Raw genomic sequence first — 257086 nt, forward strand, 5'->3', positions numbered from 1 at the left:
ACAAACCAGCAAATCGATGAACTGTGCATATACAGACTATTAAAATCTAGCATGGCAAGGGATCTTAAGGTATCATTCAACACAGTACTCTGCAGTGAGTCATTTTTGGCAAAAGTTTGCTGAGAGGTTGTGAAATCTCCTCCGTTGTAAGTTTTAAGAACAAAGCCTAAGCAAGCTATGCCAATGCTTACTCACCCAAATCATGAGAATTTTTTCCTAACATCTAATTTAAATCTTCCTTCCTCAAATTTAGGCTCCTCGCCTCTTCTGCTAGCCTCAGCCAACATGAAGAACAGGTTGTTTTATTTTCCGCTGCAGCCTTTCACAGGCTTGACACAGCAGCAGAGGTTGCGTAGGGTCCAGTGAGGGCTGCGCCCTTCCCGCACACCGTGCTCTGCAAGCCGAGGGTCTCACGGCCCCTGTACTGAGCAGCAGCAGGTCTGAACGGGGAGGGGGGGGGGCTGCACCACGGCCAGGGGTGTAAACAGCTCGTTCAACCCTGAGGGCCAGCCTATCATTGCATCTACTATCTCTGCTAGGTAAGCCAGGACGGGTGGGCTCTCATTTGTCTCATAGAAGAGGGCACTAAAATGCAGGGTTCCTGTCACTGAGTCTTGATAAGGTATCGGCCTTATATATAATTTCTTTAAGTTGGAAATATATACTTAATTCTCTCCTTACTTCTAAGCACAAATAACTAACTCTTGCTTTAGCCAGTGCTTGGACACAGTCTTCAATTGCATACTGTGAGAATATTCTGTTTCTTCTTCACCATTTTTTTTTTGTTTGACCTATTTAAATCATATAATTAGAAAAAAAAAAAAAAAAAAAACAACACATAAGCAGCACTGATATGTTATTCAAATTTGGGAAAAAAATTTAAATGGGACAAAAAAGCCCCAAGCTGGACTTTTAAAGTTTGGGATATTGTCCCAACAGTAGAAAAATTAGAGAGGCTGTTGGAAGAGGGAAGTTTATGAAGGTTTCCTGCTTGCTTCCTTTTCTAGTTTAGAGTCCTGAAACTGAAGTAATTGCTGACCTCTAACTGTGATATTGCAAAGTGAAAATGAGGACATTCTGATAAGAAAATGGAGCTGTGTGTTTCACTGTGTGCAAATCATCAATACCAATGCCCTCGGATAATTGACTGGTCATGAAATTTTCAGAGATGTAAAACAATGAGAAAACCAACTATTTAATTTCACTGCTTCTCTGCCAAATATAAGTTATTACATTTTTTAAATGAAAGTTCAATTGACTGAGGAATCTCAACCTGGCAATTCAGCTGTGCCCTCAGCAATAGCTGTAGCAGGCTGAACGTAGCCCCAGCGCTTCCATTACATGGCACACAGCAGGAGATGAGGAGGATGATAAGAGCGGCAGGGTTACAACAGCCTCCTGCTCTGTGTACACATCTCCCCATCTATACCATGTATTAGCAGACCTCACATGGGAACTGGAAACTAAACTAAAGCTCCTTAGGTGATTTCAGGGCTGTTTCCATAAAGCAAACAGAAGATAGCACACAAACATGTGACACTGAACAGCTAAAAAACAAGGTGCCAAAAAAATTTGGAGTAAAAGAAATGATTGTGTGAGGTAGGGTACAGATCTGGAGTATTTTGAAGGGCAGTAATGATGGTGGCAGATGTCTCTCAGGAACTCATCGGCAAGGTACAGGATGAGTATGTTTGAAGAATGAAACAAAACAAACAGCACTAAAGCCTGTCCTCAGTGAAAGGGCTTTCTCAGGGCTCATACCTGAGAATAGTGATGCTGGCATCTCACTTTAATGGCCTCACTGATCCCGTTTGGCAATAGAAGGAATCAGTGGGTAAGATCCTCAGACAACCTACCCGCAGCTCACTGAAGGTACCTGCGGAGGGCTGGTGCTTCTTCCCCTGCGAGAGGTCCCAGACCGGGCTGGGGCCCTCCCCTGCCCCCTTCCTTCTGCAAGGTGTTTAAAGGCAAACCTCAAAGCTCCTGCTCTGAAAACAAATTTTTCCACATCAAATTCACTTGATGAATGTTTATTTGGAACACTATATTTATTACCTCAAAGCCTGTATTCCTGGTGATTTCACATGAACAATAGTGGAAGTCACTTGAATGATATCCAAGGAGACAACTTTACTGAACTAAACTAGTTTTGACTTATTGCTGTTTACAGTTGTTTCTAAATAGACAGTAACTGATCCCATAGAGCCCATTATAGCTCCTCTGTACAGAACACTTTATAAAGATATGCAATCATTTATCAGAGCTGGTTTCGCTTCTTAAAATAATGTTGTTAGGCTTCTCCATTTCATTCATAACATATTATTTCCCCCTTGCTGTCAGCCTCTAGTTCAGATTCTGCTCCTCCTGGCTCTCATTTACCTTTAGTTTCAACAACATTGATTTCACCCATATGTGCCTTCTATTTCTGGCGCATTATTCCAATTTTGCCACTAGGTGTCATCGCAACGCACACCAGCACCGCGGCTCCCCACTTGCTGAGAGATTTGGGAATTCCGGTGGGGGAGGAAAAGAAGAAATTCTCATGAGGTGGCAATAAAATGACCCAGTAGTAAGGGGGAGCACAGTTCTGATTTCTCCATGTCTTTCTCTGTTTACCTATACTTTTGCACTACAGCAACAAGATGCAAACAGCACACTCCAAACATTTGCACCGTGGGTGGTTGATATCAGTTTACCTTTTGTTTCATTAAGAGTTATTCTAAAGTTTGGCTGGATTTACAGCGCCCATCAGCATGGCTGGAAAGAGCCTTTCTCCTTGCATCAGGCCTTTATGGCTTTTCAACAAGCCATCAGAGCTCCCAGTTACACAACATCTACAAGATGAAAAAGAAAGCACAAATTGAGGCATCAGAGAGAACATTCTCATTTATTCCATGGTTTCACTTAAAAAGCATTTACCACACACACATGCACCCTACCCAGTAGAATGTAAAGCAATTTTTTTTTTTCCAAAACAAATGTAACTCTCCATCTTTGTCCTCCATCTCTCCCTCTCCAAATTTTTACTTTTTCAACAAAGATGTTAAATGCTGTTTCTACCTATCACAGCCTGACTGCACATTTCCGTATGCTGTCACTTGTCCAGCTTTTCATTTCTGCATTCGTTTACTGCACAGGGGAATTCTTTTTCTTTTAAGCCATCTGGACCAAAAGCTAGACTAGATGACAGGCGTTCGCCAGGGCTGTTAATCAGATCCCTGGTACGAAAAAATTATCTGTCAAGTGCAGAAATAAACCTGCCCTGAACTCACACAGACGGCCAGGCACTGTGGGACTTGCTGTGTGCATGGGGGAAGAGCGAAGGCAGCCAAAAGTGTGCGGAGGCGGCGCGGGCACGGGACGCCGGGCATGGCCGGGCAGCGCCTGCGGGTCAGCAACCCCACGGGCAGCGCCGAGCTGGCTTCGGCGTGCCTGGCACCAGCCACGGGATTTGCAATGCCCAACGCATGGGAGAGAGCCACCCCTTCATTCGCTTAAATATCACCTATTAGCAAACCACAGAGAGCACACTACAGTAAAAAATAAATAAATTAAAAAAAAAAAAAAAAGGCATCACCAAAGCTTCTAGTATCTTTCAGAAAACCAAATCAGCTCCAATACACAAATAAATCACGTATTTTCAAGTTTGTTATTTTGCTTCAGCTCTCACAAGCCAAAACATTTTCATTCCTTTATCATTCCTACAAGGCCTATTTTTTAACCTTTTGAGGTGGTTTAGCTGGACTGGATGCTACTCAGCACTTTTTAGCTCAGCTGGCTCCTGGCTGGGTCAGTGCAGGATGCTGCTTCCTTCTGGGATCTGAGGGAAACTACCCTATATCTTTATTTTCAGTTATTCTTATGTGAGGCAGATAGCAGAGCCTCCTTCACTTACTTTCTTTGAGGGTAGAAAGAAAACTGATTAAACAAGGATAAGGAGAATCTCAATCTAGAAACCCTATACTTCTTTCTGTGCCTGTGATGCCCAGAATTGGGACAGAGGAGGGAAGCGTGGCAGGGAGTAAGAGCCCTGGGTCAGTTTTGAGTATGTACAGAAGTCTGGAGAACTCTGGCCTATGCCTTTGTCTCCTGTGAGATGGCTACTTGTATGAAACTCAGGCTTCACGGGATTCTGCAAACTGAATGTACTGTTAAATATAACCCCTAGATTTCGCACAGGATGGGTTATTATTAATATCCCATCAACTTGACCTAGATTCGGTATACTGCAAAGTGCCATGTTTAAATTTAACTTCTAAAGAAAAAATAATTAAATTGAAAAATCAGTCACTGGGCAATTTCACATTCAGTTCATTTAAGGTCAGATTGTTGCTGTCTCAGAGAACATAAGTTATACTAGTTTAAGTTTTCTTAATGGACCAAGTTCGGACATGATGTGAAATTAGCCATAATTACATACTGGCTAATGAGTCTAAATTGTCATACAGCATACATGTCAAGAGGTATGTATCCATTTATATCTTCTTTGACTCACTTACTAGTTGGACCCAAGAAGACCCAGGGATTGTCACCAGGGGTTCTGGGTGGGTCAAAAGGTCGTAGCTGAAGTGGACAAGGACCTGCTTCCTTCCTGCACAGGCAGGCACTCCAGGACAGGATTTGGAAGAGGGATCATAGTTGCTTCCCAAGAGTATTTCTGCTGCTAAGCAGGAGTTGTTGTTAGATGTGATCTGCTGTGGGTGACTGACCTTTGCAATCCATGTGGTACCATTTCAGCCATTCATCCATGTGGTACCTTTTCAACCCTAATCCAGGGTGAAAAGTGTTCAACTTGCTTCAAATTTTAGTCCTGTTTAATCATCAACTCCACGTTATGTTTTGGAATTCTGTAGAAAATCTATAATAATCCAGTTAGAGAAGTTCTTCGGCCTTACATCTAATCGGTTCTCCATCTGGAGGTGCTTTGGGCTTCCATCTATTTTTTCAAACTGTAATAATTTCTTTCAGCGGAACATTTTCAACAGAAATTCACAGTACTATGATGTATAAAGATTTTCTAACTGCATCATGGTATATGCATCTCCATTGTATATGGTATATGCATATATACCATATTGTATGCATGCATACAATATATATATATGCATATATATCATATTGTATATGGTATATGCATCAGATCTTAGCTGAGTGTAGTTTGGTTCTAGATTAAGATATATAATTACAGATTTAAGGTTTTGCATCTTTGGATTTGAGGCTTGTTTTTCTTTTCAGTTTATGGGCTGTGACTAATTAAGCATGGAAGTTTTTTTCCTATAAAAAAGGATCAGTAGTATTTTTATTATAGCATGATAAATGTCGGTTAATGTTAAATTTTTAATGTGCCTTTACAAGAAGTAAAATTTTATTGTATACTATATTTTTTAAATGTTTTCTTAGGTTCTGTGGCAAACAATTTTATTGACTTGCAACAGTAAACTCCAAAGTAATCTAATTACTTTAGGAAAGTAATTTGCAAAGTACTTTAGAAAAGTACCTTTTTCTTTTAATGATATATTTCTGATTAATCTGTGCATTCCGGGAAACAATGTTGGTACAGCTGGTTCTAATAAAATCATTCTTTGAGGGTGAAGCACATGTGACATACTTTAAACAGGGCCTTGGTAGACTCAGTTTTACAGACATGCAGAACTTGTGCAACCTAAAACTGTAGTTCCAAAAAGAAAAAAGAAAGCTATTTCCAAGTTTAACTGCATTCATCTTAGAATAACAGCAGATGACAGTAAGAAAATCCACCTATCTGCATTGCTTCCTTTACTCTGAGATGCAGTGTAAACCAAATATCCCTAGTGCTGGCTTGACTGATAGCCAAGTTACACTTATTCCTGAAGTTTTGCATTTCAAGGTAACATGAAGCATCACAGATTGTTAGTCCTTATCTGCATGTCAAGTCAGTATTTCTAATATAAAGGTCCTTGTTTTTCTTTTCAACAGGCATGCCTATGGAAGGAGCCAGCTGGTGAGAGGGCTGCAGAGGGGTTGGCATCAAGGAGGTTCCTGCACAGAATCTGCTCAACAGAGACTTACAGATTTTAGGGGTGCAGTTCTTTCCTGTTTCCTTCATTCCTGGGTTAGTGAAGAAAAGGAAATTCCTTAGATGAAACTCCTTTGTGCAAAAGTTTTGTGACGCTTTTGTCCACTGTATTTTTCCTTCAATGGGACCAAGCAAAAAGGCCTTGTCAGAACACAGAACTCAGTGAGCAGTGTACTTTAGTCACTAGCATTCTTGTTACAGCCGAGGCTGTATCTCCAAGTGCAGGCATTGTGCAGATAATAAAAGTATGGGAGGAATCTTTGAAAATACAATTAGATAAAAAATCAAATTCTAGCTAATTAAAAAGCTTGAAGAGTTATTCTAACTTAGCTGTATCTTGAGAATATTAAAGATTATTTTCATTACATTAAAATACATTTAAAAAAAGGAAAACCAATAAGCATGATCAATGTGAAGTTCTCAGGCAACAGTAAACCCTTCCCTTCCCTTCTCTTCCCTTCCTTTTCAAAAACAACCAACCTGAAAGCTTCTTAGCAGACTGAACTATTTCTATTATAAACCTACTATCAGCTGTTCCAGGTGTAACAAGTCTTACTGAGCTTTCCTTGGGGTCTGTTGTCCTCCTGGTATGAAGTCTCAGTGGGAACTTCAGAAATACTTTGCATCATCTCTCAATTCCTTTATGATGCCTACAGAGAGCTTGCTTTGGAGGTACATATTTACCCTCTATACTTTCAATCAGTGCCAAAAAGAAATGCATTTCTGCTGGGGAGTGGTGGTATTAATTTTTGGGCTTCTTTATCCTCTAAAGAGACTCTGGTCAGAGTCTGCTCATTCCAAGATTTAACTTTGAAATTACAGAGTTCCAATAAAGCAGAAGTGTTTTGTTTGTTTGCTTGCTTTAATGCTACTAGTAGTAAGAATATCTTTCCCAGCAAATAGGAAAAAAAAAAAAAAAAAAAATCCCACTACCAGTAGTATATGCAGACCAAATATCATGCCTTCTTAACAGTACACAGAAATAAGAAAATAAGTCAGTCTGGTCTACTGTTATGTGTCAGATACAATTAACTTTGAAAATTGGATTTTTCTCTTTACAATACCTGTACATACTTCTTAGAGATGTTATAAATGGCTCCAGGTTCTCTATCATGACAAGGCAGCCCTGTCCGTGGGCTGGCTGCAGAGTCACAAGCTGCAGGATTAGTGCCAGAGATCAGAGAAGCCAAGCATTCAAGATTTCCAAAAGTTATGGCCAGGGCACTCAGCTGGTTGAAGAGAATGGCGTCACCCCTTCCTCCTTGCCATTATAAGACAAAGAAAAGAACTGTGATGTGATCTCCATTTTACTTTCTTAGCTCTTCCTTTTAATAATAAATAATGGGTGAGAGGCTAATTTCCCATCAGCACAGGGGCCTGGCAGCCTGTTTCACAGACTGCTTTGATTCAGCCCTGGTATAACTGCCTGTGTTTTCCCCTTTTCAAAGATTCTTCAGCTTTTTTAAGGTTCTGGTGTTTCTTTTTATCAGCAGGCAATATAAACAACTCCCATTGTCTCAATCGCATGTGAAAGAGACACTCACAGAATTGAAAATGTTCTTATTTTAAATGAAACTAGAAAGCACGTGGGTGATCTGTTGAAACGAATAGTTGTGTGAACTGCTTGTTGAAAGCATGCAGCCAAGCTTTGAGAAAAGGTGGGAACAATCACTACTGTCAGCCTTCCAAATACCAAGCAAAAAGTTTGATGATTTTTTATCTTTTCTATCTGTCATGATAAGAAAAGACAATTCCTTTGACAATGTGGTGAAATATATTTCTAAAATGAAAGAGGATGACTGTAATTTTTTTAACTGATTCTTCTTAAAATAAATTTTATTTGTTGTCTGGAGTCCATTTCTATTGACCTTACTCTCTGAAAACCTCTGTGTGTGTTTTGGAAGAATCACATACTTTAAGATGTGATTGAGGCAAGAATAAATTTTCCACATATGATGTTTTAAAGGATGTCTGGTCATGTCAATGCAGTCTTAAGAGGATTGCTGTTTGTAAAGCAGATATGCTGTATTTAAATTCTGTATTGTAGCCACTTCAATGTTATTCCTATTTGATATGTTGAGGAATATGAGCAGTTACCCCATTCAAACACTGTCATCATTTCACTTGGTATCTGTATTAGCAGACGAAGACAGCATCCAAACAACATAATATAATTTAAGCCTCATGAAAAGGTTTCAGATCAGACTAAGAACATGAGGCAAAAAAGCAAAGGTATTTCTTCTTTATAGCCATACTAATATGTTGAGAAACCAACGTTTTGTCAGTAATCTCAAGTTCTCTATCACTGCCTCCTGAGGAACAACATGTAATAGTATTTTCTGTTTCTTCCTTATGCCAAGGTCAAATAATGCCAATGAATCAGGATGAAAGACTTCCTTTCTCTCTCATGCCAAGCAGAAAATTTATTTTGGTGCTCACCAACATTTTTACTGGAATACTGGAAATATCTGACAAGTTCTATTAAAGTTCTACCTTCATTATCAATGTTCTACATTATTACAGAAGGAGTTGAATGTCTTCTTTAGAGTAGACACGTGCAACGAGCATATGAACAGAAAGAAATAACCATCACCATCCAAGTTTCTTCATTGCTTTCTAGTAGCTCCTTGATTTGGAACATTTGCCAACTCTGGAGATGTTGACAATAAATGTAAAAGTGTCTTGTGGAAAATTAATACAACTTCTGAATTTACTGCATGTCGGATCTTTTTCAAGTCAGAAAATCAAATTTGATGATTAAGATTGCAGTCCCAGGAAAGAAAAACTGAAAAAAATTTTAAGGGTTTTACTTTGCAAATATATTTTATAGGTGATCGAGCCATGCTGCACAGAGAGAGAGATGCTAGTAGAATAGATTAGAGTGGCCAGGTGAAATTTCTGGCACTGAGTAGACTCCTCTCCTCAATGGCCCACTTCATAAGATCTATCAAGCAGCATTTTAGTTTAATCCTTATTTACATATTCTTTAAATGGTGACACAGAAGTACATTTAAAATCACAACTGAATTCTTGCTCACTCACAATGTGGAACGAAAACTGACAGTCTGAAAACACATGTTCCTAAGCACATTTTCCTCCTTAAGTGCCTGTGAGTGCATTGTACTTCTTAGTAGCTTACACACCATCGTGGTGCAGCAAGAGCTACCTCGCCTCTTGCAGCCCACCTTGCCGCTTCCTCTCTGTACTGGTGGAGCATCATCCTGGCACACGGCAAGCAATCACTACAGCATGCAAATTTATATATAAAATATCTCAAATTTATGTTATTTCTCTTTAAAAACTGATGTAAATAATGGCAGGTGTTGGGATTTAACCCCCGCCAGCAACTAAACACCACGCAGACACTTGCTCACTCCCCCCTCCCCGGGTGAGATGGGAGGAGACAATTGAAAGGGTGAAAATGAGAAAACTCATGGACTGAGATAAAGACAGTTTAAGAGGTGAAGAAAAAGCTGTGCATACAAATAAAGCAAAACAAGGAATTAATTCACCACCTCCCATCGACAGGCAGGTGCTCAGCCATTGCCAGGACAGCCGGGCTCCATCACGTGTGACGGTTACTTGGGAAGACAAACACCATCACCCCTAATGTCCCCTTGTTCCTTCTTCTTCCCCCAGATTTTTATGCTGAGCACAACAGCGTATGGTGTGGAATATCCCTTGGGTCAGTTGGGGTCAGCTGTCCCAGCTGTGCCCCCTCACAACTCCTTGCGCACCCCCCATCTGCTCACTGGTGGGCTGGGGTGAGGAGCAGAAAAGGCCTTGGCTCTGTGTAAGCACTGCCCAGCAACAGTGAAAACATCCCTGTGATATCAGCACTGTTTTCAGCACAAATGGTTCCAAACATGGTCCCATAGTAGCTACTGTAAAGAAAATTAACAGTATCCCAGCCAAAACCAGCACAGCAGGCAACATATGTAAAGAGTTAAGTATTTTCAGGAAGAGGCTAAAACTGTTCTGTGCTTTTATTTCCCATGACAGGGAACTGCAGAAAAGACCAGCTCCAATGATTTAAAAGGCACCAGAGCGTTCCCAGCATTCAGTCCCAGAGAGAGAACAGCAAGTCATAACTTTTAAAATTAACTTTTGCATTTAAAAATGTGGACGTAATTCTTATCACCACCTACATTTGAACAGTTCTGGTGCCCTTGCTACCACTAATCAGTATCTCCTGCACTAAATCATTTACAGAGAGCAACCACTGAAGCTGATTTACAAGCTTGGTGCCGGGTCTGGCACCACAAAGGGCTCAGGTGGTAGAAAGTATCTGTGCCTGCATGGTCCCCCACCCCTTATGTATTCCAAAGATGGGTAGCAGAGAAGGGGGAGGATGTAACCAGAGTCTGTTTAGAATCAGCAAGGAGCTGAATTCTGGGATTTATGGTTTGGTAGCTGTCACGGGTGAAAAGCATTCACTAATGAAGTCCAAACTGGTGTCAGAGAGACACTGTGTTCCTGTTCCCATGTCCCGTTTCCTGGGGGCTGAATAATTCATCAGCGCTCACCTGTGAAAGTCACAGGTAAATCTCACACTGGAGAGATTTTCTTACCTGAACTCTCATTCCCTCTCTGATGAGGGAGGCAGGCAGGAAGCCAAGATGCAGGAAACGCATCTCTGCCCCAGGGAAAGAGCAAGGCATAGACACAAGGCACTCCAGAGGATTAATTTTTAGAGATATGGAAGGGGATTACTGTAGCCCTGGACTCAGGAGCAGATAGAGAACAGGAGACAGATCTCTTGTCCCTCTGATGCATGTCAGAGACTCACCAAGAAAGGAAGTTAAAACCCAGCACACATTACAGGGCATGCGTGTGCCCTCTCGTACTGTGGCTCCACTGCAAACAAGTACAGTTCTGCGGCGTGGGTGGACTGTGTTCATAACAGGAGCACACCTCTGTGTGATCCCATCAGGAGTTACACAGACAAGAAAAAAGCAAGGATGGAGCCAGTGTATTTGCTCTTATATAAATCAAACACCCACTATTTCCTTTGTCCTGTTTGGCAATGGGTAGGCTCACACTATTTGACTGTGAGAGCCTCAGAGCAGATCCAGTGAAGTCAGGCAGAGAAGATTCGTTTTTTCATTCAGCCTTTGCAGAAAATGTTAGAGAAGATTTTAAAATTCGAATTGCATGTGAAAACCTGATTTGGCACAGTTGATCATGAAAATTAGCTTTGAATGAAGCTACCACCTGCCTTCCTGAGGAGAAAATATATCCCAAAAAGGAAGTGTTTGCAGGCATCACTGACCCTTTAAGGCAAGCATCGAATCTGCCAGAAAATGTGCTTAGCACAGTCAAGGCTGACAGAGCTTAAGCAGATAAAATGAGAAGGGTCATGGTTATGTTGTTCCCTATTCTTAGGCTTTCTTATGTGCTAAAATCTGACATAAAAAAAAATCTCCTGCCAGTTTTACTCTCCCTGCAGATGTTGTGGTGGTGGTTCCTTTTTTTGGGGGGAGGGGTGGGAGGTGGGTTTTTGCAGCTATAAATGAGCTGTAGGGAAGATATTGAAGGTGGATTGTTTGGTGACTTTATAGTTTAGGTAGCTGCTTTCAAGTTAAAGGGCAGAATGGGAAAATGAAGACAGACTTCTCTCAGAAAATGGAGGAGGGAGCTGACATCTTGAAAAGGCTATGAGAACTGATACTTAAGAGGCTGATAGAGGGTTGGAGAAACAAGTGGCATGGTTTGATGTGGTCAAGGAAGGAGCTAGAGAGAGGATTAGAGTCAGTTGATATAATTAGAAGGCAATAGGTTCAGGCAAGGGATGGCAAGAACTTGGCTGGCAGAAATTGGTCCTTGAACAGTGGGAAAAACCTCCCTCTTACAGCTGGAGGAGAGGAAGTGTCTAAATGGAAAAGTAACTTGGGTGGATGGCTCTGGGGAGAAGCCTTAACCAAAAGTGACATCTTTATGAACAAGAGACCTCCTGAAGGAAAAACAAAATCCTGGGAAAATGAAATGAAAATTTCCCTTGCTGGACAAGAGCTGAGCTTGGGTCTGGAGTGCCACAGAGGGTGCTCATTGCCTGAAGTATCTTGAAAGCCGTGGCTCAGATTTAGTGCTCTGACAGCACCAACAAGCTGCTGTGCGTGTTAAGCATTTAAATCTGCTGAAATTACATCACATATCTAAAGTGTAAACTGCAGTCTCTGAAAAAGAAGCCTGTGTGCCATGGCTGTTCCTAGCCTAGTAAAATAGCTCACAGTAGCTAACACCTAATGAATGTGTTTTTCATCACCACTACAGTCAAATGCTTTCATTTAAGACTGACCTAAATGCGTCAGTCCCTTTCCTGATGCAACCTGCTTCATGGGGCTGGACACGGCCATCCTGGCACTTGTGCTGCTGCATTTCATGGTTGCAAGTCTGGCTCTGCTTGTTCATTTCTTCAGCCTGTCTGATGGGGAAGGCATCCCTTTCTTCAGAGCACGTTAGGTCTGTGCAAGAGGAAGCCTTCTGCTGTTTCTGATCAGTTCCTGAACTAACAAAACCACTGCAGACACCTACACCTACCCAATCTCCTGTGCAGGGACTGGACTGATTCTATCGCTTCACAGAACACATGAAAATTATTTAGGCTGATGGAATGTTTTACTACTGTTTTCTTCAGCTCCACCTAAGTCCTTTACATCCCTTTCTTTTTACATCTCATGGAATTGAGACAAATATCAAAGGTACTCAAATACTTTTTAAGTCAGTGAAAAATTGTTGCCAAGGCATGAACTTCACCTTTTAGTTTTGTTCCATTTTCATTTGGCTTGCACAATAAAATCATAATATTTTGCCTACCTTTATTTCAGGGGGGAGAAAGAAGTTGTTTTTTTTTTTGCTTGTAAGGTTGTATAGATTCAAATTTTTTTTCAGAGAGAAAAAATTTGTGCAGTGAATTTATGTCTGACAGCATATCTATGTTCTGTGGATTTTGCTGGCCAGCTCTCCAGATACAGAAATCTGTCTCCACCCTGCTTCTAATATAGCAGGTGCCCTTTCTTCAGTCAGAATATTACCTGTATAAACTAGTGGATGTTCATCAGATTCAGCCAGCAGTAGCCTTGCTGTCTGTTGCACAGAGTATTTTTTTCCTATTATAATCCACTCTCTTGATGCTGCTTTACTGTATTGCCAACAGGTCCCTTAAAGAGTCCATGACACTTGTCTAAAAAATATGAACAATTTTTGTATTGATTTTTCCTTTTTAGGTCTGATAGGGTGCAAAAGAAATATGGAATTTAAAACCCAACCGGTCCATTGCTCTAAAACACATGTACCCAGAGATGAATGCAGAACAGGTGTCAGCTGTGGTCCTTGATGCTCTATTAAAAGTTGCTTGGCTGTGAATGCAGGATATGAGCAGGATTGGTGAGAAGTTTTTCAGCCATTAAATTGGTTAAATGGTTTCAGATAATCTAAACAAATAACTTTGGGAAAATTTATTTGTTTTAGCAAAACTCATCAAGGCCTGAAACACATCACATTCCAATTACTTCAAAGTCTCTTTTTGGCCTGAAAAATACCACCTCAGCACCTCCAAAATTCAGTCACAATATTGTAGTACCAATAATTTCCCCTCCCCGTCACTTTGACTCTCTCACCTTTCCAGGTACATCCTCCTTTCTGTTCCCCTTCTTCAAGCTATTACAGGTAAGGTGCTTGTCTTCATTTTTTCAGGCTTTCATAGCAGGTGCCCACCATGTTGTGAATGTCAGTCAGTATTTAGTGCTTCAAAGTTTCCTTGAGCTTCTAATTGCCCTGTAACACAATGATTACTTTTGATTTTTCAGATCTTTCTATTTTTTAGAATTATTGACTTAAACAGAATTATTTAAGATGACAGGTCTTCTGGAGGTAACCCAGTCCATCTTTCCTGAGGGTAGATACTGCAATAACCTTCCCGAGTAACCTGTACTAGGGCTTACCTACTTTTACTGTGAAACCTTTTTTTTTTCTTATGTGCAGTCAGAATGTTCTTTCCTGCAGCTTCCGGCTATCTCCTCTCATGGAGCTTCTTCAAGAAATGTCCATCTCTCTTCCCTGTGACACTTGAGGACAGCTGCCAAAACTGCCACAGCCTTCTCTAGGCTTAACAAACCCATCTCACTTTCCTGAACAGAATGTGCTTGTTTCCTAACCACCTTTGTGGCCTTCTCCCAAACTTGCTCCAATTTGCCAACATCTCTGTCATATTGAAGGCCCCAGACTGGACACGCTACTCCATGTGCAGCCTCAAAAGTGCTGAACATGAGTTTTGCCACATCCCTTAACCTTCTGGCCCTGTTTTTGCTGATGCAGCACAGCATTCAGTTAAGCTCTGCTGCCACAAGGGCGCACTGCTGACTTGTGTTCAATTTGTCCACCACAAAATTTGGGTGTCCCCCCACACCCCACACCCCACCCGCGTCCTTTCCTGCAAAGCTGCTTTCTGGTGAGCAGGCCTGGTCTGCAATATTGCATGGGGTGGCTCCTTCCCTGACGCAGGACTTGGCCTTTGTCTGAACCCCGTGAGGTTCCTGTCAAACCACATCTCCAGCTTGCTGGGGTCCCTCAGGACATCAGCCTTACCCTCCAGCATACTGCCTGGAAAAGGAGGGCCCCTGATCTGGTGCTAAAACTTGCACACTTGCCAAGTGCTATCCGCCCCACCTTACAGGTCACCAGTGAGATTATTACATGCTACTGACCCAAGGGATTGCCCAATGCTTCGAGCTTGGTGGCCCAGCCGCTCGTCCAGCCACCTTGTAGCCACCCACCCCGTCCATGCTGCCCCCATCTGCCTGCCAGGATTCTAGGAGAGACCGTGTCAGAAGCCTTACAGAAGCCAACAGAAGGGCACCCCCTGCTCCCCCCTCTCTGCACTGACAGGCACCTCCTCACAGAAAGCGCTCGGGCTGCTCAGCCACAATTTTGCCTTTTATAAACCCATGTTGGCCAATTCCAACCACCTACTTCTTTTCATGTGCCTGGATCCTCTTTCTTGCCATTTTTGAAGACAGGCATAAAATTGTCCTTTTCCAGTCACTAGGGACCTGCCTCAGCTGCAGCCTTCCAAAGGCAACGGGCTCGATTTGGCCTCCTCCACTACTGGTGCTTGGCAGGAGTTGCCTCTTGGCATTCAGCATGTAGCACAGTACTCTATCAATACAAATAAATATGAACAGGAAACTAAACCAAATAGAAACATTTCTAAATCAATGTTACTTTAATCCAAAACCATTATAATATCTAAGAATTCTAGATACTGAAAAAAATATATATAGCTTTACCTGAAATGATGGTCCTTCCAATAAGTACTTGAAGATGCTTAGGTTGTCACTTGAAACAAGAATGTTAAAAAAATAAAGGTTTAAAAAAATATACTAGCCATAGCAAGAAAATCATCATGACCACTGTGACCAGAAGGTGACAGCTGTGGAGGTTTACTGTCTAACCAAACATGAAGAAGTAGTACAGTACCCCACTTATTCAAAGTGAAATGTTCAAAAGATATACAGTGAGGCTCAGTGGATTATTGCCAGATGCATAAGGGTAGTGAAGTACTTCCTGCAGAGCTTAAGACATCCATATTCTCTTTTTTTCAGACAAACGTGACAAATTATTTTGCAAAACTTTTCTAAGCATAAAATTTACAGTTCAAAATTACAGAGTAAGGGAGTAAAATAAGGTAATTTATTTTTTAACGAAATAATCTTTTTTTACAGGGAACATTTATTAACTTATTGTAGAGGGACTTTAATTCCCAGTGTAACATTATCATAGGAGTTCAAGTGCTGATACAGACAGGGCAATGTGTGTGCCAGATTCTGTCTTCTTCCTTCTGCTATCTTACCAAAATCAGAGGGAAAGATTTTATTATCATTTTGATCTGAAGAAAGGAGAGGCACACATACTGGTATCCTGCAGTAGTCATAGATGATCCTACTTCTATTCTTTTTCTAAAATGTACGTATCTGTATAGACTACTGGACTACCTCCCCTGTTTGATACCCTTTATAGAAATCTTCTGCAGTGCGGGGACAATGATCCAGACACATGCACCAGCAGAAAGTTCCTGCTGATGTGTCTGGATCCTTTTTCTTCTGTTACAGAGAGATGGCAGTACCAGGTGACAACCCCTGCCCCTTACAACTTCTGACTTCTTCTTGTACAGGAAAAACCTGCAGCTCAGAGCACAATGAACAGACCTAGAGTGACAGACATGTGAGAGGATGTGATCCCATTACTTTAACCTTATTACCCTAGTGGTTTGTACATTCAATATATTTATTCAAAATAGTAACTGCATTGCAAATATTATATTTCAGTACTAGCCCTTTTTTATAAAAAATCCATTAATTTCATAGCCAGCTGTCTGTAATGCTATTACACCTCAGGAGAAAACAATCTAACATATCAAAAAAGCAGCTGATAGCCTTTGTGCAAGTATGATACAAATATTCCTTCTCATGTAGAGCTCATTTCTAAAATGTGATATCCCAGCAGGTGTATGAGAAGGTTTTCCATTTGTCATGTAATTATCATCTCAAATGCTCAGTCCTTCGTATCATGGATAAAACTTTGGTGGCAAGTGGAGTTACAGTACACAAAATGTAAGCTAACACAACAAAGAGTACAAAGGGTGTTGTTTATGAATCTGAACATGAGTCCTCCTTGGCTTACACTCATAGTCCTTTAGCTCCTTGTGTTTCACAGGTTAAGTAATTCCTCTCATTGCTGAATGACATGACACATTCTTTCATTCTTAGTGACCTAAATATTTCTCCATTTTAAGATGCTGAAATAATCAGCTGTCCAACAAACTTACACACCCCTGACAACTCCTTAGTACAGGTTTTCTGCATTTTATACGGGAACGTTTTCAATTGTAGAAACTTGTAATTGCTTTAAGTTTCTTATCACCAACAGTAGGCTACAAAAAGCAGGTAAAACAGTGTTTTAATACATAGACAACTCTTGTTTTCTGAAGAACCATTTAAAATACACAGTTCTGTAAACCTGTCTCATATTGGACAGAAACAGGCTCCTCAGGCAAGTAACTCCCTGTAGCTGAGCAGTTAAACCTGAGTCCCTACAAGCATGAGTTACAAAATCAAACACAAACAGATGCACCTACCTGTTATTACCTTTTAATTCTCAGAGTCCACAGGATTAATACAACTGTACCTGTTTGCCCAGAGGATGGTAAAAGCCTGGACTCCCTTACCTACCCCTCTGTAGGTGATTCTCCAGTGAATTATCCTCTCACAACACAGCCAACTGCTCCACTGAATAGTGGAAGTTGGGCAGACACACTTGCAGGAAATGGTGTCTAATATGTTGCATCTATGAGGTGTATGTTGGACTGTAAATTCTCTAATACTAAGTTCCTGAAATTTGTATTCCTTGGTCTTTGTAATGGTCCTGTCGGCTTTCTATTAACCCTAACAGCCTTACAGTTGAGTCTTTTTACTCTTGTACTCTTTACTTTTCACTTTATATTAACAAATAAAAGATTTTTACAGAACAGATCAAGATTTTCATCAGGGAAAAATATAACTTCAAAGCTTCCCCAAACACCTGCCTTCAAAAGCCTACTGCATCAAGCAGCTGCCTCCTTTGCCCATGCTTCAAAGCAAGTCTTGGATCCAAAGTGACCTGTTTCCAGTCCCAGGTATGCCCAAATTAGTTTTAAAGTTAATCCTTAATCTCCATGGCATAACCATGTTGCAGCATTTTGGTGGTGCAATAGTAAAACCCTAGTCACCCACCTGGCTCTACTGCTTCTTCCTCTGAATCTCCGATGTTTACAGTCTTACTGCAAAAAAGCCCCAGTAAAGGCTGTAACGATGTAGCGAGAAAAAGATGTTAAAACACAAGGGAAGTAAACACAGGTTCTGTAATTATACTTTATTGCAACCCTAGTGCTTTGTTTGCTCCTGAAGACTCCTTTAGCTCAATTTGTTTGTTCCAGACTTCTTTTTTTTTTCTGTACCAATTAATAAACACAAGAAGCAGGTATATTTTTCTTATTGTTTTATTGAAAAGGTACATTTAAAAAAATACACAGACATTTTACTATTATGGATTGCAGATAAAGATGCTCTAAAAGTTAATTCTGTTTTTTTTTTTTTTTCTCCTTTCTTCCACCTGTTGTCCTCATTATCACACAATGACTTCAGTCTGAGTGCTGCATATTGATATCACCTTTATAAAAGGGTTGGGGAGGTAAGAAGATAGGTGGGGAATTACTGCAATATATTCAGTAAACAGAGAATACGGTCAATTATAAATATTTTATGTTCTGTACATTATTGCATTAGGGAGCCACAACGTTATGCAGCATCATTACAAAGGAAGCTAGTTAGAAATTAAGAAAAAATTATATTTACGTACAAATACATGGAAACATTGTCTTCTTGAACAATGCATGTGAGCTGTGGTAATGTGCAATTGAAAAGCTTTTTTTCTCTTTAAATATTGCTTAGCAACACCAGTGAGTAAACAACAAAAATAAGTTAAATGAAAGTAGCAAACAAGTAGTATTCTTAACTATATGTTATATGGCTTTCTATTTGTAATTTCTCTAAATAAAGTGTGACACAGAAGAAATAATTAAAAGCTTCAGCACTGCATTGCTTTCAAACATTTGCACAGAAACTAAAAATATTAAAATCAGACATGTGATACATCTTTAGTACTACACAAGATACACCAGTACTGGGGCCTAGGACAGTACACAATCCCTGTCAACAAGAGCACATGGAAAAAAGAAAGACGCAATTAATTTTTGAGATGTGATCCACAATCAAGCATTTGGTTCATCTACCTTTTTTCCCACATTTAGGAGTATACCCCATTGGTTTTCAGAGAAGTATTTACATAAGCGTGAGTGAGGAAGACCCTAGTTTTCAAGTCTGTCAGGAAAGTACTTTACGTTCCTTGATTCCAAGGTGCATCATAGACATTGAGGAAAAAAAAAAAAAAAAGGTATGAATCTTTAATGGTATAAATTTTATGAGCAATTAAGTTTTTACTAAATCACTCTGTATTTGGGTTAAAAAAGAAGAGACAGAGAGAGACTGAGAGAGTTGTCTAGACTCCAAAATGCAGTACTGTCAATGATGAATTTTATGGTGTGGGTGGTTGAGGTGTCAACGCTGGATGGCATTTCGAAAGAGAAAGACATTTTAAAATCTCGACCCTTTTCCTGTTTTTGTTGTACTCTTTCTACTGGCCGTAAGTATCTCTTTTTTACATCAATAAGTTAGTATGGTGCAAAAAGTATGGAGGCAGGTGTTGCCCGGATGGGACCATGGCCCGGCCTGAGGAGAGCCGGGGGTATTGCAGGGGCCTGGAAGAGGGAGGCAGCGGGCCGGGGCGGGAGGGACAGAGCCGATGACACAGCTGCGGCCGCAGCCAGGGGAGACGAAAGGAAAGCAGGTGCCAGCGGCTTAATCATGTCCTTCTGGAATGCGAGTTTTGCCTGGAATAAAGCACACACACAAAGCAATGTAAACACAGTTCTCCCCGTGCCCACTTTTACATGAGGGAAAAAATGAACCCTGAGAAAGGGCATGCCATGGCTTCTCACAGAAAACTCATGTCAGTTGCTTAGGAATTTTACCCACATTATCTTTTTACTCCCAAGGCGATTAAACCAACCAAATCGTGTATTTAAAGATACATAAATCTCTTGAGCGTAGGGGCAGTCACACTGACATTTAGAAGGGAGCATAACTTGGAGGTGAACAACATTAAATTATGTAAGTCTTAACTGTGCAAGAAAGATTAAAAAAACATGATTAAGACTTCAGTGTCAAAAGTAAAATTTTCCACTTGCAAAAATGAATTGTAGAAAAGTAGAGTGGTCAAGATGGGAAACTAATATTGGTCCAGTCAGCTCTTAACCTGCCAATTCAGAGCTGCTCTTTCCAAAATAGAAATACTTTTTAAGATCAGTACCATAAAGAATTCTTTCCGAAAGAATTATTACTCAGTTTATGATCTACAATCATTGCTGATGCTTGTGTTGAAAAAGCGAATCAGAAATATACACACTACAGTCTCACTGAAAATGGTCTGTACCACAATCACACATTTGTGGGGGCAAAGATACTCATGTCCTTCCTTTATTAGTGGAGGGCTCTCCTTATGCAACAGATTATAAAATGGTGTATTACACAAGTGAAGGAGATTAGTTTATGCAGAACCTACAGAATGGGGAGACTTAGAGAAAGCCTGCAGCATTTTCATTTGCCTCTATACAACTAAAAAAGACATATTAATATTTCAGCTTTTAAAGGCTTTTCACATGCTTGCTCTTGTGCACACACCTTTGCATCTTTCTCTTTCCAACCTATAAATCATTTTTGTGCCATAGGTGGCATGCACTTTTCCCTAATGAATAAAATACAGGCTGAGTCATGAGCAAATAAACATACAATCTGTGCTGTGCTAGAGCCAGCCTGAATTCCGGCTGCAGCTGACTGGCAGAACCAGCTTGGGGAATTCCTGGAAATGCAGGTGGGTGTGAAAGGGGACACGCTGGGGGCACAAAACCAGGAGAGGTGTTTTGATAGCCCAAGCATGCAGATAGGCAGTCTGTTCTCCCAAACACCTGATAACTCTTGCGCCAACATAATACATCCACACAGCACTCTGTTTTGTTGTATGCAGAGAATCAGCATTCCTATTTTTATATCTTAACATCTTATGTCCTCTTCCCTGACTGCATCCATCATAACTGAGAGTGGCATCAGGTGCACAGAAAGACAGAGTGTATACATCACAGCCTTCAAGAAGTGCACTAGACCAGCAGAGCCGATACCTTTCCATGGGGCGCACGGTTCATTCCCATTCCACTGATTATTCCCTTCTTCCTAGCAGTAAATAACACTCGCAGTGCTGTCTGCATGCCTTCGACTGGGCAGACAGAATGCATAACTATTTTCAAATCTGATCCCCATGTAGGCTCAGCCTTCAGGGGAGAAATGCTGTGGAAGCATCAGGTCTGTCATGTTCCTGTCTCTGTGTGGTGGGAGTCCCCAAGGTCATAAATTCACAGACAGTGATGAGAAATAAAAATACTTACTGCTAAAATACTTGGGCTGCGCTGCAGTTTGTTGTAAGGACTATATTTAGGTTTCATAGGCTTTCCTGCAACTCTGTCCTTATGCCTTCGGCTGGAAATGTGCTGAAACAAATATCCTCACATTTAATTAGCTGTTTAAACATTTCTCAGTTTTGAGTTTGAAATTGATTTATCAGCAGGATATGCCTAAGCCCCTGGTTTGTAAGATAAAGTAGGTTCTTTAGAGAGAGAAAAGATGAGTTTTGCTAAATTAAACATAACAATTTGGAGCACATCAAACAGAGAATCAGAAACTAATCAAACACTGCGAATTCTGTGATCCGAGACAGGCTCTGCAAATTATTGATATTTTGGTTAGTCTTTCCTTTTTCCACTTGAAGAGCTTTGAACCAGGCAGAGCTGTAATCACTAGGTCATAGGGATATTCAGAAGTAGGAGGCGAATTTTTAGTTTTGCTGATGATGTTCAGTTGCATAAATAATTCAATATTCGTTTAAGGAAGAACCAGTACCCAGGGATATGTCTACACGATGCAATTTAATACTCTCTTAGAGAGAACTGAAATAACAGGGAATGAGATGACACAGAGCACAGCACCGTCCAGTTAGAGATTCCCATTTGGGTATCAGAAACAACATATCTGTATTGGCACAGCTCTGAACCCAGGGTTAATTGGCTCGGACAGAGCAGAGCTGCACGTTTATACAGCTATGCTGTTAATGATAGCGTTGCTCAACACAATTCAGATATATCTACAGTATTACCCTCCTGCCAGTTGTCCTAAACCAATAGATTCGAGTCACATTCTTATTCTCACACAGTATTAAAAAGTATCCCAGAAGTCTGAAACAGCACCGAAAGAGGAATTCAGGGAACCTCAACCCAGAATTTCTTCCATTTGGAAGATCAAAGTTCAAATGTCTCTCCTGAGCCACAGCAAACTTTTAAACTAGACCTGCTATGTTATTCATTGATACTGACACCTTGTCTGTGACTCTCAAGACCGTGTTTTCCCAGCGGAAACAGTTAGATGAACTTGACTTATGATGAACTATTTAGAAATAGTTGTGGGATGACACGAAATACTAAGTTCACTTTTTGCCAAAATATCTTCACACAGACCTACATCGCACTTAAAATGCAATGCAACTAAAACCAACAAAGGAGCCCCAGATGCATGCAAGCTACCTGTTTAAGTTGAATTTCTGAGTTAACATGGACATCACAGATTTCACAATGAAACGTCTTGTTCTGCAGTCCTGAGCCTTTACTGCCATTCTGCATCTTCAGGCGGGATCCAGGTCTAGGGTAAGACTTGATGGGACCAGCACCATTCCGAGCCTCGACCATGGTCTTGTGCTTGGAACCTAATGGGCAAGCAGACATGGGTGAGTTAATGATCAGCAACACACAACCACACCCATTAGTCTTGGGACATTATGAAACACATTTATCTTCAAGACAGAATGGTTAGAATCACCACAGGTCTGGGTTAATGACGACTCTGGTTTTGGTCAGTGTAGTTCCCACTTCCTCAATCTAAAAGGAAGCCAGACAATGGAAGAAAGGTTTGTATAAAAAGGGAACAACAGGCACGCTGGACCACTGCCTCTCTGTGTGGGGGCAGTGCGTGACTGTATGGCCAAAGTATTTATTGCTTATTCTTCTGCCAAAATCCATATAGCTGGTGAATCATGAAAAAGGGCATTAGCCAAGAATGACACAGGAACCACAGCAATCACTCAAAACCGGCCTAGGAACAGGAATACTTCAGTAAGTATCCTCTAATTTGGAAGAAACGGCTGCTTTGGCCATTTCAAGAATGGATTACAGTTGTCAAACCAGTTTCAATGATTTGTTAACAAGCTTTACATCACCAGCACATCACAGAGCAGCCAGAGCACATTAGGGATTGTTGCTTGTGGCCTTTAAAGGGCAAATATCTAACCTGCAATAATCAAAATATTCTAGGACATCTAGGAAACCTAAGGAGCCCACCATAAATTATCAAAAATATCAAATCACAAAAATTACTATAAATTGCACCAGCAAAATAATCAGACACCATAGATAGTGAGATGAAATATGAAAGAGAGAGTGAACTGACAATTTAGAAACCTTATTGTTACAGGCCACTATGATCCTCACTATGGAGGTACGATGAAATTTGATTAGGTAACATGAACTGTAGGGATTTTGTCAACTAAAAGCTTACAGAGAACATGAAGGACAGTTCAAAAAAATTTAGAGAGAGCTTCAATAAAGTATCAAACACCACACATGAAACCGTCATTAACACAAAAGTTTTTGTAACTTGCCGTTGTAAATTTTAACTAAAAGACTCTTCAGTGAAGTGTGATTACCACAGTGTCAGAAAACCAGCTTGTTACACTGAATTTTAAAAATAATAACACACAATTCACTTGCGCTGTATGCATACTCACCTGTATTGTGGGCTTCTAGTTGTGACAGGGAATTCACAGCCACTTTGCATAATGAACAGTAAAGTAGTTTTTTGGCTTTTTCCTCTTCTGACTCAGAAACTGTGTTAGGAGCTCCATTTGTGCTCTTGGAAGATGATGCAGGTGTTACAGGTGCCACTGCTGCCACTCCAGGTTTGGGAAGAAAAGGACTCACTTCAGTACTGGACTGCTGACTTGCACTACTGGGTTTTGCTTTCCCTTTGTCTTCTAAAAGAAGCAAAATATGTATGTCATAATATGCTGCACACACACACAAAAAATAATCACACAGTAATAGTCCTGTGGTTTCAGTGAACCTAACACAACAAGGGCCTAATTCATCCCATTTTATACAGGACAGCAGCATCCTTGAAATCTTGTTAAAACCATACCATGAAATGTGTGTAAGTAGACAAAAGGGGTGATTTTCCTGTTTTGAAGGCTACCAGTGAATACCGATGACTTCAACAAATTCATGCCAGGTGTTGTTGCTGTCATGCTGCAGGTTTGGCCCACTGAAAGAAGCCAATAAATCCCAAAGGCAGACAGGGTTAAGGGCTGGAGAGCACTCAGAAACATGTGAGACTTTGCACTGGGGATCACAAAAATATTTTTGGAAAGCAATATATTTGCCTTTAGAATGGCTCAAGTTTCTCAAAGTCACCAGGAGGACTCTGAAAGACTCCAGCAACATCTTGACATATGATATCCCTAATTTCAGTTACAGGAGTTGATTATGGTACCACACTGCACACATGAACACAGCTCCTAATATTTTTAGTTTTTTCCAAGAACAATTCTCCATATATCTGGAGATCAGATAGCTCCGTTGGGCATTCAATGCATTCATCTATCACTTCACAAGCATGAGTCAATCACCTGTGCTCCTACAAGACAGGTAGGCAGGTATTACTTCATTTTACAGATGGCAATCGCAAGGTGAGAGATTAAATGTCCCATCTGTGCCTAAAGAGGAACTTTGTGCCAGAGCCAGTATTCAAATGCTCCTTGCCTACGTGTTGTCTACAAGAGCTCATCGCATTTTAAGCTATTTAACTGCAGTCCTTGTGGCCATGAGCCGTATTAGTTGCCAGCAGTAAAACAAGCTCAGCTATAAAGAACATGGGATGGGAGTGGGCTGGTACAGTGGGGTTCTGGTATGAGCAACACTGACAAAATGGACGTAAGAAATGATTGGCATAAGTGACCTATTGTCACTCTGAACAAAAGGAATCAAATTTTATCATCAAAGCAAGTACAACATCTACATAACAGCAACCTCTTAAAAACTACTTACATCCCATTTGAAACCTATGGCATAAGTTGTGTTGAACTGATTTGAAAAACCAGGTTATATTTTGGGCACGTTCACTTACTTCTCACAGTTACCAGACTCTGTCTTAACATCACTCTGTGTATCAGGCCAATGCTGTGCTACCAAGAATTCTGAAAACAGGACTCTACTCCCTACAACAAACACCTGAGAGTGTGTATGAACTATGAACAGGCATCCTGAAACTAAAATCCACAACTGTTAGCATATTTCCCTGAAGTGCATTGCAGTACAGCAATTTTAGATTGTTAAAAAACAGAAGAAAGAAAATTCTGATAAAAGAATGACTATTTTTTAAAATAGTGATAGAAATACTTAGAAATTTTATGATATGAACTGTATTAAACATTGAAAATGTTCAAGTACAAAGACTATTAGGACCGAATTAATGAAAAAAAAAACAGATTCTGATGGTATTTTGATAAAGTATGACAAAAGAAAGTGATATTAAATCATAGTTCATAGACTATTTAATTTTAATGTCTCTATAGTAATGAGTTACATCTGCAAAAGTCCAGAACACGTTATACAACTTGTGAGCCTTCATAAAATACACCGTTTTAATAAATAGCATTTACTAACATTCTAAATTACAGAGTTTTCAATATGGAAAGTTCTCAGAGGTGCCAACATCTACAAAGGAAACACACTGAACTGCTGCCATTTGTGAATTCCCATTACAGGAAAACAGACTTCTTGTTGTTCTATGAAATATTATGCCAGACTGCAAAAGGACCAGGATACATGTCAACCTGAGTGCAATAAAGGAAGGTTCCTCAGTATTTTGCATTTCAGGCATTAAAAGAATAATACACCTGCAGAACGGCAAGCTGTATGTTAACACATAGAGATTAAACTTCTAGTTTGGGGTTTTTTATGTTGTTTCCCATGTATTTTTTTTAACGTAAGCATAAAGATTCTGTGCTTTTGAAACACTTAGTGGAGATAGAAAACAATTCTTGTGAGAGAGAGAGCAGGAGGGGGCCAGCAATGACACCAGCAGATGTGCGCTGGGGTGGACCCCTGGCCTGAGAAACTGCCTTGTGCAGCCAGTGCACCCTGCACCCTCCTGCCCGCCCGCAGCACCCTCCTGCCCGCCCGCAGCACCCTCCTGCCCGCCCGCAGCACGTGGCCTCACTGTTCAGACTGTCTGCGAGAAGAGGGAACAGATTTTTATTTCTTTGTTTTTGCCACCAAGCGTCTGTGGAGTGAGATCCTGAGTGATGGAGTAAGATCCACTTTATACAGGCCACCAACTACCATCACAAAGTGATGGTTCTCCATCGCTGAATTTAACAAACAGATGATTGAAAAATGACAGGTTTCATTTCCCACTTCTCCTCACCTAGCTGGCCACCAGCTGATGTAGTATGTCAATTTTAAAAATATTCCCTAGATTTACAGTGTTTTCAGTATTCGTAATACAAAACAATTCTAGAGTATATAATGCATAACAAGCTAACAAGAAAACTTCTAGAAAATGAGAGAGAAGTTACTAGCATCCAGCTGGGCTCAATTCTGCCAGTATCGCAGCTTTTGGAAAGAACCTCAGTTCACATAATTCCATCATTTGGAAAGCTTCCTGACACAAATAAGCTCTTCATCCATGGGGATGTATAAGGAGACACATACATCCCCCTATGAATTAATGTTTCCTGCCACCATTCTAAATGCTTAATGCAGAACATCTTCAAAGATCATAATTGTAAGGTTATTATACAGTTTAACTCCCACAGAAAGTACATGGAGCTAAGTGCATATTTGTCACTGCAGTGGGGCCAGAATTGGGTTTTCCTGGCTTCTAAAATCAGAAAATTGCACTTCTCCAAATGGGCTTTTGATATCAGCTTATTGTTTTCAATCCACAGAATTCAAAACACCGTTACTTACAGTTTTATGTTTGAGACAGAAATGCCAAGTATTCAACTGTGCAAAGCACAGGAAATGCAAATTGCGTGTATATACAAAGCACAAAGAAGACTACTCTTTTATTTGTACTTACAGCACAGAACTAACAAATAATATCTCCATGCAGAAATCAGAAATGTAACTGTTAATGCCTGAATGCATCTATATACTTCCAAACTGTAATCACTGTATAAAATACATGTGGATGGTTAGATGCAGCTGTGGGATTATAGTCCTCTTGCTATTTCTGGAGGCAAGTATTATTGAGAATAGGCTCACAGTTGCTCTGATTTCCACTTGGGCCAAGCCCACGGAGTACAACAGAGCCAAGCAGAGGCCAAACAAGTGCATGAGTGAGTCCATCCTGCCCAGGACCAGGGACACACCGGCTTCTGCTGCGCAGCTCAGCAGAGCACAGCTGGAAGCAGGAGACCATGGTGGTATCAACCTCCTCCCAGAAAACTGTAGCTGTGATTCAACCTGAGTCAGGGTCAGGTTGAAATGCTCACATTGTAACTCACGTGCAAGAGGTTAATTTATTATTATTTATTAATACCGTACTGTTGTACTGTATCTGTCTGTTATTTTTCCACACAGAAAGTCCTTATTTCATCTCTGTTAAATTCCTGTCTTTAAGTCTCCCTTTTCCTCAAGACTCCACAGAAGTAAATAAATGGTTCATTTCAAGTTCCTACTGAAGCCTGAATTTATTTTGAAATAGAGCCCAAGGAAAAAATAAAGCAAGCTAATTAAGTATTGCTTTGGGCTCTGTAATATCAATGCTCTTGTCGCCTCCTTACATTGTTTCAATTCTGCTTTGAAGTTGTTTTCACATATTTCTGGTTGTTTGCCTTATGTTTGTGTCAGCAGCATGTTAAAATTCAAGACTTATTTATCTAATTAGTACTGCCTCATTTCAGCTTTGTGTACCAAAATCAAGGCACAGCTCAGGATGACATCACACAAGTTCAAATCTAACAGGTTCTAGCTTCCAAAGCAAGGCCAGCTGAAGTGATTTACTGACCTTTGCAGGTCATGAGACTCTCACTGCAGTTGCTATGGCATAATCTGTAGGACCTACCCATTAACGCTGAAAACCTTGTCCAGCTAAGCGGGTGGGTTTTGCCCTAGCTCAGAAAGGGGCAAAGATGTTTCCATAAAACTTCTCCCCTCTGACACTCAACCTGCGTCTCTTCAGTTATTTTGTTTCCTGGTGAACAACTGAATGTGAACTCTCTGCTCCAGCTCTCAGCTCACTGCTCAATGAAGTCCATGAAGAAAACAAAAATAATATACTTTTTTTAATTCCCCTAACTATTCCATTAGGCAGTTTGGTTTATAAGGTAGCTTTAAGAGAGTTCACTTGGTTTGCTTTGCAATTTGTGTGAAGTGTTTACAATTTTATAACATATACATATGTCACATTTTAAATTTGTATTTTAAAATGATCCCTTACCATACACAAATATGCCTATAGGTATTGTTTTCTACAGGTAGGAAATACCTTTTTTATCTTTTTGAGTGAGAGTGATGACTTTTGTGCATGTTAGAAGTTCAAATTTGGACTTCATGACAAAAATATACATTCTATTTCCAATAGAAAAATAACTTAAACGTCAGATCCTTAATTCAGAATTGAAATTCTTAATAAAAATAAAAAACAAGGCGAATTCTAAAACTCATGCATAAATCTAGCAATTCAAATGATAAAGGTTTTCTGTATCAGTAATACTCATTGCTACTTATATCCCACAACATTACTTTCTGCACAGTTTTTATCACTGAAGATGCACAAACCACAACTTTGCAATAAACTTCCATTTTGCAACAGCTTGTTCAAACAACAGTTGAAATGAAAACATTATCCAAAGATGACACATGTGATACACTTTCAGGAGCCCTTTCCAACACATATGCTTTTAGATACGGAGTTCTGCTACGATCCTAATAACCCTTACAAAACTGGCATGTACATTTTCTGCCTGTATGTAATAAATAAATAAACAAATCTGCTCTTACTTTGACAGTAACAGAATAAATAATATTTCAATAATGAAAATATATGTATTTTGTGTGTGTGTGTGTGTGTGTGTGATAAAAAGTATAGCTTTACACCTGCCTGCCTCTCTCCTCTGCCAGAAGCTGGGACTCTTATCCACAACTTGTGCCGAAGGCTGAGCACATGAACAGACAAGGATCCTGGGACAGAGAAGAGCCTCCCAGAGCGGTGCTGGCTGCGATGGAGGCAGCTTTCCCCCGGGAAGAGACCATGCCATGCTTACAGCCGCCCACTGCCAGGCTTCAGCTCCGCACCTTTCCTTGTGCCAGGTCCTTCACTGCATGCCCCAGCTGCAGGCATGGAGCAGCCCATGCACAAAGCACCTGCAACTTAAGGGCAGCACAGGCATTGCAAAGTGGCCACCACTGATCTAGACTCCTACACCAAAGCTCTTTTGAGAGATTTGCTCATTTCTCATCCTAGAAATGGAGATTTGGGTTTATTTTAATTCTTCCACCTGCTCGCACAACAGAAAATATTGCCAACTTAGAAAAGAGCACAATGGAAAAACAATTTCTGGCAGCCTAGATATTTATTATTCTCCTTCATAAAGGTAAGAAAGTAGTAAATACTTGTGCTCTTTCTCTTCTTAAAAAACCTGGAGAAGAGAACCGTTCATTTTCCAATGTCATTTCCAGCCTAAAACAGCTACATTAGGAGAAACACAGCAACAAAATAATTTACTGTGTAACTCGATCACTGCATGGTTATCAAGTCTATGCAACTGGTGATTAGAACTTAGGCATGGTTAGGTGCATATCCTCTGGTGCAATCAGCCTTGTTTGCAGTGGTATGTTACAATACCACACCACTACTGAAAGAACAATTTTTTAAAGCATGGATTTCTTGATGGCCCTGAACACCTTCAATTAATTTCTGACTATGCCACTTCCTATGGTAACTAAACCCAAAAGTGATTTCTGAAAGGGAAGGTTTATGGCTTATTTATGGGTTACTAGAAATGTGGTGCAAAAATTGTCTTATGATAGCCTTGAGTTCACATAAGTTGTGTTACAGGCAACTGGTATTAGATTGAAGTGTTGATTTTGGAGGGTAACCGAGACTTTGAGGTAAAGCAAGCATATCTCCCAAACCAGCAGAGCTCTACTGAGTGAAAGACATTTTCAGAGTCTCCCTGTAATTTCAACAGCTCCAAATATTCCTATGAATATTGGGCTGCATTAAACAACCTTTGAAACATACAGTGATTACAGAATGAGGAGGAGAAATCAATCAGATTGTCAGACTGTTGTATCAACTCTCTTTCCCTCATCAACTGTGTAGCAAAGGTAAAATCAGTTGCATTAATTACAGCCGTATACAATCCAAGCGATTTTGCAGAAAAGCTTATCACTGTAGCTAAATTGACATCAACAAACATAAAATAAGAAGGTGTTTATTGAAAAATAAAATTCTCAGTTAAAAAATTTGACATGTTAGATGCCTGGCATAACTGACATAAAACTAAAAAGTGAGACATTTCCCACTACATTATTTCTTCCTACACTTCTTTATTAAACATGCCTATTGACAATGCTGAAGAGAGGCAAGTTAGTTGATATTACTAAAATCTATGATTTGACCTTGCTGTTATAAGCTTTCTGCACACAGAACAATAAGGTGCTACCCAGACAAAGCACTTTTCAGTTTAAGAGTAGAGATCACAGCCGCAGACACAGGTATGAAATCACAAAAGAGACAGAACAACCAGTCATCAACACAGGCACCACCATGGCAGCAAAATTTTGCATGATTTTTTTTCTGTTTTTCAATCCATCACAGAGAAAGAGAAATTTGCAGAGGTGAGAGTAACAGAAGTTTGGCAGCTGTTTGCAGGGAGCATTTCACAAATAGGACCAGGAGAAGTGGCAAGGTAGTTTCAATGGCTGATAGGTGCAAGTCAGCATCTTGAAAGTACGTTACTAAAGGCATATAAAGTTATAAAGGGCTTTGAAAGTGAAGGACTTGAAGAATTTGGAGAGAGAAATATCAGTAGCTTTAGCTGTACCACAGAAATGCCGTAACAAAATTTGCAGCATTTAAAACAAAAACATGAAAGTAGAGAGCTCACAGTCAAAGAGGTTACAAGCCTAACTAAAGCAATTAAGGGAGATGTTAAGAAACCATGACAAAATAAAATCAAGGTGGGGAAAATCTATTTAACCACACTGTACTTGAAGGACTGCCTAAATAAACCCTAGGATCTGTCCTAGGACACAGGTCTGGGGCAGAGAGAGAACACCCAAAACTATTGGAAACAACAGATGCCGTACACCCCTTTGTCCTGAAATAAGATATGGAGGGAGAAGAAGATCAATGACTGAATTAATAGAAGGACAAGAAGGGCTTCCTTCAATATATTAGCAGAAAAGCTACTGAATAGAAAGGCAGACAATAGCTCTAGTAGGAAAAGCAACTTTCAAAATGTTCTTCACAGAAAGTCTTATCTTCAGCTGGCTCACACTGCTATAAAGGAATAAAGCATGCACTTACACAATTAATTATCCTTTTTATGAAGGAAAAGATGAACACTATGAGTAATATACGCCATAAAGACAATATCAGGAAAGCAATTAAGTCATTAGTGGTCACAACCGATACAGCATTTGTAAGCACTCTGTCCTGCATCTCAGCATCACTCAAAAAAAAACCAACAAAGAGAATTAGATTATTTTTTGACACTCATTAAGACAGAGTTAGCTAACTTTGATAAGGGATTTCAAAATCTTTTTTGTTTTATCTCCACATTTGCTGAATAATAAGGCTCTAATGGCTGTCAGACAAAATACCTACTTTCTCACCAGTTGTGCAGTCTACTGAGAAATGAGGCTAAAAAACCCGTAGGGCTCTGTTCTAGAAAAATTCCACTGCAAACCTACATGCAAATCAGCCAGTAGAGTGTAGATATTAACCCTCTGATTACCTTTAGCTTTTGCAAACTGTTTTTTTTTATACGTTAGGCCTGTCTGAAAAACATCCAGGTTTTATACAATGAAACGTTGTTACATGAAATAAATCTGTTTGACACATTCTAAAGAAAACCAATTTTGTTTCTATACAAAGATGAAAAACAAATGAAAGCTATAAATACAAAGCTTTTCATCTCAAACACAAATGTGCACTGAAATAAGCTACAACATATTTTCTCGAGATACTGAGGCTACATCGGGAAATGTCTGGATGGCTCTGCAATATTGAGTGAACTCTGTAGCTACATTGATTATTCGATTAACTGCATCACTACTCTCCAATGGGCTAAGACAAAGTATCTCTCATTTCAGAAGTATAGCTTGTTTGGCTACAGTACAACAGTGATGTTGATACTTAATTTCTTAGATATATTATTTCTCATTTGGCATACCAAAGAGTCATGGAAATTTTCTTACAAAGGAACCTGTAATTTTTTCAGAGTATAAAATTATTTGCAACTAATCAAACTAAAGATGCAATGTTACGAAGGTTTAGTTTTGATGGGTTTAATTTTTATGAAAGCAGATAGATGAGAATTAGAAAATATTCAGAAGTACACACAGCTCTGCAACTGTAAAATCTTGTCCTGCAAAATCTATTTCCGTACTTATTTGTACACCTTCCTGAACAGAGAGTTTCTGCTGCTCCAATTACTGGGGTGTCTGAGATGATCTCACTATATCACATATGATTTTTAGTCAATTCCTTGCATAGTTGGAGATTCTCGGGGAATTGCTTTTAGTTGTTTGGCTGGTGGTTTTGAACTGTTTTACTGACCAAGACCAAGAAAAACGTGGGTACACTCACCGGGGGAAAGAAACACAAAAAAAAATGGGACACACCCACAGTCGCATTTCAAAAATCTCTTATTTAATATTTCAACACAATGCAATTTCTCTGTGCAAAAGCAAGAGGAACAACAAGGGTTGATTCTGCACTGTTAGCCAAAATGTAGGTGTATATGTACTACGTCTAGAGCAAACCAACTGCTAACACTCACTTGAAGCAATTTGTGTTGCATCTCCATTTCACCTGCTTGTCTTCAGTTCTGCTTTTTCACAGCATGATGGTTATATTGGACTTCTCTTTTCCTCATTTGAGAAGAGATTAATACAATTCCCCACCCTCACCCCCCTTCTTTTACAGTTTTAGACTGAATAGAGTGAACAGTTAACTAATGGCAGATGCAGTGTGTTAGTTCTAGAGAAAACCAGCTCACTTACAAACACAAATACAGAGCAATTTCCTACTGTACATTGCCGATACCTAATTTCTCAGTGACACATTGCATCTCTGTTTAGAGTAGGTTGGGAAAATTTTCAGTAGAAGTTTGTTAATAAAACTCAGCACAATCGGCAGAACTATGCTGCCAGCAGCTGAAAACAAGGTGGATCTAACCGGGGGACACACAACAACACACAGCTAGCAAGGGTGGACGTTGATTTAACAAGTATCCATAAAATAAGACTATCCAACAGCTTAGTCTTCCTGGCTCCTGTTGCTGTATGTCTAGACAAACTTACTTTAAATCTACCTTAAACTTTTATCTTTTCTGAGCTTTGCCAGTCTGCATTGGCTGGAATGGAAAAATTTACTAATTAGAAAATTAAAATACAGTTTGAGGAAAGTTTGAAATATAGTGTAAGTTCTGCTATTACAAAATGCGACTCTCATCTGGGTGAAATGTTTTTGCTGGTTAGACTTATCTTTTTCTGACAACAGATACCTCTTCTTTTGTGAATATTTTATACTCCCATTACAGACTCAGCCACATTTATTTTAAAGGTCCTGGAATGCAAAGTTTCTGTAGTACAGCATTGTCTTTTTAACATTTTAATAACATAGGAATGCTTAGAAAAAAAAATTCAAAGATTACAACAAATGTACTGTATTCTGCCCAGACATCCTTCGCTTCTGCTTAAAAATGTTTTGGTTGATCTCCCCAACTATAAAGATAACATTGCCTGCTCCATCTATGAATCTGAAATAGATTACTAGAAACACATTTCACTTTGTTGGAAAAAAAAAATCTTAAAATTCTACTCACAGATGCTAAAGTGCTTTGGAACTCAATACAAAATTTATGGTTGTCTAAATAAATGAGTCAAGAAGAACTGACAATCTGCATGGAAGTACATTCTTGTGGGCCTGTGTCTGAACTACTTACTCGGTACTTTCCCAGGCAGAACTGCCATTGAAGTAAACTATGAAACACTCATCTTCATTTCAACTAAATGACAACTAAAATTGTGCATTCTCACCAATTTCTGTGGCAGGTTTGCCACAGGACTCACAGGACTGTGAGTATTTAGTCATGACCACAGGACTCACAGGACTCTGAGTATTTAGTCATGACCTCAAGATTTGACCAATAAATTGCATTTCAAATATACCTTGTCTAACAGACACCAAAATATTTTCACTCTCCTTAAAAACAAGCAATAAGGGAATAATATGTAGCCTATTGATTGTATGTATAATTTTTATGTTATAGGAAATGTAACATATTTCTCATACCAAGTCAATAACACAGCAGCTGTAGAGTTGAGGTGGAAGGATGATAAAGGAAGATTTTTCAAAAGACCTACTTAAATGTCTGATGTGCCAGCAATGGATGTTGTTGCTTTTGGTTTTGATTCAGGGTCTCTGAACTATTCTGTATCTAAACCAACTTACCAAATTCCTGGTCTCACAATTGCCTGCCATCCCTTAGCAACATATATTTTCCCTTGTGTTCTAAATGCTGCTTGCATTTATGGTGTAAAATGAAGATAAGTATGAGTAAAAATAATATTTATCAAAAAACCCCAAATCAAGCCACATTATTGATTGTATGGAAGTTACCGCTAGACCAGCTTGTACTCTCATAGTCTTTTCCTTTTCTTAAATAGTTGCTGAGAAATACAGAAAAAGAGACACCAGCAAGACTGTTTTCCCCAATCATGAATACATATTTTCCAGAAAAAAAAGGTTAAAATTTAGAATATTTATCTCATTTAGGGGCAAATCTAAAGCATCCTGAAGTAACAGCACTGGGCCTGACTCATACATCTGGACACTAAATTCACTTCACTGAGAGAAAATGAGGAAATTTAACTAAAATTTTACAGACTCAACACAACCTTTAACTTTGACACAACTGGACACAGACAAAACTACATTCAACTACCAATAGTATGAGCAATCGTCAGCATTCTGTCATTTCTTCTCTGATTATGTGAGAAAACTAAATGTCAGGCATCAAAAAAATGACCTTGCTTCTTTAGCAATATATCTCGTTCATAAGCTTTGTGAAAGTATTAAGTACAGATAAAGCTACTCCTCCCAGGCTTGTTAAAAAAAATCAACAAAACCAGCAGCTGTATTTTTGGGGAGTTTTCCATTCTAATGGATTTAAAGGACTAATTTCAGTCCTACGTAAATATAGAGAACTTCCACTGATTTGAATTTCTTAGTCATCTAATAACAAACCTATGGCTTGGTTCACAAATTAATTTTTTCTTAGGCAAATAATGCTGTCATTCACCATCAAAATAATAACCATCTTAAGGTGACAGAAGGGGATATTTTATTTCTCTCATTTGCAATTTTTACAAAAACTCATTACATAACCCTGATTTTTTGTTTCCTAATAGAAAATTGCAAAGCAGATGAATGACACTGGTAGCTCAGTCTCAATTTTCTTTTTGCCAGCTACTTGTTTTTTGTCCCACTTTCTCCTCTTCTTCATTTCCTTACCTGAAGACTCAAGAACTCTTGTAATAGTATGTTGTAAATACAATAATGAGTAAAAAATGTTGTGATATGTAATAGTTCTGGTAGTGCCACTTCTCTGGTATTATGTCCTATATATAAATATACATATATACATTTGCTAGTAAGTTTTGTTATTTGATATTGTTCTTATTATCATTCCATTATCATCATCATCTTATAAAAAAAAAATCTTTGGATATTCAATAGGCACATCATTAGCAGAACAAACATGAAAAATAGATGCTCTGTTTCACAATATAAAAGGGTTGCTGAAAGATTCGATGTATATAAGTGGATTATTTAAATGACCACATTCATCTAGCTAAAAAAACCCCAGTAGCTGAGAGCATCTGTAGCTCTGCTCCCACTGTCCAGCAACATTAGCAGAGTCATTCTTGCTTGGCCCAATGCCTATCTTTACCTCTCTTCAAAATAAGAAAAATTTTGTATAATTTTAAGGATGCAAATGAAAAAATATGCAATGAAATTCCAGTTTTTACAACAGGAATAAGTAAAAGTAATAGTAGTATACAGTTTTAATGATACAGGGCACATGAATCACAGAGCAGAGAACCCAAAAAGAGTCATATTTCATCTTATGATATATTTTTGATGCAGAGCTTCTGCTTAAATTACTGCAGGAGAAAAAGCTTATCATTTCTTCTAAACAAAATCCTTCTTGCATGTATTTCTGATTGGTATAATAACTGCAGAAAGAAAAGATTGACCTTTTTCAATTTGAACAGGAATTGCAACAGCTCATCAATGTAATTGTGTCAGCTGCAGAGCTTATTTTTCAGTTAATGGCACCTATAATCAGTTTTCAGTAGAGATACAGAATTTAATATATGCTACTAAGCATTATTATAGAAGGACTGAAGAAACACCTGAAGACTTTAAGTTGCTCCCAGGAGTTTATCAACACCACAACATGCAAAATGACTGCTCTTCCATTCAGGCTGTAAGACACACATGGAAAGATGAGGCCCGAATATCTACTTTTGAAAAGTATGAACAGTAACAGTGACAGGGAAGAAAGTGTTTAAAGATCCAACCGATTCTAACGATTTCCTGTTAAGTGACTTTGATTTGCTAATTACCCTTTTGGCTAACCTTTCATCCTAAGAGCATAAACCAAACAGCAACTTCCTGAAACAGCTGCTGAAATAACCCAACAGAAAATTCCCAGGAGCTATTTACTACTAAATCCAGTAGAGGTATTAAATATGCCACTGACAGTGTACTTTACACATGCATGATACTTGCAACTGGGTATCTGTGATGAATTTATGAGCATTTATTAATTATATTTTATATTATCAACTATAAAAGCACTGTGGTCAAGCAGTAAATTCTATACTGTCCATTTACCTCTGTTTTAGGGACAGAGTTTCAACAGGTAGCAATACAGAGTGATCTTCAGATGGCTGTGAAACATTGAATGAAAACTGAACAAAACCTACCATCCTCAGAGGGTTTAATGAAAAAATGCCCTTGAAATGACTCTTGTTGGTGGCTTAATCTGATTGAATTTACTATTTAGTTGACCATAAACTAATGCCTTTACCTAACAGAAATATGCCTGTGCTTAGCAGGCACTATCTGAATACACATAAACACAGATGCATGATTATTTTATAGCATATAACTTCAGCAGAATTCTTTATGTAAGCATAAATGTGAAGAACAGATGAGGGTCATCAGTAGCTTTTGATGGAGGCTAGACATAATGACAATCATCTTTGAGGGGCATAAGACAGAACTTCTAAATATGGCTCACTGACATTGGGGGACAGCAAGCCAAACACATCCTTGTCATGCTCCTTTCCTAGAGCCTCTCTCTCTCTGCCCCACCCTCAAAATTCAACTTTGTCAAAACATGTTTTGATATCTAGAGGACTTCGTCGCATTATAAATAATTAAAAGATTAAATAATAAATGCCCTACAAACACCCTAAACATTGAGATTCTTATAATGATATCTGTATGACAAATAACCTAAAATTCCCCAGAAAAGATATACCACAGTTCAGCTGTGGAGGCTGCGTGTCTCTATCTCCTAGCTATTTCTGAAGGATTATCTAAAAAAAGTTTATTGGAGCTATGTAAACAAGCCATTCATTTAAAATGAGTGGAAAACAAGGTGATAAATGGAAATAACAAAATCCCTTTTCACCTTAACATTTAAGAGAACTGGTATAATTTTTAGGATTACTCCAAGTACAGAAATGCACATGGAAAAGCTTAGATTTTAAGTATTGGCAGAAAGACTTTTAAAATAAGTGATGAAAGCAACATGACTAAGTCCCAGTGGTAGACTTGCGAAATAGGAACTGAGCCCTCTCTTGAGACATTACAGCTCATTGGTAGTTGATGAATAAACAGCACTGGTAATTGGGACACTGGAGAAATCCAACCCATCGTAGTTTTCCTGAGTAAATGTGATTCAACATGTTGCACTCTACTTCAGGAATAAAAGGAAAAAACACTCAGTTTTGTTGTCAAAGCACCCATAAAAAGCCTTTAATGAACTAAAACCCACAGGCAAGACCTCAAGGTCAGATTTTCTAAGTCTGATAAAGCTTAGAATTGCCAGTCCTGCCTAATGGGCCAACTAATTACCATATGTCTACATGACATCAAGTGGCATTTATTAGGTCCATCAACGTGTCTAGGCTGTTTTCAAAATGTGAGCTAGCCCATTTGGTGTCAGACACTGTGCTGCACTCTAGCATGACAACGTTCCTGAGAACAACCTCCAGCTGGTTTTAGTTATACAGCTGTAATGACGAGTAATTCTTAGAGGGCCTTTTTAGTATTAAGAACCTGACAAACAACTTCCCAGCTGCATTCCTTTCCTACCGTCCTTGCTGTACACAGCAGATCAGCATAGGACTGCCCATATGCTGGAATATCACCACCATGACCCTGTCAACTGCTTGTTGAGCTGCCCTGAAACACGGCTACAGAATAAAGCAGTAGTAAGAGCGGTCAGGATTTGAAATAGGGTCTAGCATTTGGCCTAGGTAGGTGTATAGTGTTGCCTATTCCTGTACCAGCTGAAGAGAAAGGAGAAAGGATTCTTCACAGAGCACACTAAAGTTTTGTCTGTACCTACTAAGACCCAAGTAGCAGAGCCTTCTGCTCTTATCTGAATGAGGACTGAACTTGAAATGCTCATACATATAGTTTCATAAACAGCCCTCACTGACACAAAGGAAATAGAGCATATACTGAATGGATCAAAGACAGAAAAAAAAATGACCTTACTTTTATAATCTGAAACCTGGTTTTGACACTTTTGAGTAGTTTAGAACAGTTGCATTTACTTCCTGATTTTTATATCAAAGCAAAATGCAAAGAAGGTGGAACCACATCATCTGTCTGCTTCATTTTGAACTATCTATTTTGATTTTGAAGTATGATCAAAGAATTACTCTTTGCTTGATAAGTAAGCAGTGACATTTTAATCCAATTATTATTATATGCATTCCTAAAGGACTCATCACTGTAAGCATCTAGACTGTGCTAACCTCAGATCACAGTCACTGTCTTCTATTGCATTCTCAGAGCTATATTTAAAACACACTCTTAATATTATAAACTGTGTTATGTACTGGTTGCTACCGCTGCCCTTTTCTAAAGCAATGCCGTACATATATGCATACTCCTGCGTGAAGCCATCCTGAAAATCCTGAGCTTCCACAGGGAGGAAAGGGAATCTCTGCCCCTGCACTGGGTTTGCATGGCAAGGTTTTGGTTGCCGGGGGGCTACAGGGTGGTTTCTGTGAGAAGCTGCTGGAAGCTTCCCCCATGTCCAATGGAGCCAACACCAGCCGGGTCCAAGACAAACTCGCCAGTGGCCAAGGCTGAGCCCACCAGTGACGGTGGTAGTGCCTCTGGGATAAGATATTTAAGAAGGGGAAAAAAAAAAAAAAGCTGAACAGCAACTTCAGCCATAGAGAAGAATAAGAGTATGTGAGAAAAACAACCCTGCAGACACCAAGGTCAGTGAAGAAGGAGGGGGAGGAGGTGCTCCAGGCACCAGAGCAGAGATTCCCCTGCAGCCCCTGGTGAAGACCATGGTGAGGCAGGCTGTGCCCCTGCAGCCCATGGTGGAGCAGATCTCCACCTGCAGCCTGTGGAGGACCCCACACCAGAGCAGGTGGATGCTTGAAGGAAGCTGTGACCCCATGGGAAACTTGTGCTGGAGCAGACTCCTGACAGGATATGTGGTCCCATGGAGAGTAGAGCCCACGCTGGAGCAGGTTTGCTGGCAGGACTTGTGACCCCATGGGGAACCCACGCTGGAACAGTCTGTTCCTGAAGGACTGCACCCCGTGGGAGGGACCCACGCTGGAGCAGTTCGTGAAGAGCTGCACCCTGTGGGAAGGACCCATGTTGGAGCAGTTCATGTAGGACTGTCACCCATGGGGGGGACCCCACACTGGAGCAGGGGAAGAGTGTGAGGAATCCTTCTCTTGAGGAGGAAGAAACAGCAGAGGCAATGTGTGATGAACTGACTGCAACCCCCACTCCCTCTCCTTCTGCACTGCTGGGGAGGAGGAGGTAATCAGGAGTAAAGTTAAGCCTGGGAAGAAGGGAGGTGTGGGGGGAAGGTGTTTTAAGATTTGGGTTTATTCCTTATTATCCTACTCTGATTGGTAATAAACTAAATTACTTTTTCCCCAAGCCGAGTCTGTTTTGCTCGTGAGGGTAACTGGGGAGTGATCTCTCCCTGTCCTTATCTTGACACATGAGCCTTTTGTTATATTTTCTCTCCCCTGTCCAGCCGAGTAGGGAAGTGATAGAGCAGCTTTGGTGGGCACCTGCCGTCTATTCAGGGTCAGCTCACCACAGCCTCACATGAAAGAGCAGCTCCCAGTCCTGTTAACACTGCTGTTCTGTAACCATGTCTCAAAGCAGCTACAAAAAAGCTCGCAGTGTCACAGTAGTGATTTTTTAGCATATGAAACTGTTCCAGAGCCATTAGTAGTCTTTTCCTGGGTGCTTAGAGAAACCATGTGGGAGACAGGTTATGAAACGGTCTGCTATGGACACTTCCAATCTGCAAATACCCATCAGGACAAGGAGACACGACCCAACAAGAGGTAGGGGAACAACAGCCTTGTCACACATCATTTGTGGCATTTTCTTCCCATCTGCAGACATAGTGAACAGGATAGGATGGTGGTACTTACAAGTACCAGTAAACAAGTATTTTCTAAATGGTGGAGAGTTGTGTGCTTAGAAAATAAGATCACACAGTAGTCTAATCATGTTAGGATGTAAAACTTGTGCAATCCAACCCATCAATAACCACTTACCTGAGGTTGCAGCCAACTCAGCATTAAAGTATTATGGCTTTATCGTTACGTGCTGCTGATGATCAATTTACCAAAATAATTTCTGAATCATGATGTATTATTAACATCAGCAGGGAAGACCACTCTCTCAGAACTTGGGCATCATCATGCTCAGAATGAGTTCCAGAGTCACCCCTTTCCATTCAGTTGAGATCACTTTTCTATGCAGGAGCCCACATTCTCCTGGAAACTTCCCAAAAGACTTTACATTAATTTAACTTTTGTAGCTCTACCAGCATCCACACTTCTCAAGTTGAAAGGAACAGCTATGGAAAGACCACTGCATCATAAGTTTTGAAAAATAAGGACTGGATAAATTTGGATTTTGCCTTTGATAGATTCATCACACAAGATGAGCTAACAGTGAACACATTTTTCCTGTTACAACTACAATAGTGACTTCTGACAAATAAGTGTTTTGGATCTCATGCTGTCTGACCCACAGAAGACATGGCTCTCTAGAAAACTTAACTTGACGTTTTAGTTTAATATATAGCAACTGTTCAGTCTGGAGAGCTCCAAATCATTCATCATTATGTCACTCAAAATGACAGTGCATCAAAACGGCTGCTAGACATGTCTGTTGTGTCCTTTTGTCAGCAGACCTACATAAAAGAATAGTAAATTCAGTTTATCAGCTTACTATAATACTCCTTACCCATTCTGCACTAATACCAGGGGAAGTACAGCAGATAACAAATGAACACAAGAACTTAAAACTGTCTTCTCTGTTTAACTTCCCATTCTCCTTTTCCATACTCGAAAGGACACGAGGAATGACTTATTTCTTGATGAAAATTACTCAGGAATTTAGAAATTCTCCAAAGTACAATGGTTAAGTAGCTCCACAAACACCGCAATTTAATTCCCTTCCTTGGTTCAATTTAGACCCTACCTTATGTCCTTCTGACACATTTTTTTTCAGACCTACATCACACAAACACACTCTCAAATCCCCTCTCCTGAAGGTAAAGATACTGCTTGGCCAGTCAGCAGGCCAAGCAAAACAGAGCTCATATGGCCGCATCTCTCAGGATGGACCTTAAGGTTTCTCTTCTATCCAGGTGCCAACTTTCATCAAATTTATGGGAACGTCATTAAAACCTCTAGATGCCATGATTTTTCACACTAGGCAATAGTGACGAAGTTGTGAAGACAGGGCCAGAGAATAACAGAGATAAGGACAGATGATGTGACCTTAAGTCTCATTTCCTCTGGAAATCAGGATTAAAAAACCCAAGACCACAAACACACACACAAACTGAAAATCTTAGTATTAGAAATCTTTTAAGGAAAACTAAAATATATCTATCCAGTTAATATATAGCAATAATCCATTTCTCAGAGAATGAAAGCTGTGTTAAAATATTCAGAAAAAAAGGTGTCAGTTAATTTGCTCCAAAGCAAAAAATCCCTGCCACTGATTCCCAGAAGTAACGTAATGACTGTTCTAGCTGCAGTAAGCATTATGTTGAAGAGCTAAACATATATTAAAGAACAGATGAACAACAGCCTCTGTAACGGAAAGCACAGCTGAACAAAATTATGGCTTGGTTTCAAGTCCATAGCCTGGTAAAAACCCCAATCTCCAAGCTGTTCCCCACCTCTGTGACCAGCACTCCCTGCGTACATGGAGCATTTGCCATTCCAGGTTCAGGTTTTTGTCCTCCCAAACATCCCATCTGCAATCTCCTGTAGAGAACTAACAGGCTCTGAGGAGCATCCCCTCCACAGAGAATCCCACTGTTCTCCTAATGGGAAGAAAGTGGTTAACTAAATTTCCACTGTGATTTATTTTTAATGTAGAAACACTTGCAGTGGTATAATCCAACAGACACAGATGGTAATCTGTCTAATGTGTGTGGAGTAATTAATAACATAAAACAACACAGTGTCAAAACAGGGCAATATAGAAGTATCAAGAGCAGGTTTCCCTTGTAATTGGTTAGATTATTTTATCAAAAACTGAATGTAAAGGTGTGAATGATTTTAGGCACATTGCACAGAGAAGAAGAAAATTAAGTCAGGGACAGATCTAATAGTCTGGTGAAGAAAACATAAGACCCATCCAGACTTATGGAAGAGATGATGGAGTTTGTAAAAGATGCTGAAACTTTTGTTATTTGGCCCTCAGCCTTTGGCATAGGCAGGGGAGGGCACTGTACAATTACATTATCACAGAATGCATTCTTAACATGTTAAAGTCTCTAAAGTTTTAACTGATATCTTAAGCAGTCATCTGAGTTCTTACAGTGTATACCTGGAGCAGTAAGCTATTTTTACCAAAGCTATTTTTGGTATTTCAAAGAGTGAAATATTTATCAATTTATCAAACACTGTAAAACTTTTTCCATTCAATAGTCCATATTTTATTAATATCAATATTAGTTTGCTGCTGTTTTATAATAACATGGCTTGTTTACCTGAGGATGCTACTTGGATTCATGTTATCTCTCTCAAACCTAAAATGTGGTTTGCTAGGTGAATCTACCCAAAATTTGGGATGCACTGTCATTGCTAAGGACCCAGACAAAGACAGTTTTGGTGCTGCTGTAAAGAGAGCAGGATGACAAGTAGACACTGATAGGAAATTATAATTTTTTTTTTCTTTTCTTTTGCTGTGTGTATGTCAGAAAACCATCTGTGTCATTCACCTTACAGCATCTGAGTGGAGCTCAGCTCTGGCGAAGACAGTAATAAATGGCTACCAGGGCAGAAACAAACTTCTCAGAAGCAGTGTATTAGACCAACAGTTGGGTAACCCACAGTTGGTGCTTTCTCCTGGATAACAAGTACAGTATTTCACTGTCAGTGCATTCAGGAAATTCTCCTGTTTCATTCAGTAACACAACACTGACAGAGCAGAAAGAGACTCAGGCAACTCCACTGCAATTAGTGTTACTGATCCTCCTCAGATTACCAACATGGAAAAAAAAAAAAAAAAAAAAAAAAAGTGATGTTGAAGCACTAACAAGCTGTGGAAGTCAAGAAATATCTGTGCCATGAGGCTTCACTATATATATGAAGGTGTGTTTTCCTGTTTTAGCAGTATTATCCTACTCAAAAAAGAAAAAATTCTTACAAAAGTTTCTTGAGCTTCAGCTAAATACATACACATCAGACTTGTCCCTCCCTGCCCCCCCCCATCCATCCATTATTATTGTTGTATGAACGACATTCATACTTTATAAGAGTAAATTTCACAGGTTTAAATAAAAATAAACTTTAGCATTCAGGGACACCAGGTGTTTCACAGATGTGAAAAAGCACTTTGACAATAACAAAACCAAGAAAGCATAGTAGTTTAGAAAACACAAGTCATGGATCACTGTCATGCAACCAGATTCTCTTGTACAAACACTAAAAAAAGGGAGAAAATAAAGAATGTATAGAACAAAAAGTTTTCATTGACCTGATTTGTCAGAGATGTTGGCTGTGACTGGCGTGGTGGAGCAGCTTGTGTTAGCCTTTGCGCTGTCCTTGGAAGAACCAACTTTGGGTTTATTTTTCGTTGCCTCTAGTGCTTTGACCTTCTTGGCATGTTTACTTCCTTTGTAGTGGGCCTCGGCCTGGCTCTACAAAGGAGAACAAATCAGGCTCACTTTTTTCTGTACTTCTATATAACACAATGGATGACAAGGCAGAAAAGTGACACTTTCAATAGTAGGCACCATATTATTCCACCTAGAAAATTTTAGTAGCTTTTTACTAACAGTTTTCCTAGATATAAATTCTTATATATTCAAACGATGGGATTTTAATGAATAGTACATGTTTTCAGTAACTCCAAAAAAGAGGCTTCAAGATTACATAAAGCTCTGTCACTCCTAATGTAATTCTTTACTTCCATGGTTCTTAAAGATTTAAAGCACTATACAAATGTAAACACATCCAACTGAGAAAGATGCTACTCAATTTTCATGTACTGTTCCCTAGTCTTTATTGCTTGTAGTTAGAAAGATGAACCATGTTGTAACATGATTAAATAATCAATTTTTCCTTCTGCTTGATCTAGTACAGAAGTCAAAGTATTTTCATCATTACACTAACAGCAATTGAAACAGGCATTAATGACATTATGACTTCACTATTAGATTAAGCAAGAAGGGTTAAAATGGAGAAACAACATACCTATAATCTTCAGTAGACCCAAGTAAAACACAGAAAGATAAATACTTATCAGTCTTGATTGTTTTATAAATCGCCTTGAATATTTTTCCAAAAACTAAGAAAACTGGAACCTGACAGACATGAAGGAGAGGAGCTTATATATATAATCTTCTCTTTTTTTTGGCTAAAGTGTTTTATACGTAAGGTACTCTTCTTGGTCTCCCCAAACAGAACAGTAGGAATACATAGGCATGTAATGTTTATTTCACCTTTGCCTTAAAACTATGTTCAGAAACTAGGTCAGTGGTTTCGAAGTTGCACAGCTAAAGCTAAAAACATAAATAAATGCCTATTTTTTCAGTGTTCCTGAGTCCCCATAATTGTTCCTGACTCTACATAACCAGCCGCCTTGACAAATCAGGCCACTTTGTTAGGTGCAAAATTAAGGAACTACATGCTCAATAGAAACTCCAAAGCTTGGAAATTTCAGCTAATGAATTTAAACAATTTTTCTTGACTAATTTACCAAAAATGGGTAAGAAACATAATTTTATACAAAACACAGTCTATTTGCATAACATTATGCTATTCAGCAATAGCTGAATTAGTATTATTAGTATTTCCAAACATAAATTTAAAAAATTATTTCAGACATACTACTAGGCGCCTCTATTGAAGGTTACATATTAACTAAAAAAGTTAATATTGTAGTATATTTCAAACTAAAACACTCAGAGAAAGCATGCTTCATGTAACCAGATGACTACACCTTGGCACCTGGCATATATAAATATCAGTGAAAGTAAACTTCTGCTATGTTAATGCAAAACCACATTCTCTCTCTTTAATTGATTAGGAATATTTTATTTCGTTCACTGTGTTAAATGAAGCGAGCCATGAAACAAGTTGCATGCTTTTTATAAAAAGCAACTATAACATTTAAGATGTTTGAATTCCATAAGGAGTGATGTCATAACAAGGAAAATAATTTTAAGATCAGCAGAAGGCATTACAATACAGTCACCTTGGGACAGCATGTAATAACAGTTTTATCATATGGTAGAGTGTAAGTGAAGAGTAGAAACAGTCGGACCAGACAAGAGAATAGACAGTGTGTTGGAGTCCTCACAAAAATTACATGCACCATTAAAACTGATGGAGAACTGCTGCTAAAGTAGAGCAGTGAAGTTCATACACACCAAAGCTTCTGAAGTGATTATACACCCTGTGAAACACAATGCTTTCCACCTTGAAAGGACAGTGTGTGTGACACGTTGTGGCTGCATATTTTCTTTTATAGATTTCAGCAAGCACGCATTTAGTAAGAAAGGCTGCTAGATAAGTTTTACTTTGAATTCCTCTGAAATTGAGATTTTTTTTTAAAAAAAGTTATTATAAAACCAGTAAAGAGTTTATTCATCAATTGCTGTTAAGCTACTTCTTGATTTTAAAACCTTTGAAATATTAACATGTGTACAAACTCAATTTAACGATTATAAAGAAACAACTAACAGCTACACCACTACTACTATGTGCACTACTTAAAGGGACAATTGTCAACTTCTGGGTTGGACCTCTCCAGTTCTAAATGCGGGTAGAGGAGCACAGATCTGTTTTCACCCTGTTACATTGATGGGCCTGGGCCTTACCCAGGCACAGGAGTCTCATCCTGTCTCTCTCTACCCTTGCTGGGCTTTGGCTGTTTCTCTTAAGCTTTGCTGTCGTTACATGATGCACTAGAAGGAGTGTTCACCATCAACAAAATTAAATAAACTATTGACATATTACAGTGTGCAAAAAGTGAAGCTAGAAATTGAGGTATATATATATATATATATAGCCTTTCCTTTCCAATACTTTTAACTTTAAATAATAGCAAGTACAAGATTTTCCATTCAAGCATTCTCAAGTTGATGATGTCCCTTTAAATATTTGAACTCTATGGTCTGCGCATATGTGTGCTGTTGATAGGATCATATGCTACCTGAGATATACATAAGAGACATAAGTGCACTCAAGAGAAAGACTTAGTAAGTCAATTCCTTGATAATAAGCCTTTCTGCTGATATTTGCAATAATAATGCCTGCAATATCAGTAATAACCTACTACAATCTTTGATTCCTTTCATTCAATCCTCACATAGTGTACATGAGACCTGTTGAGAACAAACAAGCCCAGGCAGAATTAAAATTAAGATTTCCAGAAACACAAGCAAAGCCTCATGGAAACACAGTGAATGGACTCACTTTTGATTTAAGTTTTGTAATTATTATTATCTTTTTATTATGAAATTCATAGTTGTACATTATAAGGCCAGAAAGTATTGCTATGGCCATCTAAGCAGGGCTTCTGAAAACATCAGCCTTTTCCAAAACTGTTTGAACTAGTCCGTATTCCTTTGGGGAAAAAAACTGTCCAGCCTTGATTTTACAATAGCTAGGGATAGAAAATGTACCTTTGGTAAATTGTTTCAGTGCTTCACTTTGTCAGTTAAGTACATTATATTTCCTTCTACACTGAATTTGTCTAGTTTCAACTTCCAGTGGCTACATTTTGTTAAACTTTTGGTTTTTAGGCTCTTTCAACTCATCACTGTTCCGTGAGCAGAAACATACTCTTTCCAAACATGAAGTCAGAGGAGCACTCCTTGAGATACTGAAGCAACGTTTCCTAGCCACATAAACACTATTTTCTAACCCTGTCAGATACACCTGAAGTTCAGAGTTTGCTTATGTGGAATAAATAATTTGATTCTGTTGGGTTTTGGTAACTGAAATGAAGTATCAACATGGAACTGTGTTCTCTGTAACTGTGTTACAAAAACCATTGGAGTTTGCTGGAGTCATAGCAAGAGAAAGAAAAAAGGATGGCTATGGGAATCTGAAATTGGAATGCAGTTCTGATGATTATTACTGGTACCAATTATTCTGATTATTAATGTCCTGCTCATTACTAACCCTAGTTTTATAAAATAGTTGCACAAGTATCACATTAAAGGCAAACATATTTGCTTCAAGTCCCATTTAAAACTTGCTTCTGGCATAAATATGGCAATACAATACAGGTTATGAGCTTTGTAACATACATCATTGAAATAATAAACATATATTTGAAATAAGCCATGACATATAAAAATTTCATTTTTAGTTAAGACATGAAGCTGAACTTTTATTTTCATTCACTCTGATAATCCAAAGGAAATTCTGTACACACAAGGTTTAAAAGCCAAATGTTTAAAAGAAAGATATTTACCAGTTGCAATATAAAACCCCAATAAAATAAAAAATGAAGAGTAAATATCTTAGGGATGAAATATTTTAAGTGGATACTGAATGTACTTCTTGATCATCACTAACATTAACTAAATTAAGTTCAATTAATTAATGCAAATTCTGTATCATGAAAACAGTACTTGAGAAAATAAAATAAGTTAGAAAAAGCCAAAATAAAGATATGTAACCTTAACAAATCTCTCTATACTCTTGTACTGTGATGCTTTTTAATTGCATAATAATTTACTCCAGTGTATAGGGCTGCATTTACTGTAGGGATGAAATAATTCTACAGTAAAATAATTCAATATTACTGGAATACTTAATTTTTTATTTCAAAAAGATTAAGTTAAATTTATTGCTTATATAATCAAAATTAAATGTCATCACTGAACTTCTATTATTGTTATGGTTTTTAAATGAAATGCTTACTATGTTGAGGACGACACTTTGAAAGAGTAAGAAAATATTTCATATGAAAGAACTCCCTACATAACAGGAAAATCGAATTTCCACTTGGTTTTAAAACTGATTGTGGTCTACTAGCTTGATATATACACATTATGACATTTTAAAATGGAATCTCCCTACTTATTACAATGTATAGAAAGTCATCAAGTACTGGCTAGTAAGACTTAATGAACAGGAAAAGCTTTACGCTGAAACAAATGTGATATTAAATACCAGAATGCAAAAAACACCTTTGTACTGACAGGTCAAATTCCACAAAAGTATGTGCACATTTGCCTGGCATTACTTTTTGATCAACAGAATGCATATTTTAAGACATTAAACATATGTCTAAATCTTTAGAAGATCATGGCTTAGTGAAAAGCTGTTTTTTTAATTCAGTTGCAAATAATTAAGGACATAATTGACAGACAAATATGCAATTTTCTCCTGACGTTTTTCAAATTTCTACACCTTAAAATGGTGGAAGGATGCATGTCCTCTCTTTAAGCAATCTAGATTTTCAGCTCCATTCACAGTCTTTAAGTAGTAATTAAAAAAACTCAACTAATGAAATCTTATGTTTTGGTGTTTTTTTTAGAAAGCATTCTATGCTATGAAGATTAATGACTTTGATGTAAAAAAGGACAAGTTTTTTCTCACTTAAAAAAATTATTTAATTAAGACATACAGATGATCCAAATGTTAAATTTTATTTAAAATCTCAAGTTAATCGCTACTTTCATCTCCAAATTATGAAGTTTGAAATCAGGATTACATCAGGATGTTAAACTGTGAAACTACATACAATACGTTAGCCTTATATACTGGATTGCATGCAATAAAACATCAACAGTGCAAGTCTTCTACATGTAAACATGCTTTCTAAAATAAATGTGAATATCATTACCATATTATAGTGCTTAAAATAACCTGAGTAACTTTACTTTGCATAAATTTAGATATGTGTATATGTACCTATATATATATATATATATATATATATATATATATAAAGAGATAGATAACCTGGAAACTTACAGATCATATATACTCATTGATAGTAGTATTACCTTGAAGGAAACTTTGAAATTTGGGTAAGCAGTACAAAAGATTACAGGAAATTATCCCTGTCAGGAACAATGACTGGCAGTATATTTGAAATCAGCACTATTCATTTTGACAGTTCACAAGTGACTGAGTTTTAGAATCTATTTGGTGTGTGAATGACTAATTAACTGAATTTATTACTACACAAAGAGATGAAATATTGACCTACTAGATCTCTTCAATGACAACCCAATGCAAGGTTTGACTAAGTCTAATGGTTTAGTGTGTAGGTATGCAAGATCGGGTTTCTTCGGGATCAGCTGAAGTGTCCCTTCAATAAGTCTTGATGGAAATAAGACCATTGGACCACTAACAGGTAAGCTGAATGCTGGAATATGCTACCACATTATCCAGTCTGGCAATTAACATAAAATTAGATATATGCAGAGCAGCATGACATTAGGAAGGAGAAATACAGAAATAAAGGGAGACTGAAGCATCCACATGGGAAGTCTGGATTCATGCCTTAAGCTCTGCAGTACTAGGTGAGTGCCAGAACTAAATGGAACTGAACGTAGTGGCTGGTGGCTCCTATTTCTTCTCCCCTGCTAGTGCATCTTTTTAAAGCAGGAATTCCACCCTGGATGGAAAGTCTTCTCAATAGCAATTTTATCTAAAATGCTGTATTCATCTGGTGTCAATCTCCAGTGAAAAATATTTTGTTAAAAATACCACAAAAGCATCTGCCAATAACAGTTCAACCACATAGACAATTTACAACTGGAAGACTTAACAGATATGCAATAATCCTTAAAATGTCTGTTCTGCTCTGGAGTATCTATAAAGATAAATTCTTCCTGCACACCATAAAAAGGTTTTACATTATTTTAAGCTAAAAAAAAAAAATTCATCTAACACGTCCTAAATATAGTCAAAACATACACTGTCGAAAGACAATCTCTCAACACCTGTGTATCTGTCCACTTTTATACATCACACTGATCCAAATCAGAGAGCATATAGTTAATACAGAATTTCCTTATTTTATAATTATTTCAGGATACTTAAAACAACCTCATAATATTCAGGTCTTTATCCTAAATTATCAATAGCTTGAATTACTCAAGCCTATTTTGAAATCAATAGAATTTGTGTCTAAAAGATATAAATAAAGTCTAAGTAATGCTCGAATAGTATTCTTGTAAAAGCATGGATCTAAGCAAGGCTGTGACTTCCAGAATTCCTGGTAAGTACCGAATTCCATTGTAATGACATAGTCTCAAATAAAAAAAAAAAAAAAAAAAAATATCCTTGTTTTTGCCGGTAAAGCTCTTAGTGTGGAAGTAGCTAGGCTGACCCTAATTGCATTACATTAGGCAATAAGGAGCAGCATCTTAATGAAGTGTGTGCAGCATCCCTGTGAGGGATCTCCCAACAAGGCTGCAGTGGCAGTGGTCCTATTAGAGAAGGCACCTAACTGCAAGATTGGAGGAGCACAGAATTATTTATATCCATAACATATTGTCATTTTAATTCACAACAGGTCCTAAACTATAAAGCTCCTTTTCTTAAAATAATAAGACATCTACCAAATGTTTGATCATGTAGTTTACCTGATAGAACCATATTGTAGAAGTATGTATATTTATGTGAGGAGTGTATAAATTAAGAAGAATTTAGACTAGAACAATATCTTTAATAAAAAATACATGAAGTGATAAATTAGGAAGTGGTGTTGAAAAATTTAGTTTTATCTCATTTGATATTAATAATAGATGTAATTGAAGAAATCTGCAAAACCAAAGTGTTCATACATTTGTTATATCAAAGCTAGGCATTATTTTTTCAATTGTGTTCTCAATGAATTTCTAAAAGCTAATTGCTCCAAATAGTGAGGTAGATTACTATTCAAAAGGATACAGGGAAATCAAGAAGTGGTGAACATCAGCCATGTCAGAAGTCAACTCATACTTGAAATATCTAACAAAACTTAGTTAAAAGCTCTGTTAAATAGCTGTTATTTGAACTGAACTTTCAGCACGTTATAACCCTGCACCCTATAATCATGCAGTATTTCTGTCATGTTGCAGCTAACAACTTTCATCATTTTGTCAGTTCTGTCTATAAAACAGAAAATTACCTTCACAAGTTCCTGAGAGTTATGCTTTTAATTACCTCCTATCCACTTCACTACCCTCCATACCCAAAGAATCAATATATATAGTCTTATTTATAGGGAAAACGTAAAACATTTGACAAAAGATGATGACAGTTCTGTAGATTTTTCTTTGATGCTATTGATTATTTTGTGTTATCTTTTTGACAGCATGAGTGATTCATTTAAATTTGCAAAGTTAACATTTGGTAATACTTGCCAAAACTTCAAAACTCTGTCTTCTGGCTTTTTAGAAAGATGATCACTATCATCACTTTATTTTTATTAGCTATAAATGCATTAAACGATCAGATGACCTTCAGCATCTCCTAATGGCCAACTGTTACATCTGTTTTTTCTGATCAACCTACAAGGTGTTTTTGCTTGGTTTTCAAGTCTTGACATGTGACATCAAACAGCAGTACCAACTTAGAGTCATTATTCACAGAGCAACACATTGCACAAGTTTATTTAAATCAAATTATATCCTATCAACAAGATGGTACCTACCAGCCTGTATCACAGCCAAAGACCATTCTACAGGAAACAGAAAGTGCACAGAGGGAAGAGGATATTTCTTTTAGATGTGATCAACAGATGACGAACTCCATTTTCAAAAAAAAACAAACAAAACAAAACACTAAAAAAGCATGTGGCTGGCATAATGTATTTGTGAGTCTGGAGTACAGAGAGGTCTGGCTGCTGAGGAAAGGGACTGGCTTAACACTGACATTATTGTACAGTGCCCAAGCTCCAAAAACTCTGTGGACTATCAGTACAAATAAGGAGGGAGAAGAGCAGAGAGAAGTTACTTGAACATAAGGTGATGATTCATAGATATGGAGAAAAAAAGCAATTGTCCAGAAACCCACTTTCCCTCATGACTGCAAGGTACAGTGTCAGATGCCATAACAGAACATAACAGACATCACCGGGGCAGTCTGGCCAAAGCTCCACAGCTGCTGGGGGGACTTACTGCCACACAGCAGCTGCAAGAGATGCTGCAGATTCATCTGGTGGCCAGAAGGAATGAGGAAGAATGAGCCAAGAGTAGGCAGAGAAGGAACCTACACGGGATAGAAAACAACCGCTTTTCCCCTTGCCCTGTTGCCACTGGACCCTCTTATGGGTATCGTAAGGATTCAGCAAACTCACTCAAGCTGCTTTTTGTTTCTGCTAGAATGTCTGTAATATAAATAATTAATATCAACAAGCCAGACCTATGTAATTAATATGAAAACTTATTTAGCAAAGCTTATATATAGTCCACATGGATATATCATGGGTTTGGAAGGAATCCCAGAATTCTTAATAGGAAAAAAAAAAAAAAATCTTTCCAAAGGCTAAGCTAGATCTTTCTCACCATGTCTTGCTTCCTCTTGGTGGAATACAGTTATGTCCCTTGCTCTGGTGGCCTTTAAGCAAGCGTAAAATCTGACTCACTATCACAATCTGTTCCATGAAGAGGATTCTTCCTCTTCTGCTGCTTAGTCTCTGGTGGTAGTAAACATAACTGAGATATTTCTTATCTTTTATGAGCTGGATAACAACACAAGACCATAGCTTGAACTTTACTGACACACTATTCATTGCTGCACTGGAATACATACTGTTTCATCATCATGTAGAAATTTAAAGATAAAATGGTGTTAACAGGTATTTTGATGCAAAGATAGAAACTCCTGTGTTTATTCTAATATACTGGCGCAAATCCAACTGTAACTATTAATGGATGTTGTTGCTTTTTTTTTAAAAAAAAGTTTTCCCAAAAAAAGTATGTTCCTCTGCATAACAGAACAAATTTTAAGCATGCTGAAATAAGTATCTCATTGAATATTCTGACTAATAAATCTCTTCATCCACCAATCCTCATAATGCTATCCTCCCTAAATTGAGATTTCCAACTTAATTCAACATGAGTTGACTTCTGGTATCTACCATCATTAACAACTGGTTTAGGAAAAAGCCTTTTCGTTATTCACTCCTCACTTTTTTGCCATTTCACTTTGAGTTGTTGAGACCTCTACTAACTTTCCAGTTTTATGCTATCATGATCTTGAGGTGAATTAACTTTCTCCTATTTATTTCAATGCTTTTTTCCCCCTCACTAAATCCTGCTTTGACCCTCGCTTAAAAAAAAAAAAAAAAAAAAAGAAATTAAAAAGAAAATAGAAGGCAAACTTAGTAAGTAAGTAAGTAAGGATTCAGTTCTAGAAACAGGTATTCAGTGTAATTTGGGATGTTGTCAGGTGTCCTGCCTGACCTCCAACTGCAGTTCCTCTGTCAGGTCTACCAGTCTCGTATGGATGTCCCAGACACCTCAGATATCAAAAGACAAGACAGTTTGGTTTAGGCACCCAATCCCACTCTAAGTACCAGCTAAAGCATCTTAACTAGATCATGTGAAAAATATTGTTGAAGCAACCTGTTACCACTGTTGTCAGGTCAATACTACTATTACAAGTAATATTCCCATTCAAGGACCTCAAAGTTCAGACTATTAAAACAACTTCAGTTTGGTGTTACTTCACAGAAATAGCATTTTATTTTTCTGTTTCTCAAGACTTTGGATCACCTCTTCTGTAATACAGTTTCTCCTGGATTTGACAGCGCTTGGAAGGGGTATTCAAACTGCTTGTGCCAAAAATTATGAGAAAAACGTAACTCCCCAGTTGACCAAACTGCAGTTAATGAATTCTAGAAAAGGACAGATAAAGTATGATGGCAAATGTCTGTGAGTACGAGTCAAAACCCATAATTTCTTTTCTAGAAGAGGATAAACAGATCAGTCTAAAACTAGACCAAATTTAGAATTTGTACACAGATGTTTTCTTCAGGTTGTACTTTTAAAAACGGTTTTAAAAGTACAGGAGACTGGGAGATCCTGAAGAACTCAGTTAGGAAACACTGTTCAAATTATAATATGATAGAATAAAAATAGCATGCTCTTAGCAATTTTTACTTTTCAAAATACTGAAGTCAACACTTCAACATTAGATATGTTTAATCCCATGTTGGAGATAACCTTTTAAAAACTTCCTTTTTACCTTCCATCCCTGGTCTCAGACTTCCTCTTCCTGCAGATAGCTGCAGATCCCTGCCTCTGAATCTGATGCCAGAACACTCTCACCAAAGCTAAACCTACAGACACACTAGCAGAATAAACCTGAAACCTTTACAGTTTATTTAATTAATTTAGTGGGAGGTTTGACAACCATAAATTGACTAGTCTGAAGTTTTAGGCCTATTGATCCAGACCAGTGGGTGTCCACAGTGTGAGGGAAAGACTGCAGGCAAGGAAACCAATTTTGTTCTTCTCATAGTTGAATATTCACTGGTCTGTAGATTGCTCATGCAATAGATAAAGAACTACTAGAATCAGGGCAGAATCTTTGAACACCGTGCAACTGAAATTAATTTTGGACAACAAAAGTAAGAAAACTACTTAATAGCTTCCTTCTGTCATTTTTACTTCATTTGCTTGCATAATTTAGGTCAAAGGAAGTTCAAAGGAACAAAATACCCATCAGCAACAAGGAGCATGTCAACTTTATAGAGCTAGAAGAAACTGCAAGTGTGAAGTGGCTGTACTACAAATCTCATTCTGCAGTGTGCCACGCTCAAGGTTTTAATGCAGGTTATCACAGTTTGATGCTACTTGAAAGGCTCTCAATACATTCTTAGGATGTTACATGGCAGAACCGATTCACTGAGAGATTCAGCGGTTACAAGGTTCAGAAATATCTGACTCCATTTTCCCCAGTCCACAAGCAGAGGATGGATTGTAAAGACCATTCCACCCCTGAAGCATAATTTCACATTATAAAGGGGCCAAAAAGAAAAAATACAAGCAGAGTCCAGATTTTTATTTCTGTGAAGCAGCTTCTAATAAGATAGAAAAGAACTCTAAGAGTCTGCAAAACTTAGCTGAAAGGCCATTAATATTACCTTGGTAAATTATAACAATGCAGATTATTGAGGGTTTGGGGTGGGGTGAGAATAATAGCTGAATAAAATAAGATCTTACTCTCTCAGGAAAAAAAGTAAGTGACACACACTCAGATAAATAACTCTTAAGGTCAAAAGGCTGAACCTGGAGGATATATTTAAAATCTTATGTAAGCTTCCCAGAAGAAGCTGAATAATCTGAAGAAAGGCTAGATAGCTTTTAGAATACAAGTGCTATACTATGAAAACTCATTCTCCAAATCTTCCTGGAAGTGGTTATGAAATATTTGTGAAACTTACATTTATATTTAAGTATTTTCTGGTATTAATAACACTACTAGAACCTCAGTGCATTCTAAAATCAAATTTCCAGGTTGCTTGTGAATGTCCTGGTAAAGCAAACTGCTGTAGAAAGTAAGGAACTTCATTTTATCACCAACAGTGGCACTGTCATAATGCTTCACCTTTTCTTTCAACCATTCATTACAAAAGGATGATGATGTTTCCTAGTAACTAGAACTGAGCATATTGATCACATTTAGAAAGATAGGAGCATGACACTGTGTCAATACACCTGCCTCAGAAGAAGAAACAAGGCTATAATATGCCATGCTTTTGTGATGCCACTATTGAAAGCAGAATGTGATACACTTTCTGTTCTACTCTGCGAGTAAGTCTAGATAGGTAAAATTGCTTGGTTGGCAGAGGTACAAAACGATATAATATCTCAGCTCTTTTTTTGTTTTGAGCTACTAAGTGGTGATTCAATCCGTCTGCCTGAAGTGCTGTTTGTCTACCTGAATGTCAGTGCAGACAAAGTGAGCGACTACTCTAGGGACAAAGCCCATCAGAGGGACCCTGACCTCAGAAGAAAGATCAGGAACAGGCTGAGCTGCCTCCCTGGTGATGGAGTAGGGTATGGCTCAGAAACAAGATTCAGATCCAAGGAGCCCAAGGAAATTTTTAAAAACTTTATTGGTTCTTTGTTTTAATCAGTAAAAGTAGGTATCTAGACCAAGTATCAGAGCAGAAAGAGTTTTTTGACCTTCAGTCTTAATCTTAAAGAGGAAACAAATGTGAACTAAGCTTCAAATAATGACTTTCAAAATCGGTTACCTAAGTAGATATTGCCACTTCAAAGAAAGTTTAATAAGCATGTCAAAAGATGACAGATTTAGAAATCAATTTGAAGGTAAGACAGCACTGCGTCAGAATCCTTACCAGCCTAGACAAGAAAGCCAAACTGGGGAAACCACTTTACAAGACACTTTTCAAAGTGGAATGTTAGAGGCAGAGAAAATCAGACTAATTGGTATGGGGGCTTTACTGTGAATCTCTAGGAGCAACAATTACTTGAAGACAAACTATTTCTTAGACTGACATTATAACAGTAAAACACACAATATTAAACACATCACTTAAGGATTTATTCTTACACTTGAGATCAACAAAAAAAATCTGAGAATTTTGGGACTTTTTAAATTAGCTTAATTTAGTTAGTAAGTAGTCTCCCAGAACAAACACATATTTTTAAACTGTCAAAGGTCATAATTTTCTTAGACATAGTTTAAATGATTTTCTTTAATTTTCCAGCTACTCAGGAAAAACATTAATTGGATATATAAACATCAGTCAATGTACTCTTTTATAACACATTTTTTTTTAGTTATACCTCAGAAAACAGTTTCCTTGAACTTTATCATACTCAAAAAGACAGCTAAAAGTAAATGTTCATATTTATTAAAAATTAAAGTTACTGAAGAGTGATTTTATTAAGAAATCAGAAGACATATTATCAACAAGAATGGAGGAACAACAGGAAAAAGGTATTTCTTTTGGAAGAAGAGTGGGTATGACAGGTATGACATGGAGAACTCATATGGAAGCTTTTCTGTCTGCTCCTCTTCTCTTTGTGTGTTTTTTTGTGTTTTGGTGGTGTTTTTTTTTGGTTTGTTTTTTTTTTTTTTTTTTTTCAATTTCTTTTTGCAGTACTTCTTGGAGGTTACTGGACTGTCAAATGGGATACCATCAATGGACGTGGCACTGGATATCATGCCAGACCCATTCAAGAAAATCAAAGAGCAATGTACCTCTATGGACTTCCACCTCTGAGTAGACAAATTATCAGCCTAGCAGGCTGAGCAGAATGTAGGCAGAACTGGAATGATTTGTTTGAGAAAAAGAGATTTAGATTAATTATACCTAATCTACCAGGGGGGCAAAGGGGATTAAAAAAAAAAAAAAAAGGAATTAAAATAGCCAATACTCACATCAGAGTTAAAGCGAAGCTGGCAAACATTACAGGAAATTACTTGTTTCTTCTTTGGGGGAATGGACACTCCAAATGTGTGGTTTATGACTGCTTTTTGCACAGGATCCATCTGAAGAACAAGCAACAATCAATTTACAACTTTTTAGGGCAATATACAGTACAAAATAAAAATAAAAAATAACATTTTCTGCTGGAGGCTTTTTCTTTTTATTCTTTTTGAGATAAACAGGAGGAAATAACATTTTAGCCCTCATAGTAATTAGATTTAACACAGGTTAGGAAATTGGTAGCATGCCAGAACTTATGAAGAAAAGGCAGCTCCATTGGTACTGCCATCCCCAGGCTACTAAACTGTTCCTTTCCCAACCCTGCACATCTTCTGTGCTGCGGGGACCCGCTATCACATCTGAATTGCAGAGAGACGCCTGAAAGCCTTTCCCTATCACCTGCTGATCCAACAGACACATTACGAGAAACCACTTTTGTCCCCTAACAAATCACTGTCATTTCTCTCTACTTGTTTTTCTGCTCAGTGATAGATATTAGCATTTATTTAGAAAATATTCTCTCCTGGAGACCTCTTTGTGAGAGGAGGTCCTTTACAGACTGCACTAGAAATACCATTTGCTGGGAAAAAAGGTCACAATCCCCAAACATTTCCATGCAGAAGTGATGAGTGACAGAGCCTGTGTGAAGGCTGCAGTTTGGAGGAGCGCGCAGGGAGTTTTTGTACCAGGAAAGGGTACTGAAGTTATCATACTACAGAAAACATTTTAACACTGTGAAAAATGTGAGGTAAGTGAAGCACCGAATATATTAATCTTAAATTCAACATAACATTTTCAGGAACTGGGAACTGACCAACTCTTTGCTAAATACCAGGGCTCCTGTTGGTCACCAGTTTAGAATATCCTCAAGATGGCTGAGCTTTCTGTTGTTAACACTGCAAGAGCTGGGGAATGGCACTGGATGTTAAGAAAACAGAGTTTATAACTGCTACTGTGTCGAGGTCTCAATTAAGCATAATATGTCATTTTTCCCAATGTAACATAGCTACAGATTAAAATTAATTTCCTGACTCAAAAAGACTCAAACATATATTTCTAATTCAAATAAAACACAATATCTGGTCTGATCTCAGAGCTGATCCTGCTCTGAGCAGGAGGTCGGACCAGATGACCTCTAAGGTCCCTTTCAACTCAAATTGTCCTATGAGCATCTGTGCACATGTGGTCCTCCAGACTTATTTAATATGAGAAATGGATTTAGAAGAGGGCAAAAAATGAAAGTCTGTAAGAAAAGATAAATGCACATTTCCCAACCTTGTTTTTAAACTAGCTCAGGAGAAAATAGTTCAATTTGTTATAAAGTTTCATTTTTCTGAAGCTTGCTTTACAGTCACACTAATGACTTTTTTCCTTTATAGTACTATTTGAAGAAACCAAACATGGTTGTTTAATCTTGGGTGGTACACATCACATATTTGATACTAAGCTGACTTAAGAAAGGAAGAGAGTAAAAGTTGAAGTTACTGATTCATTAGTTAAAGAATTACAGCAGTAAATTAGCGGCTTCCAGACTTTCTAAGCCTGAGGATAAAGACTTCAATTTTCCCTTAGTACACACTTAAGCTTCCAGAGAAGCCTGCACTAATGAAGATTTTTTTCACATACATGCACACACGCAAATACACAAATTCAGGAAAAACATATTGCATCATGTCTGACTAAGGAGACATTCTCTGATAATCTATTACCTAACACTTTTGTTGGACTTCAGCTACATAGGTTTCTTGCTACATTCCTTTTAAACCAAAAACATGGGTTTGTAAATGTCATTGCTAACAAATTTTCTGGAGAGATGATATAATTTTTATCAGCTTTTGCCATTAAATACTGTATTTCATTGTCATAGGGGTACCATATTTAGACAATTACAAAACTAAAACCACATTGTCTAGAATGAACTACTGTATTAAATAACACAGTGTTGTTACAATGAATATGATGACGTCTACAAAAACCCTAAAATATCCTTGTTTCCTGTCCCTCTGTTTCTAGAATATATTGACAGTCCAAGGTTTAAAAGCTTTAAATATATTAAAATAAATTATATTTCTGACTTGTACCATTTATTGCATCACCATGCATAATATATCACAATTATACATGCAGATTAAAAGTTTTTTGAGCATCCATTTTATAATAGATATGCCAGTCAATATATATTACTACATTTATAATATATATTAAAAGGTTGCTGTATCATTAAGGAATAGAGGTTTTTTTTCTTAAAGATATGTTTTGCTTTTCAACTTCACTACTGATTGTTAGATCAGATAATCTAGAACAAAAGAGTAAAGCTGAAAAGTACCTCAACCATTTGAAGTGTCTGAGATCGGTGAAAAGAAATAGCAAAAACACCCACTAGCGTCTGCAGTCCCGTTTGAAAAAATAAAAACGGAAAAAGAAGCAGTGATCAATGATTCCTCTGTGCCTTCCAGATAACAATCCACAGCGCTAGCATTAGGCAATGCAGTTCAAAACCATATAAAGCAGGCTATGCACAAAGTCCCAGTTTCAAACAGATGTAGCAACACAAGGACAAAATCTACACAAATAATACAGCTCACACTGCCTCCAGAAAGTACCACTCAGGAACCCCAGGGGAGCGGTTAATGATCTTTCCCAAACCGGAGCCCCGCATGTAGTCTGGTCATGATTAGAATTCAAGAAGTGCAACATTAACAATTAATAGGTTTTAAATATATCAGAAACTGGGGTGGATTACAGCATGCTGGAAAAATATAAAAGTATCTCTCTGTTAGAAGATTAATGCTGCAGGGTAAACTGATCTCAGATTGCTACACAAATTTATCCTCTTCATTGCAGTGAGGACGGGAGGAAGAAAGGGAGAGAGTAATTTGTTGAGGTATGTGTTAGAAAATGACGCAGCATACTTTGCGCAGTGGGGAGCACCAGTATTTAAAAACCAGTTCTATAAAACAAAATAGTAACAGAAGCTAATAGCTATCACAAATGCAAATAAAAATCTGCACTACGCTGTTTATGCTACAGGAGGAATTAATAAAGAAATTCACAGTGCTCTGGAAGCCATAACTAAGTTTAACAACCTTTTAGTCTTGTTCTATCTCAATTGGTTTAATAAAAACTTAAATTTAAAAATGCCTTTCCAAGTTGAAGATGCTACATTTTTGTAAAGGGCCTCCTTAAAACCACCCAAACTATTGAAGTGTGAAAGAAATAACAGAATCCAGACAGGTTTCAGCAGTAATCTACTACTACTTTGTTTCCTGATTTCAGAACATGTGAACAGAAGACATACTCTACAACTACCGAGACTGGCAATGATGACTTTCAAAGCACTTTAAAATGCAAATGTAGCAACAGATAATCCAAAAGCATAGACTTGCTAAACTCTACTGAAGTTCCATCTAGGCTATCATTTTATCACTCAAAACAATCATATGTAGTTAACCAAGAGAAGAACAGGAGCAGCACAAGCATACATCTTATTTCCCCCAATTATTTTCACAAGGTTCACATATTTTTCCACCAAAAATTTTCCAGAGCCAGGTGTTTTCTGTGTATTTGTTAAAACACAGTGACTTTCTCATGCATAGTCACCCCTTGAAGTGATGTAAAACAATCTGCACTGAGTTCCAATGCCTACAATCTTCTGTGTCAAGAAACAAATCTATTTGTTTAAATATAGCTCCATACAACTCAATTTTATAAGACCTGTACCACATCCCAAGTTATCTCTGTGTTACCCAGTCGTTCTGTGCATGGAAATCATTCCATTCCTTTGAGCATCCTCGTTCCCCTTCTCAATTCTACAATTTAACAACTTCAATCAAACATGTTGAAGACATGAACTGGAACCGTATACAATATTCAGGGTGAATCAGTACTGAACTCTGAGCTGATGCTTTCATGGAATCACTGTTATAAAACTGACTCACTCCCAAGTGTTAAGGGCCGATTCATAGCACATTATGGTCTATGTGAAGTTTTCCTTGTCTGTCATCACTTTACATTTCTCTAAATGGAACTTCATCAACCATTTATTGCCTGGCTTTTCAGTCTCATTAAGGTCTTTCATAATGTTTGGTCATTCTTTGTCCTCACTGCCTTGCAGAACTTCACCACTGGCAAACTTCCTTAGCTCACATACCTCACAAGTATCTTTTTGGCATGCCAGGATGCCAATTTAGCTTTCTTTAAAATCTTTGCCAAGGGGTTTTGTGAAATCCTTTTTGGTAATTCCAAGTATGTCAGTTACAACATCCTTATTCATGTGTCTGTTGACCTCTACAAACAGGTTTGTAAATAAGGATTTGTCTTTAAAAAGGAATGATCTTGACACTTTATAGGCAGTTTAGAGTATGAGGTGTCCTTTTACACTATTCTTACTGAGGTTTCTATTAATTTGCCTGGCAAAATTATGCCACCCAAAAGCTTACATTCTCCATGGAATGGGTTTTAAAAACTTGCACATTTGCCACCTTCCAGTCCTTCGGTACGAAAGCAGTTTTATATGAGCTGTTACACATTGTCATCACTAATTCAACAATTTCATCCTTGAATTCTCTTATAGTTCTTGCTACCAGAAACTCTCCCTACCCTGCTGTATATCATGGTACCACAGATTCTTCTGGTGTTTTCTTGGAACTGAACAGACACAGAAAGGAGGAAAAAAAAATGTGAGCAAGTGTATCAGGAGAACTACTTCAGTGAAACTAAAGTTCTGCTTATTTTAAAAGATCTCTTTAAACATAGCAGACAGTACAAACACCAATTTGTGAGCCTCAGAAATAAATTGCACTGATCCTGCCAAAAGGTAAGTTGCTGAAAACAGAAAATTTAGATATAATTTCTAAGCCTTTGGTTTAAAGGAGGTGACACTACATTGCAAAAGCAGCTGCTTTTTGTGATGTTGGAAATCCAGAATATTTGTATTAGTTTTTGCTCAGGTGCAATCTCCAGATTAAAAGTTTGGATAAGCCCAGATGCTTATTTGAGTTGAAGCTTTTGGTACTTGCCTAGTATCCAGAACTAAACTGCTGGTTACACATCTGAGCTAGTGATAGTGCACCAATTTACATTTGCCATTTCTACCTAATGAACTAACTTCTAAGCTTTAATTCTCTTCCTGATCTGCTTAGCTATTGAATCATGCTAAGCAAGAGTCATATATGCCATTGCTACCACTCCAATAAAAATCTACACCCAAAAGCTCTGTCTTCCCATAAGAGCAGCATAACCTCAAATCTGAGTAAGGTTTAAAATTGTGACTGGGAATTTATGTCCTCAGCTGAGTTACCTCTCATCATGTAACTCTTACCTCTCATCATGTTAATTTTGGGTCAAATCTAGAGTTGTCTGTTAGACAAGTATTTGTAAACAGAATATTGGTAAATGGGTATAAGAGATTTAACTGAGTATCATTTAACCAGTAGGCATTAAGAAGCTTCTGAAAAAACACTGAGATTGGCCCTATGGCATAGTTTGTTGTTTTACTCTGATAAAGCAAAAATTTAAACCTTATGTGGAACAAACTGATAATATAATCCAATGTTTCCCTCGGGTAATCAAAGGGAGAAAATAGTAGCATATAGAAATTACTAATGCAGGAACAACATCTAAATTAAGTTCTGGGATTTTTTTTTAAAACTGTTGGACAACACTCCTTATTTGTGTGTCCTTATGATGATGATGGTGCAAGTAGACAAACAGAAACAAACATCCCGTAGATCAGATCTTTTCAACATCCTTCTACATCGCAACGCCTACATGAACTCCTCCTGTGTTTAAGCTCCCGTTGTCAGGGAAGCTGAGCACACTGTCACTGTGGAGAATGACCATACACTGAAGCTTATCGTAAATTCTGTCATACACAGCCTCCTACCATAACTGTACATATTATGACATCTAAGAGAGTGACAGAAGTGAATACACATATTCAACAGACCACAGATTTAAAATGCCCAGCGTAAAATCAGAAACATTAACACTGTGATGCAATACTTGGCACACTTGGCCAGTGCAAACTAGCAAGTATCTGTTCTCTCCACATTTGTGCTGCTTTTGTCCCACCAGGGAACTTATTTTTCATTTTGCCAATGTTAAGTGCAATTTACTGTTCAAATCAATGCTATACCGTTACACATTTTCTTGCTTATTTTTCATCACCAGGAACACTTGAGTCAGCTCTACCCATGGAGCTCCAGCTGGAAAGAGACTGTAGCAAGGTGGGTGTCCATCTCTTTTCCTGGGTAACGAGTGACAGGAAAAGAGGAAATGGCTTCAAGCTGCACCAGGGAAGGCTTAGATTAGACATTAGGAACAACTTCTTCACCAGAAGGATTATCAAGAGCTGGAACAGGCTGCCCAGAGAAGAGGTTGAGTCACCACCCCTGAAAGTATTTAAAGACTTACAGATGTAGCTCTTAGGGACATGGTTTAGTGGTGGACTTGATAGTGCTAGGTTAATGGTTAGACTCAGTGATCTTAAGGGTCTTTTCCAGACTAAATGAATCTATGATTTGATGATGTGCACAGCATCCCTTTCTTGCGGAAATACTGTCAGTGCTCCCTGTGTATCAGTACTCCTTGACTAGCATGGAGCATGTCCCCACAGAGATGTATTTCTGCACAGTGAACTTGCAGGTCTCTAACCACTACCTCCCCACACCTCTATCTCTATATGCTCTTCACATTTTGAGGTTTGAAAAAAACAGGCAGATGTAAATGGCCAATAACCAAGCCAGGAGACGGCTTCTGTCAGATTCCCAGCAGCTGATTCAGAGACTTGTGCAAATGTTCAGTTAGAACAGAAAGAATAATTAATTTACAACATTATAGGGGTTTTTTACCATAATCCTGTGGTCTAACCGATGGTTGCTTTAATCACATTTTGTTGTTTAACAAGCTCTCCTAATGTACTTACACGTAGCACATTTGCATAGAGCACGAAATCTGGATCTCATTGAAATCAAACCCTACCACACTCAGGTTGCAGTGAGCCCATGATTTTACTATTTCACTTTTTTTATTTTTTCCCCCCTTTTAAAAATTCTGAGTAGATGTCTCTTCCCAAGTGCAGAAAGACATAAGCATCCACTAAGAAAGAATTCAGACCCCAGGGACTAATATCTTCCCTTCCCTTTCACATGGTTCCCAAAACACAATAACAACATTGTACTCTGAAGGCAAATCTGTCTGAATGCAACTTCTCACTATGTTTGTCTCTTCCCCTCTTGATCAATTTGGCAGCAAGCTCCAGCTTCCCAGAGGAAAACCGTGGCTGCGGTAGCTGTGACCTCCACACACTACTACTAGTCAGTGAAATCATCCTGGAGGCATTTTAAAACAAAACAAAAATCTTGCTGTAAGTCACTTTCTAACATGTCAGATACTACAGCTATCCATGAAGAGTTGTTGAAATAACAGTAAGTACTTGAGAAATAAAAAAGGAAAGAGATACCTTTGGAGTTTAGACTTCTTCATTTTTAGTACAAGACAATTAAAAGGGCACCCAGAGCTGGGAACAACCTTAAAAGAGGTGAAATATTAATAAATTCAGCTTCCTCATTTTACTTTTAGAGATTAAGGTTCAACTAAGACTATTTTTGTAAATTCCACATTATTTCTGTTAACAGAGTTGCAGGGCTGGTGTCCTGGACTTGGGAGACCAATTTTCTCTCTCTGGCCACTAGCGGTTAGGCTTCCCTCTCTACTTTGTTTATGTCCAGTCGTATGGCATAATGCAGAGCCATTTGGTGTGCTACCCTCTTGCATGTTCCCCTTTTAAAGTACAGCTTGCATGGAAAAATGAAAAAGGGGATGATCCTTTCTGAGTGTCTGTATTCACAATCACACAGAATACTGAAAGCAATGTCTGCAGCAACCTACAGATTTGTTTTAGGCCAGAAGTAGCCATTACACCTGATTTCCTGAAAAATTCATGATACAATTTCATTTCACTGGAGAGTTTCTGTTGTGGTTTGAGCCTGGTCGGCAGCCAACCACCACGCAGCGGCTCTCTCTCCCTTCTCTTCCGGCAATAAGAAGGGACAGAGAGCCAGGCTTGGGGTTCAAGATAGGACTGGGATGGGGAAAAATCCCCCATTATCATAATGAGCAAAAGGCAGACTCATTAGGGGAAGAAAAAAAGAACATACATTTTTTTCCAGACACTAACAACACAAAACAGAGTAGGACAGTGAGAAGCACTGTCACATCTTGGGAACACCTTCCCCCCACCCCTCCCTTCTTCCCGGGCTCAGCTCTGCTCCCGATATCAATACCTCCTCCCCTCCCCAGCGGTGCAGGGGCAGGGAATGGGGGGTGCAGTCAGTGCTGCCACTTCCTTTATCTTCGGTGGGGGGAGCTGCTGGAACTTCTCCCCCCTGCTCCATCGTGGTCCCCCCCCTCTCACAGGAAACAGTCCTCCACAAACTTTCTCCAACATGAGTCCCTCCCACGGGCCGCAGCATTCCCCACACTGCTCCATCATGGGACACCAACTTTCTCCGACTGGATTCCCTCCCACGGCTGCAGCCCTTCCCGAGCTGCTCCGGCGTGGGACACCCCCGCATGCTGCAATCCTCCCAGTGCTGAATTACAGCAGCGGGGCTACCTTTTCCCACAAGACCCCGGCCTTCTTCGGGCACAGCCCCTTGATCAATAAGGTGGAAGCCACAGGCCATAAATCAATGTCTGCTCCACTGTAGATCTTCATGGGTGGCAGGGGGGGGCCGTCCTGCCATCTCACCACAGGATATAGGGGGGTCTTCGCTCCGGCACACCTCCCCCCTCCTTTCTTCCTCTGTTCCTCCACTGACCTTGGTGTTCACGCAGCTGCAGCAACTCCTCCTCACAAGTCCCACTGTCCATCACCACGTCCCTTCTTAAATACGTTAATGCAGAGGTGTAGCTGACTGGCTCAGTTTTGGTGCAGAAATGGAGCTGAATTGGAGCTGGGGGAGCTTCAAGAAGCTTCTCACAGGGGGCCACCGCTATAGCCCCCTCCCCTGCCACCAAAAAAACGCCACCGCTCACTCAACCCAGGACAGTTTCAGCCCTTCCTATTATGAAGACTGACAATTTATGGTCAATCAGACCCTAAATTTGGGGAAAAAACCTCAACAGCTTGATTTAAAAGTTTCCAACTAAGTTGATTTACATCACTGGGGAAGAAATGTTTACCATGTCTATTATAAACCTCTTGATCTAGTTGTGCTTCTCTATTAAAAATCACCCTAATCTCAGATACCTTCTGAATGCATAGGCACTTGTATATTGCAATCAGATCAGCATTTAACCTTCTCTTTGATAAACCAATTAAGTTCCTTAAGCCTCTCACTATATGAGCCTTGATTAATTTGGTAGGTTTTCTCTGACTGCTTTTCAGATTTTCAATATGCCACTGAAACTTAGTTACTAAAGGTATAACTATATGCTCACATATACTTTCTCTTTACCTGCTTAATTACATATTTTTTATTTTAACAAGAAATGCTTTAATCTTCTTGCCTCAGCATCAACTTGGGAAGCACAGCCTTAAATCTTTACTGACATGCCCATTTATCCATCTTGTGTGCTAGCAGAAATAATTTCATCATCACAAATCCTTCTCTATCTTAGGATGTGTTCTGACCCTGCCTAGGACAGGGAGCTGGATGAAATGGCACCAAACCATGAATCCTACATTAAAGCAGAGACTGCTTTCAGTAGGATTTTCACTTAGATACTCTAATTTGCAAGACTTTGTCAGACCAAGCTCAGGAATCCAAGGATGAATCTGAGCCTTTTTTGTAGAATTTTGTTCTCCTAAATCAGTCCAAAATTGTGGTTTAGACCAACATAAGCAAAAGAAAAAACATTCTACCCTGTCCAACTGAAATAAAATCAGGGATTTTCTCATCTTTTGATCTTCTGTCCTCCTCTGTCTTTGCACTTCCCTGGCTTAAAACATGAAACTCTGTGTTTAAAAATAATAAATAAATCAGGTAAATAAACTGTAGTCTCTCCCTATCCCTCTCTTCTCCCCATATAACATGATATGACTAAAATCATAACTGGGAGATCCTTAGAGTGTTCTGAAAATTAAATACCACTGCTGTTTTAGAAATTGTTGTGTAAAAGATTGTTAAAATTTAATATTTGATTCCTGTAAAAAGACTTAACCCAAATTTCTGAATCTGGTCTCACTTTCTTACAACGGTCATTCTCAAGTGAGGATATAAATACATAAAAGCATTGTGTTTGTAATGTGAACACCAACAGCACATTTAACCCTTATGGTAGAAAAATGTCAAATTTTCTGCTCCAGAGAAGATTGGAGATTTTTGTAGAAAAATGTTGTAGAAACAGAAAGATGCTGAAAAGGTTTTGGGATGAAAGAGAATTCCTCCCCAGGCAAATGGAGAATGAGGAAAAAGCAAGTATCTGAGGTTTAATACTAAACTAGACCCACTTTAGGTAATCAGCAGTGTCTTTTTCAATCCATCCAGATTACTCCTCTACCATAGTATAAGACTTTGCATCTGTAAGATGAACCTTTAGGACCATGACAGAGCAAACCTGAGAAAAAGAACAAAGTCAAGTACAAACTCAGTGGTTAAAATAATACTCAAGGAATATGACAATTTCCCTTCCCTTTGTAGCTCTGCTGGTTCACCAGTTTAACTGTACATGAGTCACGTCACCTGAACCTTACATTATTCATTTGCAAAAAGTGGATAAAATACTTGCAACCTCACAAAAAGGCTGAAAGTTCTAAATAACATATTTACAATGCTTCAAAATAATCTGATGGAAGATGGTATACAACTGCCATTTGTTATTAAGGCTGTTGTTATTCAGAACATTTGGTTGTGTTCAGCTAATCAAACAAACACTACCAAAAACATCTTGCCTCCGGATCCATCAAAAAATAAAAACATACTACAGTTTGAGACTTGCTGAAAAACAAACCAATAACATATTCTGAGAGCAAAGCTATTCTTGTTACACTACCTATTACCATCTGAGAGTAAAATAATATGAACAGGTAAAATAATATGAAAAATTACCTTTCAGTAGAATCCTGCCAAAAGACTCAAGCCTAGGAGTTAGTAGTCAGAAAAGCAGCTTAGATAACACGTGAGGTAAACAAGATTCCTGATTTTTGCTTTCCTCTTTGAGATGGTCCTTAGATATGATTTTTTTCTTCTTAAGGGTCTGCTCTAAGTTTTGCTGACAGTTTTCTTGCTCCCAGCCTGCTCTAGAACATCAACAACACAAAGATGAATGGTATCCCATTAGGTACATTTGAATTTCCCCTACATTTCTGAACTGTGCAAAGAGTGGTTAGGGACAAATTCATGGCCTTGATTAATTCTATGAAGAAAATAAAGATAAATACACAAGAAGTCTAGTCTTCTGAAATGAATTAATATCATTACCTTTACATACTGAAAAACAAAACCTAAAAGGAGAATAAATTATATCTGTATATATACATTTGAATATAAATACATAAAATGGCTGAATATAAATGAGAAACACATCAGAACTAAGAATTGCATAAGTATGCTAGCTGACAGCTGTTGCCTACTCTTGATAGTAAGCAACAAATAATAGGCTTTCTTCATTTAAAAATCAATAATGATGTTCCTGGCTTGAGTTTGAGGGGGTTATTTTTGATCAGTACTACACCCTCTACAAACAGCCTTTAAAATGCTTCTGATTTAAAAACGCTGTATTTAGAGATGAATCTTTAAAGAAACATTCCATTTCTAATTAAACCTGACCTGAAACTTAATGTAGTATCAAAAACTATTGGTTCGGTTCTGTTTGTTTGTTGTTTTTGGTTTTGCTTTTTTTTTTTCTTTACATCCAAGTAAATGAGACACAAAGCAAGGTAGAAACTTGCTCGTGTACTTGTTGGAAATGACAAGAAATGTGATCCTTTCTCCCTAGTGTTAACTTGGGGAAGCAGCTGAAGTTGTGGTGTATCTACTGTGAGACCAGGCAGATTGAATACAGAGAAGACCAGTTAGAAAGGCACAGATCTTCAAATCAGCCTTGCTCTGGTAGCTGAAATCAGCTGGTCTGTGCTTCAAACCTGTTATCTTTGGGTTTCAAGTATGATGGGTTTCACTGTATTATTTTAAATTGGCACACAGCACTTTTATGTTGTGATTATGACATTAAATTGTCATAAAATTCATTGTATCTAGATTAAAAGACCACTAGCTATATCCAAATCCAGAAAGAAAGAGTACAATGATAAATAATTCTTGCCTATATTATCTTATAATTTATTATTTAATAATTATATCCATAATTCTTTGTTTCTCATAGAATAACGTGAGGGAGGGCAGGAAAGCCAGTCACATACAGCCAGGATGCTGCAAAAGCAGTCACTTCTGTATTCAGACACATGGAGAATTAGATTTCACTAAAGGTGCTTCAGAATGTTACTTAGGACAAGACTCATAATTAGAAACTAGCAAAATCTCTATAAGCATAATGGTGTAACACATGTACCTTGTTTGTCTTAAACTACAATTTTGTGACTGCTTGCTTTGAGGGGAGATTTTTTCTTCACAATGGATTTGAAAAACATCCTTCAGTGGTCTAACACCTAAAATATTTATGGCTAACAACCCTCTCCCTTTAATCAGCTTCCTAGTGTCATGAACATACTACTAACTTGAGAAGAAAGCAATTCAATTAAGAAGAAGGCTTTTTAGCTTTTTCCTATGCTGACCAGTAAAGAAATAAATACTGCTGAAGTGCTGGAGAGACTATCTCCATGCTTTCTGTAAAGACAGAGATGAAACACGCAGCCAAGGAACAGATTTTCTGTAGGACTCAGCAAATGGTAGGATTTGTATGCAGAAACAGTATTTCTTTGAAGAATTAGGCTGATGACCTTATTACTTGTATGCACAATGATGGACATACTGCAGCAATTTAGGAACCATTTTTCAAAACCCATACAGTGGGTGCTGAGCTCCTGTGAAGCAGTAGGGAAAGGCCACCGCACCCAGTGACTTCTGCTTCTCACCGGTGCGTGTCAGCACAGTTTCTCCTTAGAGACAGGGTTTCCTGTCTGGCTGCTGATCTGGGCACTGAGTAGGAAGCTCATCTGTCCAATTCCTGTTAGAGAAAATACAAAGCAACAGGAAACTTTCAACAATAATTAATGTTTGAAGAGATTCTTCCTTAAAGCCAGTCTGTATTACTTCAAATAAGATTTTTTCCTGAGAATAATATGCATTAAAGACTAGAAACAAGGCAGAAAAGTACTTATTTAGGCTCACTAACTTAACAGAGTTGCTCTTTGAAGAGATTCCTGACAGGAACTAGGGAACCTGCATCTTGATGTTAAAATACCACAAACTGTAAAAGCTGTCAGACTGATTGACAACTCCCTGCTTCTGGCAGCATTTTTTTTTTAATTATTTTCCATATCTAACTCAGTGTGTCTCACCTGGTGTTTTCTTCAAGCTCAATCATTTTTTAAAGTTCCAGCTGAAATGGCTCAAGTATTTTGTGGGGAAAAAAACGTACCACCTTAAATAAGCATTTTTCAGGGCTTCCAAAGGCTGAGAAGAATTTTTCCAAAAACTGCTACCTCAGCTGAAAGAGGTCTCTGCTGGTTTACATCAAAGCCATAGAAAGACAAAAAGAAATTCCTGACTTGGTACAAAAAGCCTAAGGACACAAAAGAAAGGGACTACAGGAAACTGAAAAGAGGAAGACGCGAAGGATAAGGGGCTCTGTAGCCAAGTACTGTGAGAGGAGAGATTCAGAGGAGAAAGCAAAGACTTGCCACAGAGCAGAAAGAGGTCTGTGCTGCCAGAATTTGGGCTTTATTATGTGGTTCCTGAACCTTTGCTTTCCTCACCTGTAAGTATGTGGGAAAACACCTATTATTCTCTTTTTATTCCCCTTATAAAAGGTAACAGGTGGATTCCTCATGCTGCACTTTGGATGATTCTGGCTATGACTTGGAAAACACGAACTATTATATCCATAATAACTAAAAGTGAAATAGGAATGTTTTTAAGAGCTCGACACAGGAATAGAAGGCAAACCTGAAGTGTCTTTTGTGCCTGCATGACTATAAAAAAGGATATAAAATGTCTAGAAGAAAAAAATCTTGCCATTAGCTGATTAAAAAAAAAAAAAAAAACAAAACGAAACCCCCCAAAAAAATACCCAGCTACTCTACAAGACACCTCTCCTTCTAAGTGAATTGCTTAAATTTCCTTTCTGTGCTGTTAATGAGCGTAAAGTATAGCTCTTATAAAACTTCACCTGCTCTCTGGAGCAGAGTGTTTCAGTGGGAGAGGAGCAGAGCAGGTCACTTCCCTCCAGCACTTCATAAAAGAGAAATGGAGAAATCAGAGCACACGGACAGGCTACTTCAAGAGGACCATAGATAATAGGTTGGCAACATCCAGTTGGCTGCATCTGTAATTTGCTCCTCCTGTATACAATCCTGAGCTCTAGAGCATACTTTGGCACTGCAGCACAGCGTTAAGTGGCTGAATTCAGACCCTACTAAGGAAAGAGAAATCTCCCGAGCCACGGCGCTGTGCCAAGCACAGAAGAGGCGCTTGGCACAGAAGGGCGAGTGGAGCCGGCGATACGAGTGCCCCACGCTCTTATCTGCAGACCTCCACTTCTTCCTTGGCTGATTACTGGGCCCTTCAAGTGAGAACTAGATAGGTAGCAAATAAAAATGAGGGACATAATTGAAAATACAGAAGAGGAAAGAGAAAATTAGTCCCTCCCAGTAGTTGTCTTGGGGGTAGGCCAGGGATACTTAGTCCAGGCAAGGCTGATGCTGGAGAAGAGACAGAGATTTCTGAGTTACTACTCAGCTCGTCTTTCCCTTCCTGTAGCCCATTCCAGCTGGCTCACCTTCACTGGCAGATGTAAAATACTTCTGGTCCACTTCACAAGGGAACTGAGGGAATTCTAATATAAAGAATCACCATAAACCTACTTGAAGAGAAAGAGACACTGAAGCAGTAAGTAGGCCACGTTAACCCGTGTGTCCTCTAAAATATGAAGGTATGAACCAGCATTTAGAAACCAATCATGGGCTAGTTAGACGGAAAATATTTCACTAACGTGAAAGCTACAAGAGATGCTATAATCTTTGATTACCCCTGAGGCCATAACAAACTCAGAAGGAAGCATATGAATTGCTGATTATTTTCTATGATGATAGAATCTGAGAAGTTGCTGATACTGCTTTTGTGCAGACTGATGGCTCCCTGGCTGTACCACTTCAACTAAATTTAAATTACATAGTGCTGCTCTCACTTCAGGACAAAGAACATGTTGGAGTTTTGAGATTTTTTTTTTCTGGGGATTATACATCCTTTATAGGGCAATGCAGACAGCGATCATTAAGTTCCCCTTGCAAAACAAATCCTGGCTTTCAGCCACTTTAGAGCATGCGTCGTGGTAACCTTCCATGATGTGATTACAAAGCTTCCTCTTTCCATTCAGTACACAAGACAGGTGACATGAGACAAAGAATCAGGGAGGTGTAAAGAAAGAATGGTACAGAAGGCAAAGCTGTGTGGTGGAAGCCAGGGAGTATAAAATTCAAGATTACAGTATAATAAACACACAATGGGGACCACAATAATCTTAGCTTTGATTTCCATTGACTTTATGCGCTTGACTTTGACGTCTTATAGATCTCTAAACATAATCAATGTCCAAGACATTACATGTTAAGGAATCGTTAGAGTCATTTTAGCATTCTAAAAAAGAGTTCTGCTTAAACAATACCTTTTCATACAGCATCCATTCCAAATTGGAGGTACTAATTTGGGAAGTTTGTGTAACGCTGACTGCCATTCTGCTATAAACAAGAACATTTTAAGTAATACCAGGCCAGAATTTGGTTCAAGCTGTGCGTTTCAGAGGGGTGTGAGTAACTGAGCAAGAGCTTTTACAATTTGATGCCAGGACAAACATGATGTCACTTTTGGATCCACTGCTGCAGCACTTCTGAGAGGGTTTGTCCTCCTGTGCAAGAATTCAGGTTCAGGCTGTGACAGTCACGTCATGCCTGTCCTGTTCTGACCAAAATATTTCCTGGTGCTATGAAAAGAAACAATAAAGACCAGGAAAGAAGAGAGCACCTGTTCTGCAATACCTCTCTGCTGGAATCCTTCATTCTGCCCTTAAAAGATCCCTTTCTGGCTGATCTGTTGAAACAAAAATGCACCCTTATTGAGGAATAAAGGCATGTATCCAAGGAGTTAGTGCCATCATTGCCCAATTAATTTTTCCTATATAATAAGCAAGTCCTAGGGAAAAAAGACAAATTTAATTGGGGCATGAACTGATAAGTACTATACGTATATGTACAGCATTTTTAGAACTATTAACATTTTTAGGAGAAACAGAAGGGAGGCATTTTAAACTAAATCACACAATTCTGTCAAGAAAATAAGATATACTTGGAGTAATCACTTCTTTGAAAAAAAAATCAAGGCCTGCTCAGTGCTTCTTTTGGAAGTACCCCATGTGGAGAGAAGAAAGTGATCAGAACACTTTCACAAACTAAATGGGAACACTGATGTTTCATCTGGAGCATCACAGATGTTTTCAGAATTGAAAATGTCAAAGCTAACTATATAAGAAAGGGTTTACCCCAGATTTTAAATATATTTCCATAAATAAGAGAAGTTCTTTTGGAAACACTGTAGGAGGTGTTCCTTTAAACATGTTTGTTTTCAGGCCACTGAAATTAAGCTAGAAACCACCTCCTGGCAAGGTTTAGTAAAATGTTCCCTTATCTGAATGCTATTGAAAATGAACAGGTGGATCCAAAGAAGCTTTCTCTTGAGACCACATTTCTTTTTGCCACCTTCAGTGAACACTTGCAAGCATGAACAGCAGCCCCTGGCATGTGCTGCAGGGGACCCTCAGTCCTGCTGAAGTCAAAGAGATGGAGTGTTGCATACTAGAGGTTTCACAGTCTATAGTCTTTGACAAGTCCTCTTGTGAGTGAAGTGCACAGATTTCCTGATTGATCCATAAGGCAAAAGATGGCTTTTTGGGATGGATGGGACAAAAAAAACTCTTCCAATATTCTGTTTTTGCACAAGATGAAAAATTAAGGCACTCTGGATGACACATACATTATGGGTCAACTGGATTTAGTTTCTAGTCACTCAAATCTATCCTCTGGAAAAACACTTTTTACAAACTTTTACATACTCCCACCACCACTTTACAGTGAAAAAGAAAAAAATGTATTTTATCTATGCAAACACAGAAATTTACATTTGTAAAGATTGTGCTGAGTTAGAAAGAAAGGAAATACATGACAGCTGGCGTTCACTGTGCCCATCAGTAGATTACCATGAATGATTTAGTTTTCCAATGAGCTTTAAAGTCCATTGTAAAAGACTGTTAGGGAAAGTCAATACCTGCAAGGTAAATGGCAAAGTCTGTGAATTAGAGTAGTACTGAACAATTTTTCCTCAAGAAAAGAAAGTTTAAACATGTGGTGTCTGTGGTGCATAGCAGCATGATTTTATATGATTATCAAGAATTCCAAGGGAGGAAGTAGACATTGAGCCGACAATATTTGCTGATTACCCCAGGCCTCTTCTTTTCAATAAAACCCATAGAAGTTTGGAGAGGAATGACAAGTGTGAAGGATAAACATTCCAGGAATCAGGCAAATGAAACGTAACCCAGATAAATGTAAGCTAGTTGCATAGGCAAAAGCAGTCAAAATATCCAAATTAATCTGTCTCTAGAGGCTACTGTAACTCAGAAATTCAGTAATACCATCAGTAAGGAAATAAAGTTGCTTGACTCTACAACTACAGCATCCCAATAGAATGGATCCTCTGAGTCTTTATGTACAGTTCTGTGAAAAAGCTCACCTATAAAGTCAGTGCAACTGGAAAGCAGACAAATCAGTAACAAATAAAATTCTAGAATGTATTAGAAAGAGGATGGAAATGAATATAAATTGCATCATGCCTGGAAGGTGAGAATGACACACTGCTTGCTTGCTTAAAATTGTATTGAGTTTTGGTCCCGCACTTTAAACATACCTGGATTTTTAAAAATCTTTTATCTCTGTACACATGCACATGTGTGTATCCCCCTAGTCTATACACTTGCACACCCCCACATCTTCCTCCAACACACAATTTTCACATGTACATTTTGCAACAAATCAGTAATATATGCTACTGTTTATAATACGCATTGGGCTGCTGACATTTGAAAGAATCTGGCTGATATACTACCTCATAACCATCACACAGCACCACGTGCTGTAGCACAAGGACTGTCAGCAAGATGTATTTGAAAGTCATGAAGAAAAAAAAAAAACCTCTTGCTGTTTTAACTTCAGACAGAAGGTGAGTTTGCAAAAGGAAACACTTGGCAGTGGTTCAGCTGATCGCTGTCTGGCAGTGGTGACACTGCTTCCCTTTCCACCCCCCCACAATTACAGTAACAAGTGTGATGCTGTACAGTTCAGGCAACGGTCACATACGAAGAGATCACACTTGCTGACTTGGCAGAAATGACCCAGAGCAGTTGCCTTCCTGTTGCTATTATCTTACTATTTCCTGACTTGTTCCATGCTGAATTACCTCCACACATGGAAACCTGAGTGACAACATGCGAAATATTGGTTTTGGCATACTCAATACATTTAAGATAGCAATTAATTAAACAAATGATAAAGTGCGATAGCAAAAAAGCATTCTGATAACGTTCAGAACCATTTTATGAGCTGTAAAAGAATCAAGAGCTACAGAAAAGAGTATTTTTGTTATTGCTGCTCTGATAAACATGGAGAACTACAGAAGCAATGAGCATTATTTTGGCAATAGTTTTTTTTTTTTTTTGCAAAATCCCCATGATGGTTTACCATCAACTAAAAGTAGCAGGTTCACATTTTTCACATTGGCTGGCTGTGCAATTTTAGACTTGATTGTTATTAAGCAGAATTAACATGATCCTCCAGTTGCTTCACTGGCTGTAACAGACTTAGCTTAGTGAGAAGGCTGGGTACCACTCCGAGCCTTTCGCACAAGGGAACAGCAACTGCCACAGCAGAGACAAAGAGAGCGCTCTAGAATTGTGTCAGTGATGCACTATTTTAAGGCAGCTTCCACAGTGGATATTAGAACCAGCTTGGAAAGCATACACTGAAACTAAATGTGGAAACATCTTTACTTACTGTGTTAAAATTTGGGAAGAATCCAACAGCAGAGCTGCTGTCCACAGGGAAGGACATAAAGGGTTTGATATCCAGGGAGGGCTGCATCATCAAGGTAGGTGTGCGCACAAGGGTGGGAAGTGTAGTAGTGCCTGCCAAGAGCAAACAAAACCAGGAATTCATAGTATTCTCCTTTCCACATCACACACAGTATAGCTGACACAACTGGCAAGAAAAAAAAAATACAGAGAGGTAATACAGTGGCTCTGTAGGAGTTAATATAATTAAAAGAAACCTATTTCCACACACTGTAGATGAGGCAGAGCACTTCCCTATGGCCATGGATACTCAGATGCTGAAGAGGAGACATATGGTATATAAATCACACTGGCAGGTAGAATAAATCCTTTCTAAAGCTGAAAAATTATTCTTTGCCAAAAAGGCCAGGATGTGTGCCCATGAAAGTCAGATGCTTTGCAATTCAGTTGCCTATTAGATCAGCTAGCACAGACAATACATGCAAGTTGAAATCCAGAGGTTTCCAAATAGTGAGCTGCGTGTTATTTTTTTCTTCTTCTGACAGTAACTATCAGGTGCTGCACAAACACCATTTCACCCAACATTTAATAAAATGCCTTCTATTTTACAGTCCAAGGCAAATATTAGAAAACATCCAACAACTAAATAATCAGCTAGCGCATAAACAAACACAACTCTTTATATGCAGTGCAAACTACCATTTTCTTAATAGGATACCAGATCTTTCTCTCCAAACAAGATCTTTCCAGAAAGCTATATGCTGAAATTCTTTACGTATACCACTTGAGAATCACTCCCCAGCTAGATCTCGAAGGAATGGGAAGGCACAGATGTCCAAATATTCATTTTTAGTTAGCTATCTGCCCTATTCACACAATAGTGTGCCTAGCACACAGCCTCCAGCTATGCCTGTAGGAGTAATTTTTTTTTTCCTGAAATAATACAAAATAGATTTCAAATAAAATTTCCCTCACTGAAATAAAAAAATAAAATAAAAATCAGTTTATCCTCCCTAGGTTGAATAAATAATTCAACACTGACTGAAGCAGGCACTGGAATACAAGTGTCCCACACCTCTAAAGGAGGGTGAGTCACACTCTGCCTCTCCTACCTCTGCCAGAATTTCTCCATAATTACCTCCTTCTCCTACTCACCGGTGGACAGCACATCAGCTGGGAGCATAACAGTCCTCTTAGGAGTTTCTCTGGTCTCAAGCAGAGCTTCACACATTACCTAAGCTTTTTCTCATGGAAGTAATCTGACCTTTTTAAATGTAGTCAAGAAGTGGGGGGCAGGGGAAAGGAGAAAAGTAAACAAGCAATTTTCCCCTCTGTTCTCCCATAAAATTGAATCACTTGCACCTACTTGCAAGATGCCAGGCAATGCATATGGGCTGCCTGAGTACCAGTCTTCCATTAAGGGATCTCCCTTTCTCCCTGGTAAGGACACGCAAAACTGTAGGCAGAGCAGAAATTCTCCTCCTTTTAATTTTATCGTCCTGCCTCCATGGACACAATTTCAAACCCATCTTACGGTATCCAAGAGAAAAGCTGAGTTCAAAAGCCAGATGGGGCTGCCTGGATTTTTTGGACAACCGAACACTTACAACTAGCCCTGAGCTCCAATTTTGTAGATGCTGGAGAGATAGTATTTTGATCACAGCTGCAGCACAGTAAACATTATATTATGCTCTAGAAGATGAATTGCAAGCTATAATCTATTCTCTCTTTCTTCTATAGGAAAAGTGTGATTATTGCACAAAGATGGGTCACTGATAACTATGGAGAGAGATCTTTTGAACACCATCCCAACTGAGCTGCACAACTTGAAAGGAAAAATATGCTTGAGACACTTTCCCAGAAGATTTCTCCTTTATCCTACCCCAATGCTTTCATAAAGGTAAAGTTTATTTCTGCATAAGCCCTTGAAACTCATTGACAGTTGTGCTTAATTAACTAAGTCAAAGCTTATTCAAGTGGAGTCACAAACGTCAAAAAGCTAAAGGCTAGCATGCTTATAGTTTCTCCTTCACATCCATAATGAAAAAAATGCATCAATAGGAAAGCAGTGTGTCAGAGGATTTATCCGAAGAAAACATCTTCAACTGCAAAATTGATGATTTTTTCTACTAGCTGGTTCTGAAACAGTAGATTTACATAATTTAGATTTCTGAGTTATAGTCAAACAGCAGCTATGTTGTATTCAATTACCTCAAGCCCATAAAATGCCATCCCCAATCTAACTTCTACAAGTGTTTCTCTGAAATTCATAAGCAATTATAGATCCATGAAGTTAAAAAAGAGCTGTCCTCTCTTTACATATACATACTTCAATGAAGCTATGGTTACATGTTTTAACTAAATTTTACAGGAAAAAAAAATAGCAGAATAGAGTTAATTTGTGACTGACATTTAAAATCTGAGTTAAGTTTGTCTTCTAATGCTGTCTTTAACCAAGGTAAAGAGAGCATTTGGCATGAAAGTTTTAAAAACTAAAAAATAACCAGCATCCTTCTGAAAACAATGCAATCTTCTTTGTACTCCTTGGCTGAGTACAGATCAATTCTTGTGACAAAGAAATTTCAAATCTGCCTGCAGTTTTGTGGTCCATGGTGTTTCTGCTGCCAGAGTAATACACGATCAGTAGACTTGGATACATTTGGAGTCCTTACAAAATAGAAAACATACACACCTACCAGGCTGATGTGGAGTCATTAATAAAAAGAAATTTGTTCACTTCTGTTCGCCAGTTTACTACTTTGACTATTGCAAATCAAAAACCAGTGAACCTGTTTGACTGAAGTTTGATTTTCAGACCCACCCTTGAAAGCCTCTGGAATAATGATCAGCTAAAGATGACCTAACCTACAGGTAGAAGCACTTCAGGACAGAATCATCAAATCAAACAGAACAGGGCAGTTTTACATTGGCATTGCTCCCAAAGTTCAAACAGATTCTCACCACCACTCCACCACATCTGTATGCAGACCTAAGCTAAGCAGGAATACTGGCAAAAGAAAGATATAGCTGACAAGCTTCATTATCACCATAAATTTAACAGATGTTTACAATTTCATTAGCATTTTAATGACAAAGACAAGTTAACATGCCAAACACAGATTGTTTTAAACTACTTGTAAATCTTTGGCATAAATATAACTGACCTTTCTTGTAAATCCATTTTCTTATTTCAGCTTCATAATTTTAAACAGTGCTTTACCTTTGCAACTTCAATTTTGACTCCCATGGCAAGAGTTACCTACGTACTGGAGATGCAAGCAGCAGACAGACTGCCAAAAAGCACTGATCCTCACTGGTCCCTTTTACCCTTGTCTAAGGGGAGGAAAACAGGTTTTCATCTGAGCAGATGATCCAAAAATGTCTCATTGTATTAAAAGTTTTTCTTCCTCCTACACATATTCATCTGAAAAACAAGTCCCTGCCTAACAGGCGCTGCTCCTCTTTAGCCACATACATATGGCTTCACATACACCGCAACATACCGGGACACTGATGTTCTTGCAAAAATTGAAAGGTTGCCATCGTTACTCAAATTTGACCTGTCTCTAACAAAAAAAGGCATGTAATGAATAGATTAAGCGGTGAAAGTGATATTTTGAGGGGTCAGCTAGAAAGCCTCGCACCCGTCACTCCTGTGGCAAGATGAGTCCCAGCGGGCAGCAAGACACCCTTCCCCCAGGTGCCAGGAAGGGGACAGATGACACCAGGACCCGAGGAGTCTCTACCAACAACCCCCTGGCAGCTCTTTTGCAGCTTCACAGAAAATCTGCAGAAGCCAAGACTGACATGATCACAGTTTAGGCAGAGGCAAATCACTGCTAACTCTGGCCACAGTTAACAGTCACTGCTCACCTTTTTCAAGTAAGAGCAGTGTTGAGTTCATTTCTAAGCACGCAATTTCTCCCTTTGTACCTCCTGAAAACTGTTTGTGAAAGTATTACTTTATGATTTACTCCCTAAAAGCTTTTCTTTATCACTGACAAACACGCACACAAAAAGTATAATGTCTGCATACTAATTCCTCTGATTTGGGTCAATATTAGACCATTACACAAAAAACCCAATTCCATCACAGTCCTTACTCATCTAAAACACATTTTGTGAACAATTTCAACATACTTAAAGAAATTAATTACTTTCCAGACTTGAAAGCATGATCTTCCGAAGTCTTCATTACAGGCAATTACAGAGAAATCTAAAGCCATGATCAAGTCTCTCCCCTTTTTCTATTTCCTGAAAATGTTGCTACAATGTTTTAATCCTCCAATCCAAGGAATCAGCCCGGGCTCAGAACAATAGCAGTGGAAGACTAACTGAAGAGTTATCAGGACTGAATGAAAGTATGAAGTTGACTAATTTCTGTGAACTAGACAATCTACATCCATCTCAGATTGCACATGGTTGCATTTGTTTTAACTTCTGCCATGTACAGTATTTGGAAAAACTTCAAAGGCACCTCATTTGAGATATTTACACCTATCACTACTTAGATACATTACACAGAGCTTTCAGTTTATGGGCAGGCTGTGCTGGCTTTTTCATCCCTGAATTATCTGACCATTTTCAGCTATGGGTAACCTTTACTTTCTACACCAATATTGAGTAGTCTCAACTGGCTGGGGAACGGTAGCAGTATAACTGATGGGACGGGTCAGTTCTGGGCTTTCTCCTCCCCTGACCTTTTTAGTGCAGCATTTTCAGACACTGTTTAAGCCAACAGTATCACTTCAAGGGTGGATGACAAGTTGTCCCTTTCATTTTGCCCGCGTTGGCTGAATTCATTATGGACTGCATAGCCAACGTGCCTTTAGACTTCACGCTATCATCTCCATTTACAGCACTTTCCTTCAGAGCTCCAGAATAGAGAAGACCAGGCGCAACATATTTGAAACTGCTTCAGGGAAGGATTCTGAGATAATTCTGCATGTGTTTATCTATGAACTTTTTCTTAGAGCCTACAGTTTCAGTACAGTTTATTAAGTTATCAGTAGAACTTTTGAACATTGTCAGAAATATTTACTTCAGCATGTGACTCCAGAAAGTTTTCTAAACAGGTTAAAGACAGAGGCAGTACATAGGTTTTCACATTGAATAAAAAAATCTTTTCAGCTCTATAGCCTTGCAAAAAACTAAAAAGCCCTCAAAACCCACCACAAAAACCCAACTTTCACTAGACACTTGCTTAGATGTAGCTTTATGGGAAGATTGGCACAATGAGATTATGTTTATAAAAAAACCCCACCTAACTACAGAAATGCACATAAAAAAATTTAATAGCTTTCTTCCCTTCTGTCTGATGCCCTGACTGCATCATGCCCCAGATGTATCTGCTCTCACTACACATTTTTTCTCCCCATAAATGACAGGTAAAAATCAATGACTTGCAAGTTACTACATTTTGTTACCTTAGGTATTCATATGACATTAGCCCCTGAGATCTTTCCCAATACTTAACATAAATATTAGTCTTTTTTCCTTCTCAGTATGATCAGTTTACAGGTTTCAGAATTTTTCTAATTTTGTTTGTTTAGTTACAGCTGTACATAGGTATTAGAGAATGCCATGTGTTTCTGTTTATTGCTAAGATAAACTGCTAAAAACAAGTGAAGTGCAAGTAAAAGAATTCTGAATTTCTGAACAGCAGGTGTTGATATCAAAATGCTTAAGGAAAAAGCTATTCTAAAAATATTCCATTAGTAATACTCATGAAGGTGAACCTTAAGATATTCTATTCTCTTAAATAAAAAGCAATGTGAATAAATACAGCATTTTAGTAGATTTTTTTTTTTGAGGATTCACTCAGCAGAACAAACTTTGCTTCCTTATAATATGGTATGATAAACAAAACTTACGATACCCATAGGGACTACAGTTCTGTCAAAAGTAAAGTAGTCAAGGAGAGATAGAACCATTACTTCAACACATTTTCCTGAACAGCAAATTAATATGATCCTAAGAGATAACTCACTACCCAGGCAACTTATTTGTAAAAATAACTTGAAGCAGAAGCCCAGCATATATGAGACATGGCACAGCCTCCAGCTGACAATAGAAAAAAATGCTAAGAACTTCTCTGCCACCCAGGGCATCATACAAACTAACTCACTAATGAATAAGGATGCAGCTCCTTTGGGAGTTGGTATGATTACCATCAAAGCTACTGATACACATGCATCTTTTAAAACTTGGGAGTGAGCACCGAATTTGTAATTCTTAACCATTATTCACATACCAATGGAGCAGTCGGATCTTCCACTGAATTATTAACAGATTTAAAAAGCACAAACCATACACACCCATCCACGTTTGGCAACTAAAAATGGGTAACTCCTCAAAAGATGTGTTTTTTTACAGAAGCCACAAGAAAAGGCAGCTAGAACTGGTGAAGAGCTTATGGCTACTCAACAGCATTAAGCAAGAACCACTCTGTGTAACACTCATAAGAGAAGTGGTAGGAAAGCATTGGTCCAGGTCTAGCAAATATGGATACAAAATGACATGCCAAATATTTTGCACTCCATTCTGAGTTTATTTTTTCAGTAGATGCTTCAACAAACCCAATTTGTTTGCATTTGATGCAACTTCACTGCAACATACAAATTATCTACATATTGTACAGTTTAAGCTCTTTGTGTTCAAGAATAATTTATTTAAATCCATGTCAGATTACGTAAATAATTCTCTCCCTACAAATTAAAACATGATTTCCAGTATGCTTGAGCATGAAGTTAGTATTTCCATTACTACCCGTCTAGAAATAAATGTTCTATGGAGGCATGCTAACGAAATTCCATATTTTCCTTTTGTATAGAATCAGCTACCATAAAATGAGGTATTTCTACATTTCAAATATATGTATTATTCCACTGGCTAGGTCAATACCAAAAATAAACTGATATCTGGTGATGCTGAAATGAATGGAAGCTCTGGCATTTAATCTATCCAAAAAGTCAACCACCACTTACTTAATATTGATAATTATATATAGCTCATTTACAATCAGAAAATAAGTACACATATATATGGCATGTATTTCACATAAGAATTCTAAAAATAAAAACATAAGCCTACTTGTACTTACAAGTAAGCAAATCTTCACTAAAGCAGACCCTTCCTCATTGAAATATTAGAGTTGACTTGGAATTACTTTAACTTCCATGATTGTTAATTTTTCCTCTACCTATTTAATTAGTTTCTATCTCCAATACTTCAGTTGAAGGATGTTCATTTAAAAAAAAAAATGTTGATTATTGATCACGAATACTATGCATATATTTGATATGAAGACAATCATGGAAAAGCTGATATTGAAAATCTCTATTATAATAACATTAATATTCAAAAGAACTGTGTCAATATTTATCTCCTTAATCTGTACATTTAGTACATTAAAATCATAGAGAACAAGTGTGTTTATCTAGAGGGGGGAGAAGGGTAGAGGCATAACAATAGAAAACTGGAATTTCGGTATTTTACAGAGAAATACATCAAAACATTAATCAGGAAAAATACTTCTCCTGCAGTTGTACTGCATTTCTAGTAGTTTGCAGTAACACCAGGAACCCCTGTAGGTTTTGTACAGAAGATACCAGAACAGATGGAGTAAGAAGTCCAATAATTAGAAGTGGAACAGATTATCTTGCGTTTTCCTTAAATAACAGTGTTACAATTGCCTGATCGTAGCGTTTGGAAGAGCTCTGTCCCTCCCCAGATTTGCAGAACGTGTGACACACTCCTGTCCTCTTTTTACCTCAGCTGCCACTCTTGCATTCTTGTGGCTGAGAAAGGACTTACACACCTGCACAACACAGCCTAAATTTTACAGCAATTGTGCTACAATGTTCCACAAATTTTTCTGCAGTGTTTATATTCCCAAGTCAAGTGAACTCCAGAAGTACTACACTAATATCAAAGAATGTTTGTTAGCACTGGCTCCTTGTCAAGTTTAAGCAATTAGATAAATTAAGGAACATCCTTCACTATATTTAGAAGAAACATTCTGGCTTCAGTACAACAGCAATTTGCTATTATCTATTGGTAGTATGGAAATATTTTTCATTAGTTTCTTAAAAGAGCTAATTCTCTAGACTTCTAAAGCAACCAAGACAACTTGTTTAACTGGAAAGCAGAGTGGTATATTGCAGTTTAACACCATCAATCTCAGTAAACTGGATTTTACTCTAATACAACAGTGACAACTATTAGTAAATGCAACGTTCTTGCCTCCATTAAAGTCAGCTGGAGTTTTGCAGTCTACCACAGTTTCTTTTTCTCAGAATCTCCTGGCTTGCCCAAGCCTCTAGCTTTGGTATCCACAGCCCAAGCAGGCAGCTCTGCCCCCTTCTCTGTTCTTATCTGCTTCTAGGAAACGTTGCTTTGGAGCTGTTTTCACTTTGAAGTTTTCCAAATATGACAGAAAAAAACAGCTGTGTCTTTTTCATCTCTATTCTCTTGCCATCTGCACTAATGGAGATCTTTCTGAAATCCTTAGGATCTCTTTTCCTGATTTATTCAATCCAACACCCACACACCCCTCCCCAACCCCCCCTTGCTTTTTCCACTCTCCCAAGTCAAAGGTACAGTGAGAGAGGGTATTTGTTTGCTTTTCTGCTGTCACCCTTAACTAAAAACACAACATCACCACATGCCTACTGAAGTCACAATCTTGTCCAGAGCATGGTGCAACTTTCATGCTCGTTCCCATTTTTTTTTCCCCTCAGTACAAATTCTTTACAAATTCTTAGTTGCTGGGCATCAAGCCTGAAAGTGTCCCAGGATGAAGCACTGCACTCCCTTCCCTCTCAGTTCAGGATTCTGATTTAACACAATGGTTCATTACAAACCGAAGCTTCCCTACTAAGGAAAAGGAGGAAAAAAAGCCCCATTGACATGTCTAAAAGTTTCATAATTTTGGGGATGGGACTAGGTTGCAGTTAGATTTTTAGAGAGTCTGTTACCACTTCAGCTCTCATATAATCTGATGTTTCTCAAAATCGAACTCTTATTCTGAATTTTGTCACCACTGAGCCCATCATCTAACCCTCAGTGAGCCTCAACACAGACTTTGTTTAAGAGGTACTGAGTTGCTAGCCACTAAAACAAAACAAGTCTATCTCCTGGAATGCTGCTGGGTGGACACTTTGTTATTAGTTGGTCAAAACCATTACGCCTTAACTTTTAGATTTGGGGGATTTATGTCTGCAGTTGGCGGCTTGATCCTTATTCCACTGCAATACTCCACCACATCAGCCCAGCAATGCTGTGCACAAAGGTAATAGCGGTCTAGACCCATATGCATCCTCACATACATGTCTAATCACTTAACCTCATTGGACAATTTCCAACTCTCTTAAAAGTCATCATAGCTCAGAGAATTTTATGCCTTGTTTGCTTTTCCCACATATTACACAATCGCCTCTAAAAAATAGTTGTTCAGAAGTTGCAGAGGTTTTTGCTATGACCATACAACCACGAATCATTTTAGCAAAGCAAAAGAATAATAAAACACAGACCATGTAGTCCCATAAAGGCTTCCCACTGTTAATTGGTGCCAAGATGCTTACCTTAGTCCCTAAGGTTACAGTCCATCTCCTCTGCAGCATTTAGGCATATACACAGCATAAGACTCAGAGATAAATACTCCTTTCGTTTCAGCATGGTGCTTTTGTGATGTTGGGTGCTATGAGACAGTGTGCAACCAGCAAGCCCGAACAAATCTGGGCTGTTGTAACTGTGTGCTTAGCTTTAATTACCCTTGAGGAAAGTGTTTGCAACTTGACTCCAAAGGGAGTGCAGCCTGCTGTTGACATCACCAAATCAACTATAACCTAAAAGACTAATAGTCTGTATTTCAGTAGCATTTTCCCAGGTATTATTCTTAGAATTAAACTTAAAGGGGTTACTAGCTAGCTGGATGCTATGGAGCTGCATTTTAAATAACTTCTGGGGGAAAAAAAAAAAAAAAAAAAAGAAAAAAAATGGTGTTTGCTTGAATTTTTTATAAAGTTCATAAAAGGGGACCTCAGAGCACAGGGTTAGGGGCAGTGTGGGGTCATGACATTCAGAAGATCAAAGTCCACAAACCCTGGCTCTCCTGAGTTAAGGTGCACTGCTTCACTTATTCTCAAAGTCAGGATTGATGAATAAGTAAGAACTTGAAAATGTATGAAACTGTAATACATGTTATCTACCCTCTACTACACAGGGATGAATGAAGGCAATATATTTCAGATTAACAGATCTGTTAGCACAGATCACCATACTCGTGATTTTATTGAACATTAATTAAACACTGGTGTCTGACTAGAAACCTTATTCTGCTTTTGGGTCCAGCATTGACAGGGCTGGACCATAATGACTTTTGATGCTGTTATGTTGTTAAAGATTGCATGACATGAACTTGGGTAATTCTACCCTCAGCTACATTCAGAAAGAGAGACAAAAAAAAAAAAAAAAAAAAGCAGTATATAACTGAACGTTTCTTTTAAACCACATTGAGATTGAACCAAACAAGAAATATTTTTAACAAAACATTCAAACTGATTTTTAATAGAACTTCGGCTAGAATAAGCCTTTCCAAAAAAAGCCACCTCTAATTTCCCAGAGTCTAATTAATATCACTTTAATATTACTTATTTCATAAATAAAATCTAATTAATCAACCACTTTACTGAAAATAAAGCGAAATAAACAGGAGGGGAGAGCCGATGTAAAAAACAAGCATGAAAGCATTTTTATGAAATGTGCCATGCAGCTTGCATGTACTTTCCATGACCACACTGAGTGCAGGCTGGGCAGCCCCATGGCCCCCACGCTCCCGACACTCCCCTTGAGCCAATGCAGGGAGTCAGACCAGCTGGAAACAAACTGGCAACAAACCAGCAAAAGAGAAATTTTCTTTCAACCAGACCAGTGAGCTGGTCAAGCTGAACTCTCGGTCGTGAAATGGAGAGTACCAAGACATGGGTGGCTGAAAAGAAAAATTTTGTGAGCACTGATGCTTCTTATTCTCATCCAGACTTGCCTGAACTAGCCCTCATCTTTCCTGCAGTGTAGCAGACAAATTTCATGCCTGCCACACTATGTTTCTGGTTGTATCTCTCAGGGTGGTATCCATCTTAGCTGGCAACACGGCAGCATTAACTCACGTTCAGCTTGTGATATACAGCAATCCTTTCCTGCATTCAGTGGAGTGATCCCTGCTTATTACCCAGCTCCTGTTTTCCTTCATATACTTTGGCATAATTCATTTGTCATTTTCTTCAGAGGGAAGATTATCTCTTAATTATTAAACTCAGTTTGTTCTTCCTTCTCTTTTAAAAATACTGTGACCCCATCAGCTCTCTTATTACTCTGGGACTTCGTCTCCTCTTCACAAGTGGCAACAGCTCTGATATTTCCATCTGTGCAAGTATCCTTGTGCTGCATTTGTCAGAACCAGTGTTTTGAAGACTCCAGTTCATTGGGACACTCTGACCTGTTCTTACAGGTTTTTGTTATTTATATTGATGACTGTCACATTAACACAATTGATCTAATAAAAAATGATGCCAAAATGTCTCTTTGCAACCCAAACTTCTTGGCTTCCTCTGACATTCACAGAATAACAATCCACCTTTTTTCTTGGGTATTCTCTAAGTATTTTAAGTGCATTTATAGGAAGATTTCTTAAAGTTTGATGCTTATTTCAGTCTCATTTTATTTTCTAATTTTGTCCTACACATTCCTGTCACGCTTTCTTCATCATCCTTAGTATTTTAAACTACTTTCCATTTCCTACCTATACATACAGTCTGTGTGTGAGTCCATAAAGGGTTTATAGTTTAGTCAAATTTTCCTTGCCACACTTCCTATCTTCTGACATGGGACAGTTTGTAGCTGTGCTTTTATTAGGGTGTTTTAAAGAGAACTTCTAAACCCTTACAGTATGCTTGATAAAAGACATATTCTTTAAGATACCCTTATCAGGAAAAATCCACTTGATCTACTTTTCAAAATTACTTTCACTTCTGGTTGTTTGGTGTACTACAATGTAATAGCATTTTGCTGCATAACTTAAAAATCAGGCAAGATGGCTATTCAGTTATTATTTCTATTAAGAAGCAACTCCCTCTCACTTCTAATAAACATTCGTTGCACTATCTTAAAAGTAAGTGTAATATTTCACATTGATTTTAAAAGCAATAATCAATACTTAATATTTAGTATCCTAAATGCTAGTTTAGAGATGGATCTAAGCAGCATACACGCTTCAGCCTGCCTCCTGGAACAGACAGATATATTTCCCTCACTGTTTCATTTTCTAAACCCCTGGTTATATACTAAGGTAAATAATTGAGCCTATCATTTTGAGAAGGAAGAATGAAGCAATGAACACTGCATTTTTTTTTTATCTGTCCTGAGTCCTGTTTTAAGAATGAGCTTAAATTCCCAATCACTGGGCTTTAAGCTCACTTTTAAACGTTTTTCTTAATTCTCTCAAGACTACCACACATATACATTCAACCTCACTTCATACTTAGCAATTGATAAGACTGAAGAAAGAGAGACTTTTCTGACTGGAAGGCAATACACATTTTACAGAAAGCATATGGCTTGAAATGTGGCTTTACACCTCTAAACTTTTAAAAACTTAACAATGAGAGATGAAACTACAGTTTTCAAAAAATAGGTGTTTTGGTTTTGTGAGGTGGGAAGAACTGGCAAAAGGCACCAAGGAGGGAAAACACTGCTATTGAAAAGACATGGCTTCCTCCCCCTCGTAATGTTTCTAGTAGCTATAATGCCACTTACTGCAACAGGGAGAGTAAAAACCTTGATATGCAACCCAGATTAATGAAAGTATTCATGTAAAATTTTGAAGTCACAGTTGAAGGCATTTTATCAGAGTATACTTTTAGATACAAATAATTCTTTAAAAGACTATCTATAATGTACCTCTGTTTTTCCCTTGTAACTGCATATATTTGCAAAACCAGCGGAAGCAAGACTGCTTTTACAAACTTAAGGCCTGGAGGTATGATGTTCCTTGTACAAAACTCTGACAATGGTCCAAACTTGGATCTGTTACACTGGTACAAATCTGACATCATTCCTTTTAAGTCCGCAGAGTCACTAGGATTAACAGCAATACAAGTGTGAAATTCGGCTGATTAACTTCATCAGAAGGAGCTCTGTGTAGAAACAACAGCTGCTGGGTCAGACGCTATAGCTAGTGTTTCTCAATGCAAAGCAGTAGTAAGGGGAGGTACCACGGTATTTTTTAGTAGTTTCACATCTTCACTTTGACACTACATGAACAGAAACTGCTATGTGCTCTTTGTTGACTAATAGTTCTTAAATTGCTGCACAGAGAAACCCAGTGAAGACATGAAATATATGAACACCGAATGGAAAGAGGCAAACAATTATGGCATTACACAGATAGCAGCATTTGTAGTAGGCGCACCAGAGCAAGCAAGTCATGCAGAATGACTTGCAGTCCAGGGAGAGGATTGCAGCTTACCTGTTCCTCTATCTATTACCACATATTCTGGACTATACACTGTAACTATCCCTCCATTTCTGTGCAAATGTCCTGAATTGTAACATCTCCTTGCATAAATAGGTGCTACAGCAGCATGCTAAATTTGGCAAGAGAAGTTTGAAAAGATAGGGCTGAAAGACTGGCTCCTTAGTTAAGGTCAAGGCTTATATATTCCTGTGCATACACTAGTCATGGTTTCACTGTTAAGAATACATTCCAGAATGGGCTTAAAATGCACCATGTACTTCTGAAATAGATACAGCCTTTCAGAGTGAAACCATACTCCAGAATACACTCAGCGTTGTAAAACCTGAAGACCCTAACTGAAGTCCCTAATTCGGGAGCAGAAGTTCCTTAAGCAGGTGATGGAGCAGGCAGCTCTGAACTTGCATTTTGCAGTTGCAGTTCAATCACCTATAGAAGGAGCCCACATTTTTAACATGGTCACCTAACACAGACAGGACAAGCAATCTCTCTCCACCTGCACTGGCAGTACCTACACACCTGGATTTTCTGTGTCATTTTTCCAGAATTTTCAAAACCACTTTTCAAAGTTGCCCACAACTACAGTATATGCCTGCCAGCATAGGATAAGATCAGGGAACTGAACTTAGCATTAACTTGCTTATATGTGCTTTGATGAGGAAGATGCATGATAAGCCTTGCCATTTCCAAAGGAAAGAATTCCATAGGTATTTAAAAATTGTAATAAGAGTGGAGAATAAAACATGAAAGAGAAGAATAAGTCCATTTGCCAGTAGTAGAATACTTACATTAAAGAGAAAAATATATGTAAATTATTCTAAATCCACCCCTTAAAGATGTGGTGTATTAAGTTTTTGTTTTTTTAATTTAAGGTCCTTTTCAACACAAGTTTTGCAAAGACAGTTTTTATCTTACAGCTTGCTGCCAACACAGAAATTCAGGCCTCTATAACACCTTTTTCCCAGGAAATGAACTTCAAGCATATTCCGTTAAACACTTCAGAAAGTTACACAAAAAATGAGTCATGCAAAATGAAATTTAATCCTCAGATGTCTTTTCTATTATAGAAGAACAGAAATTAACGTTACATTTTAAATGCTTTATGGAATGCATATTTGAATAGAGTACCATGACTGATACCTCAACAACAAAAAAATAGGTATCTCTTTAGGTAACACTGGAGCCAAAACAGAAAATAGCCATAAACATTTTATTTTTCCCAGATTTAACAGCATTTTTTGCAACAACGAACTCCAGAAGAGCCATCATTCTACAAGAAACAAATAGAGGAAATATGTTTCCAACACAAACTGAGAAACAGTCATCCAATGGCATGAGATTGCATCTGCAGCACAGTATTTAATTCTTGGTATCCATGATGGATGGGAAAAATGAACTTCAGATGAGAATAAGAAATCATAAGAGCGCCTAGATTCCAGTGTGGTAAGAATTTGAAAACTTAATTAGTTTTGAGATTGTAAACTTCAGTGCCTACAAGAACAGAAGTATGGACAAGATGATCCTTGCCCAGTATTTCTATTTCTACATGTGCATATTCAAACAAAACAGTGGAGAAAATCTGTAAATCAAAGACCACCTGGTTCTCATATGTTGGGCTAGGTATAGATAATAGATTGATAAATCAATCCATCAGGCAGTCCATATAGTTAAAATAAGACTTAGTCAAAAAATATGGAAAAAAATATCCAGACATTCTGTCTGAAAAGTTTTTTAAAGATTATCCTGCTCCTGCAATAAGAAATATGAAAAAAGGTATAAATAGCAAAAACATTTTAAGTGTTTCCAAATGATATTTGAGTTGCAAGTGCGAGGGATTGACTTGCCAGAGTAACAATTAAGGTGAAGGAAGAAAAAGCCTAGTTCCCTCTTCTGCATAAAACCATCATGCATGAAGCCTAGTAACCTGGCCACATCATGAGGGACAAAGCTTAAAGTAACAATACAACCCTTACATGAAGCAAGGACTTAACAGTTCCTGTCTGATAAAGCTTACTGTGTTGAGCAGCAGGTACCTTTTAACTTGAAAAAGATTTATAGATTGAAAAGAGACTGAGGCAAAGCAATCTAAGAAGCAAACTCTGGGAAGTCTAGAAAATACAAAAAGTTAAATATGGACACCCTAGGAACAATACCCGACAGACTTAGAGGCAAGAGGAGGGACAGGGTATTTGAAAGACTTCTGAAGTAAAGAATTCTGAAAGGTTTGAAGAATAGAGAGAACTGAGAAAAACAGGTCTCAACATCAGGGAAAACTTACTGACATCAAGATTATTCTGAGTGATATTTAACGTTCATGGTGGCAGCCTTTTTGAGATGAACCAGACTGTGGAAATAATCTCTCAAGAGAACCTTGGAATCTCAACCTCACATGCATTTGTATCGGGACTGAATAGAATGGTGTTACAAGTAGAAGAGAAACAATTCCACATTGACAAGGAGAGGACTAGATGACCAGCAATGGGTACCATGATTGCAGTCATTAAAGACAAATTGCAACAAGGTATTTATAGCTAGTGTCAAACTTTTCTTTTATGAAGTACAAACATGGCCTTGCTTGATTTCAAGAAGACTATGTCTTTCAGAAATAGTTTTACCACAAGTTTTGGTCAAGAGGTCAATAAAACAAAATTTAACAGAAGCAAACAAAATCCCAAGCATACTCTACAAGCTAACGTCAATGATATCCCCAATGCAGTGTATTCTATCAGTCCATTCTACAGCACAAAAGTGGGTCCTTCCTCCACAAACACTGTTGTCAAAAACTTAACATCATAACTTGGAAATATATAGAAATATCTCTGTATTTCTTTGTACAGAGAAATAAAAATCTTTGGCTTAGTAAGAGACAAGAGCACTTATTTCTGTTTGAAATTTGCATTTATATTTTCCTATGGTACTTGCATTTTTTTTTTTTTTTTTTTTTTTTTTTTTTGCATTTGAAATAGAGAGAACAATATAAACACTAACAGAATCACTCTGGCAGGAATTATGTACCTATTCCTGCAGACAAGTAAAGCAGAAAAACTTTTAACATGTATGCTTCTGTCAGACCTAGTTGTTGACAACTGAACATTTTAGTAGCTCTCAATACAGCAGCAGTTGCAAATTCTGGGAAAAGAAGGTTGCTAAGATTCCCTCTCACTCTGCAAGTGGAATTTTCCACTTTATATAAATACTATTTTTGTCAAAGCAACTTGTACAGAGTCGTGCTACCACTGCACATGAAATGGAAAGTTCCACAGCTGTAGTGAAACTGGGAACTTTTGTTCATGGAACAGTTTTGTTTTCATATTAAGGACAAACATGCATCATACTCAAGAGCAGCATTGCTTATCTTTGCAGTAAAGACAAGATTTAAAATTTTATATCTAAATATAATTCGTATCTGACTTTAAACGTTAATTTTCCACAATGCATCTCTAGTAAAGTTCATGATAACACACTCCAAGCACAGCTGTTAGTTGCCATGTCCCTCACACCTACCATGACAACTTGCATACAAACCACCAAGAGCTGAATCAGTGAAAAGCAGAAACAGATTTCACTTAGGGACATTAGGATTTGTGCAAGTTGCAACAAAGCAAGATATCAAAGAATTTATCCTTACTTTTTCCAGAGTGCTGGCATCTTCAGCCATTATTACCAGATACATCAAAGCATTTTGATTAAAAGCTGATCACTGAATCATGGAAAGTGGGGCTAGACAATCTCAAATCATCTAATCCATCTACATGAAATAAAACAAGAATTCTACCTTAAATCTGCGGTGTCAGTCAGACTCCACATTATTTGAAAATCGCTTTACTATAAATAGCACTCAGAACAGAAGGAAAAAAAGTAAAGGTAAGTGAAAAGCTGGCAGACACACACACACACCCCACACCCCCCCCCAAAAAAAAAGACTGCTACTGGCTCCATGGAATTTTGAGCATTTTCTGTGCACATGTGTAGTTCAAAAAAATCACATCTTTGAAACAGATCTTAGTGAACTGTAAAGAGGTATTCACTAGAAACTACAAAAACCCCTAATGCATCTCACATTTAAATAAAGGGTCAGCAAGATTACGTGATATTTGCAGAATAAACAGCAAATAATGACAAGTGTCAAGATCTTGATCATAGTCTGGAACTTTAATTACTTGAGAGAAAATATAAAGGAAAATAATCAGATAGATCATAGTTGTTAATTATGAAGACTAATTGATGGAGTTATAACAACTACTTAGACATTTCAAAGATAATCCTTCAATAGCAACTAGATGTCAAGAGATTTGTTCTGTCTAGTATCAGTGAAAACAATACAGACCCATGGTCCGTCTTTCCCCGGAGGTCTGGAATCCCACTGCTCAAAGTTTTCCTTACAATGGAAAAGTTACAGTTACGAAAGTATAAATACATAATTGCCTTGCAAAAAAAAAAAAAAAAAAAAAGTTATTGGTGACAAACCACAGCAAAAAAGAACTGTATGCAACTTTCAGTTTTCGGAAGAGCTTATAGGGCTGGACTTAGAGGCAGTAAAATCTTTGCTTGTAGGTTGAGTAACTTAGGCAATCAGTGAGACTTAACACACACATCAGAAGGGAAATTCTCCCCAAAAGATTCAAGCAAAGTGAAAAGGACTGAAATGGGATATAAAATTTCACTGTAAGACAAGGTATAGAATTGAGCCTGAAGGGATACTGACTTAAGCAGGCACTTCTCAGCTCAAAGCCATCCTGGAGTTATCCGATGGTCTTCAGTTCCTCCTATGACAGATGTACAGTCACATTTGGCACTATTACATGCATAACCGTCCTTCTCGGGAGAGCCAACAGGTACAGAGAAGCCTCCACTACTTATGTTATAACCACACTGTAAAAAGGAGCCTGTCAGTCCCGAGTGCTGATGTTATCCTGTCTCTCATAAGAAAAAAATTCATTTTATTAAGTGACTGTCGTGGCTTGGGCCTGGTCAGCATCCAACCACCACGCAGCACCTCTCTCTCCCTTCCCCTCCAGCAATGAGAAGGGACAGAGAGCCAGGCTTGGGGTTCAAGATAAGACTGGGATGGGGAAAAATCCCCCATTATGATCATGAGCAAAAGGCAGACTCATTAGGGAAGAAAAAAAGAACATACATTTATTACAGACACTAACAACACAAAACAGAGTAGGACAGTGAGAAGCACTGTCACATCTTGAGAACACCTTCCCCCCACCCCTCCCTTCTTCCCGGGCTCAGCTCTGCTCCCGATATCTCTACCTCCTCCCCCAGTGGCGCAGGGGCAGGGAATGGGGGGTGCAGTCAGTGCTGCCACTTCCTTTATCTTTGGTGCGGGGAGCTTCTGGAACTTCTTCCCCCTGCTCCATCGTGGTCCCCCTCTCACAGGAGACAGTCCTCCACAAACTTTCTCCAACATGAGTTCCTCCCATAGGCCACAGCGTTCCCCACACTTCTCCATCATGGGTCATTAACTTTCTCCGACTGGATTCCCTCCCACGGCTGCAGCCCTTCCTGAGCTGCTCCGGCGTGGGACACCCCCACATGTTGCAATCCTCCCAGCGCTGAATCACAGCAGCGGGGCTACCTTTTCCCACAAGACCCCAGCCTTCTTCGGGCACAGAACCTTGATCAGGCAAGCAGAAGCCACAGGCCGTAAATCAATGTCTGCTCCACTGCAGATCTCCATGGGTGGCAGGGGGGGGCCGCTCTGCCATCTCACCACAGGATACAGGGGGATCTCTGCTCCGGCACACCTCCCCCCTCCTTTCTTCCTCCGTTCCTCCACTGACCTTGGTGTTCATGCAGCTGCAGCAACTCCTCCTCACAAGTCCCACTGCCCGTCACCACGTCCCTTCTTAAATACGTTATCGCAGAGGCGCAGACATTTGGCTCAATTTTCCAAACAGAGGTGGAGCTGAATTGGAGCTGGGGGAGCTTCGAGAAGCTTCTCACGGGGGGCCGCCCCGATAGCCCCCTCCCCTGCCACCAAAAAACTCCACCACTCACTCAACCCAGGACAGTGACCTGGCAACTACTACCCCACATCAACCCATATCAATTAACCTCATCAAGCATGTTTGCCCAAGTTTATTTCACTCTCATTTAGATTCCCACCATTTTATCTCATTTCTTTTACTGCTTTATGGATAATTGAATGTATCTGACAAACGAATGAGTAGGTGGCAACTCTTTACCCTGATGTCCACCCTCCACAGGTTAAATGTAAAACCAACAAAAATCTTTACATTTGTGAATTTCCTTGCAATGCTTTTCAGCTCACAGTCAAGCGTGTCCAAACAGTTTTCTTAGTTGCTTGCCCTGACATCACACTGATGAGCTGATGGCAGAAATGTTAAGAATATGCAAGATGACTTATTCTTCCCCATCTGACTGGTATCTCTCCTCAACACCGTGTGCATACTGTTGTTGGTAGCTCTCACAGCAAAGCACGAGCCCCCACCTTGAGCTCCCATCCCCAACCCATCCAGGTTGGTTTGCTGTCCCAAGTGCCTGCTCCTGTAGACCATTCCACTTTTCATCACTGCAGCTTAACACAAAATAAGTTCAAACACTGATATGGAAGAGATCCCTTGTAGAGAGCCTGCATCAGTGCTGACTACAAAGACAACTTCCTGAAGCGGTCCATAATTTGAAGGGTACCTGTTTGTATAAGCTTTAAAAATATATAGGAGAAAATATCCAAGACAAAAAAAAAAAAAAACAAACCATCATTCATTCATTCAAACTAATCCCAATTTTTTCAAAAGAAAGTTACAGTGCTGCTAACACCAAGTAATAAATAGTGTGTAACAGTGCTCTCCTTTGAAACTTGCAGTTCCAGTGTTAACCACAGCAGTGGCTGCATCACTCCCTTAAGCAGATCTGGTCTCAAACTGTACAGCAGAAGCAGCTGTAAGCAAACAAATTAATAATTGCTATAAAATCTCAGCTTAAGTTTTAATTTGTCACACAACAAGTTGGTATATGAACATTCAAAGACTATGTATGGTTAGAGTTGCAGTTCAGTTAAGAGTTTTAAGAAGTCTAATATAACTGGGAGCTTCAAAAAATGTGTTATTTTATTTGAATTACATGTATGCTTTGTGTTTACCTATGGACTTTCAAAACTAAAAGGTTGCTCAGAAAGCTTTTGTATCTGAGACAGATGAAAACAAATATGCAAATCAAGAAATCAAGCTTTCATCAGAGTTTGATGTTTCATAGTTCAAGCATGATAACTTATTTGAATAAAAGAAACTAAAGAAAATACACTAATGTTGTCTTCATTTCGGAGGGACACAAACAGGTGTAACGAGTCATGAGAAACTGAGGACCACATGAGTGAGTATCCAGTTCACTGAAGTTTAAAACAGGCATCAGATGGTATCTCATGCTGTTTTCAGTGAATGAAGCTGTTCTGTTTGCCTGCATTAAAAGAGGGTTTGTGTGATGCTGTCAAGTCAGACAGAAGAGCAACTGGTTGCAATATCCATCCTCCATCTTACTCGTAGAGGACAAAAGCCTTCTTTAATTGACAGTTCAAACAACAAGGAACCTGGGATTCAAGAAATGAGGTGGCTCCTTTACAAAATATGGAGCACTGACCTGATACATTGACTGGAGAAAGTAGCACTCAAATTCAGCTAATTTAAGATTCCAAAAGGTGTCTTGGTACATGCTGCACTGATGGCATGCATACATACCTATTAAGAGGCAAAATTCCCACAGCACATCCAGCACCAACAGTTCAAATAGATTTGTCAAATATTGGACACAAATTATTTAAAAGAAGACAGTTTTATTTTCATTAACTCCTCTGTCACCACTTTTGTGTAAGAATAGATTTCCTTATTTAGTATGTCTCAACTACATAAAAACTACTTTAATTCCTATCCTCCCCACTTAAACATCAAGCATCCTTTTTTGAAACTGCTCTCCTCTCATAGCTGGCTTCCAGCATTAATCTCAGCAGTATTCAGTCTGTTTTTCTGAAGGCTCTTTCCCCACGAACAATTTTCAATTTTACATGTTAGTAAAATATCCAAGTCCCTGACACCATGGGGTTAAGATCAAAAACTGATGATAATTCCTCCCAAACCCCTTTTATGTTATTACTTGCATCAAAAGCATTGCCCTTTCTTTTTTAACATGCTTCATTTTTCACATCAACAATGAAGCTAGGTGAGAACTTTAACCTCTAACTCTTATCCCCTTTAGCAACTGACCCCACTTTTCCAAAGTAGAATTTGCTCTCTGTTCCATCAACAAACTGAGAAGAAAGCTTGAGCAGCTCTCCAGGTGGCATGCATTGTATAAAGGAGCTCTTTGCTTTTCATCCAACTCATTCCATTAGAGAAGTTAAACCACAGTTTCTTGTTGAATTTTAAAACAGTACCTCATGTAAAATTTATAAAAACTGATAATGGCATCAACCTTACTTTTTCTGGTATGTTTTCTGCTTTAAAAAGTCATATTCAATACTTCAGCCATAGGTGCAGTATCTATTACTGGCTGTAAGTGACCCTACACTGGCACCCATTTTGTTGCTATCAACAATCACTTGAGCATTACAGATTTTTTGGCTGTCAACATCACCTACTGCTTTGTTGTTACACTTAAAGTTGCCATAGAGACAAAAGAACAGCTGAACAGCAATTTTAATGCTTGAGAAATGCTTATTCTTTAGTAATAGGATGCTACTTGCCAGTATGGAATCTCAGGGTTTAATGAAAAAGTTATTATAAATAGTAACTTCTGAATCAAAGCCTCACTCACTCAAAAAAAAAAAAAAAAAAAAAAGGACAAAAAAGCAACTTGTGTTACCTCCTGCCCACCCTAGTTCTACTGATAATGAACAGAAGCAGAGGAGACTGTATCCCTTGCTGTGGCACAAGAGATCAGCACAGCAGAAGTTGCCTCCAGCTCCATATTCTGAAGGATACAACAGTTGCTGCACCAAAGGGCTTACCTGATTTTCTCTCCATGTGCCTCTAGGTTGCAAAGAACTTCAAAATGGGAAGGAATAAGGAAGCTCCATACTTCATCTTCCTCACCAACTCAGGTAAATGCTGCTCTGTCCACAGAAACACAACACGAACTAGGAAAAAAACCCCAAGGATCCTCTCCTTGAATTTTTTCCTTTAGCCACACAGATCTGCTTTTTCTTTAGCACAACCCTTCCTACACATCATATGTGTAGAAGTTCAGACTAACAGCTGAATCCCATTGCTCTCTGCTCATAATCCATTAACTCACATTACAGTATAACTTGCAACTGATGGGAATTGAGGGCACTCAGCCCTGGGATACTTGGGACCTTTCAGATTCCAGTCCTAGATTTTTAATTCCTTCCATCTCACCACAGCTCCTGCTCCTGAGCGGGCAGAACACATGGGATCAAAATGAGTATCACCTAAAGACTTTTCTATCTTAAAGCCTGTTGTTGGTGAGTCAGAGAATTTCTAGTAATTGTAAGTAGCAGATTATCCCTGCTTTGGTACAGTGGATGAGAGACAAAATGCAATAAAGCAGAGTCTTGTCCTGCAAAGACAACCAGTAGGCAAAGCAAGCAGCTGTCAGGGACAGCTGAAGGAATATTTTCCTGTACAAGAGCCTTCCCTAACACTCCACTTGACACTGCTGCCCTTCTCCTTACACCTCAATGGCAGCAAGAACAAAAAACCTATTCCCGGGGGTTGCTCCCTGATTCTTCCCATGCAGCAGTAGCAGCTTTAGCCCCTCAATTTACTGCCCCATGAACAGACCCTGACTTGCCTGTTCCCATGAGGTGCAGGATAATACAGACAGGAGGAAATATTCTAGCAAGACAAAAAGTGATAGGGGATAATGCACAAGAGGAGGAGGAAGACCGAGATAAAGATGATTCTTCCTCCTCCTCACCAGACCTTCCTGCTGAAAGGCTCCTGCATGCCATTTCCCAGTCACTAAATTGTCTCTGCCCTCCCTGCCTTTGCTCCCCACAACCCTAACATCCCACTTGTGGCTCCTTTTACCTCTACAGTAGCCTCTTGCGAACCTACAGCTTACAACAACGCAGCTTCTGTGCCAAAATACACTTTGATGACACTTCAGAAAGAACGCTTCACAGTGAGGATTATGATCTTTACTCACATTGGACAAAATCTGTTTCTGCTATGAAGCCTTGATTTGACTTTGGAGCTCACAGAAGCAAAATTATTAAATGTTAATATATGAAAGAACAGGCAGGCTATGACAGTAGATCTCTGTTCCTCTAGCTTGGAAGTTTCCAGCTGAGTGAGAACATTCTATTGATAAACTGAAATTAAACACACAGATTGATCATGGTTTTACAAATTCTCTGATTGATAGCAAAGGTCCTTAAAGCAGAAATAAAATTCTGAGAGAACACTGATTTTTTGTCTTTTGAGCAAATACTTTTCTGTTACTTGAGGGAGAAGATGAGAGACAAGGATGAAAAAAGCTTTTATTACAGTTATTTAATTCATCATCTCAGACAGTATTCATCTGCAATCCTAAGGTCTAAGGGACATGATGTAAATGATCACAACAAAGAGAAGGTGTGAAAATGTAAGAGCAACTTCACTGAAAAGAGGGAAAGATGGTATTTTAAATAAGCTCATTGCCCACAGTCAGGAGTTTCATATTCCAACCTCAGTTCTGTCTCAGCAGGTCCTGCTCTAGATTTGCCCAATCACGGAGAGATTGCAGTTTAAGCAAGTCACCTGGGCAGATGCCCTGCAAGACAGGAACTCATTCCAAAAAGAGAGAGGGGTCTCCCCTCTTACCGCATCTTATTTAGAGTTGTCAACAGCCCGTGACAGGGATGCCTGACAACAGCACACAACCCTCGCTTTGGAAGAGTGTCTATCAGGGCCAGGGGTGGGCTGGGACTTGAGCATCACCCCAGCAGCACTGCAGCACCTGCCGCTTTCTGACAAGTCTGAGCCAACATGTTGGTCTCCAGCTACAGACTGAAAAATGCAGTCTGGCACATTGCTTCTGACATGTTGCCAAGCCCAATTCCACATCTCTCTAAAAGTGAGGGATGAAGGGAAAAGATAAATCTGCTAACAAAATGCTGAAGCTTCTGATCCTTGTGCCCCCATAGTCAAGCCTGAATGGAAAGGAAAGAAGTCCATGCACCACAAAACTAGGTAAAACTCAAAGGGAAAAGGAAAACAGCTGAGTGGCAGCCTCAGCTCCATCCCACTGGCATTTACATCAAATATGTTTGGAATTGCTCCCAACGCAGCAGAAAAAAATCTCTGAAACACAATTGAAAGAAATGTGTGATGGGGCAGGAAACAAAAGGCTTCAATTTAAAAGGTTATACGGTAAGGTCATTTAATAAGGGGAAAACTTTTGGAAAAGATTGTTCAATTAAAAATATTCCAGATAGAACTGAAAAAGAAATAAAGCAAGAAACCAGTAACTTCAAGGTCAAGTTGTATTTGAAGATTAACATATATTCAGAAATTATGAGGAATATGAAAGTGTGTGCATTTAAAGCTTAATAGCTATTCACACGAATCCTTTGTAAAAAACACTGTACTAGCATCGATGTGAAGTCTAGCTTAAATCACTTAAGGACACCTGAGAAAACCCCAGACATATAACTTCCTGAGACAAAGTATGAGTATTTCTTTCACATGAAAACTAGATTAAAAAAAAAAAAAAAAAAAAAAAGTAATGCCTCGAGATAATTATACACAGTTGACTTGCAGTGGCAGAGATTTGCCTAGGAATTCAGCTCCTGTATTTCTATTTTAAATGTCTTAAAGAAGGACAATATCTGGATAAACTAGGGGGTGAAGGATTAGGGTACCCAGACTTCTCAAGTGCAAATGAAGAAATGCATTTAAGATGAAGAATAAATAGGGGTCAATTATAGAAAGTTTTAGAAAGGATCCAATCAAATTATGAAAACGAAGAATGATACAGAAACTGGCAAACACACCCACAGATCATGTAGCAATTTCTAGGAACAAACACAAAAAGCACAGACTTAACTGTTACCTTGCTATATTAGCTTAGTGCTTCCTCACTGCACCTTAGTCATTGAGATGAGGGCTTCCTCAGTGTGAAGGTGCAGATGCAGGGAGCCTTTCCCTCAAGAAGTTTTGCAGAGAGAAGCTGCATTGCTGCTCAGAGCAAAGGGTTCTGGGTAGGGCACAGCAAAGCTGTTACAGCCACCATGCAATGTCCTTGCAAGAGCTCAAATTAAGAAACCTTGCTGCCCTTCCAGTAAGTCCACCTTTCATCCCTTTGTTTCTTGTCGTGTGAACAATCATTCCAGATGCAATTTAATAGGACTTTGTATATTTTCTGAGAGGCTAGTATCAGGTACTTCATTATTTATGTGCATAATTCCTTAGGGAATTAATTCTTAGGGTATAAGGGTTTTAAAATTCTGATTAAAGGTCTTAAAATTCCCCCTGGTTTTGTATTTGTAATTGACAGTATTATATAATTTTAAAGTACTGAATGACTCACAACTGGATATAAAATACTGACTGTAGAAAGTGTTATGCTTCTTAATATTTCTTACACTTTCCTTGCTCTAAGTGTCTAGGATTTCAATCCCTGATGTTTGGATTTACAAGAAGCAATTCCTCTCTTTCAAGTAGAAGTCTTCACTTTGTTTAATTTTAAAAAGCAAGGACAGTGCTGAGATCCTAATTTTTGTTAGACTTGCGTAACTACATCTCAAAGTACTTTTCAAAGCACTCTAACAAAATGATTTCCCAAATCTTACAACTAACACTCCAGCTATGGGCAAAATAAATGCCTAGGTTTATGGACTCAGCACATTAAATGTATCTGGATGAATCTTTCCTATTTAAGACCAAGTATTAGAAAGTTTTATTGCTTGTTCTGTGATTAGTTTCTCTGTAATCAGCTCACCCTCCCAGTCCACAAAAGCTGCTCATTTCTTTTATCTCAAAGAGCTACTCAGATCCCAGTAATGTATCTTTGAAACTTTATTACTAGCTTCTTAAGTATAGTATAGTAAGTCTTTACTTTTAATTTAATTGGATTCCTGAAGAGGAAGAAAAAGGGTTATTTAGTTGTTTTTGTTTGCTTGTTTGTTTTACTATTATTATGCTGTAATAGGATCCCATCCCTTTCATTATCTGATACTGTTTCTCAATGGCCAATCTTGAACAGGGACTCAAAAAGTAAAATGATACTGTTCTTAATGTCCCAAGAACAGACAGCTAAAACAGTAAACTGACACCATTTACAGCTGGCTAGAAGTCAGCATTTGGCTTAAAGACCTTTGAAACATTTGTTAGATTACATGAAAGCACCACATATGCACAGAGTATGCCACTAAAAGTAACTCCAAGGAGCACACAAAGGAACACCAGTAACCAAACAGCAGAATACTGAATGTAACCTTTATGAACTCGGTGACCAGGACAGGAACCACAGACTAACTCCACTGCAGGGAAAGCACTGTTCAAAACATATCTGTCAGCTGACTAGATACAGACAATTTTGAAATTAATATTTTAATGAGGTTATTAAGACACTTAAATGCAGCCATAGAACACCATTCCTATTGCTATTTCTACAACTAATTGAAAAGGACATTAGTATCTGCACCCCTCACTGCACCACAAATGTTTGAGGAATAAGCACTGTAAGCAAAGAATTTCCCTTAGTTTGATACACTGGGGCATAAGTAGGAATGATGGGATGGAAGAAATTAATGGTATTCCTAAGGCTTAATAGTGGGAAAACCAATATACAAAACAACCTGTGGAATAAAGCAAAATGAGAGCATCCCATGGGAAAGGCAGGAAAACCAATAGGTTAGGACTTCTAAAAAAATAGCAGAAAACAATTCAATTAGTGAGTGCAGCCTACTTTCACATGTTTCAATATCAGTTTCACTTGTGTTTCAATTGTATTTTTAAATATTAAAACTTATAAAATGTATTTTAAATGTGATAATTACCATACTTTTAAAATTTAAAGAGCACAGAGCCACTGAGTAATCACATAGTCTCTAACATTGCTGATCTTAAAGCATAGCCTTTACTATTGAGTTTGCTCAGCAAAAAGCTGACTGATTTTGTTCTATAGCTGGAGTTCTACTTAATCAGAAACCGCACATCACTCCCCATGGACTCCTTTGCACTCAAGATGCAGAACCAAAATGAAAATGCCCCCCCCCTTCTAAGATTTTACTTATCTTTCATTTAAATTGGATAAAGACCAGATTTTGTGGATTGTTGAGACTATTTCTATTCTCACATATGCTCTTGTCCATTAGATTAATTCCACTAGCCTCAGAGGATTCATATGGATAAAAAATAAAGACTGAGCAAGCCAGCCACAAGACAGTTGGAGCTGAAGCATACATCCCATGACAGATTGACCTGAAGGACATTATGCAACTGACAGGCACTGGAGAAGCGGATCAGCCTTTTGTTTTAAAGTATGTCAGAAATACAACATACCACTTTAGAGGCCAATTCCTCATTCCACTGCAGTGAGCAGCAAAACTTCCAACAAAATCAGAATTACAAGCTAACAATTTAAGGGTAAAGAACAACATTCACAGGGAATCTTGTAAAACCTGGTCACTCAGCTTTATAGCTTGCACTTAACACAAGCTATAAGAACACTGCAAAGGAGAGATAGACGCCCTACTCCTTTACTTCCAAGTATTCCCTGTATCTTTTGCTGGCTGAACAGCCACCCTTTCAGTGCCATCAAAATATCAAAATCGCATAAGTACAGAAAATATTTTTTCAGTTAAACTGTAGGATTGAATCTATCCTTACTCCTCACTCTTTTCAAAAGCTGTAAACTCTCTGAATTACTCTCTTTTCATGTCTACAGTGCCCCTAGTTTCCTATAGTTCTAAGCAAGCCTGGAGTAAAGTCTCTCTTCTCACTATTATTAATATCCCTACTGTGACCTTGACTGTAACCTCTGTGGGGTTGTTTTTATTGCAGAAACCCCACTGCTTCTGTAATTCTCTACCACAATGCTCTCCCTACCTGTTTTGACACCTCTTCCTCCCTTCAGTTTCAGACAGCACGTTAAAAATAAAAAAGTTGGAAATACATCCCTCATACTATTTTCCTTCTGAGCCTTAGCCATTGACTCACACTTAGCTGTAATTTGAAATTTTACAATGTGTATCTCCAAAACGGCCTCACTTCCCAGGCACCCTAACAAATCCTCTACAGAGAAGCACTTTACCAAGTTATCTGTGTTTCTACAGATTTATGACTACCCAAGAGAAAATAGACGCGCTTTTGCATTAAACTAAATTAAGCCTCTTGGTTTTGCAAGAGCATGGGAAGGGGAGAGAGCAGGGATTTAGGAGGAGCTTCAGCTATGGACCTGACCTTTCAGGACAGAATTCATTAACTCCTCTGAGTTTTTTTTTGTACTGACCAAAAATCTGAATAGCTATGCAATAAATGTAGGGATGCTCGAATCACAATCTTTGAACTACTGCTATTTAGGACTTGCATCCTACTTTTTATAAATGAGTAAATTTTGAAAGTTTGTAAGTGAATGTCCTATAGCTAGATTAATATTCAGCCCTCAAAAGGGACAAAAAAAATCTGCTTTCTAGTCACCCATGATTGTCTATGATTTACTCAGACATGCAGTACTCTGGTTCTCTGTCAGAGATAACCTCACCCACCCACAAGGCAGGGCTGCTTTCTTGTTCTGCTGTGCTACTATCTGTCATTTCATGATGTTGGCAGTAGCTTTTCAAAGAACTCTTCAGAACTATTTTTAGATCTATTATTGGCATTTCTACCTAAATTTCAGATGTACCCCCACAACATGGTGACAGACATTAAATAACATATGGTATCTCAAGTCACTAAAGACAATTTGTTAGTATCAAGAACTGATTACTTTTTACACAGCAGACAAAGCACATGAATCAACCTAAGAATAGCCTTGGAAGCTATTGCCAAACAATCTCTAATCTACATAATCCTCTTAAATTCTATCTTAAAAAAGAGAGAATAAAACTTCTTTTCAATATCACGGAACCTCCAAATTATTTTCAAACTCTTTAAAGGTGGAATTCTGGGAAAAACAACACTATAGGTGCTTTAGATACTTTTCCAGGATTAAGAATTATCCGCCTTTTCAGAATTCTTCTAAATTAGTATCTACCCTTAAGATGCGGGCTACAAAAAAACCCCATAAAATAACAAAAAAATAATCAAGGAATGTGGAACAACACTATATTTTCACATCTTTATTTTAAAGTAATCATGGGGTGTTGCTTTTTAAATACATTGCACTTTCTAAAGGAAAAAACAGCCTATGGCTGACTCATGAACCTCTTTCCGTAACTATTTCATTCTGTCCTATAAGTCTAGTTTCATGAAGGTCTCCTGATATATGTCCGCAAGAACTGCTTTCCAACGAACACTGTAGGACTGTACCCCTAAGTAATCATAAGTAACATAAAAGTAATTTAAGTCTCCAGAGTCTGCAATAGTTATAATTCTACTTTAACTATTATATATTCTATTTTGGTTTATTTACAACAATGAACAAAATTAAGTATTCCAAATTGAAAAAAACTGTAGAAGTACGTGACAAGTTTAGGATTTTTTGGGGGATAGTGTTTCGTTTTGGGGTTTTACTTCTGTTCTTAGCCTTTTCTCAATCAATTAAAACAGGCTATTCTGTAGACTTAGGACAGACACCCTCCAAGTTGTTAAGCAATAAGGTGAGTTTGTGTGATATGGTAAAAGGTATGACTACATGCTCTCCTGGGCAAGAGCAAGAAATACAGGTCACAAGGAGCAAGATATGGTGAGATGAACTTGAGCATTCCTCATTGTCGAGCAAATGTCTTGACATTTCACAGTGCACGTATTGTTGTAGAATGACAAAGAGGAAGAGTTCACAAAGAAATTTTCTCTCCTCCATTCTGAAAGCTCTTTTTCTTCAGATTACCCACAAAATCTAGAAAGAACAATCCAATTCTGTATTAAACTGAAGTTGACAACTTAAAGGCACAGCATCACCAAGGACATACATTTTAGTTACTGTCTAAATATCCGGTAAAAACAGGAAAAAATTTTAAAATTACTTCAGAATATAATTTAGTTACATATGAAAGTCTCTTTTTTTTTATTCTAGTACCACACAAGCACATCCATACAAGCAGGATGCTAAATATTAAAGCAATATCAAGTGGATCGCTGCATAGACATGAAGATCTGAGTTGGCAAACAGGTGGGTTTTGAAAATAACATAGAGGAAGTACCTTGTAAATGCTGGCAAGATGCCTCATCACTTGTGGATAACTGCACTTACCACTGTTATATCAGTTATTATCTCTTAAATAAAGCAATTTGCTTTATCAGGGAACACTGGACATTGGTTTGGATCTATGCCCAAAGGGTATACACAGAAGCTCTGTCATGAGCACTCACCTTTCAAATGTGCAAGCCTGAGATACTCTTTGGTAATGACTGATAATGAAATTACCTAATAAAACAGAAATTTCAATCACAAAGACTACAACACTATATCTGGCTTCATAGTATAAGCTGTACTTTACTATCTGGCTTGTATTACTGCAACAGGCAACACAGAGTAACTAGGAGGCTTGCACATTAATTTTTATTGTAAGACCACATTTTTCAGTGGCTTTGTCAGTTTATGTTTTCCTTGTCTCGTTTAAATTTTTATTATTGTTTTAAATTTCAAGCCACTTCTGAGAACAGCTATTATAAATAACTGCATGTCATATACACTTGAGCAAAGAAAAACTGGTAAACATCACCTAACTAGGAACACCTGATGCTATCTATTGCAAAGGATTCTTAAAATTTTGGGGGAACTTCTCACATTTCTGTTGACCATTGATATTTGGAAGAATCTCCTAAGCCTGTCCACCTACTCTCTGATTTACTGATGTACCTTCTGAAGGGTTAAAAATCACCAGTTCCTACCCTCACCTTTGCCCCAGAGAGATTTCAACAGCCTACCAAAAACTGACCAATGTCAGAAAGGACCATGCTACTTTTAAAGCTCATGCCGTACCCACAACCTTCACACATTCGGTCCCCTACAACCACTGGAGCAGTGAAAAGACCACCAGGGTAAGAGAGCAAAATGTCTACTCTCAACACTGAAATTTAGCACAGTGTCTCAATATTCCAGCTACCTCCTCTCCTTCCAATGGACAGGTCTTCTCCAGCAGTATGAGGACAGGCCAGACTTTCTCTCAACCACTCCTTGCAGGTCACACATGCCTACCCACAGAATTTGGGGAACAACATTTTCCAAGAGTCCTCACAAGAAGGATGTTGGAAACAAGAACCACCAAGACAGCTTTAGCTTCCTCTTGCGAGTCCCTGGATTCAGCAACTTTTTGATTGAATACAAAATCACCAACTTTTATTGCCAGGTAATATTATTAGCCCTGTAGATCAGACAATAACAAGAAATACTAAGTATACTGTCCCCTGTCCCTTCTTGTGCCTTTCTGGTTGCACTGACATCAGTTATGTTCTTGCTTCCCTTTGCCTATCTGCCTGCAGTGAAGGCAGAACTTCTCCCTAAAGGCACAAAGGACAAAAAGAAATAAACATCACAGCAAAGAACTATAGGAAGATATAAGTAAATCATACATAAAGGAAGTCATTATCTATGCCAAAGCAAGATGTATCAGGATCAGATTTTTCTTTGACCAATCTTCTTCAGAGTCTCACAAAAATGCTAATGAAAGACCTGATCAAAATCCCAGAAATTACAGCAGGAAAAAACCTGTTCCAAATATAACATGCTTCTAAACAATCCCTTGTTTTAATTGCACAACTCCGAATTTCAGCCAACAAGGTTCCACAGATTTCAAGCCAAACCCATCCCCAACCGTACAAGTCTAACTAAAAAGAAAGTTGTTGTTCAGATAGATCCTACCTTTTTTTACCAGTAAAACCAAGTTTTGTAGGAGAGAGTACTGCTTGTCTCTATGTCCATTACCCTATTGATTGTTGTGTAAATATTAGGCTTCCTGCTTGTGGAGAAAGTACTGCAAAGTTTCTTTCAGTTCTGTTTGCACATTTCAAGCTTGTGCGTGGTTTAGAACAAGGAAGTTTATGTAATGTTCCCAAGAAAGGGCAGTACATCATGGCTCATTTTAATTCAGGTATGAATACATGACACAGGTGAATTCACAAAACGTTCCTTTCATCTGAAATTTAAGTAGTAACCCTTTTTCCCCCGAAGGTTTAAGCAGCTTTAAGTGATGAAATGATTACATTTTCCTGTTTCTATAAAGCTATACTGGATAGAAATGGCTTAGGATGAATCTTTCCTGAATTTATACAAATACAAAGACACTATCAACTACAAGGATATTTTAATAAGTCATTCTAAAAGATCACAATGTTATTTACAGCTATAGAATATAATGATTTTGAACTTTGCTCAAAGCATTTCAGTCTTACAGCACATAACAGCAGCTTCTCCCTAAAGGCTAAATTTTTAAGTACTGAACAATCCCATATATCTGTTTGCAAAACCAAGAAATCTGTATGTGCATCTAGGATATTCACCAATCTAAACACAAACATATGATACAATTTCATTTATGCACCACTCACTACCAGTGCCCATCACTGAAATTCTTGCTTACCTGTAAAGCTGGTTTCATCTTTCCTACAGAGAAGGCTTTTTAAATTACTATTATTAGGAAATATCATTGGGAAAGTGATGGTGAGGTCCTTCTGGATTACCGTTCTTTACCCAGACACCTCCCACAAGCTCAGAGTCCTGTTCAAACACCCACTTTCCAGGACCCTTTCTGACCCCCCATTGCTGCCTCTTGCCCCTATGACTCGGAACCTGCTTCCCAGAAAGCAGGGTCAGTGGTAGTTATTGCCACCAGCAAGGGTTAGAAATCTTTCCACATCTGGCAGCATTTGTGTCACTCAGCTCTTACCAAAATTCACATCATCTTTGGTGCACAAGTTTCCACGTTTTATTTGGTTTCCCCTCTCAACTGAATATCTCTTTCAGCTTAACAGAGCTACATGTTCTGCATAAAGCAGTTTCAACGAGTTAAAACTGGCTGGTTTTTTTTAGTTGGTTGGGTTGGTTTATTTGGGATTATTTTTTTTTTTAACACTTTCTGGATTGACAGAATTTTCTCTGTTGTTTTCATCACATTGCAACTGTCCCAAAAGGCTTGACACCAATTATTGGACTCTCACTTCCCTCTCTCAGCTTGCAAACCATTTTCCCAGGACAATGTTAGCTTGGGCTTGCCATCCACTGGCCAAGGGCAGCAGACAGAGAATGTGTGGCCAGTGCAGACTGCCCATCGCCTATGTCTTGGTCTCCCAGGAGTCAGGAGCAGCGCAAGATCTTTATGCCCAGTAGCCATTTGCTGTAGGCAACACATGACAGCCTGGCCCATTCTGTGGGCTGCCAGATGAACCACACTGGAAGATCAAAGATAAATGTGAATCTAGACATTACTGTGACAATAGTAGCACAGGGAAATGATAACTAGTGATGTTTAACTAAGCATCCTGAAGGCAACATGGAAGGTGTGGACCGCTCCAAGTTCAAAGAGAATGAATACATTTCTAAATAAAGAATGCTGAAATCACATTAAGTGAGCAACAGAAACAACCAAATCACCAGATTTCTCTCAGACTTCTCTTTTAAAAGCTCGTGCAACACATATTTCTTTGCAATACAGCAAATTATTGTCACGGCTATGTCTGAATACACAAAATGACACAGAAGCAAAGGTCTAGAAAAATCAGAGAGCAGTTCCCTACTATAAAGAATTCAGCACTCAAGCTGTAAAACTATGATCATCAAACAAAACATAAGAACAATGTCACAGACACATATGTGGTAAGAAAGACAACAAAGTTTAAATGGTAATGAAATAGCTGTATCTGCAGTCCTGAAGCACCTACAAACATGCAACCTAATTTGCTGAAATCTGAACAATTTTACTAGACTAAGATGAATACTGAACTAACCCTAAATTCTGCCTAACAAAAACATTTCCCCAGATGATTTTCATGTCTTTAGAAAGTTAAAACAAGATGACAGTAACCAAAAAGGATGGTCAATGGATACATATAGTTTTTAGTAAAAAAAAAATAGAGATAAAAGAAGTAGTTTTAAAAGCAATGGAACCCTATGAAAAGGAATTTGCCACAGCCTGAGGATGATCATACTTACAGAGAGCAGAGTGTATTTTATAACATTCAATTCACAGCAAACGAGCATTTATTTCAACATCTGAAAAAACTACCAATGACATTCCTCCAGACAAGGTTGCCTTGTATGAAAAAAAAAAAAAAAAATGTTTTCTAGAAGCTAATCATCTAAATACAAACAGGATTTTGAGGATAGAAGGATTTTGAGGATAGATTTATGTTTTTCACCTAACAAGGCATCCTAAGAGGAACTTTCTGAATGCATCATGCACATTTTTAATATTGTGCCTAAGAAGTACAGTGTAATCTGCAACATATTAACATTTCATAAGATCAATAATTTGAAGTTGTTCTTTAAAATACACATGAAGGCATTCTCTATTTCAAATGCTATTACTATTTATGGTTATTGAAACTATTATATAACATAATATCTGTCAACAGGAGTTAGCAGCATAATACTAAGAGGAAATTAAAGACATAGAATAATCAAACATTGAATTTTTACAGGGAACCATCAGTATGCTCACAAATAAGAAACAAATTTATTTTAATATTTAAGAAATACATTCTTCCAATGGGCTTACTAACAAGAAATTTCATTTATAGCCTTCCTTCAGAAAATGTCACGATTACCATCTGAACAGGAAAAAAAAAAAAAAAAAAGATAAAGTTCAAATGCTGATTTTGGCATTTTTATTTCTCTGATGTAGTTTACCTAAAGATAAAGCGTATCTAAAAAAAATGGATCACAGGCACCCACAGTACTAATATTTCCTAATTCAACTACTCAGTTCCTAAACTACAGCAAACGCGTACAGCTTTCACTAATGGATTGCTATTAAAAATAAATCAGCAAAACAGTGCATGTATTTCTCCTTCCATACAGCTGCAGCAAGCATACAGCAGTCTATTATGCAGCTAGTTGAAAGACAGATTTCATCCTCCACATGGAATTACTTACCCAGAAGCATGTTTCTCATCTACAGTTAGTTCAGCAAAATAGAAAGTTCTGCACAATATATCTAGCAAAGGGAACGTTCTCACAAGCTCCTTTTTGACTTAGTGCAAGTTTTGAGTAGGGTCTGAACTCGAGCTGCTGAGAAATACGCCTTGCCCCATAAAGCTGCTGGGACGCTTTACTTCACTCTCATTGGTGAATGATACCTCTTCGGACTACGTAGAAGTAATGCAGAGACAGGCAGTAGCTGGTGCCACCTTAATTTGAGGTAACAAAACCATAAAAAGAAGTCGTCACTTGACTGAAGTTTTAAAGTTGTATATTTTAATATAGCTGTCCAGCAATTGGTTTTAAGCTAGTTGCCTACCTCTGACCAAGGGAAAAACTTCCTATGGAACTACTAGGAAAATCTAAAGGGTAGACTAAGTTCAAGTTTTACAAAAGCAAATGTCCCATCTTTCCATAATGCTTGATTACATCACACCTGAATTTGTCTCCTCCAATACAAATTACTTCCTTTAAATAAATAACAGCAGGGAGCTAGTTTAAGATTTTTTGTTTAGCTCAAAAGTCACCTACAAGGCAAATTTGGACACGGAATAAAAACATTTTGAATGCTGCTGCTACCATGGCAAGTACTTACTGTCCACTAAAATCCACCACAGACTGTTTCTGCACAATTAAAATTAATGTCTTCTATGAAGAGGAAAAAAAAAAACAAAAACACCACCACCTCTTCTTCTTATAAAAGCAAAAGGCACATCATCTGAAAGCTGGGACTCAAATCATAAATTTCTAATAGAAAGACATGCCCATGCCCTGCATCCCCTCACTTTGGGATGTGCTATGTACACCACAACTGGTGCCTGCACAGAACTTCTGACTGCTCAGAATAACTTTTCCAAAAGCATCCTAGTAAGGACTCTTTATAGAACAAGTTTTATTAAAAAAAAAAAAATAAATCCAAGACCATCAAGGACAGATTTTTATCTGATGCAATTCACAGTTGCAGTAATGTCAGATAATTCCTCATGGAGAAATTGAAGATTATGGAAGAAACCTTGTATATAACCCTTCCACTTCAGTGCTTTGCTTTAAATGCCTAGAGGTGGGATATACTTGATTTTTTTTGTGACTAGATCAATTTTGCACCCAATCCTTAATAAAACACATTGCTCCAGTGACGACACTCTTCTATAGGGTGTGACTATTGGTTACTCGAAATAGCACATACAAAACTTTAACTTAATCTTATTCTACAACCCCCTAACTCCTCATTCTTTCTACTAAAAGGGGGATTACTTCAATAATTACCTGCCAACATGACTTGGCAGCAATCACATGATTTTGTTACATGTCCTGAAATATTTGGTATTCTTGTTAAAAGTTCCTTCCTTTTTTTTTTTTTTTTAAAAAAAAAAAAAAAAAAAGAAGGAGGGGGTGGGCATTGCTAGCAGCAACAATCACAGAAAACCAGTGGAAAAAATGAATCAGGTTAGACATAAAAAGGCAAATAAAAATGAAACCCAATTAAAAATAAACCTCTCTGATTTTTAAACAAATCTCGTGATCTTGGAAGATGTGACTCATTCTTGTTGCACACTTGGGATTGGCAACACCAAACCTCTATGAAACTTTATGTGGGTTTTATATAGACTCTGATGACTTAGCAAGATGACCAGTATTCCCGAGTAAATACTACATTCTCTCATGCTGACAATGATACTAATACTTGTGATGTCTGAAGGCTTTTTTTTTTTTTTAATTTCACTAACTGCAGAAGTGTCTCACACGTTCCAGAAGCATGTAGTATGTTTATGCATTATAGCAAGACAAAATGGCAAGGACTATATTCCCCCCTGAACTGGCAGGCATGCTTCCCCACTCCCTCCACTTTTTCAGTGACTGTAATGTCTCTTTTTTGGCAATGTTTGATAGATCCTTGCTAAAGCCATTACAGTGCACTAGCATGTTCAGGTATAACCATGTAGCTGCTTCAACACACTGTAGCTCTGTTCTATTTCCCTCTCCCTCTCAACAGTATATAACAGCCTGTCTCACAGCTTCGGTTGCAGAGAAAGGCCTTCACATTTAATAATCACAGTTTTAATGTTTCAGCTTGCCCTGTAGCTCTCATCTAAAATGTGATCTCCAGGACACAGTCACAGTTTTAACTACAGATCTCTCCTCCCCTCTCTTTAACACAACTATTAACTCCCATCTGCTCTACTAACACTGTCTCAGATTTCAGAGATGCCTTGATTTTTCTTTTGTCCGAGAAGGCCTCCTCAGAGAACCATAATTAGTGCTGGTACAGTGGCCCCTCCGCACTGCTTGCATGATAGCCTCTTTGGCTATGACGGCATGCAATACGTTTGTGCAAGTACAACAGGAACAAGTACAACAGAAGTGATGTGGCTGAGGAGGAAAGCAGGACAGCAATTTCCTTTGAAGCACTGATCATGCAGCTATTGTATTATAGATGGTGCTAAAGGCTAAAGAAGCAACAAGGGTAAGGACAGGTGCTGGAAGAAAAAGAGGAGAAGCACTGGAATACAGAGGAGAAAGATGAAAAAAAAAAAAAAAAGGACTTAAACATAGCATAATAGGTGAGAGAAGAATTAAATGAAAGGGCAAAATGTTATTATAACAGAAGGCAGAGAAGGGGAGATGAAAAGAAAGTAAAAACATTAAGGAGAAATGAAAGTAAAACAGGCAAAGAACAATGGTAAATTAAATAGGACATGAGTGAATGCCTTTTTTTCCAGCTAGCTATCAGGTGCTGACCGTCCAGAAGACAAGGTGGTACAACATTCACTGCAAGTGTGGCATCTACTACCATAGATCTAATTAAGGGGAAGAGAGAGAGCACGAGATCGTGCATACTAGGACTGTAGAGCAACATGAAAGAAAAGGCCGCTTGAGAAGGTTATCTGAGGGCAAGTGCACTTGGGTCGCATTCATGGGCAGCTCCTGTAGTCAAAGACTGAAGAGCTGACATACAGCTCAACTGGTAAGATGCCCAGATGGTGTCTTTTTTAAAAACAAACAAACAAACAAACAAAAACAAACAGAACAAAAAATAAAAACCAAACACTCGTGCTTTAAAATTTTTTTCCCCTGTATTTTCCTAGCATCTCTCTCTCATATGTGGAGGCTGGAGAAGTGGCATTTTGAGCATTTGTAATAGGTCACTTATCTCTGGCTAACAAGTTTTAATAACAAACAAAAGTCACCTAGAGTCCATCAACAACTACACAAAATACGGTGGTTAGACTTCCATTCTTTTTATGCCCATTCTGTGTTCCAAGATTGCTTTGACACAGATAAGTCTCCCCAGCAGACTGCAATATAACTTGCTTATGTTGTAGCTGATGTTCAGAAACTTGGAGAATTGTAGTGTCAGAATGTCACTGAAGAAACAGACAGTGTATGTAGATGTGCTGGATTTTCAGCTTGAGCACAGAGCAAATCATCCTTCCAGAAGTCCAAAATTTAGTACTTTGGACTTCTGTAGAGATTAGTGTCAAACAGCAATAATAGCATCTTGCTGTCAAACTCAGAAGAGGCTTCTCTGCATGGCCATGCTTGGATCCTTCAGGTTTGGTCCTTTATTTTTCATGCACAAACAACACTTTAGGCTTGCTGTACCTGTTTTCAAGGTTTTATCTTCAGTGCAACATACACTAGTCACATACAGAAGTGTTGCAGCAGTTTTTCACAAAAGGAAAAATGGGCCATAGTTACTACATCTAGTAATAACATAAAAATTGAGACAAAATGTAGTAGTTAAGGTTTGACCTTATTGTTATTACACTATCCACTATGGTTCTTAATCCTCAACTTTGTTCACCAAATATTTTCACATACATATTTTGAGCAGAAGAATGTTACTATTAAGATCACAGCTAAAATGAGGATCATGAATATCTCAATTAATTTATATGACATATGGATTGTCACACTAATGAACTATAAGCACTCTCCAGAGTCATAGGCTTCAATCAGTTACTAGTATCTGAAAGAAAGGAACTTTGTTCAATAAAAAACCACAACTACCCTGCCTCTTGTAATAAAGGATTCGCACCAGTAATCCAAATTTTGCTAAGCACAAGGAGTGCCAAATCACCCATACTTTGCTTCTGAAATTCAAGGCAGGAATCATAATAAAGGCAAGGCACCATCAGGAGAATACTGAAGACCTGTCAAACATTCTGGGGAATCTACTGGCCACACTTCAGTGGTATTTTAGGGATTGTATTAGATGCACTGGACTAAGAATAATCTGTTTTCCTCCTTCAAACAGAGAAGCCAGAAGCGAGGTAGAATAACCTGACCCTGTTGCAACAGGTCCAACAGGTATGCAGCCCTCCAGGACCTAACAAATACTGAGAACATCAAAGGCATGCCACTCCGGTTATAAATACACGGTAAAACCTATTTTTGTTCAAGTCATTAATCACCATTGCCTCAACTCTCTTGCTATGTTGACCCAAGAATTTGTCATTATAAGGTCTAGATGACAGCAAATGTTTTAGCAGCCATCCCAGTAAGTAATTACTTCACTGCACTTGAAGAAAGAGAACAAACTTATTTTCTGCTTTGGATCTTGTGTTCCCGAGCACTCAAGAAGAGGATATTTCCCATGCAGTATATCAGATCCCCGTAATCCTTTCTCTTTATTATGACCACACAGATTCTGAAAGACTCAACACCTTTCAGGTCTCAAACTCTGTTTGTATTGCACTTCTGTACAACCCTCAGAAAAATTTAGAATTAAGAAATGGTATATTTGGAAATAGCAAAATTTAACAGTCATATATGTATCTCTTCCCCAGCTTTTCCTTCAAAATTCAAATACATATATATTTGTCATCATGTTACTGATAAAGAGTTCCTAAATAATGTGAACAATGCGGTATCACATTAAGCAGCTGCAAGTTAGTCTAAAAAATTCTATAAAACATCCCTTGATGATTTTTAATATGTATTACAGCAGTGCTGAGAGGTGTCAAGTAACATCAAGCTCCGCAGTATTAAAAGCTCTACATATACAAGTTAAGAAAGAATTCCTGACCGAAGAGATTACAGTTCAAGTAAGCAATACAAAAAAAAAGATACGTGACAAGTACTTCAAATTTATGTATAATGTATTAAGGCATCTGTGACTTTCCTGATAGTCAAAAAAGAAAAAAAAGTATGTGATATGCCCTGCTTTATACTAACAAATGTCCTCCATTAAGCATGTTCTATTCTTATAATTTTGTTTAAATCAGACACCTTTACTAGATCTGGAAAACAGTTATCCCACCACAGTAGACAAATCCCAGTGTCACTACTCCTGAGATAAAATAAGCTCTTTTAGAAAGTGATGACACACCATTAAAAAAACCAACCAATCAACCAAACAATAACCCTCACAAAAGCTCAACATTCCAATGACATTTGCAAAGCATTTTGTCACTGAGGAAGAAGCATCACCTATGCTCCAGAGATTCCCAAATTGTGGTGCAAAGAATTGCACGGTCAGGCTGGGGAAGCCTTTATGCTTGAACAAAATCATAAGCACTTTCAGGGAGAAAAGGAAGAGGAAAAGGGAACAGGGATTTAGGTTGCTGAAAGCACTTTCTACAGCTTGGGCAGAGAGAGCATATTGGGGCATATGCTGATACCAGTAAGCACTATTGTCTGATTCCTAAGGAAAGTGCTTGACTTCACTGTTATGAATACCTTGAAAGAAACTCTTTAATTACCTTGAAGGCCACCCCTTTGACACCAGAAATATGAAAATACAGTAAAGGCTGTGGGAGAGGAGCAATAAAAAGTTCCATGCAGATTTTTTTCTTTTTTTTTTTTTTTTTTTTTTAAATCAGCATGCTTCTCCCCATTGTTAAGGCATAATAGATGTTAGCAAACCAATCATCAATTCATATGACATAAATGGAAGCAGAGTAGGTCACAGTCACAGAAATGTTAGATTCATGATAAAAAATGAGAAAGACATTTGCACTGACATAAAAGAGTAAGTTTAAGACAGCCTTCTGAGCCATTATTTAGCTTGAAAATACATTCAAATCTTTCCAATGGCTCTAAGAGCCTTAAGAATTATTAAAAAAAAACAAAACCAAACAAAATATGAATAATGTTTTCAAGGACTAATAGGCCAAAAAGTTTGAACATAGGCAGGAAGTATCAAGACAGTTTTACCGACAGAATGAAGCCATAAGAAACAAACTACACATCCAGGTATACAATAATATGAGCTGACAGCTAAAACTTCATTAAACCTCTGTTTTAAGAACCATCTGATAAAACTTACTCATTTGTCCTTTCCTCTCCCTGGAATGTTTCAAAACAAAATCTTAAATTAGAAGCAGCAGCGTAGCAAAGACAAAAATCATTTGATGAACTGATTTGTTTCAGTTACATTTTTAAGGAGATAATGACACATTGATCAATTTAAAGTTCATATTTTTGGCAGGACAGGCCTTTTTTGTAAATAATACTCAGAGTTGATGACAGTATTGAGCCACTTGTTCAAATTTGTGCTAGTAATAGCCCCAAATTACCTTCTGATGCTTGAGTGCTGGGTTATGAAAACAGTAACATCCTGATGAAAGAAGAAACAGAAAAAGAAATGAAACCATATCAGGAAACACCGTCCCTGAGTCACAGGCTCACTCATTAGGGGATCTTATTGGCAGACTTATCCAAGATATTAATATCTCTTTCTGTTCAGATTTTAACGTTTCCCCCCCCGCCTCCCCCCAAATGGACATTCTCATTTAATAGCAGGACACAACAAGAAGTTTCTACAGATGAAAACACTTCTGATTAAATGCAAGTCTTAACCCAGGTGTTTCAACAGGACTCAAGTATGACACAGTGCAACTTTCTTAGCATTTGTGTTAACCCAGAGTTGTAAAACAAATGCTGAGGAAAGTCTCCTGCCTTCAGGGGCTGAGTTGCTCAACTGGCACAATCTGAGAAACACAATTTGTACCCACACTCTGTAAATGTGAAGGGAGATGCCTGTTCTTCTGTGGACTGTATACTGGCTCCAGCCTTCTCCCACACAGCCTCTTCAAGTCGGAGAGGAACTGCATGTTCCCCAGACTCCATTCCCTTCAATCCTCCTTCTCAGTTTGCCACTTTCGCTGTTTTCCTTTTCTTGGTCTTTCCATCTATCCTTTCTTCACTTAACTGACACTCCACTGTGTGTAAGTGTGACCATACTGGCCTCTCTTCCTTTGTTTTTAATTCTTGCACACCAAATCCTTTTCCTCTTTGGTGCTGTTTGAGTTAGAAGGTGGTTTGGTTTGGTTTGTTTTTTTTGTTTGTTTGTTTGGGTTTTTTTGGTGTGTGCGTTTCTTTTTTTCTTCCCCCTCCCGAGTTTGCACATTATCTCATTCTGGAGCCTCTGTTCCCTATTCCAGTATTTCTGTACTTCTGCAATACATCAGGTCAACGGCACCAGCTTCTGAGCCAGCTGGAAAGAAAGCATGCTCTTGCATCAGCATAGCTACATTGCAAATCATGGGAAGGGAAAAAGCTGTAAGGAATCGAGCCACCAAGCACACAAGAATCCATGTCAGGGTTATTTTGGACATGTAAGATGGGTGGGAAAAGATGACCAAGGGCCCTGAACTGCATGAGGGGGATTGTTTCTGGGGTAAGGCAGATGAATTCCAGTGTAGTAGGACACAGTTTGTTGTAATAAATACCTTCTGAATCAGATGGATGTGTGTTACTCTACAAAGAGACCAGTCTCTCAGAGCATGGTGACAAGTAGTAGCTTGTTTTTATTTCAGCCTTAGGTGTGAAAGCCAATTAAACTGCTTAACTGACACAAGACCCAAGTTAATTTTTCTTGGCAACCAGTCTTCTCTTTCTACGAAGCCATAGAATTGTGTGCATGGGCTTTGCAGAGATGGCATCTGTACAGACACATCAGAACTAGAAGTAGATTTACACCTGTTAAAATCCATCCCAAAAGGTTTGCAGGTTCACAGATGCACACAGTTGTTTGAATGTTTCTGAGACTCCATAAGTATTTATGTATACTATGAATACAAGCATATGCTCCCAAAGCTGTGTATGAACAAATGGAAGATATACAGAAGGTTGGATGAAACTTTCCAGGTTTTGGATGGAAGAAAAACCACCCTACCCTCCCTGACTCCAGGAAAAGTGCTGCAGCAGTGGCTTCACGGTCAGACCTCCACCTATACCCTTTTGATGGAAAATTCCATCAGTTTGCTCTGCAGCTTCTAAAGCTAGCACTTCAAAAAGCATCACAGGAATTGTGTAGAGTATGTTGCTACAGCTCAAAAATCACAGCGACATCTTAGAGTAATTACTTCATCTTGAAATATCTTTGAAACACATTATATTCGGTAAACTGTCCTCATAAAAGGTTATTTGCAATTAATACATGACATCCTCTCTTTCCAAACCGGATAAAATACTAATCTTGCAATTTTAACCTCTAAGCTTCTTATTTGATACCTTGGCTGCATTTTATCACATGCATTTAGGTACGTATTTCCTCCAGGGCATCTGAGACCAGTTTTATCCCTCTGGGACAAATGCTCACATAGGACATCCTTTCTCTAACAGGATACTCAGTCAGCTAATCCAAGTTCACTGGAGACATTTAAAGCACTGATAGCATTAAGTAAGGTCATTCTGGACACCTGTTAAGAGTTTTGAAGCAACCTAATTTAATTAATCATAGATTGAAGTAAATTGGATTTATTCAATCAGAATGGCATGCATTTTCACTGATTTTCTTGGAACAAATTTGTATGTTCTTCAACAGATTCATAGCACTGCAGTCTGCCACCCTTTTGGCGAAGTACCAACATACTGCAATGCATGACAAGATGCAGATTTATGCCCATAATTGAGTTTTTAATTGTCGTACAGAAAACAGATAAGCATCACAATTTCTTTTCTTTTTTAATACAATATGCATGCCTCTGCATTTTTTCCAGTAAAAATCTCATTCAAATTAGGTTATTTCAATAGCATCGTTATCTAAATAAAAATGTCAGAAGTGTAAAGCCATTTTACTAATCTTTTCCTGATCTGGTGATCATCCCTTAGGGTTATTTCACTATTATCTGCCACTCAACCAAGTTCCCAAAAGCACTGAGCCTCTGAAATGAGACAGAAGCAGAAAGAAACTGCAGATACTGTGTCCTTGGAAAACTGGGCCAGGTGTCTTCATGGGACTTTGAGACAATTTACATTGTCATTTAAACATATAAAGGTTTTTTGGGCTCTTTCCTTATAAAAAGTGCTCTGAATAAATCAAAACTTGAGATGAAGTCTTATCATCAGCTCTCTTTCCCCGGGTACCGAGTTATTCCTAAATCCCTCCCTTTTCCCAGTTATATCTGGCCTCTCGTGCTCCGGAAAAAAGTGATTAAGATCACTCAGTATTTTCCAGTTTGATAGAAACATAATAGTTGTGTTCTTAAATAGAAAGCTTAAAGTTTAGAGAAGCAAGTTTTAACTGACTTGAGCACAGGATCATTTTCTGTGAATGAGTCGTTTTTTTGAAGTCTGCTCATTTTGACAGTTGTAGGACTGTACCAAACACCTAGAAAAGTTACACCATAATGATTGCCAATATATTTAATATAACAATAAGCTAACTTCTTTGTCTCCTCTAGCAATAAATGATATCATAAACTGACTATATAAATATATAAATTAATCATTTACAATTCCCTTCCCTCTCTCTTTTTTTTTTTTTTTTTTTTTTTTTAATATGGACAAATTCTCATATTGTTGCTACGAATTAATCTAAAAATCTTAAGGCCAGTATCAAGCATTTGACAGGATCACAGTGGGAAAAAATGCTTTTACACCCACCTCCAGTCCTCCAATTGCAGATCAATTACTGGACCAAGTGAAAATAAGACTACGGGTCCTGCTAAAAGCCCTACTGGGCAGCAGATGGAGCCAGTACCTACCTACAAACTTAAGAGAGTGATATTAAAGTCCTTTGTTCTCTTTTCTTCACATTTTTCTTCAAGTCAGGCTAGTGAAGAAGTTAAGCATGCTTTAGGGTATGAATTTGGGATAGAAAAGTCACCTGTTTCTTGTTTCCCAAAACATTCTGCCTGGTGTAGCTGTAACTCAGCTTTGCTATTCTGTGATCTGCGCTATTTTTTGACAACTCCAGGTTGCTACTTTGGTTGGTTTCTGCTTACCTGGGATGTTCCATTCAGGTCCTAGGCAGAAACGATGAGCATCTAGAAATATGGCAGCACAGAGCAGCCTGCAAGGCTAGGTCACACTATCTCATTTTAAAGGCAGATGAACAACGGTGGACGGTATTTTTAATCTCATTTTCACTTCCTCCTGCAATATACAGAAATATCTGTATTGTCTGGAAATGGATTAACTGGGTAGTTTGGGCTTGCTATCTGCACTATAGTATTGCCAGTTAAAACAAGTACCTTAACAAGTGCCTTCATTTAGTGAAAGGGCAGTGTGAGAAATAAGTTCACCGTCTCCCAACCTATCTGCAATTATTTAAGAAGCAGGGTATTATTTCATTATTTCATTATTTATTTCTGTATTTTGCACATATTTCTAGGTCTCCATGCCCATTGCTCTACTGAATATGTCAGGTATCTTCTTTCATTTCACCAATTTCAAAGGAAAATTTAATGGGTACGCAGTAGTTAAGCAGACTTAGTAGAAGATGAGCAGAAATGGTTGATCTTAGGATAACTTAGCCTTACGTTTCCTCTTCTCAATTTCCCATTATTTAGCTAAAAATAACATCTTTCTTAAAAATTTTCTTTTAAAAGATCCACTCCTTAGAGAGAAACTCAAGGAAGAGTAAAACTGACTGGTTTCTTATTTTAAAAACTGGACTTATACAGAAAACTAAGAACACCATGCATACAGGTAAATGAGTGTTAAATTTGGCATCTCAAATCACTAAAAATATGTTATATATGAGAAAAAAACTGCTTTAAAAAGAAGTACAGGTTTCAAGATGTTTATATACAAAGCAAAAATAAATGTATAAAAGGTAACTCAGAGAAAGGAAAAGCCTGTGTAATTAATTTAATGTCCTCAAATCCTACAAGCCTAGAACTTTACATCCTTCAAAACAAATGGGAAGAGTACAGACCAAAATCAGCCCTGCCTCAAAGCACATCATTCTTTCTTCAGTGGGTTAACCTGCACAGGGCAGCTGTTCTCACATATACATCATAAGAAAGAGGTGGGTACCTCCTGAACCTAGAAAAGGACTCCTACAAAAAATTTTTGCCCTCTTTGGAAATAAATTGGACCTGCAGTCAAACAATTGTCTTCCATCAGTGTAAACAAACATGAAAGATTAGCAGCAACAGAACTGCAAAATATTAATATTTCCACATTAAGAAATCAGCAAAACAATAATTCAGTATTTTATTCTTGGACATCTCTGAACAGAGTCACACAAGCACTCATCTGTTTACCCCTCCCAAACAGTTTACGTTCATTTGTATCAGTCAGCATTGCTGGCCCCTCACAAGAGAAAAACTGACTAATAAAACAAGTGTTGCTTCTGTACCACAGCCAGATTCTGATCTACACTGAAACTTGAGATGTGAAGAGAAGTCAGAGCAGCTTTGTCTCAATCCTTCATATAACCTTTTATTTTCATATATGAGGATTGACCAGGAACATAAAGACTAGCACCAAAATACATCTTCCTGCAACCTCACATCTACTTTTTAAGCAAGATCAGTATCCTAGTTTTTCCATACAGATAAACGGACATCATCTATAAATACAAACCCACACATAAACAATGGATTAAAATAGAAACCATGTCTGACATTACTGGCTGTGATTGTAAACGCAGAGAGATTGCAGAACAGCATAACAAGCACTGGTCATTTTAACCACTTTCAAAATCTCAGTATTAAACAAAAATGTTTAATCTTAATTATCTTCAATCCTGGATCCACAGGGGCTTTATAAACAGAGATAGAGATGCCATCATCCCACTCAGTGCTTGTCAGGCTGCACCTGGAATACTGTGTATAGTTCTGGTCTCCACAAATCAAGACAGACATGGACAGACTGGAGAGGTTCAAAGAAGAGCCTTGAAGATGACCAAAGGTCTGGAGAACCTGTCCTGTGAGGAAAGCCTGAAGGAGTTGGGTCTTTTCTCCCTAGAAAATAGAAGGTTTAGGGGGTACCTCATCACAGTATTTCAGTACTTAAAGGGCAGCTACAAAGAGGATGGGAGCTCTCTCTTCACAAGGAACCACATGGAGAAAACAATGGGCAATGAGTGCAAGTTACACTGGGAGAGGTTTCATCTTGATACGAGGAAAAAAATTTTTTTTAGAGTGAGATCAGTCATTCACTGGAACAACCTCCCCACGGACATGGTGGAGTCCACACTGATGGATGTTTTCAAGATGCGACTGGACAGGGTGCTAGATAATCTCATGTAGGCTTCCCTTCCCAGGAAAGGTTGGACCAGACAGTCTTTCAAGGTCCCTTCCAGCCTGAGCTGTCCTCCGATATTACAATTAACCAGCTTTGCAAAAATATGTCATGATAAAGGTTATAAGTATAGATATTTATGCTGATGATGCCAAACGACTTGTAAAAAAAAATAATTAAATTTAGTGAAAAAAATGTCACAAGAATGTTAAATTAACACAATATTATCAAAGACCTTATTTCTCTTCCACCCTTTTACAAAACAGCCATTGAAACTGTAATGATTTCTACGATTCTGCTTGTACGGTGTTTCCTACCTAAGCAAGTTCCAAGTCACAGCCACTATACATAGCACAGTTCATCGAAGATTAGCAGTTTTATGTAGTAATAGATAGGAGATATAAACGTGCAATTCTACAGCATAAAAATAACATCAAGAAACCTCATGAAGTCTATACTCATTAAATCAACCTACAAGGGAAAGTGCCATCTATATTACTAACAGCCACCTGCCAAAATCCCTGTGGACTATGTGAAATGACTGAGTCCATTATTTGTACAAAGCCCCCCAAAATTAAATAACTTATGTCCTTATGACTAAATGATCACAACTTGAAATACTGTCTTACAACTTTCAAGATATAAAAATACTAAGAATGATCCAGTTAAGAGACTTTTAAAAGCCTCTGCTGCTCCATGTATTCTCTGAAGTTCCAGTGTGAAAGCGACATAAAAAATTCACTTTTATTTTCAGATAAAAAATATTACACATAATATCAGGGTTTGGAAAGGTGAATATGAAATGGCAATCTCATGTCTTCAGCTTCAGTTGCTGAAACATGAGGGGAAACAGGCAAAAAAACTCACTACAGTTTGTCAGGTTTTATTTTCTCTCTTATTATAATATTGACAAGAAAGTGTTTGTGGATTATAACTAGCTGCAATAGCACTTAACATTGCATACTCTGTGCATGTCTTCCTCAGAGAAGGCATTTTTTTGTAGCAGATATGAATAGCCAGTCAATACTGACCTGGAAATGGGCTCATTACCATTTACCATAAGCCTAGTGTCTTACTATGAAATGTATTCATTAGTTTTACAAACAAGAAGGTCATATCCCAAATTCTTTACTCATCTTGTATCTTTCATTTTTGTGTTGTCTATCCAGAAAAAAATTAATTCACCAGAATAAAGCTATTACCAATTGTCAGTATAATACATTACTCTGCCACAAGTTCTTCCCTTTTCTCTACCTCGTTCATGTGAATTTTATTATTGCAATATTAGTTACTGTTTTTACTTAAATCATTTCCTCTCTGTTACATCTTAAGATAAAGCAACATCATAACAAGAGAGACTATAATAAAATGTCAGCTGATTCTCCAGGACCTCTAGAACTGGTTTGAACTCTCTTCTAAGCAGATGAGAGCTAGCACTAGCACTTAAATGAAAAAAAAAAAAAGCGTAAACTGCTAAATTATACTAGTTCAGGAAATGAGAAACTAGCCCATTAATACAAGAATCTAGCTGAAAATCTAGACATAGCCTGCTGCTCAGACATCTTCAAGAAGTGAATCACATGGAGGCTGATAAGACTTTCAAACATCTCTACTACATCATGTAAGAGGTCAAGTATTTACTTGTCAATAGTTAAAATGGAGCTTTAATACTGTTCATAGTGGATAGAATCTTTATACAGAAGCCTCTACATATTTCTATTAAGCTCCTTTGACCTAAAAAAAAAATTGTAAAAATATAAGCTTTTTTTCCCTTTTATACCTTCGATAAGTTTGTTGGGTTTATTTTATTTTTGTTCCTTGCCTATACAAATCAGAAGACATACTTAAGCATGCTTAACCACGTCTCTGAAGAGGATACTAATGTGTAAATTCCCAAGATCAGACATATTTACATAATTTAAATCCATAACAAATAAAGCACAATGCTCAAACCTTTTTATATATTGTGTAGTTTCTGTTTTTTTTCTCAACTTTTTAGTAAGGATATAACACTTCATGCTTTAACATAATTTCTCCTCATCTCAATTGACTTGAGAAGCTTTCCATCAGGATAGCCAAAAAAAAAAGGTAATTAAATATGGTTATTACAGCTCTGGTCCTCTTTGACAGCTACAGATTTGGGAATCAGAGCTGATTTTGCACTGAATTAAAATCCTGCTCATCTAACATCAAATCTTTCAAAGGGGTAAGGGTAAAATATTTAATAAAGTTTACCCATAATAGTCACTGGCAAAAATCTTAATTATGCTGGAACTATGAGATCTATTTTATCTTTTTTTTTTTCTTATCGTGAATCTTCAGTCTGAAACATACAGTTGTTTGGAAAATTTCAAGTACATTATCCCTTGGTGCCTCTTGATCTTATGCAGACAGCTCTGATAGTTAACATTTATGAGAGAGCAACAACCTCTTCATCTATTAAACACCCAGCATCCAAGTTTTAACAACAATATTATGTATGAAGCTGAAGTTCCCTGTGCCATGTGGGAACTGAAAATCAGGATGTATCTTAACATTAGCTATGTGAAATGCTACATACTCACTTTTATGTCTCAATTTACAGAAGCTGTGACAATTTAAAAATCAATTAATGATCTGTCACCAAATATCATTCCCTGAGATGATTCTTCAACCCCTACTTTCCCAAAAGTAGAACAGCATCCTCACTAGATAAATGTATCCACAGATAACGCATAAATGTATTCTGCCTTCGGAGCCACACCATGAATGACACAGTGAGAAACAGCCTGGCTTTTAGATCAAAAAGACCACACTTCTTTTTATCCCTGCTCCTCAAAATGCAGCCTCATCAAGAATTTCTATTAAAGTAAGTACGCCTATTGTAGTTCCAGATGACTTCCAGATCATTAAGAGAAATATACAATTTAACACAGATGATCTACATTTCAGTCTTGTGTATATCACATTAATACAGTGTTTTCATTGAGTCTACACCCTTGCAAATTAAAATACATTTAGCAAATGACCAAAATCTTAAGTCTGTTTTTCAGCTCTATATTACTTTTCTTTCTCCTTGACTGGAGACAAACAGGACTGTCCAGCAAACGCTTCAGAGTTTAGAAACCATTAACTTAAACTACAAGGTCATCAAGATAAGAATAAAATCAATAGGATTGTCCTTCTGGGCTCTTTTCAGATATGGCTAATAAGTCTCTACAGCACATTCTTCTCCACACTGGTTCCTTTTTATTCAAATATTTACCCTGGTTGCAATTTAACTTATGGTTTGCTTTGTAAGGTGTCAGTGTTCTGTTCTGACTACAGCACCATTTCTTGCATCTGGTAGGACTGCACTGCTGCTAAGGCCTTTCTCAGTATACATCACATCCCAGTCAATCCTGAGTAATGCACAGCTTGCTGAAGAGAATGGGAAAATAATGCTGAAATAATGGAAGACAGCATCTGGACATTATAGTTAAGACCACCATTATAAGCCAGAAGGAAAGTCTAATGAATTAACATCAAACATAATGTAAACACAGGTGCAGAACTTACACTGTCTCAAAATGGATCCAACGACAACCTCTTCTGAACAAACCTACTGCACAGCCTGAAGGAGGGGCTGGACTCCAGACACCACCAAGACGTGCATGAATGAGCTAAGGGTGGGAAAGCTCTCACTGGACAATGAGGAGCACTAGCATAGCTTATGTTTCAGTGTTGAACAGTAAATTTTAAGGACCTTTGCAAAGCAGTCTCCGTACCCTCCTCGCCAATCCTTCCACTGGTAATGTGAGCATCAATTCATTCGTTTCTCACAAGGAGATCACTCCTTATGCCACCCCTGACACTGGAAATTTCTGTCTAATGGTCACCGTTTGCTATCATAAACATTTTAAAGGATTATTTTAAAGAAACTGTCACTCCCTAGTAGCTAGGTAGATGGTTCCTGACAGGATACATATTTAACCTATATATACTGTACAGTTTGTGAAAAAGCAACAGCACTACATACCTGGGCTATATAATCAGCTATTTTCTACATAATCTTTTTTTATTTTGGCCTATAACCATGTTATTTCCCCCATCTCTGATCCCACACTCCCTGAGCCTGGTTTTAAAGCACCTGCAAATCAGGAAATTGGTACTGTCCTGTGCCCTCTATCACTGGGGAGTCTACCACAACACAACCCTGACTGTCAAAATGTAAAAAGGACACACAACATTTTTACCAGAATACTGAAGTTACTGCCATGAACAAAGATACAAAAAGTATGAATTTATGGGAAAAATTAGGAAAATTTAAAAGGTAGTCAGATGTAGAAACTACATTATTTAACGCAAAGTTGTTTACTTTAAGGATTTGTCCCATTCTTTCAGAAGCAGATAACCTGTAATAAGGGAATGCCCGCTTAATTTAATCTCTTTTACTTAAGTGCTTGTAAAAGAAAATGTGCTACACAAAGTATACTAATATTCTTCAGAAATTCAAACGAAAACATAGCATAAGGCATATGGAATAAATTCACGTTTTATTTATATAGGAATTTATATAATGTGATAAAAGCAACATTCATGTTTTATCCAGGAAAAAACTGATTTTCAACAGCAACAATTGCAAGGGCAATCTGCCAAAACACATTTGGACACCACTGAAATGGTATAAAAAGATTAAGTCTTCAAAACTTATTTAATAAATAATTGTGAAAGCAATTCATCTATTTGTTCTGATTCAGAGATATATGCATGTATGACACATGCTGGCTGGAAAAAAATGACAGAGGTATGATTTCTGAAACTCTCAGAGTCTTAGAGTTATAAATACAGTAAATGAATGGAAATATCCTGTTAATATTTGTACCTCAAACACAGGTAGATTAAGTAGATTAGTACTATACAGAAACTTTTAGCTCCCATTTGGTTAATTTGGATTAATGTGTTATAGATTTTTTTAGGAATAAGAGCAAAGGAAGTTTCTAAATGCTATGTAGTTCTAATTAGCCACATATTAACTGACTGCATAAATCTTACAGAAGTAATGAGTTAAATTTCAGTACCATAAAGCCTGCAAATGTTCCTCAACTAAAATAAATTCCTCCTGCAAAAAGGTGTACCTACTACTGTAAGGATTCAAAGCCTTATGAATGTTCGGGGTTCAAAGGAAGGGAAAAAAAAAGCTGTTACTCTAAGAAATGTATACTCTTAATAAATGTGAATGCTATTTATTAAGAGGATGATTAGGAAATACTCTAGAAAGTGTGCAAAAATAATTTCTCACACTGTATGTAGATTTTGGTGTATCTTTGCATATGTACAATGATAAAAGCATGCAGAAATGCTGTACACTTCATTCAAATCAATTCTGAGCAGGCATAACACTTGTTAGTTCAACAAATGATGCAAACTTCAGAACTGAAGTTCCAATGCAGTAAGATTGAACACAGCTAGGATAAACAAACCTTTATAGTTTTATTACCTAATTTAAAAACTCGTATGTAACTAAAGAAGAGAGAAAATACACCTGAATTTGAGTAGTACTGCCAATGCATTTAGACACACTAATACAAGTCAAGGTTTATTAAGTATTAAAAATCCCAAATCTTCTACACTAGTGTAGAAATTCAATCCACTACTTTAGCCTTTATTTATTTAAGCAACTGTGGTAAATGAAAATAGACAGAATCTAGAAACATATTAAAAGTCAGTCATTCTCCATCAACTGTGTAGAGCTTAATAAGACCAATATCTCTTCATATAGTTATTGATGGCAGCACATTTCAATAAAATCACGTGTCAGAGCCTTACTTAAAAACACGTAAGTACTCTATCAAAGCAAACAACACATAAAACCACTCACAAATCAAGAGAATTAGGTGACTGATGTGGGTGCTACAATCTGAACAAAGTTACACCAATTCCAAGTGGTCTCCAAGCACGACACATTGAACACACCACATTTCCCATATCATACGGAGGATTTGCCAATAAAAGCTGGAGTACGGGACTTTGCTTACAGAAATTGCTTCAGTGTTTGACCTTGCTCTGATGTACAACCCCAGGGGTGGTACCAGTACCAGTAGTGAAGCTCCAGAAAACAAGACATTGCACTGTTTTTACCGGCTTTGAGTCACTGAAAAGAACCCCACGTGTAATCACAAATCTTCAAGACAGTTACTTACACACTTAAAATTAGGCTCTCAAGTGCTCTGTTGGATTGCAAACTCAACACCTTGCCAGATTAAGTGCCTGCTGAAGCCCAAGTTTATGCTGCTTTGTTTAACCATTAGGTTGCTATGCATAGGATGAACTATCACACAAGTCTACCTTGAGTTTTCCTAGCCTTGATAATTTTAATATCCATATTGTTGATAGGAATCTTCAAAAGGTTTTCAGTGAACACTTTTCTTTACCCCAACAGTAACTTGAAGTACAGTTTTTAGTAAAAAAAAAAACCAAGTACATTGCATGTGAACAGATGAATAGAGGCTCATATGATTATGTAAGAAACACAGGGGGGTTTTAAACACATACTAACTTGCCCTGTATCACATTTATCTATAATCTTATTGTATTAATAGTTACTGTAGTCTTTCACAAATGAATATAGCCATTGACTCAAAAATCAGGATGTAATTCAACCATAATATATAATTTCACATTGTACAGGTTTCTGCCAATTTAATATTCATACACCAAGATAGCTTAATATTTTCCACATGTGTTTGAAGACAGTCTAGTCTGGCTAAAAGCAGAAATTTTAAGCTCTTCAACTCAATTCTTTGTACACTACCATCTTGAATTGGGAAATCAGGAACACATTTCTGGAGCGAAAGCTGCTTCAAGACTCCTACCGGATAAAACAAGTGAGACACAGAAACCTTCTCAGAGGCGTGCTCAGTAAAGAGCAATTTGGCAACAGACAGTTTTACAAACCTCTCAGAAATCTCAGAGGCTGAAATGCATAGTTCTAGATGTGAGATATATGGATTTGCAACTCCACTTTAGAAAGATAGAATTTAGAAACTAATTAATGATGGCAGTCAGCATAATCTCAAGTTTTTTATTCTGTAAAAGCTTAGCTTTGCACAACACTTTTGTATGACAAACATGGAGAGATTCAGCTTGGGTTTCATGAAGTGGCAACTTGATCACAGCTATGTTGGAACATTTTATCACAGATCTAATTTTGCAAGTGGTAATTCTCCTTTGATCAGTTGCTAAGTTGAGAAGATAATTGCAGGACAGTGAATATCTGGAGGCAACTATACAGGACATGTTCAAAGTACAAACAAGCTATGTAAACAAGACTAGCTCATCTTTAATAAACTCAGAATGGCGGTACTCCCTATAAATGGACTAAGTACCAGCAGTGCCACCACAGCGTGCTAATCAGGTGCATACCCTTAAACACCCATTGGCGGGCTAAGCTTAATGGCATGCCAGAAAAAGCATTTGAGGAATAGACAGCAACACCTGCCATGGATGAAAATCAGCCTACCTAGCTTCTATTTTCAGCAATATGGTGCTTAACTGCTACATTTGGAAAAGACAAAAGAAAAAGTTTGGTTTTGTGAACTATGCAGAATGTTAAAATACCTATTCCAAACAGATAACCTAGACAGAAAGTTCAAGTCACAGCAGTGGACGGAGATACAGGTTTTATTTGGCAGGATGGAAAAAAACAGAGTTATCATCTGGACACAGGTCATTTCCCATAAGGAGAGAAGCTCTACAACTCTCTTGTACTTGAAGAGATGCAGAAAAGCCTTTATCTAACATACTAAATGAGAAAGGCAGTCACTGCCTTTACAAATGCAGCTAAGGACCATCTCAGTCCTTCAGAGTGTAAAGGCACCACAAAAATGCTCAGCAGTATCTCCTCCTTCAGCTGAAGCCATCTTTATTCAACTCATTCAGCTGAAGCCATCTTTATTCACAAGAAACACTATCTAGAAGGAGTTATCCTAATGGCACATATGAGTCAAACCTCCTCCAAGATGCTGACAACCATAGCCAGGTCATCTTTCTCAACTGACAAAAGTGGAAGTGACTTCAGTGGTTGACAAGGGCCATAAAGGTTACCAGGCTGAAAAAAAAACAACCTAACTCAACCACAGTGCCACAAGGACAAGACATGGACACATTCAAATTTGTTACACTAAAGCCTCCCCACACCCCACACACTAAAAATGTATCATGTACGTCTGTGCATTTACTTCATAAAACCTTCCTTGTGGTTTCCTCCTTAACACAGGAAAAAAGAACAGCACATAAAAAATGTTCAAAACATCTCAAAGTAATTTGAAGGGAATTTGGTATGACAGTGATAAGGAGTATATAAAATCATCAATAGAATATTTTTAAATTTTATGCACACCTGTTTAGCTTACATATCAACAACTGAAAAGTAGCTAGCAAACAATTCTTCCTGGTTGGCAGACAAATAAAATTGTAGTTTTATTTATGGGTACAACATTCAATTGTGAAAAAAACTGCTTATTTTGAGGTTACCCTAGAAAAACATCATTATTCAAGGTAGTCAAAGACCCAAACTTTAGACTTCCAAACACTTCCAAATGTTCTTCCAGAAAGATTTATTTTTAGTAGTTTATGCTAATGTTACAAAAAGTTTGCCATGTTTTTAAACAGATGTAATTAAGATGCCACAATATTTTATGAAAGTCATCCAGGTACTGCATATTTCTCAGTGACTTCAACTAGCATGTCTTTTCCAATCTTGATAGATTCTGTAGTCCTGAATTCCACATATTCCCAAGCAAATTTCCACTGCTTAGGCATAACAGGAAATAAACTGAAATGAGAGTCAAATAATTTATGCTCTTGTTATGAATAAACACAACACTAAATTAATTGCAATTCACTGATATTATCTATCACTGCTTAGACGACTAGTATAGCACTTCTCTGCCCACCTCAGTTTTGTAGTCTGGAATTATCTTTAGTTATTTTCTAATTCTACATGTGTGTATAACTACAGACAAGCATATATATCCTGATAAAAGATTAGAAATTGAAACACTGTTGATTTAACTCATTAGACAAAAGACTTAACGAAATAATTCTGAAAAATCAAATCATGCTTTGAACAATGGTTTTAATAATAGATTAGGTAATTTCTTTATCCTTGAAAGCCCGGTTATGAAGAAATAGGTCTTGAATCAGTTCCACATGCCCATAAAACTGCATGCAGAACTTGATTTATTTTATTTTTCAGTTCTGTAATAGTGTACTCTGCTTATTTCAAATTATCTCCTTGGGATATATTCTTGCACACAGGTATTTCCTTGAGTTACATTCACGTACTTTAAGTGTTTTCACTTTTAGACATTGCTTAGGACTTACTTCCCCTTTTTCTGTTTTTTTCATTATTGAAATGTTTAAAAGCATTTCAGAAGTTTCCTGTGATACAGTCTTTACCACCTCCTATAAAAATATCAGAGTTTTTCTTTATCCATGCCCTTTCTATACAACCTCAATCTCCTAACATTTGAAAGAACCATGATGTTCTTAGAACTACTTAGATCTTGTTTTCTTTTGGTGTATGAGATTTATTACCTGTGAAATATTTTATTGCCTTATTTACTGGCTTCAGTGTGCCATTCTGGGAAAGTAGGCAGATCAGCTACAGGCACCCCTAAAGACAACGATGTTAATGACTCCAGCTGATGTTCCTACTTCTCCAGCCAATGGAAATGTGAGCCCTGTTCCTGCAAGCAGCATGTTTCCTGAAGCACTGCCCCAGCTCACTCTAAGTACTCACTAGTTGGAGCAAAGCCAGACATATACCCTGGCCTCTTCTACAAAACTGTAGAAGACTACACTCAGTCAGCTACCAAAAAAAAGTCCTTTATCTTTTCCATAAGCAGAACAGCTCAACATAAAACCAGGTGAATCATGAGAAGGAAAAAAGAAAAAAACCCAAACAAACAAACAAAAAAAAACCCCACAACAACAACAACAACAACAAACACTAAAGTTTATACTCTCCAAGAAGTGGCTCAAGACAAAGTTCCATAATGGAAAAATAAAAATCAGAATATCAGAATCAGTATTTTTCTATAAAACCTCTCATTTAAGGATCTCCAAGTCATTTAAAGGCATTCATTCACTGAGCCTTTCAACACATCTTTTCTTTGTTCACACAGCACTGAAAAATGAATGTGCCAGTTTTTGCTCACAAATTTGACACACAAAGTCAAGAAAAAAATATTAAAAAAAAAAAAAAAAGGATGTTTTGGAAATGGTTTCATTGCATACATCAGAAAACACGTTAACAAAGCTAAATTTCCTTCACCCAGCAATATGAAATCAGCCATTCAATTATCAAATAAACAACTGAAAAGAGAATTCATGTAACAAATTCTTATGACTAAGAAATTCAATTTCGCCCCTAAACACAGAGAAATAGGTGCCAAACCTGAAGGAAAACATCCTGCCATTAGCTCCTTCCAATTACTGTTCCATCTCAGACGTACTGCATAGCCCTATCAGTGGTCATTCCAACTTCCTTGAGTCTCTTTGTAGATACTTACATTCTATTTACCTATGACATAGGGACCAAATGTTTAACACCATCCCAACATCTCTAGATCAAAAAAATAGTTTAACAGTATTTGACAAATGAAAATAATGAATAGGCAGTGTACAAGGACACTGATTACGGTGATCAGTTTACAAATCCATGTTAAAATGACCAAATTTATGCAATTGCATATTTATATTTCTATTGAAATAACAGAAGTTTAAGATTCAGGGAGCATAAAGTTTGGACTCTCTGCATTTAACATTGAGGACCTGGAAATGGGTTGCTGAAAACCTGAGCGTGTGCACACATCACAACCAGAGATAGGGAGCTAGGGGGTTTCTGACCTCTTCCATCTCATTCTTCGTAGCCTGTTAGACTGCATACTCGTTTTCTGAGGGTGGTTCACTGATTCATTCTTCCTTTCCAAAAGCAAATGCCCTCATGGCTGAGTTCTACTTGCAAGGCATGGAAAGAAACCAGCAACAATACCAAATTTTTATAGCTGTCTCAGTATCAGCTACATTGTCTTTAGCCCATAAAAAAAAAAAAAAAAAAAAAAAAAAAAAAAAATATCAAGTCTGCCCAAGCCAAAGATTCTCCTACAGGAACATACAAATTTAATATGCAGCAAACCAGATGAATCTTCATGAAGCCATTTTTTTGCTTGTTCTTGCTTATATATTAGACATTTTTCTATGATATAATGAAATGTTGCCAAAACAAACATTCACTTTCATAAGAAATATCAAGAAAAATTACTTGACTTTAGCAGAGTGATTGTTTCTATATCATTCACTTCCAATTTGCTCTATTGTCTTCATGTATCACGTTTCAAAGCAGATTTTAAAATTTTGGGGATAAGTCTTTCCCATAATTCTGTAGAAGTCTAGCATAATAAAACTCTGCATCTTAAGACATACTTGCAAAACAAATAATCATTCAGTTAATTACTATGACATAAAAGACAAGCTCTGAGTAAAATGCCTCTCACTTGTGAAGATGATCATGACTAATCCTATGCCAAGAGAAGACCAAAGATTTGTTTTAAAAAGAACAGCAACAAAAAAACACCGTGTAATCTAAAATCTTGTTTAAAGTTTCTTTTTGCTACAAGCCTATATTGAACAACTGCATGATTCTTTTTCATCTTGAAATCAAGACATACATTACCTATGTATGCAAGATTCCCTTATTGGACATTGATTGGCAGGCAGGTATTTTTCATTATAATTCACATTATATCAGTTTTTTGGGGCTTGGTTTTGTTTTTTTTTTTGTTTGTTTGTTTTGGGTTTTTTTGTTTGTTTGTTTTTTAAAGGCATTTTATTAAGCCTCGGTGCTCCACATCCTCTCCAGTTCTTATTACCATTTTCATACCCTAGGGTAAGTCTGACAAGAAACAGTGTAGATTTGACAACCAGAAGCACAGGAATCTAGCAAGAAATTACTATGAAAATGTGTCTGGGAGAAGATAACAGTAATAAATATTTGCTGATGGGCCTTTTGCTCCAGTAGGTGTCACATTTATAACAAAAACTTAACAGCAGCATAAGCCAAAGATCAGAAGCCTCAGATGTACATGTGACTGATAGATGACAAGAGGAAAACCACTTCTATGTGTTGTAATTGAAGAGGAACCAAGCCAAGCTCACCACCTTAGATTAAAATGTTTTCCTTCCACCTTCTCACATTCTACAGATGTTTTATTTACCAAAAAATAAGTCTTCGTTTAGCAGTTACTAGCAACTTCCAAAACTGTGTTTCAAAATACTCAGATACTCTGAGCTGAAACATGAGGCTGAATAGGCAACATTAAAATTGTCTTTAAAAAAAAATATAAAGAAGGTCTGAACAGTTATTTATAAAATACAAACAACTTTATACATGTTAAACTGGAGTTAGTTCTGAAGCTAAAGGAATGTGAGTCACAGGAAAGCACACTGTATTTTTAATTCACTGTAAAGAAAAATCAATTATAACCTCTGAGTAAAAGAAAAATATTAGAGGAGGGGAGAAAATACTACCATGTGAATACATAAAATTTCAGCTTAGACTACATGAGTGTAAGGTGATATTTAAAAAAAAAAAAAAGTAACCAACCTGGGGTAACAACATCAGTAGGAGGAAGCTTACACAGCAGGAAAAAAAGCAGGCAATTCTGGAGTGATCAACATTCCCAGGCATTCAATGACGTACAGAAGAGCAGAACTCTACTCCTGTTTTAGTTCGAGTGTTTCCACTTTAGATATCGCTACAAAATAACTTCCTTTTTAATTTAAACCATGCTGGGATTTTCAGTTCTTAAAATACAAAACTGCAACATATTTTTGGACTTATTCATGGACAGCACTCTCAAAATCCTGAATACAGGTTGACATATAGATCAGAGGCCATCCTGATGCAGAAGTGAGAAAAACTTTGATAAAGGTCAAGTTTGCAAGCAATACAGAAATGGCAGAAATTAATTCCAAGCATTACCTAAATTCATGGAGCTTTTTCACTCCCACTTCCGTGGGAGAAAATTTGGTATCAGGAAAAAAAAGCCATATTCTGGCAGCACACTCTTTGAAGTCAAAAATCCTGGACAACAGCTTGCAAGGTATTAGAAAAATTAGTATTACAGTCACAAGCTTAAGAGCAAGCCTGTTAACAGCAGTATCTTCTCAAGACAGTTTTGTGAAACTAAACTGTAAGCATTTTACCCTAAGTAAAGCAGGAAGGAATTAGTCATCTAAATAAATCAGAATGCTTACGCTGTGCTTCCACTCTTACCACAAACTACAGAAAGACATCTTTGTGGACAGATAGATGTGGGTGCTGGGGACATGCTCCAAAGGAGTTAAAGACATCCCAACGATAATAGTCTGACTATAACACCGTATGATATTGTCTCTAAACAATCCCAATGAAGTGGGGAAAAGACAATGACCAATGGACATGCCTGTCAGGTACTAGTACTAGCATACCAAAAAAGATAAAGGCTCAACAAAATTATTTACATGGCTAGATTACAGATATTCTCAGTTCAAAAACTTCAGGTAAAACTGTAAGAGAACATCTGCCAATTAAATCATATAGGCAATGTCTTTACAAGCTGGTTAGTAAACAGGCAGAAGATTCTGTATTCTCTGTTTTCTGCATCTTCACTGAAGGCATCCTTTAGATAAATAAAAATCTTCAAATTAGTACAAAGAAAATTAGGTGAAATTGTAAGCACACATCATATAAAGGATATCAGGCTAAAACTACACCATCCCAATCCCCACATTAATATTAAGCTTCATGCATGTGGGGAAAAATAAAACAAACAAACCAACCAACCACCAATAGGTAAAATAACTTCGGGTGACAAAGATCACTGCACATCCTGGATGGTATCAAGGTGAGGACACAGTGATGCTGCACAGCTGCCTTTCAGTATTTAACATACAGTTTTAAAAACAGACCAACCTCTACATAAGACTAAAGCTGCGTATACTATAAGCAAAGGATTTGGCCTGGAAAAGGACTGTCCTTTCACAAGTGTTTGCTGAGAAAAGCTTGGTCCTGACAGCTGAAAATTAACTGGAAAAGAGAAAAAGACAGCAAAAGTCCAGAAAAATCTTGAGAAGTATCGGTATCATAACTTGATGCTAAGAGAGAGAACTTTATGAACTCAATTCTGGCTGAAAGAGTATCTCTTACCATTAAAGAGTAAGATGTGTAGACCTCAACCAGCAGAACCCAATGGTCTACTTCTGTGGAGGCAAAGTTGTCATTCGGATTCATCAGGGAGTCACTGAGACCACTGATGAGAACCATGTTATTAAAAGAAAAAAGGGATACATACTCTTTTCAGATGTTACACGATCTGGGTTTGTAATAGCACATTTAATACAAACAGTGCTGGACCTTAAATCAAGCTTCCTTGCTATTTTAAAAGGAGAATATATCTAATAATAGGAGCTCTTTAATAGTAGGGAAGAAAACATACCTCCTGGCTCATAGTTAGAAAATTCAAATTGGCAGTAAGATGCAGTTCTTAACTGCGAAGGTGAAGGGTTATTTAAACAATTCAACAGCGTAACAAGTAAATTCATCACATCCATCACAAGATCAAAGAGAAGAGAAGGAAAAAAAAAAAAAAAGAAAAAAAAAAAGAAGCGGGCCTTTCTACAAGATTGTCTTTCCTCAGTCCTCTGTGGTGTGTCTGCCCTGTTACACTGTTATTGTTTGCTGCTCTAACAACTACCTGAAACCTTGAGTTTACAATACAGCTTGTACTGATCCTAGAACTCTAAAGGCAGCCAACAAACAACATGTTCATGCAGTAGATGGCCTAGAAAATAATATAGTGAGTTAAAGGATTTCAATTTCAGGATAGGTAGCATATTTGCAGTAGCACATCAGTTTCTTGAAGATTATCACCATCTACTGAATAAAATCTGCCATTTTGACACATTTTAGGATGTATCATTTCTAGCTACATGTTTCTGACCACTCCAGAGAGAATAAAAACTGCCATTTTTTCACCCAGATCCCATGCATGCTCCCCATGTTGTATACGGGCACCTCACCCAGTCTTCCTAAACTCCTAATGTTTTCCCAGCAGTATGCTTTTTGCCACAGAGGGATCGCTGCTGAACGAAGCAGGCACGTGCTCCTTCAGAGAGGCTGGATCAGCTCCCTCCCATGTAGTGCGCAGCTGTCGGTTCTGAGAACGATAACCCCTCGTACAGGATGGCTGAGACTCTGAGCAGTTGAACAGCCTGCTAATTGACAGCCAACAGAACTAATAAATCCCTGCTCTCCACTCCATAGTTATTTAATTAATGCATGACAATTTCTATGATTAGGATTCTTATCTTAGTTATTTAAAGCAGCTAAAGTAACTTTGATGCATTGCATCAACCTTGCAGAGGGAAGACTTGAAGCAGCCGTGGTAGTGTGCTTGCTATCTATCACAGCAACCCCAGGTTTTCAAATGAGGAAAGCAGTACAAAGTAGAAATACTTTAAAAGTATAGATAGCTTTATTTGCCCAATTCATCCACTGGCTCTAAGTCTTCATAATCATAACAAGTATTTCTGAAGCAAAACTGTAAAAAGGTGAAAAAATAAATGCATTTAGTCTAAGACAGAAAGTATGTGTCTGTCATTCCATCACTTCCCAAGACTTTCAGCAAAAAATAAGCACATTATGATTGCAAATGCAGTCTGTCTTTGACAGGGTAGATGTCCAGTACAGTAACATGCAACAAATGGGATCATTATCCACTGAAACCTGCTCTTTCCTTCTGTCATTGGAGTCTTGACATAAAATGTGATTGAAATCTATAACTTCAATTTCAATCTTCAAATTTCAGTGATTCTTGGTATACAATAAGCCCTCCAAATATATTTCTTTTATATAAAGACCACCACCCAAAGAAACCTATATCAACAATTAAAAAACTCAACGAAGCTCTTCAAAACAGGCTTCAGTAAAGATGGCTGGAAGTTTTACTTGAAACAATAATAAAAATTAAATCATCTGGCAAAATTATTGTTTATAAAGCTATTTTTAACCTTTTGATTTTTTTACTTAATAACATGTCTATTATGCATAAAATGGACTTCTGATAAAAAAGTTCAGCCTATTAAACTGTGTTTCTAAACACAGATAGAAAGGTGAGGTACACCATATTTATTCAAACACTAGTCTCTTGCTACAAAAATATAAAGCAACACAAAATACTTAAAAAAATTAAAATGTTCGTGCATTTCTTCAGAATTATTTTTCTGATTACTTTTGCACTACTTCAAAATAAATTTTCTCCACAAGAAGGTTTCCTAGATTTAAAATAATGTTTTAAATTAAAATCCAAAACAAACCCCCCAAAATAGGCCTGTCTAGTCATTTGCCTCTTCAGCTACAATCAACTTCACATCCAGTTTACAAGCACAACTGATGGGGGCAAACCTCTGGGATGCCTTAGCATCCCCCACCTTCTGGGGCACAGTACTGCACAGCTGCACACCTCACATATAGCTTCACTTTCTGCAGGCAGGAAAACAAGGGAACCGATCAAACTAGCAGCCAGAAAGTAAAAAAGAAAAAAAAAAAAAAAAACCAAACTAAATCCAGTGTGCATCTCCTCAAGTAGTATTTCTTTATGCCTATCCCCCAAAATGTCATGTGTTTTCATCTTGATTTAATGCAACCTTATTTTAAGGTAGTATTTTCAATGTCCAGAAGCTGTCTTCTGCTCCAATTCAAACACCTGTTCATGAACCATACCCAACAACTTGCGAACACTTACATGAATGTTAACATTAGGTGCATGATTAGCCATCACTGAAGTCTCACTTCGAGTGCACATGTGAGGGTAGCTGGCCCTTGAAAAGTCTGGAACACTCTGACTCCAGCCATGCTCCTGTTTCATTTCATGCATCAGGATGCAGCAATGCCTTCTGCTCTCACAAATTCCTTGCTCTTATTTTAATTTACTTCTTGAATTTATTGTACATCATACTTAAGCTCTAACCCAAATCTCTACCTCTTTACCACCAAGCCCATTAACATCTTTCCAACAAGTGAGAATGTGCATGAAAGAGAGTGGGAGGAAAAGCCCTGTATTTAGGTTGCAGAGAACCTTCAGAGCATGGTTATTCCCAGCAGCTTTTATCCACTCTTGCAATAGCTTGTTTTGTTTTATCCCATTTCACAGAACAGTCCAGTAAAGTTGGGCTTGATCAAGGAATATCATGTTGTGAACAACATAACAGTTTTGGGAAAAAAATGATCAAACTATTTGACAAATGTTTACAAATCCAATATATGTTTATAAATCAAAAATTACAGTTATATAGCTGCACTTAGCAAATCACATAGGAATTTATGTCAGTTCAAAGACTCATTCTTTTTTTTCATAATTACTTAATAGTTTGGATACATATTTCAAACTAATCTTTCTGTAAGTTATACTTGTCTCATTTTTACCTTTTCTTTGCTAGTGGGTATCTTAATATACTTATTGAGCAACAGGCTGTTTCTGCCTCTTAACTGAATAATTGTTAGTTAACAATATGAAACACCAAGTACCAAACACTAACTATTTGCAAAAATCTTCTAAAATTTGGGAATTCATAAAGTATATAAGTAAATAGTTTCATCACTCGGATATTCATGGATATTTTCTTATAAAGCATAAGTAGACTAGAGACTAGAATTCATTAGTTGCTGGTAAATTATTACTTTATTGATTTGGATTTTAAGCTTCACTGAACGTCCAGTAAAGGAACACTACCTAGAGAAGGATACCAATGGCATAGATAACATGCAGTAACAATAATTTCCAGAGTAGAAGTCTAGTATGCAATTAAGAGAACAATGTCAACTCAAATGTTTTTTCCAGCAAAGGTAATCTGAAGTAATCTCTAAAACAAAAGGCATTTGACTTGTTTGCTTTGAGGAAGGGGGAAAGAAAAGAAAAAAAAATTAAAATAAATTATTAAATTAATAAATTATTAAAATGAGCAAGTGTTTGCAAATGGCAAAGAAAATGGAGAAGGGAAAACAGTATTTTTACTTTTTTCCTGCCAAATTTTTCCTTGTTTTTGTCAAGAGTTATTAACAAAAAATCTGGTTCTGCACCACTTTCATATAAGCATTCTTTATAATCATGTCTACAAAAAAACCTGAGTTTGTTTTCATAACGATTTAATCCCCAGCAAATAGAATTCCAGTATTCCATCTTTTGCTTTTCTGAAAGGCTGTGCCCTGCTCATCAGCCAAAGCGACTGAAAAGCTTAAATCTTATTTTCAGAAGTAACCTGGGTACACAGGTGCCAAGTGAAATTTATGTTTCCATAAAAAGAGGTTGCTACAATGATTACCTAATAGAGGATGTATTTTTACTATTCAGATACTTACTAGAGACGTATCAGGCTTCAATGGTACCACTAATAAAGCTGGCCACAATACACTAATTGCAATTCCTAACAATAAACTTCAGTTCTTTCCAACTAGTCTGTTTTTTCTTGATGAAGTGATTTCTGTGACTCTTTATCCAGATGTCCCACTCTAAAGCCTAGAAATCTTTCTCACCTCTTTATTTTCTCCATCTTCCATTTAAGTGTGTTCTGCTGATTAAAAAAAGAAAAAAAAAGCAAGCCTCCTTTTCTGTTCACATTTAAATGCTCAGTCCAACAACTATGGTTTCATTCTACCTATTCTGAAACAAAACATATCAGGATATCATCATTGCAAACACCCTAGTCTGAGCAAGAAGAGACTGAACTTACGCAAAAATTTTGAATCCAGTTTGAGCAGAAGGACAATTTTAAGAACCTCCTTCATGGATTTCTTCCCTCCCCTACCTCTGTCCACTCCCCCTACCTTGAGGTGTTCTAAAGAAAGAAAATGGAGGCCCCTGGGCAGAAGTCACAAACTTCCAAGTAGTATGATCTAATTATGTCATTACAGAATGCTGGAACAGACCAAAGGGAAGCCAACACACTAGAGACCTGCTCTCTCTGCCTCTTTCTCTAGCTCAGTGAAAGTATAAACATTACCCAAGTGAGTAGCTAACTAAACAAATAAACAAAAAAAAATGAAAAAATGAAGACACTGCAATAACCTCAAAGTCCCTAGACATGGAAATATCCTTTAATCACCTGAACACAGGTCCCATACACCATCCAGAGCGACCACACACACTAACTAGAGATATCACCAAATGCATCATATCACAAATTCTTGTCCAGTCAAGAGCCTGACACTTTCAGATGTTGCCTACCAGCAAAAGGTTTGCCCACAGTCATATCCTTTCCCTCAGGTAGCTCCTATGACACACCATATGAATTTGAAAATCTCAATCCTTAAACAAGCTGTATGTCTCTATTCACAGAGTATTAAAAAGACTCCCTCACCTCCTCCTGAGATCTGCACTGCTTAATCACAAACAAAAAACTTTTTCGGGGTAGGTCTTGAACTTACACAAGGCTAAGGAATTTTGTCTTTCATCTGCCCTAACTGCTGGTGTCAATACAAAAGCACCCTCCTTACACCCATACAGATCAAAAAATAACCTGTTTTCCTCTCTTTTGCCCTTCCCTCCTCCCTCTTTCCCCCCTCTTCCCCCTTCCCCCCCCTTCCAAAAAAAGGTAATGAAAAAAAATTATCCTTACAGGAACAAAAAGCGTATGTGAAAGAGGGAAGTTACTCAGTTAATTTTCCCTTCAAAGACTCATTATGAGCACTGCTCAGAATCCAACAGAACAGAAAGCATATGAAAAAAACCACACAATTTTTTGGCTGAACATTCTGGGTGAAACCTCCAGAACATCTCTGGCTCTTTAGCCAGACAATGACAAACATATATAAACTGCAGCTTCAGCAGTAGGGCTTCAACAGGCAGGAATCATCAGTGACCTTCACTAAAAAAGGCAAGTTCAAGATTTCCATGAAGAACTTAGCTAGACTTGAGTCCCAAAGTCAAGTGATCAACATGGAATTGCTCACAGCCCCATACCACTTCCCCAATCATTTTCTCCTTTCAGCTTACAGCATCCTCTTCTCTTTCAGAATCTCTTTGTGAGTAATCTCACAATAGCAAATCTGCTATCCCCTAAACGCTCTCAAACTGCAAAAGTTCACCATACATTAACACTGATATTTTCTAAAGGAGAAGAAATTAAAATTATGGTGCCATGTGTTAACTGACAATCTGATATAGAAATGGCTCTTGAAACAGTAGAGGTCCCTACCAGGAAGGTAAGTAGTTTTGTCCACTGTAACAAGCACACCAGATCTTGCTTCTCACTTTGCCTACCAATGTGAAATGGCAGGAGGGGAAATATGCAGCAATAAAGACACTCGGAAGAGGACGCAAGATCTCTGAAGCTGAAAGCACCTTACAAACAACGATGTCTTGGAACAAAGAACTAGCCAACTTGAAATGTGACAAGCTTGTATTCATAGTGATAAAAAGCATGGATAAAAAGAATCTGAAAAATAATAAAAGGATGTGGAAAGGCATTCTAGCTCAAGCACTTAAAGAAATAAAACAAGCTTTATATGTCATGGTAGTGACATGTCACACATTGTTTTCCAAATATTCATAACAATATTTTCTGCCTAGTAGCCTTTAAACACACACTGAAGAATAGCAAGCAAATCTATTCAAGGTTCCTAAAATGACAGTAATTTTTTTTTTTTTTAAGCTGTATTAAAAAACAAGCTGTCAGCCTGCATCTATTTCGTGACTACAGGATGGTCCAAAGCAACATGGCTTTGAGAAAGAAGCTTTGTTGAAGTGATACTTTGCTGTGCCTTCCAAGCGTCTCTGACAAAGAGCAGTAGTCTCCATAGCCTCTACTTCTCTTCCTCCTCCACAATGACAGAATATTAAAAAAATTGGTGTACCAGCTTAAGTTTACTTCTTAAGTAAGCTTCTGGAAGCTACGGTCTCCAGCTGCTTCTTTCCCAAGAAGGCAAATCAGTAGCAGATCGGGATCTCTCCTCAGCACTTAAGAAGCATTAGCAGTTCTAGAGCCCACCACATCTTCCACATAAAATGCAATGTCAATTTATGCACCTTGCAGACAGAATTAGGCAAAGAAGCAAATATTGTATCATTAAAAAATGCTTATTGCAGGATCAAGTGAGAATTATGGAGACCTATATTAAAAGCAATACAGTTTAAAATGACCTAATATACAAGACAGATTAATGTAAACTAAACAAACCCAAGTGAAGCCTAACAGGGCACAGTGTTACCACCTTAATCTTTCAGTCAGGACAGCTGCTAGTGAGGGAACAGTCAGCAATCCAGCAGTTAGAATGCCCTCTTCTGAGAATGCAACACAGGTAAAAATGTTGGCTCATCAATTTATTACTTATATGTATTAAATGAGGTTTTACAAAAGTATATACTAACAACTTATTTTGACTCCTATAGATTTCCAAAGATAGAGCAAAGTTTGTAACATGTTCCAAAGTTGCTTTCTAAAAAGCATCTCCCCGGAATGCTTAGGGTGCTTTATATACATTTTTCAAGTGTATTTTGTCCTTGATCATTAAATAAGCACACAGAGGAAATTAGCATCGAGGGATAGAAATTTTCCATGTAATGAAAAAAGCTTATTGCAAAATGATTATAAAATTCTGTATGAAGTGTAAAGAAGGTGACAATGAATTTAATAATTTTATGTCATGAATAACAAACATATGCTATCTAAAAGACTACAACAAAATAACCCCAAAATGCTACCAGAAACATGAGTAGTCTAAGTCACTGGCGATAATCTTCCTTTATTAGGGTCTCCTTATGACCCTACGATCCCTACCACAAACTGCATTTTTGTTGGGTTTGGGTTTTGTTTTTTGTTTGTTTTTTTTTTTTTTTTTTGGGGGGGGGGGGGGGAGTGTTTTTTGGGTTCTGTTTGTTTGGTTTTATCTCCAAAGAACACCTTAGCAGAAGCTATCTGCTTTGACAGAACACCAAAATTCTGGCACTGAACCATAAATTGACCATTACCATAAAAAGAACGGCTAAATGAGAAACCATGTGCTCAGTATAAAACTAATTTCATGCTTTCAAAAGCACACAGTGGCTTCTAGCAAGATAGTGGCCCTGGGACTTGCAAAGACAGATTGGCTAATACAAATGGTGTGTGCTCCTGATGCAGTCTGCTTAGCCAAGCTTTACATGTACTGGCAGTAAATGGAAATTCTCGAATCTTCTGTCAAACAAATACACACTTATCTATAACTTTAGAGCTGAAAGCTATAAAACAGCTGCCTCATAAATATATTTAGCAGGAAAACGCATGAGCTGTCCTAGTTCCTCATAAAAAAAAAAAAAACCACAGCAGTCTCTACATAGTAAGCATAGATATTTCTATAGCAAGCAAGAAAAACATTTTAATAAATATTTTTCAGCATCTTTCCTTATTTTATTAAGGAAATTACTATAAGCAAATACAAATATAATCATAGCACGTCTCACCACAAACTAAACATTAGCAGAACAGCAATGCTTAATAAGTAACTCTGTTGAACTAATTTTTTGTGTTCTGCTATAGGTGAAATTCTCAGTAAAAAACTTTTTTTTTCTTTTTAAGACACATAAGTACAAAGTCTATTTAGTTTATGATAATGCTTCTTTCAAGCTTAAAGATTTACTACTAGAACTTCACAGGCTACCTTTAGCACGCTATCTGTTCCCTTAAATAAAACTTACTGCACTAAATCTCAAATTTAACTGATATGGGAGAAGCAACAGTAATTTTATACCCTTCTCAAGGCAAGTTGTCAGTGAAAATGAATTACTGGAAGCTATCCTGGGCATGACAGGTCATAACTTTTAATATTAACAATGACAGACATACGCAAGATGTCAAATCCAGTATACAATTCATTTCATTCTTTACCTTCTCAGTTTTTCTGGAGAATCCGACAACTCATGTGTTTTACATATGATTATAACTATAATTTGAGATTTAACAAGCCAGAAAGCAAGCTCTGGTAAGAGGTATTTAGTCACACTGCTAATTAGCTTCCTTCTATAACAATAATACAGCATCACTGACATGTTCCAAATACATTTAAAATGCATAGGAAGTCACCTACTGGAAAGATGCCCTCTGTAAACAGTAAGCAAGGAAAGGGAGCTTGCCACATATTTAGAGTTACTTTTAATACTGAAATAAGAAGAGAAGAAAAATATGCATTATATGCCTTGCCATTTTTCTTACCCTTTCCACTGGAATAACTAAAATACAAATGACATGCACACAGAAATAATGCCAAACATGTAAGCATTCACACTTAATATCATATCACAAAGCAATTCAGTGAAGTTTAATAATAAAAATCATGCTCACCTCTACTGGGAAGTCCACTCCACATTATGGCAATACTATTTAAGCAGCTTAAACAGCAACCAAGTTACATAAACAAAACTTCCAGTATGTGACCAATATGATCTACGGTGCTACAGAGACTTGGCTCCAGCCCTGATCATCTGTGTGACAGTACACTGTTATACCAGTGCAGCCTCAAACCTTCCCAGATGCCGGCTTATTGCATTGCTCATTGAAAATCCTTCACACGCTGGCAACATTTTAGGGAAGGACAAGCACACTCTGAGTCATTTGTAAAGAAAGCAAAGCAATTTCAGTTCTGTATCTTCATGCGTACCGAAACACAGAGCACTGTCAAAGTAGAAGTCTGAGGTGAATTTATGCTGAGAAACAGGCAACCCAAGCCTTCATTATCAATGCATGGAATAAGCTACAGTAATCAAATTCAAATAAACCATTAAAAAAAAAAAAAAGGATATGATTATGAAAGGCTCTACAGATTCAGCTCCAAACCACACAGAATGAAGAATCATCTATCTAGACTGTGTAAATGTTAAAAATAGCTCTGTCTTTTCTACAATGAACACGAGACAGAGGAGAATCAGTAGCCTGTATTCTGATGAGGTTCGTTACTGGAAAAAAATCCAGCAATAAAAATTAATGATTCCTTACAGATTTTCTAAATAAGATTAATTTACAATTATGCAAATGAAAAAGTAAGTACTTTTTAACCACATAACAGACAAAGTCTATAATAAACAAACAAATAGGATATCTATTAAAGAGAAGCATAAATATATGGACGAAAAAATTTTAGAACACTGACTCAGAAAACATCTGTACAGTCCAGCAGATTAAATGTTTGTACAAAAAAAAAAATCAACAACTAAAAGCATGATATTACATGACTAATGCCTTTGTCTTTCAAAAATAACAATAATTTTTAATTTTTAATTACTTACTATGAAAAATCTCCATGGTTTATTAAATTCATGCTCTTCCTACTCCCCCACAGACTTCCCACTACGTAAAGCTTTTTGTCTTTTCAGGTACTTCATACGTTTTCTTTCCCAAAAAAGGTAAGAGGGCATGTGTCGCTGTGCATACTCACACCCACAGAGATACACAGTATAATAAGAATCAGATGTAATCATGACTAGGTTACATTTGCAAAGAAACAGAAAGACACAGGAGTTATTATTATAATACCTGTACAGTTATCCAAATATACTACTGTGTCATGAGAGAACTATGAGAGAACTGTTGGCAGGATCTGATCCCAGATGAGGATAGTTACCATGCAGAGAGAGTATCTGATTTACTTTTGCAAGATAAAAAATAATAAACAAATCTGACTATTATTTTCTTATTTTCAGTCATTTTAATATGGAAATCACTGTTGGAAATGTGCACCGAATGAAAATGATGACTGCATTTATAAATTCTTTTTCTTCCCAGCTGTCTACACCTGTAAACTGTGAATCACATCCTTCAAAGAGACATTGAAAAAAATCCTTGCAGGAACACGAATTCAACTGATTTCAGTAGCTCTCCAGGCCATTGCCCAGGCTGTTTGTTTAAATGACAGGAAGACCCCCCAGCCTGAGCACAAGTTGTGCCTTCACCACTTCTGCAGCCATTCTCAGCTTGAAATCATGGCTGGTGAGCAGCTGTATTTTTGGTCCCAAACTCCAGAACATCTGATTATCTGATGTCTTAAATGCTGGTTCTTTACCAGAGCATAACTGCCCCTGAAGACAGTTTAAACTCTCCAAGAAGAAATTTTGCAGAGAATTTTGAAATGAGAATATATTTATGCAAACTAGTAGCAAAGAGTGCCAACTGTGGTAGCCAATTTTATTTTTAAACCCTTCCGCACTCCACCCAAAGCACCATCCCCCATAAACCACTTTTTTCCATACCAGCCACATACTCTGCTTGCTTACAAATGTCATTCATGTACTCCCCACCTCCAAGAGAATGACGTGGAGGCTACAAATGAATAATTGATCTTATAACCATTACCAACTTCAACAAAGGTTGTGTTTTCTTTTTTCTATTAGGGAATTTTTGGATGTTTTGCCCTAATGCAACTTGACAATTACTTAAACAACCTCAATTAAACAATTTTCCATTTTTTTTTTCTTGAAGACTACCAGTAAGTACACATATCACCTAATTATTATTTTTATGAATTTTACAATTGCTTTCACACTGCAGCTACTCAAATGCACATCAAAGTACTACAGATACAGTTTGTATTTACTAGCAAACAATAAACCATCTGTAATGTCAGCACTGTCCCTTGATATTAACTCTCATCATCAACATTTTGTAAGGAGTATCAAGTGCACTGAAACAATATAAGTCCCTTTCATTTCAGAGCAACTAGTCATGACTGCCATGAAAGAAAAACAGCAATCACTTATCATAAATACATCTCATTGTAAGAAAAATGTTAACTTATGCAACATTGCATATTTAAGTTGTGAAAAATACTCAAGTGAGAAAAGAATGTGGAACCATCAACCAAATGCAATCTTGTTCAGAAGACCACTGAATAAGAAGTCAACATACCTTCTAGTGAGAAGTGATATAGTAACAGTTTGCCAATACGTCACTAATCTAAGTTGCATTACAGGAATGTAACTCATTTTTTTTATTATATTGGAGAAAGGTAATAGTTTTGCTTTTTAGAAAAAGAGTCTCATCTTTTGCAAACAGAGTAGTAAAATAGGACAGCAAAACAGGGAGCAATCGCTCTTTCACCTGGGGGGCAGATGGAGAAAGCCCTGAGGTGTTGTTGCACTTTGTGTCCCCACAGCAGCAGCCTTTTTCAAACTGCCTTCCAAAAGGTTGGGCTGCAGGCAGCAGATGTGGAAGGCAGAACAAGTGCTGACCTTCTATGAGTCTAAAAAAGGTTTTGGCGTAACACAAGAAAGAGTAAGCTCACAGTGCTTTCCACTATCCTCCTCTCCTCTAGAGTCTTATACACCAATTCTATAGCTACACTTGCATATATTTAGTGGGATTCAGTTCACAAACTTACCCAAGATACTTCTGGTTGCTGCTTACCATTCCTCTGCGCACATGGTAGAGTAATTCATAAACATATTCTGCAAAAAAAGTCTTATTATCCTTGTTCTTTTTTCAGAAAAATGAAAGACAAACATTAATAAGGAATTTGAGGACCTAGATCGAGAGGCTTAAAGCAAGCAAAAATTCTGCTCTCTGTTAAATTGGCACAAAGCATTCTTAGATTCCAACTAAGCTACCTGTCAGAAAGCTAGTCTTGGCCTAGCTAAGGATTCAAACCTACACACAAAGACTCAGATTCCTCCAAAAATTAAAAAACAAGGAAAAATTCCACTGAAATCTGCATAATGCACTGCAGTTTCATTCTGTTTTAACAGACCACTGTTTAATCCTACACTGACATAGTCACCTGGCAAGGTAATTTCTTCACAGTTTCACTAAAAAAAACAGAAGTCTTCCTCATATGCACCAGGCCAAAGGTGGGCATATGGATTTAAGGCTAGCTGAAATATTTTCAGAATAATTTCTCAATACCTACCAATAATCAGTTTTACTTTTTATGAGGAATAAAAGGTCATATGTTTAAAAAATGAATTATTAATCCAAATTAGATGTTTAAGAAGGTCCTTTTCATTTGACATATCTGAAGACACTATTCACACTTCCTAACTCTAGACATTTGGCAAACTAGTTAAGTTAGCTATATAGTCCATGGATTCTCTGAAGGATAATTCCGAGCACTTTAATTGTGGGCCTTCCTGCCTCCATTAACTTGAAAGGATTCCTAGACTTCCAACTTAATATGACATCACACAAGGAGGCAAAGCAGCTCTATTCTCTGTTGCCAAAAGTGAAGAAAATTTGCCTTCTCCATAGTGCCTTGTTCTCCTCCCACGTCCAAGACTGCTGTTTTACCTTCTCCCTTACACTGGCAATACCAGGCCCTTTTTGTGGCCTGATTTAGTTCATGAACACAACAGAAGCCTAGTCATTCGTGTATTTATTTTGCTAGTTTAACAAATCCCTGGCTGTCACTGCTGTGTATTGATAATCTCAGCATCACAGGGGAATGCATTTGTAGGACTGTTCCTTACAGAGTCACAGCACAGGGATCCCCAACACTTCAAAAACTGTCCTGCAAGGTCTGAGATTTCAGGAGCAAAAAGGCAGAGCTAATACCAGAACACACTGCCAGCGGACTGATGTCCCAATTTCACTTCCAACCAAACCTACAGAAAGATATTTGAATGGGCATTAATGAGTGACATATGGACCCCCTAAGCACATTTGCTGTTTAAAACAGCCTAGGACCCAGGAAAAAGTGATTCTGCTTTGCCCGCTTCTAGAATTTGGGCACTCTCTGTAACAAAAATTAAACTACCCTACCCATTTCCAAGGATCTGTAAAATTTGGACCTAAGGAGGTATTTCTAGTGCACTCACTTTTAAAACTACACCAACTGTTCCCTTGTTAGCACGGGAGAAATGAGAGAATCAGGAGATTTACCACGACATACCACCCCAGGGAACAAGCAATGAGAATTCATGGAGCAAAATCGGTGTCATCCCCAAATGAGAACTGGGAGAAGTATAACTGAATCATCCACAAAACTGGCCACGGTATCTATTAACAAACAACTCGCTGTTATCCCTACAGATAGCTTGATTAATAAAAGAGGCTTAAGAATATAATAGCAGCAGAACAAGGCAACGACCTCCCCCTGCCGTGGCCGGTTTGGGGGATCGCCCGGGCTGCAGCACCATCTCGTGGAAGCCTTGCGGTCCCGCAGCCACGCTGCCCTCCCCGTCCTCTGTCCCTCAACGCTTAACTCATTAGGTGTCTGTTAGCAGGTAAGAAGGCAAGCAATCTTAAATTAGCCCAGTTCGCACCATACTCAAAATTGGTTCCTCCCCCTCTGAAGAGCAGACACTTTAGCCCTTGTATTCGGGGCAGCAGGTGGGATTTCGGGTACCCCAAGGTGATGTGACCTGACCCATGGCTATCACCGCTGCAGGCTCCAGCAAGACATGCTGCTGAAAAGCTTTTAACAGGCCCACTCCCAAAATACACTTCCCCAAGGCTGTAAGAAACCTCTTCTCTTCCTGCTTGTAAGAGACAGCTGAAATAATTTCCAATTCAAGCTGAAGAAGCAAATATATACTTTCTTATTTTCCTGAAACTTCATTTATTTCCTTCTGGCAGAAGCCTGGCTGTACATCAGATATGCTGGTCACAAGGGTAGGGATGGCTCTTGGGAATGGTATAGCTAACAAACTTCAGCCTGAGCCGCAGTAAGACAGGATGGGTACAAATGGTGATGAACAATCACTAACATACGCAATAGCAAAGGCTCTAACATAGCGTGCAATATACTTTTCCAGTAGAATGCTGCTTTCTTCACATACCTCATCTTTAACATCAATCTAAAGAAAATGGGGAGTTTGGTGAGAGAATCAAATCACCAAAGCCTTCTAATTTAGTCAACTGATTTCTTGATTTGGTCAATATAAACAAAAGCAGCTATAAACTTTACTTTATGTGCAATTTCACTTGCTGTGAAGTAACTGAAATTGCAGGTAGAGGTACAATAGCAAAATAGCTTCTAGATTTAAGTAATGGGGTGGAGGAGGCAAAATAAACAAGAGACTATAGAAACAGAGTAGGCTTTTTAGAATAGTATGTTGCTAAGTACCTTTTGAAATTCTATGACAATGAAGAAGTAACTTTAAAGTTATCTCCAAAAAGATGTTTAGACTTTAAATATATAAAACCTCATAATCTATACATTGTAGAGTATTACTGACAAGATCTGGAATTACACAGTTACCAAATCTTAGTAAACTTTTCAACAGTGGTACAAGGACCATTACCTATTGCTGAAAGTTATTAGCAACAAAATGAGGTTATACTTGTAGAACACAGTGGAAGTCAACAATTAAAAGGATGTTTTATAACAACCTCAGGCCAGCTGTCACAGAGAGGACCCTCAGAAGAGGATGAATATGCAAATACGTCTCATAACTCCTTTGTGTTCATCCCCATTTGGAAGAAAGTCCAAGAGGCAAGGAGGCTGGATGCAGTGATGGTACAGAGATAAGTTCCGTCACACAGGATCAAGAGAGTTCTGGCAGGTCTGTAATCCTGGTTTCTGTACTGTCAGTGAATATTTACAGTCATATATATTTACAGTCACCTTATTTTCCAACAGGAAGATTACAGATTTCACATCCATCTTATGAAGACAGAGGAAATTCCAACCATAGAGCAGCAAGAACTTTTAAAGAAAGTTTAATGAGGTGTGCTGAACTGTTTGCTACCTGGTTTGTTAGAAGGGTATGTAGTTATAACCATGAAGGGGAGTTATTTGCTCCCTTCGCACGTGGAATAAAGTCTGTTTACTGGTGAAATGAGATGAATATAATTGTTCTCTTACCATCTGCACAATTAATTCTGTTTACAATGTTACCCAAAGAAGTGGGAAAGGCAGACTCCCATTACAAGGGGTAAAAGCACTCTAGAGGACATGGATTAAAATTGGGCCTGGATAATGTCAATTTATAAGAAAATTAATTTGTACTTATTTTTGGAAACTGTTATTTGAGAATTATATTTCAGTAAATTTTGTTCTCCTACTGGCTCTTATGCAGTATATTAAATTGCCCATGCAATAATAATAAACTGCCTATGCAAGGCATTTCTTTAAAATACTGTGAAACCCACACCCTTCAGCTATGAAAACACAATGCCTATTTCAACATACACTGAATAGACCAGCATAACTAGTAAATAACTAGGATATAGTCTAATATAGAGATCAGTGAACAAAGCCCAAAGAAACATGAATTTTAACTCCTTAGCTATACAGTAACCCAAAGCATGTGTTCCATCAAGCGTAAAATATTCTCAGAATCAGAGCATTCTTTGAGGAATGGTGCCAGAGCATCAGCTGTGATCCCCAGGAATGACAGCAAAGACATCAGGTGCAGGGGTCCAGATAACAAAAAGCAACAGAAAAATATACACTGCAAACATTTAAAATGTTTTCTATCAGTATGCAGAGGAATTTAAATGAAGTTAGAATGTCTCACAGATATTAAGCTGTTTTAAGAACACACACAATTAAGTAATTTCGGTTAACAAGAACCAAAATCAGAACAAAGAAAAACTTAAACCCTTTAATACCATTTGCCTATTTCTATACAAAACAAGAAAACTCCAAAGCAAATCCCCTTATGTGGCAAATAAAAAATCTCTAATAAAATTCATAAAACTTTTCTCATGAAGATTTGAAATCTGTTACTTCATCAATACCAAGTGTTGATAAGCAGCCACTTTTGCTTTTTGTAGACAATAATTCCTTAAACCTGCAGCATTTTTTTAATCTCAGAACTAAAAAGGATGACTTTCTACACTTGCTTGAGATGTAAAGAATGCTTTTTAAGATCAACTTTGGCCCTTTTGGGTTCCACAGAATGTCAAAAAACCCTGAATTTTCCTTAACAAAATAAATGGAAGGGAAGAAAGTATCTATATTTCAACTGGCCGTAAGAAAAGCATCCTTAAAAGTGTTTTAACAAATTTTCAGTGCTGTTGGAACATTGAAGAAAAAGGATAATCCTGCAGAAAAATCCTTAAATTATGAACATCAGAGGAAGAGACCATATGGCATACCAGGACCCCTTAAAAAAAGGGAAGGAGAGTCACAACATCCTTACTCTTATGACCAGATTGAATCATTTGTTCCATGTGTTCACTTTCTTATATGCATAGAGAAGTAAGGAAATACTACATTTTTCTCAGAATAGCTGAGCTGAGTTTAACACTGAAATAAGTTTAACACAAAAAAAAAAAAAAACACAAAAAAAAAAAAAAAAAAAAAACAAACCACATCATGTACTCTACGCCTTTACATTGTGCATGTTAAACACATTTTGCCCAAGCATTTGGTACCTTTGTTTTGCCCAGTAAGTAAAAAGTATTATTTCAAATTACTTCTCACTTGATTAAGAGTAATTAAAAAGCAGACCACTGAAAGCAGAAACAATGAAAGGGGAAGGCCTGTAAATTCCAGCTCTTCTCTTCCTCCTCCCACCAGTACAGGTCTTTTAAAAGTTTCCCCTGTACACATAGCACCCTTCCAGAACTTTCTTTTGGGAACAAAAGCAGATGACAAAATGCATGACTATTTGAAGCCACAACAGCTACTTTTAAATAGACCAAATCTCAACTACACAAGGCTCAACTGGTCCACTAATCATGCATTAATGCAATATTGCTTCAATAGAAGTTGGCTTCAAAGGAAAATAAATGCACAAGTAATTCTGAACTACTAGTATTTATATTAAGTTTAATGGTCATGTTGGGTAAGGAAGGTAGAGCTTAAAATCTTCCTCAGATTCCTTGACCAAAATCCAACATCTCATACTAATCATGTACCTGTGCTTGTACTTGCAAACAAAGTGCCAGGAGCCGTACTTGTAGGGAGTTTTCCATTATTTAGCTGCTTCACTCTTTTCAGGTGAGACTTCCCATTGTAATGAACTTGAGCTTGTGCTGCAGAGTTCAGCTGTATATTGCACACTTCACAGAAAGAAAACAGTATCTTCTTTTTTTCTTTGCTTAATTGATAGTCCTGTCTGTCATTCCTCAGTCCTTTTTCTTCAAAGCCCTGTAGAATAGCTGGTTGATTCATAATCCCATCTTCAAAGACGTGGTCAGGACTTAACGGACGTTTCATACCTACAAAGCAAGCAGACAAAATTGTTACTAGAAGCCAACTAATAATGCTTACTACTAAATCAGCATTTTCTTTTTTAAAATGCTATACAACATGAACCAAAGACCAGTTTCAACAAGTAAGGTTCCAAATTGCAGAGGCATCGCTTAACAGAGAAATACATGCATTTGTGACACACTGCAGAGCTCAGAAATAGTAAGTTGGCAATATATCACAGCCTGCACACAAGAACAACTCACAACTCATTATTTTGTTCTGCAAGCTCTCTATTTTAAAGCAGGTTTATCATTGCATCTCTAGAAGTTGTTAAGATTATTTTCAAATACATTTCCTCTGCCTCGCTAAACACTGGTTCCAGAGCTTTTCACTTTCCAATGCCCATAGCAGTACCCACTGCCTCAAATACAATTATTCAACAAAAAGGATGATGACGAGATGTTACTGAAACACTGAAAGCAAGCAGACTGTTCAAGTGAGACTAATGAATACTTTCTACTTTTATATACACCCAAATCTTGAGCCTTCACACAAACATTAAGACATTCCCTATAGTAGTCCATCAATACCTTCACAGTTAAAACTATCATACAGGAAAATGCCAGCTAGAAACTAGTCTTTTGGCAGCTACACAAACACACAGTAAATGACAGTCCCTGAACAACAATCCAAGAGCCTGAAATATGCACTTGTCCCTAGAAAATAAAAACCTCATGATGATAAATGAGCCAAGCTGCACAAAGAACAGTTTTATATATATGGGGGGTGGTGGGAGGAGGTGGAGAGGTGTATATTTTATTTAAGGTATGCTGCTAAACCAGTAGAGAAGAAAAGAGGGGTGGGCGGGGGGGGGGGAGGGAGTGTTGCTCTTTATAAGGGGAAGAAGGGTCTTGGGTAAATCCAATAGAAAATATTTCTGTTTTCTTGGCTAAACAACTTGCTGTTTACACTTTATTCTCTCCCACCACCACCCAAATACTCTGGATCAGCCACAGGCTGGCTCAGGGAGCTGTGCAGAAGAGGAGCTCTTTCCAGGCAAGACTGCATCTATAGTCAGCTTTCAGAAGTAAAGAAGCTTCAAATGCAAGGTCCCATTTTCAGCCCTGGAACCAGAGCAACACAGATCTTTGTGCACACCTACCAACCTGTTAGGTGGGAGGAATGAGAGAAACCACACCTCCACACACACAACAAAACACAAAAGCAGTCATAGCAATCCTCTCCAAAACAGTGTTGTATTCACAAGCAATACTGGAATACTACTCTCATTACCAGATGAGCATATTACCAGGAGAAAGTCTGGTTCTTTGGCACAGGTATGTAAATGGAAACAACTTCACAGATAGGCTATTTAAATGAGTCAATTATATGGTAGGACAGAGTGTATCTATCCCATGCTTAAAATTTCAGTATTTGTACAGATTCCTCGTCAAGCATGATTCACCGATCAAGTACTCTAAATAAATAGTTCATAGTCATACTTGTTTCATATAACTGACAGTCCTGTCATCAAATAAACAAAAAATATAAACAATACTTTCATTAAGATACACATCACATCAAGTATTAAAACAAAAAACAGTTATTAAAAATAATTGTAGCTTACAGGTACCTAATTGCTTTTAAAAACAAAATACTAGTGATCCTGAAAACCTAGGCTAGACACTGTCACACTAAATCATTTAAGCATAAGTATCATATTTCAAGGCAAGCAACCAAGATCCTTGACTCAGCTGAGCTTAGATGACATTTTCATCTGAAAATTTAATCTGCGTAGAGCTTTAGTATTTGTTACTTTACAAGGTGTTTTTTAAACCATAAATAACTTCCCCTACTTCCTTTGTTTTCTGTGTATTTTTATTTCAAAAAATAATGCTGCTGGTTTTGTTTCCTGAAGTAAAAGGTTTTGAAAAAAAAAAAGTGCTTTTATGTTATATTGTTTTAGATGCTATAAACTTACAAACATAATTATTTAATAACAAAAGAAGGTAACAGTTTAGAAGTCCTGGCTCGTCAGAAATCTCATAAGTTTGCAGAAATGAAATAACAACTCAAAATATAATTCAGTAATTATCTCAATAGTTTAGAAGATCTTAATGAAACTCAGTTGGTTTGGATACATTTACAAGTGGCAGCAGCAAACATCTTCATTAGGAAGCTGCGTGGACCAGAAGACAGACTGATGGAGCAGACAGCTACTGATAAGTACCTGTAACAGCACCAGAACCTTTCAAAGGGGGTTTATTTCAGAAAGGTACTACATTAGCCCATCATCATTACAGCACAAGATACATACACTCCTGGACTGCACATTTTGGTTTACTTTCACCCAAAGGAATGAAAGAGCAGGGTATGTGGGGGAAAATATGGACACATGCCTCAAAAGTACACTCCTGATGTGACCAAAAATGTTTTTAACATGGACGCACCCTGAAAGAAATACTAAGTGCAGCAAGGATTCAGACACCACACCTATACCCTATGGCATCCCAGCTCCCAGTTTGGAAAGAAAATTAACCTTCAAAGAAAAAGAAACCACTGTCCGAGTTTCACTTTTGTTTTTACAAACAGAATAGTTTTAAACCCACTTTTACTACAAAGTACTCTTAGTTTCATTAACACAGGACAAATGAGTCCTTAAAGCAATTTCTTACTACTAATTTAAGAATTAATAACCACAAGCTGAAATCTTAAAATAACCATGATTGCCTAAAGCTCTGCATTTAAATTAAATGATGACCTGATTATAAGCAGCACTGACCTCCCAGCAACTGATAGGAACAGCAGATGCAAAGCAGTTCTGAAAAAATATCTACATTGACCATCTTCTACCTTGGCTTTAGGAGCACTCGCAGCTGCATACTCTGACCAGCCTAACCCTGGACAGGACCGGTACATGGAGCCAGAGACCAAACCCCACCAGCCCACTCCTACACAGAAATCCCAGCCCTCGTCTTCCTGGGATTTGAGACCTGAACATTTGGTACAACAAATCATCTGTGTTTGAAAAGCCTTGTCCAGTCCCTTCTGAAGTCTTTAAGAAGAAAATGTTGGCGGCAAACATCCACCAAGGCTTTATAGCATGCACATCTTTCACACAGTAACACAGCTTTTACCATAACTGATCACTTCTTGTGGTGTATGTATTTGTTCAAAAAATAAAAAGGTTATTTCACATGAAGTCCCATCTGACTTTAAAATACTGTCTCCCTCCTTTCTTCTATAAAGTTAGAGTTAGAAAAAGACACCTTTAAAAATCTCTGCTGAAACGTCCTGGCTCTAGAATATACAGAACAAGTACAATTCTGCATTGAGTCAGTGTTAAGAATCTCACCATGAATGCGATTTATTTTGTAAGATGTAACCTTTCTTTAGAAGGCTATCTGAATGCTTTACACTTTTGTGAAAGAAACTTGGACATACACATTAAATTCTAATTAAAAAAAAAAAAAAAAAAAACAAAAAAAAAAACAATAAAACCAAACACCACCACCACCAAAAATCTTGAGCATTCTTCCTATTCTCTACATTTCCAATTCACACAAATTTATGCAAGCAAGCATCTGGCAAATGTCTTTTTGTTTCTTCTTCTTCAAAAAGAGCTTTTCAGTGCAGACAGATTTTGTAGAGTTCTGGATGATACTTATTCTCACTCACCAGGAGTCAGATATGAAATGAGGCCATTTCATTCCTTAGGCTTACACATAGCTCAATAACATTATCGTGTAACAGAAGCAACTACTTGAGACTACAGCCAGTGAACTGAGAATAAAGAGGAGTTACATGATCATTATATTGTGTGAAATAAAAAAAAAAGTCATCTGGAGTAATAGTTATAGATGGAATTGTGAAGTATTTAGAAGTAGGTTTAAGACTTAAAACAAGAACATGAGTTCATTAAAACGTAGAAAGGATTGAAATTATCATATGGGGAAAATAAAATAGATCAATCCTGTGAGCTCCCACTTCTGTATAACCTGGATATAGCACAGTACAAGCCAAGTCTCAGCAGCAGCTGATACATAACAATATCCACAAATTAAAATGTCCCATACAAAGAGGACATGATTCTGTCAATCACACTGGAGTGACACACAGCTAGTGTGATTACAACAGCAGTGCTGTATCACTGTAGTTGTATTTACTCAACGACTTAGAAGACTAGACCCAATTAAAAATTGAAAGGTAAGAATGTGGAAACAAGAAAAAAAGCAGGAAACAAGAGCATCTAAGTATGTTAGAAAACTTTCAGCTGAAATGATCCAAAAAAATCCAAGTCCATAAAGAAACTGTATGCCATATCCATTTTTTACAGGTATTTGAAAGTCTTTTTCTCTTGCAAAAGTAAGTTCCGATTCAAACTAGAGATACTCATTTTTAGTCTGATCAAAATTATAAGAGGAAGTAATGCAAATGTAAGAGCTTTTCAGGTATTTGACATAAACTGTTACCAGACTAAACAAGTTGTCCCCCTGCCACATTTCGTCCCCAGTACACAGAACTGATCTATCCATATAGCTTCTGCAAGCAATACTGAAGCAAGAATAAGTAAGTGATTTATGACACCACATTAAAATTCTTAGGTGTCATGAGATACCCTGTTAGGATTTCTGAAACCACATCTTCTTAGCCTCTTGCAGCTGGCAAAGAAATCTAAGCATGGACATCCTTTGTACTTGAAGCTCAAGGCAATTAGCCTTTCAATTTAGCTAATTTACTTTTAAACAGAGTTGTGCTTTCAGAGGATCTACAAAGAAGTATTATATATAGTACACTGTTGTAGGTGAGAATCTGCAAATCTTTACTCAAAGGAAAAAAGCTTTGATTATCCTAATGAATTAGTGATGGTTACATGAAGCATTCTTTTCCTGAGTGCTGGTCTAAACTTTTGCAATGCCCATTCCTAATTAGTTTATACTTCAAAGAACCACTATACTGGAAATGTAATTAGACTGCCGTCCCTCTGTGAATCGGTGACAGATAAGCAAAACAGAAAATGTATTTTAACAGTTTACATATGGGCAAAGAGAATTTTCCCCTTTAGACTTTGGAGATAGTCAAATGACTTACGGAAAACACAGGAACAAATACAAAAATTCACTGTCTTTCTATGTTGTTACATTTCCAAAAAGGTTCATTCAGACAACTGGTGGGGGGTGGGGAAGAAAAAGAGACATCCAAGACTGAGCCTTGTGCTGTACACCTCTTAAGAACCTCCTGTGGGGAAAAACTATCTATGCAGATGGACCAGTGAAGCCTGCATGCATGCCTTAGGAGCTGTGGTCTTGCGCTGTAACAAGCATGATTCCACAGTTCCTCATCTCTGTCATAAAACACACACACATTAAAAAAAAAAAAAAAAAAAAGGCAAACAAACAAACAACAAACAAACAAAAAACACCAGCTTGAATACCTCCAAAGCATTATTTAAAAGAAACTCACTAGGGCCGCTTTTGAGAAATCTTATGACCTTTCTTATACTTTTAAATAGTATTTCCCAAACATAGATAAACTATCAAGAGGCATATGGTTTGCACCATCTGGGCAACAAGTTCTATTTCTATTGGGATACTGTGGTGAACAGCATATGCATAGTGCCTTGTGTGCAGTATCCTACAGTGTTAAAAAAGCACTAGAGACTGTTCTGAAGCCAACCTTGAAAAATCCCCCATATGTTTAAGGGACCAGTTTTCTTTCAGAAGATGTGTTCTTCTTTCTTTCAGTACAAATCAAAACAGAGACCTGCCATGTTTAATCTTCATCTTGTTCTGAAATTCCTCAAGAAGGCATCATATTCTGCAATGTTTCCACCTGTCAAACTATTTATTACCCATCCATACACATCTGATCAATTCTTCCTTTTTTCTTTCATCTCTGCTCACAAAGCACTGAGTGTTTTAATTCAAAGTTACAGGAAAAACTGGATGGTTCAGAAAAGTAAATAAATTTTTATTCCTTGTGACAGATAAACCAGTTAATCATGGCACACTGACCAAACTAGGTTAAGTAATTTTTTAGCCTGTATTTTGATGCTGGTTATCAGTGTGAACAGGAATAGGAAGTCAGCCTGCTATTCCTGTGCATGAAAAGTTTTAAATGGTTGAAAGACGACTTGTAACTCCCTGCAACATAGACTGAGAAAAACAGCCTGACAAAGAGATAAGGGATGGGGGGGAGCAGAGGCCCTCCAAGCCAATGTCTGTCTCAAACACTCGCAAGTAACAAAACTATAGTCATGGGGTGAATAATGTAGAAGCTGAAGACGATAGTGCTGCCTGAATAGCACAGGATGCAGCTGGGGGAGGAAGCCCCCTGAATGAAGGACAGCTCTGCATTGGTGCATCTTGTAAAGTTTCAAAGGCCATCTGTCCAGTGAATGACCTTTACTTTATTATCTACAAAATGCATATTAAAGTTGACACTCCTGCTAGTTACATCATCCCATGAAGCACCTTACTCCTCCCCATACATGTGATACATAGGTATGTGGGTTGACCCAGGGGACAGACCCAAGGAAAATGTGTCTAAATTGGGGAGGCAGGGAAGGAGTGAAATATAGAAAGAAAAAAGCAAGCAGAGGATAGGAAATTGACAAGACAGATGCATCCCTGACAAACTGGGATGGCACCAATACAGGAACCGGACCAGTGATCTCTATTTCTACCTCTCTCTCCTTTTTTTTTTTCCCCCTTTATCCTTATTATCATTAGGTAACACAAGACATAACGTATCGCTTGCCATAATCCATCATCTACTTAGCCAATTACTGTGTATCCAGTTAGTACACTGTGGGAAATCAATATATGCTTGTACATATACTTTGAGGCTTGTCTCACTGTTGTCCATTTCATTGGGGATTTACAAATCTAAGTCACTTGTCTCCCTTGTCTGAGTAGGACGTGACAATAGTGTATGACAAATGGCTGACAGTCTCTTCACTAACACATTTTAGAATATTTAGCATTTGAACGAGATTGTCTTTAAACTACAAAAATAGATGGTTGCTTCACAACACAAACATTAGCTGTTCAGTACAAGGTAATTCAGAAAGCCAAAAACATTCAAGTAGCTAGTATTTTGCTTTGTTCTACCAGCCTTGAAATTGCCCATGTTAAGGAAACCTAAAATTAGACCTACTGTACTAGACTGTGAGCACATATAAACTGGAGTGAATAAAATCACTCCTGACTTAGATTATCACAGACTGCAGCTGTGTGTGCCCATGTTTGTAGATAGCTCTAATTATAAGGTTGATCCTTTCCTCTTTAGCCCCTGTACTTACAGATTTCTGGCATTCTTAACATTAACAAGAATAGATTTACACATCAACTTACTTGCCAAAGAGATACATCCTCATCTGACACAATGTATCAGACTGCTGCCAAGAAGGTTAATCAAGTTTGGAGTCCAGACAGCTATATTGGATTATGCTTCAAGACAGAGTTAGTTTTCCAGCATTATCATAACATGATTTTGCTTGATGAAGCATTTGAAAAGTTTAAAATTTAAAAAAGCATAATTTTTCCAAGTAGAAATTAACAAAGTGAGTTTTCTTAAGTGTATTCCCAATTTTGCCCATTTTCACAATCTACATCCTGGAGACTAGGGAACTGTCTTATCAATTACTAATTTAATAAAATAAATTGAATTATATTGTCTAAGAGAATTTTCTCAGACTATTTCCTAAATCTCTAGACTTCTACAAAGCTGCTAGATTGGATTTTTTACTTGCATCTTTCAACATATTGGATTCAAGTATTCTTTTAAATCAAAGGACTCCTCTTGTATTCCTCCATAGAAAAAACATCTACATTGAATAACACAAAACATTAATTAGATGCATCTCCACCAGATTTTACAACTCAGAAGAGCTGAAAAAAAAACTTAGAAAAGGAAAATGACGTAGAGATTATAGTTTGAACCTGCCTTCAACAACAGAAGAACCACAAAAATATTAGGAGTTTTTTAAAGAACAAATTATTTCTATATGTTTTCTAATCATCTCTCAAAACATAAGATAACTTAATACCCACTCTAAAGCAAATGGCTTTTAACTAGTTGGAGAACTGGTACAAAATATAAGGTACTTCTAGTGAAGCATCTATTTTAATTATAAAAAAGTTTTAGGCATGAACTTGCATGAATAAACACCAAAACCCACTGACATAATGGGAGATTCCCACAGGGTATTTGTATCTGGCTGTTGCTTTATCTTGTTTGAGCATAATCACATTTGAGGAGTAAATAAACTTTTTGTCTCAGGAACCAAAAAATCATTTTGTACCTTTCTTAAAAATACCAAGAAGTCACCTGAGCATGAAAGGAAGCCGCAATGAAAAGCCAGGCTAGTAAACAGCCATCTTGTTCATATAGCCTAAGTCTGACATTGCTAGGAGTTTTATATAAGTTGTACTGGAAAACACTAACTCGGGATAAAGCCTGGTAATGCTGCAAAAGAGCTCTTGGACACAAGAGCAACAACTTCAAGGACTGCATTAAAATAATAGCTGGGCATGAACCAAGAACAAGCTACATTCATAAATAGTGTGAGATAGAGATATATCAGCTAGCTTGACAACACTAAGAATATGAAGGAGAAAAAACCCTGCTCAAACTGCAAGCATGATCAGTGGCAGTGAATGTCAATCCTAAAGTGCTCCTAAAAAGATTAGGATCCTCCCAGATTAGTCATCCATAAGAGGCTATCAATGTCCATATAAAGTATCAATTCTCTTTTGGAATTCAAAAAACATTGAAAGCGACATTCCCTTATAGTACAAAGGTAAAGGCACATGACATATATTTTGTCTGATTAACTACTTAAGATTTATGATCAAGATATAAGCGAATTATTCAACTGGTAATGACAAACCATAAGAACAGGCAAGTGGATCACCTAGTTTGAAGTCACATGAAGGAACAAAGTCAAAGATATAGCTGCTCCCTAATTCCTCCTGCCCATCCATGGACTTGTACAGACCTCTCCTAAACTTGAGCTGCCAGTCACCCCAGGCTTTAAGCGACCGCTGCCTGCAAAATCCATTCTGAATACCTATCCTATTCTACACTGAAATACACACTTCCATTCATAAAAAATAAGGCAGCCTTTTGCTGGTTTTGCTGACATTTCACACCCTGATCCAGAAATAGCACACGCTTGTGTTTTCATGCTGCAGATAATCCACCCTGCTCTCCCTCAATTAAGAGCCTGTTACAGTGCATTTGCTCTTACAAATTTGACAGACAAACGCTTCTCATTTCTTTGCATTCCAGCCAGTGCAACCATACTATTGCATCAATCTAGTTTGGGTTTGATAAACTTTTGGACATACCTCTAACCTTTACACTTCAATTTTAAGCTAAAAGGTAGTACTTGAATTAAGAATTCATGTGAGGTTTTGTTTGGTTTTCTCCCCTTTTACTATTCATTCGCATAAAATCAGTATACTATGTGCATATCTCAAGACAGAAAAACACTTGAAGAGACTCAGATGGTATATTTCCCCTACTCCAAAACCTTCATACCAAAGAACTATTAGCAATTCCAACAGCACTACACTGAATAAAAATTTTAAGCTCTGCACTCTTGTATATGTTCTACACCAAGTATCCTGAAGGTACTAAGAATAGTCAGGTTAGCTATTTGAATCACTAAAGTAGATGCCATTTTGCTATACTGTTGCTTCATAGCCATTTCAGCAGATACACAGACCAGCTAAGTGCAAATAAAACATACTGTAACACAAACCAAAACGTATGTCTTAACTGCAGAATAAAGCAAATTGTACAATAGATACACAGATTTCTTCCTTTCAAAGGTGTCTGTACTTGATAGAAACCAGAGCTTCCTATAGGACCAGCTTTACTATCTAAAATACTCTGTGTAAAGAGCCTGTCACATGAATGACAAGTGACCCTTCCAACCAAAACTGGTCTAAGTAGTATTGCTCAAAGCACTTAGTCCAGAAGAGAGGCTTAGTGCACAGAGACAGAAAGGATGAGGGGAGTGGCCTGTGGGTATCATTGTGGTTCACACTTCTGTCTCTGAATTCCCCAACTGGGAGAAGGGATAACAGGAGTAGAGGACGATCAGAAGATGTGCATTTCCCTCCTGCACCTGGAAGAAAACTATGGGGTGTTCTTTTACAAGTCATTTTACACCTTTGTGTCCAAATCGTCCCCTCCCTTCACCCATCAACTCAGACTAGACTGTCAAAGCAAGGTCACATTTTATAGCATGTATATGTGCTCACCATCAGCACCAGGGACCAACTGATGTGAGGCATCTAAACATCACCTCTGCTGCAGTACCTAAGAAACAGTATTCTTTTTAGCACAAAAGCACTGACAGAGATTAAAGACCTGCCAAAATAAGGGCTGTTCCAGTTCACCATCCAAATGAACAAGCTATGGAAGAATCACCTTACACCCACCCATATTACAGAGATGGACCCGAGGCACACAATTCAGCTTTTGCTGATTACTGCATAAAGCAAGCTTCTCACAGTGTTGACTGCATACCAACTGCTGTGCTAACAAGCAGTGTCTTCCTTCGGACATTTACAAACATCAGAATGCTTATTCATGACAGTCCCACACATCATCTGCCATCCCAGATGGTGACTGGTGGGATGCTGATTTTGTCCTAAGGCAGTTACCACCCACCAAGATTGTATATGCAGGGCTAAACAAAAAGCATGTGCCATCTGCTGTCAAGTTTGTAAGACTTTTTGAGACCTGCTAGGTTAGTTTAATTTTATTTTAGATCAGACAGGTCAGGAGGCTATGGCTCTCTAAAGGCCCAATAAAAGAAGGGTAAGTTGCACTGTAACAGGCATGCAGTAAATCAAGAACAAGCGAAAATGTGCTGCTGGACCCACCTCTAACACTCTGAGAACAGCAAACGATTCTCACTGTGATCAGTGGCAAAAGGCACATTCAGCCCACAAGCTCAGAGGGAACCAGATGGAATCTGAGAAACAAGAAGCAAGATAAAATTCTGAAGACCTTACATACTGCTTTGGTCTGAAGAAATTTTAGAAATTTTCCTTCTTGCTGACAGGATGTTTTTTCTGCCTCCATTCCTTGCATCTCTCTACTGCTATCATTTTGACGGCTGTTCTCCATCTTATGATTTCTTTCCCAGCCCCAGCTCTTTTCCTACTCTTGTATCTCTGTAGATTCTTATCTTCCTGCTCATGTGTTGTCATACTATATACACATAGAGGAAATAAAAGTCAATTAAAAAGCAGAGCTAGTGTGACATCTTCTGCCTGCCTCACAGACAGTGTAAACTTCCTCTAACTCACTTCATCTGTTATACCCATTTATAGATGGTTAACAGAGAATATAGCAATTTTCCCAGCCTGGGGCCATTAAGCACTCAAACTACACAAAATAACTCTACACATTCTTCTTAAATCATCTAATTAAGTCTATTTTTGTATATTGATAAAGATATAAAGCAAACAGAGAAAACAGAAAAACACATCCACCAGTGCATTTTTCCTAACATTTCTAAATCACCATGTAGATGAAAACCTTTCACTGAGGCAGGGAATTAACCCTTGGACAAGTGTAAAGGTTATATCACCGTCTGCACAGATTAAAAAACAAAGAAGTATTGCTTAAGCTCACCCCTTAAGAAGTGGGATTTCAAAGCACAGACAAATTGCCTTTAAATCATTGACATCAGAGAAACAGGGCACAAAGGAGAGAGATCATGAAGGTCTGTACTGCACAGCAATGAGAGATAGGGGTTTCAAAGGTCTCTGTGGGGGCCCAGCACTGTACGAGCCCTTGGTGCTGCAAGCCTTGTTGGTGTGGGCTGTATCAGCAGAGATCTTCCTGGAAGCCCGGCAGCGGATGCTGAAGGAAGACGCCTCCAGTCAGCACGAGTGTATCACCTCCTCCAGCATTCATACTGTGTCGGGCAGAGGCAGGGCAGAAGAACAGAATACACCAGCCACCTCCAAATGACAGCCTAGCTCTTAAGAAAAAGCCGGGCCCATCTAAAGAAAGAAAATCTGGACAAGTACATGCAAAGAGAAGGATTTGTCATTCCTCTTCCTCCACACAAGCAACCAGAGGCAATGAGGGGCACAAGGTAGAATTTTTCCATGCTCCTTAACAAAAAGTTTCCTTACACTTCTTTAAATGACTGTTACTATAGCTGTCAGTTGCTTTATATCATCCTAGACTGCTTCCCCTACTGCAGAGACCACAAATACCAATCTGTGTATCCTACTGCAGCTACCTGCAGAACACATAGCTTTATTACATGTCCATGTAATCATAAATGTAATTAAAAGTCAATAACACAATAAAGTTATTTAACACAAAAAGGCCTGACTAATAAAACTATACAAGTCACAGTTAGTCTTATATTGCAATCCTACACAGAATACAATTCTGGCATCTCCTTAGGGATATAAACACTTTTCCACCTTTCATTTTACAACTATGAATCTGAAGTCTTCACAGAAATTCATGCAGACTGCTCCCATAAAAAGTAAAAACATCATTTTGCAAAGGGATAAACTTCTGATGAAGGCAGTCACACTGAAAATTGGCTGTTAATCTCCTCTGAATAAATATAACCCCCAGAAAGATGGAAGTGTGAGCAGAATATATAATTTTTGCACTTGAAAATGCTGAGGTGCACAACAAGAAGCTTTTACTTTAGCATTTACAGATGAAGTTATCCTTCAGAAGCCCATTTCACTCTCATGAGATATTTCTCTCGAGTCATTCACTATTCAAAGCCCTTTGCAACTTTAAGATTGCAGTAAAGCTGACTTCTATACCTTATTTCAGTAGATGTCTCTCCCTTGTCTGAGCTGTCACATTCCTTGAAGACACTTGGTGGCTTTTCAACTTCCTGAACATTTTATTAAGAAAAGTGAAAAATATTCTTTTTCCAATGTGTAGACAGTTGGCTTCATAATGCAAAATATCGTTGTGATAAACAATTCTTCTATCAGATCCCTTGATTAATGAAGACCTTTCTGTCTCAGACTAGCTTACCTACTTGACCTGTGCTCAATTTATACTTTGCTGACTAAGTGGTAACTGAACACAGTTTCTGCTACAAGACAGTTTTGAACACACTTACTTCCTTAAAAGGATCCAGTGGATTGAATATGCCTCCTGTGCTGCCATCACAAACATGACATTTTGAAACATCCAACATTTAGAAAGGTTCACTTAAAAGAACCTACTTTATCAATCTGATGTCTCTTGTTTATGCACTCATCAGCTCATGGCTGCTAGCTCTCAGAATTACAACTTGCAATATTAGGTATTTTTCTTAAGACTGGCTCATGCAGCCATAAAAAAATCCCTAGGAACTCAAACTTTTTAAATATCCCTGTAATCCTTGTAGAGATGACTGAAAATATGAGACCTAAAGGCTCAAACACTCGAAGGGAATTAAAGAGAACCCAATTTCAATTTTCTTCTAGGACCTGACAAGATTTTTGAATGTTCAGAGCTAACAATATTTCTGGCAGCTAAGCAGGAGCATTGATGTTCTCTTTCAGCCATGCACTTGGTCAAGTCCTGTACTCCTGCTATGCTTTATCACTGTAAGAAACACAGGACTTAAAAAAATAATAATAATAAAAAAAAAGACCTTCAAGTTCAGTCCTTGTGTACCTCAGCCAGGACAATCGGACCTGTATTTCGCCATACAAGGTTTTCCAGGGTGATCTCCAGCCATTTGTTCTAGGCCAACTCTGGCTCTTGGTTTAAAGTTTCTCTTTCCCTAGTGTGTGTAGTGCATAAATGCATCAGAAGGCAGGTGTCTCCTCTTCCCCTATGTTCCCACAACCTCCCCCTTCCCTTTGCCTTTATTTTCCAAGACTAAGGAAGTGTCCCCATTAAAAAAAAAAAAAAAAAAAAAAAAAAAAAACAAAAAAAACACAGAATCTCCTTTTCCCTGACAAGAACACTTATCTGCACCTGTCTCAGTCTGAACTCACCACAAGCAGTAATCAAACCAGTTCTCTGAACTCCAGATGTGGACTCATCAGTTTTGTAATTGCAACGTTAATGCTTCTTTATCCCTAAAAAGCAGGAAGGTTAGACATCACTAGTTCATTTAACAAAATACTTTAGAAAATAGATTTGTGTATTGTTTATTTGTTTAATCATTTTTCATTAGGTATAGCAATTAAATAACTAGCAAGTATCAGTTAGAGTTCTCAGCTATTGTAATTCATTCAGCTTATGCTAAATGGCTAATTCACTCAGTAATCAAAACTGCCAATTAAATGCCATGTTATTGTTTTTAAATATGTATCAGTCCTTAGCTAGGACATGAACAAAGAAAACCCAGTTCCACCATCAACAGAAACAGACTCTCATCTGCCACAGCAAAAGCAACTAGAGTTCAGAGATCCCACAAGATACCCTTGCAAAGGAATGGGTATTAAGGACTTAGTTTCTACGAGGAATTTCCAAATACATACAGCTTCAAATTTTCCAATTATATTTTCTACATCCACTTGGAAAATCCTGTTTTGTAGTCAAAGTTTTCTCTAGAAAATAATCAATTTAGTCAAAAGGTTATTTTCAGAAATTGCATGTTCATTAAATAGCATCATGAGCACCTGTTTCAGCACTGTCAAACAAGCACTGAAAATGGAAAAATTGAAAACCTAAGAACTCTACATTTTACAGTAGCAACTTTAAAAGGGTTTTTTCCTTGTTTGTGTTTAACATTTAAAGACTTTTCTCCGAACTTATAACAGGAATCAAAATCAACACTGCGAAGTTAAATAAGGTATTTTCTTTGGTTTCAGAACACTTTTAACCAACAAGGTCTTTAATTCAGAGACACTTCATGAACTAGGCGATACTGTGAAAGTCCCCTCACTCCTGGAGTTGACAGTTGTAGCTGTGCTAGAGATGATTAAGTATTTTTCAGGTAAATGGTTCTGTATCCTAATCCCCACCCTCCCCTGTTGATACATGAAAAATTTCTAATGAAAAATAAGCAAAACACCTAAAATAAAACAAACAATAGGCAATAGGGAGAAAGAAGCATCTTAAGGACTAACTCTATAACTCAGTGCAACTACAGATGCTGTAGCAGAACCTCCAGCCATAGTACAATAATATCCTGGTACTGATCAACCTGGAGCTCTTGACATCTAAAGATATTCAAGGTCCACACTGGATCATGACAAATTCTCAGGAGAAAGTCAGGGGACAGTCACCATTTTCATTTTATTGAGTTTCTCTTTGCATACTTGTGGCCCAGCCTCACATTCCTCACACTGCAAAAATTCCCAAGGGTAAATGAAGCATACAAAGAAGGGGAGCAATCTTATGCCTGCCTTTGGGTTTGCCCAGCTCCATAAACTCTAATGACCAAAGAATTCACACAGCTAATCACCTATGGATTAACCACATTTAAAATATCAAAAGTTGCAGGACACTTTTAGTCTTTCAAGAAAAGAAAGAAAATTTAACAAGTTACTCTAGCCTATCTCCTATCCTACCCTAATTTTAAGCAGAACAAAGTTTTAGCACAACTCCTTGAGCAAGCATGACATGTGACACGATTTTATTCCATTGCTACTACTGGGCCAAGCATACACACACACACATCTATCTACAACACATATGGGTACCTCGTCAGATTCTCTCGCTTTACCCTTTCCATGAAGTGGTAGTAAAGCAGACATCCCATTACCCAAATGCACAAGCCAATGCTCAAATAATTTTAACACTCAAGATAGCACGTGCAGTATAGATACCCTTAATCAGATGTCTGTTTCATCCAGCTTCTTAGTGAGAAAGTTCTTGCATTTCAATAACTAAGCAGCATCTATTACATTTATAAGAAAATAAATTAAAACAAAGAGACTTCATAGGCTCCAAAATCAAGTAGAGGTAGGTCACAAGTTTTTTGTCACAGTTTTCTAAAGGCATTTCAGACTGCTCTAACATAACTGCATTCAAGGTCTGCTTTCAATATGCATTGAACAATGTCCTCCCAGCTCTGCAAAGGTGTTCGCCAGTATCTTCTGTACCAGGTAAAGTTTTCCTAACTCATTTTGAATTATACTGTAAATCCAAAGGACAAGATCCATACTTACTTACACTTGCTATAGCATTAAGTGTCTACATCAAAAGGACAAAACACAACTTAGGTACTAATGACTCAATTTTTGCTCTCAAAACTATCTGTAGGTACCGTACACTGTCTGATCTACTGCCTGCTCCTGTCATGAGGGCATCTTATCTAGATTATCTGAATAAATCCTGAATAACAATACAGGAATGGTTTAATCATGCACATTATCTAGATATGAAGACATATAAGATCAGTATTATTTTAAAGGACCTTAACTCTCTTTCCTGTGTCTGACTGCTTGGACTGTAAACAATAATTTAGGACCACTTCATCTGTTCTCTTGTTGACCTTCCCAAACCAAATAGACATATAGACCAGGGGACCACACAGTTAATTTACTTTTGTTTTGCAGTCATCCATCTGATTCCTTTAATAAACATGTGTATTTCAGAGTAAACACAAATTTTGGGGGGAAAATTTAAGAGGGAACCTGAAACTTTGCAAAGTTCTTATTGCAACAGCAATTGCAAAAAAAAAAAAAGTAGCATAGGCCCAACACTGAGGTCATTAATAAATACAGCCTGCCTGTATTTTTCAGTTCACATCCTGAACAATGTTACATTGTACTCCTGAACAGCCACCACTTCTCACTCTCAGGATATCATCAATTCGCTCTTCTGTGATGCAATTCCATTTTAAAAATACATTTATACCCTATGAAATAAAGCACACTACACAAATTCATGTAATTTATTACCAGTGATAAGCATTTACTTGCCATTCTTAGGCATTAACACCAGTAAGCATTCTGGAAATAAGTTCATATGGAATACCAGTTTTTCAGTTTGCCTTTTTTCTTTTTTTTTTTTTTTTAATCAAATACTTAACTAGACTTCATACTCTGCTGATAAAAGACATGAACAGGAAGAACAACAGCTGATTTTCCTAAACCAAATCACATTAACAATTTACCCTAGCATACTGCAGAACACTAAAATAAAGACACTGCGATTTCTCCAATGTGCATAAAAAATCATAGTAAACTCATTTACTGCAAGTAGAATAGAAAGCTGTATGGAATAGCTGTATTCTATATAAGAATAAATAATTATATTTCAAACCAATTCTTGTGCAAGAAAAACAGTTGAGAACAAATAAATTGGTGTCCTAAAACTCCAATATGAGTGAACTCATTTGGGAACTACAGATGTTGTGCTTTAGAGATTTGGATTAAAATCCATCATTATCTTTCAGTTAATACTCTTTCATCGACCAATCAGCAGTCATATGGTGTTTACCAACCCTGGTCACTTAACCCACTTGAATGGCCTTTGTGCTATAATTTGTACTTCAATACAATCAGATTACTTCTAATCTAAATGATTTGTGTCCTTTATGGGACAGATAAACACTAATCCCAAGGTTCCTAAAACATTGGAAGCCTAAACAGTGCCAGTACGGCATCCACTGTTTACCATTTTAATAAAATATTTAATTCAGGTTGGAAATACTTGACTTGATCACACCAACCCTGCCTTTTAGATACTCCTTCCAAATTTCTCATATAAACAAAGATTTATCAGCAAACACCACCACTCCGATATACAAAATCAGCAGCAAATAATCAGTGTACTAATACTCAGATACTACTTCTTGATCAAATTATTTCACAGGAATAAAATATTTAATCTTTAAAAGTAGACTAAGCAAGGAGGAACATTTTAAAACTCCTTGTTCAGCAAGGAGCTACACGTGGTTTTGGCCCACAGTCCCCAGTTCTCAATTTAGAAGTCCACCTCTTCAGAACAGTTTTCCAAGGATTCAGTAGTTAATGTCCTCAATCATTCCTGTTCTTCAATTAATCTTGGGTGACACTTGAAAGAAATTGCACGACAATGCGAGTCTAACATCTAATTATATTTAACAGTAATACGCTTAGGCTCTGGTCTCACAAATGCTTCTGCACAGGTGGATCAGTGATCATGTGACAATCTCCCTATGAAAGGAGGGACCCACAGATGCAAATATACTTGCATGATTGCAGCCTGGTACACCAATGTATCTGTACCTTGAAAAACATCAAAGTCAGGAACAGGAACAACTTAATAGTTCAGTAATGACCTCATGACAGCAAGTATGCAAACACCTTCATATATAAAGATAGTATCAGTGTTACCCTATTATGTTCACATTTTCACTAACATATAGTTTCTTACCTAGAAAAATGTGGAACTAAAATTCTAACTCCCTATAAAACATATGATCTTGTAAAATATAACTGATCATGTCCCATGTTAAGACAGGATAGGCCTACTCAGAATTGGATAAAACATTGTCAATGAAAAATTAAGATGCTGGATGATCTTAATAGCATCTGTAGCTATTACCTTACGCAAATCTAAACAGGTTCACTTACCATACCTCAGCACAGGTGCTTGTATTTCATATTAACTAAAACACTTTCCTAGCTGATGACCTAAACTAGAAATTCCATTTTCTTAGGGTACCCTCATTCACATGCAGAGCCACTCTCAGTAGGTGACCTCAGCCTACTCTATAGCGATGAGTGAGCTAACACACACACAGAGAATCAGGAACCAGCACTACTGTCAAAATTCTCTTTTACAACTGAGACACAAGCATGACACATAAACCTTTACAAAGCATCCACCCAGATCTGAAAGGAATGAGGCGGATCATCTCACATAGCAGCACATAGGGCACGAAGGGGATTGCACTAAGAAACTTGCCTTTCTGGCAGAGAGTACTTCCAGGATTATTCAGTGAATGGCAAGTATAATCCTTACTCTACTATGGAAACAGCTCTTTTTATGCTCCTTGTACTTTGAGCAAGATCCTTATGACATATTACAAACCTGCCTCTCTGAAAGGTATAGCAGAAATTACAGCTTGTTTGAGATTTCCCATAAATTGCAGCAAACTCTGAAGTACTGGGAAAGCTTCTATAATTCACTTCTGGATATACAAGCTAACAAATCACTGAATACAGGGTTTAAGAGGACTGATCTACCCTTCCAAGAACAGTAAACTTTGCTTTTTCACTCATTTCTCAAGCTCTGCCACAACTTCAGAACGTTGAATACTGCATTTCTGTTATCTTAACTGCATTCATGAAGTAAATACAAACTGCAGTTGTAAAATGGCAAGCCAGTTTCTCTTCTACTGACATTTAAAAGAATTATGAGAGTCCAACACCCAGAAGCTGAAGATACAAATACAACAATGACTCGTACAGCCCACTCACACAATTAGACCCACTGCCAGTGCTTGGAGGACACTTGGAAGAGGGAGAGTGTTTTTATTTTTTCCCAGATACCTAAAAATTCCTGTCCCAAAGACTGCTGGTTCCAGAAGAGATTGTAAAGTCCACAGACACTGAAAAAACATTTAAGATTATGAGAAAATGATCAGAAATTTAAGGAAGAACTTGTAAATTCTTCAAATTCTTAAATACTTAATAAACACCATGCATTAGCAAAGCATTTCCCTCTGTGAACCCCAAAATATATGTCAGAAACCGTATTTCCCATCATGGGAGTAGGTAACAGCTTTCACTTACTAACTCAGTAGTTCATGTATACAGTATCATATAAACTGCAAAGGTACCACACAGTTCCTTGAAGATTAAGATCAGTGAGTCCAAACTTCACAAGAGGGAAAAGAAAAAAATCAAAATCACAAGGATGGACCTACAGATCTCTCAAGACAGGCTACAACTCTCAGATGCCAACAAGCAAAGGCTCTAGCCTTTGTGGCTCCATGGAGATAGGATAACAGACTGAATAAGAAATGGACACTGCCTGGAATATCCAGAAATGGCTATAGATCACAACAGATTCATAACTAAATATGTGTGTGTTTGTGTCCCACACAGATGCTATTAACAATTATACCTGTAATGTTACTGCACTCCTGGCAGAAGTTGTTAATTCCTGAAATGAAACTATGCAGATGCACAGCAAAATAAAAAGGACCTCTCATTCCACTCCTGTATTTCAGACGGCTCTCTCCAGCAATTACTAAAAACCAAATGATTTCTGGAGATCAAAACAAGGCTGAAATCAGTTTGTTTCTGTGATATTTCTGATATTTTTTTCCCTCCAGAAGACACACTTAGACCACTTATGCTATTAAGAATCCAGAAATAACTAAACTGAATTTGCAGTATTGTAGTTAAGAATACCAGAAACACCATGTCAGAGAGGTTGTAAATACAAATATTCTGAAACTAACAGAAACATGATTAGAGAAACTTCAGGTGTAAGAAAAATACAGCAAACAATTATTTCTTAAAAAAAGCTACTTAAGTAGTCAAAGTAGCCATCTGAAAAGACCCTCCCCAAAGCCCCTTAGCTAGCAAAAACCGTTGGCCTGTCAAGGGTTTTCCACCCCATTATTGGAATTAAATCACACTGGAATACTATTTTTCCTGTATCAAGAAAAAGTTAGAGCTAGATTCCAAATATGTGAAACAACTGCATTAAAGTTTGAGCAAGAAAGATTATATCTGCATTTCTATTCTTACCTGCTATTTTTATGCTTTATGGAAGAGCCACATTCCCTCCTCGCTCCAATGAATTGTGTATGTGACAAGGAAGCAAACAACTATAAGTCACAGCAACGCGGACTTTTACGTCCTTGCCATAATAAATGAGAAGATGCTTATGGCTGCTTTCTTCTCCAGCACACCAGTCACCTAGCTAGGGGAAACCATTAAACAGCTATGTGTGAACCCATTCTAGCTTTCTACTTCATTAAGTCATATATCATTTTTACATAGGAGTCATGGAGCTATAAATCATGTGAGACAGAATGAGAGCTAATTAAAGGGTCAGATAAGCATATAATTTTGCATTGTTGCGTATCAGAGAGCTCTAAAATTGGTCCTATTTTGTATAAAACACTGTCAAAAGACATTTCAGGCAGATAGGTATTTTCTTCTAAGAGGTGAGCATTACTATCTGAAAGACATCGATATTTAATTTCCTAGCATGGAAGTCCCATGAAACCCTGAGTCATCCTTTTTTTTTTTTTTTAATAACAGACTTAACTCTGCCTTGCACACGTGTTGCAGTGCAGTCTCATATACAGTCTTTGAACTTAGTAATTTTTTTTTTCCAATTAGAGCAAACACCTATGCTTCCGAAGACAGCAATTCACAACCTAAGAAATCTCTACATACACTCAAGTAAAGCATTAACAAAATGCACCTAAATTTAGCAGTTAAAAGTTAAGTGTGAGCACTTCAGACTACTTAGAGGAATCCTTTCCCAATAAGGTATGGCTCACTTGAGAAGGAAAAAAAAAAAAAAAAAAAAAATCTATTTCCTGATACCAGATTTCTCAGTTGATGCAATTATGTAGTAAAAGATCTTCTCTGAAGGGTTAGAAGTAAATCTGATGTAGACTTGTTAAATGAAATATATCTCTCTCTCTCTCACAACCCAACAGGGCTTTTAAGTATGCATAATATTACTGTGACACCTAGAGCATCTGCTAATAGGTGAGAAACCCATGATACCAAGGCCATATAAAAATACAGCATAAGGATGATCCTCTAGCTCCAAGAGCTTTTTCTATAAAGGATAGAGTTATGGATATATGTTTTACTTTTATTCCTTCTTTGTCTTCTTTTTAGTGACCTAATAATTGTAGCTACTAAAGCTATTCATCAAATGCAAGAGAATTAATCTCAGAGTAATTATTAACTATATACATTTTAAAACATGCGTATTCATCAGTGTCAACAATGTGTAACTGCAAGGAATAGTCAAGTGCTTATATGGCACTCCTCTATTCCATTTTCATAACTTTGGTTTCCCACCAAATACTTCAAAACACAGAATAACAAATGTTTTTCTGCTCTGAACGTATACACAGGTTTGAGAACTAAGCTTTAAAAATAGAGAGTGGGTTTTTTTATTCTACTGAGGAAAAAAAAAAAGGTATGTAAAATTTTAAAAAATACTTTTATTTCAGGCTTGACTGACTGGAAAAGAGGCTCAAAAAACATTTTTATTAAAAATAGAATGGTATCCATCTTCAGATTCCCATTTTACTTGGGTATCCCAGTGAGTCACTGGCCACTCCTGCAATCTGTAGAGCTAGGCTGCAATCAGGAAGCAGCACGTTGATCAGATACACAACTAGGTGAAATTCTAAGCTCACCAAGCCAACACAGGTGTCAAGAAATTAGAAAATCCAAGAAATACAACTACTGAAAGAAAGGCCAAAGACCAAGGCATTAGGCTGCCTGAAGGGACAACAGAGGCAGATGTGGAGGATGATGAGGAGCGGCAGGGGCCAGGCAGCCCATGAAGCCACCGTTCACTTTCCTGTGGCCTTCAAATCCAAAGGATCCCAAGCAATCTCAAGGAAGTTTTTCATCTTCACTATCCTACTAACTCTAAGAAGCATTTGGCAGTACTCTGATACGTGAATTAAGTTCTGCCTATGGCTTTTTGGAAAAATATAAAATACAAATCTAATATCAAGCATTCTAGAGAGATTCTGACAATACTTAAAACACCACTAATGCCCATTTTGAAAACTAGCCCATTCAGAAATGCAAGCTGAAATGATCCTTTTAAACAACAAAAAAATCCTTTAATAGCCCAAAGCCAGCTACTTTAACCTTCTAAGTAATTTTTAAATGTATCTGGTTTTTGCAACAAGTCATTCAAATTAAAGGAATTTGAGAGTTCTCATAAGATGGAAAAAGCAGCATGACAGTAGCAACATAACAACAAATTACAAGAACAGATTCAAAAGTATATATATAAACAAAAATACATAATCAGAAACATTGAAAACTTTGATGCAGTGTCACACAAAATGTGATCTTCAGCTCTGTAAAAACAAGAGCCACTCCATACAAAATATGTTAATATTACAAACACATTTATACAGTAGTAGCATACAAAAGCCTATCTGCCAAGACCGCCATGCTCAGCATGAAACATGATGTTGACTCCTAACTTCCCATGATGGTTCCCACAGCTATCACAACCACATGGTAAAATAACCCTCTGATCAACTGCGTACAGCACATGAGGCAGGAAACGGCCACAGTGCTGCATGTAGAGATTTACAAACCCCACATGCTCGTCAGCCACAGACTCCTTGAAGCCCTTCTGTGTCATGTCATCTGGAGTTCAAGGCCAGCATGTGGTTTTTTTCTGGTTTGTTTTTCTTTTTTTTTGTTTTGTTTTTGGTTTGTTTGGTTTTTTTTTAAAAAAAAAAAAAAAAAATGTGCCAAATCAGATTAGTATAAATCTTTTTCTCTGAAGAAGGAGGAAGTTTTCCTATCATTGCTCAAGATCTAGGTGCCCGCTTTAGAGATGGAGAAGAATATTCAAATCCTTTCTTACTAAACTACAACACAGAAATTTGATCAATGTTCTAATTTACAGTTAAGAAAGCAAGGTGAAAAGCTTCTGAGAGCTACAAAGAACACGTAAGAGATGCCTGTAGGGTTCCTTCAAGGGCAGAGGCTTTTCCAGATCTTTTAAACATTAACAACAAACTGCCACCAAGTTATATGCAGAAATACTGGCTAATGCAAATCCACTGAAAGAGTTAAAAAGAAGCATTACAGAATTCCTGTTTTGTCTACCTCTTGCTTTCTCCTCCTCATCCTATTTGAGTCACATGATAAATTGTAATTACGAAGGGCACAACTGAGACTCATCAAATTTACAGAGTTAACATACAGCATTGCAACATAGTTGACAACATAACCAAATTATGAAGTTGACAATATAATGTAATTCTTACATTAGTTCTGTCAACATTTGTTATTACTGATCATCAATGCAACTTTGATGCTTGCTGGAGTTTGTAAAGCTCCATTGTCTCGTTTCTTAAGTTATTTTTGTAGCATTTCTGAGTTGGTGAGACTAAGCCACGTGCCAAGGAAAGACAGCAGAACTTAACTTGAAATGTTTTCTCAAACCTGTTTGAAAGAGAAAGAAACCATCAGTGTAGGCAGCTCTCGTCTAGCCTTTCAGGAATATCACTTGCTCCAGAGCACATGTCTCTCGCCTGAAGTAGAGAAAGGGTCCCAAGTACAGTGGATTTAGTCCAATTCAAACCTAGATCAGTAAAGCTACAGCAGTCTCAGATACTTCTAAGAGAAGAGTGATTTCCATCTTCAAAACTTATTTTATAGATTTGCAGACAACATATATGAATTTTAAGCAATATAATACTACACAGAACAAGGCAAGAGCTCCAAAGATCCCTACCCATATGTTAGAGTACTTCATATTTTTTCATATTACCTATGGGACTAGGAGTGTCATAACTCCATCTCGGCTGCCCAAAACTGTCTATAATAAGGTTCTGCAGCTTCTGATGTCACCTGTCTAAAAGAATGTGCTGAAGCTCTCCAAACTGGGATCTGACAATATCTGAGCAAATATCAGTGAAACTCAAAGCACATCAAGCCTCTAGTGCTGCTCCATATAGTACAAAGTTAATTTCTTCAATCATTACATAAGCTCCAGAAGCCAGGCTCTGAATCTAAATATTTGAAAAGCACTGATGAACAATTCAAGATTTACTGTAATTCCTTAGCACAGAATTTACAGATTGTATAGCTTGCTTAGAGGGAAAAAAAAAAAAAAAAAAAAAAGGGGGGGGTGCAAATAGACTCTTTAAAATACAAGATCATCTTTTCCCTCTCCTCAGACTGGAGGTGAATCAAGATAATCAACATAACTCATAAGAACCACTACCTCCTGAAAAAAAACCTACCTCATTTTCTGTAGAAGTTAGAAGAAAAGCAGGAAACTGCAAGAGAAAAAGATTCTCTCAAGGTTAAGGCACTTAAATGCTGCAGTGCAGAATATATCTGTATCCTGGGCTCCACTACAGAGTTCCTAGTAATGCCAGGCAAGTTGCTTAAACCAATCCTTCCACGATCACTAACTGGGCAGGCCTTTTCTAGTAGCCTAACGATAACTACAAGCTGCTGAATGCTCATGCTGTGAGCTTGCACTACATAATTTCAAGTGCAAATGTACCAGTCCCCACGACTCAAACTGAGCATCTAACATTGCTGCAGACCTTTCTCTGGGCTTAAGCTCCCCCCTACATTGAGAGAAGGCCAGATATTTGTGTAATCAAGTGTTGCAAAGATTAATATTTTTTTTTCCCTGTTTGTGAAGCACACAGCTACTACAGGCTGAGCACCAGTGAAAAGTCCACATTCTCAGAATAATGTTTGCATGACAAGCCACACACCATGAGATCTGGGAAGAGTCATTTGTCAGTAAGCAAGCATTACCAGTCCTGTGCACAAAGCCTGGTGAAAAAGAAAAAAAAAAAAAAAAAAAAAGACTTGTTTGTACACACCAACCAGCTCAGTTAAGGTTGTATAGACAACACTTCCTGGCATTTCCTAATTTTTGAACTAGTTAACTTTGCAATTTTTAAGTTGTCTTAATGCTGTTTGATGTCTATAATATGGGTATTCTTGTTTCTCTGATTAACAAGGGACCAAGTTAAGCATCAAACATGGTACCGAGTATGCACAGGCCCCACAATCTACCAAACATGCAGCTGTCTGGCATAGACTGCACCTGCATTGCAGATAACAGACTGCAGAAATGGACAAAGGAAGAATCTTTTTCGACAAAGCCTTGACACTGATTTATAAGGGGCTTTCTTAATTAGTAACACGTATTAAATAATGTCATTTTAAAAGAAAGATGAAGTGCATTTAGGCTCTTACATGCATTTGCAGTTCCAAGTCAAAGATTCACCATCCAATTACTAGCAGGTGGCCAAAGAAAGAAAGATTATGCAATTATTACTTTTTGTGTCATATGCAGTCATGCAAAGACAGAGACTATGTACTCCTCTGCTAGCCTGTATTAACATTTCCATTATAAAATCCCATTAGGATGTTCCTACACCTTCTTTAGAAATCTTGCTGCACAAGGCAGAATAAGAACTTTCAGAGTGTTTACTTAATATCTTACTTAAACTCCTCTTCTCTGAGATATATCTTCATAATGAGTCTCTCTGCTCAAAAAATTTTTCCCGTTTTAGGAAAACAAGCTCATTTTTAAAGCTCAAAATTATAATAGATAAAAAAAAGCACTGTAAAGTGCAAACTGAGTTACATAAAAATCACTCTCTTCCTATTTTGAAGCATGTTGTACTAATGTTGTCTGTCAGATCCTTAAACTAATTAATCTTTGAAATTGTATCAAATTATAATAGGACTAAGGGGACCTGATAGTCTATTTAAATGTGATATATTGAGAAGTGTCATATTAAAACTCAACAGCATGAGCTGTTAAACAAAATCTCCTACCATATGTTTAACTTTCTGGCACCTGAACACATATATACAGAGAGAACAACATAACTACAGACCTAACCACTTATGATATAAACTCCTTAGATCTTACAAGTTTAGTAATGCTGAGTAGTGTTAAAGATTCAGTAGGTGGCATCCTCTTCTGGGAATCAGCCCTACACCAGCCACCATTAAGAAAATCAGTTATGAACCACTCAGCATGAGAAGAGACTGTCCATAGAATGGCAGCATTTTCACTGCCATGATGCACCAAAAGCCTCACAAAATATGAAAATACCATGGCACATTAAAAAAAAAAAAAAAAAAAAAAAAAGTACGTTTTGATGTCACAATATAATTCAAGCTTCGCCTCAGTTAATTCTACTTTATTCTCCTGACCTTAACTCTGTCATTTTGGTCAGGTACAGAATTGTTCTTCAGTGCCTGTAGTAAGCAGTTACGTAGTCTTCCTTTATACACAAGACTTACCTTAGTCTTACAAGGATCACCTTCCCTACCACACAGATGCAAGTAATGGGGTGAACACCATAGTACTATCACAAAGTGGAGTGGCTTTGAGCTTTGATGTTTGTTTGCAAAAGAAGACCTCGTGAGACATCTCTCAGTATGATTCAGTAAACTGTAGGAGACAAGATTACCCTACTTCACATGCAAAATGAATTACTTAGTTGCAGGTGTGCCCCAAGTGCTCTGTACTTTCAGCACTGGCATGTCTACACCAAACAGTTTGACAACAGAAAGCCAAGAGTAATGAAATGCTCTACAGTATATTCCAGAATCCCAGCATTTCCCCAGTATCACAACCTATCGTCCTGTCACACAGAAAAATCACCAGGAAAAGGTCTAGAAAATCATGAACCAAGATACATAATTAGGCAGATCCTGCATTCTGCCACAGAAGAAAGTACATTTTACCTATTTTCTAACCAACACCTATTTATGCAATCTCTGCGTTCAAGGCAGACTCACAACATTTTAAAACCTATGAAACACTTAAACAGAGAAGGCTATGTAATTGAAAAAAATGTAAGTATATAAGGTGAGGTGAAACGGACTTTAGGTGTCTAAAGCTTCTACTTGTCCTTATGTTTAGCTAAACCCCTCCTTAAATTCCTTATTATAAATGTTTAACACCAAAAAAGTTGTTGTCAGTAAACAAAGTGTTACTGGATAATTTCGCTGATGAATGAAATATTTAGCAACATTTCCATAACAGTCTAATTTCCTCATATCCAAATAATGATCAATAATGTAAACAGCACAGTTCTAACGTGCCCAGATGTCATCACCTGTCATCACAAGAGCTGTCTGGCAGTTCCACAGCAGCAAACTGGTAAGGTACCAATATTGATAAGCGAAAGACTGGAACTGCACTGATATAGTCAGATTGGTTTACAAGGCTTCTATTTTTACAAGACTTGGCAGCTCAGGTTCTCTAATGAATTTTTAACATGTCAATCAATATGTTTATAGAAAGCAATGTCAGCTTTAGCTAATACATAAGAAAAATCACAGTTGCATGCAAAATGTACAACGTACATGTTAAAGTTCTATGCTTTACATTTGAGAAGTTTGAAAGAATTATTGCAGATGATCTGATGAGAATGCTCATCTAGAAAGGAAACAACGAAGTTGCAAAGTTAATGGGCATGATTCATCACTCTTGGAAATATTAGCTCAACTTCATGAAAGGTGATGTTTTGTGGGGCATAAGAAAAACAGGCTTTCTTTTTGGCTGTTGTGGTTTAACCCCAGCCAGCAGCTAAGCACCACGCATCCGCTCGCTCATTCCTCGCTGCTCCCCGTGGGATGGGAACGAGAACCAGAAAAAAAAAAAAAGTAAAACTCATGGGTTGAGAGAACTGTTTAATAACTAAACTAAAATAATAACTGTAACAATAATAAAATATAATAATAATAGCAATGAAAGTCATATAATAAAAATAAAAGATAAGCAAAACCCACAAAAAGACAAGCGATGCACAGTGCAGTTGCTCACACGTGCTGACTGATGCCCAAGCAGTGACTGGCCCCTCCTGGCCAAGCCCCCCAGTTTATATATTGAACCTGATATTCTATGGTATGGAATATCCCCTGGTCTACTTTGGGTCATCTCTCCTGGCCATGCTCCCTCCCAGCTTCTTGTGCACCTGCGCCATGGGAAATTGAAAAATCCTTAACTTAGGATAAACACTATTTAACAACAACTAAAACATCAGTATTTTATCAACATTATCATCACACAAAATCCAAAGCGCTCTACTGTACCAGCTGCTAGGAAGAAAATAACTCTGCCCCAGCTGAAACCAGGACACTGGAAAACAGAGTAAGACCCTGATCTCCTGCTATTAAAAGACACGTTACACCAAAACAAATTACCAAGTATTTTTTTATTTTTACCAACATACTATTGATGCCATAAATTAAGTAGTTCTTACTTTAACATGTTTCGACTGAATGTAACTGTGTTAGAATACTAGCTCCTGTTTTGTAGCCCTCCCTCTAGTAACACAGAATGACATACAATGACTGCACTGTGCAAATATGATTTTTGTTTTAATTCCCCAGTTTTCTCTGTGCCTTATATAAAAATCAGAAAACAGATTCATTTTATGAAAAATGTTCTTAAAAGTCCTTAGGACGCATTTTCAAAATGTTTTAGATGTTTTCTTTTAAAAGCACTGCCATTTGTTAAATAATGGAAACCATAAACTTCCTATAGAAAGATTATGCATGCCCTGTGAAGCTGCAGTAAGAGAAATTTTACCTTTGAAAAGAACCTGTACAATTCACACTTGTGGGCAAAATAACAATAGAAAATAGCCCTTCAACCTATATCTGAACTGCATCTGGAAAGTCAGGCAAGCAGAGCATCTGGTGAAAATCTACCAAGCTATGTAGCTAGAGGGATATTATGGTCACACAGGAGAGTGAAGTTCCTGTAATTCCTTCAACTCTCTGTGCATTCATCAGCTTGAGGATAGAAGATGCAAGTGCAGTCTATGGATTTGGGTAAATTTCCCCTTTGTTAACTGGGATATTATGGTATTTAACAGCTGCCTCTACCTTCGTTGTATCAGTGGTAATACAGGATCACATGAGACAAGATATCCAAGCTTGTATCTTGATGAGCGAAATATTAAGTACTACAATTTTCTGAATGAAATGCAAAAGTTACAGGACTAAAATATTTATCTGCTACATGTTGACATTCAAGGAATTTCAATGGTTTTAAAGCATATAATGAAGTGATAGCAGAATTTCGGAAAGCAAGCTATTCAGACTGCAAAGTCATCTCTTCTCATTAACTACAGGTGACCTAAGCTTTGCAGCGTATTTCAGTACCCTAGAGAGAACCCTGCACTCCAGTCCCATACTCTGTTACATCCCAACAGCCTGACAAATGTTTCAGAATTTGAGACTACCACAGCTGTACTATATGTTCATTTTTAAAATAACACTAATGCCTCATTTCATAAATTCTCAAACTCTTACAGCAAATACTCTCAAACCACGGTCCCTTGTGATAACCTGAAGAGCAAAGACTGCAACGACAGTTAAGCATCTGTTATGTTTTATGCAGCAATCCTCATTGCTGTTTGAAATACTAGGACTTGCAGAGCTAATTAACTAACAAGCCTACACTCCCCAAAAGATTATCTTCCACAAGGCTTTTATACTCTCTTATCCCTGAGCAACTGTACTCAAGTAGGAAGATATCTCTCAATTAAAACTTAGCTGAAGAAATCCAAAAGAGGAAGAAAAAAGATGCAGGCAGTTGAGAACAGCTGGTTGAGACAGAGGTGCTGGTGTGAGTACAGTCATCCCCGGAGAGAGAGCACACGGTGCAGAGGGAGCACAGGGGCGATGGACAGCTCCCGCTAGTGCGGAAAGAGGCAAAACTGTACAATCTCTTGGTATCAGCTAGCTTTTGTTAATACTTTTAAGTTTAACCAAGCATCCATTATATTATTCACTGGTGAGAAAACACTGGAACATAGTAACTTAGTGAAGATATCATGTAAAAGGATCGTTTCCTTTCTAATTTTTTACTACCGTATGAATTATTTAATCAAACAACAGAAAAAGAAGTTAGTAACGTGACCAATTTCATAACTCCCAGTTTCAATTCTGCCTTCAGGGCTCACACAATCACATCAATCCCTGATCACTGGAAAAAGGGTGAGGTACAGAAAACCCATGTGGTGAGACTGAACACCAAAAAAAGGCTTGTGGCCATGGAAGAACACCTTAACAACCAAAAAGAAGGAAAAAAAAAAAAAAAACAAAACAAAACAAAAAACTCATCCTACCCTCTAAGCAGTCTACTGACCTGGTGAGTTGGGGGGAGTAGCAGGATTACTTACTTGGAACAGGAGAAGCAGCATAACCCATTCAAACTCATCTAGCATCAGCTCCGGACTCTGCAAAGAGACACCTTTCTCTCCTTCTCAGAACTGAAGTAACAGGGCAGGGGGCAGCTGCATCCCCTGGGGAGCACACTGCTGTCATGAGAGGCAGAAGCTTCAAGGAGCACGTCCTCCCTGCATTTGCCAGCCTGGGTGTCTCACAAGCATCCTACCATTACCTCTCATGCTGGACCTGCAGTAGCAATGCTTCATCTAAGTCTACTGCAATCACACAGACATCCCCATCAACTTAAGGTTTTTACACTACCATTTCATATGATGTTTCATTCAGATATGAAAACTTGTTGGTTCTTGACAGTAACAGAGGACTTGTTTTGCACCTCATTTTTATAGTTTGTGAAAGACATCACTGAAGTAGCAGCAGAGGCTGGGAAATAAAACTATCACCTACCTGCTCCCGTACGTAGTAGTTAGCTGCAGTTAAATGTTTACTTTGAAGGTTTATTTAAACTTTCGTGTTCTCACAGTGCGACACTTCTCTAACTTTTACATTTATAGACTTTTCCATTCAAGCTTAACAATAAAGACACAGTGCCCAGAAGGTTTAAAACCCATGAAAAGAGTTCCCTAGTTTGTTTAATAATCAAAAATCAACAGAAAACAAATGTGAGCCTTCACACGTGCACAATTATTCTGACAATTTCTCTGAAACAAGGAAATTCCGTGTCTATAGTCACAGAAAATGCAACACTGTACCTACCTCTCCTTTACATGCTCTGAAACATAGTGCCACCAGGACTTAAAGCTTAATGTTTTAAGCATGCCACTACCATCCACAGGCTTGTGATGAAGGAGCTTAGGAAGCCAAGCACTTACACTTATCACGGGTAATAAGCTCATCAAGGATGACTCCTTCATGTAGGTTAATTCCTCCTTTCCTGAAGAAATTTACCTTCCCAAAGTCGTCGTGATTTATAAAACAGGAAAGCTGAGCTACGCTCATGCAACTGTTTTGCTAAGAAGTCACTCAGTATGCAAGGAAAACGGAGCTCCGTCTGGCCTTGACGCCCAGAAGAAGCAGCCCCGCACCTTTCCGAGGTAAGAAAATCTGCTACGCAGGTCTCATGCGCTGCTGAAGACCCTGACCTATTTAGAGGCGAGCCTTACCTTTCCTGGAAACAAACGTCGCTGCGAGAGACGCCGATAAACCCCCTCCGCCCGGGCAGGCGGCGCGCCCCGGGGAAACCCGCTACCTGCGGCTCCGCTCCGCGCCGCCAAAGTTTGCCCGGCGGCGCGGCGGGGAGCGGAGCGGGCGGGCTTGAGCCGGGGCTCCGGCTCCGGCCGCGCCCCGTGGCCGGGCCGGGCATCCCCGTGGCCGGGCCGGGCATCCCCGTGGCCGGGCCGGGCATCCCCGTGGCCGGGCCGGGCATCCCCGGCGCGCAGAGCGCTCTCCCCAACTCCTCCACGCCGTGACATTGAGCAAGGTCCCCGCCGGCACCTGCCGAGCCGCGGGGCACGGCGCGCCCCTTACCTCAGCTGCCGGCCAGAGGGAAGGCGGGAGGCAGCGCGGCGGCGCCGCCGGGAGCGGCAGCTCCGCTCCGCCCGGACCGAGGCGAGCGCGTCCCAACTCCGCCGGACCCCGGCGGCTCGCCCGCTGCCACCGGCCCGGCGCATGCGTTCGCCCGGCCCCGGCGGTGCGGAGCGGTGCGGAGCGGTGCTGACCGAGCGCTGCGGAGCCGCCGCCGCCGCCGCCTCGGCGGGCTCAGGTGGGGCGCGCACGGGCCGCGGGGGCGGAGCCCGCGCGCTCGCGCCCGGGGCGGGGAGGCCCCTCGGCACCTGCGGCCGCGTCTCTCCCGCGGCCGAGGGGACGGGCCGAGGGCCGGGCGCGGTGCCCGCCGCCGCTTGGGAGTTCGGGCGCAGCGTCGGGGCGGCTCCGCCGGCAGCTGAACCGCCCGAAGTTGTGGGCGCTGCCCCCCGGTCGGCCCGCTCCGCCGGCGGGGTGCTGCCGCGCCGCCCGCCCCGCAGCTGAGGGGCCAGCCCGAATTGGCCGGTAGCTGTTACATCAGAATTTCCGATTCCTCTGGGATTTCTCCTGCCAGAAGCACCACAGCCATCTCCCAGAAGCAGGAGCTTTAAAAAACAAACAACAAACAAACAAACAAACAAACAAAAATAACCAAACACACAACCCACCAGCTGAAACACTGTGCCTCCAGCTTTTCTTACCCCTCTTCAGTTTTGGTCGTCAGGGGTTTCTCTTTGTTTCCTAAAATTAAACAAACCACTAGTGAGACTCCCAAATCTTTGGCTTTCTCAGGCCACCTGTGTGTGATGCAAACCAAGGAGTGCTACTAGTAATTTCCAGTTTGCAAACTGTACAAAACCATATCTTAAATATAATCATTAAACCAGAAAACATAAGTTTTTAAACTGTACTTAATAGAAAATTAATAATATGACAGAAATATTAAAATCAATACAAACTTAAGTATAAGCATTTTTATAGTATCAGCTTTTCTAATTTGAATATCCCTCCTGTAGAACATGATGCAAACAGGGGACATCGTGTGGTACTTAATTTGTTGTTCCTCTGCAGAAAGGAAAACAATAACATTTAGCATGGGAGAAAACCTTCTGTATTTTAATTTCAGCTTTTGAAGAAGAGCAGTGCTACTTAACGCCATTAAGAATTGCGTCATACCTTGTTTACAGTTTTATGTTCAGTAAGTTCTTTTATAATTCAGGACAGGAAATTTTTGGAGTTTGAATTAATCATCCTGAGAAAACATGACTACAGTCCTTCTTCTGGTGCTTTATGTACCACAAACTCCTTGCTCAGAAGAAATCTGAACTCTAAAGCATCACCGGTTTTGAAAAATTTGCTGATATCTCCTACAGAGAGAAAGAGAAGCTGAAAACAGGACACATTTTTCCCAGAAATTCTGAGATTATCTGAATCTGTAGTGGTAGAATAGTTTCCACTACTGAAACTGGGGACATTGGACCAATGGTAGAAGACTTGCAAGTGTACACAACCCCTTCAGTAACTCAGCTCACCAAAAAAAAAGGCCCAGACTGGCAGGATTTGGGGTCAGTCAGACACTAAATTGGTTATCTTGAAAAGGAACATCCGTGTATGATCACACATTAGCAATATCCAACATTTTCATATTTTATTATCTTATCTATTAGCCCCTTTCAAGACAAACTTGCTGTAATCTAAAACAACTGTCTCGAAAATACGTTCAGAAATCTCAAAATATCTATCAGGACTGGAACAAAAATCAGTGATTTTCTCTTCATATCCAACTGTTAAGTCCTATTGTAAAGAACTAAGAATATTATGTTCACACAATATTATTTTTCTATGTAAGCAGCTGTTTTAGTTGCCATAGAGATGTTATTCAATCTCGGGTTGAAAGGTGGTCTACAATGACCATGCACCACATTTGCTGTTAAGATGAAAATGTTTAAGAACCCCTGTGAATACTGTAACATTCTTCAGAACAAACACATTTCTGTTCAGTAGGCTCCTGAATTACTTTTTACAAAAAAAAATGTTAGTTCAGTGAATGCTAACCATCAACCTCCTACAGAGAGATGTAATGGCGGATATATAATTGTATATGGTTTTGAACACTTTATGCGAAAATATATCTCGGACCTGTCTTTAAAAGAATTGTTCTCATCAGAAACAGCAACATTTAACACACAAATGTAAACATCTTTATAAAGTATTTCATTTAAGTCTTCCATTGTGCAACCCGCCATTCTTGACACCAGCTCCCTGTCAAATGCTGTGCTCTAGAAGATGGTATAGGTCAAAAAAATGAGAAATTTTAAATGCCCTGTGTTCTGTATTATCAAAGTGTCGGATTTCATCTCTGTCAAATGCTGAACGCACACTAGAAGTTATGAAATTACAGAATTGTTGTGCAATTAGTATTTCTTAGGAGCTGAAGAATATCAAAACAACTGCAAAGTGGTGTGAGCAACAGGAAGACCATTTAATCTAGGAGAGTTTATAAGCAGATAATCGGTCTGCAAACTCAGAGGACCCTCATGGAAAAGAGAAGCTGCTACTTGCTGCATTCCGCTAAAAAGCTGCACAAACTGGCTTATAAAAACAGATAGAAATGGGATCCCATCCTGAGTAAAGAATATGCAGAGTAGGAAAAGCCATGATGGGTGTGAATTAGAATTGCATTTTTTAATTTCAATTTATTCAGAACTTTAAATTTGGCTCTACCAATATAAACTTAGATGGGTTTGTTTTTTTAAAAACATCCATCATTGGGAATAGATTTAGTGTGACACAAGTTTTTCACGGAACAGATCCATGCCAAATGGTGTGTGCAAGCAAACCTCTTAGGGATGCCTGCAAGCCAAGATCAGTTAGGGAAATCCCAAGAGCTGGGAAGTATTTCCTGCTAAAGGGAACAGTAGTATTAAAGTTGGATGACATTTCATATCAGAGTATGAGGAGAGATCACCACTGGGATGCCTCAAGCAACCCTCACAGATGTGATTCACCCTGTAAGAGACATAGAGCAAGAAATGTAAATAACTTTTTCTCTTTCCTCCAGAAAACAATACAATTGCTCAGTCCTCCACAAAAATCCATTTTATATATAAGAAAGGCCTACTACTTATTTTGAGGAAGTCTTCCTTTACTTAAGTTTTGTACTTTTTATGAGAATTAAATCTCAATTATTTTTTATTATCATCCATTTCAGCTTAGCTGCCTCTAAGCACCAGAGGTCATTTGAGGTATGAATATAGGCTTTTTTTTTGTGGTCTATGAAAAATATTAAATTAGTGTCCTAATAGTCCATGTATTGATTTGCCTTTTTGGTGATCCCATAAGGCAAACAATGCAAGGAACAACAACAAGAATAAATACTGACAAAGCATGTTACACAAGTCTCCCTCTGTAGAAATAAACCCACGTGTTTCCAATACTCCTTCTCAACCGGCTTCACCAGTAACGTATTCAGTGTTAGCCTTGGTGAGAAATGTTTCAGTAAAAAAAGACTTCAGAAATTGGGAGACCAGATGTAGAAACAGAGACTATAGTTAGAGCTGGTTCAGTATTTCCTCTCCATTAAGTACCAATCCTTCTTATAATGGGAGATGTTTCTAAGTGATTACCTCAACATGTCTTCTTTCCCAGGGTAATTGGCCCAGACTCTCTAAACTCATATTCTCTTGATTTTAAATGAATATGGGCAGCCTTCTGTGTTTGCTTTGCACTCTACCCATTCCAAGACAGTAGCCTTTTCACCATGTAGATGTGAAGAAAAAATTTGAGAGGTGTTTGCTTTTTTGTTTAAAGAAGTTTTCTACTCATTTCTTGGTCTTCAGAATTAATGTCTGATAACAGGTTTAATAAAACATAGCGAAAAATCTAACCACTTACTTTCATGCATGGAAAAAGTATGGTGAAGAAAGTCCCTCTGATGACTGAAGTATGATCTTCCACACCTGAATCCATGTCCCTGTCCCTAATTAAAATAAGGTTTTCCTGGTGTTTTATCACAACACTGCTTCAAAAGACTTCCTAAGCGTTTTTCTCACTGGTATGCCATTCCTTGTTTGCCACCTGTTTGGGATTTTTTTCCAGTAAAGAAGTTCTTTACAATTGTTCTGGATCAAGGGTTTTGGTTTTTTTTTTTTTTTTTTTTTTTTTTTAAGACTTTTGAAACTTGATTTCCTTAATCAATTTAAGATTCACAGCTGTATGCATGTCTTGAGTTTTGGTTCCTCCAAGGAAATCTGACATTTTATAACCAGATATCTTATATGCCTGTACATTTTCTAGCTTCTCTGTAACTGCCTCTGGGGAAACAATCCCAGATTTAGTAGATCTCCATCTGCCTCCCCTGTGAAAACAAAGCAACTACTTAGCCACCCTGCTACTTGCTAACTAAACTATATTTTTTAAGTAGGGCGGTGATTTATTTTGTTGCTCTTTTTTACCGTGCATCTATATTTGATGGAGTCCTTGTTACTTGAGATGCTTTTTGCAATTTGCTATTAACTCTTTACTGCTCTTTTTTATTTTTCTCCACAGATTTCCAATTTTCTGGTGTTATTAAAGTGTGTTTAAATGTTCCACTTGTCTTCTTAGCTGCTCAGAGATACCCCTTTTTTAACTCGTGTCTGTTAGCTGTAGCTGATGAATTTAGCTTGGGGATGGTGCCTGCAAATTACCTGCATTAGTCAAAATTATTTGATAAATTGTTTATACTTTATTCTCTGAATTATCTGCCAACCCTTCAAAATTACATAACTATGCTGTTTGTATGTGTGACAGGTCAGTTAATTCCCAGGATATCATTTTTATTTCCTGATTGCATGTTGAGTAAAATTATGTGGATTTAGATTGTAAGCTGTTTGGCACAAGGAATTCTCTTTATTATCTATCTATGTTGTGCTCAGAAAACCACGTCTATGAGCTATGATTAGGATTGTGTGTGCATATTCAATATATTAAATAACAAACAGAATAACCGGATAGTCATATGAATGCTTCTTCACAAATCTGTTTTCATTTATATTCTCCCAATACTTTACAAAATCACTTGTGAACAAATGTTTGTGTTTTATACTAAGTAAAAACAATATTAAAAGTTACAGATAGCAATAAATATTTTGTTTTAATGAAATATTTGCATCTGTACTTCATTACCTTCCCCGCCATGTTAAATGTTTTTGTCTTTTTGCAGAATGTTCTTCCTTTTTGAAACTGAAGCAGAAAAAAGTGACCTAAAGAAAAACATATGACATCTTTGCAAGCACTTGTAAAGCAGCTAAACCCTTCCTTTCAGTCACAATCTGTTCTAAGAATGAGAGCTCACTGGTACATATTGAGACTATTCAATGTTATCCTGTCCCCTGAGAATATCAGCTTCACAGATAACACGGCGGCCTATTCTTCTGCATAACTGATTTATTCTGAGTGCTGGAAACACAGCATTTGTAATTTAGAGGATAAAAAAATTCCAACAACAGACAGAGAAAATCTTTGCAAAAGAGTCAGATTTTTTAAATTCTAATTCAGTTCAAGGAATAAGATAATTCTTACACAGGGAAGAACAGTTGGATAAAGAAAGTACATTAGTAATACAGGACTGTTGAAAACTGGCAGAGGGAACATCTGAAAACCTCCTGGTAAAGTACCCAGGTAGGCTATCCAGATGGCATACTATTTGTTTTCACTCCTTCATTTAACATAGAAGCAAACTGTTCTTCAGCTGAAAAACAAAACCAATTAGAATATTTTTTTTCCCTCAGTGTTCCTAAACCTGCATCCATTAAAAATCACTAGGGGTTTCCAGACAAGAACTATGCAGTTTCTCTTCTAAAGTACAGGTGAAAGATCATAGTCCCCTCCTGAGTTCCCATCTGTTTTTAAAAATAATACTACCTGCACAGCATAGGAGATGAGGAGTTGCGAGAAGAGCAGTATAAGGAATTTGAGATAATGAATTAGTTCTTTGGTGCCACCGAGTCAAAAACAAGGATGATCTATCATGTATAATTATATCTTGGAAATTTTTCTATTAATATAAAACTAGTGCAACAAACTATAATTCCAAGAAAATCTGAATTGAAAAGACCATTCATCAGCTACAGGACAGTGGTCTTTCCTCTAAGAGATCTGCCACTTCAAGGACATACAAGACGACAAGCATATGCAGCATATCTTTGCCACTTTTCCCCTGATGGACAAGTATGAAATACAAAATTCCATGTAAATGCTAGTGGTTTAGATCAAATGGAAACTAGTCAACTTCTATCTTGGGCTGTGGATTGAAAAGGGTACCAAGGATAACAGTAATCTTTTATTCTTTATATAGCCAAAGCTTATCTTGGAAAAGTTAGTGTGGGGTAAAATAAGAAGGGTGGTAGTGAAAGACAGACTTTTCCTTACAACAGCCTCAGGACCTTCTCTGAACAATGAAAATGAAATGAAGCATTATGAAAATGCACTGCGATCATTGATTGCAAGTAGCTGGGTTAATGCTATTCAGTATGAAGTCTCCATCATCCAGAATTATAAAATAAATAATAGTCCTTCTAATTAATCCCCAGGGAGAATTATTCAAGTGACAACAAGAGGAGGATTTGGCTCTAACTGCAGCTCTGTCTGTATCTTAAACAAGATTACCAGTGCAAATTTGACAACACAGCTGATATTACTTAGCTACTTCACTGAACTGCCATAAAGTTCTGTGTATGTGTGTAAACACATCTATTAAGTGCTTTATGTGGGTATTGCAGCATATTCCAGTACCAGAAGGCTGCACAAGTATATTACTATACCAGGATATATGTATACACATCAGCTCTACTGATACAAAGATCCACACTAAAAGTTTGTACTAGCATTACCTGTGTTAATAGTATGACACACAGTGTCTAATATTTCTGAAAATTTGTAAGAATTTGACTGCTGGTTTGTTGGTCTGTTTTTTGTTTTTTTTTTTTTTTTTTTCCACCACCAGCAAACAGACTGCATATCAAGACTTCTCTCTTGTATGGAAACTTGTCCTTTTTCATACTAAAACTCGGAAAACTCGGTTTGTTTTTTCCTTTTTTTTTTTTTTTTTTCCTATCAGAAGGTAACTGTTTCAGAAAAATACAGGACAAACCTCAAGCCTAAGTAGTTACATCTGTGCAAAATCTGAACAGAGACCAGGTCTAAGAATATTTAAAGGACAAGCTGCAGCTGTGCTTGTTTAATTTCAGCAGAACTGTGAGAAATTGCATCAATAGGGTGGATGTCTCTTAGACACACTGAATGAGTCATATGAGTCTGTCTACAGGACACAGTAATTGGACACCTGCAAGAGCATGCTTGTGCCATTAGAACAGCACAAAAAGAGAAGCAAAAGGTGACCAAGAACAAGATTTAGATTATTCTGACTTCCTACTTTCATAGAGTTTTTATGTATGCATACATATATTCATTTGAGTTCCAGAAAGTTACTTGTCCTCAACCAGTAGGAGGGATGCATATGTTATGTGGACATACCATTCTTTAAATACACAGCGATTTCATGCAAAATGTTAAGACTGGATTATACCATTGGTTAAAGAGTAATATTGTAATTACTGAATTTTAGTTGGAAAATAATATGGTAAAAAACTTTGAGAAAATTAAGATGGATTCTTCATTTTAAAGATTAATGTTAATGCACATCCTTGTAATTACATTGTATATTTTTAAAACCCCAACATGATGTGTAATTAAATAGCTGCTTATTAAACATACAACCCCCAGCCTTACAAAATTACTATTTTGTAATTAAAATACAATTACTGTATTTGCCACTAAGTCCCACAACAATTTTTAAATAATTACTCTTTCTTTAAATTGATTGTATGGATCCCGCACTTTAAGATTTTAAGAGGAGATTAATTCTAATAGAATAGAAATTATATCAGCACTTCAGTTCTACATCTGATTTTCTTAGAGTTTATAACTCAGCGGAAAAAATAGGGGTTTTTTCCCAGTATATTTTCATTCATTCATTTACTCATTCATTCTGTAAAAAAAAGTCAGTAATAGATACAGCATAATTATATACTAAACAGATCAAATGCTGCCTCCATATGATTACACAGTTTCAAAAAATAACGGTCACCAAAATAGTATCCACCAGACCAAATTACATGTGATGTAACCACAGAGAAGCAAATCAAACCTCATGTGCAAGGTAGAATCTGCACTACTGTGAGATCTGCCTTCTCTCTAAGAGGAGTCTTAGCGTGTACAAACAAAACGTAGCTTTAGCACTGTCAAAAGAAAAACTCACAGAAGTGAATTGTTTAGACTATGGTTGCAAAAAAAAAAAAAAAAAAAAAAAAAAAAAAGCCACACCTAGTCTTGTATTGGTGGATTTCTTGCCATGCCGAGCTGCTCAGATAGCAAGGAGGCTGTTGGAGCAGAGGGGAGGTGGTGTCCACGAAACCCTTCCCGGCGCTGTGCCCACCGCGGGCTGAGCCTCCCCTGGGGCCGGGGATCTCTGCAGGGCACACAGGCCTGGGGCACTGCTTCATGACACGTGCCAAGCACCGTGTTTCCTCACAACTAGTAAAATATATATCACGATGTTTCTATTTTATGAAGTCTCTGTTGACTGTAGAGTAAGTCTTTCTCCTGGGTAAGTGTCAGCGACAGGCTGTAAGGAAATAGAGCAGCAGTCCCAGGGATGATGATAAGGCACAGGGATCTCTGGGGGCTTTTCAAGGTCTATTACAGGTTTTGGAGAATGTGGAGATTTTGGTACCAGATTTACTGCCTGTGCCAGAAAGGGGAAACAAATTCCCCCTGAGCTCCTACCATGTCTATTTGATGGAAGCTACAAATGGAACACTGATGAATATTTTGCTTTCCATGTGGATAAGACAATGCTTCAGTATGCAGATACGCATTTATCTACAAAACAACAAATGCAGGTTGTATATTAGGGAGGTTTTATCAAAGTTGGTCCACCCGGTAATTATGCTGAGAAATGAATTGAATGAAGATTGAATAACTTAACGTAAATGAGCAATTAACCTACAGGATATTTTACCTGAATGATTCATGTGAACTTGCTCTATTCCTCTTCCCTCTCACTTCACCATAAAGGTGAAATGAATGACTAGCTTGATCAGGACATCAGCAGTCATGGCTGCAGCAGTGTTTAGCAGAAATTAAAACCAACCTTCCTTACACTAAACAATCCAGATATATTAAAACAGTAGGATTTTTTTTTTTTCCACATTTGCACAACATGGACAAATAGGAAGGAATCAAGCAAGACACTGGGTAGTCTCATTTTCTTATAACGAGAAATCCCTTTTGGAAACAAGCATGGAAACGAATGAATTAATTCTGGGATCAGACTGAGAGGAAGGCAAAGTGATGCTTTGCTCAGCTCTACACCTACACAAAGTCCCTATCTCGCACAATTTTTAGCTCATTAGGGACAACTTTCCATATTTTTTTTCCCAGGAGGCACAGGAAATAGGATCTTTTGAAAATATGTGACAGTCTGGCAACTGCATGGCACAGACAGGCAGTTGTGTCTCAGCAAAGAAAACGATATATGACATGACTGCCTCTGCTGCCAGCCATCATCCCACAAAACTGTACAACCTTCATCAATTCCCTTTGGAGCTTAAAATCTTCACGATAGCAAACGTAGTGGGGAGATGGGCTCCCCCTAAGACCCTGCATTTGTTCTTCCTTCGCTGTAGAATGAGGAATGTTAAATGGGTAAGAAAATAATTATTTTTTCAGGAGCTCTTTACAGCTGCATCTTGGTCACTGCATCTGGTAGGGTTCAAGGAGGACCCAGTGCCATGGCCCAGTGCTGGGCTCCAGCACCAGGCTGTGTCTGGGACCTGGCTCTCCCTCCCAGCAGGCTGCTCCCCTCGTCCTGCCGTCGGATCAGCCAGCTGGAGGGCACGGGGAAGGGCCTGGTTAAGCACTTGACAATAAAGGCAGGCAGAGAGCAGGCAAAAGAGACAGGTCAGTGCTGTCCTCGACCTTGCACTCAAGGCTTTTGCATGTGGCATTCTCCCTGTGCTGTGTGCCAGGCTGCTCCACCTCTGTGTCAGGGTAACGCATGACCTGACAGCGGATTAATAAATCCAGAGGGACTAATGCTGTGTTCACACTTCCTCTTGCTTTTGTCACCTGCTGTAGCAAATCAAGGACACAGCAGCTCTGTAATATCTACTTGTCATTGAGCTAAGTAGTTTGAGGGATTAAGGTGGTTTCCAATAAGTAAAATATTTTATTTCAATGCTTTTTTTGGTCATTGGCATGAAACAAATTAAACTCTAGCTGTTCCTGAAGTAGTTTCAAAGGAAGCTGCTCAACCACCTGGAGCCACAACAAGGGAGAGGATTTTTCACACCTGGTCTCTTTACCTTATTCATTTAAATGAATACCTTTCACTTTAAATACCTTTTTACATGTATTTGAACTTAAAGTCCTTGAATTATCCCCTTGGAAAGATTTTCATCTTTTCTTCAACCATTTAATACTTTAATTCAGGTTGTCAGTTGTATAAATGGTATCAAAGGACTTTAGGGGAATTATTGACCTCATTTTTAGTTACATGATAAATATTCAGTAAAAAATAAAAGTATTAATTTAAATGTAATTAAAATTATAGGAATCACCAAAAGATATAGGAGGGAACCTACTTGGAATAATCTTATTCATCGGAACTTTCAAAAAGCCTTTAACAAGTCCTGCATAAGAGACTAGTAAAGAAACCAACGGGCTGGGAGGTAAGAGATCAGGTATTTGAAACAAGGTGCTAGAATATAAAGCATCTGTCGTGGTTTAACCCTAGCTGGCAACTAAGCACCACGCAGCTGCTTGCTCACTGCCCCCACATCAGGATGGGCGAAGCGGACCAGCAAAAGTGAGAAAACTCATGAGTTGAGATAAAGACAGTTTAAGAGGCGAAGCAAAATCCATGCACACAAGCAAAGCAAAACAAGGAATTCATTCACCACCTCCCATCGACAGGCAGGTGCTCAGCCATCGCCAGGGCCGCCGGGCTCCATCACGTGTAGTGGTGACTTGGGCAGACAAACTTCATCGCTCTGAACGTCCCCCCCTTCCTCCTTCTTCCCCCAGCTTTATATGCTGAGCATGATGTCATATGGTGTGGGATGTCCCTGTGGTCAGCTGGGGTCAGCCGTCCCACCTGTGGACCCTCCCAATTTCTTGCGCACCCCCCATCTGCTCGCTGGTGGGGTGGGGTGAGGAGCAGAAAAGGCCTTGGCTCTGTGTAAGCACTGCCCAGCAACAGTGAAAACATCCCTGTGATATCAGCACTGTTTTCAGCACAAATCTAAAACATGGTCCCATAGTAGCTACTATGAAGCAAATTAATTCCATCCCAGCCAAAACGAGCACACATACAAAGACATGGTCACTATCCCCTATAGAAAGAGGTTAACAGTGAAACAGTACCAAAACCACGTCTAACATCGTGTAGTACTGCTAGCTATCATCCAGCTTACCGGGAACAAGAGTGATAGGAAACTAAAAAACTTGAATTAGTTGAAAGAACAACACAGTGACAACTGGAATTCACTGTTGACGAGAACATGGTAATGGACATTAGAGGAAAACTTGTGAATTTGTGCAAGTTTGGTGTACCAGTTTGAGGAAAGATCAGAGAGTCACTGCGGATAGCTCAATCTCCCTGATCGCCATTCAGTGGCTATCAAGAATCAAGCATAGAGACTGTTCCAAAGCATAAGGAAAAGCAGAAAAATAATGTGGAAAATACAATGTCACTTTGAAAATGAGTGGTATGGTCCCATCAACTGGGATGCTGTGTTTGATGGCCCCAGAGTACAGCGTAGAATCACGGGGGACAGGGTGAGAGATAAAGGAGAAATAAAAATGATTATAGGCTGTGAAGGCTTTCCTTATGAAGTGAAACTCTGAAGAAGTGTTTACAGAAAAGATGAATAGAAAAGCACTTAGCCTTGGACATTGGCAATAACGAATATTATACGGAAGAGAAAATGAGCACTTCGTACCCTCTCTCCTAACAGGAGAGACATTAAATGAAAAGGAAAACAGCACATTTAAAATGGATTACAGCTTTTCTCCTTTTAATGTTGTAGACAATTTCATAATAATAGTCTGCAAGAATTATGGAATCTTATTCTGAAACACTGACTGATAAGCAACTAAATATTTCACATGTAATTCAGAACAATCAGATGGAGCAGAAAGCTTATTAAGAAAATAAAAGGGGCCTTCTGGAGATCAGGAGTGCCTTCCCCCTCTTTAATTTCTTTTCATAAAAAGATATTATGATGGTCTTCACAGAAAAATGAGAGACTGGAGTTATTAGGAATAAGGAAAAAGTTAAAGCCAACACTAGGATTAAAGTGCAAATTAAACCTGTCTTTCAAAATGAGAATTTCACAAACTGATGACAACTGTCATGCAACTAACCTTGAAACTCACTCTCCCCTGTCTGGAGTATGATGTACAGATCATTAAAGCAGTTGGTCTTCATGCTTTATTTTCTTTATAAACTACAATTATGGAAATGAAGCCTTCCTATAAATACTGTGAAACAAAGAAAGTTTTTGATTATATATGCACCCAAAATAAGGTAGACCTAGAGCCTTGTGTAGAAGCCCTGTGCACTAAACCCAGTCATTGCTCCCTACCACACTGGTAATCACAGTCACAGACCACAGGATGCGCTGCCCATCTTCCCTGGTATACTGAGGCAGTGCCTCATCTTGACAGGCATACCGTTCCAGTTAAGCTTCAACTTCAATCACTTCTGGAAATTAAAGTGTAGTTGCATTTATATGAAACATCAGAATGTGACACCAGAATATACACTAATAATGCTGGTATCTGTAATCCTACCTTTTGAAGTGCCCGTCATTGGGTACTATTAAAAAATACACATTTTTCCACTTTGGTGGCATTATATTACAGCATGTATCACCACAGAGCCTCAGTGAATGTACCATGTACCATTTTATTTTTTTTCCAGCCAGGTTTCACAACATCAAGACTATGAATATTTTGTACTGTTAACAGGGTATAGAGGACGAATAATATTTGGGAGCTATTTGGATAGTACAGTGATAAACATCATTATACAGAGTATAAATAACTGAAATTTATTCCAATGAACTGTATTAATTCACACATACAACTAATCTTAAACTCTAATGTAAAAAGAGAGCAAAAATAGAAGACTGTAGGCAAGTGTAAGTGTGTGTTTATACATATGTGGAAAACTGAAATACACTTTTCCAATATGTCTGCGCCTCTGTAAATAGAGAGCTAAAAATGAAATGGGGGGAAAAAATTACTTTGCAAAATGAAACAAACAAACAGAGTCTGCATGCATGGGGATGAATTTTGCCTGAGGTTCCACGAGGAGCATGGAGGCTGTGTCCTTCCCTACCACAGCCGTAGCAGTGAACCCATCCTCATAGTTTCTCCTCACAGCCATCTTCACATACTCAGCATGAGTGGAGGAAATGGGCTGTGAAGCCCTTGTGGATGACATCTCAAAGAATTCCTGTTTCAAACAGGTACAGTGATCAAAACAGGCTGATGCACCATCTCTTTACTACAAAGAGGTATAACAAGGTTTTTTTCTGCGTAGAGAAGAGAGGACAGGAATGAACAGAGCTGCAAAGGGACTTTTTTTTTTTTTTTCAAATGCATATTTTCAGTTTCTCATTTCAATCACTAATCAAGTAAGTCACTATTTTTCAATTTTTTCATAAGCACTTTTGTGCTCTACCTCTGGTGACTCATAACAAAGTGTACAGCACAAGAAGAAAGGGCCCCTGTGAATCTAATCAAAGAATGAGAGCCTAGAGACATGACATTCAACCTCAAGGCCTGAACAAAGGAAGTGTATTCATTAAAAGTGTGCATCCCATTTCAGGTAGTCATCACTTAAGTATTCCTTCCTCATGGGAAGCCACAAAGGCTGTCTGCACCCATAGCGTAATATGATCTAATATATCAACTTTTCAATTGGCTATTTCAACCCCCAAATTAACACAATTTTCTGTCCCTCATTAATGTCTCCTGACACTGAAGTCTTAACAGAGAAGGCTCATAGAAAGCCACATGAAACCTATCAGTTACTTAAGCCCTGTTCTCAAGGTATATATATACACACCAGATTTGGGGCATGAGATCCATTTTTAACAGGGATCAGAAAGAGGTGACCATCTCTTTCTTTTTGAGGGACACATGGGAGATAGGGAGGACAGTTTGAGAGAGATCTGTTGTCGTGCATTTCCTTGAAGACATGTGTTTAACACTCCTAGCAGTAAGGGGTGGTGGTAAGAGAGGGAGGATGGCATTCTCACTAAGACTGAAACAGCAAAATAAAGGGCTGCTGGCAGCCCCCTAACTGGGACCACTCATGAATTAGTGGAGTCTTTCTCCCTTCAGCACCACTCCCCTACATTATTTTTCTAGGGGAATTTTCAAGTTGACTATTTGGGCACTTCTCTCATCAAATGAAAAACTGGGACACTTCACAATTTTACATAAGACATTCACCTATGAATGCGAATCAGGACAAAGATGAAGAAGGAAAGGAGGAAAGTATTTGCAAAAACTAACCTTGATGTAATGAAGCTATTCCCTCTGGGCTCTCTTTATAGCCAAGGGAGGCTCTTTCAGTTCATTGTATGCTGCAGAGGTCTTCTTCATGTATGACTCATGAAGCAGCCACAGTAGGTTAGACTCACAGGGTTGAAGTCAGCCTTTGTGAAAACCCTCACTGAACATGAACAGCTGACCAGACCTACCACTTACCTTGCCTGAACCATTACTAGAACAATAATCACCAAAATGGACATCAATGCAATACACCCAGTGCTGAACTGGTGTGATGAGTGATGACAGGGAGAGGACAGTAAAATGCAATTCTCTCTCCTAATAGCCTTGCCCAGGTGTAGGTGGTGGATAAACTGGCTGAGCAGTGCACACCTCTCTCATGAGCCTCTACAGCCAAAGACTCTGGTTGATTACATAGTCTACCAGCAAGATGTCAACTCTTAGTATTCCCTACAGACACATAGAGGCCTATGGGATCCAACTCTATGCTTCATGTTGACCCCTCTTTACTTTTTCTGCTGTTACCAGTACCATCGTGGCTCCTCCGAGGGTGTATTGGCATGAGACCCTTCAACCACCTCTTTATCTAAATTCAGAAACCTGTAAAACTCCATCAATGCTTCATCCTAGCAAATGTGGTGCAAAATAAAGGCAAACAGAAAAAAAATGTTTACAAATGTAGGACTGATTGACCTCATCAATATTGCAATCATCCCGTAACTCACTATTTTGAGGTAAGGAAAAGGCAAGAAGCGTGCTTGCTTTTTATTGTAGGTGTACACAACACTGTTCCTTCAGCCAGGTTATCCTTTAAAGATCATTTTTTTGATGCATTATGCAAGTGATATACAGTAAATTTTTAATGTGTATTTTTGGCATTATACTTTTCTAAATGGCTAACACTGCATGTGATAAAGAACAAAGTTCAGAAGTGCTAGAAAAAAAAAAAAAAGGGGAAAAATGTAACTAGAACAGGAGAAAGTGAGGAAAAGCCTAAGGAGAGTAAGAATACTGAGCAAAATAAATACAAGAAATGCAGCAGCAGCATCTGTAACTGGCCAGATGAAGGACTTACTCCTTGCCTTTTTAAATCAGTGGGTATCTCTCCAATTAGCTTAAATATTACTCCAGGGCAAAAGCAAAAAAGGATGCTGAAAATTTCTAGTAGATATGGGATGGAGTGGGCTTATCCATGGGGAGTTGAAAATACAAGGAATCTTCATGTTAAACCAAATTTTATGTAAGGTAGTAAACAAAGGAATTTTTACACAGCTTTTTATTATAGAAAAAGCCCAGAATCTGAAATTTCACAAGAGATTTTACAGCTGTGACTGAAGCATAAAGTAGCTCCTAAAGCAACAGGTAACTAACTGAAAAATAGCCAAGGAACCAGCAACTTTAAAGACAGAATGCACATTTCAGTTAAGTAATGAAGGAGCAATACCAGTCAACAAGCTAAAACCAATTATCACCTACACACCTGTGTCAGTGGCTCTCCCCTGTGAGAACAGCTTTGACCTCACCTTACCTGCCAGGAGTACCCTGACACTGAAACCAAATTCTCTGGTTTCTTGGAGCCTTGCATCTTCTTCCACACCCTTGCTCTTTCCCCTACCATCTTTTAAGAAATGTTGCAGCTGATTTTCTCCCTCAGGGAAAATATCAGTCCCTACTTTATTGTACTAATTATAGAATCACAAAATGGTTTGGGTTGGAAGGGACATTAAAGATCATCTAGTTCTGGCTCCCCTGCCATGGGCAGGGACACCTTCCACCAGACCAGGCTGCTCAAAGCCCCATCCAACCTGGCCTTGAGCCCTGCCAGGGAGGGGGCAGCCACAGCTTCTCTGGGCACCCTGTGCCTGTGTCCCACCAACCTCACAGTAAAGAATTTCTTCCTTATAGCTAATCTAAATCTGCCCTCTTTCATTTGAAAGCCATTATTCCTCATCCTATCCCTACACTCCCCGATAGAGTCCCTCCCCATCTTTTCTGTAGCCCTCTAAGTACTGGAATGCTGCTGTAAGGTCTCCCCAGAGCCTTCTCCAGGCTGAACAACCCCACCTCTCTCAGCCTGTCCTCAAAAGGGAGGTGCTGCAGCCCCTCAGTCATCTTCGTGGCCTCCTCTGGACCTACTCAAGCAGGTCTGTGTCCTTCTTATGTTGGGGGCCCGAGAGCTGGACACAGAACTCCAGGTGGGGTCTCACAAGAGCAGAAGGGGAGAATCCCCTCCCTCGACCTGCTGGCCACACTTCTCTTGATGCAGACCAGGACACGGTTGGCTTTCTGGGCTGTGAGTGCACATTGCTGGCTCACAGTCAGTTTTCCACCCACTAATACCCTTCAAGTCCTCCTCTGTGGGGCTGCTCTCAACCCACTCATTGCCCAGCCTGTATTTGTGCTTGGGATCTCCCTGACCCATGTGCAGGACCTTGCACTCGGTCTTGTTGCACTTCATGAGGTTTGCACAGTCCCACCTCTCCAGCCTGCCCAGGTCACCCTGGAAGGCATCCCTTCCCTCCTGCGTGTCGACTGTGCCACCCAGCTTGGTGTCATCAGCAAACTTGCTGAGGCTGCGCTCGATCCCACTGTCCATGTCACCAAAGATGTTAAACATCACCGGTCCTAACACTGATCCCTGAGGAACACCACTTGTCACCATTATCCACTTGGGCATTGAGCTGTTGACCACAACTCAGAGCAACCATCCAGCCAGTTTGGGGTCCATCCATCAAATCCATGTCTCTATAATTTAGATTCTAGGATGTCATGCAGGACAGTATCAAATGCTTTGCGCAAGTCCAGGTAGATTATGTCAGTCGCTCTTCCCTCGTCCATCAACACTGTAACCCCATCACAGAAGGCCACCAAATTCATCAGGCACAATTTGCCCTTAGTGAAGCCATGTTGGCTCTCACCAATCACCTCCTATTATCCATGTGCCCTAGAACAGCTTCCAGGAACATCTACTCCATGATCTTGCTAGAGGTGAGACTGGCTGGCTTGTCCCCAGGTCTTCCTTTTTTCCCTTTTAAAAAATGGAGGCTACGTTACGGCCACTGACGGGAAAAGGAACTTTGCCAGACTGCCACGACTTTTCAAGTATGATGGATAGTGGCTTAGCCACTTAATTCACCACCTCCCTCAGGACCTGCGGATGCATCTCATGAGGTCCCATGGATGCATGCTCTTCAGGTTCCTTAAATGGTCTTGAACCTGATCTTTTCCTACAGTGGGTTGTTCTTCCTTCTTCCAGTGCCCACCTTCACCTTCTGCATCTTGGGTGGTGTGGCTGGAGCCCTTGCCAGTGAAGACTTGAAGCAAAAATGTCATTGAGTACCTCAGCCTTCTCCGTATCGGAAAAAGGTAACTCAAAAGAAACATAGTTTAAACAGAGTCAAAATGTGACAGTTAATTTTCTTAACTGACTTGTCTGGTTTATGGGTTAACAAATCATTTTCCAAGCAACGCTAAAGTTTTAAGTTGCATCCCCGCCTTTTTTTTTTTAAGTTAGAAGAAAATGCCTGATGATAGTCATGAGTAGACAGGAAAAGAAAATCCCTAACTAGTCCCAGCCAAATTATAGACTTGCTTGAGGAAAATATATAAAAAGCAGAACATCTCTGAAGTGACCTCAAGTTTTTCCAGCGTATAAAGTAATACTTTGCTCATGACACTTTCAACCTACTAATACATGTTTTATGAAGAGTTTTAATTAAAATACCCATTTATTCTGCGTTTTGACTCCACCATTTCTTAAAAAAATTACTTTGACAAATAAAAAGCTTTTTTAAAAAATACTGACTTACCCAATTGAAAATAAACTGAAGGACAAGTTTCCTTGCTCTCTGAATGTTACTAGAGTAACTGAAGTCAATTCTGTCTGCTAACAAAATAGGCTCTTGCTTTTTTAGATTCTCCACGAAAATTAACCTTATGCTTTCCTCAACAGTGAAAGATATTTCAAAGTAGTTTAAGAATGGTGAATGAACATAAGCTAGTGTCTTATTTTATATTCCTAGACTGTAAAAATTTAATGACAGGGAGGCACTCAGATTGCTCCTGAAGCTTGAAGTGTCCACCCTAGCTGATGTATTTTTTTGGTTGCTGACATGTGCTCAGCTATTTTAGAGTATACCCTGCATTCAAAAGTTAAGAAGTGTCATGTTACTGAAGCCTTAAGTAAATTAGAGAACACCATACTCCTAGGTTAAAATAATATACCACACAAATCTAGTTAGTACTACTAGTAATTTTCAGAATTGAATTTGATTTTCAGTATGTACATGATCTGTTTGTAAAACGCATTTAACAGGAACAATACAGACAGAAAAACATTTTTGTTGTCATGTTCTCATTCCCAAACAGAACTGTGGACATGAACTACATACAGTGTGAAGACTGCAATATTGCTTAAATAGCAACTGAAGGGGCATCAGAAAGCATGAGCAATTGTAAGAATGGCAATTGTAAAGTATTGTTAACAAAGAGAGTAGATAGTTTTGTCGCAAAATTTATCTAACTGCTTTAATACTATCAGATCATATTTTTACGATTTATATAACAAGATGGCCTAAACAGTGGTAGTCCTTTTTTCCCCCAGAAAATATTCTTCAGACTTGGGTATATGAATAATCAAGCTTCACAGGCCTTACTCCAAATACATTTATAGTTACAGAACACAGTAATGGTTCTTACAAATGCCACAAACATTTCAGTCCAGATTTAGTCCTACAAGGATGGTGAATTCACTGGGTGAGTCAGCGGCTCATCTCTGGAACACCTCACCACTGTGAGGAAATTCAGAAACTTGGCCAGGGAGACCTAGCAAAAGGGATGCATCTCTCTCACTGTTATCTATGGACTTGGACATTACAACTACTTTGGAAAGGTAAATTTTAAGCATACAAGGTCAGAACAGGTCGTCGTAAGTTCCCTCCCAAACATCTTTTTGTTTCACAGCAGCTCAGACCCAGCCGAGTCTGGAAGTTTCCTTTCACAGCTGTCCCCTTGACAGCCAAAGGTGGTCGGTACAGACAGCCCCACGTAACAGTAATTCATACCTGAACACTGACCAGCTTGAGGGACTGGGGGAACCAACCCAGGAGGCTGACCACAGTTCTATATTCAAACATACCCCAAAGACCAAGGTCTTTGCCCAACACTGCATCGCTATGAACATCCCTACTCATAACACACTTTGAAGTCCAAGGGTATAGGTTACCAGTTATAGGGCCAATAAACAGCACCTTTTCCTGATATAAGTTTCAATCTTTTGAGTCAAGAGCACTTGTGACAAACTTGCAGTTCAGTAAGACCAAGGCAGTTTAATTTTTATTTTATCTGAGAGGCAGCCAAGCCACTACCTGAACACAGCCCAGAGGTACCTACATTAGGTGATTTCTGTTAGCAGAGGTCTATTAAACCAAGTCATAACCAGACCCAATTGGACCAAGCTAAGGCTGGGCTGTTTCAGTCATACTTTTAAGTAAAAGGGATTAACAACCAAGCAAAATAGTGAAGAGTGTCATAGAACCTTCACTTCTTGAAGTCTTTGCATCAAAACTGCTATTCAAGACAACCTAGAGCTCCAGTATTTATTATAGACTAGATGCATGAGTCACTTCATTACTGTGCGTGGTCTACAATTAACTGTTACTGCAGAGGAAAGCAAGCCCAACCTCACTTGGCTCACTGAGCTCTTCAGCAGTTGAGAGGATGGACTGAAAACGGACAGATCCTCAAAGCTCTTCTGTCACTGTGCAGCTCCTGAATACTACATAGTATTTTGACTTCTTTTCCCATATAAGTAATATAATAAAGAGAGGGCAGGAGGACTGATCATGGCTATAGAACAGTCCCACACAAGGATATATTACAGGTGAATTTTAACTTCTGGAAAAGAAATGGCAAAGAAGATACAGATTTAGGTCTATAAAAATCACACACAAGATGGCAGGCAGGAAACAACTACACACCATTATTCAGAAAACATATCAGAAAATAGCAAATGAAAATCATCAGGCAGAAGCTATAAAAGAAACATACTTTCATGCAAAATGTACAGTAAAATACTGGAACTGCTGGCACAGTGCCCCCAGAATTAGTTCAGGAATTAGGCCATTTAAAGGGCGAGGCCTTATGCAGAGATGCACATAGTGCCTCTGGCTCAGGGAGTCCTTAAGGGACAGTCAGCTAGAAGCTGGGAGCGCGCTCTGCTCGGTGCTACTGCCCCGGGGGGCGCTGGGCTGGAGCCACGCTTGGTCTGCGCACCCGCCTGCTGCTTCGCGTGCACACCTCCCAACTGCTGCTCTGCGTCTGACTGCTTCCAGACAACATTCACCTGCTCAGGGTAGTAATGGTAGAAAGAACAGCTATTTTTAACAGGTCATTCTATTCAATATCTATTCATATTTCTGGAAAAAAAAAAAAAAAAAACAAAAAAAAAAAACAAACAACAAAAAAACCCCAAACCACCGAGAGATTGTAAATGCAGCTGAAGTCCCAGCTCAATTCCTAATCCCACCCTCTTTTTTTCCCACCATCTAAGAACACAGTATTTTTATCAGCTAGTATGAAATTGCACAAAGAACTGGAGATGTTTAAGCTGGCATTTTCTGATCAGCATGTCTGACATCAAGCGTTTTATTTTTTAATAAAGGTTTTGTTTCCACATTTGCTTTAATGTATTTCCATTTATTAAAGATGTAATTAAGAAGCTTTTTGACTTAACAGAATATCTCAAAAGCTATGGGTTAATAAAAATCTATGCTATTAAACCCATAACAGTAAGAGAAGTATTACTCTAGGTAAACTAAGTTCATACAATTAAACCTTTATAAAGTACATATAATTTTCAATAATATTCGTAGAGAGCTATCAAAACAGTATAACAGTTATCAGCAGAATTCTTTTATAAAAGCATTCTTTCAAATTAAGTTCTCCTGGAATTAACACACACTGCCAAAATGCACAAATCATTTTGAAAATGAGAAGTGCGTGGGACAAAAACCCACCAGTTTAAACATATACCTCATGATGCCACTAAGGCATTTTAAGCTATGTGGTATAACAAGATAGAAACCTTATTTTTTTCTCTGCAACATGAATTTCTTTGCCATGCAAATGTTTGACTGAAAATGTTTTATTACATGAAAGCTTGTGGAAATAAATTCTGTTAAATACAGAGAAAACATTTAAAAAATGTGACATTTTTCTTAGAAAAAAATGCTGTGACAAGCTTTAGGCAAAACTGATGTATTTCCTTAGGAATTGTTCTATTTTCTGTTATAAAACAGCTCGAAAATACTTTCTATGCTTTATACAGGATTAAATATGATTTCCACATTAAAAGGGCAAGTTGTCATATGCCCAACAATTGTCTTCAAAGTAAAAAAAAAGTTGTCTTGCAGCATCAACAATTGCATAATATACAGCTATCACCTCTATCTTTCCTAGTGACCATGTCCACACTATTTCCTAATTCATGCCGAAAGACTTGCAAAATTTTCCTTAGTTACAGATGAGATTTAAAGTCTTAACCAGATGATTTTGATTCATTACTCATACAATGAACATTGAGCTATTTGCTTCAGATGACTCCAGGTAGAACAATTTATAATATGAACTGCTGCAGCAACTGAATTTCCCCTCCCCCCCCCCCCCCCCCCAAACTTTGCCTCCAATAAACTTGTGCACTTCAAGTCATATATTTCAAAACATCTAAAGATCTGAAACACCTCTTATTTTGATTTCTTACTTTTTATTATACTGGGAAAGATATTCCTTAAACACCTCCTTTCTAGGGTTAGAATTGAAGTCTATGACTTTAAAATCAAACTCATACTTGAAAAAAATAAACCCAAACAACCCAATTTTTTCCCCTAAGATCACATGTGTATCTAGCTCAGGATGTTGCAATATTAAAAAACATTGTGAAAAGTAACAGAACAAGTTGACACACTTTCAAATGTGACATTTAAAACAGCAATATTGCTTTTCCAAATTTTAACTCTTGACAAAAAAAAAAAAAAAACATCATTGGCTGAAGTATTTCCAGAAAATTTTGCTCAAACTTGCTTTCATGTTTGCGAGGTTGAAAGAATAAACAGCTACAGAATGCCTGCAGCATTCATGCTGATTTTTGAAAATTTTTATAACACCTTCTCACATAACATTCACATTGTAATCTGAAATTTTTGCATTTATCACCCTATCCTCAGTATCTGACTTTCAATTTACAAGCAAAGTTAAACCCCATATTTTTAAGACTATAGTTACAATTACAAATACTTGACACTAAGTGACAAAAACACCCATTTTGCTGAGATCTTAATCGTTTTATTCACAAAATAAACTGCTTTGTCTTTCCAAAGGAAGAACTGAAGAGAAACACTCAACGCAATAGTTATAAAAAAGTGGCACTGAAAAATTTGAAAAAGTCTGATAAAATTTACAAATGCAAACTATCACTTTGTACAAAATTTTTTTTTAAGAAAGTTCAGTAATAGATTTTAAAATACAGTTTTAACAGCTCAGAAATGCACGTGTCAAGCTCTGGTTAGGTATTATTTTCGTCTGTGTGGGGAATTCTCCCTTCGTCTGTCCTCGTTTTTTCTGGATTCTCTGTGCTGGTCAGAGTAACGGCTGTATTTCTCTCTGTGCTTCTCTGAACTGTTTCTGTATTGGTCATCCTGTTCGTCCTCTCTCGGACTTGAATTATTATGGCCTCTCTCTCTGGATTTTGATCTTTCTCTTTTTCTACTGCGATGTCCATTATCTTTGCTCCAGTGCCTGTAATTTTCATCATCAGACAAAGAAGCTCTTCTCTCTGCTTTCTTTGGTTTTGAATTACTGTGTTTATTTACTAGATCCTTACTTCTTTCATGGTTCCTATCCTTTCCACTATGGTAAGTGTCTCTGTCATTGGACTCATCTCTCTGATGATATTTTGATACGTCATCTCTCCTGGGTGATTCTCTGAAATTTCGGTGATTTCTTTGTGATTTGCTCTCAGTATCACTTCTTTCCTCTTGCTGTCTCCTTCCCATTTTCTTTTCAAGTGATTTCCTTTTCCTTTCTTGTTTTTTTTTGGAAACTTTATCAGAATCTCTGTTTTTCTTTTGCAGTCTTTTTCTTTTGGCTTTAGGAACATCTGAAATCATAACAAATTATGGGAATAAGGTTACATTTTTATTATGCTTAACCTGTTAAAGTACACAGAAAGTTCTACTGATGTGTTTTTTGTCTGAAAACTTGTGGGTATGTATCTGGACAAAGGTTTCAAAATAACAAGCTCTGACTTAATTGCTCCCCCCCACCTCCAGAGTGTCTCATGCAATGGGGGAAAATTCACCCATTCTTTAACTGAGCAGGTACCGATTATTTTTAAATGTTTGTCTGCATTACAGGGTTTTTATTTTACATAAAGGTCACAACGCATCATCCCAAAACCTTAATAGCATACAATTAAGAAATTAGGGAAGAGCCCTCTGCATTTCATCCCATTTGCAATGCCTGTACAGGTATTGAGAACATGATGCAACTCAAATAAAAAAGAAACATTTTCCTCAAACCAAAAAATCCAACAGACCTGCACCTGAATGCAAAACATTACTAAGCAGCCATATCAGTGTTAAAACAGAGTAAGTCACTAAATGGGAATCTGACATAAAATCTGCAAGCCTGTCAATCCAGTAATCTTTTGGTTATAAGACACTCTTTCATATTTGAAAAGATATGGAATTCTATGCACTGACAAAACTCCAACCACCTTGCTTCCCTCTCCCCTGCCCAGTTAACTGCTTAAGAGGGAACAATTCAAATTTGTACAGATGTGGCAGCCACTCATGAGTATCCATTATCAGGGCTTTTATCCCTTAGCTATCTGCAAGTGATACCTGATTTTTGAGAACCTCCACCCATCATCATCCTCTTGTTGACTTAACACAAAAGGACCAGGCATAGGCTGTGAAGTCATATGTCAAAGCACCCTCACAGTTTTCTTAAGGAAGATCACCTTTCCCAGACCATACAGTCTCTTAAAATCATTTACTTCTCCAGTTACTTCCTGGAAAAGCTTATCAGCCAATGGAGATTAAAAACAGCAGATGGGAAAAAAATCTCCAACACTATCCTATGAGGAAACAGGCATGCTGAAATGGCTTGAGACAGTAGTACTGCAGCAACATAACAATAGCCCTCTGGCTCATTTTCAGGAGAAACAGTGACAGCTTTGTCAACAATTTGTGATTAAAACTAAACTTCTGTATTTCTAAATACACAGTAGAGCTCATCTCAGTCAAAGAGGCCTTACTCTTCCTGTTTGCTCTTTATAAGGAACCTCTAGATTTCACTCAACAGTATTTATCAGTAACAGCCATTTAGAATAACCATTACTGTATTAACTATAGTATCATATCAGCTGTTTCTACTCACCTTTTGGAAATACCACAGACATGAGGCTTCTTAGAATTCTGATAAAATGCGATGATGGATCAAATCAGATCGATTGTAATATATGAAGCTTTTAAAACAGTGTTTTCCCTATCGTTATACATCTACATTTTACATTTTCATTTAATCTAATATTTTCCATTTACCAAAATGCAGAGAAAGTCTTGATAAAGTAAATACACAGGACCAAACTGCTTTGACAACAGACAGATTTCATCCTCTGTTGGACTGGTTTTGCTTGGAATGACCTCTCCAGAGCACTGAGCTGAGCTAGCTGGTGAAGTTCCACACATTAAACTGTCAGTAAGATAGTAATTTTTAATTTAGCTGTGTGCTCAATTTCTAGTCAGCAGTTTTTCTATTTTCTATATTGTTCTATTTTCTCTTAGACACTGAAATAACGAAGCATATTCCTCTGAAAAATGCCTTTCAACTCTACCATGTTATTTTAAAAGATTTTAAAAGCTGCAAACACAGGAAGACTTGGAGTTATAACCAGTAATGGACCTTAACCAAGTTGACCATTAAAGAATATAGTTATCTATTTCCAATTAGTGTTCTGACCTCTGTATTTATGTACACAAGAACCAGAAAAAAGTGAAAACCTGTTGCAAAAATAGCAAAACGTGAGTTTTAGTAAACATGTTCCTGAATGGAACATGGCCAGGGAGTAAAAGGGAAGGTTCTAAACTTACAAAAATAAAGTGTTCATACTAGCAGACTGCAGACTCAGTTGATCTGTCACTGAGGACTTACCTCTCTGGTTCCTATCAAGCAGCTCAGCAGAGCTGCAGCTGTCCACGCAGGAGCCATCTGGCACTCTGCTGAACCAACACCTTCTCTGACCCTGTTTAACTGTGCCCTCCTCTAGTGCTTTGTAGTCATTAATGCGATGACACACAAATCACTTCGTACATTAAAATTGCAATGGAGAACAAAAATGCATTTCCAAAGCATGAGCAGTTCACACTGCTTTTATTTTATTCATCAACATTTTAATTTCAAAGGCACATAATAAATCAAATTATCTTTGAATCAGCAAGCTTCGGTACTATAGAAAGTCATGCTGTGTTATCATCTGCTCATGTTATATACAATGGGGGAAACAGCACACACTAACTCATACTAGCATGTACTTTATAGATTAAGCAATGTTTATGACACTTCACACCAAATAGAAGGTTCTACATCAGCAGGATGGTATAAGATGCTAAACACCAATTATAATACATAAAACTATGAGATATTAAGTTGCCAGCAAAAGCTAATTCTTCCTTGGAGATTTCTCTATAGACAAGAACCTTCACTATATCACCTCACAAACTCTTCCTGAGGAAGAGGAAATAGAAATGGAGACTCAGAAGAATAAAATTTAAGCACATTGATAGAACTGAACAATGTAGTTCCTGACCCATGAAGCAGCACATTTTTACAAGGAAGGACACAAGTAGTATCAAGCTCACTCAAGCCAACCAAAAGAGTATTATAGACATTAGTCTCTACAGTTCACCAGTCAGCATCCCACCGAGATATTAATAGGAAATTACTCTAATCCCTCCATCTTCCACTGAACTGAAGTGATAGTACTGTGCAACAGTTAACTGTATAAAAAAAGTAATCTACAATATTCCTTTGTCTCTAAAAATGGAACTCAGTTTTCCTAAATATGAAAATAAATTTCCATAAGCAATATTTAATATTTTAAAACCTGTAAGTTTAAAAAAAATGGTTCATTTTTAAAGTGGAGAAACTAACACTGTCTATAGCTTGTTTTTCTTCAAAACAAGTATACATAGAAATAAAAATAAATAGGTGTATAGAAGTAAATAAGGTAAGTAAATAGTTATAACTAGTGTATAATTACCTGAGTCACTGCTGTTGTCACTGGTAGATGAGGAATCACTGCTGCTGGATGACTCTGAGCTACTACTGCTGCTGTCAGAATCAGAGTCTGAGGAAGAGTCTGTCTCTGAAGATGAAGATGAATCTGACGACTCAACATCTTGTTTCTGTGTCATTATCATCTTTGGTGCATTTTTAAGATGCTCCCGTAATTCATCCCTAATTAACAAAAAAAAATGTTGGTTTTTTTTTTTTTTTTGTAGGGGGGAGGGGAGATAAGGAAAATAAATATCAAATCTGAAAAGTGTTCCTCACGTTAGTCCTCCAAGGCCAATAGAAGTGAAGAAATTGATGGCAAAGCGAGTGTTTCTTGGGTTATCCCGAGGCAATAATCCCTCAAAGAAAGGCTGCAGTGTTCTGATGAAAACAAACATCTGTATTAAACACCATGCCAGCTTAGCACTAATTCTCATTGACATTAATAAACTGAAAGAGAAATTGTATAGATCTCCATAGGACAGTAGTTTTCTCTTCATGCATTTTTCAATACTTTCACTGTTTGTATATGATGTATCTGATCAAAAGGCTATTTTAACACTTGCTCTTTTATGAAAAGATAAACTTCCTCTGCAGAACTACATACATATTGTCATATTATGACAACACAAAGCCTGATTTTGTGAAGCCCTGGAGAGACTTGTGAAATAGCAGTAGCCTGTGATAGCACAGTGTAATATTTGTTGACCAAAGAGTTCAAAGATCTAGGTACCTTTGTGCTAAAATCCCATCAAACAGGGCACTACGTAGTTTCAAATTTAAAGCATCTACTAAATTCTTCATCATACACAGAAGAAATCACAACTTACAGGAAATAGCTTAAGCAACTAAAAGGAACATTGCCAGAATGCAATGCATTAGATCACATACGGGCTTACAAGAATGTGCTATTTACCCTACACTTAAGGATAAGCAACTAATCCTAGAAAAACTGTTAATAATAGTTACATGCTTTTTTCTAAGTTTTGTCAGAAAAAGACGACACAGTAACATTTCTTACATAGCTATATAGCTGAGAATGCATAAAAATAGACTTGCACTTGGAAAATTCTTATACAAGCTGAATAACATTGAGGGAAAAAAACCCATACATGGTATGTCTTGCGAATAGTCATGCACATACTCAAACGCTAATTGATGATAACACACTCAGCTTAATGGGACTCTGCAATGACTAAATCTATACAAGAACTTATTCTTAAAGTATGGCAGCTACAAAAGCTCAGTCTTAGTTGAACTTGAAAACAGAGTTCTCATCTATATTTTTTCAGATAACTAAATTTACAGTTTTCAAAATAAAAATTCAACTTACTCATCTTTTAATCTTGCATTTAGATTAGGAAGTCCCATATATTCACTGAGTTCCTGGAAGAATATTTTCACAAAAATTCTACTGGAGGATGTGGTAGTTTCTTCACTCAGTATTATACATTCAAGGACCTAAAAATATTTAGGAAAAGCCCTTAAATTTAAACATACCTTCTTTTATTTATCTTAAAAGCTTTTGTCCTCCTGAAATAACTAAAAGACTAATTTTGCTTTTATTTGGCACTTAAATCACAAAAAGATAATATTTTAAAATTTCTTATGATTCGATATCATTCTATATTAAATTAAAAGTCTTAAAAGTTTCTTTAGGCTTGTTTTTAAAAGAAAGTTCTATTTACATTGCTGATTAAAAGTTCAAAATTCTAAAAAAGTACATTTTAATCAACCAATTTCAGCTGAGCTCCATAAAATAACAGCTTAAATCAGCTACTTAAGAATGGAGGAGGGAGGAAAAGGATGCACAGGAAGCAGAAAGAGGAGATTGAGCAACACAAAATTGTTCAACAATGTCTGAGAAGATACTTAAAATAATCCAGTTATTCTACAATTTGGAACTACTTGTAATTATAGTAAAATATGAAAACTAATATATTGTATTTTATTTCTGAATACTGGAGATTAATTATTGAAGAAGAAATCTAGGACAATCACTTTTTTTACTTACGCTCCAGGGAATTGAATCCGTGTACAGTAGATGAGCAAACATCTTGGCAACATTCCTCAGTTTGTTTGTTTCCAAACGATGAATGGTATCATATTGTTCTTTGAAAATAGCTTCAAAGGACTCCATATATTCTTTTTTTAACATGCAGAAACGCTAAGACAACATTGTACAATTTAAACAACCAGATTAAACAAAATATTAAATATTCAAATAACCTACATGTAAGTGACCTAATGGTGCAAATATTTACTGTGAGATTTTCCTTTTAAATAACCCTTGGAGGAGAAGAATATACTTTCAAATGGATATGTTTTATTGCTTTCATCAGTTTGTCAGACCAAGAAACTCATCTGCATTGCAAAGTACTAATTATCAGTTTTGAACTACAGTAAATTACTCAGCAGTTTCTTTTACTCCCATACATCCAGTATTTTCACCTGATATAACCCCAACAAATTTAACTTTTCATGACATCACTGAATGACTACTTAAAATTAGAGAGGCAGCAGGGAACACAGCAGTAAGACATTTTAGACAAACATTACAAAGAACACGGAAATTAACATTTATGTTCTACTGAACATGTAGATTCACATGATTAGTGCTTTGTAATTGACGGTGAGCAGAAGTATTTCCTCAAATACTAAATGAATAATACAAATGGAAAAAACCTCTCCCTTTCAGCGTAACTTGCTCCCTTGAGAAAGCTAGTGTTTTATCTTAACTATCAGACCTGCCAATAACATAGACAGGGAAAACTTAACTAAGAAATAACTGCAACTGAATTAGCAATTAGTTAAAGAGATTGCTTACTGAAAAAACAAATTTAAAAACCCCACACACAACCCCGGGACAGTATTTAGTCTTGTACTCTGAATAAAACCTACTAAGCAGCTTTGAATGAAGTGTTAAAAGACAAGCGTCTCCAAAATTAATCTTCAGCACTGTAAAAAGGATATTTTCTGGTAACTCAGAATACTGTTACCTCTTTTTAGTACCATTCCTTTGCCACCGACTTATTGCTCTAAAGAGGGTGGCAAAAAAGTAACAATATAAAGAAAAAATTAGTTCTGTCATTCTGCATTCACTATACTTCTTACAATCAAAACGTTAATTCACTAATACGACCATTTTCAGAATAAAAATACTATTAGTTTATTTATCCATTAAAACTTAAGTTTGACACACAAAAAATATAGTAAACCAATGAAATTATCTACCATAAAGTATAAAAACTGAAAATAGAACTCACCCCTGCCAGTAACCCAAAGAATTTCTCATACGTTCTTTGCTGAGCACAGCAGTCGAGTATCATATTGCAGAGTTCTTTCTGGTTTAGGAAAAAAAAATTTCTCTAGGTAAATTCACTGTAGCAGCAAAAAACCCATCATTACTCAGTGCCAAAATACTGAAGAAAGCCTTACATGGATGCAAGCTTTGAAACAAGAGTATTTACATACACCTTCACTGGCAACATCAGTAGTTTTCTGAATTTGTCAGGTTTTAGAAATTATCTGGGACATTAATATGAACTTTTGCCATTCAAATTTCCTCTTCTGCTTATGCTAAAATTTATGAATTAACACCCTGTACATCTAACCAAAAAAGGTCAAAACTAATTTACAAACTGACTGTACCACAGTGCAAAAAGGAGGTATAGGATAAAAAGGGAAGGTTTTTGAGAGCTTTTGTGGTCTGTTTTTGACTCTTTGCAACTTCCAGATGTCAAAATGGCTTATAGACAAACCATTTGGAAACTCAGATACAATGTGCATGCTTAGCAGCATGTTTTCAAAATCAGAAGTATCTGTCGATTATGGTACATACCAGTATCTTTAATTAGTCAGCCATCATTTTCACAACAAGCTCTGCTTAACATAAATAAGCAGAAGGCAGCGTTTCACTGCAATTACTTCACCAGAGCTTGAGGGTGACATTCAGGAAGTCTAAACTTAACCTTGGGAGGCCACTATGCCTAGACTTCCTCTATAACCAAGAGTGAGAGGAACTTTTCTAAAGAAGCTGTTTCAGACTCATGTTCTGAATCATCCTCTAGAAGAGCATCTCTCCTTGGCTAGGAAGGAGCAGAAGAAGCCTAGTTAGACTAGCCTCCCAAAACTTTTGGGCACCTGTCCCCCCAACCAACAGCCTGCCTTCTGTTTTTCCCCATCTCCAGGGTAGACATGGATGTAAGCACTAGCTCCGGCAGTCCTGCAGAAGATGCTCTCCTTCCATTGATACCAACCATCTAGAACAGTTAGTCCCTATATTTTTAGAATACAGGTTGTCTGGCTCCCTTTCTCCTTGTTCCCCAACACCATCACCCCAAGATCATTATTGAATCACCCTCTGGCAGCCACCTCCTCCTATTCTCACACACACCAAACCAAGAACCAGAAGGAAACACACACGGGTGGGTTCTGCTTTGTACCTCGCCTCTAGGACCAGAGCCCTTCACTGCCTGAGAGCAGTGATCTAGGCAAGTAAGCGTATGCAGGTTTGAAAGCAAACTTATTCCTCTGACTTGCTAAACAGGTTACAAATTGTAATACAGTTAGGAACTGGTTTAGGGCACATTTTGAAACATTGGGACAAGCGGAATGAAGCAAACATTTTTATATAAATTCAGAGCCATGAAATACAGCGCTTAAACAGGACTGCAGTTTTTCCCCATTAACTTTTTATTATTATTTTCTCATAAAGCCAACTTTGTCTTAAATTGGTTTATGCTACGTTCTCAAACAGGTTTTCAGCTGTCAGTCATGTATCTTTTACAATTAGTTTCTCTTTAAACTAATAACAACACTCCATCAAAAATATTGGATAATTTCAAACGTTTTGTCCAATTTCTCTCACACCATTTTACTGTAACACATACCAGATTTCATATTCTCCCATTTGTGCCATTCTTCCAAGCATGTATTCCAAAAGGAAACATTTTACCCATCATAAAAACTCAAAACAAGAAGTCAACCATGCTGAACAAGAAAAAAAAATACCTCCTCCAAATAACAAGGCAGTAACGTCTCAAACTTACAGATGCGTTTAAAGGCATTCACCACTGTCACACTGTGTTAGTGTGATGTATTAAAATGCATATTAACTTTTTATACTATACTGTTTCACAGTAATGATGCAGTTAATCAGTTTTTAAACAATAAAAAGGGTAAAGTGCTGATGCCACTGGTAATAACATCAGCAGGACTTGAAAAACAAATTACTTTTCTTCCTCAGCTTAAATGCAATTACAACACTGGTATCCCCCTGTGGTTTACAGTAATTAAATATTTTAACATTTTAATGAAATATGACAACGATTTCTAGGAGGGTATCTTGAATAACCACATGCATGAAAATAGATTTGCACACAAAGACGTTCTTGCTAGTGTTATCTAAAGAACTCAAGGTTAGGTGTAGAGTAACTGTCTTCCAGATTAAAAATTTAAAAACTTTAAAATGATTTAATTATTTTTTTGAAAGATGTGACAAGTTCACATGGCAATTCTAGCTTCATTTAGAGCTTCAAAGGTTAACTAATTTCTGTACTCCCAATGATAATGCTTCTGGTGACGTTTATGGCAGGAAGAGCCTGTGTTTAATCTCTCACTTGCTTTAAAGAATGCAATGAATTTGTTTCCCAATTTAACAGGCAATTTATATACTGTGTTGTTCAACAATTTTAATTCAAAGCTCAACAAGTGACTATTCAGCTTAGATAAGAAATTATGTATAACTATCCAATCATGAAGTAAAACACTTTGAAAGTATCTGACATCCCATACAGATGGTGAACGATTTTTCATAAAGATCTTTAATTCATTATTGTATCATGGCAAAAAAGGCAATGCCCAAAACTGCTAAGACAGAAGATAAAGCTCCCTCTAAATATGCTGCATTTCTTACAGGTCTCCCTAAACATTTCCTACTAGCTCTTACACAAACAGGATAATGGTTTAGACAGACCACAGCTCAGCATAACATGGCAAGTATTATCATACATTTAAAGATGCTAAAGGGTAAACTAGGAAAGACAGAAAAATTAGACTCGCTTTTTCCCCAGCTTGACCATTTTAAAAAACAAGCACACCCTGCCCACTCTGTATTCTCTTAGCTTCACACAAAGGCTATTTCACTGCAGAGAGAAGAGCTAAAGCAACTCAGCTTTCTCACTCCCTTCTGATCATGGATTCCTTTTTACAGTTAGTACACATTATTTTTTTTTTTCCCATTTCTTCCCTTATTTTTTGCTATTTCTTTTTCTTTCTAAGATTTGCCTTCTCTAAGATTTACATTCAGCTAAGACTGCCATTTTGGAGCTGCCCCACAGGCTGCCTCCAAGAGGAGGTGTTCCCCTCTCTTCCCTAGCTGGAATTGATGTAATTTCCACCTCCCTTTGCCAACTGCACAGCTCTGTTCCATCCATCACATACACAAGCTGAAGCAATCACAAGACATCCCCCCACCCTGTAAACTAATGTAGCTTCTTAAAATATAAAACTATCAATGCTAGCACTTAGTCTCTACAATCATACAAGGAACTAAAAGGAACTATTTGCTGAAAGCAAACCTAGCAAAGAATATAGGTTGGTTTAAATCAATCTGAAATTGGAATTATACAAAATTAGTGCCTTGCATTTTATACATTTGCACTGCTTTTACAGATGCTACAGGTCAGCCAAAGCAGCTAGCTCATTCACACCTACCTAACTATTTAGAAACTGTTTTCAATTTTAAATATATAATCTACATTAACTAGAGAGAATGAAAGAGTAAATTGGTTCCACTAATGGGTCTTTCCAAATTTTAACTCAATATCCAGATTCTGCACCTATATGTGTGTTTCTGGATGTTCTGTATCTTCAGGGATTACAATGATGTCAACAGCACTATGTGACACAAATGAAAGCCACTGAAGAATCAAGACATTGTCTATCTAAATTTTATATCCTAACTATAGAGCGTTCAGGAGCAGGTTTGTGGTTTTTTTTTGTTTTTTTTTTTGATTAGTTTATGTTGTAGTCTTCTGAGAATGCTACACGTGTGAAAACCAGGTCAAAAATACAATGTAATTTGTAAAAACTTTGATCAGCGTAAAATGGCCAGACAGTAACATAATATAAACAATTAAGCAAATATAATATAAACAAATATACAAATCAACACTTACAAATGTCGAAACCAAATTTCTAGTGGGAGTGTGGACACACCTCAAACTGAAGGCTACTGATAATGCTAATAATTCCTTTCTTTCTTCATCACCTTTTGAAGACTCCTGAGGACCAGACCTCAGATTGCTTTTTAACTTGTCATCTACACATTTCTAGCGTCAAATATATTATTTCCATTTTAAATATGTAATTTACAAGCCATATAAGCTAACCTATGTATCTTATGTACCAAATAAACACCCTGTAAACTGATGGACTATACAAATTTTCTCAGGATCATACAGATCAAAAAGAGATACCCAAACACTTTAAGAAACTATGCCCTGTAGGTAGGGATTACTTACTGCCCCTTGGATTAAGGAACAGTTGTAAGCACACACAGTCCTTTTCCACACAAAGGAAATCAGGCTGAGGGCCAGCTTCTTTCAAAAGTTTTGAAATCTATTACAAACATTCAGCTGCCAGTGTTTTTAAAGAATTAAGAATTTTTTAAAACTGTGTATTAATTATATACTATATTTTATGTAATATAATAAAAATTTTACTATTTCTTATACTAAAACATATGGAAACAAAGATAACTAAAGCCTTAAAATGGGCTGATGTTCAGATGAGCAGCTTGAGAATAAGATCATTCTGATTTCGATAGAATTTGCAGATTCAAGGCAATGTATTTGAAAGAAGTAGTTAAATTTAATGAAGAATATGAACTAAATGATATGATAGTCCAGACTAAAGTAGCATATGGTTCAGAAAGTTAGGTGTATCCATGTCCTCAGACTTATACTTCCAGACTTTAACAACAACAAAAGAAGCAGAGAAATAACAGAAGTTTATGCATTAACTGAACTCCAATTAAACATACTTTTAACCTCAATGTCAGAGTTACTGCTCTATAGCTGGTTGGTTGTTTTTTTAAATTGATAAATTACAAAAATTCAGACTGATTCAACATCTCAGGCCCACAAGAAATCCTGCTTCAAAACACAGGAAGTCTACTTGAGGATGATCACCTTTTACAGGCAGGAGCAAGTCTGAACTAATCACGGTGCACTTCCCAAACCTACCAGTTGCAATGCTCTACAATAACACAGGAAACTGATGAATCTAAGAAATCACCAACTTGATCAGAACGTAATTATCAGCTGTAGGCCATCCCACTTTACACCAGTTTCTTGGTCTGCATTTTCACTGTATGTCAAAGTAAGTACTTCTGTTATCTTCAAGACTCAATACATAAATAGCACAAGAGACACTGACACTCCCACCCCTCCAACTAGGACTGTTTTGAGCAAATGTGACACCATCCTGTAAAAATGAAATGTGTCAAATGCATGCAGAATTCTTTCAAGAAGGCTATGCCTACAATAACTTTTTTCAAGAAAAAAAAAAAAAAAATCCATTCTGTGACCCATTACTTTGTCTGAGATAACTGCATTGAGGGGCAGATATTCTTACAGAAGAGGCCCTAATCTAGTTTAGCAAAGTTCCAAGCACTGATGTATTCTAGTTTAGTTCTCATTAAAACCAAAAAAAGGAACAAAAGCCTAGAAGCCAATCTGTTTTAAGCACATTTTCAAAGAGAAAGAACAATGTATGGTTGAATGATTTTTTTGTTTGTTTGTTGTCCCAACACCAGAGGGAGACTGGGCAAAAACGTAAAGCAGTTCCCTTTCTGCTCTCAGCTGAATGATGCTAAGAACCCTTTAAAATTAAGTATTCTGTATGCTGTAGCATCTTTTAAAAAAAAAAAAAAAAAAAAAAAAAAAGAAAAAACACACAAACAAGATTGATATTCTTCATATGTTTTCCTAAGGAAGAATCAATTCTCTAGCTATATAGTTGTCACTCCTGTCTAGATTTGTATTACTGTAGGGATCCTCAACTCCTTTTCTTTCAACTAAAAAGATCAGAAACTAAAATGTACTCCTCCAAGAACAAAGGCAACAAGTATCTGTTAATGGAAAAGTAAAAAGCATATTTCTGACATTTTAGTCACGTTTGTTTCTTTGCATTCCTCATAGTTCAGAAGCCAAAACAACTGGTAATACCATACTCCTCTTGCTACAGTTCTAATTTATTTGAATTTTCTTCTTTGGTAATGCATGGGATTAATGCAGCTTTAACACAGATAATAACAGTACTTTTTTAAAAAGAGAAATAGTGTAATCTGCCAAGACTGAACATATGCCCAAAGAAGTAACTGTAAAACTTGTTTAGAACAGCTTCTCACGGGTTGTAGTGCAGACTACAACAAAGCTTTTCAACTTTTGACCTGCAGGCTTCAGCTGGGTCTAAATAACACCAAGAGAAGCAACCCTCCTCCTATTAAATTTACTGCACAAATAATTTCAACTATTTGAATTTCCTTTTTCCTTAAAAAAAAAAAAATCAGAAACCAACAAATGAGAGCTAAATTCTGGGAATTTGACATGCATAAATACTACTGCCTAACACAGAAGATACCAAAGTGAGTCAAATCAACAAAAAAAGCAATAAACCCCTTTGTTAAAGCTTAAGAAGCCATGCGGAAGAGTAGGAGAAACAAGGAGTCCCAATGCACAAGAGATACATACAAACAACTTCATATCTGAGTTACAGTAACAACATTCACAGATCTGAAATAAAGGAAGAAGAGGCATACTACATTAGCAAGAGTTTACTTAGAACCCACTCCTCAAGTGGGGATTGATGTCAGCACATAAGATAGTAAAGTAGTAAAATTTAAATGGTTTTCATACCAGGACAAGAATTCAGAAAAGAAGTCAGAAACTAAGTAGAGGGGAATAATTTTAAAAAAGCAGGAAGACAGTGATACCATTTAATCTGCTGAAGTCATAAGAAACAGAGTAATAGGAAAAACAAAATTAATTTGAACAGGCTTTTAGTAATAGATGTAAGAAAATTTCTCGTAATAGAGCTGAGAAGAGTTACAGGATAATTATTTAAAAAAAAACAACCCACCCCACAATGGTAGAACAAGAGTGCACCTACAAAACATCATGCACAGGGGGATAAAATCTCCAACGAGGAAGACAGTGTGAAAAAGGATCAGGAACAAAATTTGTGACAAAGTAGTTTTGAAATAGCTTCTGGACATTAATATTAAACAGGCAGTACAGAAACCAGAGGATTAACACTTCTGCTCATTTAAGGTTGCTATGACATGCCAAAATAGGCTAGAGAAAGAAGAAAATGAAGAGATTAGAAAAAAAGATGAAGATAGAGAAACAAGAAAACACATTGCTTACATCTATCAAACATTAATAAAATACCAATGAAAATGACGCATTTTAGTCAATAAAAATTAATTCTTCTAAAGAAGAACCCTTTGACACAGAAGATGACATTGAACATGCTGAAATCATCTGAAAAGAATATTAAAAAGTGCAAGAACCAGATCCAGTGTAATCATGAGGACAGTTTAAAGACAAGGCCCAGGTACAAGAAGCTGACATTATATTTCCAGAATCCTGGAGCAAAAATAAGTGAATGAGGAAAAGAGTCAAGGAAAAAAAGAAAAACTGAAAAGCTGGAAATGAAAACTGAGCTTGTAAACCTGTAAAACAGTGGAAATAAAAGGTGTTTTCTAGAGAAAGAAACAGAGGACACTGTAGTAGGCAAACTTTTCACCTAAAACAGAAGACGTGGGAAAAAGGATGAGGAGGTGGAAATAAGTGAGTATTCTGAGGAAAGAAGAGTATACATCTGGAGATTAAAAATTAACTGCACACAAATCAGATAGGAAACGGAAGATGGATGTTTGTTTAACAACATCATTCACTTCTGAAAAAGCAGCATTTCAGTTCATGGCAAAATGAAAAATGTGTTCAAGTCAGAACACACAAATTTTAGGCTAGTTAATAAAAATGAGAGACTGCTGACGTTCCCCCTCAGCACCCGGTACTAAACTGCAATGTCAAAAAGCAGTATTACGTTGTTCTATTCTGTAGATTATCCATTTGAACCTTAATCCTCTTTCTGTGAGAGCTATGCAACAGATCCATTGCTGCTATTAAGCATACAAACACTTGTGTTGCACAGCAGTTAACATGACACAATAATCTGATAATTGAACCACTGATAAAAACTGCTAAATAAATTCCTGAACTCAGCCTTGCTAAATCATGCCAAAAATCAACGTACATAAAGGTTTACAGAAAATTAACCTGCAAGAAAGTTGTTAAGTCTGTATTAGTCTCAAAATTGTTGCTCACGTCTCTTTAGGTTTTGAATATTCTTATCAGCTTTTAGATTGTATTTAATTGACAATTCATTACTCAAAACCTGTGCAAAACAGTCTTAAAGACAGGATTAAAGAAAGATGGCTTTATTAAGTAAAGCGTTTCAGGTGGAAAGCACGGAGTTACTGTGAAATTACTTAATTTGAACAAAAATTTTGCCATGAGAATTTAAAGTTTCACCTGACTTTTAAGGAATAGAAACTATATTAAATGATACTTCAGTCAAACACTCAAATACGTGCTTCTCATGACAATCGCCATTCATCGCAGAAGTTGGCATAGAGAATGAGCTCTTCCCTACAGGGTCTTTACTGTAAGAAACAGCCAACCATGATATTATCGCCTCTCCTACACTCGACCTAAATTGCAATTTTATTACAAGCATAAAGTGAAGATTCGCCCAAGATTTCAGCAAACATTCCAGGAACTTCAAGATTGGTCAAAGCTTTGAATCATAAGGTGCAAAGAAATTATGGATAAAGATGCAAATTACAGATAAAGACACAACATCTTGCAATACAGGTTGCTGAAGCTTTCAGTAAAACAGACCAAAAAAAAAAACCAAAAGTGCTTTATGGCTAAAAAGATAATCCTTTGGTTTGTTTTGATAATGAAAGCAGTGGGAATCAATTCAATAAAGGTTTCAATCAGAAGATATTAGCTTGAAAGAATAAAAGATTATTTTCCTTGTTTAGGAACCGACAGTTAATTCAACCAGAAATTTCCTGCTGAATACATTCAGGTTTTTATCCACATGGACAGACTTGAGCCCCTTAAATCATTGAATAATTTTATTGTCTGTATCTGGTTGCTCTTTCTGCTCTCACACTGATCAGGAAACCTTGTTTTTTGTTTTTCTTTTTGCCCCCCATAAACACTTCTTTGGAGGTGTAAGTCTACACAATGAGCAAGTCAAAGCTCTCACTTCTTTGATTACAGAAATGGTGAAAAGTAACGATGGTTATTAGGTAAAAAAAAAAAAAAAAGAAATCAGCACAAAGATGCCTCTTGTGATTAGAAGATGCAGTTTTACAGCAGTTTTGAACTTTGAATTGCAGTAATTTCTAGCACTGAACTGTGGATTCTGTCATAGTGAAACATAGGTTAATACTAATTTACTTTTATCTCTTTAGATAGATGTATACTTGTGTGCACACACACACACACAATGCCAAAAATAACACTTCTGCATTTATCTGAAAAGCATTTAATTCATAGCAATTACAGCTAAATCATAACTACATCACCTCAGGTTCTTTTTTAATAGGGTGGTGTGCTAACCAAAATAAATTATCTAAGCACCGCAAAATGTAATATTCAAATATATTAATTATCATTCATCTAAATGTAGTAGTATTCAAAGAATGGTATAAATATTAAAAACTGTCATGCTTAGTGAATTTTACACATTTTCCAAAGCACAAAGTGATTGGAAAGAATCTGTTGGAATGAGATCTTAAGGGAGCAAAGTAATACTGTCTAGAAACTTGACTAGATAGCTAGCAGGATATCATATTTTGGCTCCTCCAATCACAGATTCTCTAAAGAGACAAAAAAGTCAGCGGAAACATTTAATAGATTACAGTGCCGCTGGTCACAAAGCTACTGTACTCTAAATTAGTTAGCACTGCATTTAACAGATTCCCAACAGTTCCATATAGATAATTCAATTTATCCATACTTTAAGTCGCAAAACTAGACCTGGGAGTGGCTCTGAGAGCTTTCCTACAAAATGAGGAGCAACAGTTTTTGTGTTTGAAGCAGGAAAAAACCCAAGCATTTACTTGGAGCACATTTATTGTTGCATACAGGAACATTCATACATTCTTAATTTGTGATTGATAGGGCAAATATAGTTTCTCAAAGCTGAGACAGAAATAAAGCCCTTCACAGGATTATGTAATCTAAAAAGATCCATAGTCTGTAAATTAGCACCCCATAAAGTATACAAAAAGTAACAATTTAAATTCATCTGTGTATGTCTGGTTATTTTTATTTGCAGCAAGCAAAGTATTCACAGAAAGGAAAAGAAAATTATCAGGCAACAAATATTAAGTCAGATCTCAAAAATACCAAATAAAGTGGTGAAAGAATTTACTTTTTTTTTTTGTTTGTTTTTACACAGCAAAGATTCTGACTAATGGGTTGTTCGCTGCTTTTTGAATTTTTCTTGCTGTTTTTGTTTTTAATTCCCCACTGAATCTATTTTTTGAGTAGATCTTGTCCACAGAATAGTTAGTTGACACAGACTGCAATGGTATTAAATACCAACAGTTAAGCAGTTCTCTGAGCAGTTACCTAATAATCAGTGTTACACAGGTTATATTTCTGTTACATGATCTAGCATATATATTCTAGATTGTTCTCTCTATTCTAACTGGATTGATTTGCTGGAAAACAGGATTTTTTCTTTTTAGAATGCTTCAGGTTATACTTCAATGAAAATTATAATCCTATACATGCTTAGTATTGCATTTCATGCACAGAATTAAAGAATCAGATAAGAAAACACACAGCAATCTGAATTATTATTTACTTGCATATAAATTGCTTTGTAACAAAATAGTAGAAGAAATTAAAAAACCAGGCAAACCAATTTCTAATTATGAGATTAAACCAAGTTTTCAAAGAACACCTAACTGTAGCCCAGATCTGCATTTATTAGTTACTCTTATACTAGTAAGGTTACTTCTACACACATTGTTTCAAATAAAACAGCATAGTGGTAATTAAAGCCACAAGAAAATTATACAGCTCAAGTACAACTCATGGAGATAGCTTACAGCTGACTGAAAAGCTGTTTATATAATTAGATGGGTATTTACCATTCTACCAGGATCTAGTATAAGTACTAGCAGGACATTTTTGTTTACTTGAAAACATAAACATATTAACCTTACACACAGTGGCTGAAGATTACAACGCAATCATGCTTATAAATGGTTTAATTCAATACACTATTATTCAAAGTGAACGCAACAAAACAACAAATTCTTTTAGCACTATGCTAAATCTCAAACCCTACTGATAAAGTCTACAGCTGCCTGCAAATATGATCTTCAACTCTGAGTTCTTTTGGAGACAGCTCTGAGAATAAGAATGACTGCCATGCTACAGTACTTTTGTCATAGCATAAATGTTTCAACAGTCCAACCAACAAACCTTTTCAAGCAGGCTCTGAGCAAACATTTGAACTGCTTGACAGAAAGGAGCAATTGCATAAGACAAATGGCTTACAAAATATGTCAGCCTATTTGCTCTTAAGGTTGTAAGACACACTGAGGAACAACAGCTGTACAGAATCACTCTCATCTGCTTGCTATACAAACTAGGTCCCAGGACAAGAGTAAGGATTCTAGATACTAACATAGTACTATTTCTTAATAATGTTAATTAGAAAAAAAAAGAGTAAGAAGCAAGACTTACAGTCTGACTTTCAGGAAAGTCCATCTTCAGCAATTTGTGAGCACATTCTTCAAAGTCTAAGCTGCAATAAGAAAAAAAAACAACTTGTTATCTGCACAATATATGCTACACTAAAAACATCTCAGAATTATATTGATTGTTGATGCTGAAACTGCAACTGTTTTGAAATGAAGCATCTCATTATCATTCCAAAAGCTGTTTGTTTTGTTGGGGTTTTTTGTTTTGTTGGGGTTTGTTGTTGTGGTATTTTTTAATAAGCATTTTGTATTTCAAGAGTTTGTATCTAAAAGCTAATTCAAAGTCATTACATTTGCAGACAATCTGAAGACAAGATGACTCAGGTCATTATTACTATTACATTATCTTAAAAAAACTTAGCAAAACACAAACATGTGAGCTCATCTTGCACATCCTGAAAAACACTGAAATGCAAACATTGTACATGAGCTCCAAAAGCAGCATATACCACACCCTCCTCTTCACACTCTCATTCTTGCATATTGAAAGCCTTTAGCTACCTCCCCCCACCCAAGTATAAAATGAACAAGCTTAAGTAGAGCAAGGAAGTATTGAATAGTAACTTTGAGAAATAAGAGATATCTCTCAATGTGGTATTGACACATCTAATGATTAATACCACAACTACATTATCTCACACCTCATGCAGCTTCACACTTGCAAAATATTGTGGGCCAGATCTACTTTTAACAATGAAATTCAGTGGCATGAAACATATTAATCTCTCCTTTTACCCATGCAACAGAGATGTTATGCCACCATGTTTCAATCATTTGTGCCATTCATCACACTGCACTCCAGGGTCAGTATCTACTCACTTTCCAAACAGTGCAGATGGCAACAAGCCTAAGGGGTGCCACACTGTAGAAGCCTTACCCTTACAAGTGGAGAAACCCTACAGTATCTCTACTTTAAGCATGACACATTTTTTTAAATACTTAAGATGCTGTATAATCTTAAAATCACTTTCTGTTCACTCAGAAAATTTTGATTACAACAATCCTCACAGAAAAGTCCCAGTGCAGTACTCAAACCTTTGGAAGCAAACAGGATTTATCTTAGAATGAAAATTTTGGTACCCATTTGTCAAAACAGTCTACTGTATAAAATCAGGTCAGACTCCATGAAGAACACTTACGTACCTTTTTTTTTTTTTTTTTGACGTGCACATTATAAATGAATTTAAAGAGAAAGAGAATTCCAATTCATCCCTTTCAAAAGAACTACATTCATAGGTATACAAAGCATATTATATTTACCTTGACTGAATAGCAAGATAAATTGTACGACGGAAGGACACCAGGTTAATTTCTGTTTTGTCATGGACAGTAACTTTCTGACCTGAGGGAAAAAAACAACCAAACAAAAAACCAAAAAACCCAAACAAACAAACAACAACAAAAAAAAACACACACACAAAAAAAAAAAAAACACAAAAAAACAAAAACAAAAAGAGCAAAACATTAAGGCAGATATATTTAATCTCTTAGAACAGCTGAGTCCGTAGCACACTATGTAATGCTTTTCCTAAAAGTATGATGAGTGTTTAGCAGGTTTATGCGATTTTTTTGTTTTATTTTCACAGAAAGAGAAACAAATAGAAATCAATATTTGCCTCCCCTGTAACAGGTAAATATTTAGAGATACAGTTTTAAGAGGACAACTCTCCTTGTTAAGGCCTTTCATGTAACTTAGCCACTGCTACCTCTGGGTTTAACATTTGTCTACATTGTAGCAAGGTATTTTCTGCATAACTTAACTATACAATGCTTTATGTAGCCTCCCTGATTTTAACTGGAAATTCTTTGTTTCTGTTATGTTTAGGATCTATGTAACAGCAATCTGCAAAGGTCTGTTTTGCCCTGTACCAAGTGTAGAAAAATCCATTCCGAGCCAAAATCATTCTGGGAACACCTTCATTCATAACGTATTCACTATTCCTTCCTTCTTTTAGTTTTGTAATAGCATGAATGATGAAACATTATGCGAATTCACACACTTTTAATCAGCCTGGAAGCTCTGCTATTCTGTGAAATACCCCAGCAAACTGGTGAGGAAGCCCATTCCTGGTATTCTACACGAACAGGACTTGGCTGGCTTTTCAGTTACTTACATGGTCTGCACAAACGTTTCAGTTATGCTTATTCATCATTTTTTTTTCCTAGGAATCAAATACATTCTTTCAAAATGTGTAAATACTGACTGCTTCCACTGAAGAACAAAAAAGGGGGCTGAACTGAACTAAGGAGGGAGATATAGAGGATGTAAACAGTTGTAAGGAAACCCCTTCTGATTTTGAAAGCGGTTTAAAATTATGATAGAGCACTAGAATGTGTCCAGAAAGGTTGTCTTTGCTAGTTGTTAGGAAAAGGTCTTCACATTCATTATTTATGTCTTATGTTTGCAAGGCTTTTAATACATGAAACTGTTCTGGTCAAGAACAGTCAGGCAAAGTTGCTTTTCATTTTCTGCCTGTGCTGAATACTTCCTTTTAGACAGTTACGTTTATATGATTTGCTAGTAAATTATTCTCAGATCTAAGCATTTAAGATTGAAACATCCCTTAACATTTGAATATTCTTAGTTTCATAAAATTTATAACAAGTTAAACTTTTCTCTCCTGTTTCACCTACAACCAATCACTAGTAAGATGCCAGTTGTACACTTACCATCTTCATCCTCCTCTTCGTCATCATCTTCATCTTCCTCACTACTTCCAGCCTCTTGATCTGCTTCAGATTCACTGTCACCTTCATCAAGAATTTCTGAAAGGGCAGTATCCCAGATTAAAGGAATATAGACCACAACAGTTTCATTACCAAAAACCCCTTGATCCAACCTCTAGGAGTGAAAGGGTGTCTCAGGTGGAGAATGTGGAAGGGCCAGGAAAATAGGTGTGTCATAACCAAATGAAAACATAGCCAGATGAACAATACTGAAGAAAATAACAGGAATACGTTGGAAAGGCCTATGATGAACTGAAGGACTTTATCTGAGACACAAATATCACTCACCATTAAATAATAAAGGTTGGTAACAATAGTTGGACAAGTAAACACCCTATAAATAGGTGTGTAAATATAGAAGTACTATATAAACACATACACACACTCTCCTACCTTTCTTCAGCGTTTTGTATTTCTCTTCATTCTCCATAAAGTTTGGATCCATCTTGAAAACATCTTTAGAATAAAAGAGAATCTTTATTTAAAATACAAAATTGAGAAAACAATTTAATACTTAAACTTGTTTTTATGGGGAATGCAGTAATAGAATTATCTTCTGTTTCAAACTTACTAAGAACATCCTCTGGGTTGTAGTCATCTTCTAACGGCAACATATGAGTAAACTGATCCTCCTCTTCCACTAGATCTAATCCTTCTGGAATGATCGGATGATCCTTGAAGCCATCCTTCCGTACAGCAAACATGACTTCTATCATATACTGAACACGCATATCAATTTTTGATTCATGCAGAATGTGTCGAAGACGGTCAAAGATTGCTTTGGAAAAAGACAGACATGTAAATATAAACAATTTACCAATACAAACACCAAAAAGAAATGTTCTGGCTAATTATACTTACCATTAATACCTCTAGGAGAAACTTCTGTTAATTTGAGGCCACTCTCTTTAATAAATCCAATTGCTACTTCAATACTGTCATCAGTAGGCCTTTCAAGAAGCAAAGTGAGCATTTCCAAACATAAAACCTCATGAGCCTATGGAAAGAGTATCAGTAAAAAAATTAGAATGTACTGTGTTACTGTATTATTACAGCGATTTACTTGATGCAGCCTTTGAGGATGCCACAACACACTTGTTTAATCACACAGAAGGCAACAGCATTAGAACAAAGCTAATTACGAGGGAGTCAAAATTTCAAATACAATTTTACTACTTGTATTTACACCAGCTTTGAAGTGAATGTGACTGAAACAAACAAGCAAGCAATGAAAAACATTTTGCCATAAAAAAAAAAAAAAAACAGAATGCATTTCCAAGAAGCAAATAAAGCAGCACACAGATTACAGAAACTACTCGTAAATCCATTGTGTAGATAATTAAATCAGGTCTTCCAGGATCAGGCATATAAGCAAACGGCACATAGCAGATTAGTTTCCTCTTTACCAAACTGCTGTATGTTCCCAATGCATTCCTAAAACACTGTTTCTTGTCATTATTTAAACTGGAGTATCCCGATTTCTAATGTAAAAAAAGTGTCATAGAGCTGGATACAAATTTGATTTAGATGCAACTGACTCTAGTTCTGTGCTGCAAGGAAACTAAGACCTGTGGGACAGAGCCTTAGATGACATTTGCCTTTTATCAAGATTTATGACTTACTAGTGCAATCATATTTACAAAGTCTGGGGAAGCTCTGGAGCACAAGTGCAATGGTAAGTGATAACTGCATAGGCAATTACCAATGTCTTTTCTGAAAAGGTCCCAATAACTTTAAGCAGGCATTAAAAGGAAATTTGAACTCAGATTTTCAGTAACCTTTAGAACAGAGAGAGCATCTTCACTTAGACTACTGCTGTCTTGAAACTAAAGAAGTAGCCATATAGGGTTTGGATTGAGTAGAAACATGAAGTAACATACCACATTCTGGTTCATCAAATGTGCAACAAATTTTGAAGATGTTAGACAGAGTTGCTGCAAAAGAAATAAACCAGGAAATTTTAGCACATCGTATGTGGAAGAAAAAAACCTGTAACTCAGACATACTATAGGTTTTTTGCATCTCAAATTAAGTCATGAAACTATTTTGGGATACTGATAGTTGTTCACAATTAGGACTGTACACTTAAAAAAAAACCAAACAACAACAAAACCCAAACCAAACCAAAACAAGAAAAAACCCCACAAAAAAACACCCCACCACCCTATCACAGTACCAACCCAGAATAGGTTGTCAAACTTTCATGACACTAATACTACTAGACTTAATGTACTAATGATAGGTCCCAACCCACAAGTCTTGGCTGTGTTTCTTTGATGTATGTAATTTAAACATTGAAGCAAGATTAACAGAGCAGAGTTATAAGTTTCAGCACTTTGCTTCTTCACAGTTTACATACCTTATCATTTCTGCGATATCCTTTGCGAAAATTAAGTATTAACCTCTTGAGAATCAATTCACCAATATTTGGAAACTTTGAATTGATAATTGCCACGAGAGCTGCATAAACGTGGGTAAAAATTGGAGAGGCACTTTGAGCTTGCAGAATGGATCTAGATAGCAATCCCCTGTAAAAATACATAAGATTTTTCTGGTAATAAAACATTTAATGTTTAATTCAGTATGTATCACACAAGATAGGATTGTACAGTTGGAATAGTTAGAAGACACCAGATGGTCATTTTCAAACCATTGTTTATCATGCCACAATTGGAGTTCTGCAAAATGTGTTGCCCAAATGTGTCTGAGCTGAGAAATTCTTAAACTGATACCTCATCTTTCACTAAATATTGTTCATATTATAAACATATTTGAAAATTATAAGCATGTTAAAAGTCTTCATCTTGTATTCTGCAATTATCCCTTCTTCAACTCCAACACAGGCTATTCTTAGCTTTTAAATTTGTATGATTTTGCTGTTTCTTCTCCTCAGTTGAAAAAACAAAATCCTGTTTGTGACAGAAAAAACATCTGCTCTGCAACTATTTATGAAAAAACACAGAACTGTTCCAATATAATGACAATTTAAAAAAGCAAAACCAGACCTGTAAGAAATAAAAATATTTCTATAAAAGGTCCCTAACAATAAAGATCTACCTAGGAGTAATAAAACTGAATGTTCAGTAAAACCATAATGAGGAAAGTAATGCTTTTGTCAAATGAAACTCCATATTTTCAACATAATAATTATGTTTTGGAACTGACAACTGATAACAGAAGACTACTACTTAGAGACTAAATGAATGTAAACATAGGGCTCATGAGATAATGGTTCTCCTATTATACTGACAGTATATCTGAAAATTTTTTCTCCTCAGTTTTGCTTTTTCTAATGCTTTAGCATATAGACTTTTGCTGTATTACTCCATTACAAATGGGTGACAGGAAACAAAAAAAAAAGCCCTCCAAATATGAATCTTCAAAGTGCACAGCTGTATCCAACTCTATCTTATCTGTGGTCTACTGTAATCTTCTTAAAAGCCTCCTATGTGGTACTAAACATGAACTGCATAAGGACCTTAAATTCTTTCTTACTTTGGAGCTGACAAATGGAATTGAATTCATTTCAAATTAGTGAATAGAAATAGAATATTTCATTTGAAACTGTTACTTCTCATGAATTAAATTGGTCTGGTTCAGATCCTACTTACCCTCTACTTAGAATTCTAACTCAGAAAAGGACTTTACAGCTAGGTAGAACTTCACGTAATTACTCTTATATGTACCTCTGTGCAAACTTGGAAGTCAAAATTAACTAAGAAGGGAAATGGTGCCATTTTCCATCTATATTATCTTGAAATTTATAAGCTTGTAAGCCACACACAAAAGCTTCCAGAGACAAGTGTGTTCTAAAAAGCATTTAATAAGCTCATTTTTAAACTGTTACTGCTTATATGAAATAAGTTTCAGGGACACAAAATGCATCAAAGTAGAACGTAGTTCTACAACAGACTGAGACATCATTATGACTTTTAACAGAAATCACGTTTGGGATCTACTTGCTCACTCTACATTTTACTTAATTCTCTTCTGTTACTTGTATACTGTTTGCAGGATTCTGATCTTCACATCAGCTATGACATTCATGTAAATAATGCATTCCTTAGCTATAACCTCCTCAAATAACAGTAATTAAGTTGTGACAGAAAAAGTGTTGCTATCTGTCTGGAACGTATTAGAATTATTTCTGGATATTTTGCTCAGAGGGCTTTTTGTTGGTGGTGATTTCATTTTGTTTGTTTAAATGGTAGCCAATCTAAGAAACCCATACTCCTTTACACCAGCATATTTAACCTCTACTGACATCAAAATTAAAGCAAGGAAAGTTATCTTGAAGTCCTTGCACAGTCACCATGACTTAGTACTGAGCTCAAATAGCGTAATAATCTTTTCTCTACAACAATAAACAATCCAGCCAGATAACTGTAGTAAAACTTGGTTTGCTAAATATTGGCTACAAATATTACATGACTTACATGAAACATCCAGGAATACAAAAGGAAATAGAGACACCTGTAAAATGCATTTCACTTGAATGACTTGCAAAAGTAAAACCTTTAAGGAAACATATACCATCTGTTGCACTCTTATTCCTCCAAGTATACAATCCCTTTCCCAAGCAGGGGACTGCTCTGCATAGGGCAAAGTAGCCTAACATTAATCTTAAAAATCTGACTAGCATCCATAGACTACAGTGATGTACACATGAACAGCATACATATCAAAAAAGCAGAAGAATTGTTTTAAAATACTAACTTACCTTCCCCGAACGATATTTTCCTGAAGGAGCTCATGAATGATATTTTCTATATTAGAAACATTCACTTTGTTGACAAGACCATTGATTGACTTCTTCAAGGCTTCCCAACTCATCCTCTGATATGCCAAGCTATTACAAAGGTAACAAATTATTAATGCATAGATTTGAGGTAGAACTGAGTGAATTTTTATATCTATGAAAACATGAATGTAAGTTGTAATCAGTAAAATAGGAAAGAAAATATTCACTGCATAAATGTGAAGACTAGTTCACAATTATACATTTAGCTACTTGGAAATCACTAAACCAACATGATATCCCAAAACACAATTCTCTGCAGATGAGGTATAAAGCAGTATGTTCCATTTTCTAAGATATTAAAAAAAAAAATAAATCCCTAGTTATGTTCTGTATCCCACTTTTCCATTTACACTTTGCAGCAGAAGCAGTTGCCGTCATAATCTGATTCTTTTACCTTTCCTCCAGCAAAAACATACCTCCAAAAGAATCATCACAGATCTCAACAGATCTGATTTTTATCAACATTCACTGAAACCTTTTACTGCTTTGCTTTTCAGCAAAAACTCTAGTGTTACTTTCAACTCACCTATTTTTATCAGTGATTTGCTCTTGCATCATCCTGAGTTTGGCAGGAGGAATATATGCACCACCTGTGCGAGTAAGGATTGGATCCACTTCTTCTTTCTTCTTTTTTGAAGTGGTCTCATCCTGAGCAAGTGAGCTCTGCGCTGTTGACCTCTCTGGACTCCTACGATCAGGTGATGAATACCTTCTCTGCTTCCTTCGATCAGATTCTCTCTCCTCCCATTTTTCATGGTGTCTCTCTCTCCCCCTTTCCATCCTTCTAGGAGGAAAAGAACACCCAAGGGTTCATGAAAATTTTTCACATTTTATTCTTTAAAATGAGTATTTTATTACAGATTAAAAACGGGCTTGATACCTTCCTTCTGAAGTTCTGTCATCATAGTATTCCCTTCTTGAATATTCCTGATCATATCTGCTGTCATCAGAGTATCTTCTCCTTCTGGGAGATGGAGACCTGTCATGCTCAGTATCCCTATTTGCAACCCAAGACACAGAAATCTTAGTAACAGACTTAGAAGAGCAATGCTATTGCTATCTACTTGCAATCTAATGTTATGCTACAGAATCATTCCACTTCTGCAACCTGAGTTTCAGTATTCATATCATTCAAGTAGAAGATGCTCCTTTTACAGTAATTTGTTGTCAGGAAAAAAATAATCAAAAAAAAAATCAAAGCAGCACTGTAAAAGGATGCTCCTCCTAGAACTTAAATGCTAAATGGTAATAATATCAAATACCAAAGGTAAATTCAGCTCTGTGCATTCCTTGGAACATACGCATTAATTTGTTTCACCTACTTTTGCCTGTATAGAATGAAACAGAATAGACATTATTAGAAAAAAAAAAATATTGTGTTTAGTACAAGAGGTTTTATTGCAATTAAAATGTGAAATTAGAAGTAAACTGGTAACAGTTTATCTCATGCCTCAGTAGACCACACTTCAGATGCTATTCCTCCACCTCCTGCTGGCATTAATAATCTTGCTCTAAAGAGATAAGGTAACAGCAATATGTGAGTCCAAGCAAAAAGCTGGCATCTAATTTCCATTTTCAAGTCCTATGACAATTTAACTGAATGCTAAGGATTTTTTACAGATTTAGTTTTAATAACAAACCTACCGAATTACTGCAATATTGAATGCAAGTATTTTATTAAACCTACACTTATTTTTCACTTCTCAGTTATGGTAATATTAAAAGAAATAAATAATCAGGTTCTGTTTCTTTTTATACTTATCTAACTTACTACGTGTGGTATATACACAGAATTATAGGGTATAAAAATCAATCGTTCTACCTGTCCTCTGGAGACAAACTCTTTTGGCAGGAATCATAGTTTTCTTTCCTTTCATAACTGGAACCATGCTTTAATAAAACACAAAGAAAAAAAAAATCAAGCCACAACATTATACATAAATTACTGTGAGCACATGTATCTTGAGATCAAAGCACACCATGTCTCCAGTTCCCTACTTCTTTTCAAGAAGGGCCATCAAATAAAGCTAATGGGAGTCAGTTTTGACAAGGAGAGTTGGTTCTAAACAAGTAGTTAAGCAGCTGAACTCCCTGCTACAGGATGCTGCAGATGCCAAAGGCTTACATCTGTTCACGAAACTGGACAAACACTGAAGAAAAATTCACACAGGTTACCAAAAACTGTCTTGGGAAGCTGCTAATAGGCAGGGCGAGCGTGTCGGTGAGTACTCTTATGGTTGCCCTGTACCTAAACTTTTCAAGGCATTCATTGCCAATTACTGCTGGAGTCTAGAGCAGATGGACCTTTAGTCTCCCTTTCCTGCTTCCTTCTATATCCCATTTTACACTTCGTTCCATAACGTGCAATACCATTAACATAATTCTACCACTTCTTCTTTGAAGAGTATCTTTCCTCTCCTAAAAATACCCTTTATTGCATAATTCTTCCTTATTTTCCTCCTTTTTACTAACCATGATTTACTTTCTCATGAGTCATTCCTAGTTTCATACATTACAAACATCTAAGCTACACTGTTCCACTTGACAGATCCTGGAAGTAAATTCTAGATGTTTTTGAAATGTAAGTTTGCAGGATTGTTTAAGTGATACACATTTAAATAGTTCACAGCAAATTCTGTGGGCTGAACCATGACATATAGAAGTATGGAGTCATACACAAAAACTGGAGCACAAGAACACCTACAACACACCTAGAAAGACGGGTCCTCTCTTCCCTTAAAATATTATTTATGATTTTCAAGAGTCACAATCTCCTGTTATCAGCCAGCGATCAGCTGTGAAATAGGTAACACTTCACCTTGATGCAGAAACTCAATGCAAGGACTTGTTTTTGCACCTTAACTGAACTTTTTGTAGAAATAACTCATTTGTTGAGGTGGCATTCTATCCATTAACATACCAGCACACTAGTTTTTGCCCCACAAAAGAATCAGTTAAAACTGTTGATTACGATGAAAACGATGACAACTCCTTCATAAGCAAACCTTGACAGACAGTTATACCCAATGATCTCCAAAAATTGAATTGAAAAGTGTCTTTACTGAATGACAAACATGGTGTTTATCATGAGCTTTGTAAGTAAAACCAACATTAACTGAGGCTTCCTAACGAAATAATAGCAACACAATGATTACAAGCATCATCCCCTATCAACAGGCCAAGGAGGCTGACCTGTTATCACTCAAATTGGGATGTGTATATATAGGTAAATTTGTATTTGTATTTTTGAGGCTACTATAATATATTCTAGAATATCACCTTCCCTAGGTTATCTCTCTAACACAGTTTTACAATTATTTCCAGTATTATCTTTCCTGAACCAAGACAATGGTATAAAACAAAAGCACTGTATCATTTCCTGGGAGTATGCATCCCTATAAAAATAATGTCCATTTGACAATTTAATTCCGAAGTAACATTGTCTTTGATGACAAAGCTAGTGTAAGAAATTAACGAATTTTCACTAAGGTTTTCTTCCCCTTTCAATACTCATTTGTAGGACTACAGCATACAGCAGATCACTGAAATCATTCAAACTTAAAAAGTTCTTAAGTTGTTTTTTTCCCAAAATAATATAACGCAAGACTGTATCCTAAGCTTCCAACACTAATCTTTGAACAACACGGAACGGTTACTATATTTAAATAACATTTAGCAGACGGGAAGAAATGGGTCTTTTCAGGATGATCCATTCTCACAAGTTCTACATCATCTGCCTTTGCCCAAGCAGACCGAAAAAGACAAGTGTTCACGGAAATAAAACAAGGTCATATATGTATGTGTATTTTGCAGTTACATGAGGTCTCCTTGCAAAAGTAGCTATGTTTGCTGAAAAACTTGTCGCCCTGAGCTCCTCACGACCTGGCTTTCTGCCACAAGTTACAGCCATTTCCTTTGTTCATTCTGATCAAAACGATTAACTGAAAGTGTCCAAACAGTGCACTTCTGCTAACTGGCTTATTTCAACAGATGAGGGAGCACTACCATAACTACCAGACTGGGAAGATATGAGAAGATATCAAACTATCCCTCAAGCATCTCTATTAAAAAAACACATCAGTCAGAAAAGTTGGAACCAAAAGAGTGAAGAGGCCTATGCAGGGTCAAAGGCTAGAAACAGCAGCAGAGAAACACCACAGATTTCAGACAGTGTGTCGAAAGAGTCTTGCTCTGCTAACCTGTCCCAAACTTAGTGTACTTTACAAACGTGACATTGCTAAACCATCATCTTAGGAGAGTAATTTTAAAGCAAGTTTTCTTCTTCTTACATTCCTAAAAATCACTCCCATTCATTCAGAAACGTACAGCACAGCTTTTAAAAGGGAAAGCTTTAACTCACAGTAAGAAATACAGTTAGCACAATAGCAGTTACTTCCTGTCTCTTGATCTTTTAACATCATTGTTGATTCTTCAACGCCTCTTCTCCATTTCTCCACACACTTATGTTCTCTCTTAAGCCATCATTCAGTAACTTTTCACCAATTACTTTATCATTATATGCTATCAGTGTCCAGAACTTTCATTGTTAGGACAACAAACACTAGAAACTGCTGTAATTCCCTGACTTCATTGTAATATTTCTCCTGTAAACAGCTGCTGTCAATTATGAGTATTGTTTGCTTTACATTCATGGTGTTTTATTTAATATAATATCAACTACAAATCTAATCAGCAGCAATAAGGGAATAGTCAAACCCTACCATTTAGGTTTAACAACACTTACATTCACTTGTGTCACCCTGCTCTTCATCTTGACTTCCTACTTTTTATGAAGTTCTCAATGTGCAGCAATAAGACAATCTAAGGTGGAGTTCAGCACACGAGAAACATCTGTAACACAGAGAAGACAATCAGAAACTTTCTACTGCACAAGGTGCCGGAGCCTGCGCTCTTAATCTCTTCTTTAAAGCTATGCTTGCAGGCTCCTTACAAGAAAACCAAGAGCCACCCCGCAAACCTAGCCAGATCTCTTCAGGTTACACCGCACCATTTGCGGGAGACAAGGGCTGGAAAACGGGGGCCGGGAGTTCCCGAGCACCGCCCAGCCACCCGCGGGACCCGGCGGCCAGGCCGCGGCAGGGGGATGCCGAGGCGCTGCCCACAGGCCCGGTCCCGGCGCTCTCCCTCCGAAGGACCGCCTCGCCGCCCCACCGCCCAGCCCGCACCCCACCGCCCAGCCCGCGCCCCCAGGAGGACAGGGAAGAAGCGGGGAGGGTGCCCGGGTGCCCCGGGGCCCTCCCGGCCCCGCACCTACCGCCCACCGCCCCGCACGGCCAACAGCAGCGTCACTTCCGGCCGAGCGCGGCGCACTATGGGCGCGCGCTGTGCTCAGGCCCCGCCCAGCAGCGGCGCTCGGCGCGCGCGCGATGGCCGGTCTGCGGCGCTGTGGGCGGGGCCGGGGCAGCGCGAGGCTCCGGCCGCCCCGCGCGGCACGCGTAGGGAGGCGACGGGCGGGCTCCCGGCCGCCATCTTGCGGTCGAGCTGCCCCAGTGGGTTTGTCCGTACCGCCCGCCTTCAGCCTGGTAGTTAGAATAAAAGTGTTTGTAGGGGTTGTTGCAGGGAAAAACCAAACCAAACCAGCGGGAAATAAGCCGATAGCGTGACCCCTAAGTGATAGCTCCGTAGCAGGTGTATCGCCCCCTTCAGTTCAGTGAGCGCTTCTCTAGCGCCGACTGCTTCTCGGGTGAGGGCACCTCAGGAAGAACAAACCTGTTGCTACCAAATGTGCAAGGTTCCTGGCAGAAATGCAGGTCATAGCAAACAGGCAGTCAAGGCACTTCCCTTAAGGATGAGAAGCTGTCCGAAGCCTTAAAGCGTCTCTCTAAAATTGAGTGAATATACTGAGTGAATTCTGTACACCTGCCCCTTGAATAACATCTCCAGCACACAATTCTATCATGTAAACGTGAGCTGCTGGTTAAACATTGCTTGAAATATGTCAAGGACCTGCATAATACATTATACCATCTTGAGTGTTACAGTGCTGTTAGGATTCCTCTTTATTAGAGGGAGGTTTTTTGGCCTCTGAATGCATGAAGAATCTGAGCACCACTGATTCACACCAACAGAGGACCTGCGGCTTATTATAGCCACAAATTAAATGTATTAATTAAATGCATGAAGGGGGGGGGGAAGGAAAATGATACATAAGGTCTTAAAATGCTTACAGTTCATTTTCTGCTCTTGTGAGATAATGAAAATACACTCTTGGAGGACACAGCAGATCAGGGTCAGAAAGGCATTAATTCAGCCAAGAGCCAGATGGTTCCTGCAGGGACGTCTGTAACCGGGCTGTGCGGCAGCACTGCTGTGCTGCGCCCGCCAGCGCGTCCCTGCGTGTGGGTGCGCGGTGGGACACGGTATTCGTTGAGGGGACGAAGATGGCAATGAGGTAGGAGCAGTGCTGGAAAACCGCTGTTTCAAATAGAAGGGAGAAACGCATCAACAGCAGAGTAATTCGGATGAGCCACAGTGTACATTGCCTTATGCTGACTCACAGCCAAAAATACAGTGTTACCCGCTAATGCATTCCCTGCATTCCTCCCACAGCCAAAATTTGCTCAACTATAATATTCACTATAATCCTATGATATAATCCACAAGATTGTTTCCCAGTAGCAGTGGGTATTTGCCCGCAGCATCCCTGAAAGGACCAGGGAATGAAAGCGTGTCATTTTACAGGCTTTATTCCAGTTCCCCCTTCCCCTCCTGTGAGAACTGCACCCTTGATCATGCACTTTGGTCATGGCAGTGGGAAAACGTCTCCTTTACTTTCTCACAGCTAAGTAGCTGTCAAGAGGGAGGTGTCTTCTGCAGTAGTGTGGAGTCCTTGCCCTGTCTCAAACCCCTGGGGCAGTCCAGGTGGCCAGGTCTGGAGCCCAGAAGCCGGGGGACTCCTGGTTGTGCCTGGGGTCGTGCAGCCCTCCCTTTGCCACATGTTTTTCAGCCCTAATGCGCTGCCTTGATCCTCCAGGTTGGTGGACCAATCTGAATAAGTTTTTCGTGACTGTGGTCCTTAAAACCTGCAAAACTAAAGTCCTTCATACCATTCTGTAAAACAAGGCCCAGATAGCTGAACCACTCACTTCAGCTGCAGAGTGACTAAGAGGGGCATAAATGTTTAATCTCTTCTTTGTGTTGTGATGCTGGCCACTGTCACAACAGTATGGGGAAACAGTATGCATGGGGAAACAGTATGAATGGAAAAAAAAAAGGTAGACATGCATTGTTTCCAATAGGAAAATGTTATTGAAATGGCGCAGAAAACCAGCTAATTCAGTATACCACAAAGTATGGAATAAATAGTGAAATCAAAATGGTGAACTAAAGAAACCAAAATGAAGGTGTTGAATTTAAAAAAAAAAAAAAAAACAAAAACACCAAAACAAAACAAAACACCTTTGTGAAGTGTGGGAAATGCAGAACAGCAAAAAAACCTGCTAAATACACATTCCCTTAGCACCTGGTGCCCAGAACAAAACCCAGGACAAGATGAAGATCCAGTAATTTGCATTGCCGTGGCACCAAGGAGGAATGCGAAGCAAGGTGGAGGCCGCACGGTCCAGTTCTTCCAACTTTCTCAAGGAATGTTTTGAACAAATATGCAGACATTACCTCCTGTTGTTCCGCTTTTCACTGTCTGCACATTGCACCAAGGAATGTGTTGTGTCATTATTCAAGAAACGATGACTTGACCGCAGTCCCACACACTCACACATACACCCCTAGTAAATACTACCCTGGGTTTGTATCTAACTTGAGAGACTAGAATCTGACACCAAACTGAAGGGGACAGATTGATGGGTTTGTGCTCCTCGCCCCCCCCCCCCCCCCCCCCCCCCCCGAAGGGACACCTTTTGGTAAGATTTGTGCCCTTGGCTATGCTAAGTGATTACCCGGGAATTAAGATTGTGATTGAAGTTGTTGTTGTCTGTAGTGCTATATAGCCAACCTGCAGTTTGCTCGTTTATTGTAGTCAATCTCAAAGACTGTAAATGTTGCATAAGAATAAACCGTACTGTTCGTGGACCTGACTACTTCTCTTGAATGCCACCGGACCTACAGCACATGGGCTGTTCATGCACCTGGTGTCAGGCCTACAGTCACACCAATAATTGGCCAGAAATAAGTCCAGCTGCCCCTAGCCCCTCTAGTTTCTGAGGACCAGCTAGTATGAAAGGGAATTCATCTCTTAACAAATTAATTTGTCACCTTAAATGCAACACCCTGTTTTGCCAATTGACGGGGTTAACACAAAGGACACAGACACCAAGCTAAAGAAATAGGCTTATTTTACTTTAGTTTAAAGCAGCAGAAAGAATAAGCAAGGTAATGCACCTAGACATTACTGTTTAAAACAGCAGAAAGAATAAGCAAGGTAATGCACCCAGTCATTACTACATAAAGCTAGTTGTAGTGATTAAGAAAGGTACATCACCAATTGCCCTCCTACTTTACCATCACCCCGACCCGTGCATCAGCTGGGGAGCCCCGTCACAGCGAAGGGTCGCAGAGCCTTTTCCGGCAACTGGGAGGTCCCACGCAGGGCGTCTGCTCGTAGGTGAGGTCTCTGTGCGGTGAGAGGGTCCGGCTTTTATACAGTTTAACAAACAAGGCTAAACAAAACGCACAGGAGATATCTGGTAGATTGATGTGCCTCACTCAGGCATGTCCGGATCTGGCCAGGATCCGGGTGTCTGAGGAGTTTCTGTTTTTCTTTACATTTGGGATTTATAGTTACTTCCTATTGTTCACTTATAGTTCCCAGGGATTGTTCCCAGGGTTACATTTTCATGCTGATAAGGTGCTGGTTGTTTCATTCTGCCGATAAGATGCTGATTGCTGGTCGGGGAATTCACTCAGAAGTCAACTTTGGTTTGAGGCCTATTGTTTGGGCCCCTTTTTGTTTCACACCCTTACATTTTAAATTTATGACACAAAGTTCTGTAAGAAAACTCATGTAAAGTAGATGTTCTATTCAGTGCTTATTTTTGAGGAAAATCCCTTCAATACAGAGTTACTGGAAATCCTTTGACTTATTCTTCAATACTTATTGCTTAGGCTACAAATTTTAAGCCCCATACTTTTTTGGAAAGCCTAGTTCTTGGTATCTTCTTGATACTTTCTGAAAATTATTTACTGTCAGGAATACCAGGATTTTCTTCTTGTTTGCAACACCTCACACTAACATGCAATTGCTGGAATTGCTACCATTTTTTAACTGACCTTTCAGGACACTGATTTGCTTACTTTATTATTCAGCAGTCTCATTCTTCTGTTAACACTTGATGTATACCCACGTGAGTCAGTTCTCATTATGGGAATGATACAAGGCTTCTGCTTTTGGAGGATTAAGATGTTGATTAAAAAAAGGTAGTTACTGAAAGGATGGGGATATTTGTTACTCTTAAGGAAACTTTAATTTGTACATGCTCTGAAAGATTTGTCATTGCTTAAATACATGCGTACAAGCACTAGATGAGAGTATTAAAAATTTAGTTATGCTTACATGTTTAACACTATACATTTTATTCATTCTCATCAATATGGAAATACAGTATTTATTTTGCGAGAATTCTCTTGGGATAAGGCTATTTGTATTGAAACAAAATGTTTTCAAATCCCAATGATGCAAACCACCTCCTCATTGCACCCTGTGGATTGCTTTGCAAAATCAGGACTACAACATCCTCTGTATCCAATTTTTGCTTGAAGTGAAGTGTGGGGCTGGCGAATTTGCAGAGCTGGGGCCTAACAGCTGTGATCCTGTAAACAGCATGGGCTTAGTATGACGACTTTGACTGGGGCCTTACTGCTTAATTGCTTAAGGAATTTTTTTTACGTTTGACTTGCGTACTTGCTAAGGGTAAAGGATAGGCTTAGTTATACAGCTTGCAAATGTTGCTGTAATTATGCTTCACTTTAAATAGTGCTTGATTCTACCACCAGGTTCTGTCATGCAGATGATTACCAGTGACATTAGGACGTTATATCACATAACCAGATGTTCTGAAATGCTATAATTTAAAAGAACCGTTCCTGCCCAGCATTTATGTTCACACTGAGTATACATTAGTGAACATGAGGCTGGGATCTTTTGATGCAAATATAGAAAAACATTTTAATCATGATAACTTTCATGCAGTCATACCATTTAGATAAAATTCAGATCCAGCATTTCATTCTGCAAAGGTACATGGATGCCATTAAGAGTCCCGATGCTTTGTGAAGAAATACTGGTTTTCATGAACATACCTAGTTGGTTTACAAAATATGTAAAGGAAAGAATAGATTAAGTACATAATCAAATGATAGTTTCTACATATTATTATGAAACCCCAATATTTGTTTTGATCCTGCTGTCATCTATTCCCAGCATTCCTAAAATGATACTGCCTCGTACTTTTCTTTTGGACGTGCACATCACTGTTTCAGTAGGGTCACTAGTAGTAATGAGCCATATTCAAAATGTGGATCCATCTCCTTTTAGTGTAAAAATAGGAGAGTTTGGCTCAAACTCCTATCTGAGATGCTATTTACTACAGTTTTAGAGCCTACAATCCAAATTTCTGCAATTTTTTTCCTGATCTGCAAAGCACATACTTTCCTGCAACATCAGTGCCCTTCTTTTCCTCCCTCCTTGCCTGTCACTTGCTTTCCCACTGCAGCACTTCTTTCATAGTGCATGCTTGACTTTTGCTTTTTCTCTTGTAAACTTCCAGTTAAGAACAGCTTCTAAAGAGCAGCTCCATTTTCTGCTCTCTGAAGGCACGATTCATGGGGACACAGGGTGTTCAACATTATTGTACTGCTTTCTGAGGAATGCTGCTAATTGCCTGTCACCAGAGATTACAGGTTTTATGGAGGGAACCCCTAGATCCTAAACCTACTCTTACAACAAGGAATTAAATGTGTCCCCTCACTCTACAAAGATCTCCAGTTTACTACTTGTGAAAGAACTTTACTCTCATTGTACTTACCAGGTTACCTGGAGCTGTTTGGTTTGGGTTTTGTTTTTTTTTTTTGTTTTTTTTTTTTAATTAGATAATATGTTAGGTAGGTAAAAGACCAATTTTATTCTCTTAAACTATACAATTGCAATAATGGAAACTGTTGATGAAGCAACAAATACGTTTCTAAGATTACACTTGAGTCAAGGTGCTTTGTGACCACTTCAGTGTCTCAGCCAACTTAAAAGGGCAGTCACCTGGCTCTGCACCCTGCCCCAGGAGCTCTCAGAGCATCCGGAGCCCCATTTTTTTTGTCAGTGGTGAAACAGCTGAACACCCTCAACACTGCTTTCTCTTTAGGTCAGAAGACCTGTAGTTTTTGTAGCTAATGTTTTGCTTAACTGCTTCATGCAAGCAGAAGGACACAAGACAAAGAATTCTGCATACTTCTCTGGTTTTGTTCAAACAGGAATCCATTTTCCTGCTTTATAAAGGCTTCTTTCTCATACCCTGCTCAGGGAAAGGACTTGTCTTTTATCCCTGCTTCTTCCGTAAATATTCTTAAATTACATATTCCTTTGTTCCTTAATGATACGTTTTGTTCCTGTCTGTGGGAATGGAATAGCTTGTTTTCTCCTTGACCATATAATTTCTCTTCAGGACTCCTGAGTTGTTTTACCAGTTTTGCCAATGATTTGCCATGATACATTGGGCTAATTCCTAATCTCCCTCAATATTCAGATAACCTGTTTGTAGAACAACACAGAAAACACAGCTTCTATGAGTGTATTGGAGGGGGGGATTTCAGATCTAGTTTATATTTGATCACAGTTTTTGTGGTTTTTTTTGCGTTTGTGGATAAAATTGTATGACTGCAATGCAATTAATATTCTTAGGGGTTTTTTTTTAATACTTTCCGGTAATGTTAATTTTTAAAACTATCACCTGAATTTAGTAAAACTTTCTTAAGGTTGGCAAATGCTACAAGTTTTTTTCTTTCTCTTTGTACGTTCTTAAATCAACTTATTTATACTCAACTGAATGTTATATGAGTGTTCTGTCACATCATATTACACACTTGTAACACTACTTCAACTGCAACAAGTATTACAGGCTTGAATCCTCAGTGTTCAAGAAAAAAAAAATCACAACATAATGAGGAGGGGACATCCATGATTTGACAGATTAAGTCTGGTTAATCTGGTGCAACAGTTGAAGATTTAGCCACCAAGGTTTAAGCTGTCTGCCCTGCTCTTTGGTCCAAGACTGTGATTCCGTGAGAGAAAGGGAGCATCAGCCCATGATCATCACCAAGTAGGTGCTATGCAGCACTTTAACTCATAAACCGCATTGGTTTAACTAAGGTACTAGTATTTGCTCTCCAGCACCTGAAGCGTTAACAAAATGAGTACAAACCTGTTCTCAATCTCTTCCACAGGCCAGTAGTACTATCGTAAAATTGTGCACCATACTAAGTATAAATATTCTGCACTCCAGAAATAATAGCTATTTGTACTTACAAAGTCATAAAAGTCATGAGACAAAAACTGTCTCATTTACTTTGTAATACTAGGAAGAATAAACAATAAAGCAAGAAATCCCTAATCAAAACAAACATAGGGGTAGGATACGTTAAGTAATAATAATTGGAAAAAGTATATGACTTTTTTTTTCTGCATATAATTAAGTTTTAGCTACAAAATTTGTTTTCTTTGGCTTTCAGAATGATTTACAACTGTGTCACTTACACAGGAGACGGAAACCAGCACGTATCTGGATGGTTATACAAATTCTGGCAATATGAATTTTTAAGTGTTTTCACTAGATATTCTGTGAACCCAATGCAAATACAACGTCGCCTGCCTGTGAACGCTCTATGGTTTCCCATTCTGCTGTGAAAGTAATCTTTTTCCTGACTCACACTGTGTAAACAGGTGTCATGAAACAAAAAGGCATATGGCACCAGTGTGGCAGCAGCATCTCATGAGAAGGACGTCCTGTGGCTGATGGCACACGTACCATCACTCAGGCTGTCCTTCCAAACGCCCAGGGAGAGAGCAGACACGGACAGCTGAGCCTGCCCTGCCGAGGGAGCCTAGGGACAGGGATGGGACACAAACAGTCTGCTTCGAGGTGCCTTCACCAGCAGACAACTTATTAGCTCTGAGAAACTAGTTTATGTTTTGAAAGCAGCTGAGTAGCACAGGGTGACAAAAATTACACTCTCCAGTTCTCTGCTTAAATGTAGGAAGCAGAGGAGGGGCTAGGAACGTGGGATTCATTGAACAAGAAAGGAAAAGGGCAGTTTAATACTGAATAGAAGCAGTGAAGTGAGATTTTCCCTTTCTCCTTTCCTAAGTTAATGCTTTTACTACTGGATTATGGAGTGAAGCTCCCTTCTGCTTATTTCTTCTCTAGTGTGCTCATCTTGCAGTCTTTTTTCTGCAGTGTGTCACCCTTACATTTTATTACTCATCAAGGTGAATGGAGAATACCTTCAGTTTTATAGTGGATCTAGTTTTGTGGTTTGGCGATGTGCTGTAAGAGATACAATTTTTAATTCTGTGAGGGTGAAAAGACCTGTGTGTCCAAAGCCTGCACTTCCTGAGTGAGTGCTTTAAGGATTAGACAGCAGTGCAGGTTGAATACCCCAGACTGGCCTTTTTGAACCTACTACACTCAAGATCCAAAATGTACCGAATCTGAAGTAGAGCCATGACTGTGTCTTCCTACTTCTAGAGAGTAGGAGGAATTCAGGCGCATCCTCTTGCTTGGTGTGTCTTGCACAGCTTCTTGTGCATGTGGGTCTTAATTGCCTGGGAAGCACTCAGGTCTGTGTGGTTGTGGTGGATGAAGCATCTAACTGTAGCAATCCTCATCACCCTGCAGGACCCATGCAGCTAGTCTGTAAGTGTAAGAGATGGCTAGGACCTCTTATCTCTACCTCAATCTGAAGTAAATTCTTGCAGTTGGAATGGAGTGTGATTATGCAGTCTGGAAAAAACAAACAAACAAACAAACAAACAAACAAAAAACACCAAACCCAAACAAAAATACAAAGGCAAAACCACACAAGAAACAGACAAGCAAAAAAAAAAAAGCCCTGAAGAAGTGTATACTCAATCATCAGTCCTAGGTGCATGCACAAGTAACCTCAGTGACCTCGCAGAACTGCCCCCACATGCAGAAAGCAGGTCCCCAGGTAACAGCACCTTCACCCAGTGGAACCAGTCAGAGCATGGCAGGACCCTGTTCAACCCTGTACTGAAAGCAAGAGTAAGGCATGAACATTATTAATCAAACACATACCGGAAGAAACTGCATGAGAATGGTCTAACTAGAGCTCTGTGGAGATTACTTTCATATGGGTTTATATGTATTTCTGAGTTATCTCAGGGCATGTCTACTCCACAGTGCAAGTGGAGTGGAGATAAATGAGCTAAGTTAACTCTAAATGAGCTAGTTCTGGTACCAGAAACCATATAGCCACACTAAGTAGAAATCTGTGCTGTCTGTTACACCTTGTTTCATTAGGTTAGCACAGTGCTATGGATGGGCTAGCAGCATCGCATCGCTTCTGGTGTCTGATTTAACTCGTGTCAAGTGGCTTTATGTATATTTAGGACAGCAATTATCAACATAGAATGCTTCTACATTTCTTAAGTGAGCCCAATGATAGATCAGACCTTAAAATACAGTAACACCGAATTCATACAAAATTAAATCAACATGAGAAGTTGTGCCTTCAGATAAGGCAAATTTAAAATATAAATTTCTACACACTGAAAATGCTGAAAGCAGTGACAATTCAACTGAGACTAATAGCAATTAAACCAAACATAATTATAATCTTTGAAACCTGCACAAAGGGAGAAAGGATAATGTGTCCAACAAACTCATATTCATCAGCTTAATGTTGTGCATGAATACTCCATTAGTAAGTCACAGAAAACATAGTTTTAGTCATGTTGTTTTCCCAAGGCAGTTTTTGTCATTGTGCTTTAAATGATACAAGTTAAAAATCATCCATCTGCTGCCTGGACTGGTGCCTCTCCTGGCATAAGCAGCTGTAGCTCCACCAACACCCAGTCTTCTACGAATGAGCAATAAAGGTTTGTATCTAAAAGCTCACTGAAAGTATCTAATACTACTGGAAAAGCAATCATAGCTGCTCCAATACCTTATTCTGGTAGCTGCTTCTTTGCAGTTCATATTGGAGACTGATTTCCCTCCCTGCTTTATTAAGAGTAAGGCATTTATACACAACTAATTCCCATTACAGTTAATCAGTGTGACCTTCAGCATGCTGTAGAATTAAATCTTTGTGCAAGGCTCAAACTGTATTTCCAGGTAGCTATTACCATGTGCCAGCTGTAGGATATTACTCCACACCTCAGCTGAGACAAGAAATTGCATCTTCTGCAGTTTCAGTATGAAGTCAGATAAGTGGGCTGAGCCTAGCCAGCTAAAGAGGTCTGAGACAACAAAACTGAGCTTGTTTGGTAGTGGAGTGGGACATAGGCGTGCAGTCCCGTCTGCTGCTTTTTTGTGGCAGCAGTAATTTCTGCTACAGGGTATTAAGAAGCAACACGTGGGAGAGAGAAAGAAGAAACATTTTACATCACATATATACCACTGTTCCAGAGGCATCTAATATCCATGCTGCGAAGTCCCATCACGCTTACATTTTCATAAAGGCTAGAAGAAGATCATGAGTTTACAATACTGAGAAGGATCTCTTTTTGGTGCCTCAAACGGGTGACATTCATGACACTCCATCAGAAGTTTTATTTTTCCCAAGAAAGCGCCATCAGACTCTAGGCTTGTTTTGAAACCTCACCAAAGCAAAGCTATCCCCATGAGCTCAGTGGGTAGGGATGATCATATGTGGAAGTTCCACACAATTTCCACTGTGTGAAAACACATCACATATGTTTTTTATTATTTTTAATGATAGTCTCTCAGCTGCTTCTCATAGTAGTCAAAAATCTGCTCAGCTCCTGACTAAAGCAGGTTCCTAATCTGTATGCTGAGATTTTCTTTCGTTTAATTGTGTGGCAATGCTGTTCTCCAACCAGCTTCTGGGACTGGAAACAATTCCCATCCCTTCAGGCACATTCTACCATTAAATATACAGACTAAGAATAATATTCAGAAAAGGAAGGCACAGCAAATGCAGATCATCATTAAAAAAGTATTTTTTTACTCTCATTAATGTTGTTAATCTTTTTTTGTTTGTTTGAAGTCATTCCTATTCAGTGGTATAGACTGAAGCCAGAGGTAGGACTGTAAGTACACATCACTCCAGCCTGTGTAAAGGGGTGTTTTCCTGTCCTTAGTTTCACTTCATCCTTACCCACTGCAGAGGAATGTTGTTTCTTTTCCACAGTGATAAGAACTCATCAAACCAAGGTGTTACTCTACAGCCAGCCCCCTGAAGTTAGAATAAGTCTAAAATTTTGAAGCTATACCATGAATTGAGCTGTATCATCATTTGGCAGCTTTAGCTTATTTAGCAACTAAAATCCTTTTTTTAGCAACCAAAACTCGTTCAGTTATGGTTTTGTTCCTTTGTGCTGATTTTTTTTTTAGACTCTATGAAGTATTTTTAGATCTCCCAGCCTTTAAAGAAAAAAACCTCTGCTGTTCTGCAGAGCTGGGACAGTAGAGCCCCTTGTGGGGATACAATGTTCAGTGCCAGAAGCTGGGTCTGTGCTCAGAAACCGTAGGACAGGGTACGATGAATGCACTTTTCTTTTGGCCTACCTGCATTAAATCAGTGATTGTATAGTATAATGCACTGGTTAGTGGTTTGGGGGTGTGTGTCCACATTCTTTGCTGATTATGCAAAGCTTACATGATGTAATCCTTCTCTTACTGACATCTTGATAAACAATTTTACTCAAATTTTACTCTTTAAATAGAGAGGGAACATGACTGTAAAGTTATCAGAAACAAAAATATTCCATCGATACTGCAGATTCCACTTAAATTTGGTACTATGTTAAGGACCAATGTATTAATTTTTACATGCTTCTTAAAATGTGGCTGGATGGTTAGACCGTTCTTCAACTTTGCTTTTCCAAGCTAGAAATGGAAAATATGTGTTCCTCCCACAGTTAATCTTTCACAACAGTTAAAATAAAAAAATACTAGTCCCCTGTTCCTTCTGTCAATTTTCTGCTGTATATTTATGATTATTTCATTGAGCAGAAGCAGCCACTCAAGCCTTTAACTAAAGGACAAGTTAGCATAACTACTCTTCAGCTACTGAACTGCCATTTAGATGTTGCGTTCATCTTTCATCTCTTTGGCAATGCAGAGGGAAAGGTACTGTCTGACTGGAGCTAGTGACTGCTTGCAGTGAATCTCATGTAAGATTAAAGCATCGATACTTCAGGGTAGATGGTGTATAATAATGTACTGTAAAGGACCTGACTATACATAATTTGCCTTATGTTTAGTGGACCTGAAATATTAAAAACCTGTGTATTAATTACTTCTGAATTTCTTCAATTTCTTGATAAATCTTATGGCCCTGATGTCATGACAGAACATCCAGATATTGGCAGGACATTGAGCACCCTTTGGAGGTCTTG

The 257086-nt window shown here is 37.9% G+C and overlaps 2 protein-coding genes across 11 annotated transcripts; both read right to left on the bottom strand.

Annotated features, from left to right (window-relative positions):
- Positions 1-18076: 18076 nt before the first annotated feature.
- ZNF385B (zinc finger protein 385B) lies at positions 18077-190749 on the bottom strand. 8 transcript variants are annotated; one of them, XM_033010943.2, is made up of 9 exons: positions 190166-190749; positions 157532-157834; positions 77525-77655; positions 58257-58367; positions 44413-44575; positions 23591-23836; positions 22335-22513; positions 21147-21248; positions 18077-19538 (listed from the first exon to the last, which is right to left on the bottom strand). In XM_033010943.2, the coding sequence occupies exons 2-9, from the start codon at positions 157830-157832 to the stop codon at positions 19320-19322; spliced, it is 1452 nt and encodes a 483-aa protein (XP_032866834.1). In that variant the 5' UTR covers positions 157833-157834; positions 190166-190749; the 3' UTR covers positions 18077-19319. The 8 variants fall into 8 exon arrangements, with proteins under 8 accessions (XP_032866834.1, XP_032866835.1, XP_032866833.1 ...); XM_033010944.2 differs by lacking the exon at positions 190166-190749 and adding an exon at positions 189802-190134; XM_033010942.1 differs by lacking the exon at positions 190166-190749 and adding an exon at positions 188598-188697.
- Positions 190750-211395: 20646 nt separating this feature from the next.
- CWC22 (CWC22 spliceosome associated protein homolog) lies at positions 211396-246262 on the bottom strand. 3 transcript variants are annotated; one of them, XM_033010881.2, is made up of 20 exons: positions 245706-246262; positions 244262-244368; positions 241340-241407; positions 240398-240514; positions 240044-240301; positions 239437-239565; positions 237076-237244; positions 236597-236650; positions 235578-235713; positions 235288-235494; positions 235110-235172; positions 234660-234755; positions 233250-233331; positions 231973-232033; positions 220387-220464; positions 219135-219287; positions 218454-218581; positions 217400-217501; positions 217107-217303; positions 211396-213941 (listed from the first exon to the last, which is right to left on the bottom strand). In XM_033010881.2, the coding sequence occupies exons 2-20, from the start codon at positions 244286-244288 to the stop codon at positions 213355-213357; spliced, it is 2712 nt and encodes a 903-aa protein (XP_032866772.1). In that variant the 5' UTR covers positions 244289-244368; positions 245706-246262; the 3' UTR covers positions 211396-213354. The 3 variants fall into 3 exon arrangements, with proteins under 3 accessions (XP_032866772.1, XP_042639906.1, XP_042639907.1); XM_042783972.1 differs by lacking the exon at positions 245706-246262 and adding an exon at positions 244793-244846; XM_042783973.1 differs by lacking the exon at positions 245706-246262 and having other exon boundaries at positions 240044-240298; positions 244262-244471.
- Between the last annotated feature and the right edge of the window lie 10824 nt (positions 246263-257086).

This window comes from Tyto alba, unplaced genomic scaffold, assembly GCF_018691265.1.
Source record: "Tyto alba isolate M040663 unplaced genomic scaffold, T.alba_DEE_v4.0 Super-Scaffold_7, whole genome shotgun sequence".
In the NCBI taxonomy this organism is placed as follows: Eukaryota; Metazoa; Chordata; class Aves; order Strigiformes; family Tytonidae; genus Tyto; species Tyto alba.

Coding starts and splice junctions, on each gene's coding strand:
- CWC22 (XM_033010881.2), bottom strand. CDS start 244,288: ATGAAGAGCAGGGTGACACAAGTGAAT. Junction 235,173..235,287: donor CAACCCAGAGGATGTTCTTA/GTAAGTTTGAAA, acceptor TTTATTCTAAAG/ATGTTTTCAAGATGGATCCA. Junction 217,304..217,399: donor ATTGGCCTTGGAGGACTAAC/GTGAGGAACACT, acceptor TTTGTTAATTAG/GGATGAATTACGGGAGCATC.
- ZNF385B (XM_033010942.1), bottom strand. CDS start 188,676: ATGCTAGATGAGTTTGAATGGGTTATGCTGCTTCTCCTGTTCCAAGTA. Junction 44,576..58,256: donor AGCTTCGCTTTAACTCTGAT/GTGAGTATTGGC, acceptor TCTCCTTTGTAG/AGCCAGGCCGAGGCCCACTA. Junction 22,514..23,590: donor ACTAGAAGCCCACAATACAG/GTGAGTATGCAT, acceptor CTTGCCCATTAG/GTTCCAAGCACAAGACCATG.